This window comes from Ovis canadensis, chromosome 17 (assembly GCF_042477335.2).
Source record: "Ovis canadensis isolate MfBH-ARS-UI-01 breed Bighorn chromosome 17, ARS-UI_OviCan_v2, whole genome shotgun sequence".
NCBI lineage: Eukaryota > Metazoa > Chordata > Mammalia > Artiodactyla > Bovidae > Ovis > Ovis canadensis.
This window is the reverse complement of record NC_091261.1, coordinates 81,754,917-81,994,584: the sequence shown is the minus strand read 5'-3', so window position 1 is coordinate 81,994,584 and position 239,668 is coordinate 81,754,917. Positions and strand designations below refer to the sequence as shown.

The following is a 239,668-nucleotide window of genomic DNA, read 5'->3' as shown; positions in this document are numbered from 1 at the left end:
CACCCATGCTGGATTCTTACTCCCGCAGACGCTAACTCTTTGCTGCTGCTGGGCTGCTTGTGACACTCTGCTAGCCACCTCTTGGTCCTTCAGGACACAGCTTGGCGTACTCTTCCTCCAGGAAGCCCAGCGTCTCCCCAACTCCAAATTAGCAAGTGATCCTAGAGCTCAGTTACCCCAGCGCGGGCTTCCCCCTTCTGATTCTCTGCTTACTTCTCTGTTCCCCCAGCAGACGTCCCTGAGGCTGGAGCCCATGTCGGGCCTGGTTCCATCCCCCTGCTCCACAGCACAACCCCACCCCACCCCCAGCCCCGCTAGTCCCAGGGATATACCAGGAGGTTTCAGTAAGTGGAGAAGAAGTGCACGGTTCATGAGTTTGAGTCAAGTTTCGTAATCAAAGTACTTCCACCATCTCATGTGATCCTCACAAAAACCCCTTGAAGTATATAGTCCATTTTACAGTGGGGTAAACTGAGACACAGGAGGAAGCTAAGCAACTCAGGGAAGTTCACCCCAAGGCCTGGGCCCTTAGCAGTGAAACCCACTAATAAGGCGCCAAGCATCAGCCTCCAGCACATTCAGCTCTGAGACGAAGGTAACTGGCCTCGATCTCTGTGCCGTGGACCCCGAATTATGCCATGAAGGTCCACCCCTACCGCTGTCAGGGGACCAAGTCGTGAAGGTCTCTCTAACCCAGAGCATCTGAGCGTTTTATGAAGGTGGTGTGGAGAGCCCTGGGCTGGGGGTTCCAGGTCTAGTTCCGACTCTCTAGGCAAATCCTTGGAACATGTGAGCCTTCGTTTCCCTGAGAAATCAGGGAGCTGAATCAAGTAGGTTCTCAAAGCTGGGAGCTCGTCTCCCAGGCCTTGGTTACAGAGTCTTTTTGTAAAATCGTCCTTCCATTGTCTGATTTTCAATCTCCTTTTTCTTATCTTTGAAAACATACACACAGCATTCTGTGCAGCAGATATGTTCACCTGTGAGACCAAAAATATAATGAATGCCCGTGGATTCACCAGGAGAACATCGCCAGTGCCCTCATCCCCTCTTTTGTGCTTCTCTCCGAAGCTACCTTCTTGCTTCTGCGATTAGCATCTCACAAACGCCTCTGGAGGCCCGTCGAGCCCCGCCTGCCTCTCTCTGCAAACAGAAACTAGCTCCCAGAAGCTCCGTGACTCAGGTCAGCCTTTACACAGCCATTAATTACGGAAATTAACTTTGTAGCATGAGCTCTAGAAGCCAGCCTGTGATATTCAGGCATCATTAGATTCAGAGCTGTGCAGATGAAGGTCAGGAAACGGGAGGCGTGTCCATCCCTTGTCCCTGCAGGGCACTCTGCTGCAGTGGTACAGCGAGAGTCCTGTCTTAGCCGCGACTACAGAGAGGAGGAGGTGTCTGGGAAAGGCGGCTGACCTGAAGGGCCCAGATGGAGGCTGTTATTGTATTCTCTGAGTTCCAGATGTTTTTTTCATTTGAGTTATTTCCCAAATAGATGATATATGCACATAGAGTAAAATCCCAAGCGTATGAGAGTGTGTCTCCTTCCCTCCTTGGTGCCCAGCCAACGGATTGTCCTCATCTGTACGACCCACTAGAGTCTTTCCAGGGATACACTACAGTGATACAAGTAAATACAATTTATTTGCCTTTTAATGTAATGCCAGCATACTTCAAACAGTGTTCTCCACTTCCTTTCTTAAGTGCAATATTCCTTCTCTCATGTAACACTCACTCCACGCTGCTTATGTGCAGGCATTTTGCCGATGCAGCCAGTGGAGGGGCTGAACCCCTGCTCTCACTGCGCTCAGTGGAGGGAGACAGACAGTCCACACGAACAGGAAGTTATATAATCTGTTAGAAACAGGAAGTGCCTGGGAGAAATAGAGCAGAAGGGGCTGGAGGGATGCAGCGTTTGTCAATAGGGCGTCTCATCTAGAGGTGACGTCTGAGCAACGTGGCTGTCTGGGGACAGGGCATTCCAGGCCTAGGAGACAGACAGAGCAAGCATCCCCGGTGCCTGGCGTGTTGAACAGCAAGGAGGCCAGTGGAGCGTGTGGGGGGCGGGGGAGGGGAGGCGGGAAGCAGTAGGGGGCGAGCTAAGAGAAGAAATGGGGCAAATCACGAGGGGCCTCTTGGGCTCCTGGAAAGACTTATTATTCTGAGGACGATGAGGAGGCGCCGGAGCGTTTGCAGCCGGACTGACATAATCTCATCTGTGTCTTAACGAGGGGTCCCCGGGGACCGCGGAACTGGGAAGAGGGTAGGAGCGAGGATGGAAGGTGGGGAGGCCAGTTAAGGGGAGAGAAGACGATGATGCTTGGGACCATCGCGAGCTCAGTGAAAGTGCGATGGAGAGAGAAGATACTGGTCAATTTTTCAGGGTAAAACCTACAGGATTTACTGATAGATCAGACATGGGATGTGATAGGAAGGAGTCAAGGGATCTCATACTAGATATAAAGCAAAACACAAAATATTTAGATAACCAGAAAAAATTCATATTTGACATACTATGAAAATAAACACTTAATCCTCTCCCCTACCATGGTGACGTCGGGAAGTCAGGTGCGCAAGTCTCTCCACGGTCAGCCCCGCCCAGGCCCCACCTCTGGCCGCCCTGACCACGCCCATCAGCCCCCGCCCTCGTTGCCATGGTGATCGCCGCTCTGGGTCGGCGTCCCAGTCTCCGCGAGGCTCTGGTTGCTATGGTGATGGCGGCGCAGGGCGCTGGCGGGACTCTTTCGGCTGTGAGCCCCGCCCCCAGCGTCCAGGATTCGTCGCAAGCAGACGGGGCCCGCGGGGTGCTCGTTGCCATGGTGATCGCGGCCTCCCGACCCTCCGGGACTAGGCAGCGCCAGGAGCTGTGTCAGCGGCCGCAGGTCAGTCAGACTCCCCTTGGGTTGTCCCCCTCGCCAGCCCGCGTGATACCCTCCCACCTCACGATCTGAACGCGGCCAGGGCCCCCGGGGCTTCTCATCTCCTGACCGCCCACCCCGGCCCCCAAGAGCTGGTCTGGAGAGGGAGGATCCGATGCGGAGGAGCACAGGCCTCGATCGAGGCCACTCAGTGGGGCGGGCGGTGAGCCGGAGGAGGAGACCCGGGCCTGTGGATATCGGCGGGAGGGGCCCAGCGCCGGGCGGGGTGCTTCTGGGAAACGCTGTGGGCTGAGCCCTAAGGGCCCGGCGCACCCAGAGCCTTCATCCCTTGAGGCCAGGAGTGGGGACCCCCTCCCTACTCTTCTCTCTGCCGGGACTCTGGGTCCCTGCTGTGCCGCAGTCCCTCAGAGCCCAGCGCTGCGCTCAGGGAGGGGCCACTCCCGGCAGGGCAGCTGGCGGCAGACCCAGGTCTCCAGCCCTCCCAGGCCGGGCCGCAGGCCTGCGCCCCCACCCCCTGCACACACTGCCTGCAGGCTGGGAGATGGCCCCTGACAGTCCCGACGGAGAGGGAGGCTTGGACTGTTTTCAAAGCTACAGCCATGCTCAGCATCAACTCTGGGGAATCCCCAGGGACTCCCTAACCCTCTTTTTCCCCTGTTGGGGGCACAGGATTCCTGGAAGGATGAGGTCCTCCCTGACACCTTTGGGGCCCTCTGTGAGCCGGGACCGCATCATCAGCAGCTTCCCTAAGGTAGGGAGGCCTGAGGCCAGCCCTTGATGTGTGCACTGCTCCAGGGACAGCATGCCCGCAACCCAGCTTTCCCCGCCTCGCTCACCCCCGGGAGCAAGGCAGGTGAATCAGGAGGCCAGTCCCTCGCCGATAGACCCCAGGGACTCAGCAGAGTTCTTGAGGAGCTTGGCATGGACTTGCCCAAGGTGGGCTGGCAGGTGAAAGGTGACACTAGAAGGCAGTGTGACGTGGAGGTTAAGAGCACAGACTTTGCAGTCAGACAGTGGTGTGAACCCTGCGTGTCATTAAGCTGTGTGACCCCGGACAAGTTACTCAACCTCTCAGAGCTGCTGGCCCACAAGGATAGCTCTGCTCACTTTGGACACCCGGTTCACGGTAAACGGGTCTCTTGCCCAGGTGGTGGTTGCTGCTTTTCTCATTATAATTATTACATTATCAGGGGTTCCCTGGTGGTCCAGTAGTTAAGAATCCACCTTCCAATGCAGGGGACGCGGGTTTGATCCCTGGCCCGGGAACTAAGATCCCATATGCCTTGGAGCAACTAGGCCCATTGTGAAGCTACAATGACCCTGCCTGCAACTAAGATCCAACCCAGCCAAAAATCAATCAGTATTTTAAAATTATTATTAGATTACTGAACAGTTCCTCCAGTTTCCTGGGACCAAATCAAAGGCTCTCACGCCTTACCTTTCTGCCCTCTGTCCCTACTGAAAACTCACAGCTATCTTAAAATCCATCCTTAATCACAGCAGGGGACACAAATCCATACAACCTGAAGTGGCTGGGAGGACCAGGGTCTCCCAGCCCGGCAGAGGCTCCACCTACTCTCTGCTCGCCGCCGCTCAGGGCCAGGTTCTGCAGCAGTTTGTAACACAGGTCAGACACAACACGATGTCCGCGAGAGGGGGCCACTTAGGACAGCAAATGCTGCTTCCTGACACAGGCGCAGGAGAGACGAGCACCTCTCGGGCTGATGCGTGATGATGAGGGCCAAAGTAAGTGCTTGAGCGCCAGATGTGAGAAAGGTGCAGAAGAGAAGAAGCACTTGCACGCGCGTTTGCTTCCACACGCAGAGAGTCTGGAAGCACGCTTGCTGCTGCTGCTAAGTCGCTCAGTCGTGTCCGACTCTGTGCGACCCTGTAGACGGCAGCCCACCAGGCTCCTCCGTCCAAGAGTACTGGAGTGGGGTGCCATTGCCTTTTCCAGTGCATGAAAGTGAGAAGTCAAAGTGAAGTCGCTCAGTCGTGTCCGACTCTTAGCGACCCCATGGACTGCAGCCCACCAGGCTCCTCCATCCAAGAGTACTGGAGTGGGGTGCCATTGCCTTCTCCGGCAGAAGCACGCTTGAGACCCTGCTGTCTGTGGTCGCCGCCCTGTGTGCGGGAGAACGCCTCCCTTCTGAGTCTTGAAATCTGTGCTCAGGCCGGTGGGGGAGGAGGGCAGACTGTGGGCGCTTGGGGTCCGCAGCGCTTCTTCCTCCCCGTCTCTTGCTTCCTCTCTTCTGAGTTCTGTCTCCAGCTCGCACAGAGCCTCGGTGCCTCTGACTGGTGGATGGCTCCCGAAAGACTTGCCATCTCATCAGAGGCCCAGCCACTGCTTCCCTTGTCAGTGGTGGCCGGGGATGAAGGGGCTGAAGAGCTGAAGGAGGGGAGGGGTGGCTGGCACAGGTCTCATGGGATGAAGGACCTCAATTACAGAGCGTGATAGCAAGGCTCAGAGAGGTAGGGAGGGCTGCCTGCCAGGGGTCACACAGCTGTGCGTGGGGCAGCCCAGACTTGGCCGGACCATGGCTGACTCCAAGCTCTGACTGTCCCCCGCCCTGGGGGGGCAGCCTGGGGCACCTCTGCTTCCACAGAAGGTGAGATTCTCTGCCGTCTGCTTGTGGCCAGGTTTACCCGCACCCGGGGGACACAGCACTTCGGGCCTGAAGAGTCTGCGGTCAGGCGGGCCGGTCCTTCCTTCATCCCACGTGTCTGACCTCCCTGTGTGCAGGGCCCACCAGCCTTCTCTAGCACACTTCTCTAATCTGCATCCCGAGTGGTGCAGTGCGTGATCAGTCGCTCAGTCATGTCTAACTTTATGCGGCCCCATGGACTGTAGCCTGCCAGGCTCCTCCATCCACGTAATTTTCCAGGCAAGAACACTGGAGTGGGTTCCCATTCCCTATTCCAGGGGATCTTTCCGACCCAGGGATCAAACCTGCATCTCCTGCCTCGGCAGGTGTACTTTTTAGCACTGAGCCATCTAGGAAGCCCGTATTACGCATTAACCTGCAATATATCAACGTGACATAGAATTAATACTGCCTATCAGGAAGTTTTATCACTGTTTAAAAAAACACACACCCGAAAGTTATTTTTAAGCTGTAAGTTTTCTTGAAAAGAAATTCCTAGCTTTTATTCAGGACAACAAAAACAGTACATTTGAAAACGCTTTTCTCTTAGGAAGAATCTGGGATCCACTGCATCGTTTTATCTTGTTCTTTCCCCCTCTTCATTCTGTCCCCAACATTTCTACATCTTCCTTCTCTTGGCGGGCGCCAGGCTGCGTCCTTCCATTGGCTCATTACCATCACGAGCTGAACTGCATTATTTTGTGTCGGGTCTTGGCTGCCTTTCTTCCTGCCGCACTGCACGGCCAGGTTCCTTATTGCTTTTGGACTAGTGGTGGGCCCCCTCTCCTGACCGCCGCGTCTCGGTCGCGCCGCATCCCTCACCCGCCGCATCACCTCCCGCGACTTGATGCCGACAGGGAGAGAAGCGGACAGAAAAGCAGCCAGCCTTCCCGAGAAGAAGGCCCACCCACCTCCGCGTGGCCGTGGCCCTGGGCTGAGCGCTTGCCTGAGCTGCCCGTCTGCCCCTGCAGCCCGCAGACCAAGAGGCGCTGCGAGAGTGCCCCCACCGCACAGCTGAGGACGTGGGCTCCATGAGGCCCCGCATTCGCCCTCTGCAAAGCTCCTTCCCTCTCCTCGCTGCCCTGGTGCAGTCACACCGGGCGAGGGGCAGGTGGGCCAGGGCAGAGAGCCGCCGGCCAGGGCGACGGAGGTGGCGGGGCCACAGCAGAGCGCAGCTGCGGAACGCAGCGAGGCTCCGCCCATGCTCCGGCCACGCCCCACGTAGCCTCGGCCAATCGGACTGCAAAGCACAGCCGCCGTTGGCAGCGAGGCTCCGCCCATGCCCCGGCCACTCCCTACACTTAGCCTCGGCCAATCGGACCGCAAAACCGTTTGTTTGGGCTTCCCTGGTGGCTCAGAGGGTAAACAATCTGCCTGCCGTGCGGGAGGCCCGGCTTCGATCCCTGGGTCGGGAAGATGTCCTGGAGGAAGGAAATGGCTCTTCTTGCCTGGAGAATTCCACGGTCAGAAGAGCTCGGGGAGCTACAGTCCTTGGGGTCGCAAAGGGTCGGAGACGACTGAGCGACTTTCACTTTGTTTAATATGATTTGTTTTCAGCCTGTGGAACAAACGTGCATTCCCCGAGTGTCGGGGCGTCTTTGCTGAGCACCCAGCATGCATGTGCCAGGCCAGCTCTGCGCTGGCGGCTTTACAAACACGACCTCATTCACGCCCCCAAGTCTCGAAAGGTTTCCAGATGCAGAAGCTGCAGTTCCCAGACGTGAGGCAGCTGGCCAGGGTCACACAGCACCTGAGGGTCCGTGCTCTCAGGCCACTATTCGGTCCTGCCTTCCGAAAAATGTGGACGAAGCAAGTGCTTTCTAGGACATTTTCCATGCACGAATATGCATATTTTAAAAAAAAAGAAAGCAGCATCAGAAATTCGTAGTAGAAAGCGAAGGAGGGTCTTGGTGCTAAAAGGGTCCTTACAGCCCGCCCCTCCTCTCACCAGAGGGGAGAGAGGTGTGACGCACCCACAGCAAGGGCACAGCTCCCCTCCTCCAACAAGACCCAGCTCTCTGGGTCCCTGCCTGGGCTCCCTGGCATATTACAGCCTTGGAGCCTGGGAGGTGCTGACAAGGAGGGACCTGACGGAGGCTTGGAAGGGGAGGGAGGGGACCCTGGGAAGTAAGCCACCAGCTCCTGCTTCGGAGCTCTGCAGGGGGACGTGGCTGCCTGTCTGTCTCTCTGCAGTGGTACACGCCCGCTGCCTGCCTGCAGCTCCGGGAGCACTTCCACGGGCAGGTCAGCGCCGCCTGCCAGCGCGGGAACACGGGGACCATAGGGTGAGCGCTGTCCCCGCGGGGGAGGGTGGGGAGAGGAGCACGTGGAGGCAGACGTGGTCCTCGGACAGCGGACCGCGTGAGTGCCAGCCCGGCCGGCCCAGGCACCACTGGGCCGGTCATCCCGCCTCACCTGCCGCAGGACCCTCTCTGCCCTTGGGGAGGCCAGTGCCTGAGGTCTGAGCACGGCTGTTCCCTCGGGCTTCAGCCTTAGTGTTGGGGCCCCAGGGCTGCCTCTGAGTCCCCACCACGCCTGCCCCTCCGCCCAGGACTCAGCCTCCCGTGGTGCACATTTATGATTCTTACAACAGGGACGTGGGCCTGGTGGGGTCAGGGGTACGGAGGCCCTCTGCCCCTCCCCTGGGCCAGCGAGGGGGGCACACACCGCAGAGCGTCTCACGGGTGGCCTGTCCCCGTCACGAATGGGGACTGCGGGGAAGGAGGGGCCCGTGTGTGTGAGGGTCCCCTCGTGACCACGCCTGCGAGACCACGCCACGCCCCTCTCAGGCTCAGACTCTCCAAGGTGGTGGTGGTCGGCGATCTCTACGTGGGCAAGACCAGCCTCATCCACAGGTGCGCGGCCGGCCACCCCCTCCCTCCCAGCACCGCTGTCAGGCCTGCCTGGGAGGCCCAGTCCCAGGTCACAGCAGAGACCGTGTGGCCGCTGGGAGGGGGTGCAGGAAATCGGGGAGACAGCAGGCGTGCAGAGAGCGTGGCCTCCTGGGAGCCTGGCGATGGTCAGGCAGTCCCCCGCCCCCCTGCCGGCGGGCATGGGCCTCTCCCCATCCTGACCCCCACTTGCGGCCTCTGGCTGCGGCAGCCTCTGCCACGGAGCTCTTGCTGGCGGCTTCATCCGCCTGTGGCCCGTCCTTGTGGCCACCGCCACCGGGCCTCCCCGCGCGGGCGGGCTTCCCGTGGCCTGCAGCCCCCACGCGTGGCCTCTGACAGCTTCCCGGGTCCCACAGGTTCTGCAAGAATGTCTTCGACCATGACTACAAGGCCACCATTGGGGTGGACTTCGAGATCGAGCGCTTTGAGGTCGCTGGAACCCCCTTCAGCCTTCAGATGTAAGCGGCTGGCGTCTGCCTGCGCGTCTCCTGACGGTCATCGGCGGGCTTTGTGGAAACCCCGGGGAAGGCCCCAGGAAGGGAGCAGGAGGCCTCGGCCAGCTGTGTGAGGCTGGGCTTCCCGCTTCTGCAGACCCAGGCCCCAGGCACACCCACACCCTCTACCCCATGCGCCTCGTGTCCCTCTGATCCCACGCACCGGGCCTGGGCATGGCTTCCAGCAAGTCACTTCAGGCCTCTGAGCCGCTGTTTACGCCTGGAAAACGGGGCCAAAACTGGTCCCAGCGTGCAAGGCTCTAGCGGAGGTCACGTGGCCCCCAGGCCTTCCTGGGGCTGGACATCCCCCTACCCCTGCCCTTGCTCGCCTCCCCCTGCCTCTCTCCGTCTCTCTGTCTTCTCCCTACACCACGGGGGGCACACCCTAGGAAGGGATCAAGAGCAGGTGGGGGCTGGCAGCAGGCACTTCCCAATGTCCGTGCTGCTGGGAAGGGCTCTGGGTCTCCCGCCGGGGGGTCCCATGAGCCTGCTGGCTGAGACCCCACGAGCATAGCCAAACCTGCCGCCTCTTGGTCTCCCTCTCTCTTTCGGCCACGGCACAGCTGGGACACCGCAGGGCAGGAGAAGTTCAAGTGCATCGCATCTGCCTACTACCGGGGTGCCCAGGGTGAGTGGCTGGCTACTGCCATCGGCGGGGCCTCAACCACGTGCAGCTGGGGGTCCCCCTGAACTCCCGGCCGGGCTCACCCTGAGAAGCTGGGTCTTCCGAGAGCCACGGAGGAAGCATAGGGGGGCCAGTCCTGGCCTTCCAGCCGGGCCTGGGCGGGCACCTGCCACACGCTCTAGGGGGCCCTGGGTGGCGCGTGCTCTGCCACTGAAGGTCTCAACCCCAGTTTCAGCTCAGAAAGATGCTCGGGGGGGGAGTGTTTGGGCAGAGACCCCACAGAGAAGAGCGGGGCCGGGGCTTGGCCAGAAGGGAGGAGAGGGGGTGCCCGCCACCCCAACACACCGTGGAGACCAGCGGGGCTCCTTGACCACTGCCTCCATGCTGAGGGCACCCCAGCATTGGGCAGGCCTCCCGAGCAGCAGGCGGTGGCAGTATAGCCCCGACCGAGACCAGGAAGACGAGGGAGAGGGTTCCTGTGGGAGGCGGGGGCCCGGGGTCGCAGGCGTCCCGTCCAGACTCAGGCGACGAGGCACGGCAGCATCCCCTCTGCTGCTGTCAGAAGTCACGCATTCACGAAGGCTGGAGCAGAGCAAAGCCAGGAAGCTGTGGCTGGAGTGACAGCTCTGCCAAGCCCACTGTGGCCTCTTCTCGGGGTGGGGGGCTGGTGTGCGCCCCCACCCCCAGGAATAAGCCTGGCAGGCAGCCTCCCGGCCTCGGTTACCACCATCATCAGCGTGCTCCTTCGAGCTGGCCCCCAGGCTGGGCGGGGCCGGGGGCAGCCGGCGTGCGGCCACCCAGGGCAAATGGGAGCAGGCAGGGCAGTGACAGAGGGGTTGAGGGTGGGGGGCTGCACTACCAGGACCCCCCGCCCCGAGCCTGCCTCTCCGCCAGGGCCCCGAAGCTGCTTGGCGCTCGTGGCCGCTCAGCCCCAGCCGCCAGCGTGGGAAGTTGGTCCCAGAGCTCTCCCACCGCCGCTCCAGCTTAATCCCCTTGGCCACCCTGAGGGCCCGAGGTGGCCATGGTCGGTCCCCGCCAGGTCACGCTTGACCTCTCAGCGGTCCAGGCCTCCCCTGCGCGCCCCACAGCTGTCAGAGGCAGAGAAACTTTGAGGCAGGGGGCTCACCTTGCCTCCCTGGGCCCCACTGCGGCTGGGCTGCTGGGTGCAGATCAGAGGGGTGGGGACTGAGTCCCCATGCCACGGGTTCAGGGCTGCTGCCTGAGGGGTCCCCCAGGACAGTTGTGTGGGAGCCCCCTTGTCACACCGTCTGCCTACCTGCTGCTCACTGGCTTCCCCCGGCTTCCGCCCACCCCCCCACCCCCGTGCGCGCAGTGATCATCACGGCCTTTGACCTCACCGACGTGCAGACCCTGGAGCACAGCAGGCAAGTCCGGGCTCGGTGGCCCCCTCCCTGGGGAGGCTTCCTGGAGGGCTCCCCAACCCTGGGCCACGAGCTGTAGCCCAACGGCGCGTGCAGCCCAATCCCACTGACCAGGCTGGCCGGTCAGCACCAGCTGCCCACGGGGCGGCGGCGGCGCGGCTGCGGTTATGCTCGGCCAGTGCAGAGCGGCCCGCGTTGACTTCAGGGCTCAGCTTGAAAGCCAGTTTGGGGGGAAGGGCCTGGCGTCCTCACCGCTCCTGGGCCCCAGGCGTGGGGATACCACTGGGCACTTGCTGTCTTGGGCCGAGATCTGGGTGAGAGCCGGGGGTCGTTGGCTGATGGGCCAGAGCCCCCCGCCCCTGACTTTGGTTTGGGGCGTTCACAGCTGCGTCTGCAGCCCTGTGAGGGGAGCCGGGCTGGTCAGTCCCGTTGGTGGCAGCGCGGGACCGACCCAGGGTGTGGGACGCCGCGGGGCTCCGAGTCCCTGACGCTCCTGCGTCCCCACCCACTGGAGACGCCCTTGGTCCACATCCCCTCACGGCACCCCCGGCCCTGGGGGGGCCCCGGGCTCCCTCGACTGCTCGGGGTGGGGTGGGTCCATCCCAGCCTGTCACCCGCGTTCCAGGCAATGGCTGGAGGACGCGCTGAGGGAGAACGAGCCGGGCGCCTGCTTCCTGTTCCTTGTGGGGACCAAGAAGGACCTGCTGGTGAGCGGAGCCAGGCAGGCCAGGCGGCCTCGGGGGATGCGGAGAAGAGGGTGACCCCCAGGGCCTAGGCGGGAGCTCTCGGTCCCCGATCCCCGTCCAGTCAGGGAGGGACGCTGGAGCTCAGACCCGCCCGGGATCACCTCCAGGCGGGTGCCTAGGCTGGGCGTCCCCGCGCGGGGCCGGGGAGGGGGACGAGGGTGCTGGGTCAGCAGGGCGCTTCCCCCAGTCAGGGGCCGCGTGCGAGCAGGCGGAGGCGGAGGCCGTGCGCCTGGCCAACGAGATGCAGGCTGAGTACTGGTCCGTGTCGGCCAAGACCGGTGAGTGGCTGCGGGGCTGCCGCCGCGGCCTGGCGATCGGGGGCGGGGGCCCGGCCCGTGGGGGGAGGAGCGGCACAGCCGCGCTCTCCAGGGAGACCCCTACTCCTGCGCGTGGGCAGGTCCCTGGCGATCCCGCGGCATCTCAGGCAGGCAGGGGCAGCCCCACCTGGAGCCGCAGCGTCGGCCCGCCCCTACCCGATGCGGGCGGGAGGCCCCGCCTGACGGCGTAGCGCGCACGGTGTCAACCAATCGCGGCTGAGCGCCCGCGGGCCGAGCTGCGCCCGCGGGACGGATGCGCGCTGGAAGGGCCCGCTGACGGGTCCCTCCCTTCCCGGCCGTCTTCAGAGAAGGCGCTGAGACAGCGGCCACGCCCCCGCCGGCTCTGGCTTCACTGGTTCCCCTGCGCCCGAGCTGACCACACACACGGGCGCCGCTTACCGCAGCCCCCAACGTCTCTGAGCCTCAGCATCCTTACCCGGGAAGTGGGGCGATGCCATCACTCTTGTATTTTTAATGCTGCTGCTGCTAAGTCGCTTCAGTCGTGTCCAGCTCTGTGCGACCCCAGAGACGGCAGCCCACCAGGCTCCCCCGTCCCTGGGATTCTCCAGGCAAGAACACTGGAAAACACGCTTTTTATGATAAAAGACAGGATTCACTGAGGAAAAACGAGCGAACGCACAGAAGCAAAGAACAGACTTTGCAAACGGGTTGTTGGGATGGAATGAAACAACTCGAAGTGCCTGGCGCACGGCAGGCGCCAAGGCTGTGGGCACTCAGGAATTATACCTCGGAGTCCTTACCCCAGGGGAGGGGCCACCGTGGACGCCTGCCCGGGGTGCGGGTGGAAGCACCACCTCCTCCGGTCCAGCACAAAGTGGTGGCCGTGCCCAGTTCCCTCTGCCCCTTCCTGAGGGCACCGCCAAGTCTGTGAGAACCCACTCTCTTATCGGAGTAACAGCCCATTCCCAGAGAGCTCCTTGTGGACCAAGCAGGACTGCCTTGCGCGGTTGTATAGGGTGTTAACTGCACAGATGCAGTGTGCGTGTCGAGGGCTTCACCTGGCCCTGTGCCCCGATGGGTGGCCTTGTCCTCCTGGAGGAGGAGGCACAAAAGGCTCCACGTGGGGGCCAGGGGCACTAATCCTCGTGGCTGCCCGCTGGACAGATGCAGAAAGGTGACGAGAAAGCAGGCCCACTTGTGATCTCTGCACAGCCCAGCACCTGGCCTGCGGGCATTCAGCCGTGATTGATTGAAACAGTGCATGCTAAGTCGCTTCAGGCATGTCTGACTCTTTGCAACCCCATGGACTGCAGCCCGCCAGGCTCCTCTGTCCATGGGATTCTCCAGACAAGAATATTGGAGTATGTTGCCATGCCCCTCCTCCAGGGGATCTTCCCAACCCAGGGATTTAACCCATGACTCAAGTCTCTGCACTGGCAGGCAGGTTCTTTACCACTAGCGCCACCTGGAAAGCCCGATTAAAAGACTAGATGCCTGGAAACCAAGGCTCAGAGGTTGTCAGGAGCGGCCAGGGCTAATCGCCGGGTCGGGAGCCTGTCCCCTGCCCAGGGAAGGGAGCGTCCTGCCTCCTGCCCCACCAGCTCCCCCTGCCCCCGAGAGGGTGCTTGCAGGTGGGGGTCATGACTGTCCCGTGCCCGCAGGGGAGAACGTGAAGGCGTTTTTCAGCCGCGTGGCAGCCCTGGCCTTTGAGCGCTCGGTACTGAAGGACTTGGAGCTGAGGAGCAGCGCCCCGCTGCAGGTCGGCGGCGGGGACCTCATCCGTACGTGCACGGCCCCCGGGCCGGGGAGGGGCTCACGCCCAACATCTGCATCCACCAACCTCTGCCGAGACTCGACCGAGACTCCGCCTGCCAGCCAGCTCAGGTGCCCGGTCGACACCAGGTGACTTCTCCTCTTGCTGCAGGGATGGAGGGATGTCCACCCGAGACCCCGAACAACAGGAGGTCCTCCAGCCTGAGTTGCTGTTAGCCAGGCCTGCGGCAGAGGCCTCCCCACCCTCCACGAAGCGTGCTGGTGCTGCGTCCGGGACACAGAGGGGGGCGCGGGGCGCCCACCGCGCTGAGCCCCAGGCCCCCCCCCCGTCTCCTCCTCTCCATAGCGGGGCGGGAGCCAGAGAGGGCCCCCACTGCCCCCCAGGGGCCCGTGCTGGAAGGCCAGTTGCACCTACAGAGTTGCCCGTCAGCCCCAGCCACAGAGGCTCAGGACTTCAGGCACAGCACCTATCTCCCGGGTCCCAGACCCCGGGCACAGTTGGGGCTCCCCAGGCCCCTCCCCAGCCTTCCTGGGTTGGCCTCGGAGTCCCCCTCATCTCAGGGGCCGAGGCAGGTCAGTGGAAGCCCAGGGAAAGCCGGGTTTCTCTCCCGGCCCCGACTCTTCTGTGAGCAGGGCTGGGCCTTGCCGTCCACCGTCCCTTCGCCGTGGACTTGTGGGTCCCCTCTCTGGCCACCGAGGGGCCACCTGTGGCTCCACCATGACCCGTGACATCCTGCCCCCCGGGTCAGGGGCCGAGGATGGGCAGAACGGGCCACACACACCCCTGCCCACCCCCGGCCCCTCTCTCCCACTTGCCTGGGGACAAGGTGCCGCACGCAGGTCTCTGGGGACCCCCATGATAGCCCCACATCTCTGCAGCACATCGGGGTTTCTCCAGCACCTGCAGGCAGGCGCCCCGTCTCCACAGCCCTCCTGACTCCCGGAACAGGCGGGCGCCCTGGCCTCCCCGCCCCAGCTCCCGCCCAGAGTGCCCGGCCCCCTCCAGGCTGCTGTGGGGCTCCTCCACGGGGCCTACTGAGCCCCCACCCCACAGCCACGGGGGGGCGCACGTCTGGCCTCCGTCCTCGGGGACCGCAAGCGTTTCTCGGGCAGCTGGTGGCCCACGTCTCCAGCTCTCCTTTTCGTGGACAGAGGGTACTCCTTTGCATAAAGCACTCCTGCAGGAACTGCAAATTCGCCTTGTGAGATGGGGCAGCACAGGGCTCAGCCTCCAGGGAGGTGCCTCCTGTGGGCCCGACGTAAGCAGTGTAGGCCTCCTGCTCCTTGTTTGCTGTGAAACCAGTGTGACCTCTCCCTGGCCCACGGGTGGCCTTCTTCCTCCCAGGCTGGGCGAGTCTGTGTGTCCCTTCAGGGCTGTAGATTTGACTTCCTGCAGATGGGCCAGACTCTGTTCAGGCCGCCCAGCCCTGGGACAGTCGGCTTTTCGCTTCTTTTCACTGAGGTGACCGTCCTCACAGCGGCAGCTTCCCACGCTCGGGATTCCCCGCAGAGACCTAGCTGGGCCTCCCGTGGGCTGGCCCACCAGACCCAACCTTGGCTTCTCCAGGTCCGGGTTTGGGGCACATGAGAGACAGCGTCGGGACGGGTGAGTCTGCTCAGGTGGGCTGGCATCCTCCCGGCTCCCTCCCCCCCGCACTGGGGACTGTGTCCAGCTGTCACTGGCCCCTGAGCCAGGACCACCGTCTTGTGTGCACCCAGCCCTCTAAGCTGCCTGGCGGGAAACTCTCCTCCTGTGGCCCCCCGAGTGTGTCCAGCTGTTACGGCGTCTCTTCTGAAGCGGCCGTGGGCCCACTGATCCCACAAGTCCACAGAGACAGTGACGTGTCTGGGTGCCGCCGCAGGGCTGTGTGCGAGCACTTCCAAGGCGTCTGGAGGAAACGGGGGCCTTGGATGCGTCCAGAACTCCCCTTCAGCCTGGCGACGGGACCCAGCCCTCTCCCAAGGGACCGTGGGCTCCTGAGGGCCTTGGGCACGTGAGGCGGACGCCTGAGGTCGCCAGAGATGGAGGTAAGGGGACGTGGCGATGGGCGGGGGGCCCGCTCCGCTCACAGTCACGCAGATAGGAACCTGAGGGGGGGCGGTGGGGGGCGGGGTCGGGCCTTCCTGGCCTGTGAGCTGTAGAAGGCGCTCGGGACCCAGGAGTCCCGGGGCAGAGACAAGAGCGGGTGTGGGGCGCGGGAGCTTTCAGAAGCAGCCGAAGCTCAGAGAGGACCCTCGTCCTCTGAGCCTTCCGTGTTCCTGGAGACGGGGCGGGGGAGCTGGGGGCCCCAAGACGACACGACGCGTGCCCAGCAGCCCCGGGTTCCCCTGCCATCTGCGGCGGCCTCCCCACCACTCTCCGTGTGTCAGGCCGATGGGGAGTAGCGTGGGGTCCCGCAGCCTCCTCCCAGGCCTCCAACCCTCATCCAGACATCCGCCTGGCATTCCGGGCCCCTGGCCACCTGTCTGAGCCTGCATCCCCAGGAGGGAGCAGGGTGGGGCCTTCCGTCCACAGGCCGCTCTTCACAGGCCCCTCCCGCCACCCCCTGGTCCCCAACGGAAGGGTGGCATCCCCCCACCCCGCCCAAGGGTGCCCTAGGTCTCTGACCACAGGAAGCCATGGCCCGGACTGTGTCGCCGGCCAGGCCTTCAGGAACTAGCCCATCTTGTCCAGGCCCCTGCAGTCTCTGCGAGGCTGGAAACAGCTGCTGAGGGGCTCCCCGGGATCTGCACCCCCACCCTCCGCTGCAGGGCCTCATCAATAGTTGATTCGGCAGAAGGCGGGGGAGTTCCAGCCAAGAGGGGAGGAAAGGTCCACGGCTCGCTCACTCAGAGCCCGGGGCCTGTGAAGCCCTGCAGAGACCCTGCTCCCCTGGGCCGGGGCTGGGGGCCTGCAGCAGGCGCCCCGGCAGGCGCCCTCCAGCACAGCGCCACGGGCAGGGCTACGGCACAGCGGCATCGATCACCCCCGTGTCCCACTCTTGCCTGCAGCTCCCTGGGGCTGAAGGATGATGGATGACAGCTGGGGGGTCGTGAGGCCACATCCCCGCCTGAAGGGAGCCCTCCTCTGGCCCCCAAAGCTGGTGGGGATGAGGGCTCACACAGAGCAGAGAAGCAGCGAAACGCAGCCCCCCTTCCTGCTGTGTGAGGCCGTCGGCAGTCCCTCCCCACGCCTCCCCTCCCTCGGCCCCCAGGTGACCACCAGCCTTTCTGTCTCCAGAGGCTTGGGCATTTCATGTAAACGGAGTCATACAATGTGCGGCCTGTTATGCCTGGTTTCTTTTCCTTGGCGTAATGCTTTCAAGGTCCGTGGGTATTCAGCATGCACGGGCACTGCATTTTCTTTGATGGTCAAATAATATTCCAGCGTCATATTCCCTTGACGAGTTTCCATCCCCCAGGTTCTGCGGCTTCGGAAGTTCTGAGTTCTGTCCAGCAGAGGGGGCTGTCAAGTCTCAGCGGCTCATTGCAGCAAAGGGACCAGGTAGCCTTTGGGGAGGGGCTTGCGCGAACCTGGTCTTGGGTTCAAGAACCCCTAGGGCTGCTGCTGAGGGTACATGAGGGTGTGCGTGTGTGTGTTTGTGTGTGTGTGTGTGAGAGAGCTTTTGAGCTTTTGAAATGAATTATAGAGCTTTGTCCCGGAAAATGATGGAAGTGGAAACGGGGAAATATCACCGACAATCCCACTTTCCTGTCCCATTTTAGTTTTGGGATGGAAAAAAAAAAATGTCGGGAGCGATGGAAATGTTTGTTAACTGATGGTGATGATGGTTTTCGTGAGTGAAACCCCAGATCTGACCTCCTGCAGTCTACACCAGCCTGGCCCCTAACCTAGCTCTTTCTCAAACACACCCGGACCTCCGAACTCTCCCCATCTTTGCCTGTCCGTCCCCATCTCCAGGACCAGCTCAGACGTCGCCCCCGCCAGCCAGCCTTCCCCAGACCTCTGTGTCCTCTGGGATGCCCACTCACACAGCTCCTGGGCCTCTGCCGCGGCCTGGCTCTGCCCGCCTCACCCCTTCCTCCCTCCCCTGTGCTCACCACTGCCTCTTCCCCCCGGGGCAGGACTGATGGAACACCTGTTTTGTCGTAAGCACTGAGTGTTCACTGGGGAACAAGACAGACAGATCTCTGTCTTCGGAAGTTTAGATCTAGCTGGGAACACACACTGAGAGGGGATCGCAGACTGTTAATGGATACGGATTCCACGTTCCTCCTCTGCCCTCCCTTTCTCTGGAGGGAGGGATGATAAGAAAGCTCATGGGGAAGGAGCAGAGACCTCGGGCGGGGTGGGGGGGAGGTGCTTCCGGGGGAGACTCTGGGGAGGAGAGGAATGTCCTTGGGGCCAGAAGAAACTGTTCTGCTATCTCGCAGTGTCCTTGTGCCCAGCAAGCCACTTGCTCTGCGAACAGAACAGGGTGCGCAACCCCCACCTGCAGTGCCAGCTTCCAAGCACACAGATTTAAGGCGGGGCCAAGTTGGGGGCCTGCAAACCAGCTCCCCCCCCAAAGTATTTTTTTCTTCCCCGGTGCTTAATGATATTGTCCCAGATGAACCCACAAGTACCCCCTGGAAACTCAGGGACTCTGTTAGCAAGGGAAAAAAAACCAGTTTATGCTTTTGGGATTCTCCCTGCTGACGGCCAGGGAATGGGGTTCCAGAGGCATTGGGTTCTGGTTCTGCCAGATCCACTAGCGGGGTTTCGGGAGGAAGGTTCTAATGGGTCGGTGAGCTGCTGTGTGCCATGGGCGGGGAGGCCAGGGTTTGTTACTCCCGACTTGAAGAGGTGTTCAGGATGTGAACGATGCTGGGGTTCCTGCCTGGCTCTGCTGGCCGCCAAGTCAGGGCCTCAAGCTCTCCTTCCTCAGATAAAAAACAGGCTTTTTTTTTTTTTTTTAACCCTCGGGGCCCTGTCCGCTGGGCAGAGGAGTGCGAGGGTGGACACAGCAGAGCGCGGAGCGCCTGCAGGGAGCCGTGCCTGGAAGCGCCTGCCAGTCCCCCTCCCCGCCCCCCACAGCCCCGGGGCTTTTCCTGCCAGGCCCCCAGGGCACCAACGTGAAAGGCGACCGCGGGAGGAGCAGCGCAGGCTTTATGGTTGCCCCCTCCGGGCAGCTTCCGCACGGTGCTCACAACACTGTTCCACGTGAGAAAAACCGGCTCACAGAGGAGGGGAAGGGAACTGCCAAGGCCGGGGGAGAGACCTGAAGCCCAGCCAGGCCGCTCCGTTCCCTCTAGATGAGACGTCAGGGCATCCGCTTTGGGTGGCACCGGAGCTGGAGGGGTGGGCGGCTAAGAGAACCCTCATGAGGTGGGGGCGGGCGTGTGTGTGCTTTCTGGTTCTCCCGCTAACGCCCGGGGAAGCAGGCGCGAGCGGCCCAGAGGCGCCTGGCCTCTAGCCGGGGTCTCCGGCTGACACATCCCATTTCCTTTCGCGCCACCCAGCAGGCTGGTCGGGGTCTTCTCGGCCCTCAGGCCCCCCCGCCCCCACCGCACCCCCGGGGTCCACTCCGCTGTGTGTCCGAGATCTCCGGGCTTCTCCCGCGGACCAAAAGCAGACTCCGTTTCAGTGCCCGCCGGGCCGTGCTGTCCGCCTCCGTCCCCCATCCCTGTGCGCCCAGGGGAGGCCGGGGCCCCCTCGGGGGCAGACGACAGATGAGTTCCGAGTCAGGGCTGCAGGAAGGGAGACGTGTATGCTGAGCGGCCCGGGGCGCGAGACATTCCTACGGACCCTCTCCATCATGCTTCAGCCGTCACGCCGCGACCCCAGCGCCCGGAGGCCGGCTGGCGACCGCCGGGCGACTTGTCCGCTGGGGAGCGCGCTCAGCCAGTGACGCGCGAGGGGCCACCCGGCTGGCCAGGATCCAGGGCACCTGTTCCCGGGAGTGCAGAAGTCGCCGTCTCGGCCTCAGTTTCCCCAGGCGCGGGGACCGCCGGCAGGGCCGCGGCGGCGGGGGGCGGCCCCTTTAAGAAGCCCCGCCCGGTTCCATCAGCCGCGCCGCGGCCCCGCCCTCCACCCCGCCCCTTCCTGCGGCGCTGAACCTGGGCAGCGCGCAAGAGAGCGGCGCGAGCTGGAGGTACGAGCGCCGCGCGGGGAGAGGCCTCTTTAAGAGGCCCCCCTACCGCTCCATCAGCCGCGCGAGGCCCCGCCCCCGCCCCGCCCCGCCCCGCCCCTTCCTGCGGCGCCGAGCGCGGGCGGCGCGCGACAGAGCAGCGGGAGCGGGCGGGCTGAGCGCAGCGCGGGGAGCCGGGCGGCGGCGCGGGAGCCCGAGGACAGCGGCGCGCGGGTGGCCGCCATGGGCTAGCGGGCCGGCCGAGCGGAGGCAGCGGCCGCCCCACCCCGCGCGCGCGCGCGCGCGCGCCGGGAGCCCCGCACACAATAGCGGGCGCGCGGCCCCGCGCCCTTCCCCCGCGCGCGCCCCGCCCCGCGCCCCGCGCCCCGCCCCGCGCGCCGGCCGCCTGGCCGCGGCCTCACCTGCCGCCCGGGAGGGGGCGGGCATTGTTTGCGCGCTGCCGCCGCTGCCGCCCCGCCGTGGGCATGGGGGCCGCCCGGCGTCCCGGGCCGGGCCTGGCGAGGCCGCCGCGCCGTCGCTGAAGCCGGCCCCGCTGGCGCGCGCAGCCAGGCGGCGCAGGTGAGGAGCCGCGGCCGCGCCATGGTGGACCCGGTGGGCTTCGCCGAGGCGTGGAAGGCGCAGTTCCCGGACTCGGAGCCGCCGCGCATGGAGCTGCGCTCTGTCGGCGACATCGAGCAGGAGCTGGAGCGCTGCAAGGCCTCCATCCGGCGCCTGGAGCAGGAGGTGAACCAGGAGCGCTTCCGCATGATTTACCTGCAGACTCTGCTGGCCAAGGAGAAGAAGAGCTACGACCGGCAGCGCTGGGGCTTCCGGCGCGCCGCCCAGCCCCCCGACGGCGCGGCCGAGCCCCGCGCGCCGCGCGCGCAGCCCGCGCCCGCCGAGGGCGCCGACCTGCCGGCCGCCGACGAGCCCGAGGCCCGGCCCGACGGGGAGGGCTCCCCGGGCAAGGCCAGGCCCGCGGCCGCGCGCAGGCCCGGGCCCGCAGCCGCCGCCGAGCGAGACGACCGCGGGCCCCCCACCAGCGTGGCGGCGCTGCGCTCCAACTTCGAGAGGATCCGCAAGGGCCCCGGCCAGCCGGCGGCGGCGGCGGCGGACGCCGAGAAGCCCTTCTACGTGAACGTCGAGTTCCACCACGAGCGTGGCCTGGTGAAGGTCAACGACAAAGACGTGTCAGACCGCATCAGCTCCCTGGGCAGCCAGGCCATGCAGATGGAGCGCAAGAAGTCGCAGCAGCAGGGCGCCGGGCCGGGCCCCGCAGACGCCCCCAGGCCCTCGTATCGCGGGCGCGCCTCCGAGGGCAGCGGCTGCGGTGGCCTGGACGGCGACTATGAGGACGTCGAGCTGAACCCGCGCTTCCTTAAGGACAACCTGATCAACGCCAACGGCAGCGGCAGGTCCCCCTGGCCGCCCCTGGAGTACCAGCCCTACCAGAGCATCTACGTCGGGGGCATGATGGTGGAAGGGGAAGCCAAGGGCTCGCTTCGGCGCAGCCAGAGCACCTCGGAGCAGGAGAAGCGCCTCACCTGGCCGCGGAGGTCCTATTCCCCGCGGAGCTTCGAGGATAGCGGGGGCGGCTACACACCGGACTGCAGCTCCAACGAGAACCTCACGTCCAGCGAGGAGGACTTCTCCTCCGGCCAGTCCAGCCGCGTGTCCCCGAGCCCCACCACCTTCCGGCCCTTCCGGGACAAGAGCCGCTCGCCCTCGCAGAACTCCCAGCAGTCCTTTGACAGCAGCAGCCCCCCGACGCCCCAGTGCCAGAAGCGGCACCGCCAGGGGCCCGTCGTGGTGTCCGAGGCCACCATCGTGGGCGTCCGCAAGACGGGGCAGATCTGGCCTAGCGATGGGGACAGCTTGTCCGGCAAGCTGCCTCAGGATGGCGCCTTCCACGCAGACGCAGGTAAGTGCCTCTGCCGGTCTGGTGGGCACACCTGAGAGGTCCGGGGTGTAGGGGCAGGTAGGTACTTTGTGGAGTGGTTCTCAAGCGCCAGTGGTGGGCTGGAAGGGTTGGCGCCCATTCCCCCAGCTGAACAAATTCCATCCCTGCTTTCCTCCTGAATGCAGATTCCCAGCGTCTGGAGTGGGATTCAGGTGAGGGGTGGTGCGTCAGGATGGTGGAGGTGGCTCCTTCCTTTGGGTCTGGAGCCTGTGCTCCCTTGTGAGAGTGCTTCCTCGCCGTGGGCCGTGGGCCGAGACCGGGAGTGCCTTGGACGCCTTGGCCATCTCTGCCCTCCTGGTGGATACTTCACCAGGGACTGATCTGCGTCTTGGGCAGTCCCCGCCACCTGCCCTGGAGGGTTCCACGACGCGTCCGGGGAACCCACGGGATGCCAGCTGCTCCCAGGCTGGAGGAGCGTCGGGTTCGCTCTCTGGCTGGCAGCCCCCGTGCAAGTCAGAGCAGGTGGAAAATACAAACCAGGAGGAAGGGAGGCCACCGGAGAGCCGGGGCTGGAAAGCTCTATCCGGGGCTGCAGGGCCACAACCGTGCTGGTCGGCCCAGTTTGGACAGCGGAGACCTCACTGCTGGGCGTCTCACCCCTGCTCCATCGTCCCCCTCGCCCACCCACGCTTATGTTAGGCTCCGAGTCCCGGTCCGGCTCCTGGTCCTGAGATTGAACCCGAGGGCCATGGGTGTAGCCTGTGCACATCTGGGCACACATCTGTGTACAGGTGCCCCGTGGCGCCGGGCTGATGGGACTGTGTTTCGAGAGCTGGGCGCAGTTTGTGATGGAAGCCAGGACAGGGATTTGGGGTGCTTGGGGGTGAGGCGGTTGGGAACCTCTCAGAGTCCCGGTCCCTGCTGAGTCGATGTGGTTTTCCGCTCCACTGACTTTTTCTTTTTCTGCCGATGGAGTCGTGTCTGCTTGGTGAGCTCTCTTGAAGCAAGTGAGGCTATTTTTGGCTCTGTGAAGGGGCCTCTTTGCCATCCGCGCTCCGTCCTGTTTGTTTTGGGCTCACCTCGGTGTTGATTCTGCCCGTGCTGTGTGGCTGGGACCTGTGGCGGGGCCCAGCGTCCATCCCTCAGGCCCCTTGTGTGTGGGGGAGCCGGTACTATGAAGAAGACCGCTTTGTAGGCAGGTCAGCTCCTCTGGGCTCTGGAGCATTGCCCTGTGGTCGCCGGGCACCAGCCCCGTCTGGCCAGCTGTTGGCCAGGCGAGCCAGCTTGGATTGGCCCTGCGAAAAGGAGAGCTTTCGCAGGGACCTGTCATCTGAAACTGTTCTCTTGCTGGGGGAGGTGGGAGTTTCCAGCGAGTAGGGCCCCGTTGTGGGGGGGGGTGTGTTTGGGGGGCTTCCCTGCAGGCCGTCTCCGGAGCTCGCAGCCCCTCGCCTGCCTTCAGCTTCTGCTCTGTGCGTGACGCAGGGTGACGTAGGCTCCCAGCCGAGGAGGTCATCTGACAACTTGGACCATCCCCGCCCCTTTGGCGCTTGGTGAATCCTGCTCTGAAGGCCCTCCAGGGTCCCACCTTGTGTCTCCTGCTGGTCTTTGAAGCTCCTGGCAGTTTCAGCTCTGGGAGCCCGCCCAGCCCGCTTCTCAGGGCTCTCTGAGGCGTGTGGCTGGAGGCGAAGGCAGGACTGCTGGGGCCAGGCCATCTGTCTCCTTCCCAACAGTTTGCCCACGTTCCCTAGACGCCCTCGGCCAGGGCCCGTGCCTCTGACGTGGGACAGTGGGGAAGGTCCCAGCATGGACGGAGGGGACCTCACCTCGTTCTCTGCTGCAGAAGCTGCTGTGTCCGGGGGCAGGGAGGGAAGCAGCTGGAATGGTGACCGTGCTCTGACACACGTGTCCCCTGGGAGCTTGGCCTCACTCCCCACCCCGACCCCCATCTGCAGATAAGGATGCCGCCAGGAAGTGGCAGAGGCGCCTCTGGGCCCCTTGGGGACGCGGACCCCCGGTCCTTTCTGTTGCCCTTCACACCCCTGAGAAATGGGGCTGGATAGGTCCCGGGGTCCTTCTGGCTGCAAGCCCCGCTGTGTGCAAGCCCGCCCCTCCCACTGTGCAAGCTGAGTGGAAGGAGGGAGCATGGTCCTGCCCCTGCTTGGGAGCTTAAAAAGGCAGCAGGAGACAGGAACGCACCCAGCCCAGGGCAGGGTCAGGAGGGTGGGAAGGCGGCTGTGCCCACCCTCGTCCCTTAAATTCCTCTCTGGGAACCTGGCCGCCCCTTCCTGAGAAGGGCCACTCAGCTGGGGCCTCTCCTCCCGAGGCAACCCCAGCCCGCGCGTCCCCCGTAAGTGGGTCTGTTTCTCCCTGGGCTCCGGCCGGCGGCTGCTCTGTTTCCTCCTGTTTCTACTAAGTGGTGAATTTGCCCTTTGGATCCTGGTGACATGTTATCGTCAGAGCGATCACGGCTTTGTTGTTCCCTTGGGTTGTTGAGTGGACTGATGACCTGCCTGAGTAACTGTTGGGCAGAAAAGGGTCTTGGGCCTGGCCCTGCCTCCACCAGCTTCACAGACCAGACAGAGCCTGTGGGCACCTCCAACTTGAGCCTGACTGCGGCCCCCTTCCCCGGGACGAGGCAGAGTCCGAGACCGTTTAAGTCATCGATCGACAGGCTGGAAGGGGAGTCTCGATGGACCTGTGCAAGGATTCTCTGGCTCGGAAAGGATAGCTTTCTGGTTTGGGAACAGAAGGCGGCATTCTGGACCTTTCCCCGAGGAAGGAGCTGAGGTGTAGATTTGTGTGGGTCCAGGGCTCAGCGCCCCTCATCCCTCCCTGTTAGGCTTCAGTGTGCCCTCCCCTCCCTGGCCAGGAGTCCTGGGGTCCAGCCCACCCTCTGGTTTTAGAAGGTTCCAGGTTCACAGCGAATGGACAGGCCTCTTCTCAAGTTGTGGGACAATAGGCCTGAGTTTTGACTGAGTCTGCTTTTTAGATGAAGGCTCAGGAGGTGGTGGAGGATTTATAAACTAGGAGCCCTTTGAGGGTCTGGACCCCGACTGGAATTAGAACTCCTGTGGTTCACGTTGGATTTTTTTTTTCCTTCTTTCTGGAAAAAAAAAAAGTAGTAACTTTAATTAAAATGAGGTTCTTCTGTGACATGGGACAGGTTTTTCTTTATCCTAGAAAACGTTGTTGTTGTCTAGTCTTTAAGTCATGTCTGACCGTTTCGTGACCCCATGGACTGTAGCCCGCCAGGCTCCTCTGTCATGGGATTCTCCAGGCAAGAATACTGGAGTGGGGTGCCATTGCCTTCTCCAGGGGATCTCCCTGACCCAGGGATGGAACCCGCATCTCCTGCCCTGCAGGCAGATTCTTTGCCACTGAGCCAGCTGGGAAGCCCATCCTGGCAAAGTACACACAACAGAGCCTGACGTGTCTTCTGTTTCTCAGCGTCCAGCTCGGCGGCATCCAGGCTGTTGTGCAGCCACCACTATCTCTAGAGCGCCTGTCTTTCCAGCCGGAAGCCGCTCCATTTCACGGTCACTCGCTGCTCCCGCCAGCCCCTGGCCGCCACCGCGGTGCTCTCAGGCCGTATTCTGTGGCTGTACCGAGCCCTGTGCCTCCTGTGAGTGGAATCGCGGGTGTTTGTACTTCGGGGTTTCCCTGGTCTCCCTCAGTGGGGTCTTGATGTTGCCGCCAGTGCCCTGGCCCTTCCCGCGCCAGGTCTGGTCCTGATTCATGGGCGTGCCTCTTCAGGGGAACCCCTGGGAGTGACGGCCGCGTCTCGTTGACTTCCACCACCCATGCGTGTTTGCGTCCTGGGGGCAAACTGCCAGGGACTGGGGTCCTTCAGCAGCAGAAATCTATTTCCCTTCGACCCTGGAGTCCGCAAGTCCAGGATGAAGGTGCCAGCAGGCGTGGTTTCCTCGGGGACCTCTCCTTGGCTGGCAGCTGGGCCCCCCTTGATGCCCTTCCACAGGGTGGTCCCTCTGTGCCCGTGGACCCCGATGGCTCTGTGCATCTCTGAAACCTCTTCTGCTTATAAGGACACGATCCACATTGGCTTAGGGCCCCACCCTGATGATCCTGAACTTATCACCTCATGAGAAGCCTGCCTCCCGCTTGCTGAGATGCCGCAGGCTAGGCCCTCAGTGTGTGAGTTTTGGGGGCGGAGGGACTCAGGTTGGTCCCCATCACTCAGCGAGTCCCTGATCAGACAGCAGGGAGTTGGTGTGTGAGCAGCCTCGCCCCAGGGTTTTAGGAGGAATTCCTGGTGAGGCTGGCACCGTGGGCTGGCTGTGTCTCTTTCCTCATCTAGGAGTTAGGGGTTGGACCCTGGCATTGCTGAAAGATCTTTTCTTTCCATTCTTTTTTTTTTTCCTTTTTTTGGCCTTGCGGCTTGCAGGATCTTAGTTCCCCAACCAGGGATTGAACCTGGGTGTCCACGGCAGTTGGAAAAAAAAAAAAAAAAGCACCAAGTCTAACCACTGGCCCACCGGAGAAGTCCCCTGAGTTTTTTCCTGTAAATTGATGAGCACAGCGTTGCAGGCCTTTCTTTTTATGCCCGTTTGCAGCTGTGTTTCCTTTTCCATAGCAGCCACCTCTCCCCGTTGGGACCCGCAGGGGGGTTTGTTGGGCGTCTGCCCAGTGCCCGGCCCGCCCCCCGGAAAGCCTCTCGGGTCTGCATCCACGGGTTTGTGGGAAGGCTGCTCCCGCTGCGCCTCGTCTTTGAGAAGCGGGGCAGCCGGAACCTTGCTGATGTCCTTCCGCCCTTCCGCGGCCACGTGTCTTCCCTTAGCCGTGCGCTGGCGGCGCTTTCCTGTTAGTCCTGCGTCCGCGTGGCGCGTCCTGAAGACAGAGGCCTGCTGTGGCGTCTGTGCCTCGGGTGCCGCGGTGTCTGGGGGTCCCGGGTGGAGTGCGACCCCACGCCCCCCGCCGTCTCTGAGGACCCTGCTTGCCAGGCCCTCCGTGTTCTGACCCCACCGGGCTCACCGCCCCCCGACCCCGCATCTGATAATTGGCACTGATTTTGGGGGCCCGACAGCACAGGTACCCCAGCAAGGGAGCTTGTTGGCTTTGAAGGTGACCTCCGAGGCCATTTCTGCTTCTTCGCTGATGCTGGGGCTCCTCTTGCTCAATCCTAAGAGCTTCCCGAATCCCCGGCGTGGATGGGGTGGTGGTTGGTGCCTGGGGTGCGGGCGGGGACCGCGAGGCCCAACCTGGGAAGTGAAAACTTGGCTTTGGAGGAGGCTGTTTCATGTGCCCTCGGAACATTCTTGTGCAGCAGCTGGAGTGCGATTATTATCGTAATTATACGCTGTCCGTCAGGCTGGCTCTGCGGGGGCGTGGGACCCGTACCTTCCCCCAAGATCACGTCGTTGGCTCAGGGGCCTGGCTCTGGGCGCTCTTTCCTCGGCTGGCAAGTGTTGCCCAGCGCATGAGAGTGGGTCCCAAGTGAGGGACCCCTCCGCTAGGGCTAGGGGGACCCGATGAGGCACGACAGAAGCAAAGAAAAAACAGCTGCTGCAAGATACCCTGAACCCGGCCGTCCTCCTGGGGCCCCTGGCTCAGACTCCACCGGCGGGCTGGGCAGCAGGCCCGAGAGGACAGGCGCATTGCGAGGACGCTGCCCGCCCGTCTGCCCCGACCGTCCAGCTGGGGAGGGGGCGTGACGCTGGCCGGCTCCAGGCAGGGCCTGGCTGGGAGGCGGTGACCGAGGCACTCGGCCGTGTGCACAAGCCGGGTCAGCACACGGCCTGGGGGGTTCCAGGAAGGCCCCGCCTGTGGCCGAGAGACGGTGGTGCGCGGACTCTGCAGGGAGCGAGGCGCTCTGCCGTGTCCCTGCCGCTTCCACGAGGGCCGGGGGCGGGCAGCCCGGGGGTGCTCCCCACGGTGCCTCTGCTGGCGTCAGAAGGGCCTTTGAAGGTTCATGTTTACAGGCCTGACATGCTCCCATGAAAGAATGCTGCCAGGTCAGCTGGTCTGCCGGGGGGTGGGGAGAGAGTTGCTCTGCAGGTGGCGTCTGTGACGCACCCTTGTGTGGAGCGAGGGCAGCCTTCCGGAGCGGACGTCCACCTGGTCCGCGGGAAGAACGCAGACCCTGAAGGCTGGCGACCGGACGTGCCCGAGGCCCGGCGTGTGGCCTGTGGTGCAGGGACTGGGCTCTGTCGGCCGGCGAGGATGCCCCCCGTCTTGCCGCCCGGGGGGGTGTTCTGGGTGCCCAGGACAGTGGCCCCCTCTCTGGTCTCACAGAGCTGCCCCCTCAGCAGCTGGCGTCAGTCGATTGAACGCCCCGTGGTGAGGGACTTTAAGGGAGGTACAGGCCTTCTCACCTGTTGGGCGCAGCTCCGGGGCCCAGGAGCCTGCGGGCCCTCCGCTTCTCTTACTGTGTCCGTCTGGGCTCAGTGACGTTCCCAAGTGTGAAAGGTACAGTCTGAGTGAATTTCTCTGCCCTGCGGCCTCAAAGGAAAGCCAACTGCTATATTTGCTGGGCTGTTCCCTCTGCCCAGGGCACTCGGGGCCAGGCACCCATGTCATCCGCCCCCCCATTGCCCCTGAGGAGGGGCTGGGGGGTACCCTCAGGCTCCTGGTGGAAGAGATGGGGTGATGTTCGCCCCCCGCCTCCCGAGTGTCACGGGGCAGCTGTGGCTGTCGGTCGGGACGCACTGCTGGGCCAACTAGGCCCGTGCCCCTGTCGCCCGTCCGCCCTGAGGCGCGGGGTCCCTGAGCTGGGCCTCAGAGCCCTGCCGCTGTCCTCTTGGCAGGAAGCCCCGGAGACCCGACCTGTGAACCGTCTTCGGTGGTGCTCAGCGCGGCAGCTCAGCCTCTGGGCCTAGTGTGTGCGAACAGCCAGCTTCGTGTCTGCTCCGATCTCGGAACGGAAAGCGTAGCCCCTTCATGAATGTCCGCTGCAGAAAGCTGTGCACTTTCTCCCCTAGGAACACGGAAGGGTGAATGTGTCTGCTTCGGGGCCCTGCCGCGTGGCGGGGAGGGTCTGGGTCCAGGACCCGCGTGCTTCTGGGCAGCTCCAGGAGGACCGGCACCTTGTCGAGGGGGCTGCCTGACGCCCGCCCCCGCCCCGGTCCCCTTCAGCTCTGAAGCAGCCGGGCTGTGATGATGCACGTCGGCGCGGGTCGCCCTCCTGCGGTCTTTGTCAGCAGCCATAAGGCGCGACTCCCCGCGGCAGAGCCGACTCTTCTGCGGAGGGGCCTGGGAGACCCCGGGGCGGCGGGGGGGGGTTCCTGGGAGACCCCAGGGGGGGGTTCCTGGGAGACCCGGGGAGGGGCCCGGGAGACCCCCGGGGGGGCCCGGGAGACCCCCAGGGAGGGGCCCATGAGACCCCAGGGGGGCGCCCGTGAGACCCTGGGAGGGGCCCGTGAGACCCTGGGGGGGGTTCCTGGGAGACCCTGCGGGGGGGCCCGGGAGACCCTGGGGGGGGCTGGGAGACCCCATCCCGGCCCTGCCCGCCACCACCCGGCTTTTCCCAGCCCGCGGGCCCCATGTGGCTGCTCGTCTCCGCCACGTGTGTGGTGTCGGGTGCAGGAACCCCAGCAGGGAAGCAAGGAGGTCAGCGGGCTGGGACTCGACCACTTGGGAAAGGCGGCCCGTCCCAGGTGCCGGGCTGGAGTGCGGCTCCCCCAGGCAGTGGGCGGGGGGCATCCCAGCGGGCTGGTGGGGGCAGCAGGAAGGGCGTGGCTGCCAGAGCCCCAGTGCCTCTCCAGTATCCCCGAGAGCGAGCGGGACATCTGGGAGAAGAGCAGGCCGTGGCTGTTTGTCCACCCTCTTTTTCTCTGTCTCCCCCATCCCTCTCCCGCCTCCCTGGCCCCAGAGCCCTGGGCTCCCTGAGCCCATGAGTGGATCGGAGCCCGTGCTAAGGGAGGAGGGTCACTCTGTCCACTGAGTTCTAAGGCGAGCGTGACGGGGCATGACCGTAACAAGACCATGGACATCACAGGGCCAGGCAGGGCTTTCCTGGGGCGCGCGCTTTGTCAGCGGGATACACTGACGCCGACGCTGTCCCCACGGGGCCCCGGGTGTGCAGACCAGGTGGGACCAGGGCGTCAGGACCCACGTATGGCCCCTCAGCGGTCCCCTTTGCCGGCTGCTTCCAGGGGGCCTTTCTGAAGGCCGGGCGGGGCTGGGCTTCAGGTGGGGAGGGTCTGGGGCCTCCTGTGGGTCAGCAGGGTGGCACGGGACATCTGGTTGTCCAAGTCCTGCCTGGCATCCGCAGGTGCGTCCAGGCTATAGCTTTTATTCGGAGTGGTGCCGCTGGGCCCGAGGACTCAGCCAGAACCGGGGCTTCAGGCCTGGTGGAGACTGGAGGCTGCCTCTCTTGTCCCGGCTGCCGCAGGGACCGCCTCTACCGTAGTTGGGAAAATCACACAGCCGCCCCTGCTTCGTCACTCCCGGCGAGTCTGGTTTCTGAGGTCCTTCTTGTTTGTCATCAGTATCAGCTTCCGTGGGTCAGCTGCCCAGGGGTGACTGAATCAGCTGCGTCTTCTGCTCAGGGTCTCCCAGAGAGTCGTCCCCTTCTGGGACTGCACGTTGCCTCCCAGCCCAGCTTGTTGGCAGAATCAGTTCCTGGTGGTTTGTAGGGGAACACCCCTGTTTTCTTGCTGTCCGTCGGCGGCTCCCGGGGGCCCCCCCGTCTTCATAAAGCACTTTCCGCACAGATGTCTGATCTCCTCCGAGCCAGCCTGGCGTTCTGGAGGTCTCCTTGAGACATCTCTTGTGCAGCCTGAGAACTGTCCACCTGTGGAATCCGCGAGCCGTGGCTCTGGGTCTTGAACGGTTGCTGTGTGGAAGGGGGAATGGGTTTCTTTAGGGTCATGGCTGGGAGGCTGATCTGTTATAAATTGCTGGAAGCTTCAAGGAAACAGGGCTTCCCTGGTGGCTTAGCTGGTAAAGAATCTGCCTGCAGTGTGGGAGACCTGGGTTGGATCCTGGGGTTGGGAAGATCCTCTGGAGAAGGGAAAGGCTACCCACTCCAGTGTTCTGGCCTGGAGAATCCCATGGGCCGTATGTATAGTCCACGGGGTTGCAAAGAGTCGGACTCGACTGGGCGCCCTTCACTGTCACTGTTCAGGGAAGCAAGTGTTCAGGGGAGTTTTCCTTTCTTCCCCGCTTTACGTGGCCCTGCTCAGGCAGCAGGATGCTGCTGGGGTTGTCGGGTCCAGTGCCTCTGAGGACTCAAGAGTGTGTGGAGGTTGTGTAGTTGTGTAGGCCGTGTGGTCCTGTAGGCCAGGTCGGAGAAGGTGTGTGCCCCAAGGCCACCTCTGGGAGTCGGGCAGCGAGGTGTGACAGGCTCGGGGCGGAGAGAGAGGGCGAGAGGCCCCCTTGCTGGCGGGCCATCTCCCACTGCGGTGTGTCCAGGTCCTGGCCGCCGATGCCAAATAAGGTGACGGTGCCGCGTGTGGGTGTCCCTCCCCCGTGCTCAGGAGCCCTTGTGAGCTTTCCTCACAGAACCCGTGAGGCAGGTAGGGTTGGTCCTCCTGTCCCGGGAGGCCTGCATCCCCCAGGGTGTCGCAGGGGTGGGGAGTGGTCGCCAGCAGCTCCTGTCTCCCCCACCCCCCGCATCTTCCTGCTTCTCTCCCCTGGAGCCAGGCTGCCTCTGGGTTCACAGCGGTTGAAGTGGGGCGACCGGAACGTGATTCTGTGCTGACAATGTCGTGTGTGCTTGAAATTTCCCCTAATAAAAAGTTAAGAAAATAGTCACTTATCGATCACGGTTATGAGAGAATCCCTTCACCTTGAGAGAGCAGGATGTTGGAATCCTGAATCTTTCTCAAGCTCCAAATATGTGTGAGTCAAGTCTTACTCATCTGTTCCGTGGTAGCAGAGGTTCTGGGAAAGCCGAGCTGCACTCGAGCCACGCCGTCCACCATCCCCCCTCCATCCATCCGTCCACCATCCACCCATCCATGCACCGTCTGTTCATCCCTCCATCCACCCTCCGTCCCTCCATCCCTTCGTGATTCAGCCACCTGGCTATCTGGTCATCTGAGGTTTATGTAACGCTGCTGGAGTCCGAGCTCTGTGCTTAGGCCTCGACACAGTCCTTGGCCCCAGGGAGCCCACAGGGGCACCAGGTTAGCTCAGGGAAGTTCGCATAGAGGAGGACGGCCCCCCCGGCTGGGTCTTGAATGGACCCCACGGAGGAGGAGCGTGTCAGGTCACTGTGGAGGCTGAGGATGTTCCAGGTGGAGTGGGGCGGCCTGGCTCTCCGCAGTGGGGCTCGGGACAGCTGGAGCGGGGCTTTGGTGACAAGGCAGGGAGGTCTGGTGTGCCCCCAGCCAGAGAAAGCCCCGGCGATGCCTGAATGGAGGATGGGCCTCTGTGGGTTCCGGGGCCCCTTCCGCACAGAACTCCTCCCTGCTGGGTGGCTGCCGGCCTGGCTCGGCCTGAGCGGGTGGCCTCCTGGTGCTGACCTTTGCTCCGGCTTCTTGACTCAAGGACCCCGGTTGGCAAGCAGCTGTCTGGATGGGGTGGTGTCCCGCCTGCAGGACAGACACGCCACACGTCGGCCTGGGTGGACTTCGGTACTTTCCTTGGTTCTTCTGGGCCCTGCTGGAGCGGCTGTCCACAGGTCCGTGACAGAGACAGCAGAGACAGGGCAGAGATGGACAAGGGCAGAGACAGCAGCCCTTGCTCTCCAGGCCCCTTCCCTGCCGGGGCCAAGTCCGTGCGGCGTGTGTCCGCGTGGCGTGTGTCCGCGTGGCGTGTGTCCGTGCGGCGTGTGTCCGAGTGGTGTGCGGGTCTGTGGCTGCGTGAAGCCCGGGCCGCGATGTCAGCACCCCGCCTGCCCCAGGGTGCGTGGCCGCTTAGGACCGTGGGAGAGTCACGGGGCTCGTCTGTTGAGCTGTGGTGACATGCGCGCTACCTGAACTTGGCCATCTTTAGATTTCTGAGCGGGCGACGCCGGGGCATCGGGGGCATTCCGTGTTGAGCCGTCGACTCCGCCGTCCGCCTCCAGAACTTTGCATCTTCCCACGTGGAAACTCTGGCCTCACTGAACACCAGCGCCCGCCACCCCGTGGCCCGGCCCGGCCCCTTCCAGGGTCTGTTTCTGACTCCTCCAGGGACCTCTTGTAGGTGGAACCCTTTGTTTATTCATTTTTGCTGGTGGCTCAGCTGCTAAGTCGTGTTCAGCTCTCAATGACCCTGTGGACTGTGCCCCTCACTCGTTTCTATTGCAGCGTAATTTCCATTTAGGGCCTCCCCTGGTGGCTCAGCTGGTAAAGAATCCGCCTGCAATGCAGGAGACCTGGGTTCGATCCCTGGCTTGGGGCGATCCCCTGGAGAAGGGCACGGCTACCCACTCGCGTCTTCTTGCCAGGGGAATCCCCGTGGACAGAGGGGCCTGGCGGGCTGCAGTCTGTGAGGCGGCAGGAGTCTGACGTGACTTGGTGACTAAACAGCAACGCGGTTGACATTTAACACTGTTCGTTTTTAGCTGCAGTGTTCACGGTTTGGTAACAGGTATATATTGCGTGGAGGTCACTGCAGTCAAGTTACCTTAACCTTCTCTCCAACGCATAGTTAGCGTGTGTTTGTTTTCGCCTTTTTGGTTTCCGACCAATTTGTCTCATCCCGTCCCGGGCGGGGGACGCGGTCGTCTCCCCTGCCCTTCTGCTCTGCCCGCTCTCCCGAGACCCTTGCGTCCTGCCCGGTCCCCACGTGGCACGTCTGTGGCCTTTCCAGGTCCACCGACTGAAGGGACTGGCGTCCAGCGTGCTTTCACCCCACAACCTCGTCCCGCAGCCCCCAGTGATCACCCCGACCCCCGCCCCACCCTCAGCCCGGGCGCAGCTCGTCTGCGTGCTCTCTCTGTGTGGACTGGCCTTTTCTGGACCTTTCGCACGAGTGAGGCCTGCGGTTCTGTGGCTCCGGGTGGACGCGGCCCCGCTTCCTGGCCGGGGGTGAGGGTGAGGAGCTGCTCCTTGTCGCGTGTCCCCAGCTCCTCCCCGAGCCGGGGCCCTGCTCCCTGGTTTGGGGGCCGCTCCCCGCCGGGGACCAGGCGGCAAGCCCCTTTCCTGGCCCCCGTCCTCCATGACGGGGCCCCCTGCTGGCCTGTCCCCCAAGGCGGCGGGGGGCGGGCATGTGAGAGGCTGCACCCTGTGGCCTCCACAAGGGGCCCAGGCCCTGCAGTGCCCCCGCCCCCCGTGAGTCCGGCCGCCGGGCCCCTTTGTTGCTGGGGCTGCTGGAATAGCCAGCCCCAGGAGGAGAGTGCCCAGTGGAGCCTGGGCCGGGCTGGGGGCCGACCATGGTCAGGTTTGGCAGATGCTCGGCCGGGCAGGCTGAAGACGGATCTCGCCGCCGCCTGTGGCCCTCGGCCTGGACGGCTGACCCGTGTGTCTGGGAGCCACTGTGGCGTTTGGCGCTTGTTGGGACGCCCGCTGTCCGGGGTCCAGCTTCCAGAAGCCGGCCGGGGCTGAGGCCGTGGGTGTCCCAGGCTGCCGGGCTGCCGGGCTGGGGTGAGTCCCCCGAGGCTGCTCTCTCCGGTGGGGCCTCTGTTCTTCCTCTGGGCTTCCAGGGCCAAGGTGGCAGTGTAGATGTGCGCGCGGGCCGTCCTCTGAGCATCTGCGTGCCCTGCCCCCCGCCAGCCCCCGCAGGCTCCGATTCTGACGGACGCCGCGGGGGGGTGATTATGGCTCCGTGTCTTGGCTGATCCCCTCCTTTGAAGAGCAAAGTGGAGGCCCCTGCTCTCGGCCGGAGCAGCTGCAGGCTGGCCGCCCTGCGCCGAGCTTTACCCAGACTGCGGGACGGATCCTTGGGTCCTAAATCAGTGTTGCGTCCGCAGAGGGACTCGGCGATGACGTGAGGGCAGAGGCTTCTCTCCGTTGCCGGGAGGCACGAGGAGGCAGGGTGCTCTCTTGCGGGGAGTGGCATCCTGGGCAGGATGGGGCCCCCATGGGACCCTCTCACGCGTGGGCTCATCTGCCTGTTGCCCGGGTGGGGCCTGGGCATCCCAGGGGCGGTGCACCAACCCACGTGGCCCCGGGCTGAGGGGTGTGGAGAGCCCCCCTCCTGGAGAGACGCAGAGCCGGACGCCCGTCACCACTCACTGTCCACCCCGCACCCGCTCGGGGTGGCGGCCACAGAGAGGGAGTGACCGGGCGCGCCAGTTAGTGTCAAGTCAGGGAGGACCGAGAAAGGCCCCCTGCAGTCCTGTTTAAAGGGGCAGGAGACCTCTGCCTGCGAATCTGAGGAGGAGGGTCTCCCGTGTGTGAACTGGGAGGAGAGCGGGCCCTGCACTCGGGGGCCGGCGTGGAGCTCTGGGGAGGCGGCGCTGGGGAAGACGCGCTCGCGGCATGCCTGCCGGCACGTACACCTGGCGCCTCGGAAGCCCGGCTCTTCTGGCGGGGTGCGTCGCGGTTAGGATGGATGGCGGGGAGGACATCGGCCGCCTCGTTGGCCGGCTGGACGTGTGGGCCTGTTTGTTTTATGGGGGCCACGGCGGAAGCTGAGAAGCCGCCGTTTCCCATCAGAGTCGGAAACGCCCAGAGTCCTGTTTCCAAGCAGTGGTTTTTTTTTCTGTCGGATAGTTCGTGGTTGGGGTGTGTGTTTTCAGGGAGACCATCTTTAAAGCCTTTCATTGACCTTGTTACGATATTGCTTCTGTTCCATGTTTTGGCATTTTGGCCGAGAGCGGTGTGGGATCCTACCTCTGGGACCAGGCATTGAGCCTGCACCGGCCCCTCCCGCCCCCCGGCGTGGGAAGGCGAAGTCCTAACCGCCAGACCACCGGGCAGGGCCCGCAGATGGACTGCTTTGTTCTAGGAACACAGCCCTTCTTTCCAAATGACATTTTACGTGACGCCTCGGTACACGAAACAGCTGAAGAGGGTCGCAGGGCCCTGCCCCGCCCAGCCTCCCGCCCGGCCCCGTCTGGCTGCCTCCCACCAGCACCGAGACCCCAGGTGTGTGCCGTCCTGGGGATCGGCCGGGGGCGGCCAGCCCTGGAGATCGGGCGCCTGGGTCTTCTCCAGCGAGAAGTCAGCCGTGCAGGGAGCCTGGTACAGCTTCCTCCTCGGGGCCAAGACACAGACCCGCCCCCTAGAACGCCCAGCTCTTTGTCAGCAGGCGTGGGGTGGGGTGAGGGGGCGCGCCGGCTCGGAACCTGGGTCTGCCTGTGTAGGGGGGTCCGAACCTGCGTGCGTGAGGGATTAAAGGCAAGGTTTCCAGTTGTCACGAAACTTTTTTTTTAATTAAAATTATGACGAGGAATTGGGTGGCAGCCTAGCAGCGCGTACATTCGCATTGCCCTGACTCCAGAACGTCCCGCCCGCCTCCTAAACTCTGTCCCCAAGCAATGCTGACAGCGCCGGCGCCCCGGCTTCCACTTTGTGTCTCTGAGTCTGAGCGCCCCAGGTGCCCCACAGACCCTGCCGCGTTTGTCCTTTCGTGTCCGGCTTCTTTTGCTCAGCATCGTGGCTTCAGGGTTAGTCCACACCGTGGCGGGCGTCAGAACGTCCCTCCTTCTTAGGACTGAAGGACGTGTGGAGAGGCCGCGTTCTGCTTACCCGAGCGTCCATCAGGGGCTTGTTTCCCACTTTGGCTGCTGTGAGCGTGGCTGGAACGCGTTTCCGCTTGAGCCCTTGCGACCTGGTCCCCCTGCGGGAGTGCCCAGCACCACGCGGCGGCTGTGGATGAGAGATGGGGCTGGGCACAGCCCTCTGGGGGTGGAGCAGGGGGCTGATAAGAGGCAGGGGTCTTTGGAAAGGCGTGTTTCTGGTGGCGCATCCCGTGGTTGTCGCCAGCCACCTTCTCTGCCTGCCAAGAAAACTTGAGCCAGGCGCTCCTGGACGTGGCGAACCTCCGATCAGGTCTCCGGGAGGTGGTGGGGTGGTTTTCTGGGTGAGCCACCTGGGCAAGTCAGCGATGAAGCCAGCGTCGAGGTGGGCCGGCACTCCCGCGCCTGTGTGTTTTTGACACTCTGCTTCCTGAGGGGAGCAGGGTGGGTCGGTGCCCTCCTGGCACCAGCGCCGGCAAGCGTTGAACCTGGCCCTGGAGTGGACTGGGGTCCTGCCCCTCAGTCAGCAGGTTGGGAATCGGGGTGGGAGCTGGCCAACAGGGATGTGCGAGGGGACTGAGGGACCAGGAGTCTGGAAAGCAGGCAGAGACTGAGTCTCCGGGCGTCTGCCCTTTCCTGGAAACCTGGCTGCTTTTCTAGACTAACCAGAGTCCGTTGCATTTTGCCAGCTTCAGGAAGTCTGGCCGACCTGGCCTGGCTTCAGAACGCGGATGCCTGGTTTCTGCAGAGCCTAGTTGACTCCCAGCCCCTTTCTCTTAGGTTCTTAGCGTCCACATTGTTCAGGAGTCATTAGCAGTGTTTATAAACTCAGACCCAGGAATCCCACCCTAGATTTTCCTAAGGAAATAGGACTTTTTTTTCCCTTTTCCTTTTGGTATTATTGTACGAGCTGATTCATTTTATCCATAACAGTGGAAAGCTGGAAAGAAACTAACCTAGTCCCCTAGTAGGAAAGGGGTTACGTGAGCTGGCTGGATTGTGATATAATCAGCTCGTGGCGACAGCGAAGATTCTGCAGACGTGGGGTCCAAGCTCCTAGGTAAGGAGGAGTGACGCATAGAGCCGAACGTCTCAGGGTTTGTATCTGTCGTCTTTTGCTGTGTAACAAACCGTCCCCACGCTGAGCGGTTTCTCTCCTCTGAATCCGTGTTGGTGGGCAGTTCTTCTGTCGGCTGTCACCTGGTGGGGACCTCTCGGTTGCTGTGGTCAGCCCCTCGTTCCGCAGTCCAGCCTGGGTGCCCGCACACGGCAGGAGGCTGGGGTCCGCGGATACAGGCTGAGGCTGTGAGGCCTCTTGAGGTCCAGGCCATGGAGCTCGCTGTCCGTCACCGCCGCTGTGTCGGCCGCAGGCCCCAGGGCGGTGGAGAACTTGTCTTTGGACGGGAGCGGCAGGCAGCTCCCCGCGGGCAGGGCTATGGGCCTGGGCGGGTGTGGCTCCTGGTGTCCCATTGGAACCTCCTTCCCTGGGGTTTTCGTGACGTGGTCACAGGGGAGGAACTTCTGGGATCTTGGGGAAACGAACCTCGGCGATGGTCACCGAGGTGAGGACGTGGGCAAGTCGTCTAGAGTTTCGCTGCTGTCGTGTTTATGGCATAGGTTTAGAATACGAGTTCTTTTCACGCCAACCGTGGGGTGCCTGGCTTGAGACTCACGGGGGTGGGGACCCGACTCTTCGGTCTTTCCAATGAACAGGCGTGGCTGGTGCAGCACGCTAGGGCCTGGACTCTGGGAAGAAAGCACATGGCCGCCCTCCGGCTCCGTGGTGCTGTGTCAGCTGGGCAGAGGGTGGATGGACCGCACAGGGGCCTGGGCCGTGGGAGGCGTTGGCCAGCCACTCCCGGGAGGCAGGCGTGGGCCCCGAGCGTGCTTGCCTGGGGGACAGGCGTCTCGGGTGCCTGGTGTCTGAGGACAGCGCCGTCTGGCTGGCTGTCCCCCGGGCTCCCTTTTCTAGGTCATTGCCGTGCTAAACACAGGGCTGTTTGTACTCTGCCCGCGGATTTTTTCCTGTGAGTTTGAAATTGTTTCAGAATTAAAAGTTAAGCAAATAACTACACGGGAAACCGCACTCCACCTCCACGTGGGATGCTTAGCTGTAGGGAGGAAGGGTGTTCCCACGCAGCCCAGCCCGCCGCCAGCTGGAGCGGGTGCGGCCCGGACACCCGGACCCTGCCGGACGGAGAGCCCGGCCCCGGCCCCTCTAAGCAGGGCGCTTCCTCCCAAGTTGCGTGGGGGCCTGCCCCGCTCCCTGCATTCTGGGCTCACTGCACTCTGCCCCCGGGCGCCCAGGCCTTCAGGACCCCACGGGCCACCCCCCGTCCCGCCCCTAGCTCCAGTCTGACCTTCAGGCCCTGCCAGTTCCCTGGCCCTCCCCTCCCCACCAGGCTCGGGGGTGAGGGGGTGCGCTGATACCTGGTATTTGACACCAGAATTTGAGGCGTATTCCACCTGAGCAGAAGTCAGGGCTGAAGTCTTGTCTCTACTCGGGAAAGCGTTCTGTGCCCCCCGACTCCCGAGAGGCCCAGGAGCTTGCCCACCTGGACCCGCACATTCAGAGCAGGAAGCGCGATGCCCTGTTCCCAGCCCCCGACACCCCTGTCCCAGGGGGCTCCTCCAGTCATCCTTGCGGAAGAGAGAGACAGCAGACAAGGTGGGGTCCCCGCAGGCCGGCCAGCTGGCTTCCCGTCTCCCCATTCCCACCAGTGAAGTGGGGACAGCCCGCACACACACCCTGGGGGTGACTGGCAGGCCGCGGGGGCTCCCCTGCCGGAGCAGGCGGCGTCAAGAAGCACAGGCATCGTTTCTCTTAATTATCAGATGCCTCAGCTGTTCACGTGGTCCAGCCCAGGAGGGCCTCTGGCTCCGTGTCCCCGAGATCCACACCGTGCCCCCCCCACCCCCGCCCAGCTTGCCCAGGACCCTCGGTGCCGCTGTCCGCGTCCACGCCAGGCGGCAGGCTCTGCCCTGGGGGGTGGTCCCCGTGCTGGGGGCTGGGGTCACATGGGCGCAGGCCTGTGGCACCCGTCAGGCCTCCGTGAGTCTGGGGGGGACCCTAGCCTGGCGATCCTGTCCCTCTGGTCCACCCTGAAAGCTGAATGGGCACCCCCCACCTGCCCAACCCCGGTCTCAGAGCCTCCCACCAGGAAGGTGTGGCTCCCCCCCCCCTTCCCCCGACACCGTCCCAGACCCAAGAGGGGCTTCCCCGCCCCCTGGGGCTCGGGGTCTCAGAAGCAGCTGAGGAAGCAGACGGGAAACAAGCTGTGAGGATCTCGTCTGAAGCCCGCGGGAGGACTGGCCTCTGCTCTCGACCTGAAACTTGAGACTGTCAGCGTGGGAATTGCCGCCTCTGGTGATAATCCCAGTTGTCATCGCGAGCGCCAGCCTGCCCTGGCCTCGCGGCTCTGTCCCCAGTCTAGCTGGGCGCTGGGCCTGCTTCTGCAACCCGCCTGGCCATGCCCACAACAGGCACAGCTGCCAGACCCCGACTCAGGCGGGGGGCCCACCTGCAGGCCAGCCTGGAGAGCAGGTCCCCACGGGGGTCTGGGGCATCAGTTCTGAACGCCTTTGGGGAAAGGCGAGTCCTCCAGAGAGACTCAGCCCATGGACACGGGCAGCGTGGATCCCCACGCCACAGGAGGCCCCGGGCCCACCAGGAGGAAGCCCTTCTCGCAGGAGTCAGAAGGACACGGCAATTGGAGGTGCTCCCAGGGGTGCCGGACCCCAGCGCTGTGCCCAGGACGTCTTCCAGAAATGCCCCGCGTGGTGGAGTCCCAGCCCGGCTCACCCGGATCACGCACGCCTCAGGCTCACAGTTCCCGGGGTCCTGTTTTAAAGCCATGGGATCTGGGCTCGGACTTGCAGACAGGCCTGGAGAAGACAAGCCTGATTCCTGGGCCTCAGGTCACCGACCCCGAGGTCTGTGTCCCTCCCGACCGGGCACTGCCAACCCCCGGCCAGGAGCGGGGATGGAGACCATCCAGGTCGCCCACCCACATAGCAGCCTGGTGCCCGCCGCAGGCCTCCGTGTATCAGGCCCTTTCCAGCCACTTCCTCCAGGAAGGAACCAGACCACGTCCCCCAGCGCCCTGCCAGCAAAAAGACCCTTCCCACGTCACTGACTTTCTAAAGCGTCTCCAGAGTCAGCCCTGGCCGTCTCTGGGTCTCACATCACTCCAGCCCGAGAGGTACCTGCTCCCGGCTGGGACCAGGGCACGTCCCCCAGGGCGGTCCGATGGGGGAGCCGCCCGATCTGAGCGGCTGGACTCAGGACAGCAGGCCCTCCCAGAAAGGCTGCATGCGCAGTGCAGGTGGGCAGCCCCTAGCCTGCTCGCTGCCCAGCCACGGTGTGTCCTGGCGGGGAGCTGGCCGAGCCCTGAGCCGCGTGGAGCCGGACAGTGGCTCGAGGCTCTTGTGTGAGGGGACCAGCCTTTCTTGGTGGGGGCGGTTTAGAACCTGGCTGGCACCTGGGCTGGCCGGCGTCCAGCAAAGTGTCACGGGATGTCTCCAAGCCAGGCGGTGTGCCAGCCCCTTGCCACTGCCCCCTTCGGTCCCAGGGAGTCACCTCCTGCAGGACCACCCCTCAGCCTTGATGGGGGAGGCACTTTTCAGGCATCTCCCTGAAAAATCTGACACCCCCGCCCCCAACCCGGCAGGAGGCCCTCCGCTGGATTTTCCCCCGCCCTCCGCACCTAAGAGCCCCCTGCCTTCCACCTGCTTCCCGACCTGTATCCAGACGCCAGAACCCACGTTCGAGTCCTGTCCCCCCTCCAGCCACCGACCAGTAGGACACACGGGCCTTACAGGTACCAACCCAGGGCCGGATCAGAAGAAACACACCACACCCACACGCATGACCCCTGGCCCATGGGGGCACCTGGACACATGAGGTGACGGGCTGGGTACCAATGCCATCCGGGCACAGACCTCCCCACATCCCCGCAGCACGGCGGCACTGTGTCCCCCTAGTCGGGCGTCTCCTCTCAAGGCCAAGACAGGCCGGGACCCATCAGGTGGGCCTGCTGACCAGCCAGAGGGTCCCAGAGATGACGGGCAGCTGCCAGCTGGGTCAGGCTCCGTCTGCCCCAAGGCCCCGGCTCCTCCGGCTGGCAGGATGGCACCTGAGTGGCACCTGAGCGTCTGGCTTGGGGCAGAACTCAATGTGCCAGGCCCCGCCACCGCCCAGCTGGGTGACCTGGGCCGTTGGTCGTGTCTCGCCGGGCCCCAGGCTTCTCATCACTAGAAACAGGACTCAGCCGGTCTGCTGGCCACAAGTCCCGAGGAGGAGGTGCCAGGCCCCGTGCTTGGCAAAGCGGCATCCAGAAGGTGCCTGCCGCGGGCCTGCGGGATCCACAGATGCCGTCCTGGGCTGAGCCCTGTGTCCCCCGGCTCCCAGCTGCTGGGGAGCGACGTGGAACTAGGGGGTCACATCACGCTGAGGTCTGGGCCAGTGGGTGGTGAGCAGGTCCCCGGGAGAGGAGGCTGGAGGAGACAGGCAGGGCGGTGTGCAGGGGACGAACGGCCTTCGGACAGGCTGGGGGCGTCCTGTGGGGATGGGGAAGACCCCAAAGACTTCCTTTCCTGGGACTTTCATGCCCCACCAGCCCCCTCCTCCCAACACTCTAGCCTGGTGTCTGCTCCCCTTCTGAAACGGGGCAGAAGCGTGGGAGCAGGTGTAGGCAGGGACGTAACTGGCGAGCCCGTGTGCTCCACGTGTCCAGGGAGGGACGCAGGGTGCTGGATTCCAGGCCCGCTCCTGTGGCCACGGGCGGGGTGGGGCAGGCACAGTCAGCTTAGCCCCCGGGACGGACCCCCCCACACACACACCCCTCCACACCTGGCTCCCGTCCAGGGTGCACGGCCTGGCCTTCTGCGGACGGGACGGAGAGGATCGAGTCAGGTGCAAAGCCCCTCCTCTGTGAGGCACCTGCCACACGCCGGCTGTTCCGGCCCTGACTGTGGGTCCCAGCCCAGCCCTACAGATTCCTTGAGTCACTCCCAGCTGACAGACGGGAGAACCCCGCAGAGGGGAACTGTCAGCGCCTGACGCTCCCCGCCGCCCCGTCCGATGGTCCCAGACCCTCTCTCCCTCCACCCACCCACCGCCCCCACTGCGGAGAGGCAGGAGCCCTGTACCATGAGGGGCACGTGCCACCGAGGACCGTCATGTGCCCGGCCAGATGGGGCAGGCGGCCCTGGTATCCAGGGAAGGGCGCAGGGCACGTTCCTCCCGGATTCCTGCTGTGCAGGGTGGGTGACAGCTGGCCGTGGGGCTCTCCAGGCGACCGGGAAGGCGGGTCTGGCACGTGGGACAGCTTCTAGGATCCTCTGGCTCCAGGAATCTGCGTGTTGGCACAGATGTCCACGCCTGGGGAGCCCAAAGCCTCCCCCCCCACCCCCAGAAATGCGGGCAGGAATTTAACGTGCAGTTGTGGCCGCCCTGCCGGGACGGCAGAATCCACAGAGGAGGCTGCAATGGGGCAGAGGCGAGGCTGAGCGGGGGCCATGGCCCAGGGTGGCATGGAGGTGCTCCCGGGCATCGCGAGCCGGACACTGAGTTGTCGGGGCCCTGGGGCTCCCCGAGGGCTGGCCCACAGCAGTCAGCTGGGCCAAGCTTGGGGGCTCCCGCAGGAGAAGCCTCTGGAGAGTTGGGGCGGCGGAGTCACCAGCACGCTCGGAAGGTGTGGGGTGGGTAGCAGGCAATACCGGGAGCACCTTCACACACGGGAGATTCCCGGGCAGGGGTGTGAATGCCCGCCGCCCTTCCCCACTCGCCACGGCGTGCTCTATGCACAGAGCGCGTGCAGGGGGCTCGTCCAGGGCTCCGGAAGGCAGACGGGCCCAGAGGGCGGGGTAGGGACCTCACGACCTGAGGGACGTCCCGGCAGTGACTTCTTTGGTGGGGGTGGGGGGTGTCTGTCTTTGCTTTTGTTTTTTAAACTTTCTCTTAGAATTGTTTCAGCTTCACTTTGAGAAGAAGGTCCCGAGGCTTCCCATATGCCCCCACACAGGCACAGCCCCCCCGCCACATCAGCACCACCCCCACGCGGGTGGGACGTTTGTTACCATCGACGGACAGAGTCTGGTTTCCTCTCAACGGGACCTGCTGGGACACCCCCCCGACCCCACCCCACTCCCGGGGCTGACAAGGCCACCCAGGGGCTGACCTGACCTAGCAAGGGTCTCAGCACAGCGCTTGGACCCTGTGAGATGGTCCCGCCTCCTCAGAGCGCCTTCAGTTCCAGAGCCGTCCCAGGGCCTCCTTGGTGCAGGGGTAAAGGGTCCACCTGCCGGTGCAGGAGATGGGTGTGGTCCCTGATCCAGGACGATCCCGCAGGCCCGGAGCGGCTAAGCCCCGGAACCACGGCGCCGAGCGCACTTGCCGCCGCTGCTGAGGCCTGCGTGTGCCGAGCCCCTGCTCTGCGTCAGGGGAAGCCGCTGCAGTCAGAACCCCAAGCCCCGCTTGCTGCCGCCGAGAGAGAGCCCGTGTGTGGCAGTGAAGGCCCAGTGCAGCCGAAAATAAGAGCATTTTAAATAAAGACCACCCCAGAGGCCAAACCTGCAGTAACTCAGGACCTCGGATGCTCTCAAGGGGCTCCGTGCTCCTGGGATCATCTCAGGAGAGAGCGAGACGCTGAATCACCAGGGGAGAGGTTTTCTTCTGGGTGGGGGAGCCGACGAGGCAGCCGACAACCCGGCACGGAGGGTGCAGCTGAAAGCAGCTTCTTGGCAGAGCCGCCCTGGGTGGGAACGTGTCCCGCTGCCCTGACAGCTCGTCCATGTCTCAGCAAGCTCGCGTCCAGATGTCCGGCCTTCTGGCCCCTGGGCAGCTCGCATGCTTGCCCGCGGCCCGTCCTCTCTGCGAGGCTGGACCCCAGGGCTATGCGCCCCCGGCGGCTCCCTCCCGCCTCCGCCTGAAGACCGCCCCCGTTGCTCTGCTGGGCGGGCACCGGCAGCGAGAGGCACCTTCAGTGCCAGTCCTCACGCACGCTGTCCAAAGCCGCATCTCCGGTGCTTTCTGCCAGGCCCTGCTCTCCGCCCCTTCAGGCACTCGGCGTGTTCAGGCAGCTCCATGTCCGCGTGGCTTTTGGCCTCGAGGGGACTTTTCCAAGCTCAAGGGGAAGATGTGTACACAGCAGGCCGCTCCTTGCTCAGAGTGTCCTGTCGCTCAAGCACATACAAGGCCGCGTCCAGGTCACCACCCACCGGCCCTGCGCCTGGTCTCCAGGCCGGGTCTAATGTCACTTCTGCCCAGACCTGGGCCTCCAGACTCACTCTTTCTGGCCCCTTTCAGGTGGAAATGAGGGCCCTGGCATCTTCATGGTAAAGCTCACTCAAAAGATAAAACTGCCCATCCTGTATGTAGAGCCATTCTGTTGGGGCCTGTGCACCTCTGCGTTTTATCCTGAACGGGGTGTGGGGGGGCCAGACAGCTTGTTTCTGCAAAGAGCCAGCGGTTAAACCTTTTCAGCTCTGCAAGCCAGGTGGCGTCTGTTGCAGCTTCTCAGCCTCACCATCCCAGATTGAAAGCAGCTGTCCGTCTTGGAGAGAGAGCCGCGTTCCAGTAAAACTTTATTTACAAAAAAGCAAGCCTTGGGCCAGATGGAGCTGTAGCTTGCTGACCTGGCCCCAGTAACAGGAGAGGCCACCACCCCCTTCCCCTCCTCAGTTTTATAACCTGGCTGTTCCTTGCTGTCACCATAGACCGAGGAGCTTGTCACACAGCTTGGGTACCGCTTCGTCTCTGCCAAGAACACATGGACAGGCGGCACGCCACAAGAAAAAACGATGGTGGCGGCGGCCTTCATGAGCACACGCACGCTCAGTGGAAGAGTGACTTTGGGTCCTGTGGGAAGAACAGTTTCTAAAGGGAAAATTCATGCCAGTCACGGCAGCAGAAAGCCCGACCCAGGGTCTTGATTCATACGTAAGAAGAGATTGTGCTGGAAAACAGCACACAGGACGCTTGAAGGCAGTGAGTCACGGAGCCCGAGGAGGAGGTTTGCAGGGTTTCTGGGAGACGCCGCACCCTGCCCCGCCCGGGGAGGGGCCCCCACTGCAGCGGGGCCTCCGGGTCCCAGAGGAGGAGAGCAGGGTGTGGGCCGGGAGCCGGCCAGCCTAGGTGGAGGCTGTGTCTGTCGGTTTTGGTTGCCTGATTCCAGAGGGCTCTGAGGCAGCCGTCAGAACTGCCGCCGTGTGAACCAAGGCCACGGCAGGGAACCGTGAAGGCCCGAGGAGGGTCTGAGGCCACTGGGGTGCACCCGCCTTACCGACGGGCCCCCAAGCTCCCTGATGGCAGAGCCTGGGAAAGTGGATGCGACCTGGATGCCCGCTGCTGTCAGCAGGGGGCAGCTGGGGTGCAGGATGACAGGGCGGCTGGCAGTCACACAGCCTGGACTCCGCGAGACCGGGGCTCTCCCCCCACCCTCCGATTGGCTGCAGCAGGAGACCGCAGAGGCTCAGAAAGAGGGCCCTGGGCCGCCCTGGCCCCCTCACAGACCCCTAGGGACGCCCCCCGAGTGACAGCCCCCATCAGCCCCCAGCATAGACGGGGAGGTGCTCAGACCACGCCCCTGAGTCCCTGGCAGGGGACCTGGGAGCGGGGCCCTGGAGTCTGACCTCTGACCCGGCGGGGGTCGTGGCCAGCCGGCTGCCGGCCTGGTCAGACAAGTGGGCTGGGGGTGTCCGCCGAGTGGGTGGCCCCAGAGGTGGAGAGAAGCAGCCGCCAAGTAGCCCGCGTGCGTGGCTCTGGGCTCCCAGGCCACCTTGGGTCCAGGGCCTCTGCCGTCACGCGTCCCCCTGTGTGCGCGTGGAAGGAGGGTGCCCGAGACCCGCGGAAGGCACAGTCCCAAGCTGCTTTCCCTCACTGCTCCACATGCAGCTCAGGGGAGCTGACCTTGGGCCCGCTGGAGGCAGCCAGGGGCACGCCCTCCCTGTGGTGGCAGCGAGGCCGGCCGGCCCCCTGATGCCCGGTCTCCGAGGCTGTCCCCACTCCCGGATGCCCAGAGGACCAGCGAGGGCTGGGCTCCAGCCCCCCGTCCTGGGCTCATCAGGGGCTGCTCTGGCAGGGGGCCCCTCCCGCCCCGAGGAGCGAACGGGCCATCCCCGGGTGGACCCAGTGCCACAGCAAGTGGGCAGGTGGGCCCCCCGCAGCCTCTGCCCACCCTGCCGCTCACACAGTGGCTCAGAGTCAGGGACGCCTGATCCTCCCGGAGCCAGAGGTGAAGCCGAGCCCGGGAAGAGCAGCGTCCACCCCGTGGGCTGCCAGCTGCCACCCGCAGAGTCTCCGTAGAGCCCTGCGGACAGGTAACCAGGTCAGCAGGACCGATGCCCACTGGGAGGCAGCCCTCCTGGTAGGAGCGTCCTGGGGACCCCGGAGGGGGGCGGTGCCCAGTGCCGGAGTGAGCGTGCGAGGCGGCCGGTGCCCAGGGGCCCGCACCGCGCCTTTCTGTCGTGCAGTCCGTGCCCGAGCGGCCCGTGCAGGCCGCGGGCTTCCTCTGAACCACGTGGGCAGGAGAGAGAAACTGGCCTTCCAGGCCTGGCCCAGGGCGCCAGGGCCTCTGCCCCTGGGAAAGGCAGGGCCAGGCCCCACTCTGGGGCCGTGGAGGAAGGGGAGGCGAGCGCAGGGCGGCTGCTGCAGGCGAGGGTCTGGCGGGGCCTCACGGCAGGGCCGCGGCTCCTGGCCAGGCGCCCAGGCCACCGAGGGGGCCCTGCCGATCGGTGGTGCCCCCTGTTCCCAGACCACGCCCTGTGGCCGGTTCCCCGTGGCGGTGGGGACGTGCTGTCCTCTCGGCCGTTCCTCCCGTGTCCGAGTTGTTGGCCAGTTCCTGGCGTCTGTCCGCTTTGCTTTTCCCTGACACCAGGCCCTGTACCCGCTCCCCCAGAGTGACCGTCACAAGCCTCTGCCGCCACAGTCCAGCTCCTCACCCAGACGGGCTGCCTGCGCCACCTGCCTGCCCCCGGGCCACTCTCACGACCTCCGCAGCCCCCGGCTCCCCCAGCAGGACTGCGGCCCCCTGCCGTGTTCTGGCGTGTCACCCTCCCTGAGCGTGGGTCCCCCGAGGCTCCGACCCCTCCTTCCGTGGGGACGTCCCTGCTGGTTCCTCTGTCCCACCCGGCGCTCACCCCTGGAAAGCCCTCCAGTCTCCTCGGCAGCCCTCTCCCTGCTGGCTCTGCGGCACCTCTTCCAGGCAAAGGCCATGTCTGCTCAGCGTCCCGTGGGCGCCCAGACAGAACAACCACAGGCTGTGGCTCAGACGACTGGTGTGAATCGTTTCCAGTCCTGGAACAGAGATGGGGCAGGGCCAGGCCCTCTGGAGGCGCCGAGAGAGCCCTTTCTCCATGTCCAGCTCCGGGTGGCCTTGCGCACTCCTTGGCTTGTGGCCTCACCCTCCTAGTCTCAGCCCGTCTTCACTTGGCCTCCTCCTCCTCTGTCCTTCCCAGGGGACCTGGCATCTGCCCCCTCACCCCGTGGCTACTTCCTGGGAGAGACCTCCTTCTCTGCTGCCCGCCTGAGGGGTGCGGCTGCCCTTCGTCGGTGGCCTCGTCACACGATTCCTGGGGTTCTGCGGCTCTCAGGGCCAGAGCTGGGTGCCCCTGCCATCCCGTGTCCGGCACTGTGCCGGCCTGGGGGATGGGCTGCTCAATAAATGTTAGTTTGATTGTCTGGAGCCAGACTGCGCCGTGTCACAGAATCAGGCTGTGCAGAGTCTGGGTCATGGCCCAGCCGAGGGCTGCGGCTGCTCCCAGCTGGTCCTACAGCCTCTGTCCGGGCCTGAAGCATCAGTGGCCTTCCACCCCCCACCCCCCGGGGGATCTGGGAGCCAAAGGCACAGGTGGGTGGGTCCTCGGAATCAGAGGAAAGTCCTCTGATTATGTCCTGCGTGCTGTTCGGGGCTGTTTGGTGCTGGAAGGCCAGCCAAGTTGACCTGATAATTTGGTCTCCACACAGCTGGGTGGGACAGGCTGTTGTGGCTGTCGGGTGGGTCCTCACCCCCAAGAGCTCAGCCTGGCTCAGGGCAGCTGGGGCTGTCTGGATGGTGGGGTAAGCTCAGGCCCCTCTCGACTGAGTTTTCTGGCCTGGGGGCGGTCCTCAGCCAGCCTGGGGCCTTCTGTGCACGGCAGGGACTTGCCAGGCTGGCCTAGGGGTATCACAGTCTGGGTGGCTGCCTGAGAGCTGGCAGGCCTGGCTCCTGGGGTGCCCTCTCTGTCCCTCCCCCTCCCACAGAACCCCCGCCGAGCTACGGGGGCCGACTGGACGGGGGTCGTCTCTCTGGAAAAGGATGTTGACCCGCGTGGTATGGTTGCAGGAAGGAGCAGCTGCCAGCCTGCCAGCGGCAGAAGGCAAAACAGAGGAACCACCCAGCCGCGTCAGAACGTGCGGCCCCGGCTCTCTGCCCGTGGTGGCCTGGGGTCCTGGTGCCAGGCCGTCCTGACGTCTGTCCGGAACGACGCTCTAGCTCGTCAGGAAACAGCTGGATTATGTTCCCGTGTTCCCGGTTTAAGAGACAAAAACAGTTTTTCTGTTTTGTACGATGGAGCTGAGATCATATAACAGAAAAGGAAACGTTTTCACGTGAAGAGCTCAGGGGCACTTGGTTTCTTCACAGTGTTGGGCAGCCAGCCGCCTCCCCTGTCGGCTTCCCTGTTCCATCACCCCGAAAGGAAGCCCCACACTCCCGGGGCACCTGCTCGCTGCCTCTGCGGTCGGGCCTGTTGTGGACGTTTCATGTACATGGGGTCAGGCCACTGCCTGGTGTTTGGGGGCTGCCCTCACTGGGGCTCAGCTGGTGAAGAATCCGCCTGCAATGCGGGAGACCTGGGCTCCATCCCTGGGTTGGGAAGACCCTCTGGGGAAGGGAAGGGCTCCCCGCTCCAGTGTTCTGGCCCGGAGAAATTTGTATGCGTAGTGCATGGGGTCACAAAGAGTCGGACACGACTGAGCAACTCTCACTTCACTTCCTGCCGTAAAGTTTGAGAGGTTCATCCATGCTGTGGTCTTCCTAGGCCAGTAGTCTTCCCTTCTACGGGTAGACCACTTTGGTATGTCCATGTGTCTATCAGTAAGTCAGGGTTTTTCTGTTTTGACTAGAGTATAATTGATTTCAAGTGAAGATGGCAGGCGGTAAAGAATCTGCTTGTGATGTGGGTTTGATCCCTGGGTCGGGAAGATCTCCTGGAGAAGGAAATGGCAACCCAGTCCAGAATTCTTGCCTGGAGAATCGCATGGACGGAGGAGCCTGGCCAGTCCACGGGGTCGGAAAGAGTCGGACTCGACTGAGCGCCTGACACTTGCATGCCGTTGACTCACAAGGCTGTGTCAGTTCCGGGCGTGCTGCAAAGCCGCCTCAGTTGAGCAGTGCGTGTTTGTTCTGCTTTATAGTCCAAGCCCTCCCTTGCTTCGGCGGTGCTGGGGCTTCGTTGCCGAGCGTGAGCTTTTCTCTGAGTGGGGCGAGCCGGGCTCCTCTGGCGTGCAGCCTTCTCGCGCAGCTTCTCGTCGCAGGGCGCGGCCTGCAGCGGCTGTGGCCCACGGGCCTAGCAGCTCCGAGGCCTGTGGGCTCTTCTGGATCAGGGCTGAAGCCCGCGTCTCCTGCGTTGGCAGGTGGATTCTTTCCCACTCGGGAAGTCCGTTTACTCTTGTTTAGGTTCTGTGCTCGTACAGCTCGTCACAGAGTATTGAGCCGAGTTCCTTGTGCTCCACAGTAGGTCTTACATGTGGTAGAGTGTGTGAGTGTGTGTGTGCATTTGGTAGAGTGTGTGAGTGTGTGTGTGCGCGCGCGAGTGCTCGCATCCCCGGCTTCTGTCTTGCCCTTCCTGACCTATTCATCAGTTGATGGATGCCTGTGGTGTTTTACCTTCCGATTGTTCTGGAACTGTTGCGAAAGAACATTTGAACATTCTGGTAGTAAGTTTTGGTTTGAACGCCTATTTTCACCTGAGTTACACATACCTAGGACGAGAATTTCTGAGTCACATGGTTACTAATTTGGCTTTTGAAAAATGCCTTTGCTTTGAAGTGTGTTTGTAACTTGGCTGAATTGGGCAGCTCACACAGGCAGACCCAGACGCAGTTCCTCTCTCTCGGGGACTCACTGCCTCTGTCTGAAAAACAGGCGTCTGGAAGTTCCTGCCTCCTAAGGGGATGGAGGTGGGGGGGGGGGTGGTTTCAAGGAGCTGATGTGAGTGGCCAGCCCTGTGCTTGGCCCAGAGGCAGTGTAGGGCAAAGGTCAGCGGGAATTTTGCAAAAATACCCACTTGTTACATCAAAGATGTGAGAGTTTTCGACTGTGTGGGAAACTTACTTTCCTGAGCAGCACAGGCATTCATTCCCTGACTGCTCCAGGCGCTGCCGCAAATACAGGAGCCAACCTGGGCCCCGGAATCTGCTCTCCGCGCGAGCGACGGGCTGTGGCTGCTGCTGAGCCGTGTCTGACTCTCTGCGACCCTGTGAACTGTAGCCTGCCAGGCTCCTCTGCCCATGGGCTTTCCAGGCAAGAACACCGTTTCTGTTCCCTCCCCCAGGGGAGCTCCCCAACCCAGGGATGGAACCCCAGTCTCCTGCACTGCAGGCAGGTTCCTGACCACTGAGCCCCCCCGGAGGGCTCAACGCAGAGGATGAGTGTGGGTCCAGGGCCAGCTCTGTCCCGTGGGGACTGTGCGCCTGCACTGGGTTCCCGCGGCGAGAGTCCCCAGCCCAGCACCGCCTGCACTAGGCCAGGCCCGTGGGGCTGGGCGGGGAGCGGGGAAGCCCGAGGGGGCGCGGTGGAGCGGTCCTCGGAGCTGAGCCGCTGGAAGGAAGCCGCTGTCTCACGTGCGTTTACCTTTGTAAACAAACTCGCCCCAGGGGCGCCTTGGCCTGAGGGCGGGGCCCGGGCCGGGATCCGTTGCAGCCAGGCGCCCCGGGCTGGAGCTGCGGACGCTCCAGGCACTCGGCTCCAGGAGGCCCCCCCCGCCCTGCTCGTCCCTCCCGGGACACGAACGGCCACTGGTCCAAGCTCCGTCCTGCACGTGTCCCCGGGGAACCCTGCGGCGGGGTATCCCAGGGGGCCGGGCAGAGGCTTCAGAGGTCTTGCTCAACGTGGAAATGGGGAGGGGCATGTCGGAGTTCCTGGGGCCCCTCAGGGGCTAGAAGGCTGTTCCTGGGGTGGCCGGTGATTCCCGGGCAGCTGTGGCCGGGCTGTCTCAGGCCGGGGGTGTCTCAGGGCTGCAGGCACGTGCCTGGGCGGTTCCCGGGTGTGGTTTGCGATGGATCAGGTCCTCCCCGCGCTGCGGGGGCCTGGCTGGCAGGGATCGCACCCAGCCCAGGTGGGGGGTGTGTGGGTGGGCAGGGGAGATGCAAGCCCAGCGGAGACCATGGGGCTGTGTGATGCCCCGATCTGCTCTACAGAGAAGGCCCAGCCTTCCCTTCATCGTCTTTATTGCTGAAGGAGCTCACAGGTTGGGGGTGTCCTGGAGCCCCGATGCCCCTCACCCAGGCCTCTCCCCGCCGCTCAGGCAGCACCCCCTTGGATGTTTCGATTCTGTGCTTATTTTCTGCTTCTTTTTAAGTTTTATCGGCGCGTGGTTGCTTTACACGCTTAGGTTTCTGATATCCAGCGAAGTGAATCAGTTATACATAAAGGTCCACTTTTAGATTCTCTCCCCATATAGGTCGTTACAGACTCTTGGGTAGGGTTCTCTGTGTTGTCGAGTAGGGCCTTGCTGGTTTTGTGTCTTAGAGACCATGCCACCCCACCCCCCGCCCCCCTTGGTAACGGTAGGTGTGTTCTGTAAACGTCTGTAACTGTATCTGCTTTGCCAATAACTTCCTCTGTGCCCTTTTTCTAGATGCCATGTATAAGCAGTAGTCTGCGATACTTGTTTCTCTCTCTCTGACTGACTTCACCCCCTGTTCCGTGCTTGTTGTGGCTGTGATTGCCGAGGGGCTGCTAGAGATGAGGCCCTCCTCGTCTGCGCCCCTGACGTCGCCAGTGGCGGCAGGGCCCTTAGGAATGTGTGTGTCTGTGTGTGTGCTGGGACAAGTCCGACTCTGCACCCCGTGGACTGTATGTATCCCGCGGGCTCCTCCGTCCATGGAATTTTCACGGCAAGAACACTGGGATGGGTTGCCATTTCCTCCTCCAGGGGCTCTTCCCCACCCAGGGCTCGAACCTGGGTCTCTTGTGTCTCCTGCGTTGGCAGGAGGGACCCCCCGGCGTGTGTGCGTATGGGTGGGTGTGCCGGTGTAGTCCCTGTGCCTGCCCGGCACGGAGGCGCGAGGCACGTTCTCGTTGCTGTGCAGCCGTCCCCGCTGTCCAGCTGCAGTAGTCCTCTTCTTCCTGAACCTGACTCTGCCCCATTAAACCATGTCGCTCCGTTCCCTTCTACCTGCCGCCCTGGTAACCCCTGTTTCTTGTTCCGCACATACAAGCTTGACTGTTAGGGACCTCATATAGTGAGCACTGAGGAACTGATGCTTTTGAACTGTTGTGTTGGAGGAGACTCCTGAGAGTCCCTTGGACTGTGAGGAGATCCAACCAGTCCATCCTAAAGGAGATCAGTCCTGGGTGTTCATTGGAAGGACTGAAGCAGAAATTCCAATACTTTGGCCACCTGATGCAAAGAGCTGACTCATTGGAAAAGACCCTGATGCTGGGGAAGATTGAAGGTGGGAGGAGAAGGGGATGATAGAGGATGAGATGGTTGGATGGCATCACCGACTCAATTGGACATGGGTTTGAGCAAGCTGTGGGAAATGGTGAAGGACAGGGAGGCCTGGTATGCTGCCGTTCAGCCCGTCAGCTCAGTCGCTCAGTCGTGTCTGACTCTTTGCGACTCCGAGGACGGCAGCCATGACATTAGAAGACGCTGCAGTTATGGGGTCGCAAAGGTCGCGACTGAGCGACAAGAACAGCTACACGGAGCGGTCCGGGGGCACGCCTGCCCTTCCGGGCTGGCCGGCGTCGCTCAGCCTCGGCGCTGCCAGCGTTGGGCAGCCTTCCTTTCTGAGGCCGAGCCGTATTCTGCTTTGAATCCTGTGTCAGTCATCCCTCAGCGGGCAGGCGCGCACTTCTGCCGTTTGGCCCGTGAATGTGGGCGTGCAGATACCTGGGCATGACCCTCCCTTGAATTCCTTCGAGTCCGTACCGGAAGCGCGGTTGCTGGATCCGGCAGGTGTTCTGTGCTTGATGTTTTGAAGGACTCTTTTTTAAAAAAAAAACAACCAGTGTTGCCCTTCAGGTGTAAGAAGGTGAACTTGCACCCCCCGGACTTACTCCTTTGCCTCTTTTGTGGGGTGGGGAGGGAGGCTGCCTTTTCTCCAGGCGTCAGAGAATGGATTTTAGGTGCGCAGAGTGCTGGGCTGACTTGCCTGCAGAGGAGGTTTCAGGTTTCACTGCGTAAACGCTTTTCCACGCTTTTCCACACTCAGCCGGAGCTGTGACTCAGCCCCACGCCCTCCCACCTCCTCCCCTCCCCACTGTGAGCTGTTCAGCTAAGCCTCCTCTCTTGCCTCGTATGGTTCAGTGGTAAAGAATCCGCCTGTCAATGCAGGAGACACCGGTTCGTTCGGTTCGATCCCTGGGTCGGGAAGATCCCCCTGGAAGAGGGAGTGACAACCCACTGCAGCTATTGTCCGGAAACCCGCGAACAGAGGAGCCTGGCGGGCTACAGTCCATGGGGTCACAGGAGTCGGACACAACTTAGCGACTCAATAACAACATCTCCCAGAGACTCTCGGAGCCATGGGGTCCCAGGCCCACCAAGGCCACGCACACTGCTTTCCTGGGTTTGGCCTCAGCCTCGGGTCGAGCTTTATAGGAAGTGCCCAGTCCTGCCTGAGGTGGCCAAGCCTGGAGAGGCTTTCCCCCTGGGTGTCGCTGGCAGAGGGTTGGAGGGCACGCCCTGCCTCGCTCTGCTGTGGGTCTGGGCAGACCGCAGCCTTTCTCATCCCGAATCATGCCTTATGCTCAAGACGGGGACGTCGGGTGTGGAAGCCGCAGAGCGAGAGGAGGACAGGTCCCCGTGTGTTGCTTAGAAGCAGCAGGCGGCGGCTGGGGGCTCTCCTCCTGTGACACCCTTGCATCGGAACAGCCTGGGAGGGGCTGGGGAGGGGCGTGGTCATCAGAATGAGGGGTGTCGAGTCCAGATGGGCCGGGCGGCAGATGGAGCCCTTGGGTGAGAACATGAGGGGTGGCCGGCCGGCCAGGACCAGGGCTCAATGGCACTGGCTCCTTTAACCGATGTCCATTTGGGGAGATGTGTGCAGGGTGGGAAGATGGCTGGGTTTTTAGTTCCCAGGGCACCACCTTGTGACCCCTGGCGTCTGGCTGCAGATCTGGCTTCTCGGAGTGGCCTGGCCGGGTGAAGCTTCCACGGCAGCACCAACAGCCAGCCCCCCTTGACACGGGCCAGCGACCCCTCACCAAGGACTTGGGTTTACACCGGGCTTTAGCCCGGATGCTGCTGTGGAACCAGCACGAGAGGGTCACACACGTGAGCACTTGCGGTTCCCGGGGGTGAGCCCTGGGGTCCCAAGCCTGACCCTGATATCCTGAGGTTCTCACTGGGGATTCGGTGTTGACTTGACTGGGACGTGAGCTCAGTGTGCTCACGGGCCTGGAAATCAGGTGACGTGCTCAGGTCGTGTTCTTCCACGAAAAGAAGAATATGTTAACTTTCTGCAACATGGTTATTTTAAAAAAACAAACAGCTGAAGGTTTCCTGGGACATGTGGACGCTGGCCATTCTGCGCTAATGGGAAGCCGGGGCAGAGGGTGGAGCTGCCGAAGGCGGCGGGGAGGGCTGGGCGGGCGGCGTTTCAGCGCCAGGCGGGCTCTGTCCGTGGTCTAGGTCCTGGGCCCAGTTTCAAGTCGGGGAACCTGAGACGCGATCGTCGCCGTATCAGCTGTGTCGCCACCTGTGTGGAACCGGAGCCTCTTGAGTCTGCAACCTTACCCCCCACCACCACCCCGCCGGAGGACAGGTCCGTCCTTTTAAAAAAAATGTGATTCCAAAAAGAAGAACCCGGGATCAGACTTGTTTGGGGGGTGGGGTGTGGACCGGAGTTCTGTGCCCCCGCCCCGCCCCCCCCCCCCCCCCCCCCCCCCCGCGTCCTCAGGAATGCTGAGTTGAGCCTTTGCGTCTTCTCAGGAGGAGGCAGCGCTTGACTGTGGCCTCGGGCTTCCCCTCAGGATGGTACAGAACCCGCAGTCCAGGGGCTTCCCTGGCGGGCCCGTGGTTAGGACTCCCGTCTCCCAGTGCGGGAGGCGTGGGGTCCATCCCCGGTCGGCAAACTAAGACCCACACGCTGTGATGTGCGGCCAAAGAAATAAAAATTGAGACCCCGAAGCCCAAGGGCCCTGAGGGTGCCGCCCAGCGCAGTGATCTCGGTCCCTGAGGCCCCTCAGATGGTGCATTAAGAGGTATCAGGGTGCCTCCGTGCAGCACTCCGCGTCCTCTGCGGCTCTCACCCCAGAAGCAGCCCCGAGGACTGGTACCCTCCCGCGGGCCCACAGGCAGAGCCCAGCCTGGCCTTGGTGACGGCCCCCGAGTGCAGACCCCAGGGCCCCAGGCGCAGCGGCGTGGCCAGCCCTCAGCGCCGGGCCGGCAGGCGGTTGCCCTGGCTGGAGCCCCCTGGGGGTCCTTCACGGCCACGCGGGCCCAGGCCACCCCCCGACTCGGTCAGTACGTGCAGGGCCCGCCTGGGTTATGCTTTCTGAGCCCCCGGATGACACTGGCGGGTAGCCAGGGCTGAGGGCGCCTGTTGGAGGACGGTGACCTTCCGGGAGCAGAGCTGGAGGGGTGGGGTGAGGCGGGGGCGGGGCAGGGAGCGGGGACTTCGGCCGGCGGGCGCCCGTGGAAGGCAGTGAGGCCCGTCCTCCGCTCTAGTAGCTTCCGGAAAGCCAGTGCTGGGCGCTGGGCCCACCTGGCCAGGGCGGTCCGGGTGCCGCCAGCACGCAGAGCGTTTGGTGCCCGAAGGTGTCGCCAACCGGGGACTGAACGCCCGGGAGGCCGCCTGTGCTGGCACCTCGGGCTGCCTGCGGGCGCGTCACAGTGACGTGACCGAGCCCCATTGGGATGACCTCTGGGAAGGCCCGGGCGCCCTTTGGAAGGAGGAGTGGACGGGCGGCCGTGACGTGAGGCTGGAACGGGCCGGGCCCTCACGGGCTGATGGCCCAGCCAGGGAGTCCGCTCGGTAAGAACGGCTCTGGGAAGCGGGCTCTGGAGCCCGTGTGGCCTGTGATCCGTGGGGGCAGGGTGGGGGGAGCGCTGACTGCCTGGTGCCTGAAGGAACAGGGTGTCAGCTCTGTGGCCAATTACTGCCCCCCCCCAAATCGGGGAGAGCTTGCTGTAGGATAAGCCACGCTCTGCTCGTGGGGACCCTCCCCTGAGGGGCAGGGGGGCACAGCCTGCTTCCTGGCCTTGCACCTGGTTTGGGGGGTCAGGTTGGATTCCCCCAGATGGGGCTTAAAGACTTCCCTGGACAGCAGGACTCGGGCGTTTGGGGTCCACACTTCAGGCCCCACTACCGCCACAGGATCAAAGGCCCAGCCTCATGTTGTCTGGGGAGGAGGCGCCCCACCCCGCCCACCTGCAGAGTCAGTTGTAGAGGTGAGGTCAGGCTATAGGAGGCCTCTGTTCCAGGCCCACAGGGGACGGGTGGGGCGCCCCCAGCACCCCCAGGCTGACAGCCCTCAGCCCCTCCCCGCCTCTGACACCGCCTGCTTCTCCACACTTGCAGATGCATTGTTCGGGACCCCGCCGGGGTTCGGTTGTGCCTCGGATCGGGCAGAGGAGCCGCGCCGGCCCCAGGACGGGCTGCCCTACATCGACGACTCGCCCGCCTCCTCGCCCCACCTCGGCAGCAAGGCCCGGGGCGGCCGGGACGTGGCGGAGCCCAGCAGAGCGGTGAGTCGGGGCGGGAGGGTGGGAGGGGGCCACCGAGGGTCCAGTCTCCCTGAGGCCCTCGTCCCGGATCTGGGTGCACGGGGGCTGGGCATGGAGGGCGGGTGCGGGGGTCCCAGGGCTCTGTCTTGGCCAGCAGGGTGCACGGCGAGTCGGGGTCCAGGACCCCCCTGGCACACTGGCCCCCCCTCTTGCCCAAGGAGCTGCTGAGATGGCTCACCCGCTCCCCGGGGTCTTCCTCCGGGGGCCTCCCCATCTTTAGTGACCCTCCTGCCGTCCCCTCCACTCTGCGATGGAACTGAGGCCCTGAGGTCCCTGGCGAGCGGAAGCTGGCACTGCCCCAGGTGCCCTCCGTCATGGGCAGCAACCGTGGAAGCCTGACTCCTGGTCCTCGTGGCCCCGCGCCTCAGGCCAGCGCCCCCGAGGCGGGTCAGGGCCTGGCTGGGCACCCCCTTGACCTCCCGGGCCCGCCCTGCTGGGCTGAGCGCGCGTGTTGCCCCTGATGACAGACACCTCCCTCCCGCTCAGCCTGTTTCTTGGGCATCTCCACCCTGGGTTTAGCAATGAAGGTGAGGGCTGTGGTTTCCCCTGTGGCTGGGAGCGCATCTCCTCACCACGTGCCCCCCCCACGGGGCCGGCGCCTTCGCTCAGGACTGACGTTTCCCTTTGGCTTCTGTGATTTCTGGCTTCCCTGCCGGCCCAGACAGTAAAAACATCTGCCTGCGGTGCGGGAGACTCGGGTTCAGTCCCTGGGTTGGGAAGGTTCCTCTCGAGAAGGGAGACGGCCACGCGCTCCAGGATTCTTGCCTGGAGAATCCCATGGACGGGGGAGTCTGGCGGCTGCGGTCCGTGGGGTCTCAAAGGAGTCCGGACGTGATTGAGCCGCTGACCCTTTGGCTTTCACCGCTGCCGGGCAGGCTTCTCCCCCTGAAACGGGGGCGGTGGGTAGGCGCCTGTGTGATTGCACGCCTGCCTGGCGCGGTTACCCACACGGCCAGCTCCAGCGTTCCGTAGACGAAGAGACGGAGGTTCAGAGAGCCGGAGTGACGGCGCTGAAGGCTTCCCCACCCCTCAGCTGAGCCGTTCAGCCCCTGCCCTGCCCTTCCTGAGGTCTCTCTCACCCTGCGTTGCGGGTGTGACTTAGGGCAGACGAGCATCCTAACAGCCGATCCCTGGACTTGGGGCGGTCCTCCCTGTCTGTCTGTGGTCCCTGAGGGCTTTCTTCACCCGGCACGCGACCTCCCGGCCCTCCCCGGGCCCCTGCCCTCAGGCCTCCAGCACGCTGGCTTGGGGTTCTGCCCCACCTTTTATCCCCAGTTGAGGGACCCACCCGCTGGATTCATCTCACCTTATACACGGCAAGAAGGCTGCACCTGCTTGTCGGGCCTGCGGGCTCCAGCCCCAAGCGGGCACCTGGCCCAGGGGGCTTTCAGGAGGCACCTGGGGGAGACGGGGATGGGACCAGACGAGGCATTGGTGGTTTTGTTCCGGAAGCCTCGTGGTTCAGGGCTCGGGGCCCCGGAGACCGGCGGAGAGCGCCGGCTTTCTGGGCCCCGTCTGCCACGCAGGGACACTTCCCTCTTTCGTCTCTGATTGTGGGTCTGAGGACGATGCGGCTGGGGATTCCTGGCGCCCACAGGAAGCGCTGTGGTCTTGTGGTTGCAGCTGCCTGATCCCCCATCCGCCAGGGCCAGGGTGCCTGCCCGTTCCCCTCAGTCCCACCCTCGGTGGGGCTTGGCCTCCACTGCCGAGCCTGGGCCCTTTCGGTGTGGGAGGGTGGGGTGGTCAGGAGGACCTTCCCGGGGACCCCATGGCGATGCGGGGATTTGCTGGCCTCCTGGGGGTGCAGGCCAGTTCCAGGAACACATGCCCGCAGGGTGAGTAGGGGGTCCGCAGGGAGTTGCCCGGGGCACAGGGGTAGGAGCCAGGTAGGCGGTAGGGTGGGTCCTGTGACCCTAGGAGGCTGTCCCGGTGCGGAGCGTCAGTGAGAGCCTCCCTCCCAGTGGTCATCCTCAGAGGGCCCGCTGGGCGTGTCTGTGTTTCCCTGGAACGATGACTGTGCAGTGCCAGCTGGGGACCCGAGTCCTGGGCAAGGGCCAGCAGACACACACCCCTCGTCTCTGCGAGGAACAGTGAGGTTACGCATTCGCCAGCCCCTCGGAGACGCTGCAGAGAGGAGCGGGCTCCCGGGGGGCCCGGAGCAGGGCCGCCGGCCAGCGCGTCGGGGGTGCAGACGAGCGTCCAGGCGTCACCCCAGCTGCCGTCCTGGGAGGGGGTGGCCTTTGTTCTGCAGCGGCCTGGGCCGCGACCGCCCCGGGTGGGGGTGGGGCTGCAGCTCTGGGCCTGGCAGCTGGCTGGCAGGCTTCCCCTCTGCTGCCCTGGTTCCCTCCCTCCCTCCCCGACCTTGCTGCCACACCGACCTTGCTGCCACACCGGGGGTTTCTTTTCTGGCTTAGCCTCGGGGCTTGTGGTGTCTTCCCCGCTCGCTCCCAGGCAGTGGAGGCCTCTTCCCTTTTCCTCCAGCTTCCTCCTGCCCTCTCCGCATCCCGGGCACCTGCACACACCCTTCCCAGAGCCTGCGCGTGTGCACGGCAGGTGCAACACTGCGGTCCCGCCCTGCCCTTTGCCCCCTCCTCCTGTCCCCTCTGCTGTCTCGCCTCTGGGTTGGGTGGCCGGCGTCCAGGCCCCTGTCCGCTGCCCCTAGTCCTTCTGAGGCTCAGGAGAAGGTTCTAGTCGAGCCCGAGGCCCCACCCAGACGTTCCTTTACCCGGCCGGGCCCTCGGGAGTGGAGAGCTGGCTGGGGCGCCATCCTGTTCCACCCGGCTCTCCAGGCTGTGGGGCTGGAGAGCAGCTCCCCCTGGGCACACAAGCCTTCACCCTGGCCACGGTGGGAGGTGTGGGCAGGCCCCCTGGGAGCAGCTTTCCCGGGGTGCCTCCATTCAAGACGTGGCCTCCGTGGTCTGAGAGGAGAGGGGGTGGCTGGGCTTCCCCACCCTGCACGTCTCTGCTGATGGTGCTGGGGGCCCCGGAGCCAGCTGCCCGGACAGTCCTGGACCCCGGGACCTGCTGGTCTCATGGACGATGGTTCCCTGGAGGGACCCTTGCACCTTCAAGGTGTGGCCACGCCAGGGCCCAGCCAGCAGCTCTGGGCCCTCTTTGCGGGTCACTTTATTCTGTGGATCTTGGTGAAGAACCTGGGGTTCTGGGTGCCCTGGCCCAGAGGCGCCCGCTGCTCAGCATGGCCTGGATGGGGCTGTGGTGTGGGACGTGGATATCCTTTCTCCAGAGCGGCTGAAAGCTACTGTGATGGCTATCCCCCAGACACAGACACAGACAGGAACACGCATGAGCACACACGTACGCGCACACACACACACGAACACACACATGCGTGAACACGAGCTCAGACGTGTGTGCGTAGACACGAGCACACGCATGCGTATACACAGGAGTACACGCGTGCACGTATGCACACAAGTACACGTGTGTGCTGAAGCACACGCGTGCATATGCACAAGCACACACACACGTGTACACATGCCCATGAGGACACACGTGTATACACAAGACAGGCATACATGTGCACGGACACACACACACGTGCATATACACAGGAGTCCACACGTGCACGTATACACACAAGTACACGTGTGTGCTGAAGCACACGTGTGCATATGCACAAGCACACACACGTGTACACATACCCATGAGCACACACTGTGTACACGACACACACGTGCACAAGCACACATACATGCGCATACACACAGGAGTATACACGTGCACATATGCACAGAAGCACACACACGTGTACACACCCACAAGCACACGTGTATACACGGCACACACGTGCACAAGCGCACACACATGTGCATACACACAGGAGCATACATGTGCACATATACACACAAGCACACACACGTGTACACATACCCATGAGCACACACGTGTGTACACAGGAGACACACACACGTGCACCTGGCTTATGCACACACAGCGATTCCCAGAGTAGAGTGGTGGTCCGGGCAGCCTTTCTGGGTGGTCCCAGTGGGCAGCCAGGATGTGCTGTAAAAGTCCCAAGGATGGAGAAAGCAGATGGTGGGGAAGTGGAAACTGAGCTCCTTTTCTCCAGTTTGCACCTGGGCAGCCAAGGCTCCGGACAAGAGGGCAGAAGCCTGAGACAGTGGGGCTCGCAGGGCGGGCCTGGCTGATGGCTGCACCCCGACCCCTTGACTCAGCCCCGGGTGCTTCCTGGCAGATCTGCCATTTCTCCACCACAAAGTACCTCCCTCCTGCCAGGCCAGGCAGCTGGGAGGGCCAGTAGGGCTGGGGGTACAGAGGGGCTGCCCTGGGAGGTCCTATTCCAGGTATTATGGAAACACAGAGTGGTGCTCATCTCACAGGCTACCAGGATGATGCTCGAAATCCTTCAGGCTTCAACAGTAGGTGAACCGAGAACTCCCAGTGTACAAACTGGATTTAGGAAAGGCAGAGGAGCCAGAGGTCGAATTGCCAGCATCCGTTGGATCATAGGAAAAGCGAGGGAATTCCAGAAAAACATCTACTTTATGGACTATGGTAAAGCCTTTGTGTGGATCACAACACACTGGAAAATTCTGAAAGAGATGGGAATACCAGACCACCCTGACCTACCTGAGAAATCTGTATGCAGGTCAGGAAACAACAGTTAGAACTGGACATGGAACAACAGACTGGTTCCAAATAGGAAAAGGAGTACGTCAAGGCTGGATATTGTCACCCTGCTTATTTAACTTCTATGCAGAATACATCATGAGAAACACTGGGCTGGATGAAGCACAAGCTGGAATCAAGACTATCGGGGAAAAAAGTCAATAACCTCAGATATGTAGATGACACCACCTCTGGCAGAAAGTGAAGAGGAACTAAAGAGCCTCTTGCTGAGGTGAAAGAGGAGCGTGAAAAAGCTGGCCTAAAACTCATCATTCAGAAAACTAAGATCATGGCATCTGGTCCCATTACTTCATGGGAAATCAATGGGGAAACAGTGGAAATAGACACTTTATTTTCTTGGGCTCCAAAATCACTGCAGATGGTGACTGCAGCTATGAAATTAGACGAGAAGCTGTGACCTACCTAGACAGCATATTAAAAAGCAGAGACATTGCCAACAAAGGCCTGTATAGTCCAAGCTATGGTTTTTCCAGTAGTCATGTACAGATGTGAGAGTTGGATCCTAAAGATGGCTGAGCATTGAAAAATTGCTGCTTTCAAATTGTGGTGCTGGAGAAGGCTCTTGAGAGTCCCTTGGACAGCAGGAAGATCAAACCAGGCTTTCCTGGCGCTTCAGTGATACAGAGTCTGCGTGTCAGTGCTGGGGACGCGGGTTTCATCCCTGATCCACGAAGGTCCCTCATGCCTCGAAGCCGCTGAGCCTGGCACCGCGGGTGTGGAGCGTGTGCTCTGGAGCCCGGGGGCCAGAGCTGCTGGCTCACGGCTGCAGCCCCCGAAGCCCGTGCTCGGCAACAGAAGCCGGTGCTGTGAGAGGCCCGAGCGCAGCCAGAGACGCGGAGCCCCGCTCATGGCAGCTCGGGAAGACCCCGCACAGCAGCGAAGACCCAGCACGGCCAGGAACAGATGGCCAAGTGGAGTCGTGACGGCAGCGGAAAAGCGAGATCCAGCCAGTGCATCCGAGAGGAAGTCAGCCCTGAGTGTTCACGGGAAGGGCCGATGCTGCAGCGGAAGCTCCAGTACTCTGGCCACCCGATGCGAAGAGCTGACTCATCAGGCCAGGTGGCGAGGACACGGCGACCGGCACCCGGGGGGGGGGCAAGACCGGGGACCCGTCCCGCGCTCGGTCGAGCGCATCGGGGCGGGGGCGCCCCCTCGTTCAGCACGCGACGGCGGCGGACGTCTTGGAAAAGACCCTGGTGCTGGGAAAGATTGAAGGCGAGAGGAGAAGGGGACGAGAGAGGATGAGATGGTTGGATGGCATCACTGGCATGATGGACTTGAGTTTGAGTAAGCTCTGGGAGTTGGGGACAGACAGGGAGGCCTGGCGTGCTGCAGTCCACAGGGTCACAAAGAGTCAGACACGACTGAACAACGACGGGAGTGCCCGGAAGCCTGCGCTGGCGTGGGATGGCGGGTGACGACATCCACAGACGTTTGCCCTGTCGCAGCCGGGGGTAGGGGTCCTGCTGGTGCAGTGAACAGAGAGGCCAGAAGTGCCGCTTGGCACCCAGTGTGGCACCGGGTCTCCCCCCGGCACCCAGCAGAGACTCCCGCAGCCCCAGATGTCAGCGGTGCCAAGGCCGGGACCTGCCCCGTCCGTCACATCCCCCTGAGTGACCAACGGCCAGTGCTCCGGTTCCACCTCCAAGGACAGGGCTGTCTCCGCTCACCTGCAGGCTGGGGAGCCAGTGGCAGAAAGGGCAGGGCTGTGTCCTCTTCTCTGGGCACAGGGACACAGGGCCTCAGCTGCCTGGCACCACCCTCGGGCCGCAGTGGGGCCGGCCAGCACGGGCTGGGCGTAGGGAGGAAAACCCCAGCCAGGTGGGGCGCAGGCCGTGGACACAGCCGCCCTGACCCCAGACTGCCTCATTGCTGGTCAGGGAGCAGGCAGACGACCTCAGCCCTGAAGTTGATGAAGAAGCAGTTTCGTTGCCTTTGGAATCATGCTCCATGTCAGTTTCCCAGGCGTCTGTAATAAAACACCACAGGCCGCGTGGCTTACACAAGAGAGATTGATTTCTGCCAGTTCTGGAGGCGGGACGTCTGAGATGAAGGTGTCAGGGGGGCTGGTTTCTCCCGGCATCTCTCTCCTCGGCTCAGAGATGCCTGTCTACCCCCTGCGTCTTTCTGGCCGGCTACGTCCGTGCCCTGATGCCCTCCTCCCTCCTCCTCGTCTTCTCGAGGCATCGATTTATAACTCGGTGTTCTTCGTAGGTGTACGAGACAGCGGTTGGACGTATGGTGAAATGGTTGCCAGCTGTGACTCAGCATCCATCACCACGCTTGGTTATAAGTTTTTTGTGTGCTAAGAACGCTCAAGATCTATTCTCTCAGCAGCTTTCACGTATACAACATGGTACTGACTGTGGCAACCCACTCCAGGGGGGACGTCCACGGGCAGAGGAGCCTGGTGGGCTACAGTCCCTGGGGTCGCAAAGAGTCGGCCACAACCGAGTGGCTAACACACAGTCACCGTGCTGTTCCGTACATCCCCAGGACTTGCTTGTCTTGTTCCTGGAAGTTTGTGCCTTTTGATCACCTGATCTCTTCTTAGAAGGGTGTACCAGCCGTTTTGGACTAGGACCCAGCCCACTGACCTCATGTTAATTACGATTTTAAAGACCCTTATCTCCAAGGACAGTCGCGTTCTGGGGCGCCTGGGACACACCCCTGGCATGACACCGTCACACCCAGCGCTACAGTGTGGTCTTGGCCTCTAGGACCCTACCCGCCCCCACCCCCGTCTGTGTCCAGGGGCCTGCCAGCTCTGTGTTCAAGGCAGAGACTGCAGAGTGGGGAGGAGGGGGTCCTTGCTGTAGCCCACAGGTGTGTGGGTCCCATCGTCTAGAAAGCAGGCTCAGAACAGCAGGTTTAAGGGACAAAGGCCCTGGTCCCAGGAGACGGGGTTTCCCTTGGGCAGGTGGCGTCAGGCCCAGCCTCGCCCTGTGACTGGGGAGGAGGCGGGCCGCTCAGCCCTGGCCAGTCCAAAGGTCCCGTGGCAGCAGTGCTGAGGCTGGCTGGGCAGGTGCCGGGCAAGGCGGGGTTGTGGCAGAGAGGCCGCGGTGGCTGTGCGCTGGGCCCGATGCCCCTCCTCCCCCCTCCCTCCCCCCGCCTTGCTCAACTTCTCCTGGACGGCCGCTCCTCCCTCCTCCGTCACGGGCTCAAGGTGCGAAGGAGGGCTTTGCCTGCCGCCCTGCCCAGCTCCCCACTGCCCGTTGCCCGGCGTCAAGGCCAAGGGTGGCCCCCGGCTTTGCTGGATGACTGGCCAGACTTTGCAAGGACCAGAAACCGGGGGCTGACCTGCCGGGGGACCCCCAGGCCTCCCGAGTTTCATCCCACCCAGAACCTTCTTGGGAAGCTGGTCATCTGGGTTCCTCCACCTCGATGACCCTCCTTGCCACCCCCACCCGCCCCCCTAGGCCTGACATTTGTCCTTTTGTCCTGCAGAGTGAGTTGGACTTGGAAAAGGGCTCAGAGATGAGAAAATGGGTCCTGTCTGGCATCCTGGCTAGCGAGGAGACTTACCTGAGCCACTTGGAGGCGCTGCTGCTGGTGAGGGGGGCCGGGGGGGCGGTGCCGGGTGGGCAGGGCAGGCCTGGGCAGTGCTGCCATGGAGGCCTGGGAGCAGCCCCCACCTGCCCCCGGAATCCCTGCCAACACCTGCAGGAGGGCCGGACATGGCCCCGCTGCGGAGGTTGGCCCTCCCCAGGGGGGCAGTGGATGTACTCGTGAGACGTGGTGCCCAGCTAGCCGGCTTCACGTTTTTGCGGCTACTGAAATTTAAAAACCGAAGCGCGTGTGTGTTCACATGACCGCCGCACACCTGGCACGCGGCGAGCCCCGTCCCCTGCCACCCCCCCAACCCGCCGCCTGTGCCCTCCTCCAGCCCATGAAGCCTTTGAAGGCGGCCGCCACCACCTCTCAGCCGGTGCTGACGAGCCAGCAGGTCGAGACCATCTTCTTCAAGGTGCCTGAGCTCTACGAGATCCACAAGGACTTTTACGACGGGCTCCTGCCCCGCGTGCAGCAGTGGGGCCACCAGCAGCGCGTGGGCGACCTCTTCCAGAAGCTGGTGAGGAACCCGGGGCCTCGCGGGGGTGACGGCGGGAGCGCGGGGGGCCAGGCCTCTCCCTGAGCCTGGCGCCCACCCACCGCCAGGGGTGTGGTGGGGAGGGAGAGTCCAGGTGCATCTCACCGCCCCGGATGCCCAGGGTGGGCTGCGGGAGTGGGTGCTGTGCAGCCCCCTGCTGGACCCCCACGCGAGGACGCCGAGCCAGGCTTTCTCCCCACGGCCCGCCCCGGGTATGTCGCTGGTGCTTTCCGGCTCCGCCCGAGTTCTGCTCAGGCTCCAGACGGGGCCCTCTTTGGACCACAAAGAGGCGGCTGACGGGGCAGCAAGACTGAGCTTCCAGGCATGGGCACCAGGGTGGGGAGCCGGGAGCCGCCCGCGCAGGTGGGGACAGCGGGGCTCATCGGGCTTTGCTGCATGTTTGCAGTTCTCTTGAGTTAAAGGATTAGTCAAGGACTTTTTAAAGAATGAGAGAAAGGCAGTTTGGGGAGGGAAGGTTGATCAGGAGCGAGGAGCCCTCTGGTCACCAGGGCGGGTCCCTGACTGAGGACGTGGTGAGGACAGGCCTCCTGTGTGGCCCCAGCTCCCGTGGCCGCCGTTTTAGGACCTGGAGCCGAATTTATCACTAGCGATGGTGATCACGGCGCCCTGGAGACGCGGCGCATCCCGTGGACGGGGGTGGAGGAGGCGGCAGGGCTGGTTTGTGTGCGGCTGGCCCAGCAGAGAGGCGGCCTCCCAGCACTGCCAGTCCTACCCCAGCACTCCTCGAAGGCGGGTGCCAGGCCGGCCCGTGTGACCGGGGTTCCCCCTCCAGGGACCTGGAATCCCAGCTCCCGGGTTGCCCGGGCCTCCTGTGTGCGTGCTCTTTCCCTGAGAGGGAACCCGGCCTTCTGGGCTGGGGTGGCCGAGGTCGCTGGGCCCCCTTCTCAGTGCTGGGAGTACACGGAGACCGAGCGCCAGCCCCCAGCCCTCCTGGGCTGCTCAGACGCCCAGGTGGCCAGCCTCGGCTCATGCTGGGACCCTGGCGTTCCGCTTGGGCATGGCTTTCCTGTGAGCCGTCCCCTCTGTCCACCGCCCGGGGCTCCAGGAAGGGGAGGAATGCCTCTTTGGTTCAGATTCCCCCACCTGGGACCCCTTTCTCAGGGCGAGAGCTGGGAGACCGGTACTCTCCATCCTCAAAACCCCCATCTTTGAAGACCCGCGTTGTGGGCAGAAACTGCAACCACGCTTTTCCCCAAATAACACTCAAGTCACCCAGAAACTTAAAAAAATTAATAGTCTGACAAACACCGGGATTTGCAGCGTTTGCTCTGGTCTTCCTGGTGTCCTGGGTGTATGAGGTGCTGCAACGGGCAGGTGGGGGAGGCGCGGCCCTATGCAAGAGCAGCCGCCGTGGGAGGTGGTTGCTGGGGGGCTACGTGCCACATGTTCACCTGTGTGTCCCCGGGGCCGGGTGCTGGGCATCCCCATGGACAGGTGGACGGGTCCCCGTCCCCACCGCTTTCAGGTTAGCACAGTGGGGTCGGGCTCCCCGGCTGGGAGAGTCTTGGGACCCCCAGGAACCCGCACTGCCCCAGCCCTGGTACCGCCGCTCCCCAGTAACTCGCGAGCCACGCCTCGCCGCTGGGAAGCCCCTCCCTGCCACTGCTTTGACTCCCTTCCTGTGGGTTAATCACCACCCAGTCCGGGCTTTGTTTCTGGCTGAATTTTCATTAGCTCAGACTTTTTGGTTACTAATCATTTCAAACTTCCTGAATTGTTGCAAGGATCGCACAGAGTAGTCTGTGCCGGCTGTGCCACTTGTAACATTTTGCTTTCTCTTTCTTTCTCTTTTGCTTTCTCTTTTTCTCTCTTCTTTGAATATACACGCGCGCGCGCACACACACACACACACACACACACAGTAAATAGTTGGAGAGGAAAGTGCTGCTCCTGCCTTTTATCTCTGTGTGTCATCGAGTATTTGCTAAGGACAGGCTCCTCCACAGCCCACAGGACAGTGCTCCATCGGAGGTGGTCCGTGTTCACGTGACACTGCTAATCAATACGCCCTCCTTCTGCGGATCTCTTCCAGGTTAGGTGTCCTGCTCTTTACGGCCGTTCTCCTTCCGAGTCAGGATGTGGGCACCAGGTCTCTGTAGTTTAACATCTGTACCGTTTCCTTGACCTGAGCTGGTCTTCTGCAACCGTGACATTTTTCTTAAGGGTACAGGCCGGTTTGGGTCGGATGTTTTTTCAGGAAGAGATTCAGGTTCTGTGTTTAACCACTGCACTGATGCTGTGTCCTGTCGGTGCCTCACATGGTGTGGGGCGGGCACCTCGTCTCCATCTGTGCCGTTATCCGTGCAGCTCGGATTCTGATTGGTGCACCTGATCTCCATCTGTCCCGTTATCCGTGCAGCTCGGATTCTGATTGGTGCACCTGTTCTCCATCTGTACCGTTATCTGTGCAGCTCGGGTTCTGATTGGTGCAGCTAGTCTCCATCTGTCCCGTTATCCGTGCAGCTCGGGTTCTGATTGGTGCACCTGATCTCCATCTGTGCCGTTATCCGTGCAGCTCGGGTTCTGATTGGTGCAGGTGGTCTCCATCTGTCTCGTCATCCGTGCAGCTCGCGTTCTGATTGGTGCACCTGATCTTATCTGTCCCGTCATCTGTGCAGCTCGCGTTCTGATTGGTGCACCTGGTTACCCGGGCAGCTCGGGTCCTGATTGGTGCACCTGAGCTCCATCTGTCCCGTTACGCGTGCAGCTGGATTCGGATTGGTACAGGAGTTGCTGAAACCTCTCCAAAGCCACGTGGGAGATGTGAGCTCTTGAAAGAGCGGGCAGAAGTAACAGACAAGGGGTTCTGTGTTGGTGTATTTGCTACCGCCCAGGCGGCTCAAACAACAGAGGTCTACCTCCCCGCATTTCTGGAGGCTGGCAGTCTGAGATCCAGGCGCTGGCAGGGCTGGTTTCTCCCAAGGCCTCTCCTCCATGCGTCAGTGGCTGTTATTTCCCTGTGTCTTCACGTGGTCATCCGGCTGTTTCTGTGTCCTAATCTTTTCTTCGCCTAAAGACCCTTGTCAGATTGGATCAGGCCCATGCGAACAGCCTCATGTATTCTAAAACATTACTTTGACGTGGGCCATTCTTACATTCTTTATTGGATTTGTCACACTATTGCTTTTATTTTACGTTTTGGTTTTTGGCCTTGAGGCACGAGGCACGTAGGATCTCGGCTCCCTGATCAGAGGGTGAACCTCCTGCACTGGAAGGTGAAGTTTTAACCACTGGACCACCCAGGAAGTCCCGTAATGGCGTCATTTTCTCCCCATCACCTCTTTAGGCCCATCTCCAGCTACAGTCACATGCTCGGGGTCAGGGCTTCGACTTAGAGATTCCAAGGGACACACTTCAGTAGTAACATCCCCTCGAGACTAGGCTGAGCCACTGCCTCTTCTAAAGGTCACCCCAGCCACGGTACCTACGGCAGCCCCGCTGTTCTCCCCTGCTCTGCCATCAGCCACCCGTCATATCATGCGTTTCTTCATTTATGCACTGAGCGCTCTGCCCCCGGCCACACGCACTGTGTCTGAATGGTTGGTGGTGACGGTACCTGAAGCAGGGCCTTTGTTTGGGCGGGAGACTCTCACTGAGCGGGGAAGTGGGGGGAGAAGGGGCTCTGGGTCCCACCGTATGACAGGCGACCTGGGCTCTTGGACGCAGCGACTTGTCCGGGTGAACGCTGTGGCCAGGGCCTGCCAGGGCCCCCTCCAGCTGCTGTTTTTTCTCAGGCGCCCCCAGACCCTCGGTGCAACCCCCACAGGGAGCGGGGCCAGAAGGCCAGACAGTGCGGAGGGCATCTGGCCTTGCCATCCGAAGAAACGTAAAATTCGATACAAATGCAGATGCACGTAGAAATAAAATTTAGGTTCGATGCAGAGCAAACGCCAGGATCGGCAGATGTCTTGGGCCTGCGGCTCCCGGCGGGCTGCAGTGGAGGAGACCCAGCCAGCTGGTCACGGGGTCTGCCCTCACCTGCCCGGGCTGGGCTTTCCCTGCTGCCTCTGGAGGTGACCCAGGCCCTGGTGATGGTGGTGGCCGCAGACAAACCTGCCCCCGACCTTGGAAGTCTTGACGCAGCTGAGTGTCGGGGCAGGAGAACAGGACAAACGCCGCTTGCTCTGCAGCCGGCAGTGGAGGCCTCCCGCCTGCCAGGTGTGCCGAGGGACGCCTGAGCCCGGTCGCGGGTCTGGATGGGGCTCACATCTGGGCAGTGGGAGCCTGTCTTCTCTGTGGGCAGCTAAGCTGCGCATTTCTCACGTGTCTGAAGAGGTCGTAGAGTAGCAGAGCTGTGTAGCCCTTCCTTGCTGGCTGGGTCTCCTTGCAGTCCAAGGGACTCTCAAGAGTCTTCTCCAGCACCACAGTTCGAAAGCATCAATTCTTCGGTGCTCCGCCTTCTTTGTGATCCAAGGAGATCAAACCAGTCAATCCTAAAGGAAATTAACCCTGAATATTCGTTGGAAGGACTGATACTGAAGCTGAAGCTTGAATACTCTAGCCACCTGATGAGAAAAGCTGACTCATTGGAAAAGACCCTGATGCTGGGAAAGATTGAAGGCGGGAGGAGAAGGGGACGACAGAGGATGAGATGGTTGGATGGCATCACCGACTCCATGGACATGAGTTTGGGCAAACTCCATGAGTTGGTGATAGACAGGGAGGCCTGGTGGGCTGCAGTCCAGGGTCACAAAGAGTTGGACACGACTGAGCGACTGGACAGCAGCAACAGCGGTGCAGCCCCCCAGGCCGGGGACGGGTCCCGTGAGGCGTCTGCAGCTGGGACGAGAAGGGGCCGCCCCTCCCACCTGCTGGAGACCCTCATCTTTGTTCACTGACATCCTGGGACTGCAGCCGTTTGCTGGTGGCCCGGTTTAAACAAGCAGGGTGGGAGGAGGAGATTGCTGGGAAGAGAGCCTCTGCCTGCCTGGGGCTGTGAGTCACCTCCCCACAAGTCGCGTTGGAAGCAGAAGTGTGCTCAGCGCGTGGGCCGGGGAAGCAGGGGGGCGGCGGTGAGTGCGCAGGGAGCTGAGGTTCCTGCAGCCCCGCACCGGCTGCTGCACCTGGGCCTAGGGGAAGTCGGAGACCACCTGCCCCGCTCCTGCCCGGCCCCTGTCCCACTCTCTCCCCCTTCCTCCCTGCAGGCCAGCCAGCTGGGTGTGTACCGGGCCTTTGTGGACAACTATGAAGTTGCCATGGAAACAGCCGAGAAGTGCTGCCAGGCCAACGCTCAGTTTGCAGAAATCTCTGAGGTACGCGTGATGCTGCTCAGAGAGGTGTGCCCCTCCGCCTCCCTGGGTGGGGCCGGGGGGGAGTGCCGTGGGCGATTATGGGCACACCGTGACCCCTGAGAGCACGCGCTGCACACCGAGGTCTGGTCGTGAGCTTGTGTTTCTGGATGCCTGCGGGTGGGCCCTGTCAGCCCCAGCCGGGGTTGGGGGCACTGTCCCGAGCAGCCTCGGGCACTTCCTGCCCTCCCAGCTGCGAGGGCCCGGCTCGGGAGTCCGTCTGGGCAGCCTGGACGGATGCTGTCTTGCGCTTGTCTATGAGATCCCCAGGAACAGAGGGGTCTCGACACCCGAGCCAGAGGCCGACGTTGCACCTTGCGGGCAGAGAGCAGGCAGGGGCCTCGTGCTCTGCTCCTCTGGGGCTTACAGCCAGCGCGGGGCGGGCTGCCCACCCACGACAGGGGGGCTGCAGGCTGCCAGCTGCACCAGCCCAGCAGCTCTGAAACCTCGAGCCCTGGAGTGTCAGTACAAGGAGGGGCCTTGGAAGAGCCCCTGGAGGCAGGAGATGGGCCTCCCCGCCCTGCCCATCCTGCTGTTCCCTGCAGTGGGGGGACACCTTCCTCTTCCCGGGGCTCATCTTCCTCAGAGCCCTGACCTGCCTGCCCCGCCAAGCAAGGATTCTGCATGGGAAGACCTCTGAGTGAGAACTCAGCTGCTTTTTTTCATTTCTTCCTGTTGCCTGCTTGTGGGATCTTAGTTCCCCCACCAGGGAACCCATGTTCCTTGCATTGGTGGCGCAGAGTCTTAACAGTGGGCCCCCAAGGGAGCCCCGAGAACTCAGCTTTAGGAAGAGAAACGGAAGCCAGAAACAGGGAGGGCGGCTCTCTTGCGGGAGACTGACCGTATGTGTGCCGACAGCCGCATCTGGGCTTTGCTGCGGAGCGTTCGTGCTGTCTTATAGCCTGTCAGGGGGTGGGCCCTGCGGGTCCCAGCGCTGATGTGCCCCCAGGGTGCTAACACGTGCCACCCCGTCCCCCAGAGCCCACGGTGCCCTCCCCCGAGCCTGGTGCTGCTGGTCATAGGCGGCACGCGCCCAGGGCCGCAGGCTGGCTCCACGCTGCCCTCCACAGCTGCCCCGGTTGGCCTGGAGCGTTGGTCTGTTCCTCTCATTCATTCACTAAACTAGCAGCGCTCACGCCCCCAACAGCTGGGGTGCGGGCGCTGAGTCCCCAGGTGACCCTGACAAATGAAGAGTCGTAACCTTTTAAGATCAGGCTGCACTTAAACAGGGCCACGTCCACATCCACCCAGACAGGTTCCTGCAGAAACGGGAGGAAGCGACGGTGGGACACCATGCGGGGCTCACGGGGTCCCACCGACCACGTGCAGGAGGGGATCCGAGCCCATTTCGGGGAACAGGAAACAGGACTGCGCTCGGGGGCAGCGAGCGGCCAGGCTGCCGTGAAGTTTTGTACCATCTGGCGGTGTCCACTCGGGTTCTCCATCCCTGTTTCAAAAAAGACGCAGAGAGGGACTTCCCTGGGGGTCCAGTGGCTGAGACTCTGCTCCCAATGCAGGGTTCAATCCCCGGCCGGGGAGCTAGACCCCACATGCCGCAGCGAAGATCCCGTGTGCTGCAACTGAGCCAGATCACTAACAAACAGCAAAAAAACAGGCCCAGAGAAACCAGAACCACACGGGACGAGAAAAGAGCCACCAGGACACGGAGCAGGCCACAGGTGTAGGGGCTGCGTTCAGGGGTGGGGGTCAGAGCTTGGCCGTGGGAACAGCGGCTCCACCTCCAAGGACACGGAGCAGTGGCCCTTCATCTCTCCCGGGACCAGCCTGCGCAATCCGCGTTTGCCATCGTCCGGTCAGCCCGGTCAGACTGGAGTTGCGCTTGCTGGGTTCCATGAGCCCAGGCTCCCTGGACAATAAACAGGTGGCGAGGGAAACAGTGAAAATGGTAGTCACTCAGTCCTGTGTGACTCTCTGTGACCCCCGTGGATTGATTGTGGTCTGCCAGGCTCCTCTGTCCGTGAAGTTCCTCAGGCGAGTAGCCATTCCCTTTTCCAGGGGATCTTCCCGAGCCAGGGGTCAGACCCAGGGATGAGACCCAGGTCTCCTGCATTTCATTTACCATCTGAGCCACCAGGGAAGCCCCTGATTAATAGGTAACGGGAATCAAGTGAAAAGGGCTTCTGGAGTCTGTAGTCGGCTTGGGAGCTGCGGGGTTAAACCAAACTTATGTTTCCTTAAGGCAGTCCCCCCCCCCCCCCAGCCCCCAGACGATGAAGGGGCCCACGTGCATCGTGCCTTCCAGAGGCACCAAGCGTGGGCTGCCGCCCCGGCTCACCGGAGCAGCACCTGAAGTGTGCAGATTTGAGCTCTCACGCCTGCTCCCCACTCCCCCTCCCCTGCCCTCTGGGAGCTGCTGAGGCAGGCGATGGAGGAGCCCCTTCGGAGAACTAAACTCCCCGGAGGGGCACCAGGGCTTGTCGGGTGGCTGGTCCCGGAGGTTTCCTGCGGCCGAGAGGTCAGGAACGCAGTCTGCAGCTGGGGTTTCTCGCTCCCAGTCCTCGCACTGGGTTTTCAGGGACGATTTCAGGCACACGGCCCTTCCGTTCCCTTTCTCTTGGTACCTCGGACCGAATCGGCAGCTCCTGTGAGTGCTGTTATGTTGAAAAATGACCCACCTGCTAAAACCCTGCTTGCTTCCCGGGCAAGGACTTTTGCAAAGTCCGGAGAGGGATGGAGGCAGCATGCCTGCTGGTGACTGCCTTGAGGCGGGGTGCTCTGAACCCCCCTGGCCCCTGGCCCCTTCATCCAAGCATGCTGTTTAACTGAGGCAAGGAAGCCGGTCCACGCTCCCAGGAGGAGTGCTGCCTTTGGTCTGGGTTTGCACGATCCTCTGCGTCAGAGGTCTCGGCCAGGGCCGATTGTGTGCCCTGGGGATGCCTAGCAATGCCTGGGGACGTCCCAGCAGGAGGAGGGGCTGTTCAGCCTCCAGGGCATCTCACAGCAGAGACTTTCCGTTGCTGAAGTCGGCCCTGCCCCCCACGCTGTGACCCAGACACACCCCTGAGGTTTGCGGTGTGAGAGGAGGCCGAGGCTCCTGGGGGTGAGCTCGCTGCTGCTCTGTTTGCCTCGCGTGAAAACGCGCTCTTCTCTCTGCAGAACCTGCGAGCCAGGAGCAACAAGGAGGCCAAGGACCAGACGACCAAGAACTCTCTGGAAAGTGAGTTCTCAGTGCTGAGGCCCCTGCGTGCCCCCGGGGGAGTGGTGGGGGGTGGCCGCTGCGAGGGGACAGGGCGCCCAGCCGGGGTGCCTTCTGCTGCTGCAGACCTCCAGTGGTGAGGTGGGGAGCGGGCAGTGGTGGGCGCGGCGGGACGCGGGCAGGACCTGTGGCCGCCGCCAGGGATCACGCGGGATGCCCCCCCGGGCCTCTCCAGCGCCACGGTGTCGTCCAGCGACCTTGCAGGGGGATCGCATCGTCCCTTCTTCCGGATGACGCGACGGGTTTAGGATGGAAGGACCCGGGTAGAAGGCGGGTCCCGAGTGGCTGGGCAGAGCACGTGTGGTAGGAGCCGGGCCGGAGCTCCACCCCGCTTGGAGCCGGTCTCCCCCGTGTCTGTGAAATGGGGTGGCCGCAGAGCTGGCAGTGCTCGAGGGGGCCACGGGCAGAGACGCCGCTGACAGTGGCGGAAACACAGCGGGACCTGTGCCCGCAGTGGGCCGTGCCGCCCATGGAGCAGAGGGGCAGCCCGGCCGCTGGGGCTCCAGAAACGCCCGGCAGGCAGCTGGAGATGCTGCTCGCAGCAAAAAAGATCAGAGAGCCTGCCTCAGCCTAGACCCGGCACAGCCTGCGTACATGAGCAGTAAAAAGCAAACGAGCTGACCCACCGGTTCACCCGGGGGCTGTGTCTCAGCGCCAGGCCTGGCTCCGCGTGGAGACCGGCGGGCTGGTCTGCCCGCAGGGACCCGCGCCGGCCCATCCTCCCAGGGAGCCGCCTGGCTCCCTGACCCCTGCCTTTGAGTGCTTGCTGCCGAGGCAGCCTCGCAGGCTTGGGTCCTGGATCAGCCCCGGACCCGACGCTGACGTCATGGACCGAAAGCCCACAGCGACGTTCCCCAGCCTTCTAAGGCGCCGGGTTCCCCCCCAACCCCAGTCCCCAAGCAGAGGGGAGGTGGGGTGCCCTGGGATGTGGGGTGAGGGCCACCTCCTCCTCCACCCTTGCAGCAAGGGCGGGTGGTCGGCCTCCTCCACCTGCGACCTTTCAGCTCCTGCTTGTCTCCCCGCAGCCCTGCTGTACAAGCCCGTGGACCGGGTGACCCGGAGCACGCTGGTCCTGCACGTGAGTCTCTGGGGCCCGAGGCCTCCGCGCCCTGGGGCTCTTGGCTTCTGCTCTCCTGGGGCTGACGCCGCTGTCAGTCAGCTCTGCTCACCTGCCCTCTTTGCTGCCCGCTCCTGTACTGAGCATGCGGAAGTGAGGCACCTCTCCTTTCCCCGGCTCCTGGGGTGGGGAGTGGTCCAGGGCTCCCAGTGCCTCATCAGAGCGGGCACGGGTGGGGAGGGGCTCGAGAATGGGGGAGGGGGCAGGGCACGGATGCCAGGTGCCCGCCTGGGCTGCGGTCAGACCCCACCCTCCACCAGATGGGCAGCGTGTGAGGGGGCCCGCCCAGCGGGGCTGCTTGCGAGGACAGCGGGGAGTCACTCACGTGTTACTAGGTGGCCGTCATTCGGCATTCGTGCGTGCGTGCTCAGTCATGTCCAACTCTTGGCGACCCTCTGGACGGTAGCCTGCAAGGCTCCTCTGTCCATGGGGCTCTCCAGGCAAGGATACTGGAGTGGCTTGCCACGCCCTCCTCCAGGGGACCTTCCGACCCAGGGATCGAGCCCCCGTCCCTTGCGTCTCCTGTGTTGGCAGGCGGGCTCTTTACCACTCACCGCCTGGGCAGCCTGGTCATCTTAATCCCGAGAAACAAAAGCAGAGGGAGGGAGGCCCCCAGCCCTACTGCCCGCGGCCCTCTCCACAGGCCTTTAGAGCAAGTCTTACACGCGCGTTTTAAAAAATGTACGACCGGGCCGCAGAGGCGTGTGACGCGTGCGTTTCCTCTCCTGCTCCCTGCCCACAGCAAACCCACCGCCAGGAGGGTCTTTAGTGCCAGCACACACGGTGTATTCTAATCACTCACAGAGACGTGCCGGGCCTCCCGTTGCGCGCGTGGCCTCTGCCCCTGTGCGCTGGGTCAGGGCAGTTGCGCCCAGGCAGCTCTGCCTCATGCTTCTCTGAGCTGCCTGGTTTCCCACGCAGTGCACGTTTAGTAATGTCTTACGTCACAGAGACTTCGTGGATGGAGGGAGGTGAGCTGAGACGTGCGCTTTGCACACGTTTGCCAGGCTCTGGTGCTGGAGCCCTGGAGACCCTCCATTTGGCCCCTGGGCAGCGATGAGCTCAGGCCTGGCGGAGAGGCTGCTCTGGGACCCCACACCAGGGTCTTCCTTGACTTGTCTCATCTTCCCAGGCTCTCGTTGCCGTAAGATTTGGGAGACAAGAGGGTTCTGTGGCTCTGGACCACGGAGCCATTGACTTTGAGCTTGAATTACCGGCATCCCCCGTGGAGAGAAAGTCCCAGGCTCTGATCTAAGAGAGCAGGAATCGGGAAGGTTGGGGCTTTCTGCTGGCCTCGCACAGGCCAGCGCACCAGGGTGGTCTCGGTGGACATGAAACACGTCCAGAGGCGGTTTCGCTTGATGCCACCACACACGAGGGGGCACCGCTGGCATTGAGTGGGCAGAGGCCAGCGCTGCTGCCAGCCTCCTGCAGGGCACGGGGCTGCCCCACCAGAGTTTCCCGGCCCTTGCGGGAGAAACCTGCCCCAGAGCCGCAGCGTGGAGCCCCTCTCGGCAGCGTGCAAACAGCATTGGCTTGTGGGCTCTGCTCAGGACCTCCCCCAGGCATGGAGCTCTGCCATGCGGCCCGGGCTGTCAGGGGGCGGCCCCGGGTCCCCCCAGCGCGTCTGCGGCTCACGAGTCCGACGGGCCCAGAGGCTCTGACTCAACCCTTCCCCCGAGACAGGACTTGCTGAAACACACGCCCCCCGGCCACCCTGACCACCCGCTGCTGCAGGACGCCCTCCGCATCTCGCAGAACTTCCTGTCCAGCATCAACGAGGAGATCACGCCCCGCCGGCAGTCCATGACCGTGAAGAAGGGAGAGGTGAGTGCGGCGGCCACCGCCCCGCTGTGTCCCTGCAGCTCAGCCCAGCACAGAGACACCCGGCCCTGGGGGCCCTGGACCCAGGGGGGACCCTGGCCGGCGCCGGGGCGTCCGGGTGGGATTGCAGGGATGTGTAGCCTCACTGCGGGGGTTGTGTCCAGAGCCCCCCACACTTCTGCCAGATTGGGGTCCCAGAGATGGGCCAGAAGGCAGTCGGCATTTGTCTGCCTGGAGACTGCTCCGTGACCCCCTGACTATTCTTTCACGATAAGACAGTTGACAGCGGGTTTAAGGACTTCCTGGGGAAGAAAGGGAGCGGGGCATGGTGTGTTCATAGCTGAGAACGGGGTTGACGTCCTCGGGGGGGTTCCCCTTCCCCTCCTCCCCCCGCACTGAGAGCCCCTCCTGCCCTCCGTTGTCCCTGGAGGAGAGGGTGTGGCGCAGAGGGGCCAGGTGCCACCCTGGCAGTCTTCGCCCTTCCCGGGAGAGGCCCGCCCGTGCCAGGCAGCTTGCAGCGAGATGGCAGAGGTATGCCAGTCCGGGGGCTGGCTTCCAGCGTGAGCACTGTGCTGGACGTGCGCCAGGGCGGGTGCAGGCAGGGACAGGGCGTGTGGGTCGCCACCGCCGGGAGCCACCTCCTCCTCTTCCTGCTTCTTCGAGTCCTCGGGGCTCAGCAGTGCCCAGTTTGCCCCGCCGGGCACTCGGGGCAGCTGGCAAGCAGCTCTCAGCCTGAAGCTCCTCCGGGGAAGTCGTGCCTGAGTGCCCAGCCCCCCTGGTCACCAGTTCACGGTCAGCAGACACGGGAGTTGCTTCCATCAGGACGGCCTTGCCGTGGCTCTGTCCCCCTTCCCGGGAAGCGGCTTCAGGGCATGTCGAGTCTGTTTCACGCTTCCCTCTGCAGCGGGCATCCCTGAGGAGATGAGCCTTCCTGCTCCTCCGATTGCTGGAATCAGCTGCCTTTGGTCAGGTGTCGCCTGTGGTCGGCAGCCAGGCTCTCGTTCCTGTGTCTCTCGTCACAGGCCTCCTTCCCCAGGGACCGTGGCTGGGGTCCCGGGGCGCCTGAGCGGGATGGAGTACGGAGGGGCTGGGGCTCCGTGGGAGCCGGGCTTCTGCCTGCCCCCCAACCCCACCCCACCCCACCAGCGTCTGGTCCTGGTGGCCTGTGGCGTCTGCTCTTCGAGGGGAGTCATGTGGGTGCCTTGGCTGTGAAAAGCGAGGAGGAGGGCCAGTGACCCTGAAAGGGGTCTGCCCCGCCGCGGCCCTCCGTTCAGGGCTGTCTGCCGGGAGCACGGTAAGGGACGTAGGTGGCAGCTAGGCCGGGACACAGGCTTCCGGGGTGCCCTGGCAGCAAGGAGATCTCCCTGCCAAGGCAGGGGAAGCGGGGTCCATCCCTGGTTGGGAAGAGCCCCTGGAGAAGGAAATGGCCACCCAGTCCAGTATCCTTGTCTGGGAAATCCCGCGGACAGAGGAGCCTGGGGGCCTGCAGTCCATGGGGTCACGAAGAGTCGGAAACGGCTGAGCGAGTAAACTGTCACCAGCAGACCAGGATGAAGGCAGGTGCACGGACACCTGGCCGGTCCAGGGCAGACAGGACTAGTCAGTCAGCGACTGATGATCAGGGAGCCCCCTCCCAGGCCGCCCCAGCCCTTGCCGTCTCAAGGACGCCTGTCCTGGGTTTCTCAGTGACTCAGCGGAGCCCTCTCCTGGGCCGCGGGCCACCACCACCGAGGTGCCAGAACGTGCCCACCCCGGTCCTCGCCTCCAGTGGCGCCCCCGTTGAACGGCAGCTCCCTCGGGGGCGTGTCCTCCTCGGCTGGGGCCGGGGCGGGGCCAGGCTGTAACAAAACACCATCGCCTGGAGGGGTGGAAGCTTCTCACGGCTCTGGAGGATGGAAGCGGAGCTCGCGTGCGCAGCGCTCGGGGGTCCGGTGGGGGCTGCCTCCTGCTCTCGCATGGCCGACGAGGGGCCGTGTTGTCCTGGTGGCAGCCGGAGGCAGCTGGCCGGCCTGGGGGAGACCCTTGGCAAAGAGGCGCTCCTCTGAGACACTTGGTGTAACCCCTTTGTGGAAATGGGGGTGATGGTGTCTCCCCTGCAGAGGCGTTGTGAGGCTCAGCGGGGACTTAAGGACGGGGAGACTGTGGACCAGGGACCCGACCCCCAGAAGCCTCGGCAGAGAGGGGCCGGTAGCCCACCGGGGAGGTCTCTTCGTGCCCAGCTTGAAGGACACTGAGGCTTGGGGAACCCAGGCGGCCAAGCCAGCGACCCCGCTGCAGAGAGAGGAGGGCGGTGCGGACTCAGGGCCGGGCCCGGCGGACATGGTTACCCGAGGATGAGGCCGCGTCTCTTGCAGGGGGTGCCAGTCCGCAGCCCTGGCACCTTCCCTGCCAGCCCCCACACGCCCCGGGATGTGGGCACGTGGGGACACGGGTAGGGAGGACACGTGTGTGCACGCAGGCACACTAAGGGGACACACACACAGCGGCCCGCGCCTACTCAGGCACACACAGACACAGCCCGTCGCGGCCCCCAGGGTGAATGGGGAGGGGCCTGGCTGCCAGCCAAGTCTGCCCTGAGTCTCCCCACCCCCAGCCAGCGCCGGGAGGGGCGGGTGCGGGAACTGATGCTGGCGGCCCTGGAGGATGCAGGTGGTGCCCGGGGCGGGGAGAGGGGGTGCTCACGGGGGCTCCGTCCGGCCGGGACCCCGGGCGATTCTGCCTTCAGGCCCTGCGGCCCGGGGGACCGTCCTCCTCTGAGCTGGAGGTCGGGCGCCCTCTGCTGGCGACGGCCAGTAGCTCAGCCCGTTCGGTTCCCCCTCCAACTCACAGAAGGTCCCCCCTGCAATTCACAGAAGGTCCCCCGGTCTTGCCTCCGGGGCTGGAGAACCTTCTGCCGAGTCCCTGCTGAGGGGACATCGCCCCGTTTGTCTCTTGAGGACTAAAGCATCCTGGGACCTGCCCCCACCCCAGCACATACCCAGCCATCAGGTGCCCACGCCCGCACACCCCCCAGCGCCACAGGCTGGTGGAGGGCTGTGACCGCACGCCGTGGCCTTGGCACGCGGGCAGCCCTCCTACTCTTGCACGTAGGGTGTGGTCGGCGTGGGCAGCGCCCATGTGAACCGTCTGCGCTCTGTGCCAGGGCCTGGCGGGCTGCCGTGAGCCCACCCGCACGTGATGGTGACGTGGGTGTGGGGGCCCCGGCCCAGGCTGCACTAGCTTCTGGGGGGCTCTGGGTGAGCGTTGGCAGGGGGTTCAGAGAGGCACAGCCTCCCCAAGAAGAACGTAGGGTGCGGGTGCCCGGACCTGCCGGGGGCGGCCGCGGTGAGGCAGCGCTGGAATTCTGCGTGATGAGCGGGCCTGACGCGCTGCACTGCCCCAACCCCCCCCCCAACCCCAGCCGTCGCAGACTGGGGGGAAGGTTGCACTTTCTGAGGGGCCTTCCCTGAGGCTGGGTGGGCAGAGTCCCTCTCCCTCCGGGCACAGACCCCTGAGTCCCTGCTCGCTTTCTGCACTGCTGGGGTGGGTGGCGGAGCTCCCTGTCTGTAAAATGGGCACAAGGACCCACCCCCAGCCTCTGCGCGTGTCCTCGGCAGGGCACAGCCTTGGTCCAGGTGACGAGGTGGTGGCTGCTGGTTGTCAGCTGGCGACCGACCTACTGCTATACGCCCTGGACCTGTCTGAGCTGGGGAGACCCGCCCTTGTGCTTCAGGGAAGCCCCCAGGGCAGAGGCGCAGGGCTTGCCAGGGCGCTGGTGCCTCGAGTCCGCCCACCGTTCAAGGCCTCCTCGGGGCTCGGGGCCTGCATCAGACACGTGACCCCTGTGTGGGCTTCTGTCCATCAGCGGGCCGTGACCTGAGCAGGACTGGAATGCGGGGTCCCATCTGGGGGACCCCTGCCTGGCCTTCTGATGCCCGCAGATCCGGGCCTGCCCCTGAGCGTGACTGCCCCCCTCTCGGAGTCCTCTCTGCTTGGCCCCTCCCCATTCACCAGGCGGCTGTCCACCCTCAGCACCGGGCCCTTCTTGCTGGTGTGGTGGTGGTCCCCCACACGAGATTGTCCCCTCTTCTCCTGGCCGGCCTCCCGCCCGGGTCTCCAGGGCTGTCCTGGGGAGGGAGGCCCGGGCTGCTCTTGCTCAGACGGGCTCTCCATCCCCTGGGCTGCTCTCTCCGGCCTCCACGCATCTTCCCCCACAGGCCGTGTGCCCCAGGCTCTTGGGTACTTTAATGGACAGAGGGCAAGGGGTGTGAGGTGTTTGCAGGCAGAGGGGGTGCTGGGAGGTGGAGGTGGGGGCAGAGGCCCCGACCCCTGCCCTGACCACCCCGTCTCGCCCTGCTCACAGCACCGGCAGCTGCTCAAGGACAGCTTCATGGTGGAGCTGGTGGAGGGGGCCCGCAAGCTGCGGCACGTCTTCCTCTTCACCGACCTGCTGCTCTGCACCAAGCTCAAGAAGCAGAGCGGGGGGTGAGTGGCCGTGTGGCGCCCCGGCCCGGCGCGGGGTCCAGGGCACCCGGGGCGGTTTCTACAGGAGGAGACTGGGTGTTCTTGCCAGTCAGCTTGCAGAGGTCACCTCCTGTGGGCCTCTCGTTAAGCTACAGTCTGTTTCCAGCTGGACGCAGTGCCAGGCTCAAGGTCAGAGGTCATCATTAGCATGTATCCTGGGTCAGCGTGAGTGACTGGGCTATTGACTCTTAACAGGAACAGGGGAGCCCGACTGTGACTTTGGGGGGCTGTCAGGTCGTGACTGAGAGAGGTCCGGGGTGCGGGGTCTGCAGCAGGTGGGGCATGCATGGTGCCTGCCCCGCCCTGGCCCTTGGCAGACATCACCAGCCGATGGCCAAGAACGCGGTGGCTTCTGCGTGGCTCTCAGCTGTGGCCTGCAGACCCCACCCGGCCCCTCGGATCAGATCGCCCAGGGTGCAGGGGCAGCAACGAAGGAAGAGACCAGGCTCTTCAGCCACTCTGCCGTCCCTGTGCTGAGTGGATTTAATCAGAAGAGCGCTTCAGCTTCCCCGTCTGTCAAGAGCGGGGGGTTACACTGGGTGGATTTGCAGCCCTGGGGGCGTCTGCAGTCCTGTCCTGTCCTTGGCGGCCTAGGTGGTCTGCCGTGTCAGGAAAGAGTGGATGAGGCATGTCAGACCCCTGGGGCCTGCGTCCCATGTGAGCAGTGTCCCTGCACAGGGGTCACCGGGGCTGGGTCGCCAGTGTCCCCCCTGTGACCTCATCCTGGCCTGTCTCGGGGACCACAGGCAGGGTTTGAAGGTCAGGTAGACGTCGTGGCCGTGACCTCAGGGCTCCCAGACTGAAAAACGGTGACTTAAGGGGAGGAAGGTGGGCAGCCTGTTAACGTGCCCCCCACCCCCCCACCCAGCAAAACCCAGCAGTACGACTGCAAGTGGTATATCCCGCTCACGGACCTGAGCTTCCAGACAGTGGACGAGTCGGAGGCCGCGCCCAGCATCCCCCTGGTGCTGGATGAGGAGCTGGACGCCATGAAGATCAAGATCTCCCAGATTAAGAGTGATATCCAGAGAGAGAAGGTGCGCGGGCAGGGCCGGGGGGGGGACCAGGCTGGCTCTGCAGCTCCGGGGGCAGCAGCACCTCCCAGTGGGCGAGTTCTGCTGGGCCTCTGACCCACTGTGGGTCTCTGGGACCTGCTGGGACCCCAAGAGCACTCGGAGCACCAGGCATCCCATCAGACATGGAGCTGTCCAGGCTCGGGCGGAGGGGGCGGGGGGTTTGCCTTGCTGTCCCTGTTATAACTGCCCCAATGGGGAGCGAGTCCCAGGTGGGGGACATGGCCCCTCCAGAGGGTCTGACCTGCACCTGGCAGACCCCTGGTTGTTTCTGGAGAGGAGCAGTGTTCTGAGGGAACAGTGAAGCAAGCCCCCAACCTGTAGGGTCAGTCTGTAGGAACTGTGTGGTGGCCAAACACGGGGTGGGTCCCCAGAAGGCTGACGTCCAGGGACCCCAGCTGCTGCAGTGGGTGCAGCGGGACAGGCGTCCTTTGCTGCCCGCCCCACCCTCCCTGCTGCTCCAGAAACCCCAGGGAATGGGGGAGGCCTGGAGCTCCGGGCCAGCACAAACTCTGGGTTGTCTGTTTGTCTGGCCGGGGCAGTGTCCCAAGGGCTGTCGAGCCCCATCCACTGCTGCACGTGTCCAGGCCATGCCCCTGGGACAGAGGCTTCAGGAGGGCGGTGCACGGCAGGAAAAAAGAGGGTTTTCCCTACCAGGTCCTGGGGGTGCGTCTCGCCCTGCACAGGACCCTCACTCCCAGGTGACGCGATGCCAAAATCTGCAGACCCGGGAGCAGGGCAGGGCCCTCAGGGTCACGACGGGCCCCTGGAGGTTGTCCAAAGTTTGGGGAAAGTGAAGGAAGGGAGGTCAGTGAGAGGAAGCCTTACTCCCTCAGGGAGCGTGCAGTGAGCACGTCTAGCAGCCTGGGCCTGGCCTGGACGGTGTGGCCGAGGCTCTGTCCACGGGCTTCTGTCCTCTGCGGCCCGAGGGTCCAGGCCCGTGGGCAGGCTGAGCAGGAGCGCGCAGCGCTGGGTCGGGGCTGGACACGTGGCCGCACCCTCTCCCCGCAGAGAGCGAACAAGGGCAGCAAGGCCATCGAGAGGCTGAGGAAGAAGCTCTCGGAGCAGGAGTCGCTGCTGCTCCTCATGTCCCCGAATATGGCCTTCCGCGTGCACAGCCGCAACGGGAAGGTGAGTGACCGCCGGCCACGCCACGCAGGCCACGCCCCCGCCCGCCAGCCACGCTCAGCCGAACACACACCTCAGGCCACGCCCCCACCACAGACCACGCCCATATGCCTCCGGCTTGCGCCCCTCCCCCCGCGTCTACCTGTCACGCTAGGCACGGGCGTGGTCACACAGCTTGCCGACCACGCCCCGCGCCGGCCACAGCCCTACTTGCCGGTCACACCCTGTAGGCCACGCCCCACTTACAGGCCACGCCCCACTCCCCGCCGGCCACAGCCCTACCCGCCATTCACACCCTGTAGCCCACGGCCATGCTCCCACTGGTCACGCCCCCGCCCCAGGCCACGCCCACCCCACCTCGCTGGCTGCTGGCTGCCTGTGGTCCCTCTTCGGCCCTAGAGGCTTGTGCAGCATGGCACAGGGGCCCGAGGGCTCCCCTTAGGGGCTCTGGCCCGAACCCCCACAGCTGGGAGGTGGCAGGGACTCCAGCGGCGTCTCCACAGGGTTGGGGGCTCACAGGCTCTCCGTGCAAGGATGCAGTCTGGGAGCCTGTGGGCCTGAGGGACCACTTCCCTTCCACCCTGAGGGCTCTTCTCTGGGCATCACGCGCCTGCCCAGGGTCTCTGCGGGGGTCTCTCAGCCCGGTCTCGCCCAGGCTGGTGGGCATCAGCCCTCCCCCGGCGCATCTGTCCTGGGGACCCGGTGGCCCCGTGCTGCGATGCATCACCCTGACCCAGGTGGGCAGGGGGTGCGGGAGCAGGGCTGCGAGTGCACCCCGCTACCCCCCGTCTCTGACGAGTGCAGCGCGGGGCTGTGGGCGCCCCGAGCGGGTTTGCTGCCGGCTCCACGTGATGGCCGGGACAGAGCCCGGTCCGCTGGGCGCCCAGTCAGCAGGGTAGCGATGACTGGGGCGTGCTCTCCCCCTGCCCCCAGAGTTACACGTTCCTGATCTCCTCCGACTACGAGCGGGCCGAGTGGAGAGAGAGCGTCCGGGAGCAGCAGAAGAAGTGTGAGTGGCCCCTGGGCCGGGCGGGGGCTCCAGAAGCGGGCTCGGGCATTGGCCCTGCGGTCTCTGAGCTCGTTTTCCCCAGCGGGCTGGGCTGTGGAACTCATCCAAGTGAGGTGTGCCTTGGAGCTCTGACACAGAAGATGTTTGAGGAGGGGCTGTCCTGAAAGGACCCCCTGCCCTCCGTAACTGCCCACCGCCAGCCTGCCCTCTGACCTCCTCCCATGAACCCCCCCTGCTCCCCTGGCCTTCCCTGAACTCCCCCACCCCAACCCTGCCTGGTAGGTCTCCTGCCCTGACCCCTGCCTGCCCCTGGCGCTCCCCTACCCCCTCCTCGCCTGCCCGCCACCCTGCCACACAGCCCAGCAGATGCTGGCGCCACGGGGCCCTTGGCTGAGCCCGGCTGGGCGGCCACACCTTGCTGGCCCTGCTCCCCTGTGCTTGACCGCTGTCGGGACAGGGCTGCACCCCGCTCCAGGACGGGCCCTTCTCTGGGCGCTTCCCTGTGTGTTAGCAGGTCTCTCCTCCTGCTCAGCTCACAGCTGTCCCGTGCTGCCTGGCTGCCTTCAGGGCTGGAGGGCAGAGCCTGCCTGGGGCCTAGGGCTGCGGCTGCCTGCTCCCCTCCTCTGCTCCCTGCCACCCCCCGCCCGGTGACTTGGGACTCCCAAGCCGTTCTTGCTGAGAGGTTCCCGCGTGTGCCTCTTGCAGGGGCAGCCGGGCTGAGCCCCGCATCCCGGGTGGGTGGGGGGCTCCACACGCCTCTGCCCTGTCCCCCCCAGGGCACCGTCTCTGGGGATGGGGTGCTCCTGGTGGCGCTGACGGCCGGTGCCTGGGACCCCGCCCATGTTCCCGTCACGGGTGTCCTGTTGCAACCAGGGGCCCAGACTACTTACAGGCTGTCCTCTGCTCAGAAGTGAGGCCTGTTCCCCCAGCTGGGGGAGAGACGGGGGCGCAGCGGACGGAGCTGTGCTGGGTGTCGGGGGAGACCCCACAGGAAGCTGCCCCGGGTCACCCCTCACAACTGCCATATGGCCAAGCCAAGGTGGCAGGCGACCCTGTGTGAGCACCTTGCAAAGAGTCCCTCCACACTCCCCGGGCCACGCCCCCCGTCCCTTAGCGGCTCCTCCCTGGGAGCACGTGGACGCTGTGGGCCTCCTCTCCGGGGTGTGCTGAGGGCCTGCTGCGAGGGTAGCTGGAAGAAACACTCCAGGGGGTCCCGGGGTTTCAAGGAGCCGGGTGGACTCACCGGCTGGCACCCCTGTTTCCCCATCTCAGGTTTCAAGAGCTTCTCGCTGACGTCCGTGGAGCTGCAGATGCTGACAAACTCGTGTGTCAAACTGCAGACCGTCCACAGCATCCCGCTGACCATCAACAAGGAAGGTGGGCTGCCCCCACCCCGCACCCTCCAGGCCGCCGATCCTTACTGCTGTCGGCGCTGTCCTGGGGCCGGGGCCTCCATGCCCGGGCGTGTGTGCGCTCCTGTCGGTGTCCCCCTGGAGTGGACGGGACAAGTTGGGGTGACCCAGGGGACCAGAGAGTTGGTCCCGAGTCCCCAGCCGCTCCTCAGACCCTCTGTGCTCCGGTCTGGCCCTGCTTCCCGTCCCCCCACCCAGCCCCACGTGTGGTCGTGCCGCACCTGCGTTCACTGTTACACTCGTGCACACGCGCTCGCACACAAGAGCGTGCTTTGCACCCTGCGCCTCATCCACGTGACGTGCTCCCCGCCCCTCTCCTGTCCTGAGAGCCCGTCACGTCTCGTCTCCGTCCCTGGTTTGCCCACACTGTGAACTTAGTGCTCCATCCTAAGGCCGAGTGGAGGCCACAGCGGATGTGTTTCTGCTCACGTTGTCGCCTGGTCCCCAGCTAAGCCAGTGACAGCCACGCGGTGCCCCCCACCTCCACCCGTGAGGGTCCTTGAAGCAGAGCCCTGCCTGCTGCCTGCCCCTCCCAGGAGGACGGGCGCTCACCTGTCTGGTCTCTTGCACAGATGACGAATCTCCTGGGCTCTACGGGTTCCTGAATGTCATCGTCCACTCTGCCACCGGCTTTAAGCAGAGTTCAAGTAGGTGGCTGGTGTGGGGAGTAAGGTGGCCGGACCCTGAGCCGGAGGGTGCGGGGACCAGGGAGGCGGCTGACCCCCTGGAGGCGTGGTACTCGCTAACACCCGCTGGGTGTGGGGTTGCTTTCCGGGGTGGACCTTGCCCTCACCTGCACCTGGCTGTTCAGACTCTGGGAGCTGGGAGCTGCTCCCTGCAGGCAGGTCGTGCAATTGTAGAGGTCAGGTTTTGCTACAGAGAAGGAAATCAGTCCTCAATATTCATGGGAAGGACTGATGCTGAGGCTGAAACTACAATACTTTGGCCACCTGATGCAAAGAGCTGACTCATTGGGAAAGACCCTGATGCTGGGAAAGATTGAGGGCAGGAGGAGAAGGGGGCGACAGAGAATGAGGTGGTTGGATGGCATCACTGACTCAGTGGACATGAGTTTGAGTTAGACTCCGGGAGTTGGTGATGGACAGGGAGGCCTAGTGTGCTGCAGTCCATGGGGTCGCAAAGAGTCGGACAGGACTGAGCGACTTGAACATCAACAAAATGCAGCCTAGGTCTCCAGGAGGCTGAGGGCTGGCACCTTGACCCTGGTGCCGGGGAGGTTTTGCTGCTCTGACATGCCGAAGGGATACCCTTTTAATCCTTCCCCTTGGAGTCATCTGTCCCAGCCACTCTGGAGTGGTGGGGGTTGGTCGCATTTCGGCGCAGGTTCAGCACGCACTCACCTGTCAGCCTGACCCCCAAGCTCTTAGGGCCCCTTGGAGGAGGACACGGGGCACGCACCCTTCTGACCATGCCACCGTCGCTACAAAACCGAACCAGACGTGCCTGATGAGCCCCAGAAGAGAAACTGTTTCCAGGCCGGGTGGATACGATCAGAGCTTTGTATCCAGGATATATCGAGAAGGCTTACAGTGCCATGCCTGAGATAGCCCCGTCTTTTAAAAATGAGCAAAAGACTTGGATAGACAAAAAAAGCAGATTTATTATAGATTTGTGGTTGAATGGGAAACATGGGCCAGAGAGCTCTTTTCAGGAGTGACAGAAATGCACTAAAATTGCACGGTTGTGATGCCTGCAGAGCTCTGCAGACTCACCCGAAGGCGCCCAACTGGACGCTCACATGGGCGAGCGTGAGGGCACAGGCGTTCATCCCTTAGCAGAGCCGCTTTTCAGAGGGAGCGACACCGTTTCTGTTGGATAAGTCAAAACCATAACTAATTTGAATAGGCCTGAATACTTATTCAAATACACGTTTTCCCTTTACCCTATAGTAGCTTTATTAACAGGGCTTCCCTGGGGGCTCAGACAGTGAAGAATCTGCCTGCAATGCAGGAGAGCCAGGTTCGATCCCTGGGTCGGGAAAGATCCGCTGGAGAAGGGAAAGGCTACCCACTCCAGTACTCTTGCCTGGAGAACTTCGTTAATACGCCGATGGACCGAGCCCCTTTCCACGGCCCTGCACCACTTCCCTCCCAGGGCGGAGCTCTTTCCACGGCCCTGCACCACTTCCCTCCCAGGGCGGAGCTACTGCCCGTGAGCAGGGGAGCTATTGTCGTGACAGGTGCCAGCCTCTAGCTGCCCTCGTGAGACGTGAGGCTGTCCTGATGGCTCTGCTTTGGTGTCTTGTTTTAGGAAGAAAACCGAGAACTTTTCCGGGTGGTCCAGAGATCAGGATTTGGCTCTTCCACCGCAGGGGATGGAGGGGGGCACCGGTTCCATCCTGGGTTGGGGTCCCAAGATCCCGCAGGCATTACAGCGCGACCAAAAAAAAAAAAATACCCCAAGACACTTGTTTTTTTCTTTATGATTTAGAAAATAACACCTGCTTTTATGAGAAGTGTGGGTGGCAGAGGGCCAGGTGGTCAGTCCCGCTCTCCGTGTGGCCCCCGTAGGTCTGTACTGCACCCTGGAGGTGGATTCCTTCGGCTACTTTGTAAATAAAGCCAAGACGCGCGTCTACAGGGACACGGCCGAGCCCAACTGGAACGAGGTGAGGCCCCGCTTCCGGGCAAGCAAGAGGCGCTCGGTCCACGGGCTGTGACCGCCAAGGGCTTCCCTGCCGGCCTCCGTGCCAGCAGCCGTTCCGGAATCTCCCGGGGGAGCAGGTGGGCCAGGAGATTTTATCTCCGTGTTCCTGAGAATTCGCCTGCACACACACACCCCGCCCCGCCCCCTACCGCCAGTGACGGAGACATTTGTTTTGCTGGCAGAGCGTCTGGAAAAAGGGCTTCAAAGTGCTTCTTACCGTTAAGGCCCTTGTTATTGCTGAGTGTTTATCTGGGAGGTTTCCATGGTGTTTTTGCTCCGAAATTGGAATGAGCCTTGGGCACCGTGACACTCTTGAGGCCCGGAAGCCGGGGCTCTGCTCCTGGGGCGGGGGTTGCCTTGCTGGCTGGAGAGGACCCTGGGCTCTGTTCTCAGCATCACGTTTGTGATCGTTAGACCTGCCACACGCCACCCTTGGACCGGGGTCCTGGGGAGCCTGTGGACCTGCCTGGTCGTTAGAACTCCGGGCGCCCGGGCTGTCTGGGGCGGGGCGGGGGTATCGGAGCCAGGGAGGCTCATCCAGGAGGGCGTGACCCCGCAGAGGCAGCGCATGCCGAGGGGGCTGCAGAGACCGGGCTTGGGCTGAGGGGCTTCAGGGCAGTCCGCCACCCTGGTTGCACGTGTAGACCGTCTAGGTTCTCGCAGGTTCCCAGCACGCGCACCGTTCCTCGCCCCCCCCAATCAGGCTCAGAAGTACCTGCTCTCCTGACCCCCGACCCCCGTTTCCCCACCAAGAACCCATGCTGGCGAAACCCTGCTGGGAAACGCCGGAGTTCCTGGGGTGTCTTGGGGGTGACGGAGGAGGAAGCAGACCCTGCGCGCCCCGCGGCAGACACGCTGAGAGCCTGGAGGAGAGCCTCTCCTCCCGGGTCCCTCTCTCGCCTCGCCTGGGTTGCCTCCCTGGGTCGATGTTTATGTTTTCCCTTCAAATAGACTGTCCTCGGAGCAGCTTGAGGGTCTGCAGCAGCAGGACAGAGCACGCTCGTGCCCCCGACCCTGGCCCCCCAGTGTCGACCCACCTCGAGGGCGCTGGTTGTGATCAGCGGGCCCCCAGAGACACTCCCCCCAGAGCCCACAGGGGTTCTCGTTCGTAACCAGCCCCCCGCCCCGGGGCCTCTGCTGCGGGTGGTTCAGGAGGTGTGCGAGATGTCCCGGAGCTTGGGTTAGGCGTGAGAGGCGCCCGGAGCTTCCGGAAGCTCCCACACTAGCCAGCGGTGTGATCCCCACAGGGCAGCGGCTGCCGAGGGTCTGCATCGCGGGGTGACAGTGGGGAGGGTCTCGCCGTGGGGGCTCAGGGGAGCTGTCTGTGCCGGCAGCGCTGGCCGCCCCTCTGCAGGGCCCTTCCGGTAACCCGGGACTTTCCTCCTCTCTCCGGGGCGCAGGAGTTTGAGATCGAGCTGGAGGGCTCGCAGACCCTGAGGATCCTGTGCTATGAGAAGTGTTACCACAAGACGAGGCTCACCAAGGAGGACGGCGGGGAGAACGCAGACCGGATCGTGGGCAAGGGCCAGGCACAGGTGAGGCGGCCCCTCCGCTGCCCGTGGGCTCCGGGGGATCCCCCCGCCTCGGACCCGCGCCCCCTGCCTCCGGGTGCCCCGTGCGCTTCCCCGCTTGATGCCCAGGGACACCGAGGCGGGGGTCGGGGGACACAGTGAGGCAGGCCCGGCTCCGAATCGTCGGCCGTGGGAGGCCTGGGCTGGCGCCGTCCTGGGTCCTTTCCCTACCCAGCCTGTCTGCCACTCAGCGTCTTGTCCCGAGGGAATTCCAGCTCTACCTGTTTTTCCAGGAGGCCTGTGCCACCCTGGCCTCTGGAGAGCCTGATGTGGTGCCCTCCAGGGTTGCCCTTGGCAGTCAGGAGCCGCCTCTAATTGGAAAAACCAGACTCTTGAGTCTCCCCACCTGGTGCCCCCTCTTCAGCGTGTAAACCCCACTTCCAGGCCTGCAGCTGCCTCCCTCCGTGGGGCGGGCGCCGGTCCCCCCCGCCCCCGGAGCTGGCAGAGGAGCCCCTGGTGGGTCAGGAGGAAGTCTCACAGAGGACCGGGGAGGGGTCCCCAGGTCCAAGCCCTCCGGGCCCTCAGCCTTCCGAGGACAGGACGGGCCCCCCAGCTCTCGCAGAAGCACCCGCCTTGTCCTTCTCACAGCGTCGCCTGCACGGCTCTGCACCCCAGGAGGAAGCACCAGCACCCTCTTTCCTTACGGGGCAGCTGACCAGACCCAGCTAAGGGGGCTCCTGCCTGCCCTACCCTGGAGGTGGGCCTTGACTGCTCCCCGAGTGCCCCAGGAACCCCCGCCCCCACCACGAGGCCTCCTGGGGGGAGTGGCTGGACGTGCCAGGTAGCCATGGGAGGACAGGGCTCCCCAGGAGCCCCTGCCGCCCTTCACCCCCCGCCCGGTGCAGGAAGTGAAAACCCTCCAGGCAGAGAGGGTGACTCACACCCCGCAGAGTTCCTCCTCTCCGCTGCAACCCTGGGGAGTCCTCACCACGGCTGGCTGGCTGGCTTCCCAGGAGGGGCATGATGCCTGAGAAGCTGCTTAGGGAACTGGCCGGCTTGGGGCCTCCAGGGACCCCTGTCCTTTGGGACTGGGTCTGAGAGCCAGGGTGTCCCTCTGATCACCCGTCTCTGCCACTGTCCACCACCTGCCAGCTGGCACCATGGGGCAAGGGTGCCGGGGGGGCGTGGCACGGCCAGTCCTGGCTGCCCAAGGACAGAAAGCTGACGGTGCCTGGGGCTGGGTGTTCCTCGGGCAGGAGGCTGTGACTGCATGGAATCCCAGGGATTCCAACCTCACTGCTCACCGTCCCGGTTTTGTTTTTTTTTAAGTGGTTACTTAAAAAAGAAAATTTTGTTTAATTTGTTATTATACGTACGTATCGTTTGCTTCACTGGGTCTTTGTCGCAGCGCGGGCCCCTCTGTAGTTGCAGTGAGCGGGGGCTACGCTGGTTGCAGGGCGCGGCCTTCCCACCGCTGCAGCTCCTCATCTCCGAGTGGCGCGGACTCTGGTGGGGGCTTCAGCGGTTGTGGCGCCCCCGGCACTAGAGCACACGCTCAGGAGTTGTGAGCAGCTAACGTGGAACACGTTTCTCCACAGCAAGTGGGGTCTTCTCGGACCAGGGATCGAACCGATGTCTCCCGCCCTGGCAGGAGGCCGCCTTGGTCTGTCCTTGATATACGGCGGGGCGTTGCCCAGACTGGACTGTTCCGTGGGCGTCCCGAGCTGGACGCCTCTGAGCACGGTGGTGTTCAGGCAGCTGCCTGGCGCTGGTCATCACTCGGGGCCTTGGTCATCGCCTACGTGCTCGAGGACGGCTGGCCTCCTTTGTACCCACCCCCCCATTCCCTCCTGCACCTGCCCCCTGCCCCAGCGTCCGTGCCCCACACCCAGGCTCTGCCCACACCTTGCCCAGCTCGTGGTGAGCTGGCAGGCTGGGTGCCCGATTCCTTTTCTCGAATTTGGTTCCTCCAACCTCGGACTTGATGTCATCTGCGTCCTCCTGCAGGACTGGGGCCCCGGGGGTGGCGGGGTCTGAACCGGGGCCTCTGAGCACTGCTGCTGGGTAACTGGGGGTCTCAGACAGGAAAGGGAACGCTCGTGTTCCTCCTTTATGGAGTGAGGCTCTCTCTCTGGAAAGAGAGATTGAACTGGGGTCTCCTGTGTGGCGGGCAGATTCTTTACCATCTGAACCACCAGGGAGTGAGCGGTAGTAATCAGATAACAGCGGGACTGAGGGGGTTTCTGGAGGCGCTGCTCTAGTGGGACTCTTGCTGAAGACAGGCCCAGCTCATTCGGACGTCACCAGGGAAGGCGGGGACGAACAGCGTGGTCACATGTTGAGGATGGTTAAATATTGAGGGTGGGAGTTTTAAAAAATTTTTTCTTAAATATCTACCCTCTATTTTTTTGGGTGTGTCGGGCCTTAGTTGCGGTTGCGGCACAGAAGAGCTGTCATTCAGGGCTTGGACTTTGTGTTGTGGCCCTTGGGGATTGAACCCACGACCCCCAGCACTGCAGGGCGGACCACCAAGGGCGTCCCTAGGGCAGGGGATTTTTGCTTAACTGACTTGGCAGTTCAGTTCAGTCACTCAGTCGTGTCCGACTCTTTGTTTCAGCAGGGTTCTTGCTAAAACCCAGCTCTTGGAGACAAGACCTGCAGGCATACCTCAGAGGTGCTGCAGTGGAGCAGGTCACGTGACGTTTCTGGTTTCCCAGTGCGTGTAAAGGGTATGTTGACACTGTACTGAGGTCAGAGTGTGCAATAGCGTCACGCCTGAAAGAAAGCAGTGTACGTGCCTTAATGAAAAACACGAAACTTCATTACTAAGAAGTGCCAACCAGCACCTGTCAACACGGGCTTGCTCCACACCTTCAACTTGTGAAAGATGCAAATGGGGCACGGGAAAATGAGGGCTTGTCTGCGGACTCAGGTCCCCAGCCCCGCTGCCCTCCTGGGCCCTGGGGCGACTCAGAGCCGTCATCAGTCCTGGGGACATCCCGGAGGGCCGGGAGGGGGTCTGTGACTCAGGCTGGGGGCAGCCGGGCTTGTTTACGAGTCTGGATCCTCAGCAGGAGGAAGGAAGGCAGTCGGGAGGCCGGTCGTGCTGACAGCCTGGGACCCCAGCCAGCTGCCCTCCTCCCCCGTGGACACGTATCTCTGTGGGGGCACCTCAGGGAGGCTGTCGGTGACTCCCGGGCTCAGTCTACCTAAATGGGGTCTTTCCCAGCAATTCTAGGTGGTCTCCCAGCTGGGCCACGTGCGAGGGGTGTGTGGCCCTGCCCTGTCCTGCTGTGGGGGAGGGGTGGCTACACCCCCGCCAGCCCTCTCCCCCTCCCTCACACACACCTCAACTCAGAAGCTGAGTGCAGAGCCCTTCCCATGAGCAGCGGGTGGGCACAGCAGCCAGCAATGTCCAAGCTTGGAGCCAGCCCGGGTCAGCAGGCCCCAAGGGGCCAGGGGCAGAGGCCGAACATGGTGTCAGGGCCGGAGGCGTCCCAGTCGTCCGGGGAGCCGGGTCCTCGCCCCCCAGGTCAGGGCTCTGGGTCCACCTGACCCTCCGGGCGGTGCTGTGCTGGGGAGTCCTGGGTTCAGGAGCCACCGGCCTGGGAGCCGGGGGTGTCACGGGGTCGGCAGAGCCCAGGGAGGGTGGAGCCTCGAGGCGTCGCGAGTCGCTTCCTTCTGTTTTCCTTCTTGCCGCCTTGTGCAGTGTCCGTCTCTTCTGCTCAGAGGGTGCCTTGACATCGTCGTTGTTCAGCTCTCGGGGCACTTGCCTTCTGCCCCTAACCCCAGCCAGCCAGAGTGCGGGTGGGATCCCTGGAGGCAGATGGGCAGGGGCATCAGTCCGCAGGCCCACCCACCAGCAGGGCCGTCTCAGGGCTGGCCACGTCCTGTTCCCCGTGGGCATTCACGTGCCAGGGCCGCTTGGGTGCTGGGAAGTGGGGGGGGGGTGCTGGGGGGTGGTCAGGGATGGACGAGGTGTGAACCTGTCTCAGGGCGTCAACGGTGACAGCCCCTTGGAGTGGGCAGGTCCACGGGGTCTCCGGCCCCATGAGCGTGAAAGGGGTGCAGGTGGTTGTTAACCGTTTGAGGCCGGTTGGAGGCTGCAGAAGTGTGCAGCCACGGAGCCCCTCGGGACTCAGCTTCCCGGGACTAGTCCCAGGGTCCCTGCCGCCGTGCGGGGCGGTGCGCCGCAGCCCAGGCCCTCCTCGCTCTAGCAGGGGTCCCGCTTGGGCCCCTGCATCTCTTTTTTCATTGACTGACATCCGCAGCATCCCTTTCAAGTAGAGAAGAAGCCAGTGAAAAGTGAAAGTGTTAGTCACTCAGCCGTCCGGCTCTCTGGGACCCCTTGGACTGTAGCCCGCCAGGCTTCCCGAACCAGGGATCAAACCCAGGTCTGTGTGTTGCCGACAGATTCTTTACTGTCTGAGCCATCAGGGAGATAAGTCAGTGATCTTAGTAATTTACAGTGTTTGACGACTGTTAACAACAATCACATTTGAGAATATTTCCATCCTCTCAAAGTGGTTTCCCTGTTCCCACCCCCAGGCCCAGGCTGATCTGCTTTTTGTGTATGGGATGTGCTCAGTCTAAAGAACCCATCTGCAAGGCAGGAGATGCAGGTTCGATCCCTGGGTGGGCAAGATCCCCTGGAGGAGGGCATGGCAAGCCACTGCAGCATTCTTGTCTGGAGAATCCCACGGACAGAGGAGCCTGGCGGGCTACAGTCCATGGGGTCGCAAAGAGTCGGACAGGACGTATTGACTCAGCAGTTGCTCACACTGCGTGTTTTGTGTAAACAGACTTGTGCTCTGTGACGCGGTTTCTGTGACTGGCTTCCCCCACTTAGCAAAACGTTTCTGAGGGTCACCCGTGTCACGGTGCGCTCACCACATTCCCTTTTTTGGCTGGGCCGGCCTCGCCCGTGTGTCCACAAAGCACGTCTTGCTTCCCTGTCTGTTCTCTAGTTGTGGGGCCGCCTGGGTTGCTTCCAGCTCGCGGCCGTGACGGTCAGCGCGTGTGAACGTGATATCAGCACAATAGCAGACGGTTTCCTCCTTCCTGTGTGGAGAGCCGGGGCCATCGCTGGGTCGGGCAGCCAGGGTTGGCGCTGTGAGCTGTTGGCCTGCTCTTCTCGAGGGTTTCCTCCTTCCTGTGTGGAGAGCCGGGGCCATCGCTGGGTCGGGCAGCCAGGGTTGGCGCCGTGAGCTGTTGGCCTGCTCTTCCCGAGCGCCTGCAGTGGTTCACGTCCCCGTGGAGGTGCCCAAGGGCTCCTCTTTCTCAGCGTCCTCGACAAGCCCCTGTTACTGTCTGCTTGTTTATTGGGGTGCATCGGGTCTTCGTTGTGGCACTCGGGGTCCCTGCCACGTCACGCAGGCTCTTTCGTCACCGCGCGTGGACTCCCTAGGTGTGGCTTGAGGGCTCAAACCCGCGTCCCCTGCCTTGCCTGGCGGATTCTCAACCACGGTACCGCCTGGGGACGTCCCCTGTCTTGTCTTTTTTTGATCAGAGCTGTCCTCTGGGTCTTGGGGTGATGCTGGAGCCTGGTTGGGGCCGGGGGAGGGCAGGAGGGAGTTAGCGACGCAGCCGTCTGAGCTCCGGGAATGCGCTAGAGAGACGGAGGCTGGAGGGCCGCGTCCCCTCCCTGACCACTCCTGGGAGCAGGTTACCGCGCGGGGCTTGGTCCGGAGGGCCGGGGAGGCCCTGCTGGCCCGTCCTGGGCGCTGACCACGTCCCGGAGGAAACCGCAGCTCCAAGGAGGCGGGTGAGGAGGGAGCCACGTGCCCTGTCTTGGTCCTGCTGCCTCCCGGGGCGGGTGGACGAGAGCAGCTCTGAGTGTGTCCGTCAGGCCGCCCATCCCTGACTACCAGGCCACCTCGGCCTTCCAGGCAGAGCTCAGGGCAGCCGTCCGCTAGGCCTGCCACCCACCCTTGTGCCCTGGGGATGCCCCGTGCCCAGCCCTGGGGGAGGCAAGTGGAGATGCTGACCTCTGTCCGGGGAGGAGGAGCCCCGCCCACCCGGCCCGCGCTCCTCCCCAGACCCCATGCGCCCGGGGCTTTCCCGGAGGCACTGGCTCTTTCCTGGTCCTCCCCAGTGAGCTCCGTTTCCAGCCCGGGTTCCCGCTTGTTCACTTCCCTGTCTTGTAAATAGCCCGGGCGGGAGCCCGCCATGAGCACTGTTTGTGGACAGAGCCTGGCCCGCGGGGGGCCATCCTCACGTGGCTTCCGCCCGCTGTTTGTTGGAGCCGGGCCAGCCTGTGGACCGTCTCCCCTGCACCCCCGGGGCCGGAGGGCAGGCAGGTGGAGGGGTGGACGGCGGCACTGAGCCCCTGGTCCCCGGGCCGAGTGGCCGGTTCCAGGGGTTGTGGGGCCTTCTCCCACCCGAGTCCGCCTCCGGCAGGGATGGATGTGGTCGCGGCCGTGGCTCTCGCAGAACCTAGAAGTAGGGGGGCAGGTCCAGCCGTGTGGCGTGCTGGCCGGGCAGACACGGGTTACTCAGCGTCTCTAAACTGCCCAGCAGGAAACCAGCCCCTTGAGAAGGAAGAGTGGCTTTTCTGGGCTCTGGAGGGAAAGCGTGACGCATCGGGGTTCCCGTAACCAACAGGCTGCCGGTGGGGGTGTTTTTCCCACACAAACAAAGCGAGCGGTGGGACTAGGCGAGCCTGCAGGGGCGGGGCTTCCTGAGAAGCCGGGTCAAAAGGCAGCGGGGCCGGAGCCCGGCACACTCCGGCCCGATGCTGCTGCCTGCCCGCTGTCCCATCCACCACGCTGCTGCCTCGCCGCCAGCCCCTTGGGCAGCGGGGCCAAGCATGCTGGAGACGCCGGGTGCGGCCGCGCTAGAGACGCTCCTGCGGCACCTCCACCCTGGCCTGGCGGGCCGCAACCGGGCTTGCAGCACCTCCCTGTGGACCCACATCCGAAGCCTCGTGCACAAGGGCAAGGTGGGCCTGCGGGAGGCCGGGGATCCCTGGGGTGGGCGCCACCGGGCCCCCTCCCCAGCCCTGTCCCCTTGCTGGCTGTGCTGGTCTCAGTTCTGGAAGAGGAGGGGAGGGATGGGGAGAAGGGCCCAGGGATCCCCAGCCTCTGGAGGGAACCGGAAAGGGCGTCTTTCTGTTGCTCTGTCTCCCCGTTTAAAGCTGCCCGTAGGGATGCCCTGGCGGGTCCAGTGGTTCCGACGCCGCACTTCACTGCAGAGAGCAAGGCTTCGATCCTCAGCAAGGAACTAAGACCCAAACGCTGCACAGCAGTGTGGCTAGAGAAGTTCTTTGCTTTTAATTAAAATAATAGAACTACCATCAGTGGAGGGACCCTGTCCCTTTCCTTGGGAGCAGGCTTGCTTCCTGGGAGGCCAGGACACGGGCGCCTCGCCCCCACACACCTGGCCTGGTCGGGACCCAGGAGCTCCTCTGGTCCTAGAGCCGCGAGGGCCCTGGGTGCCCCCTGCCCCCGCCCGCTGGTGCCCCCGCCCGCTGGTGCCCCCGAGGAGGTGGGACCGTGGCTGGGGGCCAGCAAGCCCCACGGGCCAGTGGTCTGTGCCAGCTCTCTGCTCGCACACCCGCCCCTCAGGCTGGGGTCCCCACGGCCCCAGAGTGTGGCCCCAAGAACCTCCCAGGCCTGGACTGAAGACCCCGCCTGCACAGGCCCCCACGCCAGAGGGCCGCACTAAGGGGAAGACAGGGTCCCCAGCTCTTAGATGAAACATCACCCCACCCCCCAGCCCCCAGAAGAAGATGCTGTTGAAATCAGGCTTCCCAAAGTGCCGCCTACATGACTGGGCAGCCTTCTCCTAGCTGAGTGAAGCCCTCTGTGATGCTAGGCGTTGGGGAGCAGGACAGCTCCCAGCCCCCCAGGCTGCCAGGGCGGGCATGAGCACCCCTGGGAAGCAAGGGTTCCCGGGGGAGCAGGGTGCAGGGCCGGAGTGGCCGTTGACTCGTCCCCCAGCCGAGCCTGGGCTGCAGGCAGCGAGGGTCTGGGGGCGGAACGGCTCTGAGGCTCCAGGACTTTTCTAGCGGGTCCTCCGTCGGATCCCCGCTTGGCCTCTGGAGAGAGGTGCCGGCCGAGGCCCGCCGCTGATTCTGCTTGGACGTGGAGGAGTGGCGGGCTTGGGCTTGCTGCCCGGCCAGGCCTCTGCTCAGATGCCCAGGGCTTCCGGTAACCACGACCCCTTGCTTTCAGCTGGACCCTCAGACCCTGCAGGACAGAGACTGGCAGCGGACCGTCATCGCCATGAATGGGGTACGTGCCCCCCCCGGCGCTGGGCTGGCTTCTGCTGCCTGCAGAGGGTTGGGGTGGTTCCAGTCCCTTCTGAGACCCTCGGGGCTGGAGGAGACAGAGAAGCCACAGCGTGCTCGCCCGAGTCCACGCAGGCCGGAGTCTTGTGGCCGGAGTGCGGGTCACCCGCCAGGCACTGGGCGTCCCTCCTCAAGTGGGGCTCAGGGGCATCACGGGGACGGAGGGGGCCTGGACCCTGGGGTCTGCCCATACAGACTGAGGCCCCTGATTAGACTCTGGTGCCCCATAAGAATTGAGACCTTAAGGAAAAGCACTGGCGCTCGCCAGAAAAGCTTGTAGGGCATCCTGGAGGAGGGCGTGGCAACCCCCTCCTGCACCCTTGCCTCGAGAACCCCATGCACAGAGGAGCCTGGCAGGCCACAGTCCCCGGGGTCGCACAGAGTGGGACACGACTGAAGCGAGTTAGCATGTAGGACACAGTGCCACCATTTGCTAGGCGATCGGTGGTGTGTCGTTACGTTGTTTTCTATGCGTTTTCTCTGGTGTCTTCTTTTCAGCTGTTTGTTTTGTTTTGGGATGTAGCCAGGTGACAGCGTTGTGATAGTCTCAGGTGGACACAGAAGGGACTCCGCCACACACACACGTATGTCCATTTCAGTCCAGTCGCTCAGTCGTGTCTGACTCTTTGTGACCCCATGGCCTGCAGCACACCAGGCCTCCCTGTTCATCAGCAACTCCCAGAGCTTGCTCAGACTCAGGTCCATTGAGTCAGTGGATACATATATGGATACATGGATCCATTCTCCACCAAACTCCCCTCCCATCCAGGCTGCCATGCAACGTGGAGTCTCATGGTTCTTTCTAATCAGGATTAAATGAGAAGCAGAAGCCACAGGGTCGTGGGGGGAGGTTGTGCAGGAGCGGGTCCTCAGACTGCCCTGGCTGTTCCCGGCCCGCCCCCGACCGGACCCTAGCCTGCCATCGCGGGGCTCTGGGAGCAGGCTCTGAGGACCAGGAGGCTGAGACGGTCGCGCCCCCCGTCTCCCCTGCAGATTGAAGTGAAGCTGTCAATCAAGTTCACCAGCAGGGAGTTCAGCCTGAAGAGGATGCCTTCCCGAAAACAGACGGGCGTCTTCGGAGTCAAGATTGCCGTGGTCACCAAGTGAGTGGCCGGGGCTCCTGTGTCTCGTCTCCGAGGGCGGAGGGCGCTCCCGCCCCAGGTGTCTCTGCAGGACGGAGACGGTGTGGGCCTCTCTCTCTGTGCGCGGTCGCTGTGCGGGGACCCCTTGCGGGCCCGTGGAGCACTCTGTGCGTGGCTGCCTTGCGTGCTGCCCCCTGCCCGTGCTGCCCCCGGAGCCGGGCTCACCAGGGTTCCCTTCCCTGCCTTGGGATTTGTCAGGATCCGAGCTCCTGTCCTGCCCCCCGCGCATCACGGGTCAGCCATCAGGAGACACTTGGGTGCAGGTTCAGGGCGGGCCTTGGGGGCACAGCCGCTTCCTCCAGAATCCACCTTCCCCGGTTTGGAGCCTGGCCCGGCCCTGACCTCACTGGTGGTCAAGTTGGACACCTGGCTACACCCAGCCGTCCCCCCAGCTCCTCTGGGAGGTTCTGGGCAGGAGCAGGGACTCCCAACGAGCACACTGGTGAGAGGGGCTGGGGACGGTACTCTGCTGGGTCGTGGATGCAGTCGCTAAACTAGACCGAACCAGCCCTCCAGATTGTGTTCTTACTGTGAAGAGTCTTAGAGTTCTTACTCTGGTGCCCTGCCTGCAGGGGCTAGAATTGTCCTGTTAGGATGCGGAAGAGAGACGGGCAGCGTCGAAGGATTCCAAGCTGAGCACAGGGCCAAGGCGGTCCCGCGGACTCTGTCCTCTGGCCCGGCTGCCTGCCGGGCGCGGGGCTCCCCTCTACCTGAGGCCTGGAGGGGTCCCCCCACCCCCGCCTGACTCAGAGACCAGACCGCTTCCCAGGACCCTTGTAGTCAGTCAGCCGTTAACCCAGGGCCCCTGGGGGCTCCAGACTGACCTCCAGTAGCCGAGCTCAATCAGAAAGGCCTCCCGATCGCACCCCCAGGGCGGGTGTGCTCGGAGGGTGTCCAGCCCCCCAGAACTGTTGGAAAGACCCTGATGAGATGGAGGCTGTGACGATCGTGAGACGCAGAACCCAGGGGGGACACAAGGCAGGCTCTGGTGCCAGGGGCGAGGGGGCGGGGCTGCCGGACGCTGAGGCACCGCCCCCTTCCCCCCCCCCCCACCCGCAGGAGGGAGCGGTCCAAGGTGCCGTACATCGTGCGCCAGTGCGTCGAGGAGATCGAGCGCCGGGGCATGGAGGAGGTGGGCATCTACCGCGTGTCCGGAGTGGCCACGGACATCCAGGCCCTGAAGGCGGCCTTTGACGTCAGTGAGTGTCTCAGCGGGTGGGCGTGGTGCGTGCGCCGCTGGGGAGGGCGGTTTGGCAGAAGCCGGTTCCTAACCCGGCCTGAGCACCCGCGTGGCTCTGGCCAAGTAAGACCAGGGGCTTCCGTGGGGCGGGCCCTGCTCTCCCCCCGGGGGCTCAGCTGCCCCACGCCCCGCCCCGTGTGTGAGTGTGGCCAAGCCCTGGGGTCGGCGGGTCTGGTGCCAAGAAGCTGGTGTAACCGCCCCGATTGCCAGATGCGGCGGGAGACCCCAGGGTTGCCCTCGGTGGATTTCTCCTGCGGCAGGGGGCCTGCAGCCCTGGACGGTGTGGCGCCGGGTGGGGGTCACCGCCACTGCAGTTACAGCTGCCAGCTGGCCCGCACGGGCCGGCTGGGGCTCAGAGGGTGCAGCCGACTCCGGGTCCACAGCGGGCTCCCCTCCACGTCCACGCTCTTCCCCAGACAACAAGGACGTGTCGGTGATGATGAGCGAGATGGACGTGAACGCCATTGCTGGGACGCTGAAGCTCTACTTCCGCGAGCTGCCCGAGCCCCTCTTCACCGACGAGTTCTACCCCAACTTCGCTGAGGGCATTGGTGAGCACGGGGCGTCCCCCGTCCCCCTTCCCGTCCGCCTTTGGTGAGGGGGGAAACCCGAGTTTCAGCACAAACTCTGCGAGTGGTGGGGGACCGGGAACCCAGCCTGGGAGGCCTCCGCGGGCTGACCTCTGCGCTTGTCCCTTGAGGTCGCGGAGAGGGGGGCTGACGCTGTGGACTCGCCAGTGTGGGGTCCGGAGGCCGCTGTCCTCACTGGCTTCAGACCCTGGCTCGTCAGGGCTTTCGAGTACCCCCTGACCCCAGGCCCACCTGGAGGGTGGGGGGCACTGGCATTCTGAGTGGCCGCAGCCTCTGCACCTGCCCCAGGGCTGCTCAGCAGAGGACCTGCCCTCACCCACCCCCACCCAGGTGCAAAGGCTCATGTGATGGGGGGTCTGTGGCCCCCGCGTCCCCTGAGCAGGACATGGGAAGAGCCTAGGGGCCAGGAGGGCAGCTGTGCCCAGCACCCCTGACGCTGGTCCCTGTGGTGCCCTCCACCACTCTGAGGTTCAGAAAAGGCGTCCAGGGTCACCAGGCTCCCACCCAGGGCCCTCACCGGGGGCCAGCATGGGAGGCAGGACGGTGACTGGCCCGGGCCCTGGGGGCGCCTTCCAGCCCCGGGTTGTGACTGTGAAGTAACCCCCGCCCCGCAGCGCTCTCAGACCCCGTGGCAAAGGAGAGCTGCATGCTCAGCCTGCTGCTGTCGCTCCCGGAGGCCAACCTGCTCACCTTCCTCTTCCTCCTGGACCACCTGAAGAGGTAGCCCCCCTCCTCTGGAGTGCTCAGGGCTCCAGTGGGTCCCCTGTGCCCATCAGACTCCCTGGCACCCGGGGCCTTCCCTCTGTAGTGCTCCCACCCATCTGGGGGTGCCCTTCCGGGTACCGGCACCACCGTCACCCGCCTCCCCCTGCGCCGTGGCCAGCCGCAGGCTTGGGTGTCCCCTCCCCACCCCGCCCTCCCCGTGTGGGCCTCCAGCCCTCTGCGGCCCGGTGGGGGTGGGTCAGCTGGAGAGGAGCCCTTCCGCCCTCCCGGCTGGGGTGGCCTGGGTCCCTGCCCACCTCCATGCCCCCATCCCCGAGGTGGCATAACAGCAGTTTCCCCCCCGCAATCCCCCACAGGGTGGCGGAAAAGGAGACAGTGAATAAGATGTCCCTGCACAACCTCGCCACGGTGTTCGGCCCGACGCTGCTCCGGCCCTCAGAGAAGGAGAGCAAGCCGCCCGCCAACCCCAGCCAGGCCATGTCCATGACTGACAGCTGGTCCCTGGAGGTCATGTCCCAGGTGCGGTGGCCTCGCCTGCCGGGCCTGGACCTGTGGCCTCTGCTTGCCCGCCCCCGCACCCCCCGTACCCCGTGTCCCGCCAGTGGCTCCCACCAAGCCGCGCAGGGGAGGTGGCCGAGGTCAGGGGACAGGGCCACGAGGCAGACAGGGATGGGCAGGGTGGGCCACGGCTACCCCCTCTGCTCTTGGCTGGGGCTCCCAGGACCCGCCCCGCTTGGCGGTCCTCCTGCCGTGAGCGGCCCTGGGTCCTTCGGGCGGGGGGGGGGGGGGGGGGGGGGGGCCTCCCGCTCTGAGCCGCCGGCGCCTCCCGCTCCGCCCCGCAGGTCCAGGTGCTGCTGTACTTCCTGCAGCTGGAGGCCATCCCCTCCCCGGACAGCAGGAGGCAGAGCGTCCTCTTCTCCACCGAAGTCTAGAGGCCCCCGGCCCGCCCCGAGAGAGCAGGGACGCGGGCCCTCCAGCCGCAGAGCGGGAGCTGAGCCTCCTGGAGGAGCCGCCGGGCCCCCCCCCCGCGGCCCGCGCTGCTGCGAGAGACAGCGCCCCCTGGCGGGAGCGGCCGGGGCGCGCGCCGCCGCCAGAGGGCGCCCCGAGCCGGCGCGCCGCCCGTCGTGGGCCTGGGCGGGGCCGGGCGCGCGGAGCGGTTTTCGCGAAACGGCCGCCTGCGCGTCTCGGGGGCGAAGGGAGCCGGCAGGAGCGGACTCGCGGACTCGCGGGTGGTCGTCCTGAATAAACGCCGCCGCCGCTTCACGCCCGGGGGCCAGGCCCCTCCCGTGCGGGTGGGAGCGTGTCGGTTTCCCAGATCAGAACGCCCGGCTCCTGTTTTGTAACCGGCTTGGAGGAGCCGAGTCTGCACCGTGCAGCGCCCGGCCCCGTTCGCCTCCCGGCTTCTCTTTCTCTGCAGAAGGCTCTGCGGCAGACGCGGGTCTCCCTCCTGCTCTGCCCTCCGTTGCTTTGTCTCTGCCCATCTCGCGGGCAGCCCCCCACCGACCCGCGTCACGTGCAGGGCCCGGACACCAGGGGAGGGGAGCCCCGGGGCTGCGCACTTGGCCGCTGCTCGTCGGGGGAGGGCGGACCCGCGCACGGTCCAGAAGGTCGCCGGCCTCCTCCGACCCTTGGCGCGTCTGCCCCCTGCCCTCCCAGTCCCCTGATCTCACCGCGCCCCCCCAAACCCCTGACACCCAGATTGGCTGCGCCCCCTCGCCGCTCGCGCCCCACAGACTCTTGTAAAGGTTTTCCTCTCTTGGTGGTAGCGGCAGCTTGTTTTAAACTTTGATTCGGATAGCCTTTTGATACTTGAATATTTTTAAGTTTTATACAGTTTCTAATTTTTTTTTTTCCTAAAAAGATTCAGATACCCACTAAGATGTTAGAATGTACTCTGTGGACACGCGGTGTCCACAGCGGCATCTCGTCTTCCTCCACACGGCAGCCCTCTTTCCATCGGGAGCTGCTCCGGAAGTCTCCTGGGCACCCGGAATTGGGGGGAGAGGTTGGGAACAGGCCGAGGGTGGGGCCGCCTGCCCCAGAGCAGGTAGAGGGGCCGACCCTGCCCGGGCACACACACTCCGCGCCCCTGTGCTGAAGCCAGCACGTGGCTGGTTACCCTCCCGACCATCTGACTTAGAAGACAGAACTGGGGACACCTCTAGGAAGTTTGAAGACGTGCGTCTGTGAAGAATTGCATCGCGTCTTTCTAAGAAGGGTGGGGGCAAGGAGAAAAGAAACAGGCGAAGTTTCCAGGCTGGACTTGCGCTGGAAGAGAGGATGCGCTGAACCAGAGGAAGGTAGCAGAGGCACCAACTCAGGAAAAGGCGTTGGTTTGCCACAGGATTAGACCAATCACGGGGGGGCACTGCCCCGGCCCCGTCCCGTGTCCCCGGCGGGGCGGGAGGCTCTACCCCCGTCGTGTTGACGGGCAGAAGCTCCAGGCACGTGGGGGCCACGTGCCCATCCTGTCTGCTCACGGACTTGCTGACACGGGGGACAGAAAAGCCACTGGAAGGTCTTACGTCCTCGTCTTGTATTTATTTAGTCGTACTTTGGACTCGTGGGGAGAGCTGTGGTCCCCCTGGGGGATGAGGGTGTAGCAGAGGTCAGGGGGCGTGTCCTCTGTCCCTGAATGTTCTCTGGACTCGGGTCTCCTAGGGGCCTCCGGCCCCCGACCTCTTCTAGCCTGGCTTCCCGTCCCGTCCAGCCCTGCCGAGGGAACGCACTCTGCCTGGAAAGCCGTGGCCTGGTCTCTGTTTCCCTGGAGCCTTCATGATCTGCACCCATCACGTTGAAACTGGAAAGCCGTCTCAGCGTCTGCCAATTCCGGTTCCCTGCTGCACCTCCTCCCCGTTTCAGCTTTTCCTTTACTTAGGATGCGCGCTGTCGCGTGGTGGGATGACTTCTTTCTTCCACGGCTGTCGAGGCGTTCCTTCACTGGCCCACCTTCGCGGCGGTCGCTCTGAGTCCCCAGGCATCTCCGAAGCCGGTGGGCGGGTGACTGCCTGGGGGCCGGACGTGACCTTCCACGAGGCTCAGTGGCCGGACTCCACCTCGCCGCCCCGGGCCCTGCGTCTGGAGCCTGGCCGCACGCTGGGGCCAGTGGTGGGTCTCTAGGCGGCCGTGTGTCTTGAGTTCCAGCTCGGCTGTCTCTCCCACCACAGAGGGAGGGGAGGGAAAGACTGCTGACGCTTTCATTAAAGTTCCTTGAGGCGACTTGCATCCGTGGTGGTGGCTGCCATAGAAACGCCGGGACCAGGGGCTCCAGGGGCACCCCCAATGGGGCTGATGGGTCAGGGCTGGGGGTGGTGTTGGGGCTGGAAGCGGCAGCAGGTGGAGTGGGCAGGCAGGCATCCAGGAGGCCTCCCCGAAGAGGTGGGCACCGCTGCAGATGGGCCCGGCCCGGGGCGTCCGCTTGCCCACATGCCGCCTCCCTGCCAGGCGTGGGGCCGTTGGGTTTGGGGTGAACAGCTGCGGGGACATGGGCATTGCCCAGTGCCGGGGGCGGGGGTCCAGCCACGCCCAGCGCAGCCCTGCCCAAGCCCTCAGCCTCGGTGGTCTCCACCGGTGCTCCCGGGCCCAGCAGCCCTGCCCAAGCCCTCAGCCTCGGTGGTTCCACCGGTGCTCCGGGTCCAGCAGCCCTGCCCAAGCCCTCAGCCTCGGTGGTTCCACCGGTGCTCCCGGGCCCAGCAGCCCTGCCCAAGCCCTCAGCCTCGGTGGTCTCCACCGGTGCTCCCGGGCCCAGCCTTTGGGTTGTTGGCCGCAGGGCATGGGTCCCCTAATCTGCCATCAGCCTTGCCTTCGGAAAAAGCCACCCAGTATCCAGGGAAGCCGTGCCCCCCATGGAGATGGGCATGCCAGGTGGGGACCTGCATTGCTGTCCTTGACACCTGCCAACACCTGGAGGCTGCTCCGGGGTGCCTTCCTTGAGGCGTGAGGGTTGGCGTTCGCAGAGCTGCATGGACACTGTGCTGCAGCCCTCCTGACGCCTGCTGACAAGGAGAGGGCTGCTGCGGCCCCTACCTCGGATCTGACCCCTGGAAGGCAGTTCTATGTGTGTGTGCACGCTCCGTTGTGTCTCTGAGACCCCCTGGCCTGTAGCCCGCCAGGCCCAGCCCCTCTGTCCGTGAGATTCTCCACACAAGAACACTGGAGTGGTTTACCATTCTTCCTCCAGGGGAATCTTCCTGAAAGTCTAGTTACATCTCTCTATCCCTGCCTTCCGGGTCCTATTCGAAAACCTTTAATAAAAAGAAAAGCGCCAACGCGTCTCTCTCATGAGGAATCGATTTGGGGACAAGCTGACGGTTCCCCGTTGTTCCTGAGAGCAGGGGCTTTGTCCAGACGCCCAGGCCAGTGGCACAACCAGGGAGTGGGGCCGTTCACTGCTCTGGGGTCTGAGGCCTTAGACCTCAAAGACCCTCGGAGTCAAGCCCTTTGCTTGGTAGGTGGGTAAACGGAGGTTGCACAGAGGCCCCCCCGCCATCTCGGCTGTTTGAAGAGCAGAGACAGGCTGGGGACCCAGTGTCTCCACGCTCCCCACAGGCCAGCTCCCTCTCCTCTGGGCTAGACGTGGCCAACTGTGCTAGCCTCGAGCCGAGGCCTGGCATCACACATGTACGCCGGGCGGATGAAGATGGGCAGGATTCTGTGTAGAGACCTCAGAAGAGCCTGTACACCGCCCCCCCCCCCCCAGCAAAAAAGAAGGCCCCAGTGGCCTTAAAAGGAATTACTTCCATGATGGAGCGAGTGATGGGCTGTTCCCAACAGCTCTGAAAAGATAAACAGAAAAGGCGAGGGGCGACAGACACAGTGGCTGTTGAGGAGGCCCTGATGGCCTCCTGGAGCGAATGCCCTGGGTCAGCGGGCAGGATGGGGGCCGCCCGTCACCCAGCTCCCCCGGGGCGGCAGGGAGACCACAGCAGGCACAGCGCGACCGGCATGCGGCCACGGTCACGGTCCCGCAAGCCGGGGCCCTGCTGCATCTGAGATGCCCCCAGGTTGGGAAGGGAGACTGCTTGGCGGGTGGGGGGGGCGGGGCACGGCTGCTCCTCTGGGTGTCCTCATATCACAGGCCACGTGTCTCGGGACAGACCCTCTGGGAGCCTCTCTGGCCCATTCGGCCAGATCATGAGGGCCCAGTCTGCACACCAGCTCCCTTCCATTCCCCTCCTGTGGCGGGCCTGAACAGAAACTCCCTTGGGAAGGGGAGCTGGGCTGCTGGGATAAGAGCTCTGTGTACGTGCTAAGTTCCTTCAGGCGTGTCTGACTCTGTGACCCCCTGGACTTGGAGTCCGCCAGGCTCCTCTGTCCACAGGGATTCTCCAGGCAAGGCTGCTGGAGTGGGTTGCCACGTCCTCCTCCAGGGGCTCTTCCCAGCCCAGGGATCGAACTTGCGTCTCTTGCATCTCCTGCGTTGGCAGGCGGATTCTTTTACCAGGAGCGCCTGCTAAGAAGCGCAGCTGCTGGGGAAGGGTAGATTCAAATGGGATTCTGGCCGAGGAAGGGGCCTGAGGGGCGGGGTTTACAAGGGAGCAGCCCACCCCACCCCCAGGGGCAGGCGTTGCCTGGATGGTGGCTGGCCCAGACCTGCAACCTCCCCCCCGGGACTCCTGGGTGTGAGGCTGTGACACCTGACTTTTGTCTGTGTCCCCCCGTTAAGACGTTGCACCCCTGAGGGGCACTCCCCACGCCAGGTGCTTTACGGTGACGGCCAGGAAGAGACTCGGGCTCGTGGGCAGTGGGCGGTGGCCGCAGGCGCCTGTCCACCCAGCAGGCTGGCCTCTGGCCCATTTGAGTCTCAAGCCACATGGTGTAACCTCGCCCCAGACACCTGCCCCCAACCCCACACCCCGGGAGTTCCAGACTCCACCGCTGCAGGTGGCTACAGACGGAGCTGTGCTCCCAGCTTCAAGTGCTGAAGCCCTAAGGCCCAGCAGAGGCTGAAGCCCTGATCCACAGGCTTGATGGCTTCATAAGAAGACGAGAGAGGGCTGCCTGGCTGTCCAGTGGTTGGCTTTCAGTGCTGAGGGCCCAGGTTCGATCCCTGGTTGAGGAACTAAGACCCCCAAAAGCCATGAGGCATGGCTGGGGGTTGGGGGGGAGAGCGCGAGAGACCAGAGCTCTGCGCTGCTCACAGAGGAAAGGCCGTGTGAGGACACGGGGAGAGGCTGCAAGCCAGGAAGAGACGCCCGGGAGGAACCAACCCGGACTGCACTCTGACCTCGGGCTCCAGATCTGCGGGACACCCGTGCGGGCCGCGCGCGTCCTTGACCGCAGTTCTCACTCACGGCTGCCGGGGCCCACCGGACGGAGGCCTTTGGCTCTTCTGACCCCTGGCTGCGGACCCAAGCCTGGGACCCGCGTCCTCCCCGAGCTGCTCCAGGAGCACGGCCCTCTCGCCGGGCCCCGGGCTGGGCGAGTGACCGCGCGGGCTCGGGGAGTGCTCCCCCCCACCCCCGGCCCGGGCCAGGCCAGCGAACCTCATGGCCAAGCCCGCGGCTCCTGCCGCCCCTCGCCGCACGGCCCACGTCCCTCATCAGGCCCGGGCCAGCCTGGTTCTGGGCGGAACTCCGGGCCCCTCAGGGCCAAGCTGACCCACTTCCAGCCCGATGTCTCTGACCCACTCCCGGCCCCTCTTGCTGCCATAGGCGGGCCTGCTGACCCAGTGTTCAACGAGCCCCCCAGGACGCCTTATGTTTCCTCAACAGGCTGGCCCTTCCTCCGGGTCTTTCCAGAACTCCTCAGAACCGCCTTCAGGGCTTCCTGCAAACGCAGCGTGTTTACACAGAGCCCTGCTTTGGGTTCCAGCCCTGCTTTGGGTTCCACACGGGGTAAGGGACGTACTCTTAGGTCCGCCCTCTTTACCCTTTTGCTTAAGGCCTCCCCAGAGTGAAAGCTACACTCGGGGAGAATTTTTCAAACAATGGGCTGCCAGCCCCGAGATTGATTCTCAAAGAGACACGGGTGTGTTGCGAGCCTTGGGGTGTGTGCAGGCTTGTCGGGAGGCTAGTTTGCAAGGGGGCCCTGGCGGCTGAGGGCGGGGCCCCAGGGCCCACAGGCCATGGCGTGGGCCACTCACGTAGGTCCTTGGGCCTCACTCTCCTCACCTGTAAAGCGGGTTTGTTTTGGGGTTTTTTTGGCTGCGTGGTGGCTTGTGGGATCTTAGTTCCCCAACCAGGAGTTAAACCCAGGCCCTGGGCGGTGAACGCGCCGAGTCCTAACACTGGACTGCCAGGGAGTTCCCTCCTCACCTGTTAAATCGAGATTTAATCCGACACTTTGGCACGGGAGAGGGCCACAGGCAGGCGGAGGGACATGAGTGGAGGCTCAGGCACGTTTCCATGGAACCTGTTGATCCGGCTCAATATCCCTCTGCCCTTTCTGTGTTGTTGTTTCTCGGGGTCCTCGTGGAGGTGGAACCAGGAGGCTGGACCAGAGTGCTTTCTGTGGACAGGGACCCAAAGATGAGAGACAGTTCAGTTCAATTGCTCACCCCATGGACCGCAGCACGCCAGGCCTCCCTGTCCATCACCAACTCCTGGAGTTCACTCAAACTCACGCATCGGTGATGCCATCCAACCATCTCGTCCTCTGTCGTCCCCTTCTCCTCCTGTCTTCAATCCTTCCCAGCATCAGGGTCTTTTCCGATGAGCCAGTTCTTCACATCAGGTGGCCAAAGGATTGGAGCTTCATAGCATCAGTCCCTACAATGAACACCCAGGACGGATGTCCTTTAGGATGGACTGGTTGGATCTCCTTGCAGTCCAAGGGACTCCCAAGAGTCTTCTCCAACACCACAGTTCAAAAGTATCAATTCTTTGGTGCTCAGTTTTCTTTATAGTCCAACTCTCACATCCATACATGACTACTGGAAAAACCATAGCCTTGACTAGATGGACCTTTGTTGGCAAAGTCATGTCTCTGCTTTTTAATATGCTGTCTAGGTTGGTCATAGCTTTTCTCCCAAGAAGCAAGCATGCATCTTTTAATTTCATGGCTGCAGTCACCATCTGTATTGATTTTGGAGCCCCCCAAATGAAGTCTCTCACTGTTTCCTTTGTTTCCATATATTTGCCATGAATTGATGGGACCAGATGCCATGATCTTAGTTTTCTGAATGCTGAGCTTAAAGCCAACTTTTTCACTCTCCTTTTTCACCTTCATCAAGAGGCTCTTTAGTTCTTCTTTGCTTTTTGCCATAAGGGTGGTGTCGCCTGCATATCTGAGGTTATTGATATTTCTCCCGGCAATCTTGATTCCAGCTTGTGCTTCTTCCAGCCCAGCATTTCTCATGATGTACTCTGCATATAAGTTTAATAAGCAGGGTGACAATATACACCCTTGACGTACTCCTTTTCCTATTTGGAACCAGTCTATTGTTCCATGTCCAGTTCTAACTGTTGCGTCTTAACCTGCATACAGATTTCTCAGGAGGGAGGTCAGGTGGTCTGGTATTCCCATCTCTTTAAGAGTTTTCCACAGTTTGTTGTGATCCACACAGTCAAAGACTTTGGTGTGGTCAATAAAGCAGAAATAGATATTTTTCTGGAACTTTCTTGCTTTTTTGAAGATCCAGCGGATGTTGGCAATTTGATCTCTGGTTTGTCTGCCTTTTCTAAATCCAGCTTGAACATCTGGAAGTTCTTGGTTCATGTACTGTTGAAGCCTGACTTGGAGAATTTTGAGCATTACTTTGCTAGTGTGTGAGATGAGTGCAGTTGTGTGGTAGTTTGAGCATTCTTTGGCATTGCTTTTCTCTGGGATTGGAATGAAAACTGACCTTTTCTAGCCCTGTGGCCACTGCTGAGGTTTCCATGTTTGCTGGCATAAAGGAAGCATTTCCGGAGCCCTGGCGTGTGCCAGGCTCTGCCCTTGGGACACTGTCTCCAGGGCCGCAGACGTTACTGTTTACTGGCCATGTGACTGCGTGTGCAGAGAAGCACAGCGTGCGGGGGGTGCTTACTGAGGTGGCGACCTATTATTTAGTTCTCCAGCGTCCCTGACCAGTGTGGGAATACTGGTATTCTTCAGAAAAGAACTGGAGGTGCAGAGAGGTTGAGGGCCACGCTCGAGGTCACACAGCTGTCCCCCCCAGAGTTTGGGCTCAAGTCTGGGGGCCAGCAGAGCTGTTACATAGGCCCCCTTCTTGCTGGCATCAGTCTCCCTGACTGTGAAGTAAGGGGCCTCTTTCTTTTTCTGGCTGAGCTGGGTCTCAGTGGGAACACATGGGATATCTTCGCTGCCACGTGGAGGACCTTCCGTTGCGGCGTGGGGGATCTGGTTCCCTGAGCAAGGATCAAACTCAGGCCCCCTGCGCTGGGAGCATGGAGTCTTACCTTCTGGACCACCAGGGAAGTCCCTAAGAGGGTTGGTTTCCTGCTCTCTGATCCTTGTGGGCCATGAGGAAGGGTGGCCACCTTGTCCTGAGTTGGCGTCCCTCCTGTGTCTCCTCTGGACTGCCCCCCGACCCCCTAGCAGGCTTCAGAGCGTGGCCGCCGGGTACCTGAGTCCCTTCCAGGGCCACCGCTGCAGCTGCGGAGGCCAGGCAGCCCGTCTCGGTCTGCGGACACCTCTTCGCTCCTCTGACAGCTGCACATTTCCTGGGACGCGGAGCACCCCTGGCTCCCGGAGAGGCATGAGCGGAACCCTGGGCTTGCGGTCCTGGCACGCTAGGAGCTGACGATTTGCTAACTGCTGGGGACACCTGTTTTCTGATGAAAACTTGGCCTGTGGGCCCTCCCTGTTTGGCCCCTCCAGCTGTGGAGCAGACGGAGCAGCTGGGCCCAAGTTGGGCGGGCGGGGTTGGGGTTGGGCGTCTGGGGGAGCCGAGTCGGTCAGCGGGGAAACTAGAGCACAGAGCTCAAGGGGGTTCCAGGCTGCAGAGTTCCACCCGTTTCAGCTGCAGCACCAGCAGGGCCTGACCAGGGGGCAGTGTCTGCCCCTGAGGCTGGGCATCACAGCGTCCCAGATCCTGCCACTTGGTGGTCGGGGGCGGTGGAGGCTGCGCCTTGGGAGGGGCTCCCACAGCGACAGATGTTCTGGACAGCCCGTGCTGCTGGGCAGCAGCTGCCCAAGTTGCCTGCTCTTTCTGCCCCCTCCACTCCTGATCAGCCGAGGAGGAGAAGGGGACAAGGTGCGGTGAGGCCCAGCCACAGGCTGGGGTGAAGTCTGGCCAGGTCTGTGCACCCTACCCGCAGACCTGTGACCTCTCCTCTGACCCCAGCGCCCCGCCAGGCCTTCCAGCCTCTCTAGGTCTCCAGGCTCTCAGGCCCTGCCTCCGCATCCTGCACATGCCACGAGGCCAGTCTTCCTGAAGACGATCTCACCGCATGTCACTTCCCAGTCCCAAAGCTGCAGTGACCGGCTTCTGTCCAGAAGCCAAGTTCGAGGCCTAGTGGGGGAAGCGCTCTCTGCCTCAGATTCTCCTCAGTTGCCATCTCCTCCTGGAATCCTGCTGAGGCCTCCAGGACACCTGAGCCCCATCTCACCTGATTCTGGACCAAGTTACATGGCTGCCTATCCAGAGAAGGCTGTTGGAGACTAGGGCCCTGGCCAAAGCTGTCTCTCACGCCCACCCACCCCCTGCACAGGTGTGCAGACCTGGTTGCTACTCAGGAAATGTCAGCAGCCCCTTTTACTTTGGAATTTCAATGGCAGAAAATCTAACTTTGTGGTTTTGACTCATGAAAAGTAGTTTGCTGTGTATCAGAAGGTTTATGGGAACTTGACTCCTAATGTTAAAGGGTAATTTTTTTTTAAAAAGTAAAATTGTGACTCTTATACAAATATAAAATAAACATATATCAAAGAGTCTACTGAGCTCATTCATTAAGTGAGGGAACCGGCAAGATGTTACCATCAGTTGAAAGGAGAACTCCAAGGTCAGACACATTTACAGAATAGAAATGTTGAAATGAACTTGGAGGCAAAACTGGTTTTTCCACTGTGGGGGAGGGTTGTCCCAGGACAAGAATTATCTGTATTGCTATCAATCTTCTACTATATTGCAAAAGAGCTCAAAGACAGTATAAGGCCCAGGAAGTGAGAAAGTGAGGGAGTGTTAGCGGCTCAGTCCTGTCGGTCTGTTTGCAACCGCAAGGACTGTAGCCCTCCTGGCTCTTCTGTCCATGGAATTCTCCAGGCAAGAATACTGGATCTGTAGCCATTCCCATCTCCAGGGGATCTTCCGGACTCAGGGATCGAACCCAGATCTCCCGCACTGCAGGCAGATTCTTTACCACCTAACCCACCCGGGGAAGCCCATAAGGCCCAGAGCCCCCCAGAATTCAGAATCAGATAACCTAGAAGGGTGTGCGCCAAGAATGCACATAGCTTCCCATTGGCGACACCGGGAATGTTTTTTTCCCCCGCTTAGCTCAGTTTTCATTCCACAAAGAGCTCACAGCTGGAGACAGCTCAAATGTCCGGCAACAGAATAGCTGAAGCACGGTTCGGTAAATCCATGCGGCGCGGCGATACTCCCGCACGCCGTCCATGCGGCGCGGCGATACGCGTTCCGCACGCCACAGATGCACGCAACACGGTAGATCATCTTGGCGACTCGATGTTGAATGAAAGAGGGTGACGCAGAGGGATACTTGCCATAGGCTGAGTACTGTCCCCTGAAGACACCGGTGCTTCCCTGCGACCTGTAAATGTCAGCTTATTTGGAAGGGTCTTGGAGATGTGATAGATTAAGGATCATGAGATGGGGGGGGGGGGTTTATCCTGGACGATCGGCTGGGCCCTAAACACCATCTGCGTGTCCTTATGTAAGAATCAAAGGGAGGGTTCACACAAACACAGCAAAGACCATAGTCCAAGGCAGAGGTTGGAATGAAGCAGCAAGCGAAGGAGCATCAAGGAATGCAGGCAGCTGGCAGAAGGTGCAAGAGACAGGGGCCTCCCGAGGAGACTCAGCGCTGCTGACTCCTAGGGGTCGGACTTGCCGCCTCCGCAACTGTGAGATGACACGCTCCTGAAGTTGTGAGCCACCCAGGTTGTGGTAACTTGTTACTGCGGCCCTTGGAAATCAATAGGATAGAATTCCACTTGTTTAAAGTGCAAAATCGGCCCATATTCATCCTGAGTTAGAGGTCAGAGTGTGGTGCCCCTTGGGGAAGTCGCAGTGTTGGCAAGGGAGAGGGGAGACCTGGCAAACAGCTCAAGCTCTTTTTCCTGGCCTCCAGATGCTTGTATTTCATTGAGTCGTATACTTATTTTGGATACTTTTATATTACCGTGTCTAATATATCGTATTAGTCTTTTATATTAGAATGTTTCGTCCTCTGTGCAGTTCTTACAGGGCTGGCGTTAGGTCTAAATGATGTTGAGACCTGTTTGAACTGTAAAGGCCAAAACGGATGCAACGTGAATGCCCTTCTCAGTCACCAGGCGTTCGCTGGCTGCTGGGCATCATGCCAAGCTCCCTTCATGCATTATCCCACTTAATCCCCAAAACCCATAACAGCTCCCATTTTGTAGATTAAGAAACTGAAATCCAAAGACAAATGGTTAGAAAATGAGGAAGCCAGGATTTAAACCCAGGCTGTCTGGTGATGAGGACCGTGACTCAAGTCCTACACACATGTTGAATTATCTCCAGGCTATTAAACCATCGTGGCTCTTCTGATTTTTTTTTAAAAAAGGTACAGATCATGTACAGTAGGCCATCAGGGAAGCCCATAGCAGACTACCATTTGTGCTATACATAAAAAGAGAGTCGAAAGAACCAATCAGGTTATTTTGGATATTTGCTTATATTCATAAACTTTTTTTTAGGAGGATGTGAAGAAACTCAATGTATTTAGTTGCAACTGGGAAGAGGAACTACAGCAAGGGAGTTGGGGTGGAGACGGCGCTTTCTGAACTTTTAAACATGTGAATGTATCAGAAATTTACTCAGAAGCAAAAAGGAACACAGATTTATATGAATGAAAACCGCCAGAGCGTTACGTGAACAACTTTACGCCAATGGCTTTGAAAACATGAACACTTTCCTGCAAAACTATAACGCTGTAAAAAATGATATGGGAAGACAAAGAAACTGTCTAGACTTAGAAGGGTTAATGCTGTGCTTAACCGTGCACCCCATCTCTTCCAAGACCTCCGGGGAGTACCGGGAGGGCAGGGCTTCTGTTTTCCTCACTACTGTCCAGCTCAAGCCCAGCACTGTCCCTGGCACGCTGTAGATACGTGCTGGCATGAAGGCTGGACCTCTGGGCTAAGCCGAGCCTCGGGACGGGATCGGGGGAGCGCTCAGGCATCACTCGGCCACGCTCCGAACAGCCTCCAGGAGCATCCACCACCCCGAGCGCCCGCGAGAAGCCTGACGCACGCGCACTGCTGCCCGAGGCCAGTCGGGTGGTACGGCGCCTGCGCGATTCCGGGCCGGGGGGGAGGGGGGACGCGAACCGGGCCGCGCGGGCGGCGCCTGCGCAGCGGCGCGCGTGGGCGGGGCCTGCGCCGCGCCTGCGCAGTCCTCGGCGGCCGTGGGGGGACGGCCCAGGGGCGGGCCCGGGGGCGGGGGCGCCGTGAGGGGGGCTGGGCCGGGCCGGGCGGACGGCGCCGCGGGGTTGGCTGCCGCCCTGAGGCCGGACTCAACGGATTCGGGCCGCGCCACCGGGCGAGCTCGCCGCCCGGCCCCAGCCCGCGGAGCCAGCGAGCGAGCGAGCGAGGCGGCGGCGCGCGGTAAGAGCCCGCTCCGGGCCCCTCGGCGCGAGCGGCGGCCGGCGCGCCTCTTCTCGGCGCCGCCCGCGCGGCCCGGCCCCGGCGGCCCCGCGGACCCCGGCGGCCCGCGCCTGCGCCGTCCCCTCCCGGGCCCCCGGCCCGGCGCGCGCCTGCGCCAGCCGCTCCCCGGCCCGCGAGCCGCCCGCGAGGCCGCCGCGGCGGCAGCCTCGGCCCCCGACCCCGGCCGCCCGGCGCCGGGCCGGCTCCGCGCGCGCCGGCCGCCCTCCCCTCGCGCCCCGGGGGCGGCCGGGGCCACCGCTCCGCAGCCGCTGGCCAGCGGTGCTCTGGCCCCCCAGCCCGCGCTGGCTCCCGCGCCCCGGGCCTCCTGCGGGCTCCGTTTCCGCCGGCCGCGCGCCCCCCACCTGCGCCCCGCTGTCTGCTGGCGGGGTCAGCCCGGGGCGGGCGGAGGGGTCCTCGATTCTCCAAACCCGGTTCATTGCCTCCGGTTGAACGTGAATACTCTTGTGGCGTTGCCGAGGACATCTTTGCGTTTCCCGCAATCCGGTCATTGTATGGCTTCAGTGGCTAACGCTTAAGACATCAGAGTTGGTCTCTGGGCAGCTCCCCTGGAGATAGATGAGTTGGGAAAAAGAAACCAGTGTCCACATAGTTTCGGCCTGCTGAGCAAACCAAGGAAGAATCCTGGGACCAATCAAACGCAAGAGAATCTGGGTTTGCTGATGCCCTTGGTAATGCGCCGGCAAGCACGCGAGGACCCGAGGGAAACGACCGTAAATTCGTCGTCCTGTATCGATTATGGGGGAAATGTCTTTTTTTTTTTTTAAAGGCATCTCCAGACATTGATAATGTTTCGTAAATTGCAAGAGATGCAAGAAACTACAGATAACGTTTGCTATCATCCCGGGAGGTGCATCTTGAGATGAAATCAGAACCTGGGGGCTTGGTAGATACAGCAATCAGTACCTATGGATAGCTTATCAAATAAAAACATCGATGAAGGGTGTACGCTGTGAGGAGAAGTGGGGTATTGGCCTGGGTAAGATTTTTTTTTTTTCCCCTATAAAGAGATAGCTGGTCCGCTCAGTTTTGTTTCCTCCCCTTTTCTCCTTTGATTGATTGCACTCCAAGCAGTCTTTAAAGACTCAGCTTGAGACAGCTGGAGGACGCTCTTTGCTCTTTAATTGCCTGTGCGCATTCTTGGTATGTAGGGATTTTCTTGGCATTCGTTTTTAGTAAGACAGTGAATGTTGGGCCCTGGTAAAGCGTTATCACTGCGCACCTTGGCAACAGTCCAGATACCCGAGTGTCCAGTCCCGCATCATAGCGAGTGGAAAGTGATTACAGCGGCTGTGGTTAAGGTGAGGCCTGTATCAGAGTTTCTGTTTTAAACTCAACTTTGCGGGGTGTGTGTCTGCCTTGTGTCCTCCTGAGTCGGGATGTCTCTGAGGCGGAGGCTCCGTTTATAGGTGACTCGACCCAGCGCATCTTGCGTTTCAGATGCATGCGCGCCTGCTCCGTCGTGTCTGCCTCTTCACGACCCCGCGGGCTGTAGCCTCCAGGCTTCTCTGTCCGTGGGATTTTCCGGGCGAGGATACTGGCGTGGGTTGCCATTTCCTCTTCCAGGGGATCTTCCCGACCCAGGGATCGAACCGCTGTCGCCTACATAGGCGAGAGGATTCGTTACCACTAGCGCCACCTAGGAAGCCCGGGTTTCAGATGACTCAGATGATAATACTGCTTCGGTTCAAAGCAGCTGTCCGGGTGGGGTTTCATAATGTGTAAGACCTGGTGTGCAACCACATACACACTTAAATCGCGCGGCTCCCTTATGCACGGCTACTGTGCGGTAGAGGAAAGTGGCAGGGTGTCAGCAGGTGAGGTGAGCTCTCTCTGTGGCTTTGGGCAAGTCAGCTTTCCTTTCAGGGCACCCTTTCTCCATGTGTGAAGGTGGGATTTGCAAGTGGAGAAGGAAAGGCTCTCCTTGAGGTGTCAGTTTTAATGTTCAGGGGCTCCTTGCCTATTTAGTCCTCTTCAGCCAGAGGTAGACCTGGGCCTTCTCACCAGTTCCGTGACATTGTGGCCCTTCCTTAAAGATTGGAGAGGTGCTGTCGTGAAGCTGGTGTGAACAGACCTGAGGCTCTTGGTCAGGCTTCAGTGTGTTAAAAAGCAAGGACAGTATGGAGAGTTTTTTGTAAAACTAAATTTATTCAATTGAAAGACTGTTCTTTCTAAACCTGTCATTTTCTTGATGTTAAAGCATCTTTTCTGGTATGATGGTGATAGTAAATGGTGGTGTATGGGATGGTAAATGGCAACTACAAGGTTTCCTTATCACAATAAGATATTTTTAGAAAAAAAGAGAAGCTAGAATCTATTGTTTTGCTATTGCAGTAAGGGAGTTTAGGAAAAAGTTCCTGGGGCTTTTGGTGCTAAGAAGATTAAAATATAGATTACTGTTTAAGAGTAAAGAAGAGTTTACTCTGTGGGACTTCCTTTGTCACAATCCACAGGCTAGTAAGAAGGCTCTGTTATGTATTAAAGATACTTCTATTCTGATCACCCTTTCTACCAGATATAAAATGTCAGGATATTTGTGGGTGTGTGTGTGTAAGCCCAGGCAGGGGAATTCCTCCCGGTGGTTGGAATTGTTAGTATTGAATAGACTGGCTGCCGAGGTAAAGAACCCCTGTGGGGATTCGCTGTCAGCTGGGAAATCTTTCAGTATCGTGGCCCCAGTCTTTTGCTGTGAAACACCATGACCCTCAAGAAATTAAGCTATGCTGATGGGAGAAGTGGCTGGCTTCATCTGTTTTAAAGTGGATGTGTAACAGATGACCTTTGTGTCCATGAAATCTTAAAAATTTTTAAACATTTAAAAACTCTTAACAGATTTAGAGTAATTGTAATTTTTTTTGTACTTATAAAACTACAGTGTATAATGTGTATCAGACATGCATTTTTAAAGGTCTCAAAATATTATCTCTAATTCTTGAAATACTCATTTTCGCCTTGGAGGACGGACTGCTCTCCCTCACCTCTTGAGTGCTCCAGTTCGGAGGAGAACGCGGTAGCTCTGTAAAGAACATTCGTCCACAGGAAAAGAGGGCAGATGTGTTTTTCCTGACCTTTCCTCACATCCTCATTGTTGTCCTGTCTTTATTTTTTTGGTTAAACCCTGAGGTTTGCTCCTGCCTGTCTTTCTAAAGTGTTAATCTGCTCAGAGTTACTGCCCCTCCCTGGCACAATTTGAAATCCTCCAATGCCCCCCACCCCCCCCCCCCCCCGCCGGTACTCACGGTCAGATCTGTCTGTAGCTTGGTGTCACTAACCACGCCCCCCCCGCCCCTGCCTCTCTTCAGCCTTGTTGAGCGCTTGGTCCCTGAGCTCTTGCCGTCTCCTGCTGGAACGCTCTTCTGTCACCTCGTCCTGCAAAACTCAGCTCAGAGCCCCTGGCCCTGTCTCCTGAAGGCCGGTCCAGCCCCCTCGCCTTACGGTTTGGCCCCTGGTGTCCGACGCTGAGCAGGGTGCAGAGACCCTCAGGCCCGGCCCTGCCAGAGGTCCACTGGCCTTGCCGGCCCTGCCAGAGGTCCACTGGCCTTGCCAGCCCTGCGATACCTCCCAGCCACGCATACCAACTTGCAGAGTCCGTTTAACTGCGTCTTAGCGTCTCCTTCAAATCCAGCTTCTCGATGGAGGAGACTCCGTGATGTCTGTTTCACCGGCAGAAGCGAGGCGGGCATCGTCTTTGCTTGCTGCCTGTGTCTCCTTTCCCCTCCTTGTGCGCTTCCTGCCTTGTGATTCTTTAAAATCTGATGTTATTGACTGGTAACATTTTAAGAAATGAAGATATCAGATTTCAAGTTTGTCTTCTGTGCATATAGTCCAGGGAAAACGGGAATGTTAAAGGGGAAAAAATACTTTATCTCTTAAAAAACAAACAAAACCAAACGTATATTGCACTTTTCTAAAGAACTGAGTTTATACAAAAAAAAAAAAATCCTGATTAAGTTTAGAAAACAGGCAAAGAAACTGGCAGCAGGGTTAAAATTTGTCAAGAAATACTTGTTAAAAATGAAAGTTGTCCCTTTCTTCCTCTCTCCCTTCTCGTGTTCTTGGAGAAAGTCCCAACTCAGCCATTTTCCCGGGACACCTAGTCCCCCAGGAAGTCCTGAGGCAGTTTGTTAAAGCTGCTTTTTTTCCACAGCAGTCACAACTGGACTCCTTTCTCCCATGAGGGACCCCTTTCCTCCCACACAGGAGACGCCAGTGTCCCGAGTCCCACTCCTTTCTTTCCCTGGAAGCGTCTCCCGGTCACAGCTTCTTCTGCTCACCAGGCCCAAGAGTTCTTGAGCAGGAGATACTGAGTTTTCTCCTGGCACACTTTTTTTAAAAACAAAAAACAAACAAAACCTTGATGGGCTTGTCTCAGTCTGTCCCTGGCCTCGCAGCTTTGCCAGATCTTAGTTCCCCAACCACAGATTAAACCTGGCCCCCAGCAGTAAAAGCACCAAGTCCCAAGCCCTGGACGCCGGGCGGTCCCATGGCTCAGGTCGGTCGTCACTCTCCCGTCCCGGCCCCTCGCTCCTCTCTCTCTGGCGCCGGCACTTTCTGCAGACCCCTCAGGCCGCCACGCGCACTCAGCTGCGCTTCATCTCCTGTTGCACATTCTCTGCAGGACTCTTCAACCCTGGCTCCTTCATTTTCATTCTTTTTTTTTGGTCGCACTGCGAGGTTTGCAGGCTTAGTTCCCCAGCCGAGGGTGGAACCTGCACCCCTGCGTTGGAAGCTCAGAGTCGTAACCACTGGACCACCGGGCGGTGGGTGCCTGGTTGATTCCGCTTTGGCTGTTGCGGATAATGCTGCTGTGAACCTCCATGGACAGGGTTTTGCGTGGACAGGTGTGTTCTCTTAGGAGTGGGATCGCTGGGTCGTGTCGCAGCAACGTTGAGCCTTACGCGTTATCACCGCCTGTCCCCCACAGCTGCCCCATTTCACAGCCCCTCCAGTCCCCTGTCTCGTTCTGAGTTCCCCACTTCCTAATCAGTGCAGGGCTGTTCAGGGGGTACTTTTGAAAACACGGGACATTTTTGGTCCTTCTGCTTTTTGTTTTTCTCACTCACTTGATCCTTCTGGAAATTCTATTAAATTGGCTTGTACCGTCCTGACGCATTATTACGAATGGCTTCATAGTACTGGTAATATTCCGTAGTATAAATATGCTGTGTATTCACTCAGCTCAGCAGATAGTAAGAGGCTGCTCTGTGTCAGGCACCGATTTAGGCTCGGAGGCAATGAAACACGATGCCCTGTGCTCTTAGAGTTCACTTTCTAGCAGGGCTGGGGGGAGACATCAAGAGATAAACGGGCAGCATAGCCCAGGGTTTTACCAGGGCACGCTGAGTGTGGCAGCTTTCTGAGGAGCGCCTGTGAGCTACCAAGGCTAGACAGCCCTAGATGTTGTCGCAGGTTACTTTAAGGAGAAGGTAGAAACATTTTCATAAAATAAAAACTAGAAAATAAAAGACCCAGCTGGTTAACGTGGCTGAAGAGTTCTGGGAGATCAACTGACCTGTGGCCAGTGGGCCACTGTAGGGGTCCTTGGTGACCGAGTTAGCGCGTTTATGAATTGCACCCAAGTCCTCGTACTCCAATACTTTGGCCCCCTGATGTAAAGAGCTGACTCACTGGAGAAGACCCTGATGCGGGGAAGACTGAAGGCAGGAGAAGTGGACGATAGAGGATGAGATGGTTGGATGGCATCACCGACTCAGTGGCCTTGAGTTTGAGTAGGCTCCAGGAGTTGGTGATGGACAGGGAGGCCTGGCGGGCTGCAGTCCAGGGGGTCGCAAAGGGTCGGACGTGACTGACCGACTGGACTGAGCCTCTTACCCTGGTGCTGAGTAACAGATGGCCCTCTGCCGCAGCCAGGTGAAGGGTGTGGGGCACTTTCGGAAGGGGCTGCTGAGAGGACTTGGGGGACAAGGCAGAACTTCACACCCCAGCCTTGCTTTCTTCCTGAACTTTCTGTATTTACTATGTGGCCCTCTGAATTGTTGAGGTTGTCCCTCCAGTAAAGCCTCCTCTAAATTACCCATGGTGAAGCCTAGGGAAACAGCTTGGACGTCTGAAATGGTTAGGCCTGGAGGGCGTCCCCTCGGCGAGCGCAGCTTGGTGTCGACCTGCAGCCTAGCTGGGCCTGTACGCCTCCTTCTCTGTTGGCTCTAGGGGTCACGCAGTTTGGCGTTTTGGTTCTGATTTTGTTCTTTTTATTTGACTTGAAGTTAGAAACGCACCTTTAGATGCAGAGCTACTCACCCTTCGCGTTGCCCGTCCAGGTGACAGGCGGCTCCATCGTCATGGGGCGCTGGTCATCTGTGAGTAATCAGAATGTCACTCTAATGAGTAAAATGCTATCCCGCGGAAGTTTCTGGGGGCAGTTCAGTTACTAATGTGCCTGGTATTTTGGAAAAGCAACAAAACAAAGCACGGGCTGCAAGCTTCTGTTGAAGCAGTGTCTCTGGGGGTCTGGTGTGACCTGAGCGCCGACCCGCGGCCCCTCCTCCCCACTCCAGCACACGCGTGCTTAGTGGGCTTGGGCTCCAGCACTGTTGACGAGTTTGATTCCTAAGATTTATGAGGTTTCGGTGGTTAGTACGTAGAGTCTAGTGAGTCCCCATGGCAGCGTGGTTGAAACCCATACATTTCACCTGCACCTTTCACTACGTAGGGTCCTCTCACAACAGATTTCAAAGTAGTTAGCACCACCGTTATTTCCCTTATTTCATAAATGAGGAAACGAGGTTAAGAATACAGAGTTCACCAGGGGCCACGCTCGACTTTGAGCCCAGGGTTTCCCGTGTTCTTTTCACTGTAATCTGCTTCTCAGCTGGAATGCTCTGCCCTGCGGTTGAAGGAGCTGCAGTGCCCTCCGGCCTGGAGAACAGAGGGTGGGGCTGGGCATTGTTCCTCTTGTGGTTGGCCTGTTTGAAGAGCCTTTGCGTGGAAAGAGCGCTGGGTTGATTTTGTGTTGCTTTGGCAGGTCCCCTAGTGAACAATAGCCACCGTCGCACTGGCGTTCGGCTCCACGTGTGAGAACCTGCCCGAGAACTGAAGGGGCGCCGGGTGACGAAGGCCGCCGGGTGTGGTAGGACGGCGGGCGGGGGGCCGGCTGTGGTGCCCCCCGGCCCCACAGGCCCGCCCCGCTTCCTCTCCTCTCCTGAGCCTCGCGCCTCTCCTCCCTGCAGCCCCTCAGAGGCAGCTTGAAGTGCGGGACGGTCACTGATGAGGTTAATGATGACTGATTCATTTTTCTCACGTTTGCCGTCTGTCTTCACCCCTTCCATGTTTTAAACCAAGTGACGGTCAGGTGTGAATTCGGGATTTGTCTTTGTGCTCCAATGCTGTTTCTGTAGGGAATTTTTTTTTAAGCTGGAAATAAAAATTGAAGGCGGGGGATCTGTTGTAGGAGAGTCTGCTGAACGGCTGACGAAGGGTTTCCTCTCTCACCCAGGGTTTATAACCCTCAGAGCTGACCCCTCAAGGCCCCTGTGCCGTTCCACTCCTCGTCGCACGTGATTGCCCATCTCGTAGGCGCTGTGTTTGTCCGCCAAGGCGTCCCGCAGGTGCGGAGAGGGTGGTCAGCCGCGGCCGCGTCTGTATCGAGGCCACAGAGTGGCTTCCGAGAAGGCTCCCCGTCCCTGAACCGCTTTGCAGGTGAAGCTTCAGAGCGTGGTGAGGTCGGGGGAAAGGCCTGTCGCCTCTCAAGTCGCCGATTACCTTCTGCACAGCACTTACCGCTTTGTCTTTTGTCTGCCTCGTTGTCGGGAGCCTGGAGCTTAGACGTGTTTGCCCTGCTGCGTCGTCAGAAGTAAACCAGGGACATTTCAGGTGACTGAGGCTGGGAGGGGTGGACGGGTGACTGCTCTGAAAAGGAGGTTCCCTCAGGAAACAGGCCAGTGAGAAAGAGCCCGGCGAACTCCCCTGGGAAGTTCCCTGCGATGCTCACGAAAGCCGGTGATGTTCCCCCACTGTTCCCTGGGGCCCCGAGAGCTGGAGCGCGGTGCCTGTCCGAGGGTCTCGCTAACCCAGCTTAGTGCGGGAAGCCCCGTTCACCTGGTGTCTGCTGGTGACCTCCCGGCCCGGCTCCGCGTGAGTGGGAGCCTTTGCTGAGCGGAGGGCCCGGCGTGCGGTTGCCGTAGGGGCCTCGCTGATCATTAGCTGCCTGGGAACCTGCTGCTGGATAACTTTCACTCACTAGTGCTCTCCCTGCCTCCTGGACCTTTTGAAGTTTGAAAACGGCTGTTTGGAAAGAGGAAGTAAGAAGTCAGGACCAGAGAATTCGCCTCTGTGGGGCAGGGAGGAAGTCTGTGCAGCTCACCCTCTGGTGGGACTCGGGGCCTCCACCCAGAGGTGCGAGAACTGACTCCTGGACGTGAGCAGTGTGTCCAGAGTCATGTCGCTAGTGCGTGGTGGAGCTGGCGCTCGGACCCAGGTTCCACCTGAATGACCCAGGCTCTCTCCCCTAGTGCACGCTCTCTCTTGCGTTGTGAAGTCCTTAGAAGGGATGATTGTTTTTTAAAGCTGAAATAGTTAAATTACTCATTTACAGTAAATCAGGTTAGATAGGCAGAGATAAATCCAGAGATAGGATTTAGTCCTTTGGGGGAAATGTTTTGAATCTAAGAAATAGCTCTGGAGGAATAGAATCCAAAGACCCTCCATTGACTTGAGTTTGGGGTGAGGCGCTTGCCCTTTGTAGGGATGTCTCCTGTCCCTGGTGTCTGCCACTAGTAGCCCGGAGTCTGCTAAATCAGGGAACGTTGTCCTCAAGTCTTACTTGTTAAGAATTAGAATGAAGTATTAGGAAGAAAGGTTGATTTCACATGTTCAGTTTTCTTGAAACACGATTGGTTGTGTCATTTTGAATTTCTGAAACGTGATTGAGTTTGGTGTTTGGGCGTGTAGTCATTTCTCAGGCAGTAAAGACAAACAGCGTGATCCTCAGTTGGCAACAGCGGTCGGTGTGATTGAGGCACATGGTGCGTCTCAGCGTTTCACAAGGAAGTAGCACCGTGACATTTGGATCCAGAAGGAAGTGCTTGCCTCGCTCTCCTCTCTTTCCCTCTTGCATCCTCATCCTGCCGCTGATAGCGCCCCAGCAGAGTCCTTCACACGGTTGCAGGACGTGGTGACGGGCCGTGGTGACGGGCCGTGGTGACGGGCCGTGCCCTCTGTCACAGGGGTCTGGAGAGCGCTCCCAGGATTTCCTGACACGCAGGCCCTTCCAGCAGTGGATCGGGCCGCTCAGGTCCTGGCTGCGATTCCGCCTCTCGGGTGTTCGGCCCCCCACTCGCTGTGTGGCCCTGGCCCTGCCTCGCCTCGTGTGTGGGGCCGGGAGGAGCCTGCCCGTGCTGCCCTCGTGTTGACGGTGCGGGAAGGCGCGCCTTCCTGCCATCCGGGGCCTCTGAGCTGCGCCTGTCCTCGGAGACTGCTTCCGAGGTGGGGGGCTTCTCACCTGGCGGACCTGGGACTTGGGGGAATGACGGGCCAGCGGGGGCGCTGTGTGAAGCGGGCGCCGGGCGCAGTCCCGGCCAGCTTTCAAGGCTTGGAGGGGCCCCCGGCGCGTGGCCTCGGACTCTGGGTCCGGAGCTCTGCGGGGGCCTGGCTGACGGCGCCTCGGCGAGCCTGTGTGCCCGGCTCCGGGTTGCCAGGTGAGCTCCAGGACACCGGCTGCACGTCCATCGCGGGTGACAGCGAATGCTTCTAGTCCAGGAGCGTCGCAGAGGCTGCTGGACGGCGCGCGGCAAGGCGTGCTGCGGTCCCAGGGCCGCAGGACGGGCCCGGGGCAGGGGCGCAGCGCGGCTGCCGGGCAGCGTGGCCGTGGGCGGGAGTGGGCATGCCCTGCGCTGAGAGGCGGCTGGGGCGGAGACGGGGGCTCCAGGCTGTGCTGCCCTCCTGGCGTGGACGCTGGAAGAGGCTGCAGGAGGGGTGGGCACCGCCTGTCCTGGGGGCTGGAACCCGTCGCCCCTGGGGTTCGGTGTCCCGCCGCGCCTGAGACTGAGGAGGGCGGCCCGTCGTGGGGAGCCTGGGCGGCCGGCTGCGGGAGGCTCCCGTGAGAGTGGGGGTGACCTGCTGTGTGTGGAATCCCCGGCGCAGCGGCCCGCAGGCAGGGGGCCCTCAGGGTTTAGTCCCTCGCCTTCCCTCTCGCCGGTGAGCCGTCAGGGAACTGGGCCTAGTGGCTTTGCACCGTCCGTCTGGGGCCGTGGGTCTGCCCGGCAGCGAGCGAGGAGACCACAGGGGGCGCAGTCAGCACGAGCCCCTGCGCTCCCCACACCTCCTTCTGGGAGATGAGGGAGAGCTGCCTCCGAGCGGCGGTCCTTTCCCAGGAAACGCAGTTGGAAATCGGGTGTAACTGGCCTGTGTCATAGCTGTTCCTGTTCTTCCAGCCTGCTCTGTTGGGTTGGCTTTCTCAGCTCAACAGGATGTCTGTGCAGATGAGACCCTATTTATGGTCTTCTGCACAGAGACGAGCATCTTCCTTCCCTCCTGGGTTTGAACCAGGCTTTTCGTGCCAAAGCTTTTCAGCCTTGACGCGGTTGATTTTTGGGGCGAGGAGTGTCCTTGAATTGTAGGATGTTCAGCAGCATCCCAGCTGTGACAACCAACGGTGTCTCCTGACAGTGCCGAGTGTCCCCTGGAGGGCGTGGTGACCACTGCCTTATCCTCCGTGGACAAAGAGAAGAGTGATCCTTTCGGGTTTCTACGAATTTTCATTTTATCTAATCAGCAAAACACTCACTGAAAAAAAGATCTCATTTTTATTAAACTGAACTCAAGTTCTAATCTATTTTAACTTAATTTGGAAAGACTTTTTTTTGTGCCATTGGCAAAACATTTCTCAAATCTAAAATTTTTAGCTTTTTTAAAAGGGATTTATTATATTGTTGCTGCTGCTGCTAAGTTGCTTTATTCGTGTCCGACTCTGTGCGACCCCGTAGATGGTAGCCCACCAGGCTCCCCTGTCCCTGGGATTCTCCAGGCAAGAACACCGGAGTGGGTTGCCATTTCCTTCTCCAGTGCACAAAAGTGAAAAGTGAAAGTGAAGTCCCTCGGTCATGTCCGACTCTTTGCGACCCCATGGACTGCAGCCCACCAGGCTCCTCTGTCCGTGGGATTTTCCAGGCACGAGTGCTATTGTTATATTTGAATAATTAGTGAATTACAAAAAATGTTTTTTTCTGTATTTCAGAGTTTAAAATGTTCAAATATATCGAATTGGTATTTTTAATTAAAAGTATGGCCAACAGTTAATTTTATGAATACAGTATTGTGCAATTTTGTAACTGCCTGCCAAAAATCTGAGCGTAAAGCCATGGTTTGAAAGGATCATGAATAAACATTTTCTTTTTGTAAATATTCAAAAACCTTGGCTGAGCAGGGAAAGGAGACTCAAATTTTCTTGCATTCTGGGAGTTTGAACTTTGGGAACTGATTTGTTTTGGACTGAATCTGGAGAAATCATCTGTGTACTACAGCCAGAAATTCTTTTAGGCTGTCTTTTTCCAGCCTTGTCACTGATCTGGAATGTTAAGTATTGGCAGCAGTTTAACGGTCTTCTAGCAGCTTATAGTAAAAGAAGAGAAGGTCTCCAGAAGTGCATCTGAAGAGGCCTTAGTATATGGTTAGGGTTTGTTTCTGGTTTTGTTACTCTTTGCAAAGCAGTGAGAAGACGACTTACAGTTCTAAGTTTGAAAAAATGCAGGGAGCTTCTAGTTGTTTCCAGATATTCCCTTGTGTTAAACCCTGCAGAATAACGGAAATCGTGAATTTGTATGAGTGACTTTTTCTGTGGCCAGAGCAGAGACAGACGTGCACGTTTGGACTTTTGTTGCTGGTAGTTGGCGCCTCTCCCTCGTGTCCTGTCAGCAGTTGGAGTTTAGTGACGAGCTCAGACTCAGGGCGACTGCTTCCCTACCTCTCTGGCCTCCATCTCTTCTCTTGCAGGCACGCAGGGTGGCTTCTGATCACATGTGCTGGTCTGGGCAGCACAGCCCTGCCCCGGCAGCCCGCCCTGGGCTTTAAACAGCAACACCAGCAGAGCGTCTCCCCCGCCTCATTGCTGTCTGACTCTCTGCCCTTCACAAAGCTGCATTTTTGAAATGCTCTTCATCCTTGTCTCCTACTCAACCTTCTATTCCATTCCAGTGACATCTGACTTCTCTCCACCCTTCCCCGAGGAGCGGTGTGGGCCCTGCTCGCCATTGCCCCTCCTGGTCGACTCCAGCGTCCACCCAGGCACGTGGCCCTGTGGACTTGCCCCCCAGACCCCTCCCCCCCAGCGTGGCCAGGCAGAGAGGACGTGGCTCTGAGGGGCGGGGGTGGGAATGGGAGAGGGGCTGCTTTTTCTCTGGCCAGGAGGGCGTTTGGAGGGGAGCGCACACTTGGTTAGTGGTGGAGGTGGAGGAGAGGCCCGTCGGAAGGCCGCCTCTCCGTGGGGCCAGAGTCCGCGTCTCTGGTTTCTGGGAGCAGGGAGAACGCCTGCTAAGCGTGCACGTCAGTCGACGGCCTCACGCTGATTGTAGGCAGGCAGTAAAATCTGTCTTAAAAATGAGAAAATTTCATTTTCTCTATCCTTCCCCTTCCCGCTCCCCACTGCCAATCATGGTGGTTCTCTCTGTGAGCCTTTTAAATGTTTATTTTTATCATAACGTGCGGTTGCAAAGAGCCGGACATGACTGAAGCGACCGAGCGGCAGCGACGCAGACCTTTGAGAACCTCGGCTCGCGGTGCTGCACGCCTGCCGTTTATGTGCTGTTCTCGCTGAGCCGCTTCAGGCGTGTCCGACTCTGTGACCCCATGGACTGCAGCCCGCCAGGCCCGTCTATCCGTGGGATTCCCGGGCAGGAACGCTGGGATGGGTTGCCATTTCCTCCTCCAGGGGACCTTCCCGACCCAGGGGTCAGCCCTGCAAGTCTTACTTGTCTCCTGCCTTGAGAGGCAGGGTCTTTACCACCAGCGCCACCTGGGAGGCCAAGCTTATGTGACAGTAAGTGGCAACTTTTGCTTCTATTAAAAACGGACTTGAAGGAACGCTCGTGGTGGCTCAGTGGACCAAAATCCACCTGGCAGCGCAGGGGACACGGGTTTGGTCCCTGGTCTGAGAAGACCCCGCGCGCCGTGGAGCAGCCACGCCTGCGCGAGCTGCATGCGCTCCAGCACTGCCGAGCCCGTGGCCTCGGCTGCCGAAGCCTGGAGTCGGACGCGCTGGAGCGCGGGGACGCCCCTCCAAGCCTGCTTTGCTTTATGTGCGTCTCTACATGGACTTTCTGGTCGTGTGCGAGGATTCACAGAGAGATTGAAACACGGCCATGTTGAGAAATCCAGAATAGGAAGTCGTCTGCTGCATTGAGATGTGTTTAATTAAAACGTTTCTAATTGAAGTTCTTTTCAGCATTTTGTTTGATTTTGTAGTACTCATGATTTTATCAATTGGCTATTTGTTTTGATACATTTAGCAACATTTGCTCACAGGCTTCAATTTAGTTTGCTAAATTTCAGTTTTCCCTTGACAGTGATTCCTTCTCAGTGTTTTAAGTCTCTTTTCTTAATTTAAAATTGTAATATTCTTACATTTTGAATGTGGAGTTTGTGAAGTAAGAGAGAGAGATATATTTAGATTGCTTGGATTGAAACCTTTTTTTAATTTTAGTGGAGTGTTATCAATGTATAACATAAAAACACCATAGCTAATACCAAACACCATAATTTAAACACCAAAGCAGTTTCCTTTTTTTTTTTTTTCCAGTGGTTCTGATTCCTGGTTCTGAGAGTGTGAATTATGAGATAGAAGGTTTGGATTTCTGTTGCTCCTCATCCATCCTCCTGGCCTTACCAACAAGGTCCCCAGAGTCAGCGTGACTTTCTCAGGGCTGTGCAGGCGGGTCTGGGGCCTCAGTCCCGGTCTCCTGATTGCCCTTCCAGGGAACGCCCCCGCCCCCCGCCCACGTACTTTCAGTGTTTCCTGATACGTGATTTTCAGTGGGAAAGAACCAGAAGCAAGTGGTGTTTGTTGACATCTGTGTGCCACAGTGTATAATTTAATGAAGTAGTGAGTGAGAATAATCTTCAGTCATTTCTGATGAAGGGTTTGTGTGACAGAGAGTCCTTTGAGTTGCTGCTTTTGTTTTAATAAGGCATTAGTCATACTTGGGGCGTGCAGTGTGTTGTTATAAATTATGACGGCTCACAGTTGTGCCATCCTTGCTGTGGGCCACCCTGCTGGGCACTGGGGGCTCATTATCTCATGTTGTCCTCCCCAGACTCTCATCAGGCGGGTAGCACTGTTACCATCCCATTTTATAGATGAGACTGAGCTTTCAGAGAGGCTGACTTACCTGCCTCAGGATACAGCTTTGATCAGACACCGCAGGCGGGGCTGCCTCCCAGCGGTGGCGGCGTGGTCACTAAGGCGTGCCCGGCTCCTGCGAGCCCAGGGACTGGAGCCCTCCAGGCAGGAGCACTGGAGTGGGCTGCCATTTCCTTCTCCAAGGGGTCTTCCCGACCCAGGGATCGAACCCACATCTCCTGTGTCCTGTATTGCAGGCAGATTCTTTACCAACTGAACCATCAGGAAAATCTCCCAATACTGTTTTCTTTAAATGACACGGCGGATTTAAAAAATGATCTTTTTTAGGGACTCCCTGGTGGTTCAGCGGTCAGGGCTTCGTTCTCCTGCTGCTGGGAGCAGGGCTCGATCCCTGGTCCGGGAACTAGGAAGCGAGCCTCCAAGTGTGTCCTAAATAAATAAATCAATACAAACTATCAATTAAGTAACAATTCCGTCTTTCTTTACTGAGCCAGGCGGCATGTGAGATCTTAGTTCCCCCAACCAAGCACCAACCAGGCCCCCTGCAGTGAAACTGCGGAGTCTTAGGCACTGGCGTACAGGGAGGGCCCCAGGGTCCCATTTCAATCGTTGCAGATGCCAGCGCACCGAGTGTAACGGGGTGGGGGGGTGGGGGGCAGCGCACCGAGTGTAACGGGGGAGAGTGGTTCTGTGGGGGGCGGGGTGGGGACTGGGCGGTGCACAGAGCTCTTCAAAGGAAGGATCGGCGAGAGGTCAGGACCCTGGCGCGGCTCCCCGCGGGAGGCCGGCCGGCCCCTGTGGTCACCACGAGGGCTCCTGGCGGGCGCCGTGCCGGGCCTGGCAGTGCTGCTTGCCAGGGGTGGCCTCAGAGCGCCCTCGTGGTTCCCAGGACAGTCCTCTCAGGGAGGAGCCTTCCTGATGCAGGGCGGTGACAATTAAGGTGAGTTCTTCTGGGCCTTTAGGCATTATTTCTGAAACTTGGTTAGTGTGCTTTCTATGGGTGGACGGTTGGGGAGGGTGGAGTTTCTGAATCACTGAGAAAAATTGCCGTCCCCAATCCTGGGATCTTGCTTCACTTTTCTGACCTTTGAGCCCTGGTGAAATAACTTCTAGAACAGGCATGGTGGGGTTTTTGTTCTCTTCCTTGGTCTGCACGTGTTGTTTTGTGTAGTAACTGTAAATTGGGTTCTATCAGCTCTTCTTTGTAGGAAAGGAAGCAGCCGAGTGTGAGCCCCGCTGGAAGCCCAGCGCTGTGTGCTGTTTTGAGGCCCGAGCTTGGGGGTGTGGGGTCTGTGATTCATCCCCTGCCCTCACCACTGTTTTGCTCTCTGCCTGTGACGTCGTCATCAGTTGCGAGAATTGCATTAAATTAGAAGGATTCTGGAGTCAGGAGGTAACCGTCGGGATTCCTTAAAATTCAGCCTCCTTTTGCTTTAGGTGAGGATCCTGATTGGACAAATTACTTAGATTGAAAACAGCACTTTTTACAGGGAGAACTAATGGGTTTCAAGTCAAAGTCAGAATTTCAGAACATCTCCAAGGCTGGACCTTCAGCTGAGTGTGACCAGATGGTAGTTTTAACAGGGGCAAGTGTGGGTCTCTTTCGGAGTGTGAGTGACACAGCCGCGGAAAGGAGGACGGTGGGGCGTTCACTGCTCACTTCCTTCAGTGTGTCTGTGTGTCTGGAAATATTCATGCTAAAATGTTATTGGGGAAAAAGGAAAGCAGCTTAGCAGGAGTGTGTGTGCAGGGCCTTGTAGTGTTGGTGGCCGTGAGCTGAGCCTGAGCCTCTGGTGGCTCCTGGCCACGTGCGGCTTTTTCTTGCGTTAAGTGAGGCCCCGTCTGGAAGGGGAGGTGGGAGCAGGCTGGGCTCCGCTTGCAGGCCAGGCCCTCCAGCGTCTGGGAGGCAGGCGTGCAGCCCGTGAGGGGAGTGCATGCTGGCCTTCAGATCCAGGCGAGCCATGGGTCGGGGGCGCTTCTGAGCGTGGAGCTCGCTCCGGGGGCAGCGAGGCCCTTCCAGGCCCTCTCCCCGAGCCCCTCCGTGCACCCTCGACCTGCCCTGCACGGCCCCAGGTTTCCCTGTAGGAAGGACCGGTCAGGGCGGTGCCGCCTTCAGCCCTCAGCCCCGTTCTCTGTTCTGAGCAGATTCAGGTCTGCGGGGGCCTGTGCGGTCGCCACCTCTGCCCTGCGCCTCCCCCTCTGCTCCCGCCTCAGCCTGCACATGTACAGATGGCGGGTTTCAGTGGGATTTGTAAAGGGTGGCCCCTGCTCACTTAGGCACCTCATTCTTCCCCCGGGCTGTGGGCCCCTGAAAAGCAGGTGCAGGTGGAGCTGCGTCCGCCTCTTTGCGACCCCATGGGCTGTAGCCCGCCAGGCTCCTCCGTCCATGGGATTTCCCAGGCCACAGTACTGGAGTGGGCTGCCATTTCTTTCTCTAGGAGATCTTCCCGACCCAGGGCTTGAACCCGGGTCTCCCACATTGCAGGCAGACGCTTTACCGCCCGAGCCACCAGGGAAAGGTAGGTATTTGTGTCTCAGTCAGCTCAGGGTGTCCCTGCATTTATTTGTGCCTCGTTGCACTTGCTTCCTGCGGTGACCCAACGGAAGAGCGCATGACCCAAGGAGGGTCTTGGAAGGACGGAAGGGAAAGCCCAGACCCTACCGTCCTCCCCTCCCCCACGTTGTGACTATCAGCGGAACGGCGTCTCCTGCCTCCCCTCCTCCCCTCAGGGAGACGGTGTCTGCCCTGCTCGTCCAGTCGTGAAATGACCCGCAGGACCCCGTCCCGCTGCCTGTACGCCGGGTATGAAAGTGGACTGAGGACCTGGCTTGGTGGTGGTTCTCCCTTGAGCTGGGCCGCTGTTCTGACAGCGTCTCCCTCTAATAAACTCTATTTCCCTCTCATCGTGTCTTAGATCTGGAAAGTCTTTTCCAGCCCGCGCCTGGACCTCGACACTTGGCAGAGAACTCGTGTGTGGCTCGTCTTGGCACAAAATGCAAGCTCAGTGCCTGTTGAGGAGCAGTGCCTCGCCTCCTGACTCAGTGGTCAGCACGTCCGCGCTCGGGCGGGGCGGGCCCTGGGGGGCTTCCGGTGCGTGGCCTCCAGGGACCTTTGCATTTTTAAGAGCCGTGGTTCGACTTGCACGCAGTGTTTGACGTGCTACTTGTGGAAGGCGGGGTGGCCCTTTGTTTTCCCTCGGTGATTCCTGGTACCTGTAGAGGGCACGCCCACTTCCTGTGTGGCTGGGGATGTGTAATTAGCTTTAGGCCGGGCTCCTGGAGCGGTCAGTCCTGTCCGGGAACATCCTGGTGAGAGGTCTGGCCAGCCAGGCTGAGCTCTGGCGCATTTCTATAAATGGGAGCAGTTGTCTCTCTGCCCTTGCCTAGCAAAGAGTTCTTTTAGATGGAACAGGCACAGGTCTCTACGGATTAATAGGGTCGTGGCTCAGGTGTTTAGAGTTACAGCTGTGACACAACGCACGCTGATTTGGACCAGGTGCTAAGTTTTCTAAAATCTCTCCGAAAGGTAGCTTTTATATTAAATAACGTGGTAATTAATTACACCTTCAAAATGAAAAAGAGGGGTCAAGGGTACCAGCACTGACCCCTAGGACGAGTAGACAGTCTGGAAGGGGCGGGCCGAGGGTGTAGTTTTCAGGATGTTGCGTCTTATTCATCTCTCGCGAACTCTTCGCTAGGATAAAAGCCGCGCGTTCCCGAGGAGGCCCTGTATGTGGTTGCCTCGGAGGCCGTCTGGGTGAGGGCTTGGACGGGGACTGCTGTCGCTGAAGAGCGGCTGGCCGGGGAGCCGCCCCGTCCGCTCCGCCTGGGCCTCAGGGACTGTGCTGGGCGCGGCGCCTGCCCACGGGGGCTCTGGGCGTCGGTGTCTTCCCCTGTTGCGTGGGCAGAGCATATATTCTGATATTTTTATTTTTAAGAAATGTTTACTATTTTAAGAAACAGTACTTGAGAAAGGCAAGTGACACGCCTTGTGGATGACTGCTGTTTGAGCCTGTTCTGAGCACATGCACAGGCCCAGCATCCATCCTGCTCTGTGAGGAGAGTTGCTTTTTTTTCCCCCACGCTTGACTTCGCTGGGTTGGAGCTGGTGTCGCCCTGTTGGGGGAGGCGCCTTGTCTGTGTGCGGCTCTTGAGCCCTGGCGGGGTGCTGCGTGTGTCTATGTGGGTGCTGCGTGTGTGTGTGCTGCGTGTGTGCAGGGGTGCCGCGTGTGTGCGGGGGTGCCGCGTGTGTGCGGGGGTGCTGCATGTGTGTGTGTCTAGGGGGATGCTGCGTGTGTGCGGGGGTGCTGCGTGTGTGCGTGGGTGCTGCGTGTGTGTGGGTCTCGCAGCCGCTTCGCTGCTCCCCTAGACCCCGCCAGACCCAGGCTTCCGGTGAGCAGTCCCTACCCCTCAGCCTGGTGCAGGTGGCCAGGGTCCCTGGTCACCCTGCTTTGGAGGACCCTTGCCCTTAATAGGGGTCATTTTAGGAAATTGTGGCTGGTTTTTTTCCTGGCCTGTCTCAGCAGTTGGTGGACACTGCTGCATTTCCCAGGTGGGGTCCCTGGAATTCTAGGCGCAGCGAAGTGGCAGCTCTGCAGCATAAGAACTCCTCCTGAGACCTGAGAGGCTTGGGAGCACCTTGCTAAATTGTTTATGTGGATAGAAACAAACTTATGACTGAGTCGAGAACCTTGCTGCACCAAGAAAGCTTTTTTAAAGTATACTTTTTTGGTACATGTGGAATTTTCCAAGATTGCAATTACTGTAGACACTGAGGGGAAATTGTTCTGTTCTCAGCTTTCTGAAGTATGTTAGGGTTCTCCGGAGAGAGGCGGAGAAGGCAGTGGCAACCCACTGCAGCTTTCTTGCTTGGAGAATCCCATGGACTCCCTGTCGGGCTCCGCTGTGCATGCGGCCGCAAGAGTTGGACATGACTTGGCAGCTAACCCACCACCGCCAGAGAGAGAACCATCAGGACGGGAGCAGCCTTGCTCAAAGGGGCTGGCTTCCGCAGCAGTGGGGGCTGAGCCGTCCCAAGGCCTGCAGTTGGCAGGCTGGGCCCCCCCGAGAGTTGGTGGCAGAAGCCACCCGCTTCCCAGCTCTCGCCAGTGCGGGGGAGTTCCATCAGACTCCAGCCTTTTTGTTCTGTTCAAGTCTTGGCTTGGCTGGGTAAGGCCCACCGACATTAAGGAGAGCAGTAAGCTTCCCCCACCCAGTGAATTCAGTTATTGGTCTCAATCAGAAATGCCCTTACACCCAGAATACTGTTCGGCAAAATATCCGGCGCCCCGCAGCTTAAGTTGACAGGTTAGCCATGTCCCACGAGTGTGGTTCCCCTTCAGAAGATGACACTGCTGAGAGCGTGCGTGGGGGCAGCGTGCGCCTGAGGCGCGGGGCTCGGGCCCAAGTCACGACTGTGCTGCCTGCCATAGCGGTGCAGCTCAGAGCTGTGGGTGTCTGACTGGTCAGTCCCTAGTACGCGCTTGCTTGAACAGGTGCGTGTCGAAGTTCAGGCGTGTTTCACTGTGAACCGTTTTCACATTGTTGGCACATTGCGTAGACGTTGTAGGAAGAACGCGTGTGGCGAGTAGGTTGTCTCTGGGCTTCATTGCAGCAGTGAAGGTGCGCTTACACACCTGGTAGAGAGAGGGCGCCCGGGTCCGGCGGGGAGAACCGCGGGCCCGGCAGCGTGCCCAGACCCCACATTGCCAGTCCCCCGGGCCGGTCTGTCTGCATCTCAGCCCTGAGAGCTGCTGCTGTGCTGGTCCCTCAGACGCCTGCACAGCGCAGTCCTCCTCTTTATCTTGCCAGGCACTGCGCGGCATCGGGGTCTGCTGTCCGGAGGTTCTGGTTCGATGCCATGAGTCTCCCTAAAGAGTAGCATTATTCAGAAGCAATTCACGTGCCACACAGCTCACCCACTGAAATGTAAAGTTTGGGAATCATCTGGCGATTCAGCATTTAGAGCTGCCTGCCTTCACTGCCGAGGGCCCGAGGTCAAGCCCTAAGCTGGGGAACTGAGATCCCGGAAGCCTCACAGTGCGGCCAAAAAAAGATATAAATTCAGTGGTTTTTAGTATATTCACAGGGTTACCACCGTCACAGGCACGTTTAGAATGTTTCATCCTGAAGAGAAACCTATACCCATGAGCAGTTAGTCCTGTCTCCTTCCCCTGGGCACCTACCTCTGTATGGCTTTCTGCCTGTGGGTTGGGTTTTTTTGGGGAATTTGTGTAAATGGGAGTCACAGAGTCCATGTTCACTGGGATCTGGCTGCTTTCATCTGGCACAGTGTTTTCAAGGCTCATCCATGTCGTGCCAGTTATACCCAAGGAGTAAATAGTTCGTTGGATGGATAGACCACGTTTGTGAGTGTGTGTGTGTCTCAGTCGTGTGTGACTCTTTGCGGCCCCGTGGGCTGTGGCCCCCTGGCTCCTCTGTCCATGGGATTCCTCAGGCAAGAATCCTGGAGCGGGTTGCTGTTTCCTACTCCAGGGGATCTTCCGGACCCAGGGATCAAACCCACCTCTCCAGGTGGATTCTTTACCACTGAGCCACCTGGGAAGCCGTTACATTCTATTTATCCATTGTCAATTAATGGACGTTCAAAATTGAAACAAAAAGTTATCTGGTATACAGAAAGCGTGTAAGCAGAGAACTGTGTGATAATGTGTGTCCAGTAAGTAACAAACACGTGTTAATACGTAAAGAGTTATTTAAATGCTAGCAAAGAATTCTGTCCTGGTTCAATTGGCCATTTTTGAGGTTGTTCGGGTGCTTTCCTGTTTTTTTGACCATCATGCGTAATGCTCCCGTGGACGTGTGTACCTAAGGATTTGTGTGGACAAACGCTTTCCTTTCTCTCGGGTGCCCATCCAGAAGTAGAGTTGCCGGGCCTGCGTTCAGCCCTCGAGGAGCCGCCAGGCAGTGCGTCTGTGCCCGCAGCCTGCGAGGCTCCAGTCACGCCACAGCCTCGCCAGCGTGTCGGCGGTGCTCTCCTCGCTCGTGGCCACCCTCGTGAGTGGGGAGCGGCTGCTCACTGGGCTGAACCTCTGGGCAGAGGTAGCGGCAGTCGCCCTAGGCGGGTTTCGGTGCCCAGGAGCCATCTGTGCGCAGCACAGGTGGGCACAGGACAGCTTCATCGTTGCAGTAAGTTCCATTGGGTTGTGCAGACCAGGGAAAAGTTTAGAGAGGGGGAGTGGGGCTGAGTGGTGTGGGAAGGAGGGCTGCCCTGGAATTTGGAGCAGAGAAACTTCGGGGAACCACTGACAAGAGACTTAGAAGGAGAAGGTGATAAAAAGGAAAGTGAGAGGCTGAAGGAAAGGAGCTTAGGATCTTGATTTTTCTGCAGAATCCACTTAGTGATGGGTCCAGCCCAGTTCTGTGCTCGTACAGGGGGAAGAGCGGAGTCACTGGCCGGCAGGGTCCACATAGCCCTGTTGTGTGTGTCCTGGGAGGCGTCTGTCTGGGTCGCTTTCGGTGTCTTCTGGGAGCCTGGAGCCAGCAGCTGGTGGATCTGAACTTGAGGGAGCGTCGGCCTTGGGCCGAGTGCTCATGGGGTGCGGAAGAAGAAGGCTACAAGCTCGGAAGCAAGCAGGCGGTGATCTGATCCCCAAGTGCGGCATTTTCTGGAAGGAATAACCGAGAAGCTGGGGGACGGCTGGAGAGGAGCCAGAGGTCTCGCCTTGCTTTGCTTGTGGTGTGTGGTGTTAGTCACAGCGTTCTGTCTGCTCTGAGGCCTTACCGAGGAGAGGTGGAGCGGAGCCCCTTCCTTCTGTCTCACTGTTCCTGCCGCCAGGCCAGTTGGTACAGTTCGTGTCAGGCCGGGCAGGATGAATCTGGAGCGTCTGAGCGTAGTCTGGGTGAGGTGGTCGTTGAGGCTGTTGGAAGGAAGCTTTTCTCTTCCAAAAGGTTAGTCTGTAAGTGTCCCTTTAGTTTTAATAGTGTGTAGAAACCTTCCTAAAACAGACCAGCCTCTCTTTCATGCTCAGCGTCGCTATGTGTAAAGGCTCTCACGCTCATGGCAGACTTCCGCTGCTGTTCGTCCCGTCACTGTCTTTACCCAGACCCGGCCAATGTGTCTTTCCAGACGTGGTCTTACTGCAGAGACTGCTTTCCGGCTCTGCTAATAGCGAGACGCTGGGCGGTTGTCTGGCCACAGTTCTGTGTGCTCTCTGTTACTCCAGGTCCTTTAAGCTGTGAAATCCAGTCTGTTCCAATTAGGTGGAAGGTTTCCCGTCACGGTTCTTACAGGTGTGTAGAGTGCCCTTACTTTCTGAGTGAAACGTTGAGTCTTATGTTCTGATAAGGCATTTTGGAGCTTCCTCTTGATGAAAGAGATATGCTGGGAAGCATATTTGGATCCTGATGTTGGAGTTTCTGGGCTGCTCTGCTGGTTTCCGTGGAATGCCACAGCCCATATTTGAACCTAGGACTGTGCTGGGTGATTTGGAGAGCGCAGTCACTGTGGAGACCTGTGACCCGGCTCATTCTCACTGCCAGGACGGTCGTGGCTTCTCTGCAGGGGCGCAGCGGTGGTGCTTCCGTTAGAGGCCTGGGGTCTGTACTGAGAGAGCTGGAATGCACAGAGTAACTGCTGATGAGTAGGGCTCAAGAAGGAAGTGCGTTCTTGTAGTGACGTCTAGCTTTCAGACGTTTCCATTTCTTGGTAAGATCCTTCTGAAACAAATTTCTGAAGTGCTCGCTTGCAGTCTTGTTCTCGGTGTGACGCCGTTTCTCTCTGCAGATTCGCCTGTGAATGCATCACAAAGAGGCAGCCGAGAATGAAGAGAGCAACCAGGAGCGTCGGCTCAGCACCTAAGGTGTCGGGGACCAGCAGAGCGCAGGCAGCGGACAAAGCCAGGCCCGAGAGCAGCTGCTCCGCCTCTGCGGGCAGCAGGCCCGTGAAGCCTGGGGCCGCAGCAGCGTTGTTGAAGGTATTTGTGTGTTTGCGCTCGGCGGGTGTAGGAGGAGCGTGTCTCCCTGCGAGGCCTGGCCTCCCCCACAAACGCCGTGTTGGTTTGGCCTCTGCTGTGAACGGTGTGAAGGGGCTCGCGGTGTGGCGGGCTTCACTGGCGTTGGGCCCGTCGTTAGCAGCGACGCCGGGCGGCAGCTCGCCTGTGAGCAGGGCGCTGTGCCTCGGGGCAGGGCCCCCTTCCGGGAGCCCATGGAGCGCGGCGTGGAGGCGAGTCATCTGCAGAAACAGCTCGAGTGCCGGGAAACGGTCGGCTGTCTGGGGGAGCGGGAGAGCGGAGCGCGCCCCTTCCAGGAGGGAGATGCTGCTTGTGCCTGAGGAGGCCTGATGGGGCCTGGCCAGACGGCCAGTGCGACGTCCCGAGCCCCACACGGGTTCTTCCCGCCCCTCCCTTCATTACACCGCCGCGAAGACTGTGCTGATCAGCCTTAATCCCATGCAGAACCGGGAGGTGTTCGTGTAGCTAGAGCGTGACTGGTGTTCTCGTCACACCCTTCCTTTGGAGGCTGGTTTGTTCCCTGTCCGTCGTGGGGAGTGAGGTGCTCGAGCCCAGCTTTGGGGCAGGCCGGCCAGGCTGGCCTTGTGCGCCCTTGGGCTGTGGTCAGGGTACAGCGGGGCGCGGGGCCTGGCTCAGGGCCGGGCCTCTGTGAGCGACGGCAGCAGGGCTTCCACGGCTCAGCCCGGCAAGCGTCCTCGGCCCGCAGCTCGTCCCTGGCGGCGGCAGCCTCCGCGTGGTGCTCCCGGCGTCCTGGGAGGCTGGGCCGGCGCTCGGCTCAGTGGGCAGAGCCCCGTGGCCCCCCCAGTCCTCCTCAGGCCGGAAGTCGCCGTGCCTGCCCTTCGCTTGCTTGTCTCGGGGTGCAGGCTGTGCCGCTGCAGGAAGCGTGGAGCGCGCTGCTGCTCGTCTGACGGGGAGGAGCCAGCGGCGCCCGAGACAGTCTGTCCAGAAGCCTCTGTCCACTCGGCTTCACGGACTGCGACCTAACTGTTTCAGGAAGCGCCGCGCAGGGACAGCTGACGAGGGGCTTCTCGTATGTGTGGAAGATCTCACAGGAGGTGCTAGTTTTTCTCTCCCAAGGTTGTCGAACCTGAAGACAGACTCATCGCAGGGACTGGGAGATGCCCCCAGGTTTCTCCTCGCTGCGGCCCTGCTGAGGGCTGGGTGTCACCCTGTGACCCTGGGGCGATTCCTGGAGTCGACCTTTGCCCTGCTTCTTCAGTCTGAATCAGCACGCTGAGCCATTTCCTCTGCGGCAGAGCTGCCTCTCCTATAGGAGAACCGGGGTTTTCTGCCGGCCACTCGGTTGCTGGGCTGTCCTTGCTCGAGTACTGTGTAGCTGGATGACCTTGACTTTCGGGGCTGGAGGAGCAGGTTGAAGCATTGGCACGGGACGTGCACGCAGCCGGCCGGGCTGCCTCCTCCTCGCTGGCAGGCGGCGTCTCTGCGGTTCACTCTGGAGCGCGCCCTGAGCGTGTCGGGTCTCGAGAGGCGCGGGCCCCGGCGATAGCGCCTGGTCTCGAGCAGTGAGTAGTGAGTGCTTCCCCATCGTCAGGTGGAGAGGGCCGTGTCCTCGCTGTGCGCCTGTGTGCCAGTGTCTGTGGCCCGGGCCCCGCTCACCTGGCCGGCTCCTAAGTAGTCGTGTGTGTGTGTGTGTGTGTGTGTGTGTGTGTGTGTGTGTGTGTGCACACTGGGGGGGCGCGGGAGGCGATGCTGTTTGCGTGCGCTTTCTCTTCACTGCAGCAAGTGCCTTCACTCAAGAAGAAGAAAGGGTTGCTGAGTAGAGGTTGGCGTGAAAACGTAAGGAAAGAAGAAAGTAGTGAAAATGGAAGAGCTGGAAAAAGCAGAGGGCTTGGAGAGGCCACGGGCCTGAGTGCCGCGGACCTTTCCTGCATGTCTCACTGTGCTCCCCCGTGTGTGGCTGCTCCCCGCAGCCCGAGTCCATGCCTGTCACCGCTCAGCTTTGATGACTAACCCCAGGAATGAGGTGTTCGCCCTTCAGTCACTCAGGTGCTGTGTGCACACACCCACTCCGTGGACACCCGCACGGGATCTCTTGCTGCCTGGCACTCACGGAACATGTGGCCCTGTTCTTGCAGTTGTGGGGTGTGGAGATGTGCCTTTCTTCTTTTTTAAGAAACACGGTATTCCTGTTTTGCTGCCCTGGGTCTTCATTGCTGTGTGCAAGCTTGCGCTAGCTGCAGCGAGTGAGGGCCCTCTCGAGTTGCAGTGCGCAGGCTTCTCTCGGGGATTGCGGGCTCTAGGCCCCCCGGCTCCAGCAGCTGCAGCGCGGCTTCCGCAGGCGCGGGCTGCGGGCTCCCGAGGGCACGGCCGGCAGGAGTTTTGACATGAGGGCTCCAGCTCCTTCGTGGCCTGGGCTCTTCCCAGACCAGAGATGGAGCCCATGCCCGGGGGAGTCCTGTTTCTTTCTTTTGTTTTTTGGCTGCAAACAAGGATTGAGCCCAGCCCCAGCATGGGAAGCGCCAGTTCCTATCCACTGGACTGCCAGGAAGTCCCCAAGTTTTTGCGTCTCGCTGCTTCTTATTTCAACTGTTGTTTGTGGTTAGATCTAGTAAGATGCAGGGAAGGACCAATTCACCTTAGTGGGCAAAATTTTTGGATCTTTGTTTATTCAAAGAGTGATTGGGTTTATTCCTGGCTGTGGTTCGGGCTCTCTGGTGGCGTTGCGTGAGCTCCCTGCTGTGGTGGCCTGTCTTGTTGCAGAGCGCAGGCTCCGCACCGGCTTCAGCAGCTGCAGCACGTGGGCTCAGCAGCGTGGCTCCTGGGCTCCAGAGCGCGGGCTTAGTTGCTCCAGGGTACGTGAGATCTTCCCAGATCAGGGATCAAACCCCCATCTCCTACACTGGCAGGTGGATTCTTTACCACTGAGCCACCAGGGAATCCCTGGTTCTTTGATTCAAAAGCACGTGGTTTTTTTTTTTCCCCCTCCTGTAGATCTTCAGCTCCCCCGTGCTCTCTCTCGTTTCTAAGAGAAGTAAAATCAGGTTTCCTCACTTTTTCGTCTTAAGTAATAAATTTATGCTCAACCTGGTTATCTGGAGTACTTGTTTCCTTTTTAGAAAGCTCACTTGTTTTTCAGTCATCTTCATAAAACATACGTCAAACAGTCTTTCTCTAGAAGAATGGCCATTTAACCCTCACTGTGACCATAAAGCCTCTAGTGTTTTATTTGTATGTTATGTGGGCTTTTTAAAAAATCCTCTTCTTTCAATTGTGGCTTAGGCTACCAAAAAAAAAAAAAAGGTAGATAAACGTTAAAAAAAATGACCTTCCGAGAAACTTCTGTTAGATGTTGGCTCCATCACTGGATCACTTCAGAGCAGGGGGCTCTTCCTTACTCACTGCTGCCTCTCTAGAAACTGCCAGGTGGCGCGCTGACTCCGGTGCTCCTGCTTGGTGAGCCACAGCCGAGGCGAGGGGTGGCAAGTAGGGTGTCCTCGCTGCTTCTCACCCCTCACTGAATCTGGCACGTGGGGGCATACCGCGGGCTCCTGTGACATCTTTGAGTCCATTGTGATTTTCATATTTTTAGAAAGGAGTTGCAGCTGTTTATGAGCCAGCGAGAAGGTTCCATTTCTGCAGCGCCCAGGCACTCGCTGCCTGGTGGCTGCCAGGAGGTCTTTGCAGAGGCCGTGGGCTCAGCCTGAAAGTCAAGGGCTTTGGTTAGGGTCAGAATGTTGTTTAATGTCGCTCTACCTAACCAGCTTGTTTTTAATCTTTCGTTGCTTCTAGACCAAGAGCAGTGATGACCTCTTAGCTGGGATGGCTGGAGGGGTGACTGTGACCAATGGCGGCAAAGGGAAGAAGAACGCCTGCTCCTCCGCCGCGCCGCCCGCGCCCGCGCCCGCCACGAGCGCTGCAGAGACCAGGCCCAGGACCAGCACAGGTGCGCGCTGGGCGGGCCCCCGCCGCGGCGGCCTGCAGGGACTGCCGCCCGGCCGGGGAGCGCCTGACCTGTGCACAGCTGTCTGGTGCTCCATCTCCACACGCCCGTCTCCCTGTCGCTTGAGGGCCGTGCTCAGCTCCTTGACGCCCACCTTCAGTTCCAGGTGTCATCCACACATATCTGATTATCTCTGAAGGATGAGTGCGCTTTTAAAAATACATTCACAATGCCCTTATCAGGCCTTAAAATAACCATGTTTCAAACCGTTGGTTATTCAGTAAATATTCAAGTCTCCGCCTGTCTCACAGATGCTGCCTACATGCACTTGCTTCTTCGCTTGGCTTAGGGTTCACCAGGACTCACTGAAGCTCCGCACAGAGTGATTGCCGGTGTCTCTTCAGTCTTCATCTGTAAATCTGCGAGTCCACCCCGCCCCTTTTTTTCCTCGCAATGCGGTCTTTGTAGAAACTGGCTGTCCGACCTGTAGAGTTTCTAGACTTTCTTTCCTCCTCTTTGGCCATGTCATGTGGCTTGCAGGACCTCCGTTCCCTCACCAGGGATGGAACCCAGGCCAGAGTAGTGAGGACACCGAGTCCTCGCACTGGGCCCCCCGCGAGTTCCCTCTGGTGGTCTGGGTTTTGGAGCCGCGCTCCTGTGCTGCGCGAGGCCGTGTTTCTGAGTTCTCTCTGCTCGCTGTCAGTGCCCTGGATTTAGAGCCTTGATGGGCAGATGGAGGCTCCTCCGCTCCTCTCGCCTGCTCCTTCGTACAGGACCGTCGTCTGTCCGTCTGCCCGTGGTGTGGCTGTCTCCCGCTGCCTGGCGTTAGCAGCCTCTGATAGTCGGTGCCTAGATCCATTCACCCCAGTCCTGCCGTTCTTTCTTCCCTCATTAGCAGCAGGTCCTCTTTTTTTTAAGCTCTCATTCTGTAGTCCAGAGAGTAATGCTTTCACATGTTGCTGCTTACACTGAAAGAAAAAACTTGGAAACTTGCAGTATCTTAGGCCACTGTGTTTGTAGTAAGTGTGTGAAAGCGGATGGGCAGGAGCCAGAGCAGGCCCCTCCTGCTCCCATCGTCCAGGCTCTCGTCCCCTCCTTGTGTCCTGGACTTCCTCCTCGGCTGGACGTGCCAGCTGCCCCCCCGCCTTGACCCTGTGCGGCCTCTTCCTTCCACCCAGACCCCGGCCCACGCTGACCGCAGCGGCGCGGTCGCCAGGAGGGAACGTGGACATCCTTACTTGGCTCTACAGGTGTGACTCCGTCTATTCCTCACCGCATCCCCGGAGGGCGAGGCCATCCTCAGAGGTGTCCCTTAGAGGCTCTCAGCTCAGCATCGTGAGAGCCCCGCGCAGGAAGCTGCAGTGCCCTGCCCAGGCCACGCACCCATTCGCTCGGCGAATGCTTCCTGGGCGCCCGTTCTGTGCCAAGCCTCAGAGCTGGTGATGGAGCACCGTGGACCATAGGTCTCTGCCCTGGGGCCCGGCGGCACCACATTTACTGCTCCGGCTTGTGTACCGAAAAGGAGGCCCGGTACTCTGACCCCTCGTATCCCCTCCCTCCCTGGCTTCAGAGTCTCCGTGTGTGCAGACGCGCGCTTCCCTGCCGGCCCGCCTCCCGCCGCCGCGGGCGGCCCTCGGGCCACCCCGCAGGCCCTTTGCCCCGTCTCTCCCCGTCCCAGCCTCCCTTCGCAGTCGCTCCTCCTCTGCCTGTGAAACATAGCGCAGGTTCCTTACCCCGTCTGCTCTTGCGGAGAGCGGGCTCTTCTCCGCAAGCGTGGCCTCCCTGCGCGTCGCTGCTCTGTCTGCCCACGCCTCTCCTGCTGCTCTTCCTCCTCCTGGTGCTCCCCGAGGCGCCCTCTGCTTGCTCTCCGCCACCGTGCTCGCCTGCGTCTCCCCCTCCCCTGCTCAGGAAGACGCGCTGAGCACTGCTGCTGCGACTGCCTGGACTGTTGCTGGCGCCCAGGGCCTGTGGAAGCCTTTCTCTCCCGCCCCACCCGCCACGTGGCCTTTCTTTTCCTTCCTGCACGTGATGCCGCGTCCACCACCTCGTCCCCGTCTGCCGAGGCCGCCAGCACCCCCTGCCTGCACTCCCCCGAGCCGCGGCAGAAGCAGGGGCTTCCCACAGCGTCCCCTGTCGGGCAGAGCTTCCGCCCTCCACTCCCTGGTTAGCCTGGTGCTGACATGTGAAGAACCAGTTGGCTCGTTAAGAATAGTTATTGGTCAGGTCTGTGACTTATTTTTCAAAGTAAAGAAGAGTCTGATGGTTTCTTTAAGTATTTGTGGATGAACACGTTCTTTTTATGTTGGTTAAATACACGGCCCTCTCAGTTGTTTGCAGAGGTGTAACTTTAGCAGTTGGTGACACTGTGGCTCGTTTGATGAAAGTGTCGCCAGGCCTTGGCGGCAGTGCTGTGTCGCTTTCTAACACCGATGAAGGCCGAGCGGGTCCTGGGAAGTTGCAGGTTCTGCCGCACGGCCTGCCTGCGTTTGAATCTTGGCTCGTCCATATATTACCTGTGGGGCACTGGCAGATTATTTATCATCTCTTTCTGGGTTTCTTCCTCTGTAAAACAGGATGATGGTAGTGAAGCCTGTGTAAATCACTGTGTGTGCGTTATTAACGCGTGTGTGGCGTGAGGATAAGTGCCGCTGCCTGTCTGAATGATTCTGGTTACTGGTGCTATCTGTGTGGCACTTCCCACGTGGAAAAAAAATCTGTCTGCCAGTCCCAGAAGCGCAGCTTGCATCCCTGGGTTGGGAAGACCCACCGGAAGAAGGGGAAGTGGCCGCCCCCTCCAGTATTCTTGCCTGGAAAGTTCCGCGAGCAGAGGGGCCGGGTGGCCCGCCACCCTCAGGGTCGCTAAGGACCGGCCGGGACTGAGGGACCACGCCCGTGGCGTTTGTGATGTGAATGTTTCTTGCATTTTCTTTGATCATAGTTACTGTGTTTGTTGTGGGCGGCTTAGGTTTTTGTTTGTCCAGAGGCTGCCTCTCCCTCCTGGTCACCCACGGTCTTCCCTCACCTCCTGCTTCTGCAGGTAGCTGGCTGTGTGACCGGCTGTCCCTCGAGGCACCTTCCATAGCCTCCCCCGGACACTGGGCTCCGGCCACCTGTTGAAATCCGTGGTTTAGGGTTCAGGGCCATGTGTATTGAGATACGATCCGCATCCCATAAACTTGCCCCTTACGGCACGCAGCTCAGTGTGTGACGTCTTTTTCCACTGATAAATAAAGGGTGGTTGACCTTCCTGTTTGCAGGGAGCTGAACTTGACCGTAACCAGACTCTCAGGCAGGGCCAGTGTGACAATCCCTGTGCAGGCGCTGAGATCATTGCTCGTCCCCTTGGGGCTTACCTGGGTGCCTGCCTCTTGCCGATGTTCTGCTTTAAACTCTTTGTCTTCATCTTGTAGGCACGAGTTCTTCAGCCAAGCGCAGCACTTCCACAGGTAATAAAGAGTCCGGTTCTACTAGAGAAAGATTACGTGAACGTACCCGACTAAACCAGAGCAAAAAACTACCTTCTGCAGGTCAGGGGGCTAATGACGTGGCCTCGGCCAAACGCTCACGCAGCCGCACGGCTGCAGAATGCGACGTCCGCATGAGCAAGTCCAAGTCGGACAATCAGATCAGTGACAAAGCTGCTCTGGAGGCCAGAGTGAAGGATCTTCTCACCTTGGCCAAAACCAAGGACGTGGAGATTTTACACCTGCGGAGCGAGCTCCGGGACATGCGTGCTCAGCTGGGCATCAGCGAGGGCCCCCTCCCCGAGGGCGCCGAGGAGTCCGAGGAGAAGGAGGCCAGCGTCGCGCAGCAGGCGACCGGCGCGGCGCCCACCTTGCTGCAGCTGCAGGAGCAGAACGCGGCCGTCCGCGAGGAGCTCGGCCAGCTGAAGAGCGAGAACCGGATGCTGAAGGACCGGCTGAACGCGCTGGGCTTCTCGCTGGAGCAGAGGCTGGACCACTCCGAGAAGCTGTTCGGCTATCAGTCCCTGAGCCCAGAGATCACCCCTGGCAACCAGAGCGACGGCGGGGGGACGCTGGCCTCCTCGGTGGAGGGCTCGGCCCCCGGCTCGGTGGAGGATCTGCTGAGCCAGGATGAAAACACGCTCATGGACCATCAGCACAGCAACTCCCTGGACAACCTGGACAGCGAGTGCAGTGAGGTGTACCAGCCCCTCACGTCCAGCGACGACGCCCTGGACGCGCCCTCGTCCTCGGAGTCGGAAGGCCTCCCGAGTGTCGAGCGCTCTCGGAAGGGCAGCAGCGGGAACGCCAGCGAAGTGTCTGTCGCGTGCCTGACGGAGCGGATACACCAGATGGAGGAGAACCAGCACAGCACGAGCGAGGAGCTGCAGGCCACCCTGCAGGAGCTGGCCGACCTGCAGCAGGTCACCCAGGAGCTGAACAGCGAGAACGAGCGGCTCGGCGAGGAGAAGGTGATCCTCATGGAGTCCCTGTGCCAGCAGAGCGACAAGCTGGAGCTCTTCAGCCGGCAGATCGAGTACCTCCGCTCCCTCCTGGACGAGCACCACGTTCCCTACGGCATCGACGAGGACGTGAAGAGCGGCCGCTACATGGAGCTGGAGCAGCGCTACGTGGACCTCGCTGAGAACAGCCGTTTTGAACGGGAGCAGCTCCTTGGCGTCCAGCAGCACCTAAGCAACACCCTGAAGATGGCCGAGCAGGACAACAAGGAGGCTCAGGAGCTGATCGGGGCGCTCAAGGAGCGCAGCCACCACATGGAGCGGGCCGTCGAGTCCGAGCAGAAGGGCAAGGCGGCCTTGGCTGCCACGCTGGAGGAGCTCAAAGCCACCCTGGCCAGTGACCAGATCGAGATGAATCGCCTGAAGGCCCAGCTGGAGAATGAGAAGCAGAAAGTGGCGGAGCTGTACTCTATCCATAACTCTGGAGACAAGTCTGACATTCAGGACCTCCTGGAGAGTGTCAGGCTGGACAAGGAGAAAGCAGAGTCTCTGGCCAGTAGTCTGCAGGAAGACCTGGCCCGCAGCCGGAATGACGCCAGCCGGCTGCAGGACGCCATCGCAAAGGTACCGGTTCAGTAGACAGGGCTCTGGGGCCGTGCAGAGCGGCCGTGGTGCACACGCGCTGCCCGAGGGCCGGCAGCCCGCTGGCGTGCGGCTAGCTCTCCTGAGGGGACCTGTTTCTAAGCTGCTGGCCTGGGGAGGGAGCGGAAAGCGTCTTGTGACGACGCTTCCACTCTCACCCTTTGCCTGTGGCCCTGCCTGTGGGAGGCCGAGGCTAGAGTCACGCCTGACAGCAGTTGCCCCAGCTCTGGGTGTGCCCCGGGGAGCACGTCAGGCCGGGCCACAGCGCCCTCGCGGCTGCAGGTGGACGCAAGAGAAGCGGAGAGCCAGCATTCCAGTCTGTGGGGCCAGCAGCGTCTGCCTCCTCTTCTTCTGTGGTGTGCTTTTTCAGGTAGAGGTCTAGTTTGGGTTAAGCTGCTGTGCAATCTATATGAGAGTCTGTTCTTAATAATGTAAATCTTAATTTTTTAAGGATGACTTTCATAGATACAGTTTAGGAGAGGTATTTGTTGGCTCGTACGTGTTGGGGCCCCCATGAACTGACAGCTGGACAGTATTTGAGAATTTCGGTTTCTGGTTTTAATTTGATATGGAAACTGTCAGAAAGCAGATATCATTTTTGTGGGAAAGCATGTTAATCATTGATGAGATGCATGCCTTCAGTCCAAACTTTGGAGAAGGGAAAACTTCGGAAACCTCTTCGTAAGTACTGTAGCGAGGTTCAGTGTGATGTCAGCGCGAGTTCAGTGGTGTGGCAGCGTGCCGTGCTGACGCGTGCTGTGTGACGTCCGAGTCACTGGACGCCCACAGCGGTCACACGGCCCTCCTCACTCTCGCAGAGCGGTGCCCACTTCGCTCCCAGCCCAGGCGGCCTGTGCCTCTGTCCTGGGACTTAGCTCAGAACAGCACTCACTTTCCTGATCTGCACCATCGATTCCACACAGGTAGAAGACGAATACCGAGCCTTCCAAGAGGAAGCTAAGAAGCAGATAGAAGATCTGAACCTGACCTTAGAGAAACTACGGTCAGAGCTGGAAGAGAAAGAGACGGAGAGGAGTGACATGAAGGAAACGATCTTTGAGCTGGAGGACGAAGTAGAGCAGCACCGGGCGGTGAAGCTTCACGACAACCTCATCATCTCCGACTTAGAGAGTAAGTGAGGCCCCGCCGGGGGACAGTGCAGGCCCGTCTCCAAATTAGAGAGTGAGGCCCCCCCGCCCGGCGGACGGTGCACGCCCGTCTCCAACTTAGAGAGTGAGGCCCCCACCCGAGGGACAGTGCAGGCCCGTCTCCAAATTAGAGAGTGAGGCCCCCCCGCCCGGCGGACGGTGCACGCCCGTCTCCAACTTAGAGAGTGAGGCCCCCACCCGAGGGACAGTGCAGGCCCGTCTCCAAATTAGAGAGTGAGGCCCCCCCGCCCGGCGGACGGTGCACGCCCGTCTCCAACTTAGAGAGTGAGGCCCCCACCCGAGGGACAGTGCAGGCCCATCTCCGAATTAGAGAGTGAGGCCCCCCACCCGTAAGTGAGGCCCCGCCCGGGGGACAGTGCACGCCCGTCTCCAAATTAGAGAGTGAGGCCCCCCGCCCCGGGGACAGTGCACGCCTGTCTTCGAATTAGAGAGCGAGGCCCCCCGCCCGGGGGACAGTGCCCGCCCATCTCCGAATTAGAGAGTGAGGCCCCCCACCCGTAAGTGAGGCCCCGCCCGGGGGACAGTGCAGGCCCATCTCCAACTTAAGAGAGTAAGTGAGGCCCCCACCCGAGGGACAGTGCAGGCCCGTCTCCGACTTAGAGAGTAAGTGAGGCCCGCCCACCTGTGGGGACTGTGCATGCTCAGGACGGACAGGTGGGGGTCTCCGCCTGGGCAGGGCTCTGGGGCAGCAGTGCTGTGGCCGGGCAGACGTGTGTGGGCTGGGGCCTCATGGCACCACCCGTCTCCCAGCTGCTGTTTTGCTCCTGAAGGACTGTTAAACAGAAGCATCTCTTTAAACTGCTTAACTATGAAAAGTCATTTCAGTGAGATGTTAATGAGGCTGTTAACTTTCTAGATCTTAGGAAAAGCCATTTATCATCAACGTCTCGTGGTTGCAAGTGTAATGAGACCAAAAACTTGATCTTCAGGCCTACAGCACAGGTTTTTGTTTATCTGCTTAATTTTCCTCCTTTCCATGAAGATATCGTCAGGTAGATTTGGAATTTGGATTTTGAGTTGCTCTGCTTGCTTTTTTAAAAGATTTTTAAAAACTATTTTGTAATTATTTCAGACTTATAAAAAAATTTGCAAAAACAGTGCAAGCATTTCTGTGTGGAAAATGTGGTGAAGAATGGAAATTTGCCTGGTCTTCTAGCAGGCTGTGTTCCGCTGCGAGTGAGGAAACAGATGTGCCGCGGAGCAGTTGGGCAACACTGACGGGCACGCGGATGCGGCCAGGCCACGTTCTGGCTGAGACGCGGCTTCGTCTAGTCACAAAGAGACACTAAAGACAGAAATGAGGAATGCTGTACCGGAAGGCCTGAGTGGTGTTGTGTCCCCAAAGATGCCGGTGTCATGAAGGGCCGGGGCTGAGGGGGAGTCCCAGGCTGCAGGACTTGGGACGGGCCAGCCCCTGCTCCCTTGCCTGCTGGGCCCCGGGCTGCCCTCAGGCTGTGGGGACAGACATCGGCATAAACGCATGAGGTGGACAGCCCACGGGGTCTGAGTGCTGGTAGGGACCACACACTGCCTTATGCCGGGGTGAGGGACGCAGTGTGTGTCCTTAAGAAGGAAAGATGGACACAGGCAGACGGGCAGGGAGCGGAGACGGCAGAAGATGGAACACGGTGCACCGTTAGGGAGGCAAGGCTGAGCAACAGGGACATGGGTGCTCGGGACCTGGGCCTTGTGTTACTTCTCATATCTTCTTGTAACTTTCAAGTTATTTCCAAATGATAACGTTTTAAAAGTTCTTACATACTCTTTACCTGGATTCTCTGAATATCAACAAATTTTAAGTTGTAAGCCTGCTAAGGATGGCCTGGTGGGGATGGGGAGGATGGAGATAGCCTTTCTGGATGCCTTGGAGGCTTTCCAGTCGCCCATTCATGTCTGACTCTTTGTGACCCCATGGACTGCAGCATGCCAGGCTGCCTTGTCCTTCACCGTCTCCCAGAGTTTCCCAAAACTCATGTCCATTGAGTCGGTGATGCCATCCAACCATCTCATCCTCTGTCGCCCCCTTCTCCTCCTGCCCTCAAACTTTCCCAACATCAGGGTCTTTTCCAATAAGTTGGCTGTTCGCATCAGGTGGCCAAAATATTGGAGCTTCAGCTTCAGTCCTTCCAGTGACTATTCAGGGTTGATTTCCTTTAGAATTCACTGGTTGGATCTCCTTGCTGTCCAAGGAACTCTCAAGAGTCTTCTCCAGCACCACAGTTCAAAGCATTAATTCTTTCGTGCTCAGCCTTCTTTATGGTCCAACTCTCACATCCATACATGACGACTGGAAAAACCAGAGCTTTGGCTAGATGGGCGTTTGTGGGCACAGTGACATCTCTGGGTTTTAATACGCTGTCTAGCTTTTCACCCGAGGGGCAAGCATCTTTCAGTTTCATGGCTGCAGTCACCGTCCGCAGCCGTCTGGGAGCCCAAGGAGAAAAAGCCTGCCGTGCGTCCGTCATGGCTTCACTTCTTTCTTCATCTGTTAGCCGTGAAGTGATGGGACCAGATGCCACGATCTTAGTTTTTTTGAATGTTGCGTTCTAAGTCAGCTTTTTCGCTTTCCTCTTTCACCTTCATCAAAAGGCTCTTTATCTTTTGTTCTTCGCTTTCTGCCATAAGGGTGGTGTCATCTGCACGTCTGAATTTATTGAAATTTCTCCCAGCAATCTTGATTCCAGCTGTGCTTCATCCAGCCCGGCATTTCACGTGATGTGCTCTGCGTAGAACTTAAATAAGCGGGGTGACGCGTACGCAGTCTGGACGACATGGTCCTTTCCCCGTTTTGAACCAGTCCGGTCGTCGTTCCATGTCTGGTTCTAACTGTTGCCTCTTGACCTGCATACAGGTTTCTCAGGAGGCAGGTAAGGTGGTCTGGAATTCCCGTCTCTCTAAGAATTTTCCACAGTTTGTTGTGATCCACAGTCAAAGGCTTTAGTTTAGTCAGTGAAGCAGAAGTAGATTTTGTCTGTGACCCACCGGATTTAGCAGTTTGATCTCTAGTCCCTCTTGTATGTCTGTACAGCTTGTAAATCCAGCTTGTACATCTGACAGTTCTTGGTTCAAGTGCTAAAGAAGACTAGCTTGAAGGATTTTGAGCATTACCTTGCTAGCATGTGAAATGACCGCAACCGTGTGGCAGTTTGAACATTCTTTGGCCTTTCTTTGGGATTGGAATGAAAGCGGACCTTTTCCAGCCTTGGCTAGAGCTGTTGAAATTTCGGGTCATGCTTCTTTGTGGACCGACAGGCAGATGCAGCATGGAGCTGGAGCGCCTGTGCCGTGGGTGCAGGGGTTGACCTACTCCCAGGAGAGGGGGGTTGTTTGCGTCAGCCCTCCAGGTGTCTGGTGGCAATTCTGAGCTCTGGCTGGTTGACCCGGCCTTTGTAGGATGACCTCAGGGCTATTTATTCCAAAGTGTGAGGATACTGAAGTGGCTTGTGGGAACGTATTCCTGAGAGACATAGTGATGCACTTTTTCATCTAAAGTTTTAGAAAACTTTTAGTTTAACATTTGCGTCCAGTTTGTATTTCATTGTCTGAACTGAGAGAGTTACTGCATTTTACTTCTTAAATACAGATGGTTCTAAAGTTTGAGATTAACTTGGGAGCTCAGTGTCTTCTTTTAGTACAGATAATAGCCTTTTTCCCTTGCAAACCTTTTGCTTTGAATGTGGAAAGAGTGACACCTTGTGGTAATTGGGGTGATAGCTAGAAAAATGTAAGAGGTTTCCAGGGACAAAATTTTCCATATCAATGCCAAAATAAAAATTACATAAACAGGGCACGAATTTTAATTATAAAATGGCTGAAAATCCTTAATAAAATCTTTTTAGCCATGTAGTTTCTCTCCCCAATTTTTAAAAAATGTTTTATTTTGTATTTGGGTATTGCCAATTATGGAAACATTAACAGGCTTTATTTTCTTGGGCTCCAAAATCACTGCAGATGGTGATTGCAGCCATGAAATTAAAAGACCCTTGCTCCTTGGGAGGAAAGGTATGACCAACCTAGACAGCATATTAAAAAGCAGAGACATTACTTTGCTGACAGAGGTCTGTCTGGTCAAGGCTATGATTTTTCCAGTAGTCATGTATGGATGTGAGAGTTGGACCATAAAGAAAACTGAGTGCTGAAGAATTGATGCTTTTGAACTATGGTGTTGGAGAAGACTCTTGAGAGTCCCTTAGACTGCAAGGAGGTCCAACTAGTGAATCCTAAAGGAAAAATCAACCCAATAGTCACTGGAAGGACTGATGCTGAAACTAAAGCTCCAATACTTTGGCCACCTGATTCGAATAACTGACTCATGGAAAACACCCTGATGCTGGGAAGGGTTGAAGGCAGAAGGAGAAGGGGACGACAGAGGATGAGAGGGCTGGAGGGCATCACTGCTCAACGGACGTGAGTTTGAGCAAGCTCCGGGAGTTAGTAATGGACAGGAAGCCTGGCGTGCTGCATTCCATGGGGTTGCAAAGAGTGGGACATGACTAAGCAACTGAACTGAACTGATAGCTCATTAATGGGCTTCCCTGATGGCACAGTGGGTAAAGAATCCGCCTTCAGTGCAGGAGACACAGGTTCGATCCCTGGGTCAGGAAGATCCAGTGGAATAGGGAATGGCAGCCTGCTTCGGTATTCTCACCTGGGAAATCCCACGGACGAAGAGCCTGGTGGGCTGCAGTCCACGGCGTCGCAGGCAGGCGGACGCGACTGAGCTTGAGCACAGAGACGATGGCTGATCAGCAACGTTGTGAGGGTCCCAGGCGGACAGCAGGGGCTCAGCCACCCGTGCGCATGCGTCCCGCCCCAGCCGTGCGGACCCCCGTGCAGCACGGCGCAGAGCTCCCTGAGCCGCACAGGAGGCCCTTGTTGGTTATCCATTGTAAACATAGCAGTGTGTACATGTCCAGGTTTAGAGATGAAAGCTGGAATGCCCAGAAGCGCCCGGGGAGCTGTGTGGCGGGTAGCACCTCCGCCTGGATGCGGCAGTCGGTAGCGTCGCGTAGCGTATGCCTTCTGAGTGTGTGTTTAGCTGGACCAGTTGGCAGTAAGCTGTGGACACTGACCTCTGGAGTATTTTAGCACGTTCTCCTTGTAACCACAATGCAGTATCACAGTTAGCAAAGCTAGGCATAAGTTCTTAGCATCGTCGAATACCCCGTGCGCAGGTTTCCCTAGCTGACCCTAGAGTGCCCTTTATAATTGTTTGATCAGATCCAGGATCCAGACACATTTCCTGTAATTTATTGTTATAGCTACATAATCTGATAGGAGTTAGTTTTTTCTTCAAGAATTCTAGCATTTGGGATGTGTGCTAAGTCAGCACTTGATTTAGGGGAGTCCATGAAAGAGAATGCTGCTAACTGGGAAATGAGGGGTTTTCCTGTGGAATGAAAGCATCCCCATAGTCACTTTTAGAACCTTTTTAATCACCACCCCCTCCAAAGCAATCCGGCACCCATTAGTAGCCACTGGTCATTTACCCCAGCGTGGTTCTGACTTTTTAATAGACAGGATTTCAAAACAGCTTTTGTGAATGTACTCAGGACCTGGAGGAAAGCGTACTCGTCGTGATGAACAAACAGCAAATCTCCGGATTTGCTGCTAAAATGAAGCTAGTAGGTATTTTGGAAATGAAACATTAGACAGCAAATACAGAAAGTTACGGAGTCATTCAGACTGCAGCTCAGAGATGCAGAAGAACCTCTGGCCTTGAACGTCAGCCCGCAGACATCAGGGAGAAAGACGCTGGAAACAACGAGCAGGGCGTCCTTGGTGTCTGTGGGACACTGCGGTGTGTGTGTGGCCAGGGGTCCACACGGCCCCCCGGAGAGCTCAGCGCCGTGTAGACCTGGAGGGCGTGCCGGGCTGGCCTGGCCTGCGGTTTCCTCGCCGCACCGGGACGCCACATCTGAGCCGGGAAGGTCTGAGCAGCAGCTCTCCCTGTAAATGCTCTTGAAGACTTCCAGCTCAGGACGATGGCCTGAGGCCACATACACCTCCTTTCCCTCCCACAGTCCCAGGGACATGGCGGGAGAGACGTGAGAATACTCTGAACAGTAGAGCAGAGAGACATCGGGAAGGATCCTGTCCGCAGGCCAAGAGTTCTGAGCAGTCTCTGGAAGACTTTCTGTAAAGCCGATGGACTTGGCCGTGGGCATCAGCGGGAACAGAGAGGTCTGTGGCCTAGAGAACTTTGCACCTCTCAGTAGTGACGTCCCCACCGTGCCCTGGGGCTGAGGGCAGCGGTCCTCCCTGTGGGCTCAGGACGAGGCATAAGGCACTGGGGGTCCTTACACCCCCTCCTCTGTTGGGCGCCGGCTCTGCTGTTGGCCGGACGCTGCTCCTGGGCTCGTCTCTGTCTAAGGAATGTGGGAATATGGGCCCAGGCGCCCCCAGCACCACGCCCTTCGTACTGTGCCTGGGTAACTGCAGGCTGCCGTGTTGTCTTGAAAAGGAGACCACACAGGGCAAGGCAGCTGGGCCCTGCAGTGAAACAGGCGCGTGCACCCCTGCCGCCTCCGCAGGAACCGCCTTTTCCCTCTTGCTGGTCCAGAGTGTGTCCCCCTCCCCCCCCCACCAGCGTCTCCTGTCATCAGCAGAGCCTGCCTTTAGCCGGTGTTCCGCCCAGAAGCGTGCAGGAGTCTCTGATGCGAACCATTCTTTGTAAGTAAGAAAGACCAGCCAGGACTCACTAGACGTTTTAATACCTTCTTGTTTAGTCAACTCCGACCCTGCGACCCCGTAGACTGTAGTCCTCGGGGCTCCTCTGTCCGTGGGATTTCCCAGGCAAGAATGCTAGCAGGTTGCCATTTTCTTCTCCAGGGGATCTTCCTGATCCAGGGATCGAACCTCTGTTTCCTGCATTGGCAGGCAGATTCCTTACCGCTGAGCCACCAGGAAAGCACCTTTTAACTTAGAGGAGAATAGCAGAAAGAAAGCTCAACAGAGCCTCCAAAATAAAGCTGCTAATGTGCCGAGCAAAACACAGCTGACTGGTATCAAGGACAGTGGCACCAGCAAGACCTCAGGCCCAGCTTAGCCACGACCTCCCCTGCCATTCGCTGCCTGCGTCGCCCTATTCTGTGCTCACTTGCAGCTGCGTTCTGCCCTCTGCAATCCCTGAGGTTCAGGCCAGCTGGGGTGGCATCCCGATGCTTGGAAGTCGATGACCGTGGTGAGCACGGGTGGCTCGAGACCAGAGAACGGGCAGGGCAAGAGGAGGAAAGCTGTGTCCTGCCGTGATGAGACGGCCTGGAAGGCACGGTACTGGGGAGCCTCCGTGGAGGACAGTCGTGTTGACTGTGTATGATTAAAACTTTCAGTTCAGTGAAGTCCCAGGATTATCAATAAACGGTGTTGGGAGAGTATTTGAAATATATATCGAATATGTAGAGAGGTTCAGTAAGACTCGAGTAACCCGTTAGCCGAATGATGCGTGTGACTAAGTCAGAAAAAGATACAGGAGGATGCTTGACTTCTGAAAAAAGCAGTGAGACTCAAGATGGGGGTGAGAAGAATTTAAGAGAGCTAACATGTAAGAGAGGAGAAAAGGGTCCTTTATGGAGTAGTGGTCAGAATTTTTACAAGTGTAACAGAGCCATAGCAACCTGCTTGCAGAAATCTGCTCTTCAGAGACATCCTTAAGAGTTTGCAGCTATCCACACAGATGTGGATGCTCCCGAGTCACAGGTTACTAGAGACCAGGATTTTTTGGAGAAGGTGATGGCCCCCCACTCCAGTACCCTTGCCTGGAAAATCTCATGGATGGAGGAGCCTGGTGGGCTGCAGTCCATGGGGTCGCGAAGAGTCGGACACGACTGAGCGACTTCACTTTCACTTTTCACTTTCATGCATTGGAGAAGGAAATGGCAACGCACTCCAGTGTTCTTGCCTGGAGAATGCCAGGGACGGGGGAGCCTGGTGGGCTGCTGCCTATGGGGTTGCACAGAGTCGGACACGACTGAAGTGACTTAGCAGCAGCAGCGGCAGCAGAGACCAGGAAACGACCTATATTTTCAACAGTTGAGTCCAGTTAGAAGCCCGTGGGCTTGGTGCGTCCCTGCCACGGCCGCCCTTTCACCAGCCGGGGTGAGCACGCCCGGTCGGCGTGCGCAGGCCAGAGAAACGTGTGCGTGAAAGAAAGCACGCGCCAGGGGACGAGCCGGGTGCGTTGCCTCTGTGATGAAGACCGTGGCAGTCTTACTGGAGCATCGCACTCGGACTGTGGCCAGCCGCAGTGGCGTCCCGAGGAAACACTGGTCTCCGTGTGTTCCGTCCCGTAAAGGCTCTGACTTGGTGACTTCTCAGAAAGAATTCTGTATTCTGGAGCGCGTGGGTTGACGTGGGCCCTGTTGACGGTTTCAGGCGGCCCTTCAGCGCCTCCTCCCCCTCTGCAGGCGTGTCCCCAAGTAACACCTGAAAAGCTGGAGGCACTCACAGTGTTTCCGAGAAATGCTGGAGCCGCTCTGAGTGGCTGCTGACGGGGCTGCTGAGACAAACCATGACACTCCCAGTTGGTGGAGTGGGAGTGTGGCCGTCAGACTGGTGCTGCGGACCCGTATTCACTGATGAAAGTGCCCGGCATCTGCTGGCTGGGGGGAGAGCTCGTAAAGCAGTGGAAACAGTGTAATGTTTTTCCCTGTAAATGTGTCTTACTGTTAGAATCGGGGATAAAAGTTAGCCGCATTTTGGGGGGAGGGACAAAAACGAGTAAAATAAAAAGCAACAGGGACTTCCCTGGCAGTCCATTGGGTTAACCCTGCATGCTTCCGAGGCAGGGGACACGGGCCCGCCCCTGCGTGGGGGGCTAAGACCCTGCGTGCTGTGCGGCAGGGCCCAAAGAGACAAAAGTGGGGGATGGCTTACTTTAAACCCACATGCAGCCTCTTGCATCAGGGGCTCTGTTTTGGGGGTATAGCTGTGGCCTGGTGGCTGTCTGCCCGCTGCCCCGCCCCTGGCCCTGAGGGGTGCAGCTTTAGCTGACAGGTTCCCAGGTCCTTCCTGCCTCTGAAAACGGCACCTGACAGCCATTGGCAACACCAGCCAAGTGCAAAGCCGGCTCAGCACTGGGCATCTTCTGGCATCGGAGGGCAGGGGAGCTTGTGGGGACTTTGCTCCCTTCACATCACAGGGGTCATAGGGGACCCCGTGGCGAGGTCGCTGCTCACGGCGCCCGCAGCGGGGCAGGCCCGCAGCTGGAAGTGGTGCGGAGGCCCAGCTGACGGTTCGTCATCGATGTTGGGTCTTGCCGGTGGGAAGGTTGTGACTGGGTCTGTGCCGGTGCCCAGAATTGTTCAGAGCAAGGTTGGTCCAGTGGCAGTGAGAACAGAGATGCGCCGCTCTCGAGAGTAAAGGCGGAGCTGTAGAGCTAAACCTGAGGGAGGGAGGCCGGCGCAGCTCTGTTCTTCGACAGACGGTGGTGCTGCGTGTGAGGTGGAGGCAGCAGGTGGCGGCGCCCCTCGCACTCAGGGCTCTGAGGCGGGAGCTGTGTGCAGAGGCCCCGGGGTGGCTGAGCCCCACGCTGCCCTGTGTGACGGGCACTGCCCAGCCTCCTCACAGCGAGGACTGGACCGCCGACGCCCGTGTTTCCAGGGAGGGAAAGCCTGTTGTCACTTTCCGTGCTTCTGTGGAGCGTGAATAATAGGATTCCCTGGAGGCTGCTGAAGTGCTGCATCCAGCCTGAGGGGGCCACTGGCTGTCAGCACCCTTCTGTTTACCTGGAGGCGCAGCAGCAGTGGGCACGCGGCGCTGAGGGTAAGGGTGTCCCCTGAGAGCTGCGGCCCGTGAGCCCTCGGCCGTGAACGCCGAGGCTGCTGCCGGGAGAGGGTGGGAGCCGAAGGAGGGAGCCTGAGACGGCCGTGCGGCTCACGTGCCGCCGGAGGGTCAGGGCGCTGAGACCTGCGGTCACGCGCCCCACGTGAGTCCCCCTGCACGACAGGCCGTCTGCCACCAGAAGGAGGGAAAGCAGTTTTCAGCAGAGGAGAGATACAGTTTTTTGTTTTGCTTGTTTTAACTGTCAAATATTTTTTGCACGTTAAGTGTAGCATAAAGGAAAGGTGTGTGACCCTTAGTGTTCTCCACGCTAGAAATGTTACAGCTTCTGTCCTTGTTCCTTGACCGTGTCTGCTGATATCACCAAGACCCCGATTTCATCCACATGTAGGTCAGACGGAGCCCAGTTCCCTCTGGTTGCAGAGTCATCCTCACCTAGGGGTACTGGGCTTGCCTGTGCACCTGTGTTCCCACTTTGCCCTGAGCCAAATGGGATGGCCCGTTTGACCCCTAAGTTTCCAGGTGAAGTGAGGTCTGAAGCAGCTGTGTGGAGACAGACTGTTAAAATTTAATCCTTTGCAATGAAAGCATCCTCTTTTCTGTCTCTGAAAGGGTAGGAACTGCACCTTTTTTTTCCTTTCCTTACATCTCAGGCACCTTGTGCAAAAATTTAACACAAAAGAAGGTACTTATTAGCAGTTTCTTGAATTACTGAGTAAAAGTAATTAAGTTTTTATTTCGTAAAAAGCTGACTTTTTGGAATAGTGGAAAGTGATTTCCCTGTGCCTGCCTGGGTCCTGGGATGTGGCCTTGTCTGCGCGCTCATCTTCGCAGCCCTGGTCTGTCTAGAAAGGCCTTTGCACATTGGCGGTGCTCATCAGATGTTCACATTGCATGACGTGGTTTGGAGGAAATTCACATTATGCAAGAAATAACTTGAGGAGTGTTGATTTACTTAATCCTTTGTGAAAAGACTTTTCTATAGAATTAAACAGCAGCTCCCCAAGTTATTAAATAATTAAGTTTGTAAAAAGTTCAGTAAAGTCACGACCTTTCTGGAATTTATTCCAGTGTGCAGAGTTAAGCTATGCTTGTAAAAATAGGTTAGTAACCCTTTTGATTAAAAGCTCCCATTTTAATTGCAGTCAGCGTTGTTTTGCTTGGTTATGAGCCAGCAGTGTGTGTGTGTGTGTGTGTGTGTGTGTGTGTGTGTGTGTGTCCAACAATTGATTTAACTTAGCTTTTTGTTTCAGAATTAGGGCGCTGCGGAAGGAAGTCATCCAGAAGTCGCAATTTAAATTTGATATTTTCCTTACAGAGTCATACTGGTTTATACTTAGATTGGAATTCCTTTTCAAGTTTTGCATTAAAAATAGAAAGTCTTTGGGCAGGATGACTTTTTGAATAGCATATATAAGTACCCCCTCCCTTTCTATTTTTCCTTTTAAACATGGTTTAAAAATAAATAGTTAAACTTTTGTGGTCTTTTCAGATACGGTTAAAAAACTCCAGGACCAAAAACATGACATGGAAAGAGAAATCAAGACCCTGCACAGGCGACTGCGGGTAGGAACGCGCGCGGCTCCCCGAAAGCTGCGCCCGCCGCCTGCGCCCCGAGCCGCAGATGCGGCTGTGGCCCAGAGCCACCGGGCTGCGGGTGGGCGAGGCCGTCCCCTCAGAGAGGGGCTGGCACCGTGTTTGACGAGATGCCCTTAGGGAGCAGGGGTTATGTCCTGGGAAGAAGCGTCATGAGCCGTAGGTGATGAAAGGCCCCGAGCTGTGCTGACTCCCGTGGGCTCTCCGCCTTCTGTGCGTTTGGCCAGTCCGCCACGGCAGTGGCGCTCTGACACAGAGGGCGGGGGAGGCTGGCCTCGAGGCTTGGGTTGACCCTGCAGTGCGGGAGACCTGGGTTCAGTTCCTGGGTGGGGAGGTTCCCCTGGAGAAGGGAATGGCAACCCACCCCAGTGCTCCTGTCTGGAGAATCCCACAGACAGAGGAGGCTGGCAGGCTGTGGTCCGTGGGGTCTCACGAGTCGGACATGACTTAGCGCCGTCTCCCTTCCTCTCTGTCGCCCAGGCTGTGAGGGGTACTGGGCGCTGCCCCTGGGGTTGGCCGCCGTGACTCCAGGAGGCGCCTGCGTCCTCCATGGCCGTGGGAGGCCACACAGCGGACAGTCCTGGGCTCCTCCTCCTGTGTGTTTTGTCTGCTGAGATTAAATTTAGTGTTTTCCTTCTGGCTGCCTCTTCCTTTCTGATTTTTTTTTTCGGGTTCGTTTTTGATGTCAGGATATTTATAGTTTTCCACTGTAAAATCTTCCAGTGTAGCTCACACACCATATATCTACCTGCTTGAGCTCTTCACAGGCATATTTTGGAAGATATGTTTGTTTTCACAAGACTAACTTTGAAGCTTGTCACAGGGAAGGGAGGCCTGACCTGATCATCCTTACTGAGCAGTCCAAGTGCGTGCTGCCTCAGCAAGCAGGTCAGCTGGCAGCTGTTCCTCACCAGGAGCACCGTTCACTAAAAGTAATTACGTAGTCTGTTAGAAATAGGTACCAGCAGTTCTCTGGGATTTAAAAGTAATCAGTCATCACTTGAGACAGTGCATTACAGCAGTCTAATCATAAGCACATTTTGTTTTAAAATATGTCTTCATTGCTCTCTTTTTGAAATAAAAACGTAGTTTTTTAATGCAGGAGGAATCAGCGGAATGGCGGCAGTTCCAGGCTGATCTGCAGACTGCGGTGGTCATCGCGAATGACATCAAGTCTGAAGCCCAAGAGGAGATTGGGGACCTGAAGCGCCGCTTACATGAAGCTCAAGAGAAAAATGAGAAGCTCACAAAAGAATTGGAGGAAATAAAGTCACGCAAGTAAGTTTCGGGAAGCCCGCTGTGCCCTTCAGTCTCCGTAGGGAGCTCGTGAGTCCTGGGTCTGTGATGCAGCTTCACCAGGAGGCTGTGCGTCCTGACGCTGCTGTCACTGAGTTTGGGTCCAATGGAAGTGGCCCAAGTCCACGCTTGTTCCACGGGCTCCCCAGAGCCTGCCGGTCCTCGAGTAGCCCCGTACAGTAGCACGGGCTCCGTGGCCTTTCTGAGCTGCCGTCAGCGGCCACAGTCCCCGACTCGGAGGGGCTGGAGCGGCCGCCGCACGTGGCCCATTGCGGTTCCCGCCCCAGCCCGTTGCTCTTCCTGGGCTGTCGCCGTCAGGGAGGGTGCAGACCCTGGAGACAGACTCAGCCCCGTGCAGCTCTGCTGCTGCTGGTCTGGGGGCCGCTCGTCTCTGCGGTGGGCGTGGTGCTGCTTCCGTCACAGAGTTGTGGGGCTGCAGTGAGGCGCCTGGGTGCTGCTTGCGGCCGCGGCCGGTGCCCGTCGGCAGGTGGCTCAGAGGCTCGAGTGGAGGGTGCAGGCCGACTTCTTTCTGCTGCTCGCGTGGAGAGCGTCTCGTGCTCGTGACCTGTGGGGCTTCTCTCGTTTAACACAGACGTCTTTGGAATCCTGTGAAGAGCCTTTGATGATGCGCCCCCAGCTTCTAGGGAGACTGTCTGTGAGGGGAGAGACTGGTTTTTAAGGTTTTTTCCTTTTATTAAGTACAAGTGAAGTGAAAGTTGCTGAGTCGTGTCCGACTCTTTGCGACCCCATGAACTATACAGTCCTTGGAATTCTCCAAACCAGAATGTTGGAGTGGGTAGCCTTTCCCTTTTCCAGGGGATCTTCCCAACCCAGGAATCCAAGCCAGGTCTCCCGCATTGCAGGAGGATTCTTTATCACCTGAGCCACCAGGGAAGCCCCAAGTATCTCTAAGTATCAAAGTTGGAGGTTATTATTAAGAATTTGATTGTTCATTATGTTGAACAATTCTTAAATAGCCTTAGGGAAAAAACTGAGAAACTATTTAACAGGCCAACTTGAAAAGGCTGCTGACTGTCATCGTTGCCCAGGCCTAGCGGATGGCCCGGTGGACAGTCTTGGTGAACTGTTTTTCTTTGACGTCTTTACTAAGCAGAACATGGAGTGAGTGGGGAGGTCATTGCTTCTTCACTCGTACACACCCTTCCTCCTCAAAGCTCGGACGTTTTACAGGAACGCTGACGCGCGGTTTGCCCTCTGCACTGTGCTGCTGTCAAGGAGAAGGCAGGCGTGAGGTGCCGGGGGACCCAGGCCTCGGCTCCCGGCTGTGTTGCCCGTCCCAGCCACTCGCGTTTTCCCGGTGCAGTTTCCCTTCCAGTCCTCAGTGCAGCAGGGAGCTGCCCTGTCACTTGTCCCGGGTCTTGGGGTCCAGGTGGGAGTCGCATTGCTGCACTCATGCACCGGTGTTCAGGGGCTGGAGGAGAGCCCCGCGTGTTTTCACGCAGGGAACATCCTTACTTGAGAATGACTGACTCCAGCTGTTGGTATTCAGATTCTGGTGTGTGGTGGATATTTCTTGAAAATGATTAAAGGAGCCTGTCACTTCAAGGAAACAACTGACAGTGTTTGGCACCAGTGATGAAACATGGGCTTTTAAGTAAATGTTAGGGTTTTGGAAAACTTGCATGTGCCATTGCAGGCTCAGCAGCTCCCCATGAAGGGTTTCCCGATGAGATCACCAGTGGTGCCAACAAGAGACTTTAAAAATAACCCGTTTAACGACAGGCATCAGCGTTTGGGAAACGCGTGCAACTCTGTGAGCTGTTGTTTCTATGTGGCCAGTGCAGTATCATTAAAATACTTTTCCCTTTTCCAACTACGTACCCATGAGGCCGCTTTTTTTTTTTTTTTCCCGTATCGCAGTAGATTGAATACAGAAGAGATGAGAACCTGGCCGTCATCTTAACCTAGGCATTGAGGAGGTATGCAGAAATGAGAACCTGGCCACTGTCTTAGCCTAGGCTTTAAGGAGGTGTGCAGAACCTGGCCGCCGTCTTAGCCTAGGAATTAAGGAGGTGTGCGGAAATGAGAACCTGGCCGCCGTCTTAGCCTAGGCTTTAAGGAGGTGTGCAGAACCTGGCCGTCTTCCTAACCTAGGCATTAAGGAGGTGTGCGGAAATGAGAACCTGGCCGCTGCCGTAGCCTAGGCTTTAAGGAGGTGTGCAGAACCTGGCCGTCTTCTAACCTAGGCATTAAGGAGGTGTGCGGAAATGAGAACCTGGCCGCTGCCGTAGCCTAGGCTTTAAGGAGGTGTGCGGAACCTGGCCGCTGCCGTAGCCTAGGCTTTAAGGAGGTGTGCGGAAATGAGAACCTGGCCGCTGCCGTAGCCTAGGCTTTAAGGAGGTGTGCAGAACCTGGCCGTCTTCCTAACCTAGGCATTAAGGAGGTGTGCGGAAATGAGAACCTGGCCGCTGCCGTAGCCTAGGCTTTAAGGAGGTGTGCGGAACCTGGCCGCTGCCGTAGCCTAGGCTTTAAGGAGGTGTGCGGAAATGAGAACCTGGCCGCTGCCGTAGCCTAGGCTTTAAGGAGGTGTGCGGAAATGAGAACCTGGCCACCGCCGTAGCCTAGGCTTTAAGGAGGTGTGCGGAACCTGGCCGTCGTCTTAACCTAGGCTTTAAGGAGGTGTGCGGAAATGAGAACCTGGCCGCCGCCGTAGCCTAGGCTTTAAGGAGGTGTGCGGAACCTGGCCGTCTTCCTAACCTAGGCTTTAAGGAGGTATGCGGAAATGAGAACCTGGCTGCCGTCTTAGCCTAGGCTTTAAGGAGGTGTGCGGAAACGCTGCCGGTGTCGTCTTGCTTGTTTCGTTGCTTACTGACTCAGTTGTGCCAAGTCTTCATGACGACGTGGACTGTAGCTCACCAGGCTCCTCTGTGCATGGGATTTTCTAGGCACAAGTACTGGAGTGGTTGCTGTTTCCTCCTCCAAAGGATCTTTCTGACCCAGGATCTCCTGCATTGCAGGCAGATCCTTACTCCTGAGCCACCGGGAAGCCCAGATGGCACTGGATGGAGCCAGACTCGCCCTCCTAGGGCAGGACAGGCCTTCCCAGCAGCCCAGACGCTGACTCCCTGTTCTGAGTCGGGGCCTTCAGCCAGACCACCTCCCCTCTCACTGCTAATTGATTACCAGTGTTCTCACCTACACTTAACACAGATGGAAATGGAAGCTGATGGTTACTTAACCTAATTAGAATAACCTGATATAAAAATTTTAATATCGTTTCCTGGAATTCACGAATCTAATAAGATTATCAGAGCAGGTGATTTACTGAGCTCGAGTGATGCGCTTGTTGTTTAGCTGATGCTTTGTGATGCTTCTCAGCTGGGAAAGGGAGCGTGTGTCCTCGAGGGCATGTCCAGAAGTGCCCTGACTCGTGTGCTGCTTTCAGGCAGGAGGAGGAGCGCGGCCGGGTGTATAACTACATGAACGCGGTGGAGCGGGACCTGGCGGCCCTGAGGCAGGGCATGGGGCTGAGCAGGAGGTCCTCCGCGTCCTCGGAGCCGACGCCCACGGTGAAGACCCTCATCAAGTCCTTCGACAGCGCGTCTCAAGGTAGCTCGAGTGCCGTGCTGGGCGGCGGCGCGCTTACGCACACGTGTGCTCTGGGCTGGCTGGCGCGCCTCAGCGTCCTGCTCTGAGTCTCATCGCACTCCAGGCTGTGCCACGGAGTCAGTCTTCTGCAAGCAGAGTTTTAACAGGAGGTTTGGGGTCTGTTTGGCCACAGAGATCTTGGTATCAGACTCGGGCTGACCCCACGCAGGGGTCAGGTGTCTTCCCCGAGCCAGGCAGCCTCCAGGTGTGGACATTGGGCCGCTTGTCCTCCAGGGCCCTCAGGCCTGTGCACTGAGGTGCGTGCCGGGTGCCGGCGTTTCCAGGTGTCATCCCTTGTCCAGAAGCAGGCCTGGCCCCTCAGCTGCCGTCTCTCCCTGTGAAGGCAGCGCCATGCCGCCCGTTCCCAGGCCAGGAGTTTCGGAGCCTCCCTCCTGCTCGCCTGGCGCCAGTCCGCCATCAAGCCCTCGTGCCCAGCCTCTCGTACACCTGCCCTGCGCTCTCATCTCTGGGAGCGCAGTTGGCGGCTAGCTCAGGCCACCATCCACTGCCATTCAGTGGCCCCTTTTTACTTCCTAATACAGATTTTTTCCTTTTTTTGGCCACGCAGCATGCTGGGTCTTAGTTCCCCAACTAGACACTGAGCCTGGGTCCCGGCAGTGAAAGCACAGAGCCCCTGGGATCTGTGGGCCACGGGCCCCCAGGGATTCCTGGAAGCCACCTTCTGAACAGTTCATTCCAGAGAGGGAGGTTGACACGTGAGCAGCTATTATACACTGCGTCGAATGCAACACTGTGGAAAACCACGTGAGGGGACATGCTGAGCCCCACCGGGGAGGGGAGGAAAGCTGCTCTGAGCCTAGCTCCCCTTCATGTAACATGCCAAGAGTGTCCACCACGTGCCCACCCTCTCACCCAATGCAGCCACAGAAGCGCTCCTGAGGTCTTTGCACGTGGAGCCCTTGGCTTGTGGGGGTGCTAACCACGCAGTTAGACAGCAGCAGCGAAGTGACCGGCACAGCCAGGCCTGGAAGTCAGCACCGCTTGTCTGGGGAGCACACTGTCCCCCTGGCGGCAGGGCTGCTGGGGCTGAGGAGGTGGGGCGGCAGCTGTTCCCGGGAAGCCCCATGTGCTGGCCGATCAGTGCTCCCTGGTGGGGGATGTTTGCGAAGCTTCCGCTGCACTCCGTCACGGCCTCGTTCACTGTGTGTTTGCTGTCTTCCAGTGCCCAGCCCTGCCACGGCAGCAATCCCTCGAACGCCTCTGAGCCCAAGTCCCATGAAAACTCCCCCTGCAGCCGCCGTCTCCCCCATGCAGGTACGTGCCTGTTGCTTTGTGTTTGGGTGTCGGTAGGAAGCGTCACACTCTCAGTTTGGAAGGAGGGCAGCGGAAACTCCATACTCTATCTATAGGGAGCTTTTTTCTTGCACTCTATTAATCAGATTTTTTAAAGGCATGAAAATATAAATGAAAGCAAATAAAGGCACTAAGATATAATAAACTTCAAATAAGGTGAAGTTTCTCTAAATAGTGGTTGCCAGCTGAGGTTTAATGCTCATGATGTCAATTTGTAAACTTTTGTAAAGATAAGTTAAAAAAATCTCATCTCTACCTTGGAAAACACACTAGTAATTATTAATAGAAGCCACAGTCAGCAGCATTTTAGGTCTTGTTTAGGTAGCACAGGCTTCTCAAACCTGATTGTGCATGAGAGTCGTGTGGAATTTTGAACACACAGACCCCCGGGCCTCCTCCCACTGAATAGGCATCCCTGGGAACGGGAGACAAGATGAGGAGAGGTGGCTCTTCAGGCCTCGCTGAGGCCGTGAGGGGTCCGGGCTGGGTGCCTCTGCACCACGGGCAGCTGGGAGGCCGGACCAGAGGCTGGAGGCAGTTCCATTCAGACATCGTCGTGGGGCTGAGATCTGCGGTTGAGAAACGGGCTGAGCCCTGCTGCGGGCCAGGCTGTTCTCCGTGGCGAGCAGGGAGGCTGCCTCTGGGGCAGCCAGGAGGGAGCACGAGGGCTGGGGTGGGGGCGCCCAGGGCCGAGAGCCATGTGGACAGGCTGCAGCCCACAGGGCTCCCCCAGGTCCTGGCCGAGGGCGTCTACACGCGCGGCACAGGGTGGGCCTAGCCGGCCGGGTGGGGCCCACTCTGCAGGGAAGAGCGGCTCCTGGGGCTTCTCAGGGTTTGTGCGGGGCAGGGTTCGTTTGCTTCTGCTCCTCTCCCCACCATGGGAAGTCCTCTCTGAACCCCTGGAGCGTTCATTAGGGTTAGCTAAACAGCCCTGCCCTCGACGACCTTAGGAGCAACGGGCCAAGGAGATCCCTCAGCCACGAGGCAGCGGGCTCTGAGTTGCCCCCGTGATCCTGGCCTCCTCTGCCATGCTCGAGTGTCATCTGCCGCTCCCGGCGGGGCCGGGCTCGGTGACTCGCTTCTGATGAGCAGAGTGAGGCAGGGTGATAATGGCGGGGAGGACTCGGTCCTGTCTGGGCGGCTCCTCTGTCTCCTCCGCGGTCCTGTGGAAATGGATGGTTTCACGTGGTTTGTGTGGGAACTTGAAAGAGCCTGAATATCCCAGGTCTCTGGGAGGGGGCTAGTGGGGGAGGAAGCAAGTTTGGAGGGCGTCCCCTCCGTGATGCCAGCACTTGAGTGACCACACAGTGCCTCCTGACGCCCTTTGTCCTGTGGTTTCAGAGACATTCCGTCAGTGGACCGATCCCCACGCCTAAGCCCCTGACGGCCCTCTCAGATAAGAGACCGAACTACGGGGAGCTCCCTGTGCAAGGTACGGCCCGTGCGCCGCGTCTCCTTTCTGCTGTTAATTTCCATCTGACTCTCTCCCTTTGTCCTCGACGTTATTCCCGCCACCCTGGTATACGCCTGCATCACAGCTGAGAACATGTCCTGATCGCAGATCGGGAAGTAGTCACTAGCAGACGTGTAGGAATGCAGTGCTGCTGGTGTCGCCGTGGGCAGCCAGAGTCCGCACGTTGCCAGGCCCTGTTCTCACAGTGCTGCGTGGGGCGGGGCGGCTGTGGAGACCCCTGGCGGGCCCCCGCCGGCCCTCCTGCCTCCTGGGCCCGCACAGGTGTGGGGGCAGGGGCGGTGGGGCCCAGGGCAGGCTGCTGCCGCCTCCACTTCACCGCCCAGGGGACCCGAGGTCTCCCCTCCGCCCGGAAGGGCCTCCTGCCTGGGGAAGGCGTGTGGCGGTTTAAAGGGTCCCCTCCTGGCCCCCGGGTGGGTCTGGGATTGTGTGCGTGCTCCCAGGCCCCGGGGCTGACCTCTTGACGCTGCTTCCTTGTGTGAGTCAGGGGTCACCTCGCCCAGGGCCTTCTCTTCCTCCCAAGCTCACAACCCCTGCGGTCACCCTTGCCCCCTCCCCTGTCCCTGAGCAGCCCTGGTCCACGGTGTCGGCGGCTGCGGGCTGCACCCGGTTGTGCTGAGCGCACGACCCCTCTCCTGCATGTGGTCGCTCTGTAGCTGCGTCCGAAGGGCCTCTCCCCTTCAAGGCTGCCCTACCGACTCATCTTGATCGGCTCACAGGAGCACGAGGTTTATGGGGAAACCTTGCTAGCACCAGCAGTTTATCAAACTTACCTGTTGGTGAGCTTTACCTGAATCACTCGATAAAATGTGGACCCCCGGGCCTCACCTTCCATGTGCTGGCGTGGACACTTCTTCCCACAAGCACCCCAAGTGGCTCTTAGGGACGGACGAGCCTGGGGAACTGGACAGAGATGGCTGTCGAGTCCCCCGTGCCCTGGTTTTGTGGGTGGAGAGTGGGCGTATCAGCTCTGAGGGCCAGGGTTACTGAGGAACAGGCTAGTGCGGTGAGTGTTTCGGGGCTCTGTCTGGCTCCCTTCTGTTTGTCTCCTGGTAACGGTCGGGTGATGGGTGATGACGCCACCGGGCACAGGGGTCTGCGGTCCCCCTGCGGCAGCCGCCCTCACTCTCCACGTCTGTCTGCTCTGATGCCTTTACTGGGCTTGCTTGAAACTGCAAATACAGAGAGCAGGAAACACTTTTGGGTGACTTCTTACCCAAAATTTGATGCTAGTGTAGCCTTTTATCTTAAATACTCACCAGGGAAAGAAACCACTTACAAAACTCAGAGCCAGCAGCTGGGTCTCGGTCCTCAGAAGCCACCGTGGCTCTCCGGGCCACCTGAGAGGGGAGGCCCGAGCACGGCTGCGCCGCGACCGCTGTCCGGGCGTGACTGAGACGGCACAGTCTGCCCTTGGCCGGGTGAGAGCCCCGAAGCCCCGAAGCGCCGCCTCGGTCCACTGTGCTGAAACGTGGTTTCTCCCGTGAAGCGTGTTATAGAAGACGTAGCTGTTCTGTCCTTCCCTTCGTCATGCTTGTATGTCAGACACAGGAAGGTGTTTCAGACCAGAGATCTTGGCATAAGTAGACTTCTGTTGGTACAGTTGGCAGTTGAATTCGGTGGTCTGGGCCATAAGAGGCGGGCCTTTGTAGACTGCATATGAGCTCGTGTTTCTAGCCTGAGCAGGTACGTGGATCCAGGTAGTTGGGAGGGTCTTTACTGGCCCCTTGTACAGTGATCTTTAAGGTCCACAGTCAGGCGGAGACGTTGGTTGGTCAAGCAGATGGCTGGGGAGCTGGGGTTGCCCAGGGTCGGCGCGGCCTGAGGGCCGTGTCTGTGTCATCAGCTCAGACGTCCAGGAAAGCGGACCGGTGCAAGGAGAGCCGCCTTCTGCAAGGAGAGTCTTGCTGTGACCATCCCACTGAGTTGTGTTATTTGCGGACAGAGATGTAAACCTTTAAAAAAATTCAGTGTTTTGAAAAAACTGGTTTATGGTGAGGGCATACGTAAGAAATGTCACACGAAGTTCAAAGGTTTCGCTAGAAAGCCGAGTCTTTTCAGTTAGAAGGAGAAGAAAAGTTACTGAAAAGTTTCACAGCAGTTTCCCTTCTCCAGAGGGTGGACCCAAGCCCGATTCTGGCCTCGCCAGAGCGGGGAGCTTCGCAGGAGCGTTTGCGAGAAAAACGCGCCCTGCTGCGTCTGCAGCCTGTGTGCGTCCGTTCACTTCTGAAGGTGGTTCTTGCTGTCTGTCTTGATAAACCCTGTCTAGGCTCTCATATTTTCTCCAGCATATTGTCATGAAACATTTCAAGCACGCAGAACAGTGGAAAGAAGTCACATAGTTCGCTTTTCTCACTGGTGTTTCTTTTCTCTTGGCCCCGCCCTGCGGCACTCAGGGTCTTAGTTCCTGGGTCAGGAGTCTGACGGGTGTCTTGGGGGCAGTGCAGAGTCCTACCCCTGGGCCTCCAGGGAAGCCCTCGGCTCCTGGTTTTAAACCCACTGCGCTGCCGGTAAGTTTGATGAGGGAAGCGGGGACAGCTGCCCTGCCAGCCTCAGGCGGGAGGACCAAGCAGCGGCCCGTGCGCCTGCCTCGAGGGTGGGCGGGGGTCTCAGTGCGCAGCTGCTGCGTGGCCCGCCCCGCGGCTCCCCCCCCCCCCCCCCCCCCCGCCTCTTCACCTGGCACACCCACCGCTTCCCCGCTCCGCTCTCAGCACGCTCGCACCTCTCCCGTCCCCAGCGCCTGCGGCGGTTCCGACCCCGGCCACGTGGCCTCCTGCCACCAGGTCGTCCCCCTCTCATCCGCTGGGCGCTGACAGAGCTGGGTGTGTTCACCGCTGTCCCCGGAACGCGCCGGCGGCCCTGGGCGTCTCCCGGCCTCTCAGTGCCGCGTGTGCCCCTCGCTTCCCTCCCACAGCCCTCCTCCTCGCGCATCTGCACGCAGGACCCTCCTCTCTCAGCTGCTTGTCCACGTGGTCAGCAGTCTGCGAGTCTGCCCCTGAGCAGCCTTGAGCCCTTGTATGTCTCCCCTGCCACCGCCCGCGTCCAGGCCTCCCGCTGTCTGCCCTGCAGTCCGCTTGTCACCTGCGTGCACCGCGCCCTGCCCCCTGCACCCCACCCCCGGGCGGACGACTGTCCCCTCAGCCCCGCCCCAGGGGTGGGGCCCGCCCTCGGCCCCGCCCTCGGCCCCGCCCTCGCAGCCCTGCTGGTCCAGGCGTTTCCGGAAGCCCCTCTCCTGCGCCTGCGTGCAGGCCGCAGGTCGCCGCCCTGCTCGCCGCGGCATCGCTCCCGGGGAGGCCTCTCCAGGCTCTGGGCAGCTCTCGGCCCGGCGCCGCCGCTTCCCTGTGCCCCTCGCACGCGGTTGTGTCTCACACGTCCTATTTCCGCCGTAGACTCAGCTCCACGAGGGCGGGCTCCTGCCCGCTGCCCTCCTCGCTGCAGCCGCACGTCGTGCCCAGTGGTTTCGTGTAGCGCACGGGTTACAGACGAGGTTGCCGAGAGCAGACCCGGTCACCGCAGCGTCTGCGGTCTCCTGCCTGCCTCCTCTGCCGCGGCGCGCTGGCAGTTCGCGTGTGCTCTGACCCACGCGGCAGGGCGGAGGGTGTGTGCTCGGGCGCCGCCCTGGCCCGCGGGAAGGTGCCTCCTCAGAGTGTAAGTGCCAGCCTCTGCTGAGCTGAGACGGCGTGGGTCCTTGGGCACGCATGCGCCGGCGGCGGCGGGCGGGCTTCTGTGCGCTGCGCCCCCGTCGTGTGCCCGGGGGCCCTCGCCCTGCGCCCGTGTGCTTCTGATGCCTGGTCTCCCCCTCATTCCCTGGGAGATGAAGCCTCTGGGACAGGCCCTGTCTTGTAGCTGTGAAGCGGGCACTCGGGCTCCTGTTTCCTGCGGCTTCCGCGCTCCCCCGGCTCTGCTGAGCCCATCTTTGTGCACGATGCGCGCTTCTGAGAGGGCGCGTGCAGCCGCTCGGGGCTCAGGGTGTGTCGGTTCAGGACGAGGAAGGGGTGGCGGCTCTGGGCTGGGTGGGCCTGTCTTCACCCGCTCGCTCCCCTGCCTCCCCTCGCTCCCCTCCGGGGCGCCGTGTGGGCATGGCCTCACACGCGTGCCTTCCACACTCGGGAAGTGCACGTCAGAGTGAGAGATGCTGTCCTGGAGAGGCAGCTGGCGCCCTGGTGGCCGAGAGGGAGAGTGTGAAGCGGGCGGCGGCGCGCCCGGGCTGTCTGCGTCCGTCGCGCTCCCCTTTCCCATCCAAGTGTGCTGCACTCAGAAGAGGTGAGCAGTCTTCACTAGCCCCACCTGGCATGCGTCCCGGGCACACGCAGCACGTCCGGCCCTCCTGTGCCCGTCCTCCCAGCCTGACTACAGCGGCGCCGGGCACGGAGGCGAGCTGGCCTGGGTCTGGGGCGCCCACTGTGGGAAGCAGGTGCCAGGGAGGGGGTGTTGGAGCTTGGCCCCAGGGTGGTGAGATGGCTGGGCCAGGGGCCAGGGGACCTGCTGCCCCAGGGCTGGGGACTCCAGAGTCCCCCGACCCCGCCTGGTGTAGTGGAGGGGGGGACAGGTGAGGGGGGGACTGCTTCTGTCCTCCCTGGGGTCCTTGCTGCCCCCAGACTGAAGTCCACACAGCGGCCAGGGAGGCTGTCGTCCTCCAGCCGCACCACCCCCAGAGCCATCCCCCGCGGCCATCTCTGCTCTCCACCAGCCCCAGGCTCAGCGGCTGGGACTGTGGCCCCTGACCTTTGCGGTGTGTCCTGGGCTCAGTGCTGCTCCCCAGCCTGTTCTCCAGCAGCATAGCCGGCCAGACAGGGTCTCCTCAGAACGCTGCTGAAGGCTTCCGGTCGCCCCAAGTCGTGGTGGGTGGCCTCTCCCTCTGGCTTGATGACCCTGAATCGTCCTGTGCTCCCGTGTGCGTCCTGACTCGCCTCTGGCTGTGGGCTTGTGTGCCCCCGCCACACGGCCATGCACTGTGGGCTCTCAGCAGGGTGTGGACCTAGTGCCTTTAGACCCTGCTGCAGCAGAGGGTCTTGGGCTTCTGTTGAATTGCATCAGACGGAAGTAGCTCTCAGTGGCTTGGAAGCGTCTGTCTGCACTGAGTGTCTCATCCCTGGAAATACGAGTGAATGAAACGGCCCTGTCGGCAGGCGGCGTTTGTGTCGGGGACTCTGGGAGCCGCCGGGGGGCCTGGACGAGAAGGAGGGGCCAGCCTCTGGGGCGAGAGGAGAGCTTCCTGCTCCCTGTGCCCTTGAAGTGCGGGGTCAGGTCTCCTCACTGTGGCATTCTCCACCCTGTGCAGAGCATCTGCTGAGGACGTCTTCGACCAGCCGGCCTGCTTCTCTGCCGAGAGTGCCTGCCATGGAGAGCGCAAAGGCCGTCTCAGGTACTGCCCTTCGTCTGCGGCGGCCTTTAGAGGCGCATCTGGAAGGTCTGCTGGTAGAGTTGAGCTCCTTCTCGTTAGGCTTGTTTAACCTTACCTGCCTCTTCAGTTGACTGTTTTCCACTCTGAATTTCCCCATTGTATCTTACAGATTTCATAGAAATCATATTTCATGGCCCTGATTTCAAAAATAAAAAGAGCTAGATAGTTCCATTCACTTAACAAATGTGGGATCTGCCCAACCCAGTGATCAAACCCAGGTCTTCTGCATTGCAGGCAGATTCTTTACCAGCTGAGCCACCAGGGAAGCCCAAGAATACTGGCGTGGGTAGCCTACCCTTCTCCAGAGGATCCTCCCCACCCAGGACATGAACCGGGGTCTCCTGCATTGCAGGCAGATTCTTCACCAGCTGAGCTACCAGGGAAGCCTGTAGTCATGGAAGGTCGGGATACTCACCGCAGGCTGTGCTGTGACTGTTCTGGAAGTTGTTTCCGAGCACACCAGAGATGCTCTGAAGCCGGGCATCTGCAGTGTGATTGGCTGTGTGACGGTGCTGTGTCTGATGGGCGCGTGCTGGTTTCCTTGAGCCAACATTTCATTTTTGTCAGCGTCCTTGTTATTTTCCTTTTGTGGCTTTTTTTTAACCCTCAGTAGCTCAACTAGAAGTTGGACCAGCAAAGGAGAGGTTTCTTAACCCTGCCTCCTGTGGGCACCATCCCACTTGGATGTGAATTTCAGTTGGTACAGTTTTTGGATACCTTAGCTGCGTGGGAAGTCCAACCAAAGTCTCTCTGCAAAGCCAAGGTCCAGGGCCTTTTCCTGTAACAGGTTCTTCCCATTCTTCCTTAGTCTGTTTCTTGTGCTTCATATAAAATTATGACGGCTTCTCATCCAGTTTCCTAGCACAGCGCTCGAAAGAAACTGCAGATTTATACAGAGATTTGACAGTGGAAGGAAAAGGCAGCATGGTTATGAGACTATGTCGGACGCTCAAGCGCATCCTTTTCCTAAGACCTTGTCGTAGAAAGCACGTCTCCTCCAGGCCTTGGAGCCCATCACTGAGCCGACGCAGAGGTGCAGGCCCTCCACTGCCAGGAGGTGCTAGCCGGCCATATGGCAGGGGGGGGGGGGTGACAGGTGCTGGCAGGCCTGCGTCCCAGCCAGCCCGGGCTGGTGCTGCAGCGCTCCCACGCCGGCGCCTGCTGCGGAGGCCCATCCAGGGTCAGGGCCTGGCCTCGTGTCTCACGGCTCATGTGCGCAACCCGGCGCTGTGAGCACCCGCTGGTCCCCTGCGCCTTGTGGACGGAAAGCCACCGCCCCTGCGGACCCGTTGTCAGGGCTGCTTCCACCTCCAGTTTGCAGGGCTCTCTACGGCCAGCACGGCGCGTGCAGCTCGGTCGGACTCTCCAAGTAGGACTTTCCTGACGCTCCTTACTTCTCGGTAGTTGACTGGACATGACATCTTCTGCTGTTTCGTCTCACTGATTCCTGTTTTTCTGAACTTTGGCTTGACCCCAAATCACGCGAGGCCCCTGTCTTTCCTTTCCGTCGCCTCAGTGCTTTTGGCCAAGTTCAGGAGGGTTTTGTTGCTTGTAGTTGAAAGCAAGTGTTGCTTTGGCTGGGTCGTGTTTGTGACTGAACCAGGTTTGGTGGGACTCACTGTGGGCCAGGTGTGTGCTGGGATGCGGGCTTCTCTGCACACTTCAACAGCTGTCCCTTTTCTACGGTTTTTTTGAAGCGAAAAAACTAAAGTCCTTTCACGTTATCAGTCGGATAAAGACAGTGTTAGTCCCCCCTGCTTGGCAGTTTCTGGCCTTCCCCTGTGGCTCAGAAGGTCAAGAGTCAGCCTGCAATGTGCGTAGGACCCGAGTCTGATCCCTGAATCAGGGAATGGCAGCCCGCTCCAGTACTCTTGCCTGGAGAATGCCAGGACCGAGGAGCCTGGTGGGCTGCAGTCCCTGGGGGCACAGGGTCAGACACGACGGGGCGAGGAACGCACACACGGCGGTTTCTGCTCTGTGGGGGACCTGCTGAATGAGAGTCTCGAGCTCAGTTTAAACTGCTTCTGCTCTGACCTGCAGTGTCCAGACGAAGCAGCGAGGAGATGAAGCGTGACGTATCCGCTCCTGAGGGTGCATCGCCCGCCGCGCTCATGGCCATGGGGGCCACCTCGCCGCAGCTGTCGCTCTCCTCCTCGCCCACAGCCTCCGTGACCCCCACCGCCCGGAGCCGCATCAGGTAGAGGGCGCGTCCTGCGGGGGCACTGCCCCCGGGCCGGCCCGGGCCTTTTGAGAGTGGATGATCGGGCTGTGAAATAGTGGGGTTCGAGCCCTGGTGTGTGTTCTCTCTTTGTGGGTTGCATGTTTTCTGATCCACTCTTCTATGCCCAGAGTGGAGAAAGATGACAGAAGGTGCAGAAATAAAACAGAGTTACAGAGAGAATTGCTTCCCCCAAGCAGCTGGTGTTACTTTTGGGTTTTTTTGTGGGTTTTCCTCTCTTTTTTTGTTTTCCAGTTTTGCTTTTTTAAAGTAGCAAACAGCTGAGTGCAAAAGTGAGCTCAGTGACGTTGGAACGCCGCCTGTGAGTGGAGAGCGAGGAGGCTGGAGGCAGGGGCCTCGGGCAGCTGAGGGCCGAGGGCAGGGAGGAGGGCGGGCGCTGGCAGGCCCCGAGGCTCAGTGCGTACGCAGGCGGAACCCGAAGGGGGCGGCAGTGGTTTTGGACCTTTCCTGTTTATTGACCTACGGGTCTGAATAAAAGTGGACTGTCTGGGCTCTCAGACTCAGATTATACTCAGGTTTAGCGCCCTGCCTCTCAGGGACCGGCCTCTTAGGAGAGCGGCCCCAGGCGCAGTGAGCAGCGGTGGCACCCACCTCTCCGGCCGAGCGAGGCGAGCGCTGTCCACCTGGGCTGTGTCTAGCGCCCCAGGCGGGGGCGCCCCCTGTTCCTGGCCCTTCTGCGAGAAGCCGTGCGCCTGCCCAGGACCGCTCCTGGCCCTGGCTTCCTTGCCCGGCAGTAGTGACAGGAGACGCGCCTCCCCCTCGGAGGCCCCATTCTGCGGCCCCCAGTGCCCGTGGGCTGCGCTGGGCTTCGGGGCTGCTCCAGGCTGTCTCTCTAGCAGGACGTGTGGGAGCTAGACTCGGCCTCTCACGGTGGTTGTGACAGTTTTGTTTCCTCTTGGCTTGCTCTTTTGTTTGGTTCGCATCTCACCTTTATCTTCATTCTCGTTTCCTGTGTTCGGTGCTGTTGTGAGAAACCTCTGAGCGCTTTCAGCTAGGACAGGAGTATGGTGAGCCAGCGCATGCGTGAAAGTGCTCTTTGAGACAGGGGTCTGACTGCAGGTTGGAATACTTTTGTATTTTACTTTCGGTTCTAAAATAAACAAAGATTGGTGCTATTTCAACACACCTCTCAACCGGAAGAGCTTCGTTCTTCGGGCGTGCTCTGATGTCCTGTCATCCTCTGTAGGGTGAATACGAGCAGAAGGGTCCCGCGCCGCCTGTGACATCTGGGACACGGGCTGGCCTGTTGGATGTGCGGTTGTGGGGCTGGAATCTGTTTTCCTTGCACAGTCATCGCTGGAAATCAGACCAGCTGTGCAGAGGGCTCTGCTGGCCAGGGACGGCTTGTTCTGCAGAGCCCCGCTCTCGGCAGGCTTCTGCGTTCTGTCCTGCCCCTGGAGTGGTCCCTGGAAGGAGGGATTGGTGCTGGACTGGTTGGGTTCGGGTCTCCCTTGCTCCATTGCCACGCTGGCCACAGTCTCTTTAGATTCAGTGTCGGATCTGGGGCAGGATGTTATTCTGCCCCCAAGCAGGTGACAGTGCCCTGAAGTACCCCACATGGAATCTTCGTGGATGACCCCTGGGTGGTGGCTGAGCCCTCCCCCAGCTCCAGCGTGTGTCTGCCCCACACGGCACGATGATGTTCCCTGAGGGGTGGGCCCGTGTTGCCCGCCGCCCAGCGCCTGCACGTGGCCTGACATGGTCGAGCCTCGCAAGGGGGTGCGAGTGAGTGAGTTTACAGAAGAACTCTGTTTTTATGCAAGGGAAGATGCTAATTACTTTGAGTCAATGAAGAATGTGCAACTTAGCAGGCAAGGCTGGGCGACGTGCTGGGGGGGGTGTTCCCGCTCGCTGCTCCCCTGTCCTGTCTGCTTCCCCAGCTGTGTGCTCTCTGAAGGCAGGAGCGATCCTCCGCCTGGGCTAACCCTGTCCTTTGTGATTATAGTCAGTGCTTTAAAAAGAAGGTGAAGCGACCGAGGACGTAGACATTGCGTGAGGTGAAACGTAACGGCAAGGAAGGCCGAGGCCCAAGGGGAAGGAGCCGTGCGGCCCTCGCTCGCTGCTGGCGTGGCCGCTGTGCTCCGAGCGTCCCAGGCCGCATCGCGCCGGCCCTGCGCACGGCATCCCTGTGGGTGCCGGCAGGGCCTCCCTTCAGGCGGCTGAGCCCCGAAAGCGGTGGGTCTGTGGGACCCGTAGAGGTTGGCAGGAGTCGGACGCGTGCAGGTGCCTCTGGCCGCTGCCCGCCTCCCAGGAGCATTTGCTCTGTTGAGGTGCTCCGTTCTGTTCTGTTGGCTTTCTGGCTTGGAAGGGCGCTCTGATGAGGAACACGAGTTGAAATGTTTCTTCTCTCCACTTCCCAGGGAAGAAAGGAAGGATCCTCTGTCCGCCTTGGCGAGAGAATATGGGGGGTCCAAGAGGAACGCCTTGCTGAAGTGGTGTCAGAAGAAAACCGAGGGCTATCAGGTAACCGTGTCCTTCCGTCCAGGGGAGCCACTGCCGGTGTGGACCGCTGAGCAGCGCGAGCCTTCCCGTCTGAAGCGGTGGACCGCCACGCTGCCCCCGTTCAGCTGCCGTAGCATTTCTTACCTAAGTCCTGGTTGAGTGCTCTGTGGAGGCCTCACGGGACTAAGAGTGAAAATATATCTCTCTGTAAATGAAGCTGTTGCTTCTCTCGCTTACGGTTTTCGCTGCGCTGAGCTGTGTCTCTGAGCGTTTCCCCTTCCCCCGTGCAGGCTCTGCGCCCAGGCCAGCTCTCAGCCGGGCTCTTCTGCAGCCTGCCCCCCTGGCCCTCTGTCAGCCTCTCTCTGGTGTTATTAGCCTGTCTGTAGAAGCTGAAGTATGACTGGTTTGTGATGCGTTAGTTTCAGGCGGGCAGCAGAGTGACCCTGGGACTCGTGCGGCTCTTCTCCATCACAGGCCCCGACCCGGCGCTGCGCGTGGCTCCCCTCGCTGGGCAGCAGGGCGTTGCTGTCCCTCTGGCTTACACACAGTGGCTTGCGTCTGCTGATCCCACGCTCCTTTTATCCCCTCCACCACTGTCCTCTCTGCTGACCATACGTTTGTTTTCTACGTCTGTTAGTCTGCTTCTGTTTCGTAAATGAGCTCATTTGTACCATTTTTTTAGATTCCACCCATAGTGATAGCATGTATGTGTCTTTCGCTGGCTTTCTTCACTTAATACGACAATCTCTGTGTCCGTCCACTTTGCTACAAATGACGTCATTTCATTCTTTTCTGTGGCTGAGTAGTAGTCCGTCGTGTGTTTGTACCCTGCGTCTTCATGCACTCACCTGTCCATGGGCGTTGAGGGTTCTTCCGAGACGTTATGCTGAAGTCAGGAGTACAAATCTTAGCTGATTCCCCTTATATGAAGTCCCCAAAACAGATTCGTGGTGACTGAAAGTAGAGTGGTGGTTCCCAGGGGCCTGGTGTCACGGCAGTCATCGTTTAGAGAGCAGAGTTGCCGTCATGCGTGAAGAACGTTCTAGAAACGGAGGCTGGTGATGGTTGTACAACAGTGTGAATGAATGTACTCGGCGGCACTGGACTGTCCGCTTATAAAACAGCCGTTCAGCAGAAGAAGCAGAGCGGTGAGTGACTGGGGTACAGCCTGACAGGAAAGCCTAGCCACGGACACAGGACCCAGACCACAGTCAGCACTCATAAACTGTGCTGATCAGGCTGTGAGCCGTCTCGCACAAACTGCCCATCAGCAGCAAAATGCACACTCTTCTCGGGCCCGTGTGCTGAGCAATAAAACAGATGTTGGTAAATTTTAAACCGTTGAGATTATACAAAGTATCTTTTCTGATCACAGTTGAATGAAGTTAGAAATTAATAGCGGAAGAAATATTCACAACATGACGTAACAAAAGTGTGGGAGATGCTGAAAAGGAGCTCCTAGGGAATTTCTAGCTGTGAACACCAACCTTTAGAAGAAAAATCTCAAATCAGTGATCTAACCTTCTACCTGAAGAAAGCAGAAAAGGAAGAACAGACTCAGCCTAAAGCAGTCAGAGGAAGGAAACAAAAAGATTAGAGCAGAAATCACAAATCGAATCCGCAGAGGAGATAATTGACACCAGCAGTTGCTTCTTTGACAAGATCAGCACATATACAGACCTTTGCCTAGATTGACAAAGAAAAAGAGGAGGCTGAAATTACTAGAATCTGGAATAAAAACAAGGACTTTACTAAGTGACCTTATAGAAATGAAAAGGATTAAAGGGAATACTGTGAACAGTACACCAGCGAATTATTTAACCTCGATGATTCTGATTCCTTGCAGTATACAAGCTATAAAAAGCCGGCTCAAGAAGAAAGAAATCCTGAACAGACCTATCGCAACTAAAGAAACAGAATTAGTAATGAAAACAGTTTCAACAAAGAAAAGCCCAGGGCCATAGGGCTTCCCTGGCAGATTTTACCAAACGTTTACAGAGAATTAACAGCCGACTTTGTCAGACTCTTCCAAAAATAGAATGGAGAACATGTCCTCGTTCATTCTGTGAGGCCAGTATTACCGTGATTAACAAAGCCAGAGAAAGACATCACAAGTAATGAAAATTGGAGACCAATATTTCTTATGCAGAAATCCTTAATGAAATACTGACCGAATCCAGCAGCAGATAGCAGGACTTGTGAGCCGTGACTGAGCTTGATTTATCCCAGGAGTGCAAAGCTGGCTCAACACAGGAAAAGTAAAAGGAAGACACTCTGTCATGGAATAAAAGGGAAAACCCATTCATGATGAACACACCAAGCCTGTTCTAGAAGGGTGCTGCCTCCAGCTGCCCAAGGGAGACACCGTTGAATACACACACTCGCCTGCTGGTGAGCCTGAGCAGGAAGGGTGCCTCCTCACCGTCTCTACTCGAGGTTCACTGCGGGGTGTGAGGAAGGGAGAAAAGGCATTGGAAAGGCAGAGGCAAACCTGTGTGTCTGCAGGGGACCTGAAGGCCACGTAGCAGACCGCTAGGGTTCACAGAAACGCTGGTGGAGCCAGGGAACAGATTCCGCAGACAGAGGGTGCGCTTCAGTCGCTCAGCTGTGTCTGACTCTGTGACCCCATGGACTGCAGCACGCCAGGCCTCCCTGTCCATCACCAACTCCCGCAGTTCACTCAAACTCACATCTATTGGGTCTGTGATGCCATGCAACCGTCTTATCCTCTGCTGTCCCCTTCTCCTCCCGCCTTCAATCTTCCCCAGCGTCAGGGTCTTTTCAGATGAGTCGGTTCTTCACATTAGGTGGTCAGAGTATTGGAGTTTCAGCTTCAGCATCCGTCCTTCCAGTGAATGTTGAAGACTGATTTCCTTTAGGAATGACTGGTTTGATGACCTTGCACTCGTGTAAACATTATCTGCGTTTCTCTATACTAGCAGTGAAAACTGAAAATGAACTTCAGAATTTCCATTTATAGTAGCATAAAGTTGCTGCTGCTGCTAAGTTGCTTCAGTCGTGTCCGACCCCAGAGACGGCAGCCCACCAGGCTCCCCTGTCCCTGGGATTCTCCAGGCAAGAACACTGGAGTGGGGTGCCGCTGCCTTCTCCAATGCGTGAAAGTGAAAGTGAAGTTGCTCAGTCGTGTCCGACCCTCAGCAACCCCATGGACTGCAGCCTTCCGGGCTCCTCCGTCCATGGGATTTTCCAGGCGAGAGCGCTGAGTGGGGTGCCGCTGCCTTCTCCGAGAGTAGCATCATGAGGAATAACATCCGGGGGAACCCCCGAGCAGTCCAGTGGCTGAGGCTCTGCACTCCCGCTGCACGGGACACAGGTGTGGTCACTGGCCAAGGTCCCACACGCCTCTGGAGAAGAATGTGGCTCAGAAGGCCACGCGTGCCCCGGTGTGCACTGCAGCGCTGTGTACAGTTGCCGAGACACGGAGGCAGCCTAGACGCCCGTCAGCAGATGCGTGGGCGAGGAGGAGGCAGTGTCTGTACACGACGGTGCTACCCGCCGTCAGCACCGATGAAATGATGCCATTCGCGGCAGCCTGGGTGGACCTGGGGATTAGCGTACTTAGTAAGCCAGGAAAAGACAGATATGGCATCGCTTGTATGCGGAATCTCACACAGTAACACAGTGCGCTCACCACAAGACGAGAGACGGACTCACAGACTCAGAGAAGGCGCTGCTGGCCACCAGGGAGGCGGGGGTCCGGGGCAGCACACACCAGCGTTCACAGCAGACGAGCAACAGCGCCCGCCTTCCTGTGCAGCAGACTCCGTGCAACACTGGCCATCCGGATGGAAAATACTTTGGAAAAGAATGTGTACACCTGTGTGTGTGTGATTGAGTCACTTTGCTGCACACCTGAAGTTAACAGACATAAAGTACAAATCTTGAAACCAGTGTGATGCTTACAAGGCAGTTAACCAGTGGGCACAAGATTTGTTTGCTGGACACGACAACGCACTGGGCAGGAAACTGGAACCTGAGCAAATGGCGGGATCCTTTCTTCGATGGATTGCGGGATGTGCTCCGTGAAACGACACGGGGGAACCTTGGGAACATCACGCTAAGTGAGAGAGAAGTCAGTCCTGCACCAGGCAGCGGGCCGGGCCGCGGGGACGCCAGCATCCCGGCTCCCAGCTGGGTCTCGGACCAAGACCTTGAGCATAAGTCCGCGTTGCCCAGCCTCCCATGTTTCTTCCCTTATGTCGATTTGTATCGAGCTATACTTGCCGGGAGATGCGCTTCACCCACTTACAGTTGTGCCTTGCGTGTGCACAGAGCTGTGCGCCCATCACCGCAGTCGCTTTCACAGCATTTCCATCAGGCTGAACGGAGGTCTCGAGCCCGCCAGCAGCCACTCCCCGCTTGGCGTGGGCCCCGCGGGTCTGCCTGCTGCCTCTGCCGGCGTGCCCCGGGTGGGTCGAGGCGCTGCAGCTGGGCAGCGCGTGGGCGTCCGTGGCTGCCGCTCTCCTCGGGGCCACGCTTCCGCGGTTCGCCCGTGGCGTGCGAGCCTCCGTGGGCCACTCCTGCGGCCGCACTGTGTTGCGCCCTGTGGACCGCCTGCGGTCGTCCCATCCGTCTCCTGCTGACGGCGTTTGGTGGTTGTGGGCGTTACATATGACGCTGAGGCTTTGCGTGGACATGAGTGATTTTCTCATCCTCCTGTCCAGCTTCTTCGCTGCCAAAACGGTTTGAAGTCGCCATCTGGGTATTTCCCTGTCAGCTGCTTCCCCTCTGCCATTTGGTTAAAGCCCCGAATCCTTGGTGTGGAGAGCAAGGCTTCTGGTGGTTGACCTGGCCTCTGTGTAGTCTGGTCGGCTCCTCCACCGCCTCACCTCAGCCCCTGAACCCCCACCCTCTCACTGCGCCCCCTCCATCTGGGGAGCATCCACCCCTGCCGCTTCAAAGGCAGCATCTGTGCGACCTTGCTTCTGCCCTGCCCCGCCCCACGAGGGGTCATCCCTGTGGGGGCCCAGCCCAGCACCCCTGGGGCTCACGCTTCCTTGTCTCATTCATCCAGTCCAGGCCGGGCGCTTCTCTGCATTTCAGGGCACGTTTGGGGGGCTCTCTGTATCTATAGTTCGTTTTCCCCAGTTAATAGAACCCTGCCTGCCAAGTCCTGAGGGCACTGAAGTGCCAGTGTGTGTGGCTCCTTTCCAGACTCTGAGCTCCTTAGAAGGGCCTGTCTGTGCCTTCCAGCATCCAGTGGAAGGCCCTGCACACGGCAGAGCTCAGTGGCTGTCTGAACTATATCGAATGTCGTGGGAGACGTTCGAGGTTCATTTTTAGAATAGCAGTCCTCAAGCTTGCCTGTAAAGCCTGTGAAGACTATGGGGAAAGCGCAGATTCCTGAGAACCAACCCTCAACATCTGTAATTCGAGAGACGCTTAGTGAGACTCTGGACTCTGCGTTCCTATAGGCATTGCGCTTGACCCGTAGACCATGTCGTGATAGTCACACATAGACTAGTGATAAAGACCTTGGACTTCAGGGTCAGGTAAAGTTTGCCTGTTAGCTCTGCCTGTTACTGTGTGACCTTTTGCAAATTACTTAGCCTCTCTGGGCCTCTGTTTTCCTCCTAAACTCCATTCCTGTAAAATGGAGGCTTAAGTGAGGAAGTGTACACATTCTAGCATTTGCTACGTTTAATAGATTTAAAGTATTATTTTTCTGTTACTTTGTCATCTTGTAACATGAGCTTTAAATTTTTCTAGACCATTACATAAATGGACTAATTTGAAATAATTAGAAAGTACCTCCCCCTAGATTATGGAACTTTGCCATATATCAAGTTGTTTAAAATTTTAAGTAACCAAGTTGATTGAGATCATTCAAGCATTAAATCAGTGACTTAACTAATGGCTCTTGCTTCCTTCCCACTTAAATTCTCTGATTCTGTGATTTTAAGGTACATTGCCTTAGGTTTAAAAAAAAGCAAATCACTTTGTTAAAATCCTCCATTAATAATTTTATTTTTTTTTCATTTCCTGCGTACTTAAAATGCAAGAGGAAATACAATGCAAAGCAAAATGGGTCACTGTACAGAAAGTGAAGCCCTTTTCTACACTGGACAGTCTGTGCTGCAGACGTGTTTCCCTCGCTTCCTGTGCAGACTTCTGCAATGGTGTCTGCATACGGCTTTTCTCTCTGTCTGGCTTTCGTTTCCTGTGAAACTAATATCTGTTTTGCTGTTTAAAAATAAGGTAGGATGCTGGTTGTTTTATTTTCAAGGTCTGTGAGTTAAAATTGGATATAATTTTGTATGCATAATCTTTTTAAGCTGAGAGATGTATCTGATAGAGCTCCTAATTTGTCGAGAGCCATGTCGGACGTGCCAGAGCCCTTTCTTTATCTGACCGTAGGTACTGATGAGCGTCCCCTCCCTGACGCCCGCCGCGTGAGACCCACCCTGCGGTGGCCGGGTCCCGCAGCCGGCAGCAGCGGGGCTGATACGTGACCGGCAGCACGCGCTCCCCCTCAGGTCCCGACTGGCCTGTGAGCGGGCCTGCTGTCCGTCGTGGGCGCTGGCCAGTTAGCTGGGGCAGCCTCCCCAGCCGACACTTAGCTCGCCTTCCGCTCACCCTCCTGAGAGGCGTCCTGCGGTGACCATGCTCGTCGCTGTAATTTCATTAACTGTCCATTACACTGCAAGCCCTTGTGAGTTTTCCTTTTATCTAACACATTTTCCTCTGTTAAGCTACACCTGCCACCAGCTGTTCACTGAAGTTTTTAAATATGGGAATATCAGCGTTGGGGGGGGGTGGCTTGCTGTCACGTTTGCAGACGCGGGTCTGAGCCCCCCAACCCCCACCCCCAGGGACTGGGATAAATGACTCCCTGAAGGTGCTTCTGAACCATTGCTTTACAGATTCTTTTCTTTTTCTATTCTAGTCAGCACCTCAGCTTGTAGACAATTGTGTTTTAAAGCTAATTTAAGTCCACAGTTAATTCCTTAGTGCTCACAGAGAGAGGCGGTTACCCCCCACCCTCCACCATCGCCCGGGTGCTTGGCTGCTTGGAGTCGGCGGGCCCAGGGCTCTGTGTCTCTTTAGGGACTGGGTGTGAGCTGACCGCAGCAGAGGAGCCGGGCGCCGGGGACAGCGCGCCCTCTCAGTGTGCCCCGCTTTGGCCTAAAGTTCACACTTAACAGCTTCTCTCGCACCATTGTCGTCTCGCTCTTGGAACACCTAATTGAACAGAATGAAGTGAGCGGCTCAAGGGTAATTTAAGAGAGCTTTACTTTGAAATCTCATTGTTTTCTGATAAAATGCCAGGCCTGGAGATGGATTAGTTAATCCAGAGGATAATGAAATCACTTAATCTACTACAGAATAGTTTTAATAAATGAGCAGAAGCTTTTAGTTCTGCCCGAGGTAATTTAATCTCAAACAGTAAGGATACACAGTTTTATCGAAGGATTTGCTCATTAGCACTTGGACCGAAGAAGGTAAGACACTGCATTTCTGAGTGGAGGTTAGCGGAATCAGAATTGATGGACTTGAATGGTTTAACAGGGATGTGTGCTATGCTTTACTTGCCTTCTAGCAATATTTCCCAATATAAAATTAAGTTATCAGATACATACTAAGCCCTGTGCCAAGTCGTGTGCTGGGCATTGAAACAGGAATCAAGAAGTAGAAAGGCAATCCCTGTCTCAGGAAGCTTGTGAGCTGCAAGTCAGTAATTAAAGTTCTGTGTGGACTTCTGTGTGTTACTGACAGATTCTCAGATCAGACTCTGCTAAGAACCTCTGTTCTGTGCAAAAGGCAAATGTTATTTAAACATAAAATACCAATGTGTGCTAGTTCCCGAGCACTTAAGGATTTTCCAGAGAGCTCTGTGTTATCGATTTCTACCTTAATTGCATTGTGGTCAGAGAATGCACTCTCTGTAACTTGAGTCGCTCTCAGATTTTTCGAGACTCATTTTGTGGCCCAGGACATGGTGTGTAGTTTTTAAAGGCTGTTCTGCTGCTGTCGGAGGCCAGTTAGAGCCGGTGGTTGAGTGCGATCCGCGTCCTCTGGCTCTGTCAGCTGCTGAGTGAGGGGCGGCGAAAAACTTGCGGGCTTTCCGTGTCTCCGTGCAGGGCTGAGGGTGTTTGCTCTGTGTGTGCTGAAACCGTTACTTGGTACGTAGATGTTGAGGATGGAGGAACTCCCCTCTGCCATGAAGCGGCCTTCATCCCTGCCGCCCCTCTCTGCCCTGAGTCCTCTCTGGCCGACAGCCCCAGCCCGGCTCCCTTTGGACTGCAGTTAGTGCGGCGTATGTCTTTCTAGGGTGTTTCTGATAGGGCGCGCAGAACCAAGTGTTGCCATGTCACTATTTTAAGTGATTTTCCTAACAGTTGCTCTAGAGATTACAAAATATATCTTGCCACTGCTTACCTAAGGTTTTTCTGACTCAACTTGGTAAACTGTTGCAGGCTTGCTGCAGTGCGGCCCCGTCCCCTTTCTTTGTCCTCCGTTGTCCTGGGTGTTAGATTCGTGTTGTCCACCCAGCAGTGTGGCGCTGCAGTGAGCTCCTGTGTGCAGTGACGCTGTTTTAAAAAGCCTGAGAGAAGAAAGTAATGAAGGTGACTTCTGGAGGGGCGGCTGCCTGCTTTCTGTGCTTCCCTGACATTTTAGTCCCTTTTCCTGAATAATAGTCTTAATTTATTTCCTTAATTTATTTCCGGGAGATCAGTCAGCTCTCCAGAGCCCTGAAGCGGTTATTTTTGACCAGTGTGTTCAGGCCCATGTTGTTTTTCAGGAGAGGGTTTGTCGGCCGCTGCCTCACCACAGGGACGGTCTCCCAGCGTGCTTCCTTTTGGGTTCTTCTTTATTCCCAACTGTTTTTCACTAAGAAGTAGCAGATTCTCCCAGAATTGTGTGTCCCTGTGGATTGAGGGCAGTCAGCAGAGTGAGAACGAATGGACAGATAAAAATAGCCAGGCCTTCCTGACTTCCTTTGAAGCAGTGTACAATCATTCGCAAAGTAGGAAAAGGAAGTTCCTTCACGGCTGCGTGCGTTCACTCGGAGCAAGCTGGCGTCGGCCCGCACAGCCCCCAGGCCCTGTTTGTGCCCCCGCCCCCGGGCCCTGCATGGAGCTGCCCCCAGCCTCTGCTGGTGCCCCCCGCCCAGGCCCTGTTCGTGCCCCCCTGGTTCTGTACAGAGACACCCGCTCCAGGCTCTACTCCACAGCTGGGAGCTGCAAAGACAGCTCTGCTGCTCGAGGCTGGCCCCAGAGGCCCAGGTTCCCTGTGGTGTGTGTTGGTCACCCCATGCTGGGGGCTGATGGGGGAGGGGAGTGGGGGGGGCAGGGAGGGAGAGGCGCGCCCCTTCCCACGCCTGTCCTTGCTCTGTGGGAGGCCCTGGGTCCCTGGGAGACGCAGCGAGCGTCCCTGCGCCATCCTCTCCCCTCCGCTCCCCGCCATCCTAGCCTCATCTCCAGTGACTCAGGGCGGGAGGCTGGGAAGGCTGGGGCTTCTGTAGTTGAGAGGCTCCTGGGCCAGGCTCAGCGTTGGTTCAGTTTCCTCTGCTATATCTGGAGGCTTATGTCACAGGAGTGGCTTCCCAGAGGTGAAACTCCGAAAGGTGCAGGCTGCAGATAAGGGCTTGATCTGAATCAAATGGAGGTTGGAAGTCTGAACTTTTTTTATTGTACATTGTCAGTTTGCTTGGAAACTGGGTTCCCATACAGAAAGCTCTCATTGTTTGTAAATATCACCGTGCCCCAGGGTTTAAAATGCTTGAACAAAGGGAAGCGAGCGGCCAGACTTGTGGTCCCACCCGTTCTTTACGTGGACTCACACACACTCACAAGCTCCCGCCGGTGAAGCGGTGGAAACCGCTGGTCTGACCGTCCTGACCTGGTGACTTGCCGTCTTGGCCCGGCGCGGCGGCTGGGCCAGGGGCTCACGCGGCCCCAGCAGGCTCTGCCGCCCGGGCTCGGCGCGGCGCGGTGGGCGCGTGGGCTGCCCCTGTGTCCAGGGGCACTCTGCATGCCAAGCACAGCAGCTGGAGACCAGGTTTTCCCAGAACCGCCACGCACCTCCAGCGCTCTGTCGTTTAGCCGTGGTTTGACGGCAGCTGCTAACATGTGTTTCCGAAAAGGTCAGGGCTCTAATTTTTAAATTGATTGCTTAGTTAGCATTTTGATAAATTAGCTTGATCATCGTTTTAGTGTGAGGTAGGTGACAGTGCTCAGCCAGATTCCCCATGACGCAGTTAGGGTTTCCCGCACCCTGCGCGGGTCAGGGGGCCCCTGCAGCCCCGGTTGAGCCCCAGTTCCCGCTTTCCTAACCAGGCGTGTCCTCCAGGGCCTGCACACTCAGAAGGGTGCTCAGGAGGAGTTACTGTCCCCCGGCCAGGCAGAGCCTCTCAGACGCGCCTGCTGAGGCTCCTCCGGCAGGAGGGGTCCGCGGGATCTTCGACTCCAGGACTCAGGGTCCCGCCCCTCGGCCTTCCTCTCTTCCCATGGAACTCCATGAAGACAGAGCAGCCACTGGGGCTGGCCGACGTCCTGGCCTCCAGCGCTCGGTCAGCTCGAAGTCTCAGGAGTGCGTGTGTCCATTGGAGCCCGCACTGCGAAGGCCACCCCTGAGACGGCCCTGGGAATTGTGATGATTCGGCCCCTGCGCTTGCCCTGGGGTCTCCCGACGCCCAGCCCCAGGGTCTTCCCGCCAGGCAGTGCCCTGGGCTCCAGGAGGTTTCCAGTAAGCAGGCCTTTTTATTCTATGAGGAATGCTGAGAAATAAGAGAGAAATCAGATAAGCAACGTTTTCAGGAGCTGCGTAATTTTTTTGCTAAAAGCAGAACCATTAAATTGTCTGGGTCACATAATCTTTATGTATCATCTCCAGCAGCTTGCACGGTCCTCACTCCCTTCCATCCTGAGAAGCCTGTTTTCCTCTGTGCTTCAGTGGCTTTGCGCAGGAGGCCAGCATAACTGTGGAAGGCCACAGAGGAGTCGAGGTTTGACAGGTTAATTTCATCGCACGTGTGAGTGCAGCCTGAGGTCCGTCGGGAAGTTTGGGGTGAGCACTCCATTGGTGGAAGCCGCTTATTTGTGGAGGTGCTTCACGGCTGTGGGAAGGGTGGTTAACCTCCAGGCGCCATTGGGAGGGGAGCTGGGTTTCTTGCCAGTGGGCTCTTCAGTGCAGGGCACAGCAGGCTGGCCGTCACCCAGCCAAGAGGGGGCGACGCAGGCTCGCCGGCATTGACGTGGCTCACGCGTGCCTGTCGGTAGCACGCAAGGGGCACAGTTCTCTGCTCTGTCGGAAGCTCCCTCCCGCACACGTCTGGGTGGACCCTAACCGGGGCTGTCGGTGGACACCTCCCTGTGGCCAGGGTGGGCATCCTGAGAGGGGGACAGGTAACGGCCCCTTGCCTCTTGTGACCTGGCGCAGGGGAGGGACGTGGAGCCCACGCTGATGGGCAGCGAGGCTCTGAGGGGGACTCAGGGCAGAAATACCGCCAGGCCACTTCTCAGGAGTCTAGGCCGTCTCTTAAGGAAGCGGAGACACTACTCATGCGACGCGGACCCCAGGTGAGAGGGGCCTGGGCAGAGCCTGGGTCAGGGAAGAGGGGAGGGGCTCTTGCCACGCATGCAGGGTGCCTGCGGGCTCACTGGGCCCCGCCAGCAGCCAGTAGGCAGCGCCCGTCAGCTCACAGCCCAGGGCTGGCCCTGCTGCAGTTCAACTAGGCTGTGTTCAGTCACAAAATGCAAGACCCTGGGGACGGGCTGCAAAGGTGGGAAGCTGTGAGCCGTGTAGAGCCTGGATCTGACTCTGGGTGTGGTCTGGGCTGCCTTCTTGCGCTTTAAGCAGATGTGCTGAGGTGGGGTTGACCACGGCACAGATAAACGTCAGGTGTGTGGCCTGATGGTCCGACTGTGCGCACACGGAGTGTGACCACAGGAAGCCGAGCGAGCCTCATCTCACATAGTGCGGAGCAGAAAGGTGTTCCGTGAAGAGAACTGTAAGGGCCTACTCTCAACTTTGATGTACAGCATACGGTGGTGTTGGGTCCCTAGGACCTGTTTATCTCCAAACTGCAGGCCTCTGCCCTCCGGTTCCCCTCCCCCACCCCACCTCTGGTGACCACAGATCTAATCTCTTTCTCCAAGTTTATTTGCTCGTTTTTGAAGGACAGCAGCCCCACCGCCGCGCGAGGCAGGGCGCGGTGGCTCGGTGTCCTCGGCAGTAGTGACCGCCCCTGCTGCACGTGCTTGTCTTACAGCCTGCTGACCTTCCGCCCATGGACACGCCCGGGGGGCTGTCCCCGCGCCAGACAGATGCCTGTCGCCTCAGAACGCCCTGCCCCTGCGCTGCTGCCGCTGCAGCGCCTGCGTCTCTCTTGACTCTGTGTAAATGGAATCACGGTGTGCAGCTGGGGGAAGGGTCTGGCTTTTCTCATCGAGCGTAATTGTTCTGAGATTGGTTTGTATTGTTCTGTGTCAGTAATTCATCTCCTTTCCCGGAGACTTGTCGGTTTACGGCTGTGTCCCCGTTCGGCTGTTGGTGGACATGGGGCTGTTTCCAGCCATCGCTTGTTGTGAGGAAAGGCCCCCTGGACCGTCTGTGTGGGCGTGTGTGGAGGCCTCTGAAAGTGGTCGTCTGAGAGGGCTGTGGGCCCCGGCCCTCCCTGTCCTGGCCCGGGGCGGGGTGGGGGGCTCGGGCGGCCTCGGTCCTGTCCTGGCTGGGGTAGGGGGCATGGGTGGCCTCGGTCCTGTCTTGGCCCGGGGCGGGGTGGGGGGCTCGGGCGGCCTTGGTCCGGTCCGGTCCGGTCCGGTCCAGTCCTGGCCTGACCTGGCCTGGCCTGTCCTGCGTGTGTGGTTTGGTTTCGGTTCTGCGGATGCCTTTGAGCCCGTGATGTTGGGTGTCTTTCCACGTGCTCCCTCATGACACATCCAGGACCCTTCTCCGTGGAGTGTGCATTGCGAGGTCACTCACTGCAGGGGAGAGGTCATGCTGTCTGGAGCGTGAGCCCTGCTTCAGGGAACTTCCAACATCCGTTTTGAAACAGCATTTCCACGCCTCTTACAGCGGTGCCTTTTCCTGGGCGATAGGCCGCCTTCGGAAGACTGAGACTTGTGGGCCCGGCGTTCAGACTCCTGCAGACCCCACCTCCTCCTCGTGGCCCTCAGCCTCTCTGGCTGCGTCCTGACCCCTGTTACACCAGAAACCAACCTGTGTGCAAGCTGAAAGCAGGCTGGGGGGCGGGGAGCGGGAGCCCCGCGGGAGGGCGCAGGCGAGGCAGGATGCGCCGCCCCGCCCCCCGAGGGTCCCGGGAGCCACGCCCCTCTGGACGGGGCGCCCTTGGTCGGTGTAGGAGAAAGAGCAGCGGTCGCTGCCAGAGGCTGTGAAGCGGGCTCCTGACCAGGCGCGTGTGCTGAGCCCTTCTGTCCCCGCGTTGCCGCCTCCCTTGGGGCCCTGAGGGCGGCCTGGTCAGACAGGAGACCCCGGTGCTTGCAGGCCCCCTCCTGGCGCGGCGTTCTGAGCGCGGCCTGGCCTCCCCGCCGGGCCCAGGGCTGCGCTCGGAGCCTCTGCTCTTCTCTGGCGGCTGAGCCCTGGGCCACCCCCTTTCCTGGACTGTTTCTCAGACGTAAGGTGTTTGAATGAGCCCAGGTGTACATTCTCTGTTCTCTGTCTTTGTAAAGTGGTGTCTTATTTTCAGCAGCCTTCCTGTTCAGAAGATGAAACTTGTGTTGTAAAGCCCATTCTGTGCTGAAGCCTCTGGATCCTCTGGCCTTTTCCCCTGGATTCTCCCTCCTTCCCTTCAGGGTGCTCCTAAGCCAGCCCTGGAGCAGCCTCTGCAGAGCCTGGCCCGCTGCCTGGGGTCGGGCCTGCCGTTTCCAAGCGCATCCAGTGAGCAGCGCGTGCCCCCTCCGTCCTGTGGGTGTGCCTGTCTCGCGCGTCTGTTCCGCTGGGCAGGCGATTGTGTCGCTTCCGCTTCCGGCTCTGGTGCCGCTGTGGACACTGCCCTGGGGGCTTGTGTCCATGCTGTCTGGGCGTGGCCTTCCGGGGCCTGTGGTGATGCTCTGTGTACGTGGCCAGGGGTCATCTCCCTGCCCCGCAGCAGCTAGGATGGGGCTCTGGCTCCTCCTCGCCATCCCCAGCTTCTGGGGGTCCAGCTCTCAGGGCGCTGTGCAGCCGTCCCCAGCTTCTGGGCGTGCAGCTCTCAGGGCGCTGTGCAGCCGTCCCCAGCTTCTGGGGGTCCATCTCTCAGGGCGCTGTGCAGCCCGGCGGGGGAGGCGGTGGTGCAGGACAGTTCTGGCCTGGGGCTCCCGGGTCACCAGTGGCGTCCAGCTGCTTCTCCTGCGCTGCTCGTGGCCCGTCGGCCGTGGCGGCGTGTTGGCTCAGGGCCTCTGCCCCTTTCCACGTTTGTGCCGTTGGATTGTTTGCTGCTGAGTTGTATGTTTGTTTGTTTCTCATGGAAATTTTCAGATAGTGACGCGCTGAAGCAGTGGCGACAGTAAAATGACCCTCGGGGACACGCCCAGGCCCAGGTGTCCTGGTCACCCCCGCACCCCCAGGATTCCACGCAACATCGCCACTCGTGTCGACACCATCCCTGTGGCTCAGGTGGTAGAGAATCCGCCCACAGTGTGGGAGGCCTGGGTTCCATCCCTGGTCAGGAAGATCCCCTGGAGAAGGGTATGGCAACCCACTCCCGTATTTGTGCCTGGAGGATCGCATACTCAGAGGAGCCTGGTGGGCCACAAGAGCTGGACACGACCAAGCAACTAAATGCGCGCCCGCACACACGCCTGGACAGACTTCAGAGTTCCCAGCTGAATCCTGGTCAGCTTTACAGTTGATTTGCTTGAATTAAGATCCAAATAAGGTTCGCACATCGCCTTTTTTCCTTTCATTGTCTGTCTGGAAGGAGCCGGACAGTGTACCCAGTGGAGCGTCTGTGTCTGGGCTTGGGGAGGCTAGCCCTGCAACGCTGTCCGGGGGTGAATTGGCTGGGTCTTCCCCTGACTCAGGTGTTGGGCAGAAGCCCCTGAGCTGTGGGGTTGAGTCCGTCTGTCCGTCCAGGCGGTGGGGTGGGGCCGGCGCACAGCACGGTTGCCAGATGGAGCTTTCCAGCTGCCTGGCCCGGGGAGCCCTCTTCCCAGACGGGCTCCTTGGCGGCCGCCTGTCCCGCGCTCGACCCTGGCCTGGCTCCCCAGTGGGCGGCGTCCCGAGTGGGGTCCGGCTGGCGACGCCCCCATGCTGGGCGTCCTGCCGCTCATACTTCTAGCCGCTTTGGTCTTCGGAGAGTGGGCCTGCCTCCAGGCCACACGCTGGGGCCCCCAGACCTTGGAGAGCTGTGCCCAACTGACGACTGGCTCCCTGGGGCCGGGCAGGCTGGGGGCACCTGCACAGGCCTGGCCAGCCGTGCTGAGGCTTGGTGAGGGGCCTGGGTCCTGGCTGCCCCGCCTCCGCTTCACACACGAGTCCCGACGTGGACATTGTGACGAGCGGGCCTCCCTCCCTCCCCTGACCCGGAGCAGAGCCTGGCCAAGGGCCCGGGCAGACGTGCACGGGGCACCATGGGCTGCCTCTCCGGGGCCAGCGGGGCCTCTGCTGACTGTCACTCGGGGGTCACGGGGGAGCCACAGAAACCGCCTCCTGCCAGCTCACCCTCTTTGGGCCCTGCCTCCCCACCGTCTGCACCGAGGCTCTAACATCCCCAAACGCTGCCCCCCGCCCGGGCTGAGGCCTGGAGGCCCCTGGGCAGGGGCTTGTCTGTGGCTCTGTCCTGCCTCCTGTCACCAGGCAGTGTGGTTGGCGGGAGACCCACTGTGATGGCTGAGCTGGAGGAGGCTATGTGTTGCAGAGGCCAGCCACAGGCTCAGGCCCTCTGCCTTACTGCCTTAGACAGGAAAGTGTCAGTCGCTGAGGTGTGTCCAGCTCTTTGCAACCCCTGGACTGTACATAGCCCGCCAGGTCCTGGAGTGGGCTGCCATGCCCTTCTCTGGGGGACCTTCCTGACCCAGGGACCAAACCCATGTCTCCTGCATTGCGAGTGGAGTGTGGCTGTCTGTGCCACCACCGTGTGACGTTCTGGGGTGCGTTTGTGGCCCTTAATTAAAAGCCAGACAAGTGGCATCATGTTATGATGTCCTCTGACATAAAACTGTTCGTGTAGCTTCTTGACCCTCAGAACCGGAGGTGGGTCCCGCCCGCTGCAGGGAACAGGCTGCGTCTGAGGTCAAGGGCCGCGGGCGGAGCGGCACCACGGGTGATCTGTGGGAGCTGAGACGGCAGCGGGGGCCCAGCACAGGCAGGCCGGCTGCCCGCGGGGCCCGGCGATGCTCCTGGGGTGGGCAGAGCACCCTGTGAGAGTCTGTGCTCAGGGCTTTGTGAGCTTTCACTTCGGCTCGTCCAGTGACCCCTCGTGTTTGTCCAGACTTAGACGTATCTCTCACAGCAGGAAAGCCCCGAAGAGACAGCCCCCCAGGATGTGCAGTCGTTAATTACAGCTCATGATTATTGTGTGAGTGTGTCTTAGGGGAGAACCGTTCCTCCTCGGAGGGCGGAGTGGTGAGCGGGAGGAGCTGCTCTGTTCCCCTCAGAAGGCGAGGCTTCGGGGCTTGGGCGCTACAGTGTTTCTGGGGTGGGTCGACCTGCCAGGAGGAGGAGCCGGGCTGTGCAGGCGGGCCCTCCTCTGCCCTTAACAACCGTTTCCTAAGACGAGTCCCCGTCAGAAGGCTTGAGGAAGTCAGTGCAGGTCGCGAGGCCGTGCAGGTGGCGCCCCAGCCCTGCCGCGTCGAGGGCCCCTGTCTGCCGCACTCCCCCCACGCCCTCTCCCTTGGGCTCCTGGTTTGTCTGCCCGTGGGCCCTTCCCCGTGTCCGCTCAGGGCAGGTCCCCGCGGCCCAAACACCCAGGAGCTCTGAGCGCGGACGGGGGCCGGTATGTCCCACCTTGTTTCTCAGCCCCAGGGGCAGCGTCATCTCCCTGCTGTCCGTGCTCTGGCTGTGTCGGTTCATGTAGTGTGACTTTTCCGCCCCAAACGTGAAAAGGCGGACAGTGAGACGCAGCACAGGTGTGGCCTCCCGCCCCGTCTCAGGGCCTGGCTGCCTCCCCAGGGTCGCTGGTCGGGCCCCCGGCTCGTAGGGGCCGCAGTGGGGGTCTGGGCTTTGGTCATTTCGATACAGAAGTTGGTGGTCAGTGCCCTGGGACCCTTGTGTCCACAGGCTTTGAAGGCTCTGGCAGGCCTCGTACCCGGTGCTGCCTGACCGTGGGCCCAGCCACTTCCTGCGGAGCTGGGGTCTGCTGTGGCCGCTGAGGCCAGGCACGTAGGCGGCTCTGCCAGCCTGGCTGGTCGCTGGGCAGGAAGTGGGGCGTGCTTCCTCCAGGCCTTCGTGAGTGGCCGGGGCGCGGCCTCGCCTGTGTGGAGCTGGACATGTCGTCAGGCACTCCGTCTCTGCTGCCCACAGGCCGCCCGTGTCCTGGCTCCTGGTTGGGGCGCTGCGCCCCCAGGACTGGGTGGAGGGATCCCGCAGGGGTCCTGTGACCCGGGCCTCCGCGGGGAGCGCGCGTCAGTGTGTGGGAGCGCGGGGACCCTGCTGTGGGGGGTGGCCTCCTTCCCATCCTGGTTTCTCCCACTGGCTGCGTACTGAGATCCCCGGGAGGTCACGGGGGCAGGTTGGCCGTGGTGGTGACTGCGGCGTTGCAGAGCAGAGGCCGTGAGGGTGGCCAGCCCGCCGGAACTGTCGTGTGGTCCCGGTAGGGGCCGGTGCCACAGGGCTCCCGGGCCTCGGCGTGGGGGGCTGGCTCTGCCCTTCCCTGGCCGTGGCAGGCCCACCCCACGCTACCCCACTTGCCCTGGAGCTCTCGGCAGGTCTATGCCCCCTTGGCGCCTCGACCTGGTCACTTCCATCAGCAGAGTCTACGAACAAGGCCTGCAGGCTGGCTCGTCACCCCCAGCGGGCAGGTCTCGGCGCCTGCGGTCAGTGCCCGACGGCTCCTTTTGGCGACAGCTTGTGTCCACCCCCCTGCGACTTTGTCAGGAGCCCTGCCCTGGGCCCCGGGCCCCATGTGGGGTCAGGACGTAACCATCTGCACAGGGGTCGGTGGGCAGCCTTGGTGGAGCTCCCTGCAGACACAGGGCAAGCTCTGTGACCGCTGCTCAGGGTGCGGGGCGCGGTGCCCCGGGCATCCCCTGGGAGGGCGGCCCTGAGACAGCACCCAGGCCGTTCCGGGCTGGGGGCACTCTCTCTTCAGTTCGTGGCATTCTCATAAAGCGTGTGAATTCCCAAATGTAATCATGAGTTTCTGCTTCAAAAGGATTCTTGCAAATAAGGGTAAAGGCTACTTTCTAGCTGACCTGCTCTGCCATAAAGTAAGAGGCTCTGAGGGGCGTGGCGTGTCTGTAGTCGGGACAGTGCAGCCTGGACATGGACTTGGGTGCTTGTCGGAGCCCAGCTGACCCTTGGACACGCGCCGCGGGGGCCTGCCGCCCGTGCCATCGGCTCCGGGTGTCCCCACTACAGACTGGCGCCGCGCCCTCACTGTGAGGTGGGGCGTCCTGTGAGTTGTGGGGTGCGGAGCAGCTGGGCGCAGCTCTTCCAAACACAAAGGCGCTGCCCCTGGGGCCCCTGACACCAGCTGGCCTGGGCCCAGGCCCCCAGCCCCCAGCCCGCCTGCCGGGATTCAAGGCCTCCGCGCCCCCACCCCCACCCCCCACCGTGACCTGAGGAGCCCTGGGGCGGGGGCGTCACTCACGTGTTTTCTTTCCCTGCAGAACATCGACATCACCAACTTCAGCAGCAGCTGGAACGACGGGCTGGCCTTCTGCGCCCTCCTGCACACCTACCTGCCCGCACACATCCCCTACCAGGAGCTCAGCAGCCAGGACAAGGTGCCAGCGCGCGGCCGAGGCGGAGGGTCCTTCCGGGGTGCAGGCGGCGGGCTCGGGGCTTGGCGAGGACAGTGGTCTGGGCAGCACCACCCAGGCCAGGCCAGGCTCCTCCCCATCCGGCCGGAGCCAGCTCAGTGCAGCTCGGCTCACTCACTCAGTCGTGTCCGACTCTGCGACCCCATGGACCGCAGCACGCCAGGCCTCCCTGTCCATCACCAACTCATGGAGCTTACTCAGACTCATGCCCATCGAGTCAATGGTGCTATCCAGCCATCTCATCCTCTGTCGTCCCCTTCTCCTCCCGCCTTCAGTCTTTCCCAGCATCAGGGCCTTTTCCAGTGAGTCAGTTCTTCACATCAGGTGGCCGAAGTATTGGAGTTTCAGCTTCAGCATCATTCCTTCCAGTGAATATTCAGGACTGATTTCCTTTAGGATGGACTGGTTGGATCTCCTTGCAGTCCAAGGGACTCAAGAGTCTTCTCCAACACCACAGTTCAAAAGCATCAATTCTTCGTTGCTCAGCCTTCTTCACAGTCCAACTCTCACATCCCTACGTAACTACTGGAAAAACCATAGCCTTGAGTAGCGGACCTTAGTCGGCAAACTAATGTCTCTGCTTTTTAATATGCTGTCTAGGTTGGTCATAACTTTCCTTCTGAGGAGTAAGCGTCTTTTAATTTCATGGCTGCAGTCACCATCTGCAGTGATTTTGGAGCCCAGAAAAATAAATTCAGCCACTGTTTCCACTGTTTCCCCATCTGTTTGCCATGAAGTGATGGGACCAGATGCCATGAACTTAGTTTTCTGAATGTTGAGTTTTAAGCCAACTTTTTCACTCTCCTCTTTAACTTTCATCAAGAGGCTTTTTAGTTCTTCGCTTTCTGCCATAAGGGTGGTGTCATCTGCGTGTCTGAGGTTATTGATATTTCTCCCAGCAATCTTGACTCCAACTTGTGTTTCATCCAGCCCAGCCTTTCTCGTGATGTCCTCTGCATGTAAGTTAAATAAGCAGGGTGACAATATACAGCCTTGACGTACTTCTTTTCCAGTTTGGAACCAGTCTGTTGTTCCATGTCCAGTTCTAACTGTTCTTGACCTGCATCTAGGTTTCTCAAGAGGCAGGTCAGGTGGTCTGGTATTCCCATCTCTTTAAGAATTTTCACAGTTTGTTGTGATCCACACAGTCAAAGGCTGTTGCGTAGTCAGTAAAGCAGAAATAGATGTTTTTCTGGAACTCTCTTGCTTTTTCCATGATCCAGCGGATATGGTGGCTCAGAGGTTAAAGCGTCTGCCTCCAGTGTGGGAGACCCGGGTTCGATCCCTGGGTCGGGAAGATCCCCTGGAGAAGGAAATGGTAACCCACTCCAGTATTCTTGCCTGGAGAATCCCATGGACGGAGAAGCCTGGTAGGCTACAGTCCACGGGGTTGCAAAGAGTCGGACACGACTGAGCGACTTCACTGCTCACTACTACTCACTAGCAGATATTGGCAGTTTGATCTCTGGCTCTTCTGCCGTGTCTAAAGCCAGCTTGAACATCTAGAAGCTCAGGTTCATGTCCTATTGAAGCCTGGCTTGGAGAACTTTGAGCATTACTTTGCTAGCGTGTGAGATAAGAGAAATTGTGCGGTAGTTTGAAGGTCATTTGGGGTTGCCTTTCTTTGGGATTGGAATGGAAACCAGCCTTTTCCAGTCTTGTGGAAAGGGATTCGATCTGATAGAGCACCTGAAGAACTATGGACGGAGGTTCGTGACATTGTACAGGAGGCAGGGATCAAGACCACCCCCCAGAAAAGGACAGGCTCAGTGTACCCGAAGCCTTCTGGCCCCAGCGCCCCGCCTCGGGGCCCCTCCTGCCCTTCAGATGACTTTGAAGACCCCCCCACAAGGGGAAAACTATTTCACAAGTGTTTCTTATTAGCTTTGGGGGTGTCCAGGCAGCTCAGGTCGACCTTGTTTGGGGGTCACTGCACAGCTGTGAGGGCAGGAGGGCCCAGGGCGGCGGTCAGTGCGGCAGGCGTGGGCAGGCTGGTGGCCCTGCCTGGCCCGCTCACACGCCCGTCCCGCGGCTTCTCTTCCAGCGGAGGAACTTCACGTTGGCCTTCCAGGCAGCTGAGAGCGTCGGCATCAAGTCCACACTGGTAAGCCCTTGCCCTGAGGGGTCGGCTGCCGGGTGGGGCCCGGGGCCCTGTGCTAGCTTCAGGGACTCCCTCGGGAGGGTGCGCACGGCCCCCCACCGTGTACCCCATGCCTCACACTGAGCACCCAGGGCGGGCCCTGAGCTGGGGTGGGCAGGGTCACCGTCGGAGGTGCACCCCAACAGCCCAGCCTATGCCACAGTGGAGGGCGGGGCCCCAGGCCACCCTGCTCAGGGCAGACTTTCCTGTGGGGGCTGCTGTCTCATCAGCAGGTCTGACTTCAAGGGAGAAAACGCTGCGTCCAAGTACAAAGCCTGCCCCCCGCACCAGACACACAGCTTAGCATGTCCACAGAGTGAGGGACCCCACGAGGCCAGGTCAGGAGCCCCCAGGGCTACCTCCCAGTCCGAGGGTACCTGCTGCCTGCCTTATAGCAACCAATGGCTTTGAACGAGTGTTTACACTCGTCTTTACCCTGCAGAAGTGTTTGCGCAGAGTTCCATAAATATGTCTTGCAAGCTCACAGAAGCATGTGGTTTTGAGTGGTTTCTGTTCGATTGTAAACGTAGAGACAGAAGTCACAGTTACGCAGTGGTTCCCTTGTCTGGGAGGTTCACGCCACGTGTAAAGTTCTGATGTCTAAAATGCGGGCAGTCCCCACCCTGAAAGCTTCCCGTTGAGGCTCTTCCACTGACCACGCCGTGCTCCTTCTCCCCGTCCGGCTGCCCCATACTCGTCTCTGCCCTGCATCCCTGGCTCTCCGGTGGGGGCCTCCCAGGCCCGGATCACAGCTCAGGCCCCCACCCGCTTCCTGGCAGCATCGCCCACACCTGCAGGCCCCGGGGTCACGGCTCGGGGCTCTGCAGTGGCCTGCAGGGCACACACGCGTGGGGTGAGCCCTGTTGAGCCTTGGGCGGCCCTGGGCCCGGCGGGGATGGAGCCGCGTCCTGCCCCCTGGCCTGTGTGACAGGGGGGCGGGGCCCGGAGCCCACGGGCCACCCAGGTTCTAACGGAAGCGTCCTTCCCGTCAGGACATCAACGAGATGGTGCGGACCGAGCGGCCCGACTGGCAGAACGTGATGCTCTACGTGACCGCCGTCTACAAGTACTTCGAGACCTGAGCACCCGCCGCTCCATGCCCGGCAAGCTTCCTGCACTCCGGCCGCCCGCCCCGCGGGGACGTGGCCTGTGGCCCGACCCTCTCACCCGCCTGGGTCGGAGCCGTGGTGGGAGGCTCATCCTCCGCCAGCCGGGGCATGTGGCTTCCTGAGCCTGCAGCTCTGGGGAGCACCTCGGCCACCCACCCGAGAACCCGGAGTCAGGAGCCTGCCAGGACCTGCCCGCCTCCAGCCCCCAGGCTCCCGCTCCCAGACGTGTCAGCTGCCCTCCAGCTCCAGGGGCCTGGAAACCTGGTGCCAGCTTCAAGGTCCTCACAGACGCGTCCTCCACAAGCAGTTCTTGAATTAAAAAGTGTTTTTCTTAGCAATACTGGGGGGAAGAGCTCCTGTTCTCTCAGTACCAAAGTTAAATCATTTTACTAAGCATAGCGATGAAACAGCATCCGGACGTGAGGCGGTGAAAGCCAGGACCAGCGTCACGAGAAACAGGAGGAAAAGCTGAGCGAGCTGAGGCCCAGACACTGCGACTTCAGCCCCTGCAGCGCTCGGACATGGCCTGCCTCCGGCAGGTGGACAAAGTGCCTTAGCTCTGCAGGCCAGGCCGCATCCTGGTGACCAACCTCGGCCCGTCCTGGGGCCCGGAGCTGCTGGGGTGACCTGCGTCCAGAACCCAGACTGGCAGGTGGAAGGGTGGCCCGCATCCCGGGGGCTTGTGGTGAGGAGGCAGCCGGGTGGCGGGCGCTGCGGCTCCGTGAGGCGGGAGGCTCTGGACCAGGGCACAGACGGGCTGCCAGCCGGGCAGACGTGGCCGGGATGGACTGCTGGCCTCACTCGGCAGCTCCGTCTGGGGAGGCTCTGGGTGGAGCACCGTTGTCAGCTGTGAGCAGCGCCTGGCCGCAGCCCAGGGCCCCAGAGGACACCTGCCGGCCGCCCTGCCAGGCCTCGCATCTGCTTTGCGGGCACCGCTGGTCCTGCCTGGTGGCCGTCGGGGAGAAGGGCCGCGCTGCACGTCTCTCCCCTCGGCTCCTCCCTCTCCCGCACTCGTGGCAGCCTGCGTGCCCGGCTTGTGGCCGCGATTGAGTCTATTTATTAAGTGGGGGCCGCTTTCCTGTCCAGCGGAGACCTCCCAGGGTCTGCAGGCCGCTCGCTGTCCCTGGCGGCACCTGCTGCAGGGCCTGGGGTGGGGGCCCCGGTATCCCCTAGGGGAGGGCCCAGCTTCGGCCCAGGGCTGGTGGGGCTGCAAGGGGGTCTCCTGGGGCCCTTGCTGCCTCCGAATACAGCCCGTGTGGCCCAGCCCTCGGTCCGCACGGGGGTCCCATGAGGAGACTGCAGGAGGCCCGTCGGGACTGCCGGCTCTCGGGCGGTCTGGACGGCCTGGTCCCAGACGTGCCGCCAGGCCCAGCCTGCCTGCAGCCAGGGCGCCAGGGGCCACCTGCTTCTTCCCACCAAGCACAAGCTTCCTGCAAAAGGACCCGTGGGCTTCCTCTTGACAACAGGATTCTGCTGATGACACCCTGAATTTTGTTCTATTAAATACTCTTGAATGTATTAAAAGTGCTGGAAGACCTCGGCTTGGGCTCTTCCGGGTCTCCGTGAACAGGACGCTCGCTGCTTCTGGGGCCTGGCTGTGCCGGGAGCACAGCTGACTCGGGGCCCGTGGGCAAGGAGGTGTCCTGGGGCCCACGGGGGGGCTCGGCCATCTGCCTGCGTGGCGGGGGCCACGGCCCGAGCGACCCCCGGCCTGGGCAGGCGCCGCACCCCCGCTATGGGCAGATGCTGCTCCGCTGGGGGAGGGCGCCTTGAGGCTTGCTGGGTGTTTTCAGAAGTGTATCTTCTTGAAAATAATCTTGAGAACATTTAAAATTATAAAGAAACAAACGAAGCCAACTCTACGTGGCGCCCAAGCAGTCAGCCTTTGTCCCTCGTGTGGCCGCAGCATGCCACCTGCCGCACGGTGCGGTCCTGTTGGTGCGGGGCGACGTGGGCGTCCCTCCCTGGCCCGCAGCCCCCTCCCCGGGTCAGAGCCTCGTCTGCTGCTGCCCCACCGGGGGCCGTCCCGCGGCAGCCAGAGACTGCACTGCCCGCAGGCCCTGCTTGAGGCAGCAGGAGGGGAGGCGCCACCCTGGGTGGCGGGAGGCAGACACCCACCCGCTGCCGTGCCAGCCTCCTCCACGGGGCTGGGGGTGGTGCAGGGCACCCTGGGCTCAGGGAGGCCTGGCTGGCGCAGAGCTGGGAGGTGCGGGGCACCCCGGGCTCGGGGACGCCTGGCTGTCCAAGGTGGCCCCTCAGTGGGGGCTCCGAGCCTGCAGGCCCTGGATTTTGTTGGGGGTGAGTGGGGTTCTCACTGGGGCCCAGCTCACTAGGAAAGCGCTGACAGTGTCAGGACGGGGCTCCAGGCTTCCTGGTTCTGAGACCTGCCCCTTGGTTGGGAGCGCTTGGGGTGTGGAGGAAGGACCAGGAACTGGGGGGCTGTGGGGGAGGTCTGGGGGCTCTTCCTGCGAGCTGTGCCAGGCCCGGGGCACTGGGGCCCCCAGAAGGCAGCATCTGCGTCCTTTGTGTGTCTGGGGTGGTCAGGGTTTCAAGGAGGGAGCCACCATGTCTGTAGCCTCAACTGGCTGACCAGGAGGCCTGGGGAGGGGCCTGCGGCCACAGGTCGCCAGCACCTGTCAGGCAGGACGCGGGGACACCCGTTTGCCCGCAGGTCTGCCTCCATCTCCCGGGGGGACCGCCTCTGCAGCAGGGTAAGCCCGGGAAAGGCCCCCACGGACCCTGCCCCCCGTGAAGCGCAGTGGGGAGCTGGCTGCTGGGGGCGGTGCCCAGGCCACCATTGTTCAGGACAAGGCCCCACTCCACCTGGCCTCAGGTTTCCCGCCCACAGGGACGCGCCCAGATCCGCCAGAGGCTTGGGGTTCCTGGAGCGCTCATCTCCTGGGCCTAGCCACGCCAGGGACTGCAGTCACCTCCACAGTTCCAGAGCCTCCCCCTCGCAGAGGAAGGCCTGGTGGGCACTCGCGACGGCCTGGCAGCTCTCAGGGACCCTGGCCCCGGCACCCTCCGGGTGCTTCACCCCACGTCTGGCCTTCTGCTGCTGGTGCAAGCCTGCCACCCCAGAGCCAGCCCAGCTGGGGGCCGGAGACCGCGGAGGTGCATCCTGGATGGGGACACAGCCCATGGGAGCGGGCTGGGGGGAGCCCAGCTGGCCCCCCGCCTGGCCTGAGCAGCTGGGCCTGGACGGAAGGAAGGGTGGGTACCTGCAGCTTCCACAGGCTGGCGTGGGGCTGGGCAGGAACACCATGGCCTACGAGGGGCCTGCCGGGCACCCCGCCCCCGTCACCTCGGTGCAGCTGCCGGCTCGCAGGGCTCCCCCTGGCCCGGCCCAGCCCCGGAGGAGCGTGCTCAAGAACCCCAGGTGGCGGGCAGCAGAGGATCACCACGGGGACGCGAGACCTGCTGAAGGGCCCCTCTCTGTGCCTGCCTCCTGTCGTCCACTCCGGGCAGAGGCTCGTGGCAAATGACACAGGCCCACTGTAGCAGAGGCCCACCCCCCACCTCTACCGGAAGCCTGGGGACCCTGCTGTTTCCAAGGCAGGGGGGTCCAGTGCCTGGGGAGCTGGCTCTAGGGCTGGAGTCCCGCCTGGCCCAGCCGACCACCCCCGTCTCGAGGACACAGCTACTCCAGGCCTGGGGCACCCACACAGAGGAGGGGCTTCCCACTGGGCCCTGCGGGTGAAGTCCGAGGGCTTTGCCCCTCTGGCCCACGCTGGCTTCAGCCCCTGGGCACTGGCTGGGGCCAGGCCGCACCTGCGGAGGTCTGGGTAGGAAGGCCATTAGGACCTGGAAGGGATCTGGGGACCCACGCTGGGGGGCTCGGGGGTGAGCGTGACCTGGGGTCGGCTGAGTGTTGGTCCCCGCCTTATGAACCCCTGCCAACCCCAGGTGACTCTCAAGCAACTCCCAGGGTGTTTGCTGAGTGAGGACTTGAGTGAATCCGGGCCGATGGGTGTGGGCGGAAGGGTTTTGTCCCCACTGTAGGAGTTTGTCCCACCGGAGGGCCTAGAAGCCGGGGAGGGAAGCTGAGCACCTGGAGGGTGGTCCTTCGTGGTCTGAGTGGCACAGCTGCGGGGGCGGCAGGGCAGAAAGACAACAGCCCTACTCTACAGGTGAGGCAAGCAGCCCCCCAAAGCCGGCGGGAAAGCCACAGCACCAGGGTCCCGACTCCCCAGCCGCCAACGGTGAGTGCGGGGGAGGGGAGGCAGAGCCAGCTGGGCTGGACCAGGGCCCCGGCTGGGGGGTGGGGCGAGGGGGCTGAGCCCAGGGGTCATGGGGACGTGCTCCCGCGCCTCTCCCTGAGGCCTCAGGGTCCCATCCTGGTTCCCCCAGCCCTCCTCCTGTGCCTCCCTGTGCCTGGGGAGGGGGCCCCTGGACATCAGCGGAGACAGGGAGCCCCTGGACATCAGCGGAGACAGGGAGCAGGGGTCCCCTCTGGCTGAATGGGGCGGGGGACGAGCTGGGGAGGTTGCACCCCCAGAAAGAGGAGCCCCTGCTTCCCCCCTGCGCTTCCCCCGAACCTGCGGGCTTGCTGCAGAGACAGCTGTCCCCCTCAACCCAGCCTCCACCCCCGGGGCCAGCAAACAGCACCCCTACCCCGGGGTTCCTGCAAACCCTTGGCAGTGACACCCTGGCTTCAGAGCGGCTTGTCCTGCTGTGCTCAGAACTGGGGTGGCCCCGTGTCTATCCAGAGTCAGGGTGGACGAGGGGTCCCCTTGAGTGGCTGAGCTGGAGACGGATGGACGTGGAGCGTTCCCATTCTGAATCGACACAACCCTGGATCCGTGAGATGGGATTCCAGGGGGTCGAGGAGGCCGAAGGTGACTCCTCCTCCTTTTGCTCAGGGAAGTTGGGGAGGGCTCAGAGGGGTCACTGTAATGGGGGCGGCTTCTTAGAGGCCAGTCTTGGACCAGTGCAGGGCTGGTGGGACTCAGGGAGGGCGGGCAAGGCTGGGGACCAGCCCCCAGGACCCTGGTTTGAGGCTGAGCTTTCTCCTTCCGGAACGGGCGCCGCGGAAAGGACCGAGGGGCGCCAGGCACAGGGCACTTCCCGTTGGCGGCACGGTGACACGGGGGCTGGCGCGCCTGGGACTTCGCAGAGGAGGGGAGCCAGTGCGGGCCTGCGCCCCGGGCCGAGAGAATCGTCGGACGGGACGGGGCAGGTGGCCTGAGCGGACGCGGGAGCCGGGAGAGCGGAGGGCGCGCGGGGGGCGGGGGCCACGGCGCGAGGCACCCCGGGCTCCGCGCGCGGCGGGGCGGGCGGGCGGCGGGGCGGGGCGCGGGCCGCGCGGGGCTGGGAGCCGCCGGCGGGGGGCGCCCGCGGGCGGAGCCGGAGCCCCAGCGACGCCGAGACCGCGGGTGCCGGCGCTCGAGCAGCAGGTCAGTGGGGGCCCCGGGTCCGGGGTCGCAGGCGGGCGGCCAGGGCCGTGGGGCCGGGAGCGCGGGCGGCGCGGACGCCCTCCAGGCGCTCCGCCGCTGCGTCTCTTCCCGCCGCTCCGACAGCCGCTTCGAGGGCTGGGGTCCGCGCCCGGGCGGGCGCGCCGCCGGCTCCCCAGCCCGGTCGGGGGGCGCTGCGCGGACCCCTCCGGGCCGCCCCGGCCTGGACCGCAAGGCGCGCGGGGCAGGCGGTGAGAGGAAGGGGCGAGAGCGGCAGGGGCGGGGGCGGCGCCGGTGCGCCCGGAGCCCCGGGCCCTCGCCGCGCCCTCGGGGGCCGCAGAGGCCGGCCGGAGCGGAGCGGGCGGCCCCCGCGGGCCGGGACTTCCACCGGCGGAGCGCCCGAGCGTCCCGGCGTCCCGGGAGTCCGGGTGAGCGGACGGCACCCGAGCGCCTAGGGCGCGGCGAGGGACGGAGCTGAGCGCCGGCCGAGCGCGGGCGCGTCCGGTGGGCGCTGGTGGCGGGAACCGGCCTGGGGGCCCGCCCCGGGGGAGGCCGGGGTGGGGACAGTCCTGGCGGCCCCCCGGGGCCGCCCTGAGCCGAGGCGGGACTGGCGGGAACGGTGGCGGCGCTCGAGGGGCTTGGCTCCAGGTGCCCAGGGGCTGGGAGGGCCCCGGGCCAGCGAGGGGAGATGTCTGCGCTGGGGCGCGGCCACTGCGATGTAGACTTCAATTTCCCCGACTGTACAATGGGAGGAAGGCGGGGGCCGAGGGCTCCGCGGGGGAGAGAAGCTGGGAGCGGAGGGCGGGTCCACCCCTTTTTCTCAGGACGGCAGCTGACCCCCGGGGGACGCCGCCTCCTTTTCCCCATTTCAGGCGGCCCCGAGCCTGCTTTTCCACCCGCGGGACCTGTGCCCCTTTTCCGTGGGGATCCCAGGCTGCTCCCGTCCCCCGCACCCGCTGTTAGATCCTCCATGTCACTGCCAAGCCCAGCAGGGCTGCCCCAGGTGTCCGGCCCAGGGCCCGCAATGGACGGTTCTTGGGCGCACAGCGGGCTGGGCAGGTGGGGTGCTGTCGGGGGCTCCTCCTCCTAGGGTGGGCTGGAGAGGCTCTGCCCCTGGGGCTGGGCCCCATCCTGGGCTGTCTGCTCCTCCTCGCTCCGCCGGGTCCTCTGGAGGTCCCCAGGCTCTCCCAGGTCTCTTGGGCCACTGGCCCATCCCCTTAGGGCAGACCGTGTTCTGGGCTGACCCGGCCTCCCTCTCCAGTGCTTCGGGAAGGCCGGCGGGAGACGAGACTTCAGCCAGGTGAGTCTGTGGGCTCGCATGTTTCCTTTTTCCCGGGGGCCTGGGACCCCCAGCCACCCAGCCACCCCCCTCCCACCCCCGTCTGCTCCTTAGGAGCTCACCGCTCTCGAGGGCCGTGGGCGGCTTCAGGAGCAGCCAGGATTGAGAGGCCTGGACGTCCAAACGTTCTGGTCTGGATCCACTCGCTGGGCTTCCTGCCCCGGCCAATCTGCCTTCTCATCCTGTGAAACACGCGGGATGGTGCACGCGGGGCTTCATGTTCAGGGCTGTGTGTGTTGGGTGTGGGGGGTGGGCAGACTGGGGCCAGTGCTTGAGCTGGGAAACCCCGGAGAGAAGCTGTTAGGCTTGTAGGGCTGGGGGGCCATCACAAGAGACCACTGTCAGCAGAGGGCCAAGTGACTAGCGCTGGGTGGGGAGCAGGCGCTTGGCTCCAGGGCGTCGTACCCTGCAAACTGTGGGGCCCCGCGGCGGCCTTGGGCAGCGTCCACCATGCAGGGCCGTGGCCCCGGGGGGCGCGCAGCACTGATGTGAAAGCTGCCAGCCGCTCTCGTTCCATCTAACCTGCCTGACTCCTGAGCCCCCTGCCTCTGTGAGCTGGGACTGGTCTTGTGGGCTCTGCCTATCTGCTGAAATCTGTGCACCCGTGAGAGTTCAGGGCGGCAGGGCCAGAGGGCAGGCGAGGGCTTGAAGGCTGGCTTGAAAAGACGTTCTGGGCGGTGTGTGGGTCCGGCGGCCCCGAGGAAACCGCGGGCCTCAGGTGCTGAGCTTCAGAAAGATGAGCTCCAGCCCCCGGGCCTGGGGAATGTGGGCGGCCACAGGAGGGTTTGTTTGCCCTGGAAGCGGGAGGGAGGGCAGGAGCTTGGAGCTGCGATGCGGGGAGAAGCCCTCCCGGGAGATCGCTCGCCTCCCAGGCGGGGCTGGGAGGGGGCCGGGGTCCCCCCATCGCCTCCCACAGTCGTGGGAGGGCCCCCCTGGGCGTGGAAGCCATGCGATCCTGACAGGGGCGGGAGGGGCTGGGTGGAGGGGGGCTGCCCTCGCTCCAGGGGCAGAGGGGGTGGGGGTTGGGGAGGCAGGGTGCTCCAGTTGTCCAGCCTCCCCCCCAGCCTTCCCTGACACGCCTCTGAGCCTCACCCATCCCCGGAGCGCTCTGCTAGACGGTTCCAGCTGGCACCGCTCTTGCAGGACAGGCCTGAGTGAGAAGCTGCTGGGCAGGGTCCTTCTGCGGCTCTGACCTCGGTTGCCACCCCCGTTGGTCCAGCTGTCTGTCCCCTGGAAGAGAGACGGCTTTGGGGTGTGCCAGGCGGAGGCAGGCAGAGGCCACCCGGGTGCCTCTCCTGCTGGCAGGGCGGTGGTTTCTGCCCATCTTCACAGGAGTGTTTGCCTCTGGCCCCTCAGTAGCCTTTGCAAACCGCAGGCGGGGACGGGGGCGACTGAGGGGTCAGGGAGCCAGCCGCTCTGGCCCACCCACCCCCCTCCACCCCCAGGGCTGTGCTAGCACCTCTCCATGCCTTCAGGGCCCAGAGGTAGGTCTGCCTCCCCCATCCCCTGTGTGGACGTCTCCGCAAGCCCCGGGCACCACCCCTTGAGCAGGCCAGCCCCCATGCCGCGCCCCCTATGGTCTGTCCCCATTTGGAAGGCACCCCCCACCTTGCCCTCTTCAAGCACAGGAGCCGGTCCTGCCAGTGGAAGATTCGCCTGGGAGGGCTCTGGGAGCCAAGACCCCCCGGGGATGTGCAGAGCCTGGGGGACACCCCTCACTCAGGGTCTCGGAGCGTGAGCTGGAGGAATGGGCACCCAGGGCCCTGTGTGAGGAGTGGCCCCTTGGAGGGGGTGTTGGGGAGGTGACCCATCTGAGGCTAGCGGGCCGGGCCTGCAGCCTGTCCAGCATCTGGCCTGGACCCGAGGGGACGGACAGGCGGCCCGAGGTCCCCAGCAGGGAGAAGGGCCCTGTGTGTGGCCCCAGGGCCTGCTGGGCGGAGGCCCCGTGGGGCGGTCCCAGTGCAGGGAGGCCCTCAGCCCTGCCCCGCCCACATCCTGCCCTCAGGCTCTGAGAGCGGCGCTGCACCCCGGGGCCTTAGGGGAGGGATTGCAGGCGGTGCCCGCCGGGGGGTTGCCCTTGCCGAGTTCCTCAGGCTGGCAGCCACGCAGGGCTGGAGGGAGGAGGCCCCTGGCTCCTCCAGGCAGTGCTGGAGTCACTGCTCTGCCCCTGCTGATTCGTCTGGAGAGGGGCCGGGTGGGTCCCAAGGCCCTGGGGGTTTGGGGGAGGCACGTGCCCAGACTCGGGGCCCCCCAACGGCCAGCGAGCGGCCTGCGGTTGGAGAGGAGCGCAGCTGCCCACCAAGCCTCTCCGTGAGACGGAGGTCGGCGTTGCCCAGGCCACCTCAGGCTCCGGCCTCCTGCTCTGCGAGGCCTGCGTGACGGTTCTCGGCATGCCCTCCCGCCCTGATGCTCCCGGCTCGTGTGCGCGTCCGTCCGTCGGTGGTTCCCTTCCCGGGCTCTCATTTCTGGTTTGCGTCTGCCCGCCCTTTTCGGCGCTGCCGGGAATTCTCATTCTTTATGGACGCCTTTCTTTTCTCTCTCTGAAGACCCTAAGTCCTTTGACCATCGTTTTCGGTTACTGGGCTGCCTTTGTCTCTTCTGGAGCGAGTCTCTGTATTTTAGCCACTGGTTGCTTGTCTGTCTCACCCTTAGTTTTCCTCCTGTGCTTTACAACTGTGCTTCTCAGGCTCTCGGAGTGGAGCTGGGGTCTTGGAGGTGGGGCGTGACCCGCACACCAGGCTGGGTGGCAGCTGTTGGGTCGGCCTCCCGAGACGACAGTGCCTTAAGACCCCGGCCGTGGGCTCGGGCTGGGCAGCGGTTGGCAGCAGGGTGCTGCTGGGCACAGGGTCGAGTTCTCAGAAACACTTGCTGAGAAGCTAGTGCAGGGGTCTCAGGCTGGGGCTCTGGAGCCTGGGAAGAGGCCCAGCGTGGCTGCGACAGGCCCAGGCAGTACCCCACCCTTCACGGTACTCAGGGGCAGGTGTGCAGGGAGCTGCATGCTAGCTGCCAGGCTCCTCCGTCCAGCAGACCCCGGGGGCCCACCCGCTGCCGCCTGTATGTGAGCACAGAAAGCCTCGCCGCTGGGACAGACAAGGAGCCAGGAAGCGTGTGCGTTTTGATCACACAAAGGCCAGGCTGGTGAGGGTGAGGAGGAAGGTGGGACGGAGCCTGTCTGCTGGGGAATCCTGTGGGGCTGCCCTCCCCAGGCTTAGCATGCTGCTCCCCGGCACGTGATTCTGGCCTGCCATGGGGTGGCTTCTGCCCTCTGCCCTGTCCCCGGCCGGCGACAATCACCAGGAAATACTGCGTCATTAATACTTAATTGCCCCCCTTGGCTAGCGACAGATGACTCAAGGATTAACGAGGGCCAACAGAGGGATAGGAAATTACCAGATCCGGGTCCCAGCCCCAGCCCCAGCCCTGGTCCCTGGGCCTCCGACCTTCCTGTGGCTTTGGGATGCCTCCGAAGGCAGGGCGGCCAGGAGGCGCCCAGAGGCCCCAGGAAGCCTCCTTGCTGCCGTTTTCCATGGGCATTTCCCCAGCAAGTTTCATGGGGGCTCTCAGGCCCCTGCATCCTCCTTTCCTGAGCTCCTCAGCAGGCCGCCTGAGCCTGGGCTCTGGGGTGGAGTCCGGAGGGGCCCCGGGGACAGCTCAGGTCTGGGTGGTCAGCGGCAGGCTGGAGCCTGGTTCTCACCAGCTGTGCGCGTTGATTCCTGGTTCCTGTCAGTGACACATGACTGGCTTGAAACAGGCCGTCACGGGAGCACTGATACCCAGCAAAGTCCAGCAAAGTGCCCAGGCTGACTTGGGTCTGACGGCCGGAACGCTCTGGCCACCTCCAGCCCGCCTGCCCCGGGCGGCCCTCGGGCACTCCACTTGACGCTGGAGAGCCGGGTCTGGCCGACACCTGGGTGGTCTGTGTGGCCGGGGCTGTGCTCGCAGCTGAGGGAGGCAGACGGTGCCCGGGGCACAGGGGCACGCTGGCTCCTCGAGGGCCAACCTGGGTGGGAGGGCACCCCCGGCCCCTGGTGGAAGGCAGGAGGGCGGCTCCAGTTTAGAGGCCTTGGCGCCCCCAGTGCAGAAGGTGATAGGGAGGCCCTGCGGATTAGAGGTCCTGGGAGGCGCTCACCGGAGGGCTTGGCTTAGGGGCCCCAAGGCCCTTCCGTGCCAAGCACCCTGGCTCTTGTGGGGTCAGCCAACATCCGGGGCAGGTGCTGGCGGTGTTCCCCCATCACTGGGGCTCCGGACGGGGCCCAGACAGTCCAGCTTCAGCTCCCCAGAAACATGGTACCAATCCGGGTCAGCTGGCCCCGGGGCCCTCAGTCGGGGAGATGGGCCGGGCCTGAGTCAGACTTCCAGCGTGGGCCATGTGCCGCCAATGCAGCTTCCCCAGGAGAGGCCAAGGCAGGGCAAGAAGGATGGCAAGGGGTCAGCAGGAGGCCGGCGGCTCACTGATGGGGGGACACAGGTCCTGGGGCCCGGCGCTGGACCCGGAAGGCCCCCCAGAGGGGAGCCTGCCCCTTCGCTCCAGTGGGAGGATGGCGAGACCTGGACACGGTGCTTCTGCAGTCAGGCACCCCAGGGGATTGCTGCTCCTGGCTGCCGGCCGGAGGCACCAAGGGACACCGCGTGGCCAGAGGTGGCACCGGGAGGCTCGGTCCGCCCCGCCTCTGCCACCAGCCGGCTCTGTAAGCCGCTGGCCGGCTCGTGCCCCGTGCACAACAGGGGCTTGGTGGGACTTGTTTGTGGCGGCTGCAGGCTGCAGGGACCCCTCGGTTTGTCAGGGGCTCCACCTCCTCTCTGCTGCTCCCTGCTGCTGCGTCACGGGGTGCCCACCACTGGCTGCAACTGCCAGAGGCAGGGGCGGAGCTGTCAGAAGGGAGCTGGGGGGTCCTCTGTCGCAGTGCCACAGCACCTCCTGGACGGGGTGAGAGGACCCGGCACTCTGAATGCAGCTAGGGGACACGAGCAGCCTTCTCCCAAGGTGGCCTGTCCATCCGATGCCTCGCATCCTGGAGGACAGACGGGCCAGGCAGCCCCCAGCCCACATGCGGGCACCTTTGGGCTTTCTGTCCCCGCGGCTGGTGGCCCCCACTGCCCACATGCACCTGGGCCCCCGGCAGGGGGAGCTTGGGGCGGGAGGAGGGTGGACTTGGCACAGGGGACCCTGCCGGGCAGCACGGTGGAGTGTGGCGGGGAAGCCGGGGCGGTGGGGAGAGGCCTGCGTGGCGGGGGAGCTCAGGGGCCCCTGGGAGGTGGGCTGCTTCTGCAGAGCTGTCTCGGATTCTTGACACCAGGGTATTTTGACTCCGGTGAAGGGGGGGAGCTGTTTCACGCCTGCTTATTTCCTGCTCGTAGAACCACGGGTGAGAGCGTAAATGGCCCCCAGAGGCGACTGGGGTCCAGCCTTCCCACTGTGTCAGTGGGGAAACCGAGGCCGGCCCGCGGAGTCCTGGCTGAGCACCCCCGCGGGCGCAGGATCGGCTGGCAGCGGGCGTGGGAGGAGGCAGCGGGCGGGGCCGGGGAGCGCCCGCCCAGACGCGCCTCTGCGGGCGGGGGCTCTGGGGGCGGGCCCCCTCCGAGCGCTCCAGCACCCCGCTGCCCTCCCAGTCGGGCGCCCCGCAGGGCAGCTCCCGGCCCTCAGGGAACCAGCCGCCGGCTGAGCGAGGAGGGTGGTCCCGGCAGACCCAGGGGTTTCCAGGAGGGGGGTGGTGGGGCTGCCGCAGAAGGCTCGAGAAGCGAGCTGAGCCCTGGGGGCTACAGAAGCGACTCACCTCTGCGAGGTCTTGGCTCCTCTGGGAGAAGAGCACTTGGGCTGACCGGAGGGCCGGGGCTCGGTGGGTCGTCCTCCGGCCGGTGCCTGCCTGCGGGGGGAGCTTTGGGCGGCGGGGGCCGGGGGCTGCCCGGGTATCTCCGGCCGTGCCCGGAGGTCCAGCTCCTCACGAGGCTTCTCCCCTGGCAGGTGTCTCAGGACCTGAAGCAGAGCTGAGAGATGCCGCCGGAGCGCCTGCAGGGGGGCTGCGTTCTGGAGACGCGCCGTGGGCGGTGAAGAGCGCTGGGGGAGCCCCTCGGCCGACGGCAGGGTCGCCCCGGCTCCCGCGAAGAAGGGGCTCGGGGGCCTGGGCAGGGCCGGCCGGGCCGCAGCTATGGACCGAGCGCTGGCGCGGCCCGCGTCCTCGCTGAGCCCGCCCGCCGGCCGCCGCGCGCGCCATGGACGGCTTCTCGGCGTACATCGCGGTGGAGCTGGCCATCGCCGTGCTGGCCATCCTGGGCAACGTGCTGGTGTGCTGGGCCGTGTGGCTCAACAGCAACCTGCAGAGCGTCACCAACTACTTCGTGGCGTCGCTGGCGGCGGCCGACATCGCCGTGGGGGTGCTCGCCATCCCCTTCGCCGTGACCCTGAGCACCGGCTTCTGCGCGGCCTGCCACAGCTGCCTGTTCTTCGCCTGCTTCGTCCTGGTGCTCACGCAGAGCTCCATCTTCAGCCTGCTGGCCATCGCCATTGACCGCTACATCGCCATCCGGATCCCGCTCCGGTGAGCCCCGCTCCCGGGTGCCTCACGCCGGGGGCTGCACCCATGAGGGGCTGCGCTGGGGGTCAGGGTGAACCCCCGGGGTCAGGGTGAGCTGGGGGTCAGGGTGAACCCCCGGGGTCAAGGTGAAGCCGGGGGTCAGGGTGAACCCAGGGACAGGGTGAGCCAGGGGTCAGGGTGAGGCAGGGGTCAGGGTGAACTCGGGGGTCAGGGGTCAGGATGAAGCCGGGGGTCAGGGTGAGCCAGGGGTCAGGGTGAACTCGGGGATCAGGATAAACTGGGGGTCAGGATGAAGTCGGGGGTCAGGGTGAACTCGGGGGTCAGGGGTCAGGATGAAGCCGGGGGTCAGGGTGAGCCGGGGGTCAGGGTGAACTCGGGGGTCAGGGGTCAAGGTAAACCGGGGGTCAGGGTGAGCCAGGGGTCAGGGTGAACTCAGGGGTCAGGGTGAGCTGGGGGTCAGGGTGACCTCAGGGGTCAGGGTGAAGCCGGGGGTCAGGGTGAGCCGGGGGTCAGGGTGAGCTGGGGGTCAGGGTGAACTCGGGGATCAGGATAAACTGGGGGTCAGGATGAAGCTGGGGGTCAGGGTGAGCCGGGGGTCAGGGTGAGCCCCTGGGGTCAGGGTGAGCCGGGGGTCAGGGTGAACCCGGGGACAGGGTGAGCTGAGGGTCAGGGTGAACTCAGGGGTCAGGGTGAACCCGGGGACAGGGTGAACTCGGGGGTCAGGGTGAGCCCCTGGGGTCAGGGTTCGGTCTGGTGTCAGTGTGTGGGGACGGGGCCGTGGGGCTGCCCAGGGCTTGGCACGGCCGGCAGTTGTGCCGTGCTGACTGATCGCCGTGGGCGTGGGCCAGGCTCGTCCTCCCCAGGGCTACCCAGGAGAGGCTGCTGTGCTGCAGCTCTTGGTGACCCTGTGTCCAGGCCTGGGGGTGGCTGCCTCTGGGCCTCCCGTCACAAAGTGTGATGCTGGGGTGGGGTGGGCCCCACCGGAAACCGCGGGCCTCAGCTAGAAGCTGCCTTCTCCCAGCCCCTCCGGGCCAGCCTGCACTTTGCAGGTTAGGAACATGACCCTGAGGGGAAGTGACTGGGCCAGATGCCTGTGAGTCACTTGGACCTCTATGCAAATTGTGCTTCCCAGCCACTGCAGGCTTCAGGCTGGTGGGGTTTTCCTGGTGAGACTTGTGAAATGACTTCAGGCAAGTGTCGTGGAAACAAAGACTCTCCCCGAGGCTGAGTTCACTTAAAGGCAGCCTCCACCTACACAGCCACCAGCCCAGCCGGGCTAGGAAGCCGCCCCTCCCCACCCCACCCCCAGAGGGGCTGGGGGGCTTCGGCCCTGCCTCCCTGCCCCTCCGTTCTGGGGCTGAGCCCCACCACCTCGAGGGCGGCAGGCCCGAGGGAGGTGGTCAACACTGACAGGTGGGGCCTGCTTACGGAGCAGCCGCACGCTGGGTTGAGGGCACCCTGGCCTGTCTGGGGAAGAGGCTCGATGAGCAAGTGGAAACATCGAGTGTGGGACCCGAGGGCACGCTTAGAGGTCGTTTCCTCCCTCATCTGGGTGGGAAAAGGAGACTGAGAAGCGGCAGCCCCTGGGGCCGCGCAGCAAGCTGGCAGCACAGGCGGGACGCGTCTGGGAGGAGCGCGCCTGCCGCCCGGTCCTTTGGTGACTGCGGTCCTTTGCGGGGTTGCTCACACGGCCGCCCCAGGCCCCCAGCTCAGGCAGCCGTTACTGCCCCCGGGCTCTCGGGGGACAGCACACTGCTCAAACAAAGGAAGACGGGCCCTGCGCGGCGCTCCAGGGAGGCCGTGTCCCGGGAGAGCCTAGGGCCCTCGTCAGAAGGAAAGGCGACCCCGGCCCCAACCGAGGACCAGCTTGAATGGCGGGCTGGAGTCCAGGCTGGTCCAGGACACAGAGGTTGGTCTGACTGACGTCCCTTTCCAGGCCAGGGCCAGTGTGGGCCTGATTCAAGCAAGGGACGGCGGATCTGGGGGCGATCAGGGTTAGCCACTGATCCAAGAGAGAGGCCTGTGGCTTCCTGTCTGCTCTCTGAGAGTCACACAGCCCAGCCTCTCTCCCTGGTGCAGGCGGGTGGCCCGTGCTGTGTGACTGGGGAGTCTGCTGCCCCTTTCTGGCCCCTTTTTCATCTGTCCCAGGGGCCGAGTGTTTGAGGGCCCAACGAGTGGACTGGAGTGGTGGGGCCCTGCGCAGGATGGCGGGAGGGTGGATGGGGATTCAGGCCTTTCTGAAGCTGCCGGAGGCTCAGAGCCATGGGCCTGGCCACCCCTCCCCAGCCCCGCCTGCCTCCCGGGCCCCACGACCTTCAGGAGCAGGACCTAGTCCCACCCTGACCTCGGCCGTCTGAGCTCCTCGAGGCAGGGCTCTGGAGGGGCCGGCCTGGCTCCCGGGTCAGGCGGCCGCGGACTGACGGTGGAGGTGATGTTCGTCCCTCCGGGGCCGGGCGCCGCCGCCAGCAGGATGTGAGCTCACGTCTCCGCTGATCCCTGGCCGCCGCCGGCTGTGACCCTCCTGTTGCGCAGGAGGATGCCAGCGGCTGCTCCGAAGGAAAAGTGTCTCCTGACCCTGGGACTCAAGGGCCCTGGGACACGAGGCCCGGGAGGCAAGGCCTGGGACGGTGTCTGCTGGGGCACCCGAGAACAGGCCAGGCGTGAGGGGGATGGGACAGACGCAGGTGGGAGCCTGGAGCTCCTGGAAGCTCCGGGCCACCGCCTGGCTCGGGACAGCTGTCCTTGCCCCTCCCGCGGAACACCAGCCCGGCCCACGTGCCATCTCCTGCCCCACTCAGGAGGCCCTCTGGCTGCTCTGCAGTCCAGCCGCTGGCGACGCTCTAAGGAGCCCGTCCCCAGGCCTGCACCGTTCACCGTTACTTTCTCTTTAAAAACGAAGACTGCAGCTTCATAAAGGTCTCTGTGTGCCTCCCGTGTGCCCGGGCCCTGCTGAGCGAAGGCAGGGCCTGCCCACGGGCGGGGACGGGCGCTATCCGTGTCCCCAGCGGACAGACTCCCAGGGGATCTCCAGGGCCGCCTCCCTCTTCACTCATTAGCCCCCGGCGACTGCTCTCTGCAGACTCTGGGGAGCAGCCTCCTCGTGGGGCAGCAGAGTCCCGGGCCCAGGTGCTGGATTGCCCCAGAGGTCAGATCCGAGCGCCTTGGCTTCTGAGTGGGCGCTGGAGAGGGCGCTTTCTGCAGGGCATGACGCCAAGCCTGTGGGGGCGCACCGGGGCGCACTGGTGTTGGGGGGCAGGTGTCACGGGGGGGCCCTCCCTGAATGGACACCCCGGGGAAGGAAGGAGCCTGCGGGTGGGCCCCGGGCAGGGAGAGGGGACAGGTGACCCACGGGGCTTGTGCAGCGGCTCAGGCCTGCCTGCGCCTGGGAGGGAGGGTGGGTTCCAGCCACGGGTGCCTTTGGACTACTGGGGAAGGCTCTGCTTTCTCCTGGCCGAAGGGCAGGCGTGCAGCGAGTCTCACCGAGAACTGGGGGGGCATGACTGGATCAGAGGGCAGTCCCCAGTGGGAGAGACAGGGCCCCCCAGAAGGCTCAGCAGCACAAAGTGTGGGGTGCCAGCTCCCTGCAACGCCTCCAGGCCCCCAGGGCCACGCAGCGCTGGCTGGCCTGGGCATACCCCCGCCCGGCAGGCAGGCAGGCAGGCAGGCTGTCTGAGGCCCCGCGGGGCAGGCTGAGACTACCTCAGTCACACACACAGCCCCAGGGCTGCCACTGGGCCAGGCTGGGGCGCGGCCGTGGCTCCCCATTTGAGCCCAAACGTTGACCCGGTCCCCTGGGAGCCTGGGTCCAGGGCTCTCAGCCTAAGAGGCTTTCTTTTGAGTAACAAGGTTAATCTGTCTGGGCGCTCCTTAAATAAAGAACTGCACGTATTAAAACATCAAAAGGAAGAGAAACAGGCACGGTGAGGAGCTGGGCCCCCGCCGCCTTCCGGGAAGCCAGGGCCGGGGCTCCTCCAGGCATCCTCTGCCCACGGACGAGTGGCATCAGTCCGCTCCTGCCCCCAGGAGGGGCTTCCTTTACAGCACGCAGCGGCAGACTTCCTCTCCTGGGCCTCCTCATCTGCACGGAGATAGCTGGACAGCGTGGGCTTTTTAAACCGTGTCCCCAGCAGCCTTCACGCTGGGCCCCAGCTTCCCCCCACACCCCCCAGGTTCATTTACTCAGGGGATATCAGTCAGCCTCCTCTTCCTCAGCAGCTACACTCGGGGACTGCAGGTGAGAAGGTTTGCTTCTGCGTGCTTGCCTCCAGTGACAGGAGGATCACCCCTGCCCGAGGCAGCCCATGTCTCCTGTGAACCACGACCCACCTGCCTGCGGCGTCCATCCACTGACCCCCTGTTCTGCCCTCATGAGAGTGCTCCAGGCCCCGCATTCTTAGCCCCATTTTACAGACAAGGAGACTGAGGCTCAGAGTGACAGAACGTGGCTAAGCAAGAACGCACCAGGGCTAGAACCCAGAGAGGGGCATGCTTTTCTTCAGAAAAATGTCAACATTAAAGCAGCCCCCTATTCAATGAGATTATATAAATTAGCTTGCGGAGTACTAGAAACAGTGCCTAGCACACAGCAAGTGCTACGTAAGAATTAAATGGGGGAAAAAAAAAATTACCTCTGACCTTACATTGGAAGCTCCAGAACCGAAATAGGGCAGTGTAGGCTTTCTGTGGCTTGGGCGAACTGGGAAAGCCCGTGACCCTCTTCCTGCTGGAGGCACCCAAGCCCGCGCAGACTGGGGCCGCAGAGCTCGGGAGAGTGGGCTCCTGCTCGGGCTCAGAACTGACAAACTCACCTTGGCCTGAGTAGCCTCCAGGCTCCTGGCATGCCCACGGCAAGGCCACGCCTCTCCTGGGGTCTCAGGAGAGGGAATGAGGGCTTAGATGGGAGGTCAGAGGCTCCCAGGTTTTCTTTTCTCCTTAATGGGAATCAGCTGACAAAATTTAACCCATGGGCAATTTTACTCAGAACAGCCGGCTCCCGGCCCCCGAGATCCTGCAGCGCCGGGCAGGCATGTGTGGCGGTGGGGGCGCAGGGGTGGCTGAGGGGCGTCTGGAGCCTCCTGCACACTCGGTGACGTGCAGCAGCACGCCAGCCTCGCACCTGTGTGGCCTGCAGGCCCCCGGGTCTGCTCCGCCTTGATCGAGTGTCTGCAGACAACCTCCGATCCTGGGATTAAGGGGCGCGAGCGTCTCGCTGACACCCGTTAGAGCCTGTCTCAGTGATGGTGATGCAGGGCCCACGGGGCCCCCGGCCTTGGGAGCCCAGCTTGGGTGGCATTCGTTGCACTTGATACCCCTCTGGGAAGACAGCTGACCTGAACTTTAAAGGGATGGGTCGGGTTTACTGGTAGAGGTGTTGGGGAACCAAAACCCTGAAGCGCAGCTCATCCCTCGGAACACTGAGGCCGCCCTTCTCAGTCTGGGAGATGAGTTTTTTTGACTGCCTGTTCTTCAAAATCTCTGCCGTCTTTTTTTCAAACTGATTTATTTGGCTGCTCCGGGTCTCTGTGGCACGTGGGATCTAGTCCCCTGACCGGGGATAGAACCCAGGTCCCCTGTTTTGGGAGCTTGGTGTCTTACCCACAGGGCCACTAGGGGAGTCCCTGCCATCTCTTTTCGTTGGCATCAGCTTCTGGGCCCGCGGGTCCAGCCTCCCCCCGAGTGTGGAGCCTTCCAGAGTATGGAGCGATTTGGGCCAGATTACTTCTCTCTGGACCTTAGGATCTCGAGCAGCTGCGTCCTCTTGAATGTGAAAGTGAAAAGTGAAGTCTCAGTCGTGTCTGACTCTTTGCGACCCCATGGACTGTAGCCTATCAGGCTCCTCCATCCATGGGATTTTCCAGGCAAGAGTGCTGGAGTGGATTGCCATTGCCTTCTCCAGGGGATCTTCCCAACCTGGGAATCGAACCCCGGTCTCCCGCATTGCAGGCAGACGCTTTACCGTCTGTGAAGGCTGCTGTAAAAGCGTTAAAGACATCCTGGCCTCTCTCCAGAGGGCTGTGGGCAGACTTGGAAGGGAGGTGACCATCTCATCTGGCCTGGGACCTCCACCCTTCCCCTCCCCACCTGTGCTGCCTCTCTCTGGGGGGGCTTCTGGGGCCCCAGGTCAAGTAGGAAAGGAGCAGCACGGGGCACGGGAGGTGTGACCTGCCGACTGGCTGGATCTGGCTGGTGCTGTCCGCAGCCAGCGGCCACGCTCTGGGGCATTCCCACGCTACAGGGAAATGCATTCTTGCGGCGCCTAAGATCGGCATGGAGGTCATAACGCCTCCCCTCCCCCTTCCCAAGTCACATTAGTCTCTTCAAACCAAAACAAGTCAAGGACTGCAGCCATCAGAGGACACACTGAGGCCGGGCGGCAGGAAGCGCCCGGCCCAAGACCTCGGAGCCCGTGGACGGGCCGGGCGGCGGGTGCCCAGGCTCCTCTCTGACGCGGGTCCCCTCTCCGCAGGTACAACGGCTTGGTGACCGGCTCGCGGGCCAAGGGCATCATCGCCGTCTGCTGGGTGCTGTCCTTCGTCATCGGCCTGACCCCCATGCTGGGCTGGAACAACTGCAGCCAGCAGGAGGGCCGGAACAGCTCGCGGGCCTGCGGGCAGGGCCGGGTGGCCTGCCTCTTCGAGGACGTGGTGCCCATGGGCTACATGGTGTACTACAACTTCTTTGCTTGCGTGCAGCTGCCGCTGCTGCTCATGCTCGGCGTCTACCTGCGCATCTTCCTGGCGGCGCGGCGGCAGCTGAAGCAGACGGAGGGCCAGCCGGCGCCGCCGGGGGAGCGCGCGCGCTCCACGCTGCAGAAAGAGGTGCACGCCGCCAAGTCGCTGGCCATCATCGTGGGGCTGTTCGCGCTGTGCTGGCTGCCGCTGCACGTCGTCAACTGCTTCACCTTCTTCTGCCCCTCGTGCGGCCACGCCCCGCCCTGGCTCATGTACCTGACCATCGTCCTCTCGCACGGCAACTCGGTGGTGAACCCGTTCATCTACGCCTACCGCATCCGCGAGTTCCGCCACACCTTCCGCAGGATCCTGCGCAGCCACGTGCTGCGGCGGCGGCGGCGGCGCGAGCCCTTCAAGGCGGGGGGCCCCGGCGCCCGCGCCCTGGCGGCTCCCGACACGGAGCGCGTGGGCCTCCGCCTCAACGGCCACCCGCCCGGGGGCGCCTGGGCCAACGGCAGCGCCGCCCGGCCCGACGGCCCCGCCCTGGCGCTGCCCAGCGCCCTCCCGGACGCGCAGCTCCAGGGCCGGCGCCCAGAGTCCCCGGGCCCCGGGGGCCCCCGGGCCGGGGCAGGAGTGTCCTGAGGACCCGCCGAGTCCACCCCCTCTGAAGGGAAGGGACTCTTTCTCCTCCCGCCTGGGGGGACCGGTCGTGCTGGGAAGCAGAGTGCATGTGCGGAGACCCCCCCCCTTTCTCGCGGCCGGTTCCCACTTTGGGCCGAGGAGGGCGCCCCCACCGGCTGGAGCGGCGTGAGGCCCAGCAGGAAGGGTCTGGAGCCCACGGAGGCGGCCCTGCACCAGGCCAGGGCCGGTCCCCAGCCGCTGAAGCACCGCCCAGTGCCGCCGTGTCTCCGCAGAGCAGGCTGGCCGGCCTGAGGCTGGGAACGGCCCCACAGGCCGCCCCCCCGCCCCCACACTCACCCCACCCCCAGCTTCCAAGGGTTCAGAGCTGCTATGCGTGGTGGCGGTGTTGGACTGGTTTTGTTTTTCCAGGAGAAAACGAAAGCCCGAGGAAACCCTTTTCATGTTACCTTCCCTCCCTGGCTGCTGGCTCCACTTCAGTCCTGCTGCTAACCCGGCTGCAGGCGTCCCCCACGGCCCTGAGCGGCCGTGCATCCCCTTTGAGGACAAGGGTTGTAGCCGAGGGGGCCAGGGCGTGGGTGCAGGGCATCGGTCAGGGCCGCCCAGCAGGGGTGAGTCTAGGTGGCTCCGAGCTGCCCGGGCAGAGGCCCTCTCTAACTGCCTTGCCTTCTGAAGGGAATATTATTTTGTTGTTTTTTTCTGAGATAAAATAAAAATGAGCCACATTGTGTTTTAAGCTTGTCCCGTGAGAACAGTGTCTGAGTTCCTTTCCCAGCCCACAGTCAGGCCTACCACGCACCTAGGGGTCTCTGTTGCAGGTGTGAGGTAGACAGCCTGCCTGGGGCCGCGGTGGGTGGGTGGCCTCCGGGGCACCCCTCTTCCTCCGGAGCGGGCTGTCTGCTTGCAGCAAAATCTACAGGTCCATGTGCAGCCCCAAAGGAAGGAGGCGCCCTCCCGGGCCCCCTCAGCGTGGGGAGCAGGCTTCCGCCTCCCCAGTGCCTCTGCAGCCCTCTTCGTCCCCCTCCCCAAGGCCACAGAGGAATCTGGAATCGATGGGGGGTGCGGGTAGAGACCACACTCCCTCCCCCTGCTCCCACCAGGGGGGTTTCTTGCTCCGACGCTGTGTCTGGGCCCTGCCCCCTCCACCAAGGAGCAGGTGCCCCCCCTTCTGTTCTGGAGAAGCCTGAAGCAGGGTTGCCCCAGAGAGAGCCAGGCCTGGTCTCGAGTCGCAGAGGCACACTCGGGGCAGAGATGAAACAGCAGAAGCCGCAGGCGGTGCTCATGCAGCCCCGGGAGCCCCCTGTGCAGGAGGCTGAGCAGCAGAGGGAGGCTCAGCACCCGTCCCCGTCCCCAGCTTGCAAACGGCAGAAGGGAGCTAAAACCCAGGTTTATCTGACCGAAAGTCCAAGACCTCGATGAACTGTCTCAGCCAAACTGAAAACTGTGCAGTGATGCCGTGCTCCCCCCACGCTGTGAGGACATGAGACAGCCGCCCGCTCCTCGTGTTTCACCCTGCTCCCCGGGTCTCGCGGCGTTGCCCTGCACACCCTCCTACTCCTACCAAACAGGTGTGTGTGTGAGGACCCCAAGCCAAGCTGGGCTTGCGTCGGCACTACCTTACGGCCCCACCCATCAGAGGTCCTCCGGGCTGGCTACACAGAGGAGACGCAGGACGACCCCTGAGCCCCTGCCTCAGAGATGCGGGTGGACGCGGGCAGCGGGGCTTCCCAGGGGCTCTCACAGACAGCCAGGACCGGAGCCGCAGAGACCAACGCACAGCCCACCCTACCCACGCGGGCCCCTCCACCCCGCACGCGCTGGCACGTGCTGGCTGCGGGCAGAGGGCAGAACAGTGGCCAGCTTGGGGCCTGAAGCGGCCAAGAGCGCAAAGGCTCTGAATCCTGCTGACCAGCTGGTGGGGAGAGGCCACCGAGAGACCCACAAAGGCCGGGAAGGAGAAAGCCTGTCTCTCCAGCCTTTGCTGAGGCCTTGGGGGAACAGAGGTTTGGGCTGGGGAGGAACAGAGCTGGGCCTCAGGAGACGTTTCGGGTACCACTGAGCCCGGGCCCTCGCAGGGGCAGTCCCGGGGCGATGGGACCACACTCCCCCGGACCCCAGAGGGCCCCGTGCCCTTTCACCACACGCGCCTGTGCAGGCTCGTGGGAGCCAGGCTTGTGCGTGCGTGTACACAGACACAAGCAGACGCGTGTGTCATGCCCTGGCTGTACAAGAACACGCGTGTGTACACGCGAGCGCACATCTGGGCAAAGTCACCCCAAGAGCAGCACCAGCCAGGCGTGAGGCCGCCCAGCCCTGGGGCTGCAGAGGCATGCCGGCCTGCGCCGGGCGGCTGGGGGTGACGTCGGGGCTGCTCGGAGCCCTGAGGCTCCGGCCCGGGGCCCCTCGGGCCTCTCCTGGCCTTTCCCGGGGGCCGAGGGTGGGCAGCAGGCTTCTCCCAGCCTGTCCCAGGCATGGGGTCCTATCAGAGACCAGCCCTCTCTGTGGAGTCACCGGGATTCCCAGGGAAGCCTGTGAGCAGAGGCCCGGCTCAGGCTGGGTCCTGGCTCATCACTCGCTCCGAGAGGCGGGCCCGCTTTCCCCTTGAAAACCCACCTCTGCGACGCTCCCTGTTTGTATTAAGGCCCCTTTCTCTTATCTAAAACAGCTGGGTTCTCAGGAGCCTGCTGTGGGGGGGTCAAGCGGGGCAGCCCCAGTTCTGCACATAACACTGGGGGGCAAGCTCCAGAGGCAGCCCCGGCAGCTCAGGGATGAGGGCAGCCTGGGAAGTGAGAGGAAATGAGAGGCCACCCCATGATCTACTGGGCTGGGCCAGGGGACCCCAGAGCTGGAAGCGGGCCTTCTTCTCAACCGTGGTGGAGAAACAGGGGCTCGGGGGGCTCGTGGAAGCCAGCAGCTTGGGCAGGAGGAGCACTCCGTCGCGGCCTGCCTCGACGCCGGTCCCCACGGGAAGGCGCTCTGGGCCGAGAACACACTCCTGGCCCGTCTCGCACGCATGCCCCCAGCGTGGCTGGTCCTGTGGGCTGTCCACACAGTGAGTGCTCACCCCGAGCCCCCTGCCGGACCCACACACTGCCTGAGCTCTGGGACAACCTGTGCCCATGGCGGAGGCTGCATTAGGGGAGCAGGAACTTGGGGAGGCCTGAGGTCTGCGGTGAGGCAGGTTGCCCCCTCAGGGTTCCAGCTCCTCTGGAAAGTGGAAAGCGTGGTACTGGAAGTCGGATTCCCACAGCCCCCTCCTCCCTTCACCCACCCCACCCCCGTCCTAAGGCGCCCCTCACTGCACTGAAACTCGTCATGAGCAGCAGCTGTGACACTGGGACAGCTCCCTTTGGGCTGCAGGGCTGGGAGGGGCGGGAGAACGCTGGATGACTTAGACTCTGAGGAGAGGGCTGGACACGCAGAGCATGGAGCCTGCGTGTGCAGACACCTTCTGAGGGGCTCTGGATACACTCCGTCTTTTGCCAGAGGGGAAAGGGCAAGTTGGCAGAGCTCCCCAACAAGCTTGCTGCCCTCCCGTTGAGTCGGGCTTGGAGAGAGGCTCCGGGGTTGGGGGGACAGGTGACGGGTATGAGGATTCCGTCTCCTCTGAGGGAAGGATTTTTTTCCCCACCAGTAGGAAAGGCTGGATGCAGAACCATCCATGCGTCTCTGCCTTGCCTGGGGAAGTGTGCCTGTGTGTTACAAGCCACGCAGAGACTCGCCATCTGGACCGGCGTCTAATGGTCAGGAAGTGCGCAGAGCGGGCTGGGGTGGGAAGGAGCCCACTCCTGACTCTTCCTCTCAAGCACTTCTGGGCACCTGCTGGTGATGCTGGGCAGGGGCAGTCAGGGGTGCGCAGGCAGAGATGCTGTCAACCAGGGCAGCAGAAGGTGAGGCCGCCATCCGGACACAGGCCCCGGGAGCGTGCTGGGCACACTGGGCATCAGGCCGGCCGATGTGGGTTCATCTTTCCAAGACCCACGGTCGCATCCAGGGATGTGCCTTCCAGGTGTTTGTCAAGAGCTGCGGAGGAGGCTGAGCAGACACACGCCTGACTTGCATCTGCCCACATGGGATTACGCCTCCCATTTGCAGGCAATTTTCAAGTTAAAATGTTGTCAGAGGCTTGTCACAGTTTTGATCTTTCTTTTCTGCTCCTTCTCAATCCACCCACACTCTCTAGTTGGGTTAGAAAGGAGAATGAGGGTGATAGAACCTGGTTTAGATTCAGAGATTTTTTTAAAAAAAAATATCAGATAAAAATTATAAACTTTTATAAAATTATAAAAATTATGTAGTTTTCTCTTGGGAAAATTCATGCCTAGAGCCCATCACAACTATTGGCGGCTGCATAATCTTTAGGGGACTGGAGAGACCTGGCCAGGCCTTCTGCGGTCATCCCTCGCCTACCTCTTGGGGTTTCAGCTTGACTGTCTCTTCCGCCTCATCCAGAGATGCCAAAAAACCCCCCGGTTCACTCCTGAAACCACCACCCTGCCTCACACAGCTCTGCATGGGGGTCAGTACCAGGTTCAAACGGCCTTGCCACTGGCTTCTTCGACTGCGGGCGAGTCCCTCTCTGACCTGACGTGCCTGCTTTTAGACAAAGCATAATAGATGTTGAAGTGCTTTGGAAGGTATGTTCCACAAACGCCCAGCCACGCTGAGGTAGAGAAACGTGGTAAACATCTCCGGTGGTGCAGTGGATAGGAATCCGCCCGCCGCTGTGGGAGACACAGGTTTGATCCCCGGTCCAGGAAGAGCCCACACGCCCCCAGCTTGTGAGTCAGAACCACCGAGTCCACGTGCTGCGACCGGAAGCCTGGGTCGCAGAGCCTGTGCTCTAAACGAGAAGTCGCTGCAGCGAGAAGCCTGAGCGTCGCCGTAGAGAAGAGCCCTGCCCTCCACAGCTAGACACAAGCCTGCACGCGCCAACAAAGGCCCAGTGCAAACGGGGCTCAGGAAGGCGGCAAGTGCGGGTTTAAGCGGGGCGCCTGGAAGCCTCTGGTTCCCGTGGGGGCTGGGGGCTGAGAGCAGACACTGGCTGACCCCTTCGGCAAGGAACACAAACAGTGGGTCACCGGGGGTCTGTGCCCTCTCCCGTCCCATCCAGTGAGCGTCTCAAGTCCAGGGGAGTCTCAACTTAACACAGAGGGAGCAGACAAGGGATACTGTAAGTGTCTGGGCTGACCGAATCGGGGTTCAAAACGACCTCAGGGGGCCAGGCAGAGAAAACTGGGCGAAGAGCAGTGGGCGTGAGTGCCAGTCCTGTAGCCAGTCCCAAAAGGCAAGCGTGCAAGGGCAAGCGGGAAGGCAGAGCCCAGGTAGCAGGGCCAGTGCCCGCCACGGCACTGGGCGCTGCAGCCGCTCAGGTCAGCAGTGGCGAGCTCTGTGCAGAGCGCCCCACGAAGAGACGGCGGCAGCCTCCAGCGGCCTCACGTGGCGGTTGACGGAGCCCCAGGGAGGAGGAGCTCCATGGGGTCTGGGTCCCAGCTCAAGGCAGGAGGGTCGTCTGGTCTCAACACCACAGCCCATCGTCAGCAAACTGAAGTCCCCAGTGCGGACGCGCCCGCCCGGAGAAGGGAGTCTCAGCAACACCCGGCGCAACTAACAAGTGACTGCAGGAAGGTGCTCAAGACCTCGGCGGGCGGGAGGGCACTCCCAGGACACCCCTGCCTGGCTGGCCTGCCAGGGGCACGCCACCGGATCCTCTGTTGTCTCCAGCCCCATCCTGTCTAGCATAGTTAGCGGCTCGGGGCCAGGGGAGCGAAGGCTTCTCTGAAAGGCAATTCTGTCTGGTGAGGTCAGCACGTGGACGTCTGGAGGAGAAGCCTGAGGAGCTCGCGCGTGGGGTAGGGAAGGCGTCACGCAGCAGGGTTAAGCAGACTTTGCCGGTTTATGACGTACTCCACCTAACGGGTGCCCGAGGGTGCAGAGCAGAGGGTCCTCACCCACCCCGCCTCCTCCCTGCATAGTTCTTCCCGCTGCTGGGATCCTTGTCTCCCCAGACCCAGTCTACGATAGCCTGCCAAGGCCTCTGTCCAGACGTCTTCTGAATCTGTTCCATCCATCCTATCTCCAGGAGTCTCCCCAAAGTCATGGCATTGGCGAGGCCTCGTTCTCTCACCCACCTGGATGAGCTCCAGACCGACCTCTGTTTCTGCTGTAGCTGCTTCGGCCCCTGCAGTCACACTGCCCCTCCCACAGCAGCTCCAGGACGGCGCTCCCGGTCACGCCAGGCCGCCCTCAGGATGCTGTGTCGGCCGAGCCCCTGCTCGTCCCCCAGCTGCCCCAAATGAGCCAGCTGAGCCGCTCCCCCAATCCTAACCCACTCCCCGTCTCTCCTTCTCAGGGAGGCCTCTGCCAGGAAGGAACGCGGACCTTCTGAATCCCCCTGCTTTCAACACAGCCCATGCTTCACCACGACCTCCTCCAGGAGGCCCTCCTGACCCCTGCTGGGAGCCTCTTCGCCCTCCAGCGCCAGCGCCTGCTCTATGCACCGGACACCTACTCCTGCTGAAATCTCTTCTGCTAAGGTGACTTAGCTCCTGGGGAATGTGCTGGTTTCCCCCGGCGCGTGCTCTCTCTCTCTTAGACCATAACTGCTCGTCCCCACCACACATTTCCAGACAGTGCAGTGGGAACGGTTGCCCCTCCAGCCCAGGGTCGAGCGCGGGGAGCGCCTGCTACAGCGTGGTGCCCGGGTGCGGTGGGGACGTGAACATGAGAGACCCAGGGCCCGAGGCCTGCGTGGGGCCCAGCGGGCTCACGTGACTTGAAAGTCGGCGGCCAGCTTCCTTCCGCCATGCAGAGTGCCCTTCCAGCTCTGGGGCTCCCCGAGTCTGTGTGACTGGGGGCTGACCCGGCCCTCAGCCTGGCTGGGGAAGGATCCACAGAGGCTGCAGACGGGCCCTCGGAGGGAGCGAGGGAGCAGGAGGGACGGGAGCTAATAGCTCTGGAGGAAGGAAGGGCACGCTGGGCTAATGGGATAATTGGATAATCCTCCGAGCAAGGGGCTGCCGGGCTGGGGCCAGCTGTTAGAAGCAGACACAAATAGCAGGCGCAAAACAAGGGCGCTGGTGCAGGAAGCAGCTTGCGAGAGATACTGGGGGAGGGCCGGGGGCGCAGGGCTGGGGGAGGGCTGGGAGGGAAACTGCAGCCCCGTTGTCGGGGGCGGCGAGGACAGGCCCTCAGGGACCGTGCTCTGACCCTGTACAGAGACCCCACGAGGGATAGCCTTAGAGACCCCGGACTTACTCCGGCCTTGAGGGTGTCCCTTCACCCGACAACCCTTGGGGACCACGAAGGCCTCCCCCCCAGCCGCTGGAGTGGCCGCTCAGACAGACGCACTCGAGCAGACGGGCCGCTTGTCTGACATGCCTGTGAAAATACTGCTGGACTCCTATACAGTAATCATTTTGCATGTAGGTCTCAGGGTTCCCTTCATTGCAGGCTGAACAGTGGATCTGTCGGGGGGTTGGGCAGAGAACGAAAGTAACTCGGAAGGGGCTCTGGTCTAGGAGACAGATGCCTGGCTTCCAGTCACATGATTCACGATGTGGCTTCCCTGGTTCTCGGCCCAACCTTAAACGTGGTGGTGCAGCTGCTCGGTCGTGTCTGACTCTTGCGACCCCATGGACTGTGGCCCACCAGGCTCCTCTGTCCGTGGGATTTCCCACTGAGGCGGGTTGCCATGCCCTCCTCCAGGGGATCTTCCTGACCCAGGGATCGAACCCAGGTCTCCTGCATTGCAGCCGGTTCTTTACTGACTGAGGGCCAATAAACAACTCTCTTCCTGCAAGGCTGCTATAAAGACGGAGTAAGACCATGAATGGGAGAGCAACTGGAAATTTATAAGTGCTCTGCCAAGTACTTCAGTCCCAACTCTGTTTGTAACTCTATATAATTTTGGAAAGGCATTTCCTTTCTCTGGGTTCCAGTTTTTCCGTCTCTAGCGACATGATCGAATGAGCTGCTCTTGAAATTCCCCTCTGATTCTAATGGCTGTAACCCTCATAAAAACAGCTTGTTTACACCTCTCTGTACCGTAAGTATGAAAAGGAAAACTTGAGACCAACATTATCCACAAATTTAGACACAAAATACTCAGTATTAGCAATGTATAAAAATAAATCACGACCCATTGGAGTTTATCCCAGGAATGCAAGGGTGGCTTAACATTAGATAATCAGTCAATATTATTCACATTAGTAAGTTAAAGCAACATATCTCAATAGACAGAGCAAATTATTATGATGTTAAAAATTCAACATCTTTTCATAGTCAAAACTCTTTGTAAACTAGAAATATAAAAGCATTTCTTAGCCCAATAAACAGTATTTTTTGAAAACCTACGGCAGACATCATACTCAGTGGTGAAATATTAGAAGCCTTCTCTTTCTAGTAAAGACTAGTCAATATTGTAACGAAGGTCTGAGCGGTCACAATAAGCACGACACTGATGGAAGACCGGGAAAGGGAATAACCTGATGGTATTTACATTAACTCTCTATATTGAAAAACTCAAAAAATTTCTTCGGAGATGACTGTACTAACGAGAGTGCCTCAAGACTGCTGGCTAATGGCCAATATTATAAAAATCAACAGCCTTCCTTTATACCATCAAAAACTACTAGAAGAGGACTTCCCTGGTGGCGCGGTGGGTAAGAATCTGCCCGCCAACGCAGGGAAACGGGTTCGGTCCCTGGCCCAGGAAGATTCCACGTGCCAAGGAGCAACTAAGCCAGCAGCCACAGCTGAGGAGCATCTGTGCTCAACTACTGAAACCCCCGGGCCCCAGAGCCGGCAAGCCGCAGCCAGAGCTGCCTGTGAGCCTGCGCGCCTCGAGAGAAGCCGCTGCGGCGAGAGGCCCGCGCACGGCAGCTGGAGGGCAGCTTCCACTTGCCGCAACCAGAGAAGGCCCTCGCGCGGCGACAGAGACCAGGTGCAGCCGAAACGATGAGAAAAGAAAGAAGTTCAAGCAACGATGAAGTTAAAAGCCGTTCTAAGAAGCGATTTACAAAAACATCATTTACAACAGCAACAAAAACTAGAGGGTACCTAAGAATAAAGCCAACAAATATGCGCAGAAAGAGAAGGCTCTATCGAGGCAGAGACGCGCCGAGCTCGTGAGCGGGAAGAGTCGATATTTTAAAACTGGCAATCATTCCCAGATTAATTTGAAATGAAATACAGACCTCTAAAAAAGCCCAAGAGAGTTTTCATGAAATTTGACAATCTGGATTGAAAACAAAATCATGTGTGTGGGGGGGTAAGGATCAAAAAGGGCCAAAACAACTTTCCCCCTTTGGAAGCAGGTGAAAATGTTCCTTAACAGACATACAAAGAGAAAAGCTCAAGGCAGACGTTACAATAGGCAGACAGGCAGACAGACAAAGTGGGTGGGATCTCAAGGTCGGAGACAAATGCGTCTTGCGTGGGCATCGTCACGCAGCCGCGGTGACATTACAAATCACAGAAGGACGGAGTGCTCGTTAAATGGCTCTGGGACAACAGAGCTTCTTAATGGAAAAGTAAGACCGAAAACAGAAGACACGTGGCTAAAAAACCCTTTAGCTCTTTCAACAAACTAGAAGCAAACAAAAAGACAAAGATAATTTTATGATCTCTGGGGAAAGACGGATTTCTTAAAACACAAAAGCTGCGAGAGAAAATACTGCTAAATCCCCTTATTTAAATTTTTAAACTTTTTTTCCCACAAGAAACATTCAAAACGTACAAAGGAAAGAAAGCCACAGGCTTGGAGAAAGGAGGCACAGTCGTGTAGCCAACACTCAGTGAAGCCTGAGTGTCCACAGCACGCAACTCCTGTGAAAACCACCTGCGAGCCAAGTGGGTGGAGTGAAAACCAGACAGTTCAGATGAGGAGTCCAGCGGACCAACAAGCGTGTGAAAATAAGTTCCACCCCTTTGTACATTATTGGTGGGAATGTAACCTGGGCCAACCTCGATGGAAAACAAGATGGAGGCTCCTCAAAAAAAATAAAAACAGATTCAGCCTGTGGACCCGCACCCCATTCCTGGGTACACAGCCAGAGGAGATGAAGACAGGACTTCCACGAGACATCTGCACTCCCACGCCGATCGCAGCGCTGCTCACAACTGCCAAGGCATGGAGACAACCCAAACGCCCATCAGGGGATAGATGGACACAGTTAGACGCAGCGCACGCACGATGGAACTGAGAACAGCCTGCTGCCTGAGCACGGGCGGACCTCGAGGTAAGTCACACAGGGAAAGACAAACAGTATACATGCTCCCACATGGAGCCCAAAGAAGTCAGCCTATAGAAGGCAGAGCAAAACGCCGGTCCCGGGAGACGGGGTGCGTGTGTGTGTGCCAACGCTGCTGGTGCTTAAGGGAACAAGCTTGTCTTCAGTGCATAAGTCACTGAGTTCTAATGCACAGCCTGAAGAACACAGATGATGATTCGCCTTCAGGAATATGACTATGCAATGCGATAAATATCGTTGCCTTGGCAATCGCTGCTGCTGCTGCTGCTGCTGAGTCACTTCAGTCGTGTCCGACTCTGTGCGACCCCATAGACGGCAGCCCTCCAGGCTCCCCCGTCCCTGGGATTCTCCAGGCAAGAACACAGGAGTGGGTTGCCATGTCCTTCTCCAATGCATAAAAGTGAAAAGTGAAAGTGAAGTTGCTCAGTCGTGTCCGACTCTTAGCGACCCCATGGACTGCAGCCCACCAGGCTCCTCCCTCCATGGGATTTTCCAGGCAAGAGCACTGGAGTGGGTGCCACTGCCTTAATACAAACCATAAATACATACACTACACGTCAAAGTGAGCCGGACTCCCCTGCTTCCGCCCCAAGATTTCCTACCAGCATGTCCCCGGCGAGGGCAGCGGCCTGGGGTCCCCCTCGGACAGGGCCACTGCTGAGGAGTGCGTTGAAGTTAAGATTGCGCTACCCTCTTTTCTCACATTCAACATGTAGAAATATTTCCAATTCTCCTCCTTCACAGCACTGTCAAGAATGAAATGTGAATTAACTGATGAAGAATTAAAGATTAAACATACAAACAAGGAGGGGAAGACCTGGGGCACCTCCAGAGCCAGGCTGGTCTGCCGGCTTCAGACTTTGGTCTGGCGGCCCCGGGGGGCCACTTTCGGTGGCCCTCCTCTCACCCAGACCAGAGACACAGGGACAAAACATGGCATCCCTGCCTTCGCGACTGACCTCTTATCGACACAGGGCTTTTTTTTTTCTCTGCCAAACAGACCAAAAGGAAGGAAGGCCAGCAAGACATTTGTTCTTTTTTTAGCTTCTCAATGGCTGACGTTTCAGGAAACCAAAATTCTGAATGGAACCAGAGGGGCTTTCAGTTTGCGGGGATTCTGCTACCAGGGTGCACGTCTAGAGGCTCATGGGAGGCCTTTGTCCAAAGTCTCTCCCACGCATCTGTGGCCATGCCCGGAAATCCATCATGAGATCTTCACTTCTTCGGCACAAGCCAAACATGGGCTTCCGTCTTCTGTACAATCACCCAAACCATACACAGAAGATATCAGTCACCTCAGTGTGGATGTTAATTCGGTCCTTTCCCGACTCCAGGCTTGGATGCAGAGGGGAAGGCCGGGACGCTGCAGCTGCAACCCCTGGAGGAGGCGAGATGGGAGGCGTGCACAAGGGGAAGGGTGTGGAAAGCGGTGGAGCTGGGGAAGCCTTCTCACCTGGGCAGCCAGGCGTGGCCTCCCAAGCACCCAGCGAAACCAGTGCAGAAAAGCCAGACAGAAAGACAGGCCGCACTCTGTGACTCCGTTTATACCGAGCAGACACAGACTAGACCACAGGGACAGAAAGCAGGCCCGTGGCTGCCTGGGCAGAGGCCACGGGAGGCGGGAGGCAGGAGAGACAGAGGGGAATGAGGGGTCTGGGGGCTGATCAGCATCTCGGCTGTGATGATGGATTCGTAAGTATGTGTGTATATATGTGCGGGGGCCATACGTATATGGGTCAAATTGATCAAGTCACACACTTTTAAATATGTGCAGTTTATTTATTATATGTCAATTATAACTCAGTAACACTTTTTGGAAAAGAGTAAACAAACACGTTCAACTCTTTGCGACCCCGTGGACTATAGCCCACCAGGCTCCCCCATCCATGGGCGTCTCCAGGCAAGAGCACTGGAGTGGGTTGCCACGCTCTCCTCCAGGGGATCTTCCCGACCCAGGAATCAAACTCCCATCTCTTATGTCCCCTGCACTGGTACGCGGGTTCTTTACCAGTAGCGCCACCTGGGAAACCCAAACAAACCAGGTACAAGAGTATAGTGTAGCCAAATCATTCCTCTCACGCGCCCTGGTGAGTCCTGGCAGAGACAAGCGTTTTCCAAGAGGACACTTCCCGTCTCTGAGAACTGGGTGTTCTCTCTGTCAGGGATGGGGATGAACCGGACGACCCCAAGGTTCTGTACAGACACCACATTCTAGGCTGAGAGGGCCAAATGCATTAAGTGGTAGGGCACCATTGTGATGGGCTTGATGCAAACAGAAGGTAGGAACTGTTAAACAACCAATGTATTTAGAGACACTGGGTTAAAACAGTGGGCTAGCCACGTGCACCTAATTTCAGTATATCTAAAACTCCACTGAAAAGTTTTTTTTGTTTGTTTTTAGGGAAAAGTCGCCAAGCTCTTGGAAAGGGAAAAAAAAAGACATCAGAAATTTTAAAATGTAATAAAAGCATTAGAAGATAAATTGAGGAAATTTCCCAGAGAGTCGGATAAAAAAGACAAGGAAACAAGGAAAGGACAGATGAGAAACTCATCCCAACAGCTGAATCACAGGAGGTTTAGAACCACAATGAAGGATATAGAATAACGCAAGAGAACACTCCAGAATCATGGAACGTGAGCTTTCAGGCTGAAAGGGCCACCACGTGGCCAGCACGCTAGGTGTGACCTGGTGACATCCTTGATGCCGAAGACGGAGAATCCTCCAGGTCACATGCAAAGAAGGCGTGGCCTCCACAGCAGCCCTGAAACCTAGAAGACAGTGGAGCCATGCTATCGAAGTTCGGAGGCAAAGATGACTTCTTATCTGGGGTTCCACACTTGATCAAGCGGGAGCTGGACATTTCAGACATGCAAGGCTTAAAAAAATCTCCCTTTCATGCGCTCTCAGACGTTTCCAAAAATAGGAGTCATCAAAAAGAGGGAAGGAAGCAAAGAACGAGAAGGATGAGATCCAGAAACAGGTGGCCCAAGACAAGACGGAGGCAAGGGAGCCTCGGGCTGACGGCAGGGGTGGGGGCTCCTGAGACGGCAGCCACGCAGGAGAGGAGCGGGCCTCCAAGGGCACACCAAGAGGGCTGGACACCTGGCAGGGCTGAGAGGTAATTAGTGCTGCGATCTGAGAAACCTAAATGTCAGAAAAAAAACAGAATCAAACCAGAGAGACCCGCTGGGACGGAAAAGCTGTCCTAGGTCACGCCGTGGCTTGGCTCTGTCCACAGCAACCGGCCTCCCCAAAGCTGCTCCCTGGCTATAGTGGGGACAGGGGAGCATGGGCCGCGCACACGCGCGCAGGGGAGTGAGCGGCCGAGTTCTCACGTCCTGCGGTGGGGCCTCAGCAGACAACCCCTGAACTGAAAAGCCAGGAAGCGGCAGTACGCACCTGCTCTCAGTGTTTATAGACAGGCATCAGTAGAAGAATGAGCTGAGCAGGCTGAAAATGGTCCCTCTAGGGAAGGGAGAGTGGGGACGGGGTGCATGCAGCGAGGCCAAGGAGCGCTCTCGGTCTCAATAAACCTTGTAGGGCTGTAGAAGCTGCCTTTTTAAATCACATGCCGGTTTGCTTTTGACCGAACACAATTTTTAAAATGAGTGTGGTGACGTTCACACTAATTGAGGGCCGACCGTGCAAACAGCTGTTTGTGTTCACGTAGGCACCAGGCTGCTGTTCCTACGAAGACACACGGATGAGGGTGCCCCACACGGAAAGGAGCGCGGGGCTCATCCCACGCCGGGGCTGGCTGTCCCCTCGGTGGCCCAAATCTCGGAACGTCTCCTTGAGAGACCAGGCGCGAGCGGTGCTGAAGGCTTTTTCAGCAAACGACTGTGGGATACGGAGTGAGCAGAGCCTAGATCTACAGGCAGCTACTTCTGGCCCTAATTTGGAGAAAAGCAGGGGCAGAAGTGTAGAGAGTGGGGCAGAGAAGCGTGCCGTTTCCTAGGGAGGGCTGACAGACTGGCCCAGCAGCATGGAAAGGACCAGAAGGAAGCCCCGCTTGGGAGCGGGCTCACGCCCGAGCGTCAGGCTGTGTTCCTTATACTCTTGTGTCTCAAGTTCCAGTGGAAAGCGGGCATCTGTGTGTTGATATGGTGACCCATGAGGCCTGTTGTCAGCCACCAAGTCAGCGGCAGCGCAGGCCCAGATCTCGGCAGGAACACCCAGCAGAGAGGCCGCCGTCTCAGCACAGGCCAGAAGGGAGAGCTCACAGTGCAAGGCACGGTGCGGAAGGAAAGCACCCCAAGCTCGGGCCGGAGAGCCCAGCTCCCCAGGCCCCCGCTTTGCCATGTCTTACTCCGGTGCCCTTTCTCGGCTTCCTCAGTCATTCATCCGCACGACTGGGCTTTTCTCCAGAAGTACCAGACCAGATGCTTCCAGGGGCAATCCCCGCAGGCGAGAAAGTGTACGCCCCGAGGGCAGGGTCCCTGCTGGCCTTGACCTGCTGTCCCCCAGGCCTACGGTGGGGCGGGAGTGTGGGAACCTGCTGAGGAAGTTTTTCTTCTTTTTTGTTCTTGGGTTTTCCCTTCTATTGCTATTGTTTTCTGTTGGTAAGAAACTCAAAGGTCCAAGTTTATTTTAAAAAGAAATGAGCAAACGGGGGGAAAGTGCGTAGCACAGGGCCTGACGCATAGCAGATACTCAATAGCTGTTTATGGGGTGGATGAAACGGAAGATACCGACGATCAGTTTGTTAAGACTCTTCAAGCTGGAAAACGGCCCTAGTCGATGAAATTAATCCCAGATGAAGAAACAAAAGCCTCGTGAGGAGGGAACATGTGTTTGCGGTCACCTCAGCTAAGCAGGAACGGAGCAGAGTCTCAAGTCCCAGCGCCGTGGGGCTGGGAGGGGCGGTCAGGAGGGAATGCGCAGGGAAGGGTGTGAGCCGCAGGCTGGAACATTTAGAGGAGCGCATCCACGCAACAAAACACGGTTCTGAACTGTCTGGCAGACTTCGGAGGTGGAGAAAGACAGAGTAAAGAGGGCACCCCGCGTCTGGTTCAAGCCCAGCCTCTGCACCTGCCCCATCGCTGAGTCTGAACAGTATGGATGCCAGTGGCATCCGCTGCAGAGAATCCTGGTGGGACTGAAAACAAGTCAGACACGGCATGCGGAGAAAGTGTTTCACAAGCTATAAAGCGTCACAGGTTGTTAACCCGTGGCTGGGATCCGCCCCCCCCCCCCCCCGAGTAATCTCGCACCAGCTAGTCAACATGGATTCTTCCCGACATTTGCTTCAGCCAGCTACTCGTCGCTTCCGTAATCAAATGGAAGGACTCGAAGGTGGGGCGTAGGTTCTGATGGAGAGGGCGGGAGGAAGAAGTGGGCAGTCAGAATCCAGGTCAGGGTGCTGAGGGGCTGGTCCTGCGTGGTCAAGGGCAGGTTACACCAAGGCAGGGGATAGAGGAGGCCCAGGATCTGGAAACCAGAGTCTAGACACTTTGTAACTGGGCGGGAACCTGGGAACTCGGGAACCCGGGAACCCTCCCTGTTTGGCTTCCCCTTCTGTAGAGGAGAGATAGCATCATGTCTACTAACCGGGAGATTCCTGTAATGCCACGGGGGGTGGTGGCTGTGAAGCGTCCTTAACAGCCTGGATCAGGACTTTCCTGGTGGACAAGAGCCTGCCTGCCAAGGCAGGGACCCAGGTTCGATTCCTCATCCAGGAAGATCCCGTAGCCACAGAGCAGCTAAGCCCGTGGGTCACAACTCCCGAGCCTGTGCTCCAGAGCCTGCGAGTCGCAACTGCTGCGCCCACTCAACACACCAGTGGAGCCCGCACGCCCCGGAGCCTGCGTCCAGCAGCGAGAGGCGTGAGCGCAGGGAGGAGCCGGCCCCGCAAGCCCGGGTGTGTGACCCACCACAGTCAGAGAAAGCCCGCGCACGACGCAGACCCAGCACGCCAGAGGTTGAATTTAAAATAAGTAAAAGGAAAGCCTTGGAAAACAAGAAGAATCATCGATCACCATCTCTGCAAACGGGAGGTTAGCTTTCCCTTAGAAGAGCGCAGATGACGGGACACAAGGCTCATGTGCGATAGACTTTGGCCCCCGTTATGGGATGAACCAGGCCCCTCTCGCTTGTATGAGGAGGCCCCACCCCCCGGTGTGATTGTACGTGGAGACAAGCCTTTAACAAGGCTGTTATGGTTAAAGGAGGTTACGAGTGTGGGGCCCTAATCCAACAGGACTGGTGACCTTGTAAGATAGGAAAAGACACAGGGGTGTGAGCAGAGAAGAAAGGCCTCCAGACGGGAGGACACCATCACGAGGCCGGGAGGAGGGCCTCAGGAGACACCCAGCCTGCCGACTCGGCGACCCTTGCAGCCTCCGAACTGGGAGAAAGCAGTTGCTACTGGTTAAGCTCCCAGACTGGGGCGGCCCGGAACAAACCCACCACCTGGTAGTTTTTTCCCTCCACACCTTCCCCCAGAAGAGGCTCTCCCTCCCTTCACAGCAAAGGGCAACACAGACGGCAGCTCGGAGAGGCGCTCCAGCCAGCCACTGGAGCAGGCGGCGCGGCGAGCGGTCAGCATCAGTGTGAGGAGCCTGCCCAGTCCGGCTGCGCTAGTCTGGTCCAGCTCCTGCGCTGCTGAGGGAGACCAGCTCTGTCTGCCCTTAGACACCAAGCCGGTCCCCTCTTGCCAAGGCACCAAGATTCTGAGGCTCAACAGAACGAGGAGGTGATGAAAGAGCTTCCGTTGTTGTCGCTAAGCTGTGTCGCTAAGCTGTGTCGCTAAGCTGTGTCGCTAAGCTGTGTCCGACGCTTTGCAACCACACGGACTGTAGTCCAAAGCCCAGCGCCCCTCTTGGTTGTGTGCTATGAATTTCCATAGTGGTGCCTCAGAAATAAGGGACAGTGTTTAAATCTTGATCAGGCGCTCCACAAGTAACTCTGTTGAATCCCGAAAGCAAGAAGGCACGGGCACTGTGCGTTCTCCTGACACACTGGCTTCACAGGGCTTGCTCCTTGAGTCTTCCTGATCACCATCACTTGCCAACCTCCGCAGTAAATCACAGAGACGTACTGAGCATGAAGCAGAAGTGGTTCCCAAACTTACAGAGCTCGCCGCGGAGTGGGGCAGCAGGGACGAGAGCCTAAGGGCAGAAGGAAAACTCTGCAGCCCGGGGTGTTTTTTAAACCCAGTTCAGCCTGGGCCCAGACAGCTTCTCCAGCTACTGCCCACACTCCTGCTCCAGGCTGTGCTCCAGCCGAGCCGCTGCGCTCGAAGCTCGGTGGCCTCTGTGCTTTCGCTCTCATTTCCACCTGAAACGCTGTCTGTGCTTCCGTTACATCCTGCCCATCCGGCGAGGTTGGGGGAGGCAGCCCCTGACACAGCGGCCAATGGCCTCTGCCTCTCGGTGGGCCAAGCCTCGTGGCTGCTTCCAGTGAAGAGTCAGCGGAAGTGATGGGAGAGCGTGTCTAAGGTCAGGTTAGCAAAGGGCGGCGGTGTACCTCGGAAGTCACCCTTGCCGTCACCCGGGGGGAAGCCAGCTCCACGGGCTGAAGCCGTCGTGTAGAGAAGCTTGTGTCACGAGGGATGGGCCTGCCAATGACCCATTCGGTGAGCTTGAGACTGGGTTCCCCTCCACGTCCTGGCGAGCCTTGAGGCCAGGAGCTTGACTGCAGCCTCCCAGAACACCTTGAGCCAGGGTCATCCTGCTAGGCTGGATCCGATTCTTCACCCACAGAAACTGTGAGATATTAATTGCTTGTGCTCTAAGCCACCAAGTTTTGAGGTAATTTGT

General features: G+C 60.7%; 5 protein-coding genes and 1 long non-coding RNA gene across 27 annotated transcripts; 4 read left to right on the top strand and 2 right to left on the bottom strand.

Annotated features, from left to right (window-relative positions):
* The first annotated feature begins 2,749 nt into the window (after nt 1-2,749).
* On the top strand, nt 2,750-18,083 carry RAB36 (RAB36, member RAS oncogene family). 7 transcript variants are annotated; one of them, XM_069558404.1, is made up of 13 exons: nt 2,750-2,879; nt 3,546-3,627; nt 7,715-7,806; nt 8,311-8,376; nt 8,769-8,870; nt 9,470-9,534; nt 10,865-10,916; nt 11,539-11,620; nt 11,847-11,937; nt 13,599-13,718; nt 13,862-15,316; nt 15,430-15,738; nt 16,462-16,969. In XM_069558404.1, exons 2-11 carry the CDS (start codon nt 3,559-3,561, stop codon nt 13,924-13,926), a joined length of 804 nt encoding a protein of 267 aa, XP_069414505.1. In that variant the 5' UTR covers nt 2,750-2,879; nt 3,546-3,558; the 3' UTR covers nt 13,927-15,316; nt 15,430-15,738; nt 16,462-16,969. The 7 variants fall into 7 exon arrangements, with proteins under 7 accessions (XP_069414505.1, XP_069414506.1, XP_069414507.1 ...); XM_069558405.1 differs by having other exon boundaries at nt 2,757-2,879; nt 16,702-16,969; XM_069558406.1 differs by lacking the exon at nt 8,311-8,376 and having other exon boundaries at nt 2,770-2,879.
* Nucleotides 18,084-19,891: 1,808 nt separating this feature from the next.
* Nucleotides 19,892-105,850, top strand: BCR (BCR activator of RhoGEF and GTPase). Of its 3 annotated transcripts, none has more exons than XM_069558395.1 (23): nt 19,892-21,681; nt 56,904-57,070; nt 65,228-65,332; nt 65,667-65,852; nt 71,036-71,143; nt 74,297-74,357; nt 75,422-75,474; nt 77,200-77,340; nt 81,680-81,801; nt 82,709-82,877; nt 83,925-84,044; nt 84,975-85,050; nt 86,323-86,427; nt 87,035-87,109; nt 88,994-89,091; nt 90,530-90,664; nt 98,815-98,874; nt 99,924-100,033; nt 101,132-101,271; nt 101,729-101,863; nt 102,517-102,622; nt 102,982-103,144; nt 103,468-105,850. In XM_069558395.1, exons 1-23 carry the CDS (start codon nt 20,361-20,363, stop codon nt 103,555-103,557), a joined length of 3,846 nt encoding a protein of 1,281 aa, XP_069414496.1. In that variant the 5' UTR covers nt 19,892-20,360; the 3' UTR covers nt 103,558-105,850. The 3 variants fall into 3 exon arrangements, with proteins under 3 accessions (XP_069414496.1, XP_069414498.1, XP_069414497.1); XM_069558397.1 differs by lacking the exon at nt 19,892-21,681 and adding an exon at nt 55,996-56,357; XM_069558396.1 differs by lacking the exon at nt 19,892-21,681 and adding an exon at nt 56,325-56,773.
* LOC138422861 (uncharacterized) lies at nt 62,089-64,294 on the bottom strand. The gene is made up of 2 exons (XR_011250044.1): nt 63,451-64,294; nt 62,089-63,243 (listed from the first exon to the last, which is right to left on the bottom strand). It is a non-coding gene; the product is annotated as an uncharacterized lncRNA (long non-coding RNA).
* A 10,298-nt stretch (nt 105,851-116,148) lies between the features above and the next one.
* SPECC1L (sperm antigen with calponin homology and coiled-coil domains 1 like) lies at nt 116,149-202,619 on the top strand. 5 transcript variants are annotated; one of them, XM_069558017.1, is made up of 16 exons: nt 116,149-116,320; nt 139,432-139,621; nt 143,408-143,561; nt 146,969-148,605; nt 149,547-149,754; nt 161,065-161,138; nt 162,271-162,446; nt 165,871-166,034; nt 167,257-167,348; nt 168,729-168,819; nt 174,140-174,223; nt 176,303-176,459; nt 178,862-178,964; nt 197,678-197,794; nt 199,875-199,934; nt 200,963-202,619. In XM_069558017.1, exons 2-16 carry the CDS (start codon nt 139,469-139,471, stop codon nt 201,050-201,052), a joined length of 3,360 nt encoding a protein of 1,119 aa, XP_069414118.1. In that variant the 5' UTR covers nt 116,149-116,320; nt 139,432-139,468; the 3' UTR covers nt 201,053-202,619. The 5 variants fall into 5 exon arrangements, with proteins under 5 accessions (XP_069414118.1, XP_069414119.1, XP_069414120.1 ...); XM_069558018.1 differs by lacking the exon at nt 116,149-116,320 and adding an exon at nt 116,512-117,356; XM_069558019.1 differs by lacking the exon at nt 116,149-116,320 and adding an exon at nt 133,719-133,776.
* Nucleotides 202,620-202,957: 338 nt separating this feature from the next.
* On the bottom strand, nt 202,958-214,023 carry LOC138422305 (collagen alpha-1(I) chain-like). Its single transcript, XM_069557027.1, has 10 exons — nt 213,849-214,023; nt 212,870-213,671; nt 211,617-211,753; nt 211,202-211,428; nt 210,539-210,721; nt 208,904-209,041; nt 206,068-207,558; nt 204,301-204,537; nt 204,010-204,200; nt 202,958-203,171 (listed from the first exon to the last, which is right to left on the bottom strand). Exons 1-10 carry the CDS (start codon nt 214,021-214,023, stop codon nt 202,958-202,960), a joined length of 3,795 nt encoding a protein of 1,264 aa, XP_069413128.1.
* ADORA2A (adenosine A2a receptor) lies at nt 205,258-222,390 on the top strand. Of its 10 annotated transcripts, none has more exons than XM_069558636.1 (3): nt 205,258-205,281; nt 213,774-214,347; nt 220,811-222,390. In XM_069558636.1, the coding sequence occupies exons 2-3, from the start codon at nt 214,022-214,024 to the stop codon at nt 221,655-221,657; spliced, it is 1,173 nt and encodes a 390-aa protein (XP_069414737.1). In that variant the 5' UTR covers nt 205,258-205,281; nt 213,774-214,021; the 3' UTR covers nt 221,658-222,390. The 10 variants fall into 10 exon arrangements, with proteins under 10 accessions (XP_069414737.1, XP_069414731.1, XP_069414729.1 ...); XM_069558630.1 differs by lacking the exon at nt 205,258-205,281 and adding an exon at nt 206,014-206,258; XM_069558628.1 differs by lacking the exon at nt 205,258-205,281 and adding an exon at nt 206,382-206,475.
* Nucleotides 222,391-239,668: the final 17,278 nt, after the last annotated feature.

Bases quoted from the DNA above. Each gene is read 5' to 3' on its own strand.
- RAB36 (XM_069558401.1), top strand. From the start codon at position 8,099: ATGATTCTTACAACAGGGACGTGGGCCTGGTGGGGTCAGGGGTACGGA. The intron at 8,377-8,768 runs GTGCGCGGCCGG...CGGGTCCCACAG, and splicing joins AAGACCAGCCTCATCCACAG to GTTCTGCAAGAATGTCTTCG. The intron at 11,621-11,846 runs GTGAGCGGAGCC...CGCTTCCCCCAG, and splicing joins GGACCAAGAAGGACCTGCTG to TCAGGGGCCGCGTGCGAGCA.
- BCR (XM_069558395.1), top strand. From the start codon at position 20,361: ATGGTGGACCCGGTGGGCTTCGCCGAGGCGTGGAAGGCGCAGTTCCCG. The intron at 82,878-83,924 runs GTGCGCGGGCAG...CTCTCCCCGCAG, and splicing joins GTGATATCCAGAGAGAGAAG to AGAGCGAACAAGGGCAGCAA. The intron at 100,034-101,131 runs GTGAGTGGCCGG...CCCCACCCGCAG, and splicing joins AAGATTGCCGTGGTCACCAA to GAGGGAGCGGTCCAAGGTGC.
- SPECC1L (XM_069558017.1), top strand. From the start codon at position 139,469: ATGAAGAGAGCAACCAGGAGCGTCGGCTCAGCACCTAAGGTGTCGGGG. The intron at 148,606-149,546 runs GTACCGGTTCAG...GATTCCACACAG, and splicing joins TGCAGGACGCCATCGCAAAG to GTAGAAGACGAATACCGAGC. The intron at 197,795-199,874 runs GTGCCAGCGCGC...CTTCTCTTCCAG, and splicing joins AGCTCAGCAGCCAGGACAAG to CGGAGGAACTTCACGTTGGC.
- ADORA2A (XM_069558636.1), top strand. From the start codon at position 214,022: ATGGACGGCTTCTCGGCGTACATCGCGGTGGAGCTGGCCATCGCCGTG. The intron at 214,348-220,810 runs GTGAGCCCCGCT...CCCTCTCCGCAG, and splicing joins GCCATCCGGATCCCGCTCCG to GTACAACGGCTTGGTGACCG.
- LOC138422305 (XM_069557027.1), bottom strand. From the start codon at position 214,023: ATGGCGCGCGCGGCGGCCGGCGGGCGGGCTCAGCGAGGACGCGGGCCG. The intron at 213,672-213,848 runs GCGCGTCTCCAG...CCCCGCAGGCAG, and splicing joins AGCGCTCTTCACCGCCCACG to GCACCGGCCGGAGGACGACC. The intron at 204,201-204,300 runs GTACCCACCCTT...GTCCCCATCCAG, and splicing joins CCAGCCTGTGGAAGCTGCAG to GATGCACCTCCGCGGTCTCC.